Here is a 288358-nt window from a genome sequence, read left to right as displayed (position 1 = left end):
TCCAAAACCCTGTTTGTTTCTCAGAGTGCTACAAGTATTTTCATGAAGAGTTTGCACTGCATGCTGGTCTATTGAATCTAGCGAATTGGGAAATACAATGGTGCGAGCAGATTTCATCCTTAATCAAGTCAGAAATTCCAACTATATAATAGCAAAGAGCCATGCCTACTGTCCTGAAAATTCAGTCACTGCATATAAAGTGAGAAAATGAAGATTACCTTATATAAAGATGTCCCATTCTAGAGAAAGCAATTCTAAGCATGGGTCCTTCACCCTTTGAATTGAAACAAATCCACCCCACGTGAAGGACACTCTGTAACTGAAGCATTTATATATGAAGCCCAGCAGAGTGCTCCAAATGCAGAGTTTCTCTGTAAGATAATTTATCAAGTAGAAAGGAATTTATAGACATAATGCAAGAGAACACTTGCTGTAGTACATTTGGAACTTTTACCCAATTTGTAGTATTCATTATATTAAAGTTAAATTCAATAGGCTTTATATGAATAAATTCTTTCTGAGATATTTTTTCAAAAGGCCTATTCACTGAAGTATTGCTAATGGCCTCTTAATCATCCAACTAAGGCTCAGATATCGTACTGTGGAAAGTAAAATGGTTTGCTCAAGGCCACTCTATTCATGGAAGCACTGGAAAGCAAATGGAAATCTTAAGACTCCTGACTTTTGCTCTCATCTCTACCATTACTATTGTCTCTCTTTGTTTTTGCTTCCACAATTTATGCTAATGCATGCACTTTTATCATTTTGAGTAATTTCTGATGAAGAGGAGAGATAAAATCATTCCGCTTGTTATATTGGTTTCCCTTGTACTTGGCATTTTTCATTCCTTCATTCTTTTGTTTGAAAATAGTTAATGAGTATCTATTCAATAACAGACATGGAACTAGATGTTTGATAAACCAAGATAAATAATAAGAAAGCAAGCCCAAATCTTAGTCTAAAACAGTAGCCAAGCATGATCACTCTTAGCTTAGGCCAGAACTTGCTTGAGAGCAAAATCAGGCCCCCAACTTCACCCAACAATTTGTGTTTTAACAACCCCTCCAAGGCATTCTGATCTACACACAGGCCAGTGGTCTAAGGAAAGTAAGACAAGCAAATAGAGTTACAAAACATTTCAATAAAGTAAAGAAGAGCTATGTATAAATTTCTCTTGGAGCAGAGAGAAAGAAGATTCTGATCTCTTCTATATTTAGTGTAGAAAATACATGCTCCATCTAAAATGCATGTATATAGTTGGCATCCTCCCTTGCATGAAACATTTCAGTGTTCCCTATTGTTTTCAGGATAAAGTCCAAGATTCCTAGCATGCCATTTAAGGGGCTCTAGGATTTGGTCCATCTTCTTTCCAGTCTCTTCTCTTGCTACTCCATCACTGTACAACTTGTAGTAGAAAGATATGCCGTATTATTTTCATCTCCTTTGTGCCCCGAACGTCCTTCCCTCATGCTTCCCTCCAACACTGGACAACATCAGGACTCCCTAAGTGCAATTCCCTAAGGCAAGTCTTTCCAAACTTCCCTACAGCTATTCCAGCTCCAGCTGTACGTAATTCAGTCACTGGGTAGAGTTACCACATTGTATTGTTTCTTAGTTTTTCTGTCCATCTCTGTCATATAACTGTTAGTTCCTGCAAACAAGAATTTAGTATTCTAGTTTAGTATTCATTTTTGTGTTGTTAATGCTGATGCATTTTGTGTTCTTAATGCCTGGCACCAAATGGAAGTGCCAAAAAGTATTTAAAGAGTGCATTTTAAGAAAGAAATGTATTTTTTTTAAAAAATTATTTACTTATTTATTTGACAGAGAGAGAGAGAGAGAGAGAGAGATCATAAGCAGGCAAAGAGGCAGGCAGAGAGAGAGGGGGAAAACAGGGTCCCCACTGAGCAGAGAGCCCAACACGGGGCCCCGATCTCAGGACCCCGAGATCACAACATGAGCCGAAGGGAGAGGCTTAACCCACTGAGCCACCCTAGTGCCCCAGGAATGTGTTTTTTTTTTTATATAACAAGTTTCTGTATTATATGGTGAACCTTTCACATAAGTTTATTCTTGTTTTTTAGCTCTGGAATTATTAGGGCAGTACATGGGTTGGAAAGTTCCTATGGTTTCAAACTTTTTGAATCATAAATGTTGTTGGAACATTAATGGAAGACCTTTAAAATAAGAATGTTAAATATTCTCATTGATAGAAATGACGAGAAGGTTTATAACTTCCTTTGGAAATTTTTCTGTGGATATCTGATAAAATGCTTCCCTCTCACTTGTCAGATGACAATGCTCAGAAAGAGGATCATTCTTATCTGAAAAGGACACTGTTAACTGACTTCCTCCCGATCTTGTTATATTATACCAGTTTTAGGATTCTGCATAAGTCAACATTTTGTCATCTTTTCTTAATATTGATCTGAGGATTTAATGGATACCATTATGTGTTAGTGCTAGAGGTAGAAAGCAGAGAGCTACAATATGAATCCCATGTATTAGGAATATGTGCAATAGGCATTGGGAATACAATATACATACTACAGATGTTAATGCTACCCATGATCCATGAGGCAGGGAACATAATATCCTTGTTAATAGAAAGATTAAATAATTTGCCTAAGGTCATATGCCTAGTAAGTTACAGAGGCCCAGACGGGAGCTCAGGTTGCTCTGATAGGCTTATGCTCTCATAACTGTATATTGTCCTTCTTAGCACCCTTCTAGGTTTCATGCTGTTAGTCTGCTATGTTTTTTTTTTTTTTTTTTTTTTTAAAGATTTTATTTATTAATTTGACAGAGAGAAATCACAAGTAGACGGAGAGGCAGCCAGAGAGAGAGAGGGAAGCAGGCTCTCCGCTGAGCAGAGAGCCCGATGCGGGACTCGATCCCAGGACTCTGAGATCATGACCTGAGCCGAAGGCAGCGGCTCAACCCACTGAGCCACCCAGGCGCCCCAGTCTGCTATGTTTTAATTCCAATTTCCTAGAGGCCGCTGTCATCCTTTACAAAATTTTGGAATGCCTAGCAATTAGATTTCACTTTAGCATATAAACCTTTAGAGGTAGATGCCATTCATTCCTAAGTTCCTTGTATAAAGAAGCTCCATTACTCTGTCAGGTATTAACAGTGACTTTAAATAATTATTTAGATGATTAGACACTATAAATTGCTTCAACTCAGTTTTCATGCCATTAATTCATTCCACAAACATTGATTAAAGCATGGATGGACAGAATATGTCTAGGATCTGGAGCTACATAAAGAAGGAAATAGTGTTGGGGCGCCTGGGTGGCTCAGTGGGTTAAGCCGCTGCCTTCGGCTCAGGTCATGATCTCAGGGTCCTGGGATCGAGCCCCGCATCGGGCTCTCTGCTCAGCAGGGAGCCTGCTTCCTCCTCTCTCTCTGCCTGCCTCTCTGCCTGCTTGTGATCTCTCTCTGTCAAATAAATAAATAAAATCTTAAAAAAAAAAAAAGAAGGAAATAGTGTTTTTCTTCTTAGACATACTGTATCCAATGGACAAGACAGATAAACAGGTAATTACAACAGGGTGTCTTGGGAACAATAAGCACAGATACCTTTAAACACAATAACAGAAGGACACATGAACTACACTTAGGGCTGGAGGAAGAGTTGCAAATATATTCCTGGATAAGCAAAGCAGCTGATACCTTCCACTGAAGGGCCAGTGGAAGTCATACTAAGAGAGGAGAAGATTATTTCTGTGTAGATGGCATTGCTCAGACAGGAATCTGGAGGCCAAAATTCACATTCATCGTGCATGCGAGAAGAGGCAAGGTAAAACGGTATGCTGGGGATCTTTTCGTTTACATAGAGTTTAGACCATGTTCTAAGAAAAATGGGAAATCATGAAGGGATATAAGCAGAAGGATGGCATATTTGAGTTTTATAAAAGTTTCTTTGGTTGCTGTATAGAAAATCAAAGCGATAAAATTAACACTGGGAGCAAAGATATTCATTAAATAGTTGTGGCCCTAATCCAAGAGCACATGATGGTGACCTAGAGTAGAGGCCTTGGTGTTTAGAGACGTGGGTAGACTGAAAAGATATTTAAGAGTTAGAATTGATCCCACTTGATAGTGGGTTGTCGGTAGGGGAGGAGCTGGAGGGTGGGATCAGAGATAACCTCCAGGGTTCTGACTTGGACTGCTTGCACAGATGGTGAGTCTGCTTTTGAAAGGTTGAGTCTGTGAAGTTGGTAAAACATCTTATTGTGGATTTGGACTGTGCTGGTCACAAAGACATTTACAGAAGACTTAAAGTATGGAAGTATTAGGAAGTGTCTATAATGTGTCAAGTGCTTCCTTTTCTTTTCTTTCTCGCTCTCTCTTTCTCTCTCTCTTTCTTCCTTCCTCCCTCTCTCCCTTTTCTTTCTTTTTTCCTTCCTTCCTTCCTTCCTTCCTTCCTTCCTTCTTTTTCTCCTTTCTTTCAGCATTTAGCAAGCTCCATATCCAGCATGGAGCCCAACACAGGGCTTGAACTCACAACCCTGAGATCAAGACTGGCTGAAATCAAGAGTCAGACGCTTAATCAACTGAGTCACCTAGGTACCCCATGTCAAATGCTTTCTTAAAGCATAATTATCAGAAGTTACCTCTTTTTGAGTTTAGGGTAAGCCTGAAGTCCAAAATTTCCTTATAACCCTTAAAAATACTGATGCTTAGTACCTACTTAAACTTATTTTTTTTCTTTTTCTTTCTTCTTTTGTTTTTGTTTTGTTAGAGAGAGAGAGAGAGCATGAAGGAGGGGAGAGCAGGGCGGCGAAGGCAGATGTAGAGACAATCCCAAGCAGCCTCCATGCTCAGTGTGGAGCCTGACATAGGGCTTGAGTCCATGACCCTGAGATCATGACCTGAGTGAAATCAAGAGTCAGATGCCCAACCAACTGGGCCACCCAGGTGCCCCCCCAGTGAAACTAGTTTTGATGGACATGATTCCAACAACTAGAATTGTATAATTCAAAATAGATAACCCCACATGTCTTCAACAAATCAGCCATCCTGCAGGTACCACTGAACAGGTATTTTTTTAATGTTTTAAAATTCCTGAGTTCAAATTTTAATTTTCACTGGAAATCAGATTACTGAAATTAATTCTAGAATAGGCTACATTTAAGAATTTTTTAGTATTTTCGTTAATTGAAACATAATGTATTAAGAATGATCTATATATATTCACAATATTTCAGGAGATAGTATTTTTTTTTTTTTTTTGCTTACTCTCATAAAGCCTTGATCTCAATGGGATCCATCTTCTTTATTTTATTAATCTTAATAAAACTAATGAAGCAATAGCGAAATAAGTCAAGCAGAGAAAGACAACTATCATATGATCTCCCTGATATGAGGAAGTGGTGATGCAACATGGGGGCTTAAATGGGTACGAGAAGAATAAATGAAAGAAGATGGGATTGGGAGGGAGACAAACCATAAGTGACTCTTAATCTCACAAAACAAACTGAGGGTTGCTGGGGGGAGGGGGTTTGGGAGAAGGGGGTGGGATTATGGACATTGGGGAGGGTATGTGCTTTGGTGAGTGCTGTGAAGTGTGTAAACCTGGTGATTCACAGACCTGTACCCCTGGGGATAAAAATATATGTTTATAAAAAATAAAAAATTATATAAAAAAAAAAACTAATGAAGCAATAGTTTTTCACCAGTTAATGGGAAAATGTCACGGAATAATCATTCTTTTGCAAGTTATATTGTAACTTACTTTAGTCAACTCTAATATATTAGGCATTTTATTCTGTTATCCCATTGATGATAAGTACTGCCTTGAAATGTGGAAGTTGATTCTCCATTTTGTACTATTTTGAATACATGAGTGCTGTCCCTTCTATGTGAGAAGCCCTCGCCAGCTCATACAGTTAATCAGCACACCCAGCCACGCACCCAGACTCAGCTATTGTCAGAGCTGACCAAGGTTTCTCTGGCTGTACAATAGTCGTGCTAGAGAACACATCAGCATGCATCATATCAAATATTAAAACATGAACAGACGTGAATAATCGTAGTCATAAATACAATTGATCTGATGAAAATGACTCAATTCAAATCCCCGAACAAAGACTGTGCATATGCTTTGCAAGTCTCAAATAAAATTTCATTCACTCCACAGTAAAAAAAAAAAAAAAAATAACACTTGAGGGACTTTTATGTTCATCGGGCAGTGATTTAGATTAAAGCAATCAAAAGTAAAAAGCATAGCACCTAGAAAATGCCATTGAATTTGAAATCTCTCTGGGTTTGATTGGGAACTTTTAAAGCCCCTTTCAGGGCTATATCAACCTGATACTCAAAAATGCAGCAAAGAAACAAAGTAATATAATCAGAAAGGGTATTATAGGATCTGTTAACAAAGTAGCTCAGACACAGCAGTTGAAGGGAAACAGCTGTGGATGCCGAAACCCTTAATAAATTAACCCTCCTGTTGCTATTTACAAGAACTCTGTCATCATGACTGTTGTGTCTGTCATTTGCACCTGGTATGAAAGTCTCTTGGAGCAACCGCATATCATTTACACGCAGTCAAGAGCCATTGAATTGTAGAAACATTATTTCTAAATGCCGACTGTTTTGAATTTTAAAAAAGACAATGCTTGGGTACGTATTGAAATAAACACATTACATTGAAATATATTAGCTAGAAGATATGCATAATGTTATTTCTTTTTAGTTCTTATATTTTCTGACTGGTGATGCTTAATTAATCATAGTCATTGTCATATCTAACTATGATTTAGGATGTCACTCAAATATAGCCTCTGCTCTGAATGAATGCTATCAATCTCATATATATATATAAAACATTATATGCCTATAAAGTTTCTTTTCTTTTTCTGCCTTTCTCCATGTTGGACTTAGTTTACTCAGAAAAAGGAAGATTCTTCTGTTCTTTTTCAGAGGATTTCATTAGCAAGTCAGTTATCTGGTCAATCAGTTACAAAGCCCATGGAGCACCTGGGTGGCTCAGTCAGTTAAGTGTCTGCCTTCGCTCAGGTCACGATCCCAGGATTCTGGGATCCAGTCTCATGGCAGTCTTCCTGCTTAGCAGGGAACCTATTTCTTCATCCTCCTCTGCCCCTCCCCCTGCTCATGTTCTCTCTTTCTCTGTCTCTCTCACAAATAAATAAAGTCTTTTTTTTTTTAAGATTTTATTTATTTATTTGACAGAGATCACAAGTAGGCAGAGAGGCAGGCAGAGAGAGAGGGAGGAAGCAGGTTCTCTGCAGAGCAGAGTCCGAGGCGGGGCTCGATCCCAGGACCCTGGGACCATGACCTGAGCCGAGCCGAAGGCAGAGGCTTTAACCCACTGAGCCACCCAGGCACCCACAAATGAATAAAGTCTTAAAAAAAAAAGTTGGGGCGCCTGGGTGGCTCAGTGGATTAAGCTCCTGCCTTCGGCTCAGGTCATGGTCTCAGTGTCCTGGGATCGATCCCCGCATCGGGCTCTCTGCTCAGCGGGGAGCCTGCTTCCCTTTCTCTCTCTGCCTGACTCTCTGTCAACTTGTGATCTCTGTCTGTCAAATAAATAAATAAAATCTTAAAAAAAAAAAAAAGTTACACAGCCCTTTGGACAACATGGAACCTTTCAACTCAACCTCAGATAATTATAAGGAATAGACACTGAATGGATGTATACTTTTGCACCTGATTATCCAAGTTTCTGGAGCAGAAAGAAGATGATAGAGAAGGATGCTGGGAGAAAAAAAAAAGATGATGAGAGCGAGGGAGGCAGGCAAGTACCTAACATACACCAATAGTACCTTCCATGTTCATGGTTCACTTAGATACACTGTCTTTTTGGCTGGCCTCCTAAGAACATTTATTGCTTTCTAATTATCCTCCAACTCAGGCCCTGCTGGGCAGCCTCAGAGACGCACCCACAAGGCCTCCTCACTTTGCATCACACTCCTTTAGTCTACAAATAAAAAACACGGCCCATTAGGAGGCTTCTGACTTTGGAATGAGATTTCTGCTCTTGGCAACAAGCCTCTAGGGACCTTCTGCCTCCCGAAGCTTAATCCCATAAAGATCTGATGCTACATCCTTGAAACATAAATTTCTCTCTAACTTGAAATCTTTCTGGATAATACTTTCTGCTCAGGAGAGCAGCGTGTGGGTACGTTGTAGATAAGGCCACTTGCATCGGTAAAAGTGGCCAAGATATGCATGCCAAGGAAAGCCAGAAAAATGGTTTTCAGGGACCGGCTTTACATTCTCTTTTCTTGAGTTTTTATTTACCCCTGGCAAATGTCTGTGGTTACTGGGGAGTGTATGATTGCTTCCTGGCAGACCAGAGTACTACCCTGCTCCTGATTTTGGATCTGACACACCCAAAGCTCAACCAAATCCTCAGGGAGGAAGACCCTCACAGAAGGAGAATTCACCTCCCAAGATTCTCCAGAACTCACAAGCACATACTAACTGGCCCCATGCAAACTATTTTTCATAACATGTTCTCAGGTTAAGAATCTCTAACCTTTTGGGGTGCCTGGATGGCTCAGTGGGTTGAGCCTCTGCCTTCATCTTGGGTCATGATCTCGGAGTCCTGGGATCCAGCCCCGCATGGGGCTCTCTGCTCAGCAGGGAGCCTGCTTCCTCTGCTCTCTCTGCCTACTTGTGATCTCTGTCTGCCAAATAAATAAATAAAATATTAAAAAAAAAAAAAAAGAATTTCTAACCTTTCTGTCCCAGGTAAATGAGGATGGCCACTCACGCTCTTTGTATCCTTCCTCCTCAGTCTGCTCCATCTTTCCTCTCTTCCCTCCCTAACAGCTTTTAGGTACTGGAAATCCACCACAGCTGAGTTTTCCTGTAGCTACTGGACTTTTCACAGAGCCAACACCTGTCACCTTTGTCTCCTAATGAGCCTGGTTCCCCTGGGCAGTGATCTGTCCGTTTCTTCTTTTCCCGGTGGACCAAACAGCCCAGCCCAGCCTTGACTGCCTGGTTCTTCCTTGAGGCACAAATGGCACAAAATGCCCCAAAGAAGAAATAAGTGAAGACAGGCATAAAGCTTACTTTCCGTAACATGGCAACCGCCAACGGCTGCTTTTGAAGCTGCTTGTTAGTGTGAATGTTATTTTGCATAAAGTTACATGTTAACTGGGCTAGAAACTTCCAGCTCCCTGTAAGTCTTGCTTTCTTACAAGTTATTTTCCTCCTTAGAAACCTTTACGACCCGAAAGAGATGTGCAGATATCACACGAATGGTAGGAAACACCTGCCAACGCCCTTCCAAATGGTTGACAGTGTCCTTGCATCCTCGGACTAAATTACTTCGGGTTGTTTCTTATTCCTTTGACTAGTAAATTATAGAGCACAAAGCTGTACTCAATATTCTTTTCCTCCAATCCAAGATAATAGCTCAGTCCCCATATCATTCAATCAGGTATATGCATCACAGAGACAACTGAAAATTATGGGGGGAAGTTGTTTGGTGATTACCCACCTGCTCTCACACCCAACAAAGACAAAAATTACTGGGCTTAATAATTTGCAATCCACTCTTAATTTACTTATACAGTTTTATTTCCAACTACTTGCTTCTTTATACAATTTAACCAGGTGTTCTCACTGATCTAGAAAGAAACGCTCAATCATTTCCTGATCTCTACCTATGCTGTTGCTGCCATCAGACTATTCTCTTTGCTGGTACCCACACCTCAGCTTAGGTAATTATTGCTACTCTGGTTACTGTAACTACTACTAACCCTACTCCTGCTAATACTGCTGCCGCTAGTGAAACTGGGACTACACCAACAACTACTATTTCTGCTCATAGATCAACATCATTAGTAAGTGCCTTTGATGATTCTGACCCTATACTGAGCACTTGGCAGTAATTGCCTCATATGACTCTTCACCATAACTCAACAAGTAACGATTAATTCTATTTCATGGGTGAGGAAAATTGAATCATGAGATATTGAACTGTGTTCAAAGTCACCAAGAAAATTGGCCTTAAAAATTGATTCTAACCCAGGTCTTCTTGGCTTTGAAACATACATGCTTGTAAACAATGAATCACGGAACACTAACATCAAAAACTAATGATGTATTGTATGGTGACTAACACAATAAACAAAAAGTACATGCTTATACTTAGAGAGTATAATGTTAAGTGAAGTAAGTCAGTCAGGGAAAGACAAAATACCATACTATTTCACTCCTGTGCAGTATTTAAGAAACAAAATAAATGAACAAAGAAAAAAAAAAAAGAACACAGGCTCTTAACTATGAGAACAACTTATGGTTACCATGTTGGGGGGAGGAATGGATGAAATAGAAAAAGGGGATTGAGAGTACATGTCTCATGATGAGCACTGGATAATGTACAGAATTGTTGAATCACTTGATTGTACACATGAATCTAATAGAACACGGTATGTTAACTACATTGGAATTTAAAAAATCAAAGCCACCTTAATTTTTAGATATTTAGTTGAGTAGTTTTAATAAAACTTAATTGGAAAAAAACCCCCAAACCTCACGTGCTAACTCCCTAATGTTGCTCTGCCCAGGGAGATTTTCCTTGATAATTACAGTCTACATTGATTCTCTTTCCTCAGTGGCCCTTATTTTCTATATCATTCATATAAGCAGTTGTAATATATCATTTAATATTATAATTTTACCAAGTGGCAAGCACATATATTTTTACTCACTGAAATAGTAAGAGGTATATTTGTTTCCTTGCTTTGGGGCCAATGATAAGCACATAATTGAAGCTTAATAAATACCTCTTCTATTGACTTAATTACTGGCCCTGTATGCCTACCTTAACAAAATAACCAAATTATTTCTAACATTATTTTTTAATTTAAAATACAGAAGATGCTGTTTCTAATAAATGAAAGGACAATGACCTATTATAATTAATATATATTTTATGGGATTAATGAAAGACTTACAATTATACAGTAAAATCTTAGTACGTTACAAATAATATAAACTTGAAAGCACGTGACAAGAAAACGTTAAGGATAAATGACCCCCTATAATTATCTGCCTGTTGGTCAACTGTTAGTTCCCTGACCTGTTGGTCAACTCCCTTGGGATTATCTGTTCCTTTTTTTTTTTAAGTACTCCTGAAAATATTCAATATGACTCTCCCTTTGCATTTGCAAGTCTGATTTTGGAGCCTGCGGTCAGGTCCCCACCTTTGCCTGGCAGCCCCACTCCTCCTTATTGCTACATGATCAGCTGATGGGCCTTTTCCCTAGAGCACTTTTCTCCTCCGAATACAAGCCCCTCAGGTTGTTTATCTTCAGATGAACTGGGCCATTGTCCTTTGCAAATGATTCGGTTTTCAGGCCTTCTTTGTATTGCCACCGTTCAGCACTCAGCACAACTCTGTTTAACGTTTATTGAGCAAGGCATTTTACTACTTAACCTCCGACAGCCCAGAAAGGGAGACAGGTAAGTAAGAATAACAAGATGTGATGAGAGAAATAGTGTTATTTTACTTATTAATCATTATGGAAACAGTCATTATATGCTTTTTAAAAATGATACTTGAAAAAAAATACACTGCTTCCAGAATAGACTAACACAACTGTAAGACTCAAATAAGTCAATCTTTACTTCATGCTTAGAGAACAAACTTTTCTGTAAGCAGTGATGAGTTCATGTGTGGTGATGAGTTCGTGTGTCTTGAGCAGGAGTGCCCAGGGCTTAAATCCTGGGTCTGTTACTTAGTAGTTAGGTGAGCCTGGACAGCTTACTGCCTCACTTTTTCCTTGTTGATGGAATTATGGATAATCATTAACACTTACTTTCAAGATGGTTGTGACAATTAAATAGGCATAAAGTGTTCTGAGGGTGCCCGTCAGTAAGTGAGTGCTCGGAAAAGGTAGCCATTCTTCAACCATGCCGACTTGACAGCATGAAGGTGTGTTTTAGTGTTCGGGATAACGTTTGGGCGGGGGGTTGCTCCAAGTGAAGAATGCCCATGGCCCTGGTCCTCGGAGTTGGTAGGCGATTGTATGTGTCTTCCACAGGGGGCACTGAATGTGGGTTCTGCTCAGGCACATCAGGGGAAAACAGAAAGGAAATGAGAAACTTGAGCTGAGGCTGAGTCTTCTCTCATTTGCCTTTTGATACTTGTGTGCTTCCTTGTTTCCAGGTCAGAAAAATAAAAATAAGGAGAGGATGCTGGATGAACTATTACTCTTCTGTTTTTCAGTGAGATAAATATGCCTTTCTAGCATGCTTTTAAAATTGTGCCTTTTTTATTTCATTTTATTTTACTTTGGACACTTTCCCCAGGCTTTTTTTTAAAAGAGCTATTTTGTCCTCAGGCCTTTGCCATAGTATTTTGTCTTCTTGGGTTCCTTCTGAGAATGTAGGTTAATAGCAATCATCTTTTCTTCTTAAAAAAAAAATTTTTTTTTCAGTATATATGCTACTGAAACCAGCATAAAAGTCACTCTTCTTAAACTTTAAAATTGCTAACATTAAAAAAATAAATTCTTGTTCTTCCTTAAACAGTTCAGTACAATGAACTGGAAAGCTTCATATAGAATGAAAATTTCTTGCAGAAGGTCAAACAAGCTTGTCATGTAGCTAGAGGTAGTTAGAGTTATCATTAAAATTCAATTTATTTTCTTTATCTGGGATGAAAAGCACAAGGTCATACAATGACATTAATTCTTAAGTGATTCTTAACACATAAAAGCATTTTTGGTAAAGTGTCTTGCATTCACTGCCTCTACTTAATGGCAATGTGAAACTTGACAGCTAGAAATGAGCTGTATAAACTAGCATTTTGGTTGTCTAAAAATATTAAGAATTTTGGAGATGTCATTTTGGTGCTCAGGTTCTTTGCTCATGCTAAAGACTGAAAACTTCCCTACATGCTTCACTGGTAAGAGTGAGTGGCATTATTTTTAGAACCTGAAAATAATTACATAGTATGTTAAACCCAGTCTCCTGCATACGGAAAAGGCCCCATTCAATGGGAGAGTCAGCTTTGTTAAAAGCTTATCTGATATCGTAATTGAGGCTAGAGAAAGGAAAAGATGCTTTCCTTCGTAATGAATCCATTTGGGACTTTTTTTAGGTTAAAGATCATATTCATACCTGTTTACTGCCCTTATGTAAGCTATAATATAATTTTGGAAATACAGGTTTTAGAGTCAAACAATATTAATTTCAGTTCAATGTTTTAGCTCTTCAGCTTTTCAATATGTCCAGGTATCAGTTCCCACAGTTGTAAAATTAAGTTGGTAATACACAGTTGAACTGTAAGTCTTAAAGGAGAAATTTGTGAAACACTTAATATTATTTTTGAAGTATATTAGGCCAGAAAATATTTGTGACTTTACTCCCTTCTTCCTAAAGCATAATTCTGAGTTTATTTCCTTCCTCCAGAAATTCTGACCTCTTATCGATTATCAAATGTGTGTATTTCATTTTAAAGTTGGTGACACACACACAAAAAATAAATAAAAAAAATAAAGTTGGTGACAGAAAGGGATGGGAAGAATGCAAGACCCTGAATAGCTCATTATATCCTTCCACAAGTCACCCTTGTCCTAGAGGTCACTCAGAAGACAAAGCCGTGCTCATGTCCATCCCTTACTGAGGCATTGGCTCAAAACCACAGTGCAGTTCCCAGGGGTGACCTCAACTCAGCCATGTGGGGAACTCCTCTTCATAGCCCAGGGGCATAGGAAACACCTCCTTGGCTTCTTTTCTTCTAACACTTAGGTGAATCTTGCTTCCTTTTGGCACACATCAAACAGTAGAGAAAGTCCTGAATAAGGATTGTAGTCTGCTAGAAGGGAATGCTTTTTCCCTGTTCCTAAAAAAAAGTGCTACTAACAGAACCCTTCTGCCTCTCTACACCCTCTTACTCCCTCTTCCCCAAGGGGCAGGGCCCAGTGGGAGTTCAGTGGTGTCATGGCATTGCCTGTGATTAAGTCTGTCTGAATCTGAGGGTCGATGTAAGGAAGTACCTTGTTGCCACGCACCTAGCCATATTTCCCAATATCATCTTTAATATTAAAGACCTCACCTCACCCTTTGCCTCTTGAACTCCTTCTGGGTTCAGAGCCTGTAGTAATGAATCAGATACTTCCTGTGGTTGCCTCACATCCTTTCAGTTTACCTTTCACTCTAGCTATGCCCATACCGCAATAACCAGCTTTCTGTAATGTACTCTGATAGCAGTTCACCTTAGCGGGATTTCTCTCCCACTTTCTGCCCCAGGGCTTCTCAAACTCCACAGCTTGGGATGCCTATGAAAGCCTCCCTAGCATTCAGATGTGTGTGGCACATGTGTATGCTTGCATGCATGTGTGTACAACCCGGAGGTGTGAGGGAGTCAACACTTCTTGACCAATGTGGGGACAGGAGCTCTCCTGTGCACATTTCCAAGGTGATACTACAAGAATCTGTAGAAGTTCCCATTGAAGTCAACACCAATTTGCTCCGTCATACATGGCTTACTCTCTGTTGTGGTTTCAGTTCCCATCTTCACTACCATTTCCTGGAATCACTTCCCAGAAATGAATTATCTGCCTGCAGGCCCACGTTTTAGGCTCTTCTGTCAGGAAGCCACCTAGGCTAGGAGAAGTTGGAAAGCATCTCGGAAAACCAGGGAGCTTGAGAAACAGGATTCAGTGGAATTTGAGGATCATAATAATATGGAAAATGTGAATTTTGTTGAGGATTTTTCTCTCACCTTGGCTGATCACTGAACCTTGGTTGTTCTACCCATGAGCAAAAGCCGTTCTAATAGTGATCAAGCCAGACTTCAAGAAGCACGCTCAAGTCTTGGGCTGCTTTGGTTTCACGTTGAAGTATGCAGGTACAGATTTTCCTAGGTTGGTGTAGCCTGAGAGTTTTGATAAAGAACTTTTGGATAACAGAGGCCAAAGAAACATTTTCTATTTAACTATGTGTTTAAAAAATCAGATACACCAGAGCTTTAAACAGTAACTAAATTTTCTCTGGGCCATACAAGTTCTATTGTGAAAGATTTGAGCTTTTTTTTTTTTTTAAATTTTTAATTTTTTATAAACATATATTTTTATCCCCAGGAGTACAGGTCTGTGAATCGCCAGGTTTACACACTTCACAGCACTCACCAAAGCACATACCCTCCCCAATGTCCATAACCCCACCCAAGCTTTGAGCTTTTTAAGTCATTTATGCCAGACTTGGGTAGAGAGGAGAGAGGGGCTGTCCTACATTCTGTGCCACTGTCCTGTGCTTTCAATTACATTTAGGACCCAGGAAAGAAACCACATAGACAGAGGCAGATTTATCCTGAAGCTAATTAAGTATTTGCTTCAGGATCCTCCATTGCAAATGAAAGGTCCCCCACTAATGGGTCCGTGATTAAAGGAGTGAGACTGCTATAAAGTGAAGGTCAAGCAAAGCTTTATTCCGCACCAAGCATCGAGAATCAAACTGACTGGCCGGGGCCGTGCCTCTTACAGAGAGGGTGACCTCTCTCTGCCTTACAGACTAGTTTGTAAGGGCAAAGGCCATGTGGTTGGGCCTGGCCATGCACAGGTGGCCAATGAGATTGTAACACACAGAGAAAGCTGTACAGTCATGCTAGGTCACACACAAGTGACCAACTGAATTACAATTTGCCCTATAGTAGACATTTGAACTAGTCTATCACCTTGGTCAGAATTGGCGCCCAAAAGGCGCCCAAAGAGGCCCATACTCCTTGGTAGCTAGGGAGACAGTATGCCCCCCTCCCCCTACTGATAGGATGTCTCCACCTGGCCTGACCCACCCTTGTATTTGGGCTTTGTTACCTAGGACTGGTTTCTGGGACTTGTTTTTAATTAAGTCCCCTTGTGCCCTTACACAAAGACCCTTCCAATATGCTCACATGATTATATTTTCAGGGATTCTGAGAATGAAGATTTTTTTTTCCCTACCAGTGCTTTAAGAAATGTTTCCTTCAACACGTGGTTGCAGGCTGTTTTGGAATCTGGGCTTAGGGTAACTGATTTGGAGATCCATTGGAATTGGACTTAGTGAGATATACTCAGTGGTTTACCGTCACTTTCAAAGAAGTTATTGTTCATCATTCCCGAGTAGAATAAGCTTCTGGGAATTCTTTAGTGCTTATTGTCCCAACTCACTGAGCAATGCTAGACAAAGGTACAGACCCAAAGTTCATATCATGATATGGATGGAAACATGTGGGTGGTAGAAGAGAAACTTTGACATACAAACTATTCCTTCACCTATAAACACAGAAAATTATGTATGATTATTCCTTCCTCATCAATGCCTCATCAAAATGTAAGTTGTCATTCATCAGAAATACATTTCATAAAGTAGGATATATATTCATAAATATACTAAGCAATATTTTTCTTTTATTGATAGTGTTCAGGTAGAAAATATTATAACAGAATTCATCTTTGTAGACCACCACTCTGTAGCTGTATGATGAATAGTAAAATACATCTGTGCATGAAGTAAAAAATTTGATGGGTCCTGACACTTAATAGTAATTTAAAAAAATTGATCAACTTAAAGAAAAGGCTGAATTATCTTCCTATATTTCTAAATTCTCTATAAAAAATCCTGTATGAGGAGGTGATCAAAGAGTATACAGATAGAAATGTAAGAGAAAATTATTGCCAAAATGTTTTAAACAATTAATTGCTTAATACATAATATATAATATATGTATTTTTTAATTTGGTGATGTTTGACAGATTTTAAAGTTTGTAATTCACTGTTTTTTCCTTATTCTAAGAAACTAGATATTTTTTTTAACCTAGCTTTGTATTAGAAATTTCATGTTCTTTTTCTTAAAAATGGGTCCAGAAGGTAATATTAAACTTTAAACCTGACAAACCTAATTTTGGCCCCCAGGTTGATGGGCCAATTCCTAGCATTCAAGCCATTTGCTTATAGCGTTGGTGGTATAGTGGTGAGCATAGCTGCCTTCCAAGCCATTTGCTTATAGATGGTGGTGCCAGGCTGGTTTTGGATGTGATGATTCTTTTTTCTGACTATGCCTTAGATTTTGGAGATACTAAGTGTTAGGGAGGGGTACTCTATGTCCATATTAAATGAATAAGTAAAAGGGAACAGCGGGTTCTCTGAGAAAGAGATGTGTCATCTTCTTGTGTTAAAGTGTTGTGGAAACTGGGCTGAATACTGGTGGAAGAGCCAAGGGGCACTCGGAGACTTTAGGATCGGAGGTTTATTTAACACCAGCACACTCATACGAGGTTGTTCTCCAAAGGTCTGAGCCCTAAGCACAAGCAGGGAGGGGGATTTATACCCTTCTACTTCCACATACTTGGTACTTTTGGCACGTGAACGCATGGGAAATGGGGTAGGAAAGAAGAATCCGGAAGGGCTTTGAGACAGGGACTGGAATTTCCTTGCTGGTTTGGTCAGCCATCTTAAGAGTACAATTTTTCCCTATTAAAAGTACAGAACTCATTAAAATAACCAAAGCAACAAGGAGGCTTGTGCCTGGAATGCTTTGTTTCTAGGAATTAAGTTTTTTGGTTTTTTTTTTGTTTTTTTTTAAGATTTTATTTATTTATTTGACAGATAGGGATCACAAGTAGGCAGAGAATCAGGCGGGGGGCGGGGGTGGCAGAAAGCAGGCTCCCTGCTTAGCAGAGAGCCTGATGTGGGGCTTGATCCCAGGATCCTGGGATCATGACTCGAGCCAAAGGCAGAGGCTTTAACCCACTGAGCCACCCAGGCACCCCAGGAATTAAGTTTTATTTGAGAAATCTAGGAGAAACCAGAGCAGTTTGAAATATAACCTTCAGTCTTAGTATCAGAAGAAGAGCAGCAGGGTAAGAATAAAGACTTAAGCTAGAGGGAGAATTCTGCCTTCCTTAGGAGGAAGTTGAAATTTTAGTGGGAGACTACAGTGATAGGAATGGAAAAGTGAGTTCACAAAGGCCAGGAGGCTGGAAGATAAAAAGCACAGGAGGTAGATCTGCCAACTGTACTTGAAATGTGTTTTAGAAATGGGGCTGATAATGTTACTCACTATTTGACTGAACACTGTGCTGGGCTCTTAAAGAATCTAGCAGAGAAAGAGAGACAAGTTCTCAGAAAGCTTCCTGGAATAAATTTCCCCAGAGGGATAGAGATTCAGGAAAAGACAACATAGAAGGAAACTTTGTCAAAGCCACAACTAACATCCATAGGCAGAGTTATCTGGAAAGTACCCCCTAAAGCATGTGCCAGCTATTCAAAGTCCTTAAAATAAATTGGGCTGGTCTGCAAAGGGAAGACCAGAGTAGTATCATAAAATATTCAAAGCATTACAGAGAATCAAAGTGAAATGAAGCTGTTACTGTATGTGGGGAAGCAACAGCTATTGTCTGTATCCTGGGGGGTCCCTGATTAAGAAATATATGTAACTGAGATTCCAAGAGAAGGTGCAACGAAGTTATTCAAGGAGAGCTGAGCTGGCAAATAATAGATCAAGTTCAGGCCTCGGACAGATGTTGGTCTGATGGGAGAATTCCTCCCGAGTGAGAATATCCAGTTCATAGACATGGAGGTAGCCAAGATTTATTTGAAAAATAGTTGCTCTGGCAAGTCCAGAGCTCACTCATTTCCTATTTCTTATTATGAAAAATTGTTAGACAAATAAATGTCTGTCCGAAAAGCAAAGTAAAAGTGAAAGAAAACAAGACCTTGAGATTCTGTAAATGGTACTAATTTTATACTGGTTAGAGAAGGAAAGGATCCATTTAAAAAGCAGAATAAGTTTCATAACTTTATGAAAAGAATTGAGAGATGGTGGAGGCAGAAAGAGATATAATAATAAGAGAAATGCTATTCGTGTCCAGCACATGAAAAATGTGAGAAATTTCCATGTCTTTGGAGCACAGAGCCTAAAGATTAGCCTAGCCTAGACCTCTGGAGGTACATACTAAAGAAGCCTCAAAAGAAGCTTCAGTGTTTGAATCTATCAAGGATGACTTTTCTGCTGAGACAAATGTGGAAATAAAGGGGAAATCTTCCCAGGAGGCAGGTTTCTTTGACTTAAGATATTCCACAGCAAAAGGCATTTCAAAGGCTGCTGTAGCATGATAGAAAATACTGGAATACAACATACAGTGGAGTCTATGTGAATCGGTATAGCTTATACGCATTTCGTATTAGAGGGCCAGACATATGAGGATCAATAAGCCCATGGAAATTAAGAAGTACTAAATATGCAGAAAAGATACCTCAATGTAATACCTGATAACTAGGGCTACTACCACAAAAATTCCTAAACTTTGTGAAAGACAGTGATGTAAAAAATGTCACCGTCTGAGAGAGAAAACCGTATGCCTAGGTGGATCTTCCCGTCAGTTGTGGGTATATTTGAGTGCCAGAATTAATTTCTTGATAAGAAATTTCTTCCCACTATGTGTAAGGACCCTAGGTGTAGACCCTGGACTGCTGACCACAGACTGAGGAGTACCCATGTGATGCTGAAATTCACAAGGGGTTCCCCATCTCTCCTTTCCTCATGAATGATTGCGTTTCTGCTATGGTCTTTGAAAACACTTAACACTGGGTTTGGGGAATGGCATCAAACCTGAATATTGTTTCATAATTTCAAAACTTATTTCATAAATTTGGGGGATCAAGAAGTGCTGGATCATTTGCTGTCTTATTAACTTTTTGGATGCCTCTTCTGAGGTCCTGAAGGAGCTTTGTCATTTTTAGTAGGAGAATGCATTAACTTGGGCTGCTTAACCTATCACCATGAAAGCTTACTAAGACTGAGTAGAAAAAGAAGTTAGGAAGGATGATTTCTGGATTTTAATTTATTTGAATTTTAATTCATAAGGACAAGTACATTTGTTTTTAAATTTTAACTCCTTTAGGGCACCTAGGTGGCTCAGTCAGTTAAGTGTCAGCCTTTGGCTCAGGTCACAATCCTGGAGTCCCAGGACTAAGTCCCTTATAGGGTTTCCTGCTCAGTAAGGAGTCTGCTTTTCCCTCTGACCCTCCTGCTTCTCATGTTCTCTCTCTCAAATAAATAATTAAAATCTTTAAACAAAACAAAACAAAAAATTTAACTCCTTTAGACTTTAACTTATGGATTTTGTATTTTCATTTCTTTGAAAGTTTACCCCACAAGGGCAAGACAATTTGATTTCTGAATTTATGTTTTTACTAAAACTTGTAGTGGGATTAATTTTGAAACATACTCTTTCCTCAGGAAATTCACAATAGGCAAGATTTATATTGAAATTCTGGTCAATTTTATGTTGTTAGTAATTTTGTTTTATGCTGTCTCTTTATCTCCTTGTAGAACCTTGATTAGTTGATTAAAAAGCATAGTTTGACAAAATTTGGAACACACTATGGAGTAGAGAATGGCCTTAGAGTTACTGAATTAATTTACTGTTCTGACAAATTTCAGAACATCAAAGGGCCAAGTATACACTGGCCACTTCAGAATTTATGATAAAATATTTAAAGTCAACTCCTAAATTTAAGGGACTCCAAAGTTCAGATAAATTTCTTAATGTGAATTTCAGAATTTGTAAACCTGAATCTTCTTAATCTATAAAGTAATCCAGAAGAAATTATATTAACATTAAACCATAGCCTGAAACTTTAATAATCAAAACAATCTGGAATGAGTAATGCCATATAAGAAGTATTATAAACAAATGAATAATATGTGTATCTGACTAAAAAAAAAAAAAACCAAAAACTTGATCTTGGTTTTTTTTTTTTTTTTAAGATTTTACTTATTTATTTGACAGAGATCACAAGTAGGCAGAGAGGCAGACAGAGAGAGAGAGGAAGGGAAGCAGGCTCCCTGTTGAGCCAAGAGCCCAATGTGGGGCTCGATCCCAGGACCCTGGGATCATGACCCAAGCCGAAGGCAGAGGCTTTAACCCACTGAGCCACCCAGGCGGCCCTGGATCTTGGTTTTTGTTAGTGACATAAATGTTGATGCAGATGGTCCCCAAGTTTGCATTATTCCAATTAAAAGTGTTCCACAATATATTTCTTAAGAATCACACTCATGCTTTGGTGAGTGCTGTGAAGTGTATAAACCTGGTGATTCACAGACCTGTACCCCTGGGGATAAAAATATATGTTTATAAAAAATAAAAAATTAAAAAAAAAAAGAATCACAGTCATGTTTTGTTAAAGTTCATGATTCTAATAAAGAAAGTTTGCAGTTAGCAATAAGGGCAACATGGAAAAGAACTGTTTCATACAATAACATGTTTGGAAAATTGTAAAACAAATTGCAGCAAGGAATTTTTATCTGTGTCAATAAAGCAAATTAAAAAATCTTAGAAAGTGCAGTAAGAATTTTTAGCACATTTGCTGGATGGTTGAAAAACAATCAAGCATTTTCAAATATATATACTATTTATTTATTTATTTATTTATTTTTAAAGATTTTATTTACTTATCTGACAGGGAGGGAGAGATCACAATTAGGCAGAGAGGTAGGTGGTTCCGGGGGAGTAGGCTCCTCGCTGAGCAGGAAGCCCAGTGTGGGGCTTGATCCCAGCAACTTAAGATCATGACCTGAGTTAAAGGCAGGGGCTTAACCCACTGAGCCACCCAGGCACCCCCCAATATATATACTATTTAATAGAACTTAAAGAAAAGAATAATATCAAAATGAACATAAAATTGTAATCTAGAGAACACTTCTCAGATAACTGAAATATCAAGGTGTCAAAAATTTAATTATTAATAAAGCACCTACTGTTTTACATTAAAATGTTTTAATAATTTACTTAAAAGCTGAAGTTTATGGTTTAAAATACATTTTAGTACTTTTTTTGATCTTGTAGACCAAAAAGAAGAATAGCCAAAATAAAATCTTATTTTATTACTTGAGAAAAAGTTTCAGTGAGGAATATTATGTGAAAAACTCATTGAGCTTTGCACAGATGATGCTAGATGAATGCTATAGGAGAAAGTTGAGTGTTCCAGACTAAATTATAGAAAAACTTCCACATATTTTAATATAGCACTATATTTATTAGTCACTCACTTAATTATCCCTGGGTATATAAATCACTTTAAATATTTTCTCAGTATACATTTATTTACTCTCATATATCAAATGAATTCTGAAGAGAATTAATATGTCAGAACATCTTAGAGTAACATAATAAAAACTGAAAGAATATTTGGACTTTAATAGGCAGTGTATGACCTGAGCTGAAACCAGAGTCCCATGCTTAACCAACTGAGCTACCCGGGTGCCCGTAGAGATTTCGTTTTAATAAATAAGGGTCTAACCAGAGAGTGAATAGAGTCTTTAGCTGTATAAGAAAAAACTTGTCTCAGTTACAAAAGCTGATGGCAATAAACAAATGATGAGGATGACTGAAATACAAAATTAAGGGAAATTGTGAAAGTGAAGCACATGACATTATAGCAGTGTAAAAAATTGTATCATTTAAAATAGAAGTGTCATCTCAATAGAGATTATTATCCTGTTAGCTATATGAAAATACAATTGTTGTTTTGCTAACTGAAGAAAAAGATTTCCACTTTATTGAATCTTGAAAATTGTCTAAAATGTTTTGTAAAGCTTTGTTCACTGAAGTGAGGAAAAATATGAAGTTAAGCCTATTAAATAAATATTTCAAGAAATGATCTTGTGAGTCAGTCAGTAATAAAAATATTGAATATATAAAAATTTTGGAAGAATTTAGATAATAAAGGGAACATATTTTTATATTAGTTTATATGTAAATTTACATATAAATTTATATATTACTATACAGATTGCTTAACATTTTTTCGCAGTATTAAAAATGTTTAATTTTTTTAAAGTTTACTATTAATTAATGAAAAGGTATAATCTGAGAGAGTAGCACCATAAACAAAATAATAGACATTAAGAGATATTCTCTGCTTATTACATTACATATCACCAGTGACTATAAATTTCAGTGGGATATCAAAGAGATTAATGGGGTTTGAGATCATGACTTTGATAAGTGTGTTACTTAGTTGTTTAAAATTTGTCAAACAGGGACGCCTGGGTGGCTCAGTTGGTTAAGCAGCTGCCTTCGGCTCAGGTCATGATCCCAGCGTCCTGGGATCAAGTCCCACATCGGGCTCCTTGCTCCGCAGGGAGCCTGCTTCTCCCTCTGACTCTGCCTTCCACTCTGTCTGCCTGTGCTCACTCTCACTCTCTCTCTCTCACAAATAAATAAATAAAATCTTAAAAAAAAATTTGTCAAACAAAAGATTATATCAAAAATTCATAAAATCAACAACTTATAAAAATCAATAAATGATTTAGAAATAGTTAGAAATAATTTAGAAAATAATTTAGAAATAATTTAGAAAATAATTTAGAAAATTTAAAAAAATTATTTGTTCAGGGACCCCTGGGTCACTCAGTCAGTTAAGTGTCTGCCTTTGGCTCAGGTCATGATCTCAGGGTCCTTGGACTGAGTCCTGCATCAAGCTCTTTGCTCAGTGGGGAGCCTGCTTCTCCTTCTCCTTCTGTCTGCCTCTCTTCCTCCTTGTGATCTCTCTGTCAAATAAATAAAGTCTTAAATAAAAAGAATAATTTGATCAAAGATTTGCATTATAGGTTATTCTTATTTAGTATTGTATAACATATTGTGTATTTAGATAATAAGGAGCTTGATTTTAAATACTGATCTGTATTTTAATTTATATTAGTATAGAGAGTATTAAATACTCTTAATATGACCCTTGAAAAAAAGGGGATATTTTCTCTATGTCTTCCTAAAAAGTTCATAATTTGCATGGAGAAAAAGAAGACTCACATCTTTGCACAGTCCATCTCTCAGGAAACAAAAAGAGCGAGAGGATGTGCTCCATGCCTAGTGTCTTCAAGGCCTGGGTAGTTCCTCTCAGGACTTTTTAGGAAGGAGTAAGCTATGGTTCCACTCATATGCTGTCAGGCATGTGGGGGAGACTCACTCAGAAGGTACTAAAGCAAGAGCTCCAAAGTGATAGCAGAGAGAGGGCACCTGGCCTTAATCGCAGCAGGTAGAATCCCACGCACAATCTGTCTATAGAAGAGAGAGACTCCCACAAAAGAAAGTGCTGAGACATGAGCTCTGAGCTCAGTTCCAAAATCTAACAAAACATCCTTGAAGCTGGCTATATTCATTAACTACTGTTGCTATAACAAATTGCTACCAACTTAGGCTTAAACTGTTAGCCATTTGTTAGTTCACAGTTCTGTAAGTCAGAAGTCAGAGTAGACCTACCTATCTGGGTTCTCCTACTCAGGGTCTCACAGGTCAAAACCAAGGTGTGGCCCAAGCTGGGCTCTTCTATGGAGGTTCTGGAGAAGAATGTGCTCCCAGTCTCATTCAGATCATTGGCAGAGTTCAGGTCCTTGCAGTAGTAGGACTGAGGTCCCCATCTTTCCCCTAGCTGTTAGCTAGAGGTTACTCCCAGCTCCTGGAGACTACTCTCCTGTCCCTTTACATGGACTCCTTCATCTTTAAAGCCAGGAACAGCACAGCAAATCCTTCTTGTCCTTCAAATATCTCTGACTTCCCCTTCTACTACCAGCTAGAAAAAAAAAAACTCTTTAAAAAAAAAAAAAGCTCATTGATTAAATTAGACCCACCTACACAATCTCTGTGATCAACTGATTAGTAAACTTAAGTACCTCTATATAATCCCTTGTGCCATATAATCTAACATAATCGTGGTCATGGTATCTCATCATATACATAAACCTGGAAATCAGGGTGGAATATCAGAGGGCACCATCACTGAATTCTGCCAATCCTTGCCAACAATACTTTTCCTTTGAGAGCACAAGAGAGGAATGGGGCAGGAGTCCAGAGTGCAGTGTCTGGTGTAACATAGCAGTGGTATAACATATAGCAACCTGTGCCCAATTGCAGGGTAGCGAGTAAGGGAGGCATAATTTCTTCATAAGATCAGTTCTGTGTATGATGTTAGTCCTGGCTTCTGAGTCTGGTTCTGTTTTCCTGGAGACTGTGTTAAGTACTCAATATCCTCTAGAAAATTTATTTTCTGATCAAATTATTCAATGTTTACATTGCTTTCAATTTAAAGTCTACACTAACCTAATGGTTGATCATATTTTCTTCTTTTTAGCTTCCAAAGCTTTGCTCAAGTTTTTTTTTTTTTTTCTTGCCTAGAATGCATACCTACTGGAGATGCCACTTTCCCATAGGTCTTCTCTCATTTTCTGAAAAATTATGCTTACCCCTTCACCTTGGCCCCAGAAATTTTTTTCTTTTTCCTTTTTAAATGTTATTTGGTACTTATCACAATTTACCTTTTTAGTTGTGTGTTATGTGTTGTATAAACCTTAGAATCCATTGGATAGCTTGAAAAGTCTTTAAGGATATGATAGTGTGTTGAATGGTACCCCCCACACCCCAACAAAAGATAAGTTCATGTTGTAATCCCTGGAATCTGTGAATGTGACCTTATTTAGAAAAAGACACCTTTTAGTGTAATTAAGTATTTTGAGATAAGATCATTTCCAGAATTGGGTTTTTCCTACCTAGATCCAATAATAAATACCCCAATAAGGGAAAAGCAGTAAGAAATTTGAAATAGAGATGTACCAAGACACAGGGGAGAAGGCCATGTGAAGATGGAACCAGAAATTGAGGTATGCAACCCCAAGCCAAGGAATGCCTAGAGCTACTAGAAGCTGGTCTTAGAGGCAAGGAAGGATTCTATCTAGAGCCTTTAGAAGAAGTACAGCTCAGCAGCCTACACCTTGATCTCAGGCTTTTAGCCTCTGGAACTGTGAGAGAGTAGTTTTCCACTCTTTTAAGCAACTCAGTTTGGGGTCATTTGTTATGGCAGCCCTGGGATGTCATTACAGATGTCATTACAGAATCTTCAATGGCAATCTTTCTATAACTGGCTGTGATCAATTAACTGTACATATCACTGCACATGGACCAGCCAATGGCAATTTTTCTAGACATATGGTTTTCATTACCACATCTGAGTTACCTGGGTACTGTGATGGACAGCTGTGGTTTTGCCTTCCTATCATCAAGTCCTCATTCTTCTAGTAATATCCCCTACTTTTATTCTGGGGATCTACCTTTCCCTTTTAGTGGAACTCTTCAAGTTTCTTGGCTTTCTCCGGCCAACCGGAGGACAAAAGACCCAAACTTGGCCTATCAAATGCTCTTTCCTTGGAGTTTGAATCTTCAGAAAATTGAGAAAAGACTGAATAAGAGTGTAATTCATTTTTTTTAAAGGAGTACCCCAGAGAAACTTTTTACTAATTACTGTTATTGAGATCAACTAAGCTTCCTAATAACTCTCCTTTGCAAAGCCTGATCCTTTGACTTATTGTGGAATTCTACAAATGATCTCAAATGTGTCTAAGAACATTTTTATGCTTAGATTAATAGAGTTTTCTCTTTGCAACACTACTATCTGAGACAGCTACTTGTTGATAAGAACATTCCTCAGACTCATCCTAGACCAGAATCAGAATCTGGATCAGACTCTCTTGAGGATGAATTTCATAATTCACAGGCAATTCTTTTTTCTGTTATTCCTTTCTCTTAAAAATGTCTATTATTTGTTGTATGTATGATACTACACTTACCTTGGACTTGGACAAAAATATTTATAAAGACAAATGCTAAATTTTACTTTGGACCTATTCCAATCTTTAAATGCTAATGCAAATATTGAAATTAGGTAGCAAAAACTGTTGCCTCAACAAGGATTTATGGGTCCTATATATTTATATGAAAAGAATATAACCCTACAATCATTAGTAAATCCCAAAGACAAACTAAGGTTGTCCTTCGGTGATTCTCAGATTCTACTTTTTTTTCTAAGCAGACTTCAGGCTAGAAAATGGGACAAGGAATATTTAGGCTCTAAATCTCAATTTCTATGATCTCAGTTCCTAATCCTAACCTGAACCTGAAATTTCTAGTGGGATATACTTATAGAAGTTATTTTGAAAAATATCTCAGGTGTGAAAAAGGTAACATTTAATGTTTATAAAAAACACAATGCATCTGTGTTCATCAGGCCTGTGTCTGCTAAAGTAAATAATAAAATCTTATCAATTTAGGAGAACTCAGTCACTTCCACCATGAAATGTAGTCACCTTGAGGTTACTTAGTTAATTCAGATTTTGTTTCTCATCCCCTCTCTTTCTCCTGTCCTCTGTAGAGGCACAGTTGTGTTCCTAACCGATGCCAATATTGGCAAGTGGGAACATCTGATCCAACTACCCTCTTCTGTTGTCCCTGGCCTTTACTGGGGGTAATTCATTGAGTCTGGGAATAGGCAATTGGGTCTTTGTTGTTTCACTGCCAAAGGTCCTACTACTGCCATAGCCTGTGGTGATTATGAATGTAAATCGTGCTTCCTTTCCCCCACTATTAGATTTCTTATAGTCCACTGGCCTCAGCATTTCCTCTCTTCTCCTTGGGGCTGGGGAAATCTATGTCACTGCTCTCAGACCCGGGCCCTGGGACACCCCACTTTAGTCATTCTGCTTTATTGATCAGGGACCATGTTGGAAACTTGCAGGAGTACCTTGTGAAAACTTGCAGTCTTTTATATTCTGGGAGACTCTCAAATAATGTTGGGCTTCTATCACAGTTTTCATTGTGCTACTATACACTACCCCCCAGTTCCAGCAATGTGGAATCCTTGAGCACCCTTCAGGGATCCACAGTCTAAAGTCTAGCCATTTCCTTAATGACTTTCCCTTATTACCCATTAGTCTCACTTTTCTATCTTTTTGACATAGAAAATTATTCTTACGTTGTCGTATTTCCCTCCTCATCCTCTGATTTATCCATAAACACTGTGCTTGAGAACTCCAAGGATCTTAGTCTTTGGAAATCATCAAAATCTTTTATTATTCAAAAAAAAAGCCTAGCTTCTATAAGAAAAACACTTGCTTTCAAGACTATAGCTTATACCACAGACTTTTAAAAAAAACCTAATTTGAACCTTGAGGATGAGCAATGCCTTCTTCTTGGTTATATTCTCACTGGCCCTGAGGGGCCATAAGCAAAAATTCTTCATAAGCAAAGCTCTTGTAGCTGCCTGGATGGTGGAAGAATAATTGGTATGAGCAATTAGGAGGGGAAAAAAACCACTCAAGTTAGTTTGTCGCAGAGTGTTAATTTCAATACTTCATACAAGAAATGAGTAAAAAGGAGATATTATTTAAGGCTTCTTTTATATTTCTTTTTCTACTATCTTGAAAATGGTAGTGACAGCCAACCCCTAGTGAAACATTTATCTATGTCACAGGTGGCCAAAATCCAACATGAGTCAGCTTATGTATAACAGAGAGAGAGTGAGACTTACTCTAAAGGCACTGAGATACCTCAAGGCATAAGGACAAGAATGGGATTATTGGTTTAGAAGCAACCGAAACAAGGCATGTTTATACCATGAGGACCACTCAGAACCAGCCCTCCCAGCTCACCAGGATCAATTATTAAATTCAAGTGTTTTGAAAGCTCATTGTAAAGCATAATTAATCAAGTCTCATCATTTCCTGATTATTTGGCCATAATTGGTTTTAATATTATCTATTTAGTATTTTATTATTATCTATGCTTTTGAAATTATATACATTAATTGTATCTCTGTGTTGGAAATACTATATAATGGTGTGCTGCTAGGAATCACTTTTGAACTCACATTCAGTGACATCCCAATAATAGTCTGAAATCAGCTGTAGTAGGAGAATTTACACCATGGTAATTGGCAAATGTTATAATCAATCCTTTAAAAAAACTTTTTTTTTTTTTTTTTTTAATGAGAACAGGTTGTTAAACATCTTCCAGCATACCAATATTTGGGAGTCTTTCTATTTCCCATGTCTTTCCTCTTATCATTTTATGCCTTTGTTTCATTATTCTTTTCTCTCTGCTGGTCAGTTATCTCTGTGCTTTTATACATGTGGGAAGAAACATAGATACAGAAGATTTCACCATTTAAAAACAAGTCACTTAAAGATAGTACTGTTGCAATAGCTCCTGTGAAGACCCAGGAGGTGGACTGAGATCAGAACAAATTCCCAGAACAGGGATGTTAGGTAGATAATCTCAAAATCACCCACTGTATTACCATGGTCACATCCCTTGTTCAGAAGTTTCCCTTAAAAGAGTCTCCCATACATATAGCTGCTCAGGGATCTCCAGGAAGATACATACAGCTGCTCCCATACAGCTGCTCAGGCTATCTCCAGGAAGTCCATTTCTTGGTGTTCTAGTTGTCTTCTCCTCAATCTAGCCTCTTGTCACTATTCTCAATGCAAGCTGAAGAACCATTTTTACCAAACTCAAATGCCTAAATTGGTTTCTTCCTCTGAAAGTGGAAATTTGATGTAAATTTAAGTGCAGAAGTAGCCTTTCAAGCTTCCCATAGTCGGCCAATAAAACAGAAAGATTCTTTTTGAAAACAAGTTAAACTCTCATTGACCCAGGAAGTTCAGAGGACCTATTTTCTCAAACTCTCATAACTCTACTTAATTTGTTGAAAATGTATTCTATAAAATATGAAGGGTACTTTTTCAAAATTATTTCAAAGACTATCAATTCTCTTGAGCTTTCTTCCCAGTTAAGATGATTAAAAAATGCTTACTGAACAGAATGATGCAATGAAAGTCCCTCTAAAAAAGTGATGTATTGTTCTGATTACATGACAAACTTACGTACAATCTTTGCCTGACATAGAAAAAGCAGCCACTGAGGGGGTTCATTGTAGGATTCTGCCACATGAGGATGAAATTCCAGAGGTTCCATTCTTCTTCTTTTCAAAATTTTAAAAATCAGCTGACTCTCTTAGAAATCCACTTGTGACCAATGACACACAGTATCTATTCTCTTCTGGTTGATTTTTGGACCAAAATTATTTATCCACAATAGTCTTTGTTTTTAACTTATCTCTAAGTGAAATACACTTAAGAGGCCTGGGATAGGGCTAAACCAGTTTTTAAAAGTTCATACTCAAATGTTAAAGGTTTTTTTAATTTATCTTTTGATTCTAACAATTCTATATATAAACTTTCAAATCAAAAAACCATGAACAAATTGAGAATAAAGCATGTTTTGTGATGCAATGTAAAAAATAAACATTTTAATTTCCAAAATTAAAAGTCTTACCATTCTCATTAACATAGTCTTGGATCATGTCTAATATCTACTTAACCAGCTATCAGATATTTAATAACTAGGTCAGAGCTCTTTCCACTACTCCCTTTCCAATACCTCTGCACAGTTAATTTATTTTGGGGAAACTGGATTTTGGGGAAACTGAGGCCAAATCCAGGAGACAGACTCCAATGTGTATTTATTTATTTATTTATTTACAGACAGAGATCACAAGTAGGCAGAGAGGCAGGCAGAGAAAGAGGAAGGGAAGCAGGCTCCCCGCTGAGCAGAGAGCCCGATATGGGTTCTCGATCCCAGAACCCTGGGATCATGACCTGAGCCGAAGTCAGAGGCTTTAACCCACTGAGCCACCCAGGTGCCTCTCTAATGTGTATTTCTGAATCAATAGCACTTTCTGCAGTTCTAGACCTACAGTAGGTGGTTAATAAATCTTGACTGAAAAAGTACATGAATGAAGGTCAGAGATCCTTCTTGAGATCACTCGGGAATTTAATGACAATGTATTTGTAATCTTTAAGAATAATAATTATTTATATGGAACCAGAAAAGACCTCGAATCGCCAAAGGGATATTGAAAAAGAAAGCCAACGTTGGTGGCATCACAATTCCGGACTTCAAGCTCTATTACAAAGCTGTCATCATCAAGACAGCATGGTACTGGCACAAAAACAGACACATAGATCAATGGAATAGAATAGAGAGCCCAGAAATAGACCCTCAACTCTACGGTCAACTAATCTTCGACAAAGCAGGAAAGAATGTCCAATGGAAAAAAGACAGCCTCTTCAATAAATGGTGCTGGGAAAATTGGACAGCCACATGCAGAAAAATGAAATTGGACCATTTCCTTACACCACACATAAAAATAGACTCAAAATGGATGAAGGACCTCAATGTGCGAAAGGAATCCATCAAAATCCTTGAGGAGAACACAGGCAGCAACCTCTTCGACCTCAGCCGCAGCAACATCTTCCTAGGAACAACGCAAAAGGCAAGGGAAGCAAGGGAAAAAATGAACTATTGGGATTTCATCAAGATCAAAAGCTTTTGCACAGCAAAGGAAACAGTTAACAAAACCAAAAGACAACTGACAGAATGGGAGAAGATATTTGCAAACGACATATCAGATAAAGGGCTAGTATCCAAAATCTATAAAGAGCTTATCAAACTCAACACCCAAAGAACAAATAATCCAATCAAGAAATGGGCAGAGGACATGAACAGACATTTCTGCGAAGAAGACATCCAGATGGCCAATAGACACATGAAAAAGTGCTCTATATCACTCGGCATCAGGGAAATACAAATCAAAACCACAATGAGATATCACCTCACACCAGTCAGAATGGCTAAAATCAACAAGTCAGGAAATGACAGATGCTGGCGAGGATGCGGAGAAAGGGGAACCCTCCTACACTGTTGGTGGGAATGCAAGCTGGTGCAACCTCTCTGGAAAACAACATGGAGGTTCCTCAAAATGTTGAAAATAGAACTGCCCTATGACCCAGCAATTGCACTATTGGGTATTTACCCTAAAGATACAAACGTAGTGATCCAAAGGGGCACATGCACCCGAATGTTTATAGCAGCAATGTCCACAATAGCCAAACTATGGAAAGAACCTAGATGCTCATCAACAGATGAATGGATCAAGAAGATGTGGTATATATACACAATGGAATACTATGCAGCCATCAAAAGAAATGAAATCTTGCCATTTGCGACAACATGGATGGAACTAGAGCGTATCATGCTTAGCGAAATAAGTCAAGCAGAGAAAGACAACTATCATATGATCTCCCTGATATGAGGAAGTGGTGATGCAACATGGGGGCTTAAGTGGGTAGGAGAAGAATCAATGAAACAAGATGGGATTGGGAGGGAGACAAACCATAAGTGACTCTTAATCTCACAAAACAAACTGAGGGTTGCTGGGGGGAGGGGGTTTGGGAGAAGGGGGTGGTATTATGGACATTGGGGAGGGTATGTGCTTTGGTGAGTGCTGTGAAGTGTATAAACCTGGTGATTCACAGACCTGTACCCCTGGGGATAAAAATATATGTTTATAAAAAATAAAAAATTAATTAAAAAAAAGAATAATAATTATTTAGCTTCCTTGGTAATTCAAACTAATGGTTTTTCCTCATAGGAACAAAAGAAAAACAGAAAGATAGACTAGCTCGATGGGGTGTGTCATATCATAATGGGTGATTCTTTAAATGCTTTCCATAAAAACTGGTAGTTAGAACTAGAAGCTTAATTACTGTTGCAGTCATTTCTCTTGCAATAATTTCCTTTTCCTTTTGTGATAATATTGCCTGCATAGACCTGTGCACTTCCTGTAGCATCACAGTAGAGTAAGAGGCATCAGGTCTGGTTACTCCACTTTGCGTGATGGGAAGGTTCATCAGTTGCTAGGAACATCAGTCCCATTTACTTATTATAAAGTTCCCCATCGGGGCATCTGGGTGGCTCAGTGGGTTAAAGCCTCTGCCTTCGGCTCAGGTCATGATCCCAGAGTCTTGGGATCGAGCCCCGCATTGGGCTCTCTGCTCAGCAGGGAGCCTGCTTCCTCCTCTCTCTCTGTCTGCCTCTCTGCCTACTTGTGATCTCTGTCTGTTAAATAAATAAATAAAATCTTAAAAAAAAAAAAGTTCCCCATCAACTGCTACCTAATGGTTTTAGCAACCACTGATCATCTTGGACCAGCTTTCTATTTCACTAAGGATTGCAAAATATTGACTTTCTTAGTTTTCTTATATCTTTGAATTATCTGTTCTACTATAAAGAATTTTTCCATATTCGCTATTTGTTACCTTGAAATAGAGTTTGTATAGGAAAAGCAAGATACGTGCTTAATGTATTTCCTTTACTTACCAGTTTTCAAAACAATAGAGTGGTGCTCTAGCAAACAAATGAGTTTGCCTTTTTTTTTTTTTTTTTTTAGTATCATGAAAAATTCAGGGATTTTTACATATTTGATCTGTTTTGTGACTGTGCAGTCAGTATTCTTTTTGCCGCTAAATTTTTCCCTTTTACTCCAGTGAGACCTTCTTAAGCTGGCTCCTAGGATCTTTTGACTAGACCTTAGTAGTCTTGGCTCACTTCTGTGCTTTTAGTCCAGCAAGATATTCCAGGTGCCACCTGGCAAAAGAATCCAACCACATGCTGACCAAGTGGCTTTACTGGACCTGAAGAGGGTCTAGAACACGCCCCAAGAGAAGGGTAACACAATCTAGAGGTGCTGTGAGGTGGGACGAACTTGAACCAGAGGCCTGGGATAGGGCTCAAACAGGAAGAGGCTAGCAAAATAATTCTCCCTTTACTTCCCTGGCTCTTTGTCTGTTCTGGGACACAGTAGTTCATAGGGCCCCTCTGAAGATCTCTCTGAAGCCAAGAAACAAGCTGCTTCAGTTAGAAAACTTTGGCCATCTTGGAAATGCACCACTTTCATTGATATAATACTCCTCCTTTCTTACTTTGCTTCCCTCTTTCCCTCATTCTTGCTTTCACGGACTTGAACTTCCTAATAAAGTATTGGTACCTTGGCTCTATTGCTACGGGTTTGTTCCCATTTTCATTCTACATTTCTGGAATTTTTCTTCAGCAATGTAAAATGAGAAGACATTAGAGAGACAGTAGATAAACTCTGTAATTAGTTTGTCATTCTGAACAACATAACTGATGTCACAATTTTAGAAACTATAAGTACCACACTGGGCAAGTAGATGCATTTGGAACCAAGGCCGGAGTAATATTCTTTTCTTTTTCTTCTTCTTTTTTAAAGATTTGTTTATTTATTTTGAGGAGGATTGGGAGAGGAAGACCCAGGGAGAGCATCTCTGGCAGACTCCCCGCTGAGTGCGGAGCCTGAAAACGCAGGGCTTCATCTCACAAACCCTGAGATCATGATCTGAGCCAAAAGCAAGAGTCTGACATTCAACTGACTGAGCCACCCAGGCGTCCTGGCAAGAGTCATTTTCATTCATGCATTTATTCAGCATGTATTTATTTGTGACAGATGCTAGATGCATGGGTTCAGAAATAAGGGATATGTTCCCACTCTCAAAGAGATGATTTTCAATGGAAATATGTATATTTTCTGAACAAATACTCTGGTAATGTCTCAGCATACCTTTCCTGCACTTTAATTTTTGTCAAAACTCTTCTTGGAGCCTCTGTCCTTATTTCTTGGAGCTGCAGAACCCGAAGGCTGACCTTTGAAGCTGACCACAGAGTTACAATCTCCTTTTCCTTAGCTGTTTTTGTTTTGTTTTGTTTTTTCGTTTTTAACTTCTCTCTCTGCCATGGCTGAGAAATGGCTGTTCATAACAAAGGCTGAGAACGATGCCAAAGGGAAAGTAACATTTTTCTCTTGATCTTTTTTCTCAATTTACTAAGCTATCGCATCCATTTTCTTACACGTTTTTCACAACTCAGGAGGCAAACAGAGCGGGTGTTGTTTCTTCCTCATGCAGAGGAGGAAAATGAGGCCCACCCAGATTGACTATCTGGCTCAGGGCTCCTAAATACAAAGTCAGGTCAAGAATTCCATTATTAGCCCCCAGACCACTTCCCCCCTGCAGTAGAGCTCCAAGGCCCAAGATGAGTGTGGAAAGACAGTATAGTCATCTCACTGTGCCTTCTGTTCTTAGCACTCCCCATGGACTCAGCTGTGCCCTATATTCAGAGATAACTTGCACAATTTCCAGAACCAAAGGAAAAATGAAAGAACCTGGCTCAAGAGGAAGAATGAGATAGATCCAGGGATGAAACAGCTCCTTTTTCTCGCAGATCTTGTCTGACGGCTTTCTATCGGTCTATTAGTCCTTTCTCTTGGGTCCCACTTTCTCTGCTTCCAGCTGTGCAGCTCACCTATTAGGTCACTGTCATGTGTTGTGGGATTTCTTTACTCCCATTCATTTGGATGCTCCCTGGCTGGTATCTCACTCCTGCCTGACCCAGGATAGACATTTAATAAAAATGCATTAAATCAGTACATGGATGAGGAGGTGTACATCCTTAATCTGAAAGTCTGCCTCAGTCTTGTTTCTAAAACTTCAGTTCTGCCATTTCCTTTCCTTTTAACTGTTTTGTTAATTTCTGATCTCATGTCCTGACATGTTAGTATTCCTAGAAGCAGAGTAGGAATTACAGTCTTTTGGTTGAAAGCAAAAGAAACAGGCTCTGTTGTGTTAAGCAAAAAGATGAAAAATATATACTAACAAAATAAATAAGTGTGTCCAACATGGGACAATGCAAAAATGGAAGGAAAAGTGAAAAACCAACCCCAGGAAAGACCGAGGCTCATTAGGAGCCAGAATGAAGGATTCCCATAGCTGATTTAACGGACAGGATTGTCCGCTTGCCCCTGTGGCCATGACTCAGCTCCATGGGTTCTCCTGTCCTAGAATTAGCAGATTCAGGATTCAAAGCCCCCGAGAGTGAGTCTGATTTGTCTAGCTTTTCGTCACACACTCAGGTCTGAGCTGGGAGACAACTTGACCGTCAGTCCCCCAAGACCACAGACAATTGGCAAGAATGCATCTCCTGAGCCCTAGGATAAAAATAAGGAGAAAACTGTCCTGCCTCCTCACTTTCCTTTCCATGGTTCATTCCTGTCTCCTGGATGACATTCTGTCTCTTCAATACTGTTCACAAAGTGCTTAATTTCATTTTCACTAATAACCAATAAGGAAGCTATTTGCTTCTTTTCTACATTTCTTTTGCTAAGGAACTTCATTGTCAGTCACACTGACAGCAACATTTTCAACCTTATTCTTCCCACCCAGAGTAATTAAACCCTTAAATTTTTTGAACAGTTCTACTTTCCCTATTTTATCCAGAACAGATAAACTTTATATCCTGAATAAAAAATTGAGATGACCTTTATTCCCAGCATCTTTACACTTTGTTAATGTCGACACGAGCAGTCATTCATTTTTTATTTCTTTCACCACTTTTGTGGACGGTGGGTGAATTGATTCTACCTATCACCACCCAGAAAAATAAACTCTTACTCTTCGTCCTCATAAAGTATTCATTTTTACTGGGCACTGAGTTACTCTCTGTTACAGAGGCAAAGACGTACCAGAGAGACACCCTACTCCACAGGATCTTCCATCCTAAGTTTTTTGAGGGGAGATGAAACATAACAGCTTCCTAAAATGCCATAAAACAGTGGTTCACAGTGTTGCTGGTATAAAGAAGAGAGAAATGATTTCCCTTCATGGGGAAAGGGAGTATTAGAACTAGGGTCCAGGTAAGGAGATGACTCTCTTCCACTCTTGCTCTCCAGGAAGCTGTTCTTCAAATAGGAACAGGGGCTAGCGAGTTAACTGCTTCCTGACTCCTTTCCGTCCAACCTTCCAATGACTCCTCACTTGGCTGGGAATAAAGCCCCCACCTCTTCCTGAGGCTTACAATGCCTTACATGATCTTGTCTTTTCTCCTACCATCCCTTTTTTTTTTTTTTAAACATAGAATGTAGTATTTGATTCAAGGGTACAGGTCTGTGACTCATCAGTCTTACACAATTCACACCATGAATTGTGGGAAAGTAATAGTCACTAATATTTGACTTTATGAATAAATAATTCATTGTTACACAATTCACACACACAATAGCACATACCCTCCCCAATGTCCATCACCCAGCCACCCCATCCCTCCTACCCCTCTCCACTTCAGCAACCCTCAGTTTGTTTCCTGAGATTAAGAGTCTTATGATTTCTCTCCCTCTCTGGTTTTGCCTTGTTTCATTTTTTTTCCTCTCTTCCCTTATGATCCTCTGCCTTGTTTCTTAAATTCCACATATCAGTGAGATCATATGATAATTGTCTTTCTCTGATTGACTTTTTTCTCTTAGCATAATACCCTCTAGTTCCATTCATGTCATTGCCAATGCCAAGATTTCATTTTTGATGGCTGTGTAGTATTCCATTGCATGCATGCACACCCCCCCATCTTCTTTATCCATTTGCCTGTCAATGGACATCTGGGCTCTTCTCATAGTTTGGCTGTTGTGGACATCGCTGCTGTAAACACTGAGGTGCAGGTGCCCCTTCACCTACCATTTTTAACACTTGTCTGGCATTTTTCAGCCATGCAGAGAAAGTCTTGGATACAGCAAAGCACATATGCTATAGGACACTTATTCTTGCCGTTTTTTTGCCTGGAGTGCTGTACCTTCAGATCTTTACAAGATCTGGGTTTTCTTATCATTAGATCTCACCCCAAATGCCACAGCTTCAGCAAGTCCTCCCATAAACTCAATCCAAGTGACTGTTTCTCCATGTCTCTACAGCCTCACACTCTGCCTAACTTCTCTCAAATTTCCTGAAATCTTCTTGCTTATTTACTTGTTTACTTTTTAAAATTCTGCTTTCTCCTGACTAGAATTTTATTAAGAATTTTTATTGTATAACGAGCTTTAGTGTGGGAAAATAATAGTCACTAATATTTGACTTTATGAATAAATAATTTATTAATCTCAGGACTTTATTACATATCACTTTTTCAAATTCCTTTAAATATCACAGAGATTAATGAAACAAAAATTTATGATTTAGCAAAGTAAATTTCTCCAAATTTTTATATATTGTTTACCTAAATATACTTTGAAATACTTTATATTCTAGGTTACTTTCAATGTTTTAAACACCTTTAACAATGGGCAAAACATGAGTACAATGATTATAAAATTGGTGAATACACTTAACTTAAAACCAAGAATAAATGGCCAACAGACACATGAAAAAGTGCTCCATATCACTTGGCATCAGGGAAATACAAATCAAAACCACAATGAGATATCACCTCACACCAGTCAGAATGGCTAAAATCAACAAGTCAGGAAATGACAGATGCTGGCGAGGATGCGGAGAAAGGGGAACCCTCCTACACTGTTGGTGGGAATGCAAGCTGGTGCAGCCACTCTGGAAAACAGCATGGAGGTTCCTCAAAATGTTGAAAATAGAACTGCCCTATGACCCAGCAATTGCACTATTGGGTATTTACCCTAAAGATACAAATGTAGTGATCCAAAGGGACACATGCACCCAAATGTTTATAGCAGCAATGTCCACAATAGCCAAACTATGGAAAGAACCTAGATGTCCATCAACAGATGAATGGATCAAGAAGATGTGGTATATATACACAATGGAATACTATGCAGCCATCAAAAGAAATGAAATCTTGCCATTTGCAACAACATGGATGGAACTAGAGCGTATCATGCTTAGCGAAATAAGTCAAGCAGAGAAAGACAACTATCATATGATCTCCCTGATATGAGGAAGTGGTGATGCAACATGGAGGCTTAAGTGGGTAGAAGAATAAATGAAACAAGATGGGATTGGGAGGGAGACAAACCATAAGTGACTCTTAATCTCACAAAACAAACTGAGGGTTGCCGGGGGGAGGGGGTTGGGGAGAAGGGGGTGGGATTATGGACATTGGGGAGGGTATGTGATTTGGTGAGTGCTGTGAAGTGTGTAAACCTGGTGATTCACAGACCTGGGGATAAAAATATATGTATATAAAAAATATATGTTTATAAAAAATAAAAAAAAAAAAAAAAAAAAAAACCAAGAATAAAAGTATCTTATGTTATCTTTATCCTTATTTTTATTATTTCTTTTCTTGTCTTACTAGGTTTCCATTAAACCTTCTTCATGGGGTTCTAATAATCTTACCAGATCTTTAAGAAAATAGAATCATTCCAGACTAACCAGGTTGAGGATATAGGTTATAAGGAGTTTAATTCTTGGTTGAAACATGGCCCTGGTTGAGCAGTCTAAGGTAATTTCTAGGCTGCTTAACCAATAGTAAATTCCTTTTAATAGTAAAATTCTAATTATTAAAACTTGAGACTTTTAATTTTTTTATTTATAAAAGTTTTAATGTTTTGAGACTTGGTAGCTTTCTAAGAGGTAAGGAACTCTTTAACCTTAATCCTGTCCATTGCTCTGCCATGTTGATGCATTAGTATGTTTGTTAGTACTATTAAAATCTTATATATTTCTTATTAGTATTTTATTATAATTAGTTGGACCATCAAGAGTTGTCAGCTCCTAGGAGATGAGGGATTGTGTCTGCATAGTCGCTTTACTCTTTTGTACATTTGGCTAATTTATCATTTTAGAACACTCTGTTGAACCCTCCTTTGACTTGATTATTGTGTGTGGCCAATGAAGCAAATTAGCTGTGGACACCCTTTGAATCTGATTAACTATATGTGCGGATCAGGTCTTCCCTTTCTTTCTACTGATCTACTTTTTCTGGGATAACTTGGCTTTCTTATGTACTTTGGGCTGATCAAATAAAGTACGTACCTAAATTTTACAGATAGATATTAAAATATTTTGCATACTAACAATTCCTTATATTTATATATTAACAATTCCTTATATATTCTGATCAATCAAATATTAAGCATATTCTAATATACTCACTTTTCTTGTGTACTTTAATACTTGAATACCCTTTGATAATTATATATTTATATAATTATATAAATTTTTCTTGTTTTTTAAGAATTTAACTTTAAGATTTTCTTAGATTCAATCTGTTTAGTTTATTATAATTATCATAGTAGTTGTATAATTTGTTTTAATGATCAAAACGCAAAAATTCGATGCATAATGGTCCCTATAATTTGTCTCCCTTTATTTTAGCACTTTTGTTGACATTTTTGAAAGTAAGCTTGTGTCTAGCAATACCCTTTGGAGTTCAATTTCCTCATCTATAGAATTAGTAGCAACAAATAAACGTTTCAAGTCCTTACTGATTTTTCTGCTCTAAAATTTAGAATCACCTACATTTCAGGGAGTCTTCATGTATCCACCTAAGTGCATGTAGATTAGAGACCAAAATGTGGATCTTAGAGGGTTGTAATGAAGTTTGGGTCACTTATAATAGTGACAAAGTTGGAACGGATGTCATGAATTTACACTGTTTTTTTCTACTCAACATGTCACAGGACTAAGCTGATACACACACAGCCACATACATGTAATATGAATGTATACAACTGTATACGATTAAGTATATACATAAGAAAGAGAAAAGATATATAAAAGCATAAAATTAAGATTTTCAAACATTCAGATGTGAAAGACCCTGGAAAGGTGTTGGCAGAGTTTTTTACCTTCCGCAAATCTCACATAATAAGGTACAAGAACTAGGATAGCAAAACCTAAACACATGGACAACACCTTCCACCAACCTAAAACTGGATCAACTTCAAACTCTAAAATAGAGCAGGTGAAGACCAACCACCGTCACTACCAAGAAGAAACCCATGGTGTCAGCAACAACATGAAAGAGAGGCAGGGGAAAAGCAAAGAAGGTTCTGATGGCCCCAGAGCTGAAGAATATCCCAACGGCCAGCAGGTCCTCACTGGTAAACTCCTCAGGAATATTTGAGGCTAGCGGCTGAAACTGTAAGGGGAAATGGACAGACCCCCATTCCCAGTGTGAGGTGCTGGACCACAGTGTATGTGACGGTGCTAGAAGATCCAGGCTTCATCACACTGGGTAGTGATCAGGTGTGATTCCCTACCAGTACCAAATCCAGAAACATGTGAAAAGTACCAGGAGTAGAACTCCAATAGGAAAAAGGAAAGAAGCACTAATGACTTTCAGCACAAATGAGAACAGACACAATTTTATCTCTTTTCACTCAGTTTTATCTCAATTTCACTCTTATCACTTAACAATACATTTTTAAAGTATTTATTTATTTACTTCTTTGTTTATTGAAGCAATATCTACTCCCAATGCAGGACTCAAACTCATGACCCCAAGATCAAGAGTCACCTGCTCTTCGGACTGAGCCAGCTGGGTGCCCCCACCTAACAATTTTTGGAACTCTGTCAGCACATGTCTACATCATTTTTCATAGCTGCATAGTAATCCATTGTACAACTGTAATCATCATTTACATAGCCTTTCTGCCACTGGTGAGTATTTAGAATATTTTGCTATTGATATTACTATATTGAATATCTTTGTACATAAATCTTTTTGCATAACTGGAAGTATATGTTTAGGATGTGAGAAAGCAACAGGCAGTCCCTGACGTCACTTAGAGACCGGTTCCAGGGATGCCTGAAGCTAGCCTGGCACTCAAAGCTAGACCACATCATTCTCTGGCTGGACATACACAGTATCATAGAATACCGACCTCATACAGTCATTCTGAGACCCTGATAACATTTGCCAAAACAAGACCACTTCATAATTTTGTCCCAGCACAGACAAAACAAGTTCACTCTACAAACATACAAAATACCAAACATCTCCTCTTCCACTTAATAAGACTGCCTGATCTTTGGTTTTTTTTAAACTACAAATTACAGCTTTAGCCTCTTTCTAGTCTGACCCTCCCTCTAAGAAAGACTAATTGAGAGACTCAATCATAGATGGTCCTGACTTTGTGACGGCACCCAATCCAGACCCAAGCCCCAGTTCCTTGAACTCTCTCCAGATCATCCAATCAAAGCCCAAGGCCCATTATAGGGTGTTAGAAATGAGCCTCTCCTACCCAGGCACCTCACAGTTCTCTGTGGTATGTATCTTATCTTGCTGGGATAAGTAATATATACACCAAATTCAACTGTAGCTGCCTTCCTGGTACTCTTTGACTGAAGGGCGTTGACAGATACAATCCTCAAAGTCAAACTGCATAGCCATGAGGTAGTATGTTTTCATTTTGAGTGATACTGCCAATTGTCCTGGAAAAAGATTATGCCAGTTTAACTTCCCATCGAAAATGCAAGAGAAGTTTTGTTCCCTCACAGCTTTTCTGGTCTGTGGTAATCTAATATGTGAAAAAGGAGGTCTGCTTCTTTTGATTTATATTTCTTTAATTATAACTGAAGCTAAACATCTTTTCATGTTTTTTTTTTTAAGATTTATATTTATTTATTTGACAGAGAGAGATCACAAGTAGGCAGAGAGCAGGCAGACGGTGGGGGGAAGCAGGCTTCCTGCTGAGCAGAGCCCGATGCAGGGGTCGATCGCAAGACCCCGGGATCATGACCTGAGCCGAAGGCAGAGGCTTTAACCCACTGAGCCACCCAGGTGCCCCTTTTTGTGTGTTTTTAAGCCATGTTTTCCTATTAATAACTTATGCTCAGTTTCTAACTGGGTTTATCTTTTCTTTTGTCAGAGCTCTTTAAACATTAAGGATATTTTCTTTGTACATCGCATGAGTTGCAATACGTTACCTGTTTGTTATTTGTCTTATTTTTAATAAAACTATGTTGTTATAAACATGTAGAATTTTAAGGTTTCATGTAGTCAAATTTATCTAGCTTCTCCTTTATGGCTTCTGGGTTTTGTATGTTAACTAGAAAGACCTTGCTCACTTTAAAATTAGAAAAATAAAAGTCCTTCCATGTTTTCTTCTAGTACTTTCACAGTGGATATTTATTTGTTTTTGTACTTTAGGTCCTGCAGCAACTGCCTTTGATACCCACACCTCTTGCAATGAAAATTTCACATTTATTGGCATGTTCTTTTCCTACCACCCCCACTCAACTAATTTGGTGTTTTATTTTCAGTTTCTTTGATAGTTCCCCCCTAATCCAATGGGCAACTATCACTTGTGACTCTGACCCATTTCCCTTTCTATACAGCAGTAACCCCTAAAGAAAATATTGTGAACGACCCTTTGCCATTCTCAGCTATATGTTATTGGATAAGGTGGTTCCAGGGGAGTCCCTGAAACTCTAAATGGCTTAAGTTAAATGGTGATCCCATCTCCTGACCATAGTGGTCCAAAGTCGGGCCCACAATATCACAAGAAGTAGTTACATTACAAAGAGACACTTTTTTGGAAAAGATATTTTTTTCCCCTTTTGAAAGAGACATTTACTCTCTCTTCTGCAGGCACTAAAGAACTTCTTTTTCTCTTAGTCACCAAGGTGTGAAGATGTGAAGTCTGGAACATGGAAGCTACTTTTCAATTCTAATAAAAGAGACTGGGGGGTGTCTGGGTGGCTCAGTGGGTTGGTTAAGCCTCTGCCCTCGGCTTGGGTCATGGTCTCAGAATCCTAGGATCAAGCCCCACATCAGGCTCCCTGCTCGGCGGGGAGTCAGCTTCTCTGCCTGCTTGTGATCTCTCTCTCTCTGTCAAATAAATAAATAAAACCTTAAAAAAAAAAAAAAAAAAAAAAGCCTGAATCTACTGAGTGTCACCATGTGGAGCCTGAGGGTAAAGCAGAAAAGTTGAGACACAGGGAGAAATGATGTTGACCTCGTTGAATTGCTAGTTACAGCCCTGCCTGAAGCCAGTATTACATCTGGATTTCTTACTTAAAATATCTCCCTCTGTAAAAAATCAATTGGAGTAAATTATACTCAAATAAAAGAGTTTTAAAAATAAAAATAAAGAGCCAGTTTGAGTCGAATTTTCTGTCACTTGCAACCAAAGTTCTCTTGATAATTTTTTTTTCTTTTTCTGTTTCTTGCTTGATGTTTCTAACAATTCTGTCTTCTAACTTCATTTCACTCTAAACCAGATATTGTACCTGGTGGACTATGACAAAATTCTGGCACACAGCTACTTGCTTTTCGGCCCACACAGCAAAGATCTACAGAATATACTCTTTCCTTTAATTTGAATTAGTTGCCAACATTTAAAAATTGAAAAGAATTTCCATGAATATGTAGATTTGTTAACACCAGGCCTGCAATTCCAATTGGCTAGAATTAAATAGCAGCCATGATACTAAGACGAGTCACATCTCTACTTTTCATAATCTCCATACCTCTGGTGCCTTTCACTGGGCACAGAGCCCTTATTTCCCTGTCCAGTCTTGGCTTTTGAGTTCACAAGGCTGATCTACAGTGTGGTAGATAATAGGGATGAAGAGTGACAGGGGGTCCAGGCTTGTTTCCACAAAGAATAAGAACACAATAACCCCAATAGGACATCTTCACTACTTTGATTAATTCCTACTTGTCTTTCTTCAAAGTGTTCAGTGAATTGTCATTCCTCCAGGGAGTACTTAATAAAAAATTAATTGAAAAATTAAGAATTACTTTTCCAAAACTGATGAAATGGAAAGGCAGTTAAAATAAGAAGGCTTAACGTTATTTTCTTCTGCTTAATTTGATACATTATATATGCATAAAAACCCATCTCATAATTGAATGCTACGTTAATGAATGTGCTAATGGTAGCATAAAGCTTTTTAAATTTAAAAAGATCTAAAAATATCGATCCATTCTTCTCTCCAACACATTCTACTTTATATAAATCCAGCTTGACTGAGTCTAAATGACACTCAGTGGCACACTTTAGTTCTTTGTAAAAGGCTGTACTAACAAGCAAACATAATTGCAAGATGTTATCAGTCCTTCCAAGCAAAGAGAATGAAATCAGTCCTAGGCAGGTGACATGTCTGGAAGGATTGTTTGCCCTTTCTAAGTCAAGGGGGACAGATATTTTCTAAGAGAGTCTGGATTCTGCCCTGGTAAATGAACAGGCACCTTGACTCCTGGTAGATTACAACCAGCAGTTTTAAGAAGCAGTGTTAACACAGATAAGAGCTTTCTTCTTCTTCTTCTTCTTCTTCTTTTTCTTCTTCTTCTTCTTCTTCTTTTTAATAAAAGTCTATCACACTTAAAACTTGTTTTGGTATGATATAGGCATTCAAATAACTTGTATAGTTGTAAGGATTTTTATTATATACACTCTAACATTAAATGTGAAAATCCACTTTAATAAATATCCTATACATATTTAATAAATGTCATTCATGTATTATTTTCTTAGAAGAAAGTTATGTGATTATTTCTTTGTGTTAAGATTCAAGTTAAAGCCCTATAAATCCTGTTTAGTGTTCAAAATCCCATCCTGAATGGCACTGATGTGTTTGAATATGGAGTTGGAAATGATGAAGAAGAAAAGTGAAATCAAAGACTATTGAATCTATTAATGGCAGCCAATACGGACTATTTACTATGTGTCGGACATGGTCTAAAAACTCTACATGCATTTCTCATGGAGTCTTTAAAACACGTCTTTATTATTCTTATTTTACTTGCCCAAAGACTCTAGAAAGTTTTGAAATGTTTTTTTGTCATAGGGGCTTGTGGTCACTGTCATAGGGATCCTAGCCCAGAGATGAACAGGGAGGTTGTTTGTGACAAGACGACAAGCAGGAGATATGTTCATGCACTAGATTATTAACAGCATGTTATTTTCTCTAGCATTTCCCTTTGGGTTCCCATTTAGTCCAGTCTCTCACGGACCTAGATGACTCCCGAAAGTAACTGCTCATCAAGCTGAACAGGGTTATTATATTATATCCTTACTGTTAGAGAGCAACCTTGTTAGAATCTTAATAGAGTCCCTGAAGGATGTCGGAGGTATGTATGTAGAGGGTTTTGAGGTCTGGGCCCCGGTCATTTAATCCTAGTCTTTCAAGGCAACGATCTGTTTGGGATTGGGAGAAGTTCATGATATAAAGGAGTTTAGAAGTAATGGTCACAGAGAGGTAAGGATCTTGGAGCATTTTTTTTTTTAAGATTTTATTTATTTATTTGAGGGAGAGTGAGCAAGAGAGAGAGCACAAGTGGGAGGTGGAGAAACAGAGGGATAGGAAGAAGCAGACTCCTGTCTCGCCAAGAGCCTGATGTGGGGCTCGATCCCAAGACTCTGGGATCATGACCTGAGCCAAAGGCAGATGATGCTTAACCCACTGAGCCACCCAAGTACTTTTATTTATTTATTTATTTTGAAGTGACTCTTGATGAATAAACAATTGTCATCTACAGCTGCTTACCCAGATGAGCAATCTATTGTCCTGAGAAAGGGATTGGTTGAATAGTTTATTTTTCCAAATGAATGTTCTGGAAGTAAGTTGAAGAGTAGCAGAATGCACCACTCCATAATATGCCTCTTTGACATAAGAATTATTGGGGGCTGATTATTTTTAAAAAGCTGGAGACACAGCAGAAGCTCCGGAAACAGAGTAGAAGTTACCCTTTTGTAAGAAAAATATACATTTACAAAGGAAATTTATTCGGAGGAGCAAAGTTGTACCGGGGAGAGAGTTATAACCAAAGATAACCTTTTTACTGAGAAACTTCTCTGCATCGTAGGACAACTTTTGTTTACCAAACATACGCTCTTTTTACCTTCCTGTGCATGAATTGGCTTCCCTCTTTTGAAGCCCTAGAATCCTCTCCCTTCCCTTAGCTGAGGATGGTATAAAAACTTCAGTTCCCTGGCTGCCTTTTGAATCTCATATTTTTGCGCTGCTCCCATAATGTATGTAGGTAGTTGCACTGTTTTGTTTTGCTCCTGTTAATCTGTCTCCTGTTGCAGAGTTCTCAGCCAAGAACTCAGAAGGTAGAGGAAAAATTCAATTTTCCTCTGCTTTAAAGAAATGAAGTAATTCACTGGTCTATGGCCTTATCTTCCTGGGGAAAAAACAAAAACAACAAAACAGTAAAGTCATATTGATATAGGCAATCTTAGGTCTGTTGATATAATTTTCTAGCTCTAAGATGGAGCTACTCTGGCCTGGGGTGGCTATGTCAACAAAACAAAATTCAGGTAACTTTTGGGTCCCCGCAAACACTCTGTTTAACCAGAAATACAATATACCCAGCCAGCCAATACCCACATGCCAAGCCAAATCTCCTCTACACTTATTTCCTTGTTCTTTATTTTTTTCTCTACTTTTCTCTTCCTTCTTATTCTTTCCTCTATAAAATCTCACCACTCTCTCCCCTGACTTGCTGTTCTCCGGAGACTGTCCACTTCATGAAGTGTTCAGTGAAGTTTGTTTGTATCACCTAAATTATCTTCTTTAATTATTTTTTCATAGTTCTTTGACTTGGTAGTAAAGTTATGTGATGACATATAGTCTTATTTTTCAGGGATATATAAAGATACTTGAAAGAAGGACTGGAGCTATTGAATAAGCCAGGACTTTGAAGTCACCGAGTCCTAGGTATAGTTCTTGGAAAATTATTAGATTTCCTCATTTTTGAGAATTGAGACCAACCATGTCAAATGACTTAACCATTTATTTCAGGTATTTTTTGTTCAGGAAGATAAGAATGTAAATTAACAAAATGTAAATGTAAATTTTGTTCAGGAAGATAAGAATTTTTTGTTTTTTTTTTTTAATTTTTTATTTTTTATAAACATATATTTTTATCCCCAGGGGTACGGGTCTGTGAATCACCAGGTTTATACACTTCACAGCACTCACCAAAGCACATACCCTCCCCAATGTCCATAATCCCACCCCCTTCTCCCAAACCCCCTCCCCCCAGCAACCCTCAGTTTGTTTTGTGAGATTAAGAGTCACTTATGGTTTGTCTCCCTCCCAATCCCATCTTGTTTCATTGATTCTTCTCCTACCCACTTAAGCCCCCATGTTGCATCACCACTTCCTCATATCAGGGAGATCATATGATAGTTGTCTTTCTCTGCTTGACTTATTTCGCTAAGCATGATACGCTCTAGTTCCATCCATGTTGTCGCAAATGGCAAGATTTCATTTCTTTTGATGGCTGCATAGTATTCCATTTCAAGAAGATGTAGTATATATACACAAAGGAAGATAAGAATGTTTTTGGAAATTCTTGCAAACTGCTTTTTCTGGGCAAAGAGTGTGTTCATTCTGGCAAACAGTTCTTCTGTCAGAACAACAGGTAACTTATCTGGACAAACAACTCACTTATCAGAAAACTTTACTGTCAAGACACTTTTAAAAGTTATAGCTTGCTGTATCTTTCAAATTTTAATCATGATGTCATGAACTATTCAATCCTCAATAAGCTTCCAGCCATGAAAGACTGGATAAACCACTTACTCTCAGACTCCAAACCTTTTAAATTTCTTTCCCTAATCCCTCCTTCAACCTTTTAAGATAGTACTAAGACTATGTTAAAGTAGTGTTCTCCCTTGCTGAAGTAAATCTACTAAACTTAGGTTTTTCGATTAACAGGGTTTTTTTCTTGAAAGTCAATAACTGTCATCTTAAGATAACAAGTATTGGTGAGGATGTGAAGAAAAGGGAGCCCTCATACACTGTTAATGGGAATATAAATTAGTATAGCTGCTATAGGAAACAGTATGGAATTTCTTTAAAAAAATTAAAAATAGAACTGCTATCCAATCCAACAATTCTATTTCTGGGTATTTATCTGAAGAAAACAAAAATATCGAACCCACTCTTATCAACTTTTACTCCATGTTCATGACAGCACTATATACAATAGCCAAAATATGAAAGCAACTGTGTCTATCAATAGATGAATGGATAAACAGGAATTGGTACATATCTACAATGGAATATTACTCAACCAGAAGAAAGAGTGAAATCCTGTCATTTGCAACAACATGGATGGACCCAGATGGTATGCTAAGTGAAATAAATCAGACAAAGACAAATCTCACACGATTTTGTATGTGGCCTCTAAAAAAACAACACATTAAAAAACAAAACGGGCACCTGGATGATGGCTCAGTCGTGAAGCATCTGCCTTCAGCTCAGGTCATGATCCCAGGGTCCTGGGATTGAGCCCAGTATCAAGCTCCCTGCTCTGCTTGTGTTCCAGCTTTCACTGTGTCTCTGTCAAATGAATAAATAGAGTCTTAAAAATAAATAAATAAATAGAATTTTAAAAAAAAAAAAAAACAGAAAATACTCAGAGATAGAGGAAACCAGCTGTTGATTATCAGACAGGGAGGGGTTGGAGGGCAGGCAAAATAGGTGACGAGAATCAAGAAGTACAGACTCCCAGTTATAAAATTAGTAAGTCATGGGGATATAATATTTAGCATAGGGGATGTTGTCAATAATATTATAATAACTTTGTATGGTGACAGATGGTAACTAGACTTATTGTGGGTATCATTTTGTAATATATAAAAATATTGAATCACTATGATGCACACGTAAAACTAACAGAATATTTTATGTTAGTTATATTTAAATAAAAAATGGTAATTGTCATCTTGAAAAAGAGAATGATAATAAATATCTTCCAGTTTGGTTATAAAAATTAGAATATGTATTTATAAAAGTACTGAGCATAGGAGCATAGTATCTGGCTTATTAAAGGGACTCTTTAAATGGTAGTCATTATTACTATTATAGGTAAGTTTCAGAAAGATTATATTCTGCTCAGCAGCCTAATACCAGCGAAGACATGTTTTCCCAAATAGAAAGGTTATATTTCTGAAAAATCCCTTTGGCAGAATTAAAGGATTTAAGAATATAAAATGTTAATTAAAAAAAGGGTAGGGTCTTGGGAGATTACACATGACCATACAAAGGTCCTTAAAATGTTTTTTTACATTTGCCAAAATAGAATAACAATGATAGCATATATAGTATGTGCACCAAATTAAGAGAATGACACTTGTATTTGCACATTCTAAATACAATTAATTTCCAATTACCATTCCCAGCTGCCTCGAAGAAAAACCAGACTGTTTTTCTCAGTTTCAAGAAGGCATCATTCCATTTACTTGGTTGAATATAATATGCTACTCAGAGTCAGCCAGACTCAAGCTCAAGACTTCAGAAACCAACTGCAAGTCTGGGGGTTTTCCAAAACTACCATCAGTTTTGGTAAGTAACTAGAATGACACAGAATTCAGGAAAAGGCTATACATAATGATTATAGTTTTACTATAGCTAAAGGAAACAAATCAAAGCCAGCCCAAGGAAGAGATTCAGAGAGCAGAATCTGGGATTGGGAGGCCTACACATGTGAAGCTTCTGTGCCCTCAGGGACGCATTACTCTTCTGGCACCAAGACGTGGCAATATGTGCATAAAGTCCTGCCAATCAATGCAGCTTACTTGAGCTTCAGTTTCCAGAGGTTTTATTGGAATTTCATTATGTAGGTGTCATTGATTGAGTCACTGTCCATGTGGTTGAACTTGGTGTCCACCTTCCACCCACCAAGGTCAGGTTGGTAACACATGGTGTAAAACCTCTATCTTTTTAAATCACTTAAGTTGGTCTTTTTGATGTGACCAGTCCCCATTCTGAGTCATCTTGTGACCCTGAATTATCTAGGGGCCACCATAAGTCACCTCATTACCCTAAAATATCAGCTGTGGTCTGAGGGAGCCACCAATGAAGAGCAAAAAGGCTGCTGTCAGTTGGGAAATTCCAAGGGTTCAGAGGTTACATCCCCGGAACAGGGACAAAAGTCAGACTTTTCTTTAGGTAAAGTTAATTCTTCACTATTTAAATGAATAATACTAATATTTATACACCAGTGATCATCTATAAGATGACAAGCACTTTATATAGTATCTCACTAGGACTGGTTTGATAATGTATTACAAATCACATCTGAATGGCTAAGAATCTAAGTGTATTACACAAGACTAATCTAGTACCTATCTGGCCTATAAATTAGGATCCTAATCTAACTTCAAAGGTCACACACCCTTTCTGCCTCTAGCTTCTTTTTACTGTCAACAAATACAAATAAATATTATGGTATTCATAGTATTTCATTAATACTATGGTCCCTACTCCAACACCATCCAACCAAATATTCAGTATCTTTCTGTTTTTTTTTTAACATGCCTTTCTTTTCTTTTCTTTTCCTTTCTTTTAATATTTTATTTCTTTATTTGTCAGAGAGAGTACAAGCACGAAGAGCAGTAGGCAGAGGGAGAAGCAGGCTCTCTGCTAAGCAGGGAGCCTGATGCAGGGGTTAATCCCAGGACGCTGGGATCATGACCTGAACCAAAGGCAGATGCTTAACTGACCGAGCCACCCAAGTGCCCCTTCTGGGTTGTTTTGTTTTTTGTTTTTTACGTAAAAATCCCTAAATTCCACTCCTTAGATAAGAACTTAAAGTGAAAGCAATATACTCGACATTCTTTCAGATAAAGAAAAGTATACATAAAGTAAAACTTAAGGGATGCATTTTTTAGTATCCTCTGATTATAAGGAACAGAAAACACTTTTGGATAACTTGCAAATAAATTTCTTGGAAACATATGAAGTAATTCATAGAATTAAAAGAGAAGCCAAGAACCCAATAAAATTCCCCTGGCAGAGGAGCTAATGGAGAAGTTTGAGTCATGTCCCTAACTTTTGATAACCATAGCCAGTCTTCACAGAAAGGAAGAGGGATAATTTCCCACAGAAAAATCAAGGTACTGCTATTGTAAGAAGGAGGAATGTAAGTTTAAGAGAACAGAGAGAGAAAGATTTCCACACTACGGAGAATTAGTGATAGGGAAAATACATATATACAGATAAGTATAAGAAGGACATTAATCAAAATCTCCATGGAAAGTTTGAAAAAAAAAAAAAAAGCCCTCACTTTTCTGTACACAGAATAAATTGAAGGGAAAACTTGACAATATTAGGTCAGTGACAGTGGAAAAATTTACTTAGATAAATGAAGTTGTGAATCATTAAAATATACCAAAAACTTGAACTCGGTTATCTGATTTTTCCACTGTGCTTGAGTTATAAAATAATGTCAGCAGAAATAGGACCAAAAAAAAGAGATCTCATCACATTTCTTATAATAAACATACATTCTACCCCAAAGCAGGGTGTTGCTGTGGAAAATGCAGCTTTAAGACATAGGCCCCTCTCCAATTCCCATTTTCACCAAGATTGTTATCTATGTGGTGGATTTATTACAAAAATGTGCCAATCTCCATCCCTCTCTATGGCCACCCTGCTGAAGATGTGATTCACTAGTTCCTTCCATGAAGTCCTGAAGTTTTCCTGCTTTTCACGCGGGGCTAGCCTTGGGACTTGCTTTAGCCATAGTTATGTGGCCTGAGGCAGAGAATTCCGATTCTGATAATGGCCTTGTACACGTCTACTTGCTCTTTTGGATTTCTGCCATAAAAGTGAGAATAAGTTCCATTAGTCCGCTAACAGGATGTGAGGAAAACTTAAGAGGTGAACAGAATTGTCCCTCCTGAGGCCGTCCTAGAACAGCCAGCCACAAGTTGTTCTTCCGCTGGCTGCCTTAACAAGCCCAGATCAGGTTAGCAGAGCCCCTCTGAGGTCCACAACACACCAGTGAGCCCACGTACTTGTAAGTCCAAATAAATGTTTATTGGTGTATGTTCCTCTGAAGTATGGTGTTTGCTTTTCATACAGCATTATCATGGCAAAGTGTAACTGAGTCGCTCTCTGCTAGATGACATCCCCTGAGACGCAGGAATCAGAGACCTGCTCTGGTTCTTCCCTTTTTCTCTTGCCAATATCCACAGATAAGTAAGGAATGAGAATTGAATTATACTATTTGGTCATCCTGTTTTCAAGAAGCATTAAGAAGAATATGAGAACCAGAGCAACCGAATTTGAGGAAACCAACTTTCCTCTATGAACACATAACCACAGCCTGAATTTACTTAATAACCATTAACTTTTCTCTTCACTTCGTGGCTTCCTAAACCCAGACACAATGTCCACCTAAAATAAAAGTACTTAGTAGTAGGTATCTGAAAAACATACAGTGATGAGCAACTTTTTAAAAAGAAGTTTTCATTCAAAATGATTTGCTTTTATGCTAACTATAAAAACTATTCCTTTCCAACCGAGACAACAAGCCAAAGTATCTCCTTAAGCTTGGAAAAGTACTTTTCCTGAAATTAAAGAAAACCTTGAGAAAACATAGAAGTATATCACTTGAAATCAGAGCTGAGAATGAACACTTCACATTTTCCAGGTAGATTTATTCATGTATATTGCGTGCCGATGGGGCGTTCAGAACTATGCAGCAGACCCGTGTGTTTCTGCAGCGCTTTTAAATATTTTGGACCTGACTCTTTTTTTAGGTTCCTTCTAGAACAAAAGTTGCTCGGCATCTCTATCTATGACGTGGCACCCTTGCATGTAAAATCTTTTCTGTTTTTATTTGCCCTGACTAAAATTCTTTCTTTCCTCTCCTCTTCTTTTCTCCCCTCCCCTCTTTCTTTCTTTTTCTTTCCTAAGTCTCTCCCTGCCTCCATCTTCTCCTTCAATGAGTCAGATAATTTTAGAAGGGAATGAATAATCACTCCTAAGGAAGTGATAAGAATAGCCGGCTTCCCAGTACCCATGACCAGAAAGCTCTATGGGATGCTACTTCTTCTCTTTCCTCCACATTATGGTGACTTTAAATAGCAGGTTACTACAGGATCCTTGGAAACCAGATTACATTCTTGATAGGCTACAGTGAAAGGAGTCAATCTCCTGAGTAGAAATAAATGACCTCTCTCTCTTTGACTGCTGTGATTATGAGCTTTTTAATTATGGACTTTCCATTGTAGTTTTGTACCCTTATCAAATAATTATTTCTCACCCATTTCATCCAACAGCCTTCTCAAAGGGCTGAATTTGTTAATGCACTTTTCATAGAAAGCCCTTTTGTTTTGTTCACTTACATGTTTCAAAGAAGGGACAGGGTTGCAAAATATACCCTGTGCCCCCAAAGCTGTAAGGAAAAGAACAGGCTACTCCAGGTGGGGGGTGAGGGGAAAATACTGGTGTGCTGAACCAGAACACAGATGTTTCAAAGCAATAACAGTGGGAACATTTAAAAGCAAACTGATAATTTGTCTATTAAGGTATAAATACGCCTCAAGAATATCTAAGTGGGGTTTGGGAGGACGATGATAATTAAAAGGAGACATGCAGATTTTTGTGTAGAAAAAGAGCTCTTGGTTCAGATGATCTTGCCTGGAATTGTTTGCTATCCAGAGGTTTGGAATTTGGAATAATAAAGGATGTTTTCAAAGAAGGCCTAAAGGAGAAAAAAGGACAAAAAGAAGTTTATATCTTGGCTCAGTCAAAAAAATCAGAGCCTTGGGAACACCTGGAGATCCAGACCTAAATGTATAGATTGGGATTGAGAAGAGATTTAAAAAAGAAAAAAAAAAAAAAAAAAAAAAAGACTGTCTCTAGAGCCTGGCCTGGGACAGAATAGCAAACATGGTCAAGAATGTGGGACAGGGGGGAGGAGTCAAGATGGCGGAGAAGTAGCAAGCTGAGATTGCTTCAGCTAGCCGGAGATCAGCTAGATAGCTTATCTAAAGATTGCAAACACCTGAAAATCCATCGGCAGATCAAAGAGAAGAACAGCAATTCTGGAAACAGAAAAACAACCACTTTCTGAAAGGTAGGACCGGCGGAGAAGTGAATCCAAAGCGACGGGAAGATAGACCCCGGGGGGAGGGGCCGGCTCCCGGCAAGCAGCAGAGCAACCGTGCACAAAATCAGGACTTTTAAAAGTCTGTTCCGCTGAGGGACATCGCTCCAGAGGCTAAACCGGGGCGAAGCCCACGTGGGGTCAGCGTGGTCTCAGGTCCCGCAGGGTCACAGAAGGATCGGGGGTGTCTGAGTGTCGCAGAGCTTGCGGGTATTGGAACGGGAAAGCCGGCTACAGAGACAGAGCTGACCGTAAGCTCGCAGCTCCGTGTTACCTTGAACCGGTCGCAGGCTCGGTGAGCTCGGAGCGCGGCCGGAGGTCAGGCAGTCGGGAGTAACTGGGCGCTGTTCTCTGAGGGCGCACTGAGGAGTGGGGCCCTGGGCTCTCGGCTCCTCCGGGCCGGAGACCAGGAGGCCGCCATTTGTATTCCCGTCCTCCGGAACTCTACGGAAAGTGCTCAGGTAACAAAAGCTCCTGAAAGCAAACCCGAGCGGATTACTCACCCCGGCCCCGGGTAAGGGCGGTGTAATTCCGCCTGGGGCAAAGACACTTGAGAATCACTACACCAGGCCCCTCCCCCAGAAGATCAACAAGAAATCCAGCCGAGACCAAGTTCACCTACCAAGGAGTGCGGTTTCAATACCAAGGAGAGCAGCAGAATTCCAGAGGAGGAGAAAGCCAAACACGGAACTCATGGCTTTTTTCCTGTGATTTTTTTTAGTCTTGCAGTTAATTTAATTTTTTCTTTTTCATTTTTTTTTTTTTCTCGCCTTCGGGTAAAATTTTTTTTTAACTGTTACCTTTTTCTTTTTAAACGATTTTTTACTAGTTTATCTAATATATATATTTTTTCTTTTTTACATTTTTCTTAGGTGTTTTCTTTTTTTAAAAATTCTTTTCTTTTCTTTTCTTTTCTTTTTTTTCTTTTCTTTTTGTTTTTTTTTTTTTCTTTCTTCCTTTTTGAACCTCTTTTTATCCCCTTTCTCCCCACTCACGATTTTGGATCTCTTCTAATTTGGTTAAAGCATATTTTCCTGGGGTTGTTGCCACCCTTTTAGTATTTTACTTGCCCCTTCATTTACTCTTATCTGGACAAAATGACAAGACATAAAAATTCAACACAAAAAAAAGAACAAGAGGCAGTACCGAAGGCTAGGGACCTAATCAATACAGACATCGGTAATATGTCAGATCTAGAGTTCAGAATGACAATTCTCAAGGTTCTAGCCGGGCTCGAAAAAGGCATGGAAGATATTAGAGAAACCCTCTCGAGAGATATAAAAGCCCTTTCTGGAGAAATAAAAGAACTAAAATCTAACCAAGGTGAAATCAAAAAAGCTATTAATGAGGTGCAATCAAAAATGGAGGCTCTAACTGCTAGGATAAATGAGGCAGAAGAAAGAATTAGTGATATAGAAGACCAAATGACAGAGAATAAAGAAGCTGAGCAAAAGAGGGACAAACAGCTACTGGAACACGAGGGGAGAATTCGAGAGATAAGTGACACCATAAGACGAAACAACATTAGAATAATTGGGATTCCAGAAGAAGAAGAAAGTGAGAGGGGAGCAGAAGGTATACTGGAGAGAATTATTGGGGAGAATTTCCCCAATATGGCAAAGGGAACGAGCATCAAAATTCAGGAGGTTCAGAGAATGCCCCTCAAAATCAATAAGAATAGGCCCACACCCCGTCACCTAATAGTAAAATTTACAAGTCTCAATGACAAAGAGAAAATCCTGAAAGCAGCCCGGGAAAAGAAGTCTGTAACATACAATGGTAAAAATATTAGATTGGCAGCTGACTTATCCACAGAGACCTGGCAGGCCAGAAAGAGCTGGCATGATATTTTCAGAGCACTAAACGAGAAAAACATGCAGCCAAGAATACTATATCCAGCTAGGCTATCATTGAAAATAGAAGAAGAGATTAAAAGCTTCCAGGACAAACAACAACTGAAAGAATTTGCAAATACCAAACCAGCTCTACAGGAAATATTGAAAGGGGTCCTCTAAGCAAAGAGAGAGCCTACAAGTGGTAGATCAGAAAGGAACAGAGAGGGACGCCTGGGTGGCTCAGTTGGTTAAGCAGCTGCCTTCAGCTCAGGTCATGATCCCAGCGCCCTGGGATCGAGTCCCACATCAGGCTCCTTGCTCAGCAGGGAGCCTGCTTCTCCCTCTGCCTCTGCTTGCCATTCTGTCTGCCTGTGCTTGCTCTCTCCCCCTCTCTCTCTCTGATAAATAAATAGAATCTTTAAAAAAAAAAAAAAAAAAACAAAAACCTTTAAAAAAAAAAAAAAAAAAAAAAAAAAAAGAAAGGAACAGAGACCATATACAGTAACAGTCACCTTACAGGCAATACAATGGCACTAAATTCATATCTCTCAATAGTTACCCTGAATGTGAATGGGCTAAATGCCCCTGTCAAAAGACACAGGGTATCAGAATGGATAAAAAAACAAAACCCATCTATATGTTGCCTCCAAGAAACACATTTTAAGCCCGAAGACACCTCCAGATTTAAAGTGAGGGGGTGGAAAAGAATTTACCATGCTAATGGACATCAGAAGAAAGCAGGAGTGGCAATCCTTATATCAGATCAATTAGATTTTAAGCCAAAGACTATAATAAGAGATGAGGAAGGACACTATATCATACTCAAAGGGTCTGTCCAACAAGAAGATTTAACAATTTTAAATATCTATGCCCCCAACGTGGGAGCAGCCAACTATATAAACCAATTAATAACAAAATCAAAGAAACACATCAACAATAATACAATAATAGTAGGGGACTTTAACACTCCCCTCACTGAAATGGACAGGTCATCCAAGCAAAAGATCAGCAAGGAAATAAAAGCCTTAAACGACACACTGGACCAGATGGACATCACAGATATATTCAGAACATTTCATCCCAAAGCAACAGAATACACATTCTTCTCTAGTGCACATGGAACATTCTCCAGAATAGATCACATCCTCGGTCCTAAATCAGGACTCAACCGGTATCAAAAGATTGGGATCATTCCCTGCATATTTTCAGACCACAATGCTCTAAAGCTAGAACTCAACCACAAAAGGAAGTTTGGAAAGAACCCAAATACATGGAGACTAAACAGTATCCTTCTAAAGAATGAATGGGTCAACCGGGAAATTAAAGAAGAATTGAAAAAAATCATGGAAACAAATGATAATGAAAATACAACGGTTCAAAATCTGTGGGACACAACAAAGGCAGTCCTGAGAGGAAAATATATAGCGGTACAAGCCTTTCTCAAGAAACAAGAAAGGTCTCAGGTACACAACCTAACCCTACACCTAAAGGAGCTGGAGAAAGAACAAGAAAGAAACCCTAAGCCCAGCATGAGAAGAGAAATCATAAAGATCAGAGCAGAAATCAATGAAATAGAAACCAAAAAAACAATAGAACAAATCAACGAAACTAGGAGCTGGTTCTTTGAAAGAATTAATAAAATTGATAAACCCCTGGCCCGACTTATCAAAAAGAAAAGAGAAAGGACCCAAATAAATAAAATCATGAATGAAAGAGGAGAGATCACAACTAACACCAAAGAAATACAAACTATTATAAAAACATACTATGAGCAACTCTACACCAATAAATTTGACAATCTGGAAGAAATGGATGCATTCCTAGAAACATATAAACTACCACAACTGAACCAGGAAGAAATAGAAAGCCTGAACAGACCCATAACCAGTAAGGAGATTGAAACAGTCATTAAAAATCTCCAAACAAACAAAAGCCCAGGGCCAGACGGCTTCCCAGGGGAATTCTACCAAACATTTAAAGAAGAACTAATTCCTATTCTCCTGAAACTGTTCCAAAAAATAGAAATGGAAGGAAAACTTCCAAACTCATTTTATGAAGCCAGCATCACCTTGATCCCAAAACCAGACAAGGATCCCACCAAAAAAGAGAGCTATAGACCGATATCCTTGATGAACACAGATGCAAAAATACTCAAAAAAATACTAGCCAATAGGATTCAACAGTACATTAAAAAGATTATTCACCACGACCAAGTGGGATTTATTCCAGGGCTGCAAGGTTGGTTCAACATCCGCAAATCAGTCAATGTGATACAACACATCAATAAAAGAAAGAACAAGAACCATATGATACTCTCAATAGATGCTGAAAAAGCATTTGACAAAGTACAACATCCCTTCCTGATCAAAACTCTTCAAAGTGTAGGGATAGAGGGCACATACCTCAATATCATCAAAGCCATCTATGAAAAACCCACCGCAAATATCATTCTCAATGGAGAAAAACTGAAAGCTTTTCCGCTAAGGTCAGGAACACGGCAGGGATGTCCATTATCACCACTGCTATTCAACATCGTACTAGAGGTCCTAGCCTCAGCAATCAGACAACAAAAGGAAATTAAAGGCATCCAAATCGGCAAAGAAGAAGTCAAATTATCACTCTTCGCAGATGATATGATACTATATGTGGAAAACCCAAAAGACTCCACTCCAAAACTGCTAGAACTTATACAGGAATTCAGTAAAGTGTCAGGATATAAAATCAATGCACAGAAATCAGTTGCATTTCTCTACACCAACAGCAAGACAGAAGAAAGAGATATTAAGGAGTCAATCCCATTTACAATTGCATCCAAAACCATAAGATACCTAGGAATAAACCTAACCAAAGAGACACAGAATCTATACTCAGAAAACTATAAAGTACTCATGAAAGAAATTGAGGAAGACACAAAGAAATGGAAAAATGTTCCATGCTCCTGGATTGGAAGAATAAATATTGTGAAAATGTCTATGCTACCTAAAGCAATCTACACATTTAATGCAATTCCTATCAAAGTACCATCCATCTTTTTCAAAGAAATGGAACAAATAATGCTAAAATTTATATGGAACCAGAAAAGACCTCGAATAGCCAAAGGGATATTGAAAAAGAAAGCCAATGTTGGTGGCATCACAATTCCGGACTTCAAGCTCTATTACAAAGCTGTCATCATCAAGACAGCATGGTACTGGCACAAAAACAGACACCTAGATCAATGGAACAGAATAGAGAGCCCAGAAATAGACCCTCAACTCTATGGTCAACTAATCTTCGACAAAGCAGGAAAGAATGTCCAATGGAAAAAAGACAGCCTTTTCAATAAATGGTGCTGGGAAAATTGGACAGCCACATGCAGAAAAATGAAATTGGACCATTTCCTTACACCACACACAAAAATAGACTCAAAATGGATGAAGGACCTCAATGTACGAAAGGAATCCATCAAAATCCTTGAGGAGAACACGGGCAGCAACCTCTTCGACCTCTGCCGCAGCAACATCTTCCTAGGAACAACGCAAAAGGCAAGGGAAGCAAGTGAAAAAATGAACTACTGGGATTTCATCAAGATCAAAAGCTTTTGCACAGCAAAGGAAACAGTTAACAAAATCAAAAGACAACTGACAGAATGGGAGAAGATATTTGCAAACGACATATCAGATAAAGGACTAGTGTCCAGAATCTATAAAGAACTTAGCAAACTCAACACCCAAAGAACAAATAATCCAATCAAGAAATGGGCAGAGGACATGAACAGACATTTCTGCAAAGAAGACATCCAGATGGCGAACAGACACATGAAAAAGTGCTCCATATCACTCGGCATCAGGGAAATACAAATCAAAACCACAATGAGATATCACCTCACACCAGTCAGAATGGCTAAAATCAACAAGTCAGGAAATGACAGATGCTGGCGAGGATGCGGAGAAAGGGGAACCCTCCTACACTGTTGGTGGGAATGCAAGCTGGTGCAGCCACTCTGGAAAACAGCATGGAGGTTCCTCAAAATGTTGAAAATAGAACTGCCCTATGACCCAGCAATTGCACTATTGGGTATTTACCCTAAAGATACAAATGTAGTGATCCAAAGGGGCACATGCACCCGAATGTTTATAGCAGCAATGTCCACAATAGCCAAACTATGGAAAGAACCTAGATGTCCATCAACAGATGAATGGATCAAGAAGATGTGGTATATATACACAATGGAATACTATGCAGCCATCAAAAGAAATGAAATCTTGCCATTTGCGACAACATGGATGGAACTAGAGCGTATCATGCTTAGCGAAATAAGTCAAGCAGAGAAAGACAACTATCATATGATCTCCCTGATATGAGGAAGTGGTGATGCAACATGGAGGCTTAAGTGGGTAGAAGAAGAATAAATGAAACAAGATGGGATTGGGAGGGAGACAAACCATAAGTGACTCTTAATCTCACAAAACAAACTGAGGGTTGCCGGGGGGAGGGGGTTTGGGAGAAGGGGTTGGGATTATGGACATTGGGGAGGGCATGTGATTTGGTGAGTGCTGTGAAGTGTGTAAACCTGGTGATTCACAGACCTGTACCCCTGGGGATAAAAATATATGTTTATAAAAAATAAAAAAATTATAAAAAAAAATAAAATAAAAATAAAAATAAAAATAATAAAAGCTGTTAGACTGAGAAAAAAAAAAAAAAAAAAAAGAATGTGGGACAGGGGCGCCTGGGTGGCTCAGCTGGTTAAGCCACTGCCTTTGGCTCAGGTCATGGTCCCAGAGTCCTGGGATCGAGTCCCACATGGGGCTTCCTCTGCTCTTCAGGGAGCCTGCTTCTCCTTCTCCCTCAGCCTTTCCCCCTCCTTGTGCTCTCTCTCTCTTTGTCAAATAAATAAAAATCTTAAAAAAAAAAAAAAAGTGGGACAATTACAGACATAGAGAAGTCACTTAAGGCCTTAGCTGGGTAGGCTCAGGAACCTATAAAAACCCAAAGATGAACTAATATATCACTACCTGATCCCAGAACAGGCATCGGAAGGTAAATAGACTATCCAAAATCCCTGTAGGGGCAGGGAAAAGGGGAGCAGATATATGGTATATAAAATAATTTATTTATTTATTTTTAAAGATTTTTTCTATTTATTTGACAGACAGAGATCACAAGTAGGCAGAGAGGCAAGCTGAGAGAGAGGAGGAAGCAGACTCCCTGCTGAGCAGAGAGCCCGATGCGGGATTTGATCCCAGGACCCTGAGTTCATGACCTGAGCCGAAGGCAGAGGCTTTAACCCACTGAGCCATCCAGGTGCCCATAAAATAAATTAATTATGTGTCAAGAGAAAGGGTGTTAACCAGCGTTGTGGCCTTATACATCTCTTTGGATGAAGTTTCTTCACTTATACAATGAAAAGGTTGTGCAAACTCCTCCCTTAGATTTCAGCTCTCATATTCATGGAACCTGGCACTCTTGCCCAATTCAGGTTGCATTTAATCTGTAGATCAGAATTTCTCTCTGGGGGGAAGGGTATTTGACAATATCTGTAGACACTTTGGGTTCTCATGACTTGGGAAATTCTACCGGCATCTGGTAGTTAGTTACAGGTCAGGGATGTTGCTGAATATTCTACAATGAACAGGGAAGCTCCTCCCCTCTTCGACATAGAATTACCTTGCCCAAAATGTCAGTAATGCTGAGGCTGAGAAATTTTGCTCTAGGCCAAAATTCCTTTGCATCCAGTTCTTATTTAGGAATAGTTTGTTCTACAGCTCGTCTAAGAAGAAAATACTGATGTAAGCACGCCATTAGAGGGAATAGTCATAAACTGGGATCAGAGATTTTTTTTTCAAGATTTATTTATTTATTTGACATACAGAGATCACAAGTAGGCAGAGAGACAAGCAAAGAGAGAGGTGGAAGCAGGCTCCTCACTGAGAAGAGAGCCCAATGTGGGGCTCGATCACAGGACTCTGGGATCATGACCTGAGCTGAAGGCAGAGGCTTTCACCCACTGAGCTACCCAGGTGCCCCTGGGATCAGGGATTTCTAAAGGAATAAAGTTTATACTTAAAAATAGGCACTGAATTAAGAATGTCATGACCATATTTATCATAGATTAGCAATGGAAAAAGATTTGTGTCCTTAATTCTCTAATGGAGACCTATTCAGCCATGGGAACAGATTTTGGTAGCCAGGAGATACAGATTCCAGTGCGTTTGGTCTGGTTCTGTCATTAACTAGTTGTAATCGGAGCAGGTCACTCAGTCACTGAAAGTTGATAGTCAATAGTATAGAGTTAATACCTTCTTTACCTTCCATCAGCGTTGCTATGAAAATCAAAGGAAGAGAGATCTGAAAGTGATTTGAGAGGTTAAGAAGAGCTTCACTATATAAAAAGTGATTTATGCTTGTGTTTGACATTATTTAAAGCATTTTCTCAGCTCAGTCTTGCCATATATGAAATTGAGCTCAATAAAAATTCCAATTCCAACTTAGGAAGGCATACGACTAGCTATATTGCAAACTACAGAAAACAAAAAACAAGTTTGTGTTCACTAACAATGATAGTCTAGTTTAGGAAATGTATTAGCCACCTATTATCATAATAAACAGTTATAAAAATCTAAGTGTCATATAGCATTAAGCATGTATGGCTCATATGTCAGGATCAGCTGGGGTTTAACCAGGTGGCTGTGTCTTGGCTTAGCTCACTCGTGTGTCTGGAGGTTGGCCAGTCGTCAACTGATCTAGAATGCTCAACTGGGGCAACTGGCTCTGCTCCAGGCATCTGTCATTTCTGCGTAGACTAGCCTTGAGCACGTTCTCGTGTTGATAGAGGACAAGCTTCAGCTTACATCTTGTCTACTGTCCTCCTGTTGCTCAAAGCAGCTCCCGTAGCAGAGCTCCGTGTCAAAGGGTGGGCATAACCTTTCATCCACAGTGAGCGAGTGCTGCGAAGTTACCTGACAAAGGATGTGGAGCCAGGGAGTGGTCAAGATTTGAGCCAATGACATAATCTACCTCAGGAAACTAACGTGGTCACTAGACTAGAGGAGTCACATCCATTCCTGCTAGCGAGGCTTATATACCCCCAGACTTTCTGGATGTTGAGTTGCATGAAGTGACTGAATCCAGCTCTGGGTTGACAGTCCTTGAAGGGGTAAGGAGTTTGTCTTATGTATAAGAAGAAGGGCATTCGCAAATATTTTTAGCTGTCAGAGGGATGGATGGCCGAAAAGACAGCTGTGCATCCAAGTTGGGCTTCCCTTTCTCCCTAAATCCATATGGAAACACAAGACTCATTTTCTCCAGTGGAATATAAGCAGAAGTGACGGTGTCATTTCTAGGATTAGGTAGTTAAGAAGTAGGTGTGTATTCCCTGTTTTTTTCCTATTCCCAGGGGTCAAAGTATTTCAAGGCCCTAGGAGATGGTGGAACCACAAGATGGAGGGAAGGAAAGTGTCTGAGTCTAAGCACAGAGGAAAGTCACTGCCAACCATCAGTAACAGCACGGGACGGGCACCCGAGTCTGAAATCAGGATTGTTCAGGCCACTAAAATTTTCAGACTAATTTGACACATTAGTTAGCATTATCCTAATATGATATGAATTTAATAAAACACTGTGTCAATTTAAAATAAAAAATAAGAAATGAATTGGTCTTTCTTAGAAATTTAGTATTACCTTCTCACCTACACCTGAGAATTTAAATCTCGATACTCACCAAGGGAGTATCTAATCCACTTGATATTTCCAGTGACAGCATGCTTACTAACTTCTGAAGCAACCATTTATCGTTAAGAAAATTCTGTTTATAGGAAACGCTTTCTCTACTTTGAGCTGCATATCCTTATATGTCTGTCCTAGAATTATCCATCCTAGAATTACCAAGCTTTAGTTTACTTCCTCTTCTAAAAGGCAGATCTTTTATTATTTCGATTAAATCATATCTTAAAGAAAATAAACGTTAAGCTATCTTTGGGACACCCAGCAGCAGGATTTACATATCAAAGCCTCAGTGTTCTTTGTAAACTGTGAGAGTCATGAGGAACACTAACGGGATGACAGGTTAACTTTTATTATGTAGTTGAGGAAAGAAAGACATTTAAAAAAATCTAATATACAGAATGAAAGTCACAGAATAGGTCAGGGCAAAAACAAACACTTGTGCTTTTTAAGGGTTTCCAATGCAGTGGTAGAGAGAGACCACAAAACCGTTTTACAAATATACGGACTTTACTGTGTTGGGATTTGATAACTTTTTGAGGTTTTTGTTCCAACATTCTGACATAAAGAAGGATTTGTATTAACTAAGTCAACTAGAAAAATTTTTATGTAATTTCTAAGAAATTCTGTTTTTTTGAAGTTCTGTAACACCAACATCTTGTATCCATTATTTTTATTTATACTTTTTCTCTTCCTTAAATATTGGTTCAATTATGCAAAGCTTACAAGAGGAAAGCTTCATATTGAAAACTTCTGACCCCTTCGTGCATTTTTACTAACCAAACACTCAAGATTTTTTTTCCTTCCTTAAAATGCTAGAGTGCGGTAGATGGCGACCTCTACTGGTCCTAAGATAATGTAGGTAAAGTCACCAACAAATTTCTGTAAGAGTAGCCAATAAGGAAAAAATGCTAGCGTGAATTAAAAAGCCAATGTTTAAGAAAAATAACAGATCTCTGCTGGTTTTAATACAGTTTCAAGTTCCATATTCAATAATTTATTTAGTTTAAGAAATGCATATTGGGTTTTTACTACCTCCCATCTGTGTTTTATTTATCTTCTGAGAATAAAAGCATAGTTGCTGGAGAGGGACAGTAAAACACATATTTCAGATTTAAAAAATGATGCTTGACATATTTTTACTTATATACTTATACTTGGTAATATATTTTACGTAGTACAAAAGGAACACAATCTTGTAAAAAAAAATTAAATACTTCCAAAATATACCAATAAAAAAAAAAGTGAATCTCTTCATCAGCACCTACTTCCAGGATTTGAATTAATCTACCATAAAAAAATTTATTTTTAGTGTGGATTACTTGGTTTGGGATTTTAGACTTAGTGTGGATAGATGGAATTTAAGCATGCATTGGCTTTTAGAGTAACAAGGTAAGGAGGTAGAAAAAGAAAAAACATTCTTTCCATACCCTTAAAGAACTTAATACTCAAGAAGATTGCCCACTGGTCTTGCTAGAGGGAGAACTTAACCAGTTCTTTCTTCTAAAAGTGTCAATAGTGCTAATAGTAATATCCAAACAGATAGGTAAAAGAAAAAAAAAGTGTTTAAATCAGATACCCCTATATGCAGGTTTTCAAAATTTAGTACAAGGTAAGTCTTGATTTTTAGGCTTATCTTTCCTTTCAGTGAAAAGCTACCCCACTCTCATTAATAAAATTAAGTTACTTTTCACAATTGGGCAAATCTCAAATAAAAATATCAGAACATCAAAAATCACAGAACAATAAGCCTTCTTAATTCTCCTTTTGCAGACTATTTGTTACTAGATATTCAAAACAAGACAGTGCCCCCCCTAAAATAATAAAAGGCAGTCTTCGAAGTTTCTTAGGAGTTCATGGTTGGATTTAATCTGTGAAAAAGAATGAGTATCAAAGAGCTTCCTTATTCAGGATGGAAAAAAGGGAAAGAAGTAAGAGTGTTCCTTTCTAGAATGAAGAATGTTCTGTGCATGCAAATTAGACATTTTTTAATGTTTCAAGATATTTTAAGAGTTTTGATAGAAACTATTCAAAGATCGGTAAAATCGTAGCTATAGCAGGTCTTTGAAAACGGGGATAAAAAAAAAAAACAACTCTATTCCAAGGAATGTATTGTATAGGTACAGAATACAATAACATTCTCCAACACATGTAAAAATTAACTAGGAGATTTATCATTTGTCCTAAATTACAAGAGTTTGCTCTCTAGTTGCTTCTCTAGTTAGAAGTTTTCAAATAAGATTTTAATGATGACTTAGGGTAGAGAACCAGTTTATGCTAATGAAGTGAATCAGACTAGTGGTTTTCAATTGCAGGTCTGCAGACCAGCTCTGGTTGGCCACTATATTTTCACTGGTCTACGATGAAATTAGAACACTAAAATAAACCAAGATGAGTTTTCACAAAACTAAGTGCATTAAATTTAAAGATCTGTGCTTCAAACTATCTGTGCCAATTGTGCTGCCAATTATTTTATGAAAAGATAATGATAGGATACAATTAAAATTAAGAAAAATAAAATAAAAACTGATCTTATCTGACAAAAAAAAAATTGACAGTGCTCTGGTTCCCTCCTCCCAATACATTTAAAATGTTACCTATTCCTAACAATCAAAGACTGTAGTCACTGCCCTGCCAGTCCTACGCTTTACATTTTTCCAAAAAAGTCATCAAACCCTACATCTCCAGGATGAAACTTCAGAACCAAGTTTCCTCAGATCAGAGTCGGTACGGTACTCACAAGATTCCCTATTTAGCAGTAAGACACTGCCAAAATAACATGTAACATCATCATTAGAAAATAGTTATGGAACTTATGCATTTTGTGGAATGAATTTTTTTTTTTTTTTTGTCTTATGGTTTTTGAGAAACGCTTGTGAAATCCACATGTATATCAGTGGGATTTATCTTTCAGAATTGGGAAGATATGTTTAGCCAGTCATAAATGAACGGTAATCTCTGTAGACTCAAGTTTAATTCAAAAACACTCTCTCCAGAGCTGCTAAATTTGGCAATCCACATTCTCTCCTCCATATGCGATCCTTAGGGAATTCTACATACGTTGTCCATAATGGTTTCTACTTAGGATGTCTGGAAAAGTAGATATTATGGTCACAGAAGGGCCATTAAAGGGAATTTGAAAACAGATCCATTAAGTTGAAGTATTCAATTGTGAGACTCTTCAGGTTGGATGGACTATGCTAATTGATATTCAAGGAATAACTCCTTGCCCCTGCTCCTTCCACGGCAGCCTCTAACTACTCACGCTTGCATAGCTTACCAACCTGGCTTGGTATTATCCCTGGAGAGAGGAATATTAGCAGAACGCAGTGTGCATAAAAAGTATAGCAGATAAATAATGAATTGTCCCTAAATGTGAACCTCATTTCCATTCCATTCTGTTGTTCAGTGCCTTCACTGTTTCAAATAGCCATCTTTTTTTCATTAATTACATCAGCTCTGCTTTTGTTATGTCTTGTTGGAAAAGAGAAAAGAAAGTTTCCATTATTCCTCTTGTAGACTGTGGAATGCAGCAGCTGTTGTGTTTTGCAAACATCCAGTCATATCTTAGAATCTCTGGTCAGTTTTTGAATGGATTTAAAAATACTTTGCTGTATTGCTATGCTTGCTTTCCCCGTATTTGTGATTTTGTGCCTCTTTTCTCTCTCTGCTCATCTTTTGTAGCTTTTCTCTCTTTTCCTCCACCTGGCTCTCATTTTCAAGCCTCATAACAGCTCTCAAGAGCAACAAAATATCCCAAAGTTTTCCCAGCTTGGCCCTGTCTCAGGAATACAACACTATTTTTGAGTTTTGTTTTTTGTTTTGTTTTGTTTTGTTTTTGGTAGGTTTCTTTTCCTTCTGTTCAAATGATTTTCAGGACACAGTCTCTCTTCTGCTATGCAGACTAGCTGCTCTCTGCCAAACAACATCTCTGTGATCCTTGACATATGACATTTAGCTAAGGATGAACTTGCTGTGTTCCTTACTGTGGCTGCCTTTGCTGACTTTGGAATAACATAGAATGATTCCCTGAACTGGGTCAGTACTTCAGGAGCTGGGAAACTTCTCACCCACCCTTGGCCTCATTTGATCCCACATGGATCCTACAAAGCAAACGGGATAGATGTTACTCTTCACATGTGATAGATAAGGAGAAATATGGCCATAAGGAGTTACAGCACTAGACCAGCAAGCTCTAGGCAATGGAAGAACAGTCACAAAAAGACTGGTCTTCTGTCTTCAGGGTTTTCTCCTGTGTTTTTTGTGGGTTTCTCTTTCTTCATCTGTAAAGTGGGAAAAATACTAACTTTGTGGTGTTTTGAAGAAAAACGAAAACAAAAGAATCTAGGTAAAACACTTAAGACAGTGCTTGGCTCCTCGTGAGTGCTCGGCAAATGTTTACTGTTATCTTTGACTTGACATAGAACAGATAAATTAGCTGACGAACATGCACATGAAGCTGCTTTCTGTCCACATCATGATGTATTAGTCTACAAAGAAGAGCTTTGCCTTTTTTTTTTTTTTTAATTTTAAGTAATCTCTGACCCAACATGGGGCTCAAACTCACAACCCTGAGATCAACAGTCACACATTCCACCAAAGGAGCCAGGCAGGCGCCCCCTAAACAGAGCTTTTAAGTAGCCATTGACTAAGATATAATGAGTGGAAATTTATGTTTGGTTCCAGCTATTCAGCAATAACAACTCTCCTCCCCTGCTCCCACAAGGAAAATTACACATACAGGTTGATTCTTCTATACAATGAAATCAGCTAATCTAAAGGCAATGTGGTGTACATGTGAATAACAGATTCTGGACTTGTATGCTGTCTCACAATTTATAAGCTGTCTGACTATGGTTTGGACAAATTATTTCCTCTCTCTGTGCCTCAGTTTTTCTACCTATAGAACGTGGTTCTTGACAACTATCAAACAGGTTTGTTGAAGGGACTAAATGCATATAATAGGGATGTTTAATTGGAATTTTTAAAAAATGATTTTTATTTATTTATTTATTTGACACAGAGAGAGAAATCACAAGTAGGCAGAGAGAGAGGGGGAAGCAGGCTCTCTGCTCAGCAGATGTAGGGCTCGATCCCAGGACCCTGAGATCATGACGTGAGCCGAAGGCAGAGGCTTAACCCACTGAGTCACCCAGGTGCCCCTTTAATTAGAATTTTTGATCAAGACACCAGGATATGATAGATGTCAGATATAATAGATGCTCAAAGTGCAGATTTACAGATAAAACACTGAAGTCCTTTGAGATTATGGGTTCTTTACCCAGGGTTTTTCATTCAGGGTGCCTTCAGATGGAAAAGTACCAGACAAGTAGAGATTTAGGACAGATTCGTCAGGAGACTTTTCTGTAGGTGAGAGCTGCATTCTTACCTCCCAGGTGGAGAGGGGTATAGTGGTGCTGCTTCCCAGTGGTAGGTCAGGTGAGAGGAGTTTCAGTGGAACCACTCAGAGAGCATGAGAAATGTTCCCGAGCCCATGGACTGTGAATTAACTCACGTGTGAGGAAGCAGAAACATCTGATGACAACAAAGCAAAAAGAGGTCCCTTGGAAGTATTTGCATCTGCCTTGTTCTATAGTAGGTGAAAGGCATTATTGACCCCAAAACAAAATGTCGAAACTATGATTGTGATGCCAACCTGGGGTTGTTTTTAAAGGGATCTCCCTCAAGTACATGGTCTACCAAGGAAAGGAGGTGGTGGGCACATGTGACTATACCAGCAAGGGCAGCAACTAAGGGAGGACAGTGAGTCCAGTCAACGTTGAGGCCCAGCCCATGACAAGGGAGTTCTACTTGGAGGGTTTCAGAAGGGAGTCCCCAGAGACAAAATCTTTCCTATACAAGAACAAGTAGGCATCAACTCTCGCTCCATCAGGCTCCTGAGGACATGAACCATCCTAACAAATATGCCTGTTGGGGAAGATTGTTCCTCTGGCCCCTCTCATGCCTCGCCTGAACCGTCTTACCCTGCGAGCTGCCAACCAAAGGCAGCCTCAGGCCCACGAGGACATGAAGGCAGGAGTGTGTTCACTTTAAATAGAGTTTTAAATTTTGATCAAAACACGAAAGTGGATGTTTTAAATTATAAATTAGATCATGTTTGTGATTTGAAGTGACTGTAGAACTGTTATTTAAATATAACTTGTGAAGTCACGGACTCCAGGATGTCATCCAAAGAGGGAAAGGAATAGCCCCACCGAGCAGGATTAAAAGGAGGGAGAGAAACAAAAATAAGATCATTTTGTAATTATATCCGTGGCCTCTGACTAAGATTAGTTAGATAAAGAATCTTGAATATTGTATGTTCTCCAAGCCATTAGTATTCTTTTTTCTTTGCTTTGCAGACCTATTTTCTTAATCCGAAAAAATTCGGAATACAGAAGAATATTAAGAAAATTTAAAATATTTAAAAATCTCTCACCCAATGGAATAATAAGCAGTCGAGTTTCTGCTTGATTACTTCCAGGAGTAAGGAACCCAGTAGCTCATTAAACCGCCTGTTGGAAATCTACAGATGTTAGAAAGTTCATTCTTATTCCAGAACAAAATGTATATTCATATCATTTCTATCCATGTGTTCATGTTTTATCTGCTAGAGGTATACAGATCATGTTTAGCTGAAATTCTCTGGGCTTTTTTCTCTCTTATACATAAAATATTAGAAGACAGTTATGTCTTCCTTTAGTCTCTATTTTCAGCCTAAATATTACTGTTTCCTCCAACTATTTTTCATACAACGTAGTATACTGATCATTTTGATCTCCCTCATCTTCAGGTTTTCTGGTTTGCTGATGTCCCTCCTCTGAACTAAGCATGCGGCCCAGATGGAACCTGAGGGCAAAGCTAATTAGCAGCCATACAACAGGCATAGTAGGTCAACTCCAACTCATCGGGAAATTTTCACAGGAAATTCCTCCACAAGTCAGATCTTCCTCGTCCTGTATATATATACTTGGCTATTAAAAAGTGGAAGAAAAAAATGTATCTTTGTTAAACCTCATTTTGTCAGTTTTGCCATAGTTTTTCAGATTATTATTTTCTAAATAATCCTGGCTTTGGCTATTTGACATTTTATTAGTGGTCTTTCAAATCTCCATATAAATCACTGGTAAAGAATAGAAGAGGACAATTATCTTTCTTTTTCTTTGTAAAATTATTTTTTTATTTGACAGAGAGAGAGGGATCACAAGTAAGCAGAGAGGCAGGCAGAGAGAAATGGGGAAGCAGGTTCCCCGCTGAGCAGAGAGCCAGACCTGGGGCTTGATCCCAGGACTCTGAGATCATGACCTGAGCCAAAGGCAGAGGCTTAACCCACCGAGCCACCCAGGCACCCCGAGGACAATTATTTTTCAGTAAATATCCTTGGATATGTAGATCCTTGTACATACTGAGTTTCACCAAGGCATATACTCTGAATTACTGGAATTACTGAGTGATACAAGCATCTTCTTTTTTATTAGGTATGGATAATTAGACATTCTTCAAAGAAGTTAAATACAAACAATTTGGTTACAGTTAGATTTCCTTATATGAGGCAGTTGCTGCTTGGGAAATCACTGTTTACGCCGAATATGTGTGAAACGGGCCACAGAACAATGGCATGATACCCAGGGCCTACGGCTGAGTGGGCAAACGGCAAGGTCCGGATTCTTACGATGACAGGAGAGGTGTCATCACACTGGCTTGTAGCATGATTTAGGTTCTGGTCTCACCTTGTTTCTGCAACATATTCTAAGCCTAGTTTTCTGGCACCTTTTAAGCTAAGCTGTATTCTTTCTTTTCTTTTTTTAATATTTATTTATTTGACAGACAGAGATCACAAGTAGGCAGAGAGGTAGGTAGAGAGAGAGAGGGAGGAAGCAGGCTTCCTGCTGAGCAGAGAGCCCTATGCGATCTCAGGCCTCGATCCCAGGACCCTGAGATCATGACCTGAGCCAAAGGCAGCGGCTTTAATCCACTGAGCCACCCAGGCACCCCTAAGTTGTATTCTTTCAACACACTCCATTTCTCCTTAAGTATAAGGCCAGAATTATTTTCTGTTGCACACAGTTAAGAGAATATCATATTTTCCCACTGCTTCTTAAATGATCATTTCCATTTCTTCTCCCCAACAGTTTCAGAGCAAGATTTCTCACTTCTGTTAATCTGCATATTCACAGCAGTCTAGGCTCTCCTGCAGACTAACCAAATGCTATCATAAATGGGATTCACTTCATTCCTTTTCCTCTGAATGTCCATGCTGCTGCTTTGTCTAGGAAATCCATCGGTTCTGAAGAATGGGGTTTCACATCGTTTCCATGCTTTACATATTTTTTCCTTTTCTTGTTTACTCTGTGCCTTCATTTAGGTTTTGTTTCCATGTTTATTTCTCACACAGGCAACAAAACCCAAAACCAAAATAAACCCCAGAAATAAAGAGACCTAATATTAGCAAATTTAGCCTTGATCAATACTTGGAGAGAGTTGCATGTAGACCAAAAATATGTTAGTTTTTTTTTTTCCTGTTGGAAGTTTACATAATCAGCATCATGTATACATGATAAGTCAAAAAAATTAAATAGTAAGAATCATGTCATGTTGTCCTGCTGGTGTTAAGCGCCATTTTTGTTCTCTTAGTTCGCTTTGCCTATTTATATTCCAATCCATGATATGCCTGCATATCTTACAATGTTTCTCAAAGGACAATTTTATTTCTTGTACTTACTAGTTCTTAGGGAAAGGAGCACCTTTTTTGTACACAACTGCATTTTAGTAGGAGAGTTTTACACAGACTTCAAATAAATGGTGGAATTGGGAGTCTCTCTACAAGTTCTGGTCACCAGTTCCAGTGTGTATGTATGGGGTACACACCACCAACAAGCCATTCTCCAACACCGGGGGCAGGGGGTGAATCTTACAACTCAACTTAATTCCGACCCTATCCATCTGAGATAGTATCAGATCCCAACGGTATGGGTTCAGTCTCACATGATGACCCTGCCCCTCGTTAGATGCCAGGTGCAAGCCTAGGATGTCACGTGTGCTTCTGACCCACCAGCTATAAATTAGAGGTCCCCCTCCTGAGGCTGGAGTAATTCTCTAAAGCTGCGTCACAGAACTCAGAGAAACATTTTACTTAACTAGTTCAGTATTACTGAACTTAACTAGTTCAGTTCATTAGTTCAGTATAAACATATGTAATTCAGGAACAGTTAGATGAAAGAGATACAGAGGGCAAGGAATGGGCAAAGGGCGTGGAGTTTCCATGCCCAATCCAGGTGTCACTCTTCCAAATTTCCATATGTTCACCAACCCAGAAGCCCTCCAAATCTACTCCTGGGCTTTTATGGAGGCTTCTTTACATATGCATGATCAATTAAATCACTGGACATTGATGAGTGATTCAACCTCTAGCTCCTTTCCCCTTCCAGGAGGTCTGGGGTAGGACTGAAAGTTGTAATCCTCTTGGTCGGTTACCCTGGCAACTAATCACCAGCCCACTCCCCACCCTTAGATGCTCTTCAGAAATTACATCATTAACACAAACTCAGGTGAGTCTGAAAGGAGTGCACTAGGAATATCGAGACACCACTATCACTTTTTATCACTTGGGAAATTCTAAGGGTTTAAGAGCTCTGTGCCAGAAACAGGCATGAAGACCAAATATATATTTAATCACGATGTTACACTCTCATTGGTGTCTAATAACTTATACCCCAAAAGACTGTATCTCATTAAGCTATCAAATAAAAAAGAAAACTACCTCTGAGTCGAGTCCCTGGTCTCTGTAACCTGGAACGGCTTCTGAGAAGTATGTAATCAAGATTTCTGAGGTAAGTCTCTGGCATCTGTAGTTTTTAATAAACCCCCAAGTCCTTTCAGTGCACAGCCTGGTTGAATATTAGTGGCCTAGCCGAAGGTTGCTAACACTGTAGTGGACTTACTAGTGTTGCCTGCCGGGAGGGCCTCTTCTCTTCCGGTGCAGCCACCTTGATTTTCTTCCGGGAAGACACCCTGCTTCACTCCCAGCAGATGGCTCAAAGGTGGTTGATCCCAGGCTGCCTGCTCAAAGGGGAAAGAAGCAGCCTGGGCAATAGTAACCAATCCGTAGGGACTGGTTCAGGGACCTGATCAAAGCTAGCCGAGTAAGGCTCAGAACTGTCAGTGAAGAGAAGCATTCTTCTCTTCTAAAATCCCTGGGATTTTACTAGGATTCTGCACTAGGGTTGACTAGGATCAGCTGGGGACTGAGAATAACTATGTTGGCCTGTGGGGGTGGGGGCACTTAGAGGACGCTGACCTGAGAATGTGGTCAATTCAGAGGAAACAAAAACTAGAATGGGTACGAAGGAGAGCAGGAGAGGAAGGGAGGGATTGAGAGCCTAATATTATTATTTGAGTTCCGGAATCCATCTGTGTGTAATCAGATTAATCCCAAGACTTTGCAGAGCTGTAATGTATTTTAGCCCGCTCCAGGCTGCCATAACAAATACCATACACTGGGGGGTGTACGCAATTGGAATTTGTTTCTCATGCTAATGGAGGCTGGAAGTCCAAGATCAAGGTTGCAGTGAGGCCAAGTTCATTCTGAGACCTCTTCTCTTGGCTTGCAGGCAGATGTCATCCGGCTCACAGAGCCTCCCTTTTGTGTGTCCCCAGGAAGACAGAGAAAGATGGGGGTTAGGGTGGGGCAGGCAGGTTATTATAAGGCACTAATCCTATTGTGTCAGGGCCCTACCTTTATGAGCTTATTTGACCTTAATTAACTTCTTATAGGCCCTTTCTCCACATAATCCCATTGGGAGGTAGGGTTTAACTCTTGAACAACACAGTCCATTGCGTGACTCAAGAAATCCTCCTCCTTTTTCGCCCCAAGTCAGTAGGTTGGGTTTTTGTTCGCTTAATATGACAGAATTCTAAAGTCACTGCTGTTGACTTTAGCACTCAGGCCACAGTTCTGTTCTTATGAACTAGTCTGTCTTCCAAAGCAGACCACAGTAGTGGGCAACAATGCCTTTAGGACAGAAAAGGCCTCTAATGGGACGGTTCAAAAAGAGGCCTCTGGAGTCCGCCTGCATGGGGTTCAATTCCAGCTCTGTCATTTGTATAATTTTCCTCTGTCTGAACGTACTCATCTGTAAATGGTATGGACTCCCTACTCTTGGAGTTTTGAAGATTTGATATATGAATATTCATAGGATACTTAGAATAGTGACTGGTGCTGGGCTACTGCCATGTTTGCTGAACACACAGGCTGACCTGCATTAAATCTCTGCTTCTGCATCTACTAGTGTGTGACCGCATGTCACCCAGCTTCCTGGAGCTTCCTTTTTCTAAGGAGGAAAAAGAGGAGCTGCCTTCTTTGGGTAATAGCATGTGTGCACTTACTAGTGCAGGTCCCGACACTGTAAACACTGAACAGATGTGTGAACAAATGGGTAAATTGCAATTAAAGAAGTTTCCCTTTTCGTCTGGAAATTTTCACTTTGAACTTGAGCATATTTAATTTTGAACTACTTCATAGATCTATTAGATTCATCTACTTTTCTCTCTTTACTTAAGAAAGCATCAGTGGCCTAATGCTCAGATGTAATTACACGGAAATGACAGTTGTGTCCAAATGAAATAGAATGATTCAGATAAGCATTTGGTAATGGTGCTCTCCACAATTCTTAGAAAATCTGGTGCTGAAAAAACACTAGTGCAAAGTAGAAGTCTAAGGGAAGCTCTGTAATTACCAAGAATATAGATGGATTACTTTTCTAAGAAACTTTCTGTGATGAAGCAAACCATTAGGCTGCCTATTAAAATTATACTCTGTGTATTGAAAATAAAGACCAGAAAAGCAGAATGGATTGCCTCTTTCTGACGTGTTTAGTAAGGCTTATTTGAAGCCAGGGTTCTACCTGACTTTAAACGAGATTTATATAATGGAATTCCACTTCAAAGATTTTCTTAAACTGCTGACTTGAGTTGGGGAAAAAAAGATGATAATTGTGCGGTTTTGCAGGCAGATTCACATTATAAATTAAATTTTTTCCACTTCACCAGAGTTGGTGAGTCTCAGAAGCAGACCTCTTTCTTATCAGGGAAATGGATTCTTGTCCCAAATAGACTATGAAGGTTATTAGAGATTTTGTTTCCAATTTACACCTTAAAATTTTTCTATTTTAAAACTATTCCTATAAAAAGTCAAACAATAAAGATATGTTTAAAGAAGTTTAAATAGTCTTTCATCCTCTACTACTCCTCCAGTCTTATCTGCCTGAGGTAACTAATGTCAGTGTATTTCCTTTTTTAATGAAAACTGAATCATGTTGTACATATTACTCTGCAATTTGTTTATTTGTTCATTATTGGTATTTAATGAACCTCTCTCCTCCAGGGCGGTACAGGCATAATATTTCAAGTGAGTGTGCACCAGAATTTATTCACCAGACCATTTGTTTTCAGATTGTATTTTTTGGTCACCACAAAGAATGTGTCCAAAAATATGTACATGTTCTTATGTTGATAAAACACGAAATAGTATTCTCTAATTTGCAGTTATTTCAGGGTGATTTGAAGGTGCTACCACATCCTTATAACACAGAGGAAAATAATGACCTTTGTTGACAGAAGAAATTGATGATAAAGATAAAAGAACGTAAAAAATTAAATAATTTAGGACACGAGTGATCCCATTCACTTTTGCAATGTGGTACTTGTAATACTTGACCTTTGTAAATTATTTCTAGATCTCCGAAGAGGGCCATGAAGTCTCCCTATTCATGTGAAGGCCTAGGGTAGTTTGTCAAAGTGTGGTTCCTTGAGCATGTTCACAGCGAAGATTCCATTGCCCACTACCCAGATATTTTTATTTAGTGGGTTTAGAGTGGGGTTCAGGTAGCTTTAGTTTTCAACAAAAAAAAAATCCCAAAGTGGAATTCCCACGTGAAAGCACTGGGGTGTGCAAGCTTTGGGTTAGACCAGGGCTCAGCCAAGTTCACTGTCCACCTGTTTTTTTATGGCCTGCGAGCTAAGAAAGTTCTTCACATTTTTAAATGGTTGAAAAATAATCAAAAGAAGTATATTCATGATATGTAAAAATTATATACAATTCAAATTTCAGTGCCTATGAAGAAAACTGTTATTGGAATATAGCCACACCCATTCATTCCATATCATCTATGGCTGCTTTGGTGCTGCTACAGCGGAGTCACATAGTTGCCATAGAAGCCATATGGCGATAGCCAAAATATTTACAATCTGTTTCTTTAGAGAAAAAGTTGTGCCAACTCCTGGACTAGATGATCTCTAAGGTCCCTGCCGTTTCTGAATGTGTTCTATTCCCTGTCGTTATTTACCTCCTTTAATATGCAAATCCCCTGGAGCTGGTGCAGACACATAGAGGCACCAAGTGTGTGTGAAGGTCAGACATCATGATGAGTTTCTTTTTATCAGTCACTTAGAAATTAGGAGGTTATGTGACCAACATAAAATAAATTATACATTAGCACAATCAGAAAATGAAAAAAAACCACAATAGTTAACACTCTTGTGGCACATTGTACCTATCAGGCCCTGTTTTCAGTGCTCTCCATACCTAGACTCAAGGAATCGTCACAACAACTCTATAGGCAGGACCTATCTTTATCTGCCTTTTACAGTTGAGGAAAGTGAGGCCTAGAGAGTTAAGTAGCTCGACCAAGGACACCTGATTATAAGTAGCAAAGTGGGGAATTGAACCGATGCAGTCTAGCTGCAGAATCTGGGCTTCAAAATACTAGGCTATTACTGCAAGGGATAAGGTAAAAGAAATGTAAAGGTTGAAATAACTACACTTGGACTCCTATCTTAATTCCAATTTGAAAGTCAGGGGAGTGGATAACTATCCTCAAATGAATATTCTGCCACCTCAGGGTCATGAGGTCTAATATCCTTGGGGCTAATTAGAAACATCACTGAAAGAGGAACACTGGCTTCTCAAACTCAGTTCCTTTTTCTACTTTGAATAACACCATGGAAACAGAGCCTTTAAAAAATTTTAATTAATTATTATTTTTTTAATTTATAAATTTTTAATTTTTTAAATAAACATATAATGTGTTATTAGCCCCAGGGGTACAGGTCTGTGAATCGCCAGGTTTACACACTTCACAGAACTCACCATAGCCCATACCCTCCCCAATGTCTATAAGGCCACCACCCACTCCCTATACCCCTGCCCCCGGCAACCCTCAGTTTGTTTTGTGAGATTAAGAGTCTCTTACAGTTTGTCTCCCTCCTGATCCCATCTTGAAACAGAGCCTTTTTATCACAGGAAAACTTGGTTATAAGCTGTGATGGTAACTAGTAGTTGCAGGAAGAAAACCATCATGTGTGTTGGGAATAGAATTTAGCCAGAGAGGGCCTGCCCCATTGAAAAAGGGCCTGCCTCTCATCTTTAGTTTATTACTGACATGTAGAAATGAGGACAATTCAAATTGTTATAGTGTAATTTCCCAATACTTAAAAGTTCAACAGTTAACTCAAATATTAAAAACAAATAAAACCCACTGTCTGGGCCAAACAAAATAAGACTTCAAACTACAAGTGTGTGACCCATACTTAAGCAATTTTCTTTTTAGGTTAAACCATCTCTTTTTTTTTTCTTAAAATTTTATTTATTTATTTGACAGACAGAGATCACAAGTAGGCAGAGAGACAGGCAGAGAGAGAGGAAGGGAAGAAGGCTCCCTGCTGAGCAGAGAGCCCAATGAGGGCTCCATCCCAGGACCCTGGGATCATGACTTGGGCCGAAGGCAGAGGCTTTAATCCACTGAGCCACCCAGGCGCCCATAGGCTAAACCATCTTAATTCCAAACTTTTCCAAATGGATCTCCAGGTCTAGACCTTTAAGAATCATGGCTGTACCCTTGAATTGGTGTCAAGCTTTGCAGTCCTCTGTAGTTGATGTGAGTTACAAAGTTAACTTTTAGAAGTTGGAAGTCCTACCTGGCAGATAGTTACACTATGTTCAAGCCTAATGCTCTTCCCGGGCATGTTATAAGAAATGTCTGCTTTATATTATAGTAGGCAATCTCCACCTAGACCGGCACCATTGATAAGTGTTTTTCCTTAATGGAAAAGCATATTTTCATAGCTTTTCCAGGAATACCTTGATGCCTTTAATGGAACCATAATCTGCTTCTTTATTTAATCTTCGATCATGCAATGCTTATTTCACTGAATATAATGGCTTATGCACGTTCACTAATGGCCCCTAAATAAAAGACTTTTTTAAATTTGAAAGTGCTTCATAGTACATGAGGAAAAGAACAAAACGGAAAAATGCCAGTTGTTTAGTTGAAGTGAAAAAAAAATAATGCCTAAAGTACTGAAACTTGAGTGATAAATCACTGTAATAAAATAATTAAAAAACATTTGTCATTCTAACAATCTGAAATAGTATTTAAATTGTTCAGACATTTTACTAAAAATCTACCTAAAGAACTTTCAGTTCCTATAGGAAACAGTTTTTTATAAAACAATATTTTAAAATATTTTCCATGAGAATCTCTTCAGAAAATAGTGCCTTAAATGGAATTTCAAAATCAATCAAAATTTATTGCTCAAATTTGACTTTTATGTGTTCTGGTTGGAGTTCATGAACTCTGCACAAAGTAAGCATTATTTTGAATATTTTCAGTTAGTTTAATAGATAGTGTCATAAGTAAAGGACAAGCTGTCTTCAGAGGCCTGCCTACGAATCTGGAGTGTGAAAAACATGGCACTTTGGCACACAAAAATAATTCTCAAATGAAAATTAAGTAATCATATAAAAGGACAAATAGGACACTGAATTCTTAAATGTGGACCTTTGTAAAACATCGATTAAAACAAAATCACAAAACTCTAAATACATTGTGGTATCCTGGATTAGATCAGAAAAACAGAAAGAAGAGATTTGGGGAAACTTGTTGAAATATAATAAAGCTGGGAGTTAAGAGTAATGTACCAATGTTGGCTTCTTGGTTTTGACATGCACCGAGGGACTGTAAGATGTTAACGTTATAGGAAACTGGATGATAGGAATATGGGAATTCTATTTTTGGAACTTTTTTGTAAATCTAAAATTATTCCAAAATAAAAAGGTCATTTAAAAAATCACAGAATAGGTGTACTGATTTGTGCCTTTAAAGCTTTCAACAGAATAGGATAGGCTGACAAAAGTTACACGCAGCTAAGTGCCATTTGTGTATGGTACGTATGTGCGGGTGGTGTGTGTAGGTGAAGCGGAGGGGGGTAGATGTGTGCAAACCGTTAACACACGTCAGTCTTTTCCTCCGAGTCCTACTGCTCAAAGTTTAAAAGGACATAAATGAGGGCAGAAAGTGAGTTCCTAAACATTTTATTCATAAGATTAATATTAATAAAATAAAATATATTAGTAAACGATAATAACTATATTTAAACTTTAGTAATTTGTCACCGTGTTAAAAAAGATAGATCTTCATAACTGGACAACTTACAACGTTTGCTTTTTTCTGTATGCTTTTGATTTTTTTAAAACAGTTTTGTGCCTTTTTGTGGTATCTTTAAATATATGCCAATGAAAATGATTATGCTTTGTTTCCAAATTCTATAAAGCACAACTTTATCCTAATTTCTGTCCCTTCACCAAAAAGACTACATTTTGATAGGAGGTTTCTCTTTGCTGTACAGAACAGAGACATTAATGAGGTGGATGGAACATAGGTCGGCATGCTAAATTTAACAGGTCTGCTTTTAGGCAGGATACAGTAGGTCATGGCAAACCAACACATTCACTGCAAAACCAAAAAAAAGGTAAGAGCTACAAAACACATATTTTTAATGATATCAGCGTAAGGAAGCAGCATAAACAAAAATTCCAGAGAAAGGAGAACCACGGTCTGAAATAGGCTGGCACTTGTTGGCCATCATTTTGCTTAGGGTTTGAGAATTAATCTGGATTGAGGCAGAGAACTTTTCACTGGGGAAAAGAGATCCGAGCAGATCTTTAGGCCTTCTTTTGGGCTACAGGAATCAAAAGGAAGCGTGAAGGGTCTTCAGATGGTGGGACATCTGAAATGCAAGCAGAGCCTGAACTTGTGCCAAATGACATTCTGATATGGCTGAGATCTCAAGAATCAGGATTAGGACCCATGAATCTAGCTGACACAGTCCTGCACAGAGACAAAGGGTGGAGTAGATTCATGGCACCAATGACTCCTACTTACCACCTGCTGTGATTGCAGCAGCCAACTGTGTCCCCTTTCTCTGTATAAGCACCATTTCTGTGTCAAAGGTTCCAGCAAATTGAAAGCATCAGAGGAGCAACCTCAGGTTCAGCAGTGATGGGCTGTATGAGTGAAGAGGGCGAGGCTCCTTCCTGGAGACCAAAGGAATCTCAGATGGAAGCAGCCCAGGGTGAGCTCATCTATAGACTGACCACTGGGTGCTCTGAAGACGTCCTATACTCCATGAGGAAAATGCATGTCAGCTGTCTGTATAACTCCACCCCCATGACATTAAGAACTGATTCCTGTTTGGAGCTTTCAGTCTTCTGGATTAAGTAGGTGTAACATTTTTTTCTCTCTCAGTAAAGATGAATTCATGATAGCTGCCTCGAGGGAGCCAGAATCTTTCACTTATACACAGAGTTGCATTAAAGAATAACAGCCGTGGCTCTGTGCTGAAAATGGTGCAGAGCTAACAGAAGAGCCGAGCCGCAACTAGTGATTCAACGTGGAAACATTTCTTGATGGATTCAGTCACTGTTTTTTGTTTTTTAATTTGTTTTGAAACTCCACTACTCTTGGTCTTATTCCAACATGCATTGTTCTAAGAAGCCACGAAGGGAATGTCAAATTCTAGCTTCTTGGGGCACTTCATTTGTCACCAGAAAAGAACAACTTAAGCCAAATCAGCAGAATGATTTGTTTCTGGGCTTGTTAATTACGTGAAATTGAAGAATTAAATGCAATGTCAAGACCTTCAAAAATAATTCATTCCCTTTATTTCATCCTCATCTCAATGTATAACTAGTCATATTTCATAGTCTAGGGTTTATTGATTGAAACAGAGCAGGTATGTGGCACATGATGTAATCTCTAAACCACTTCAGCTTGGCCTATTTGTCCGTCGAGGGGTGTGCTCAAGTTAGAACGGCTTCTTCTCACTCAGGGCTCTCTCACATGCTCAGTGGTTAAAGAGTTAGATTTATATAAAGTTCTTGACACCACAATAAAAGAGGCCACATTTATATCAACTGCAAAGTACAATAAAAGGCTCAGAAAAGCCAATAAAATCTTGGAACACTGCCTATATATGGAAAGATGGTAGAGCATATATTTTTATTTTATTTTGCTTTGCTGATTTGTATTCTGAGTTCTCAAATATGGGGAAAAAGGATATGTTCTAAAAAAAACTTAAAAGTGGCATTGCATTGTTTTGTTTAATGACGGCCTCAATTTGACTTTTGATTATAAACAATAGGAAATTGGAGCCATTTTAGTAGTTAATTTGTCACAAAAGTTTTCGTGGCCACAAAATAGCATTTAATTTATACACTTTTATTCTTATAAAAGATTCTAATAGAGGAAAATAAAATGTCAAACATCAATAAATGTTATTTTAGCAAATATAATTTTTAGATGTACTATTACTTCACATATATTAAACAGACAGTAGATAGGAATATCATATATTTAAACATAAATCCATTTAGAAATACTAGCTAGATCCTTTATAGCATCTTTCTCACATGGGTCAACTAGACAGTCTATAATAAATAGCAGTTGCCATATATTACAGATTAATATTATTGGCAGATAATTTATAATTTTTAGAATCAAGTCAATCTTTCGCACAGGTTTAGGGTCCACTGTTACTTCCTTTCATAACACCCTGTTCATCTTTTCATTTTATTTGTTAAATTATAATAATTGATGAATTGTGCAATTTTTGTTAAAGTGCTTTTCCTGTTATGTTCTGAACTCCATAAGATGTGGCACTACATTTTCTTGTTCACTACACTTCGCTTAATATGTACCCCAGTGCTTAAACCACAGATGTGCTCAATAAAGGTGTGCTTAATGAATCAAGGACTGAAAGGTCTGCACCAGGGGTGGGCAAACTATGGTTCAAATACAGCTTGTTGCCTGCTTTCTACAGCCATCAAATACAGAATGCTTATTTTTTTCTTCTATCTTTAGGTGGATCTATTTTTCAAATGGTTATTTAAGTACCTAAATAGTAGCCTCAGTTTTGCTTGTTGGTCCATAAATTCTAAAATATTTACTATTTGGCCCTTCAAGAAAAATGTTTCCTGACCTTGATTTAGACCACCTCTATCCAAAAGAACTATGGCAATGATGGAAATATTACATATCTGTGCCCTCCAATAGGATAGCCACAAACGACATATGGCTATTGATCACATGAAATTTGTTTAGTGTGACTGAGAAATGCAACTTTTCATTTTAACTAATTTGAATAAGCCCATGTGGCTGGCAGCTAGTTTATTAGCAGCAGACCTAGATATACAACACAACAGACATCATGTAAACACAGTAAAAACTTACTTGGAGATCAAACATATCTCCGGAAAAAAATGAGAAATATTTGAAGGTAGTTTGGCCTTTCTGGCAAAACTGAGTGAAAAAATAAAATAAATTATCACCGGTTCATGAAAACAACTAACATTACGACAGTACAAGACCTGAAGGTAAAGGTTAATTCATTTATTTTGGCAGTTACATAGAAACTCATTTAAAATAAGTGGTGGTCTGTTCTTCATTCTATGACCTATGAATGAAAAAAACTATTTTGGATAAGGCAGATAATGTTACTCTTCTATTAATAAGTAAACAAAGGACATTGTTTTTTTTTTTTTTCAGATTTTATTTATTTATTTGACAGAGATCACACGTAGGCAGAGAGGCAGGCAGAGAGAGGAAGAGGCAGGCTCCCTGCTGAGCAGGGAGCCCGATGCAGGGGCTGGGGGCTCCAGGACCCTGAGATCATGACCTGAGCTGAAGGCAGAGGCTTTAGCCTACTGAGCTACCCAGGCGCCCCCAAAGGACATTGCTTTTATGAAGATTTTGAAGCTTCTCTTTGCTTTATTGAAAGACACATCACTCACTTCCAAAGAAATTCTTGAAATACATAGAATGCTATTAAAGCAAAATGTTCTCTAGCACAGTAGGAAAACATTAAAGCACATAAACAAGTAAAAACATTGATATAATCCAACAGTATCCTCAAACAGCATTAAGAAGGTATTAAAGTGGCCTGAGAAGTAAAGATTCAAATTGCAAAGTGAAGTTTAAACGTCCACATTTATATGTAATTTCAAGTCTTTAAGTTGAGAAGCGTTTATAAGGAAATCTAAAATATGTGCTTTTTAGGATTGAAATTGTTTGCTGCTGTTATTCATAACACTTAAAGTAACTTTAAAAATTTAAAAATTAGAGTACATCTCCTTTTCTTGTTTATATTGTTTCTTACATGTCTATGTATGAAATACTACCTCCCTGAGTAAAACTACTTTGGCTGCCGCCTTTTGTTTCAAATGATTTTATCATAAGGGAAAAATTTGAAATCATGGTGGACAAATAATCCCTTAATGCTTTTCCTGGCTAGCAAGTAATTTGTCAAAGCAATCCAATTTCCAAATAGCATACAAACTCAGTAAGACACTGAGCCAATGCATCTGTTCCTCTCTGTAGAGTATGCACAAATGCCTTTCCTTTTGGGAGAAAATCCTAAGACTAAATTCTCTGAAAGGACAAGTTAGCTCTAGTAACAAAATATCATTTATAATGTCTCTCTGATAAAACTTTAGAATTTTATAAAGAGTCAAGTTTTATGAAGATACAATTATTTACATGCAAAAATATTCACCCTTTTTAAGTGTACTGTTTAATTAATTTGACAAACATACAAATCATGCATTCGCTACCCAAATTAACATATGGGACATTTTCATCACCCCAAAATGTTCCCTTATACCCTTTTGTAGATGATCCCTTCCTTTACCCACAGCCCACTGGCAACCAGTGATGGATCTGTTTTCTGTCTCTTTTCTAGAATGTCATATAAATGGAACCATACAGAATGTAATCTGTTGTGTCTGTCTTATTTCACTTAGCCACTTGGTGTAATGCTTTTGAAATCCATCCATGTTGTTGCACGTGCATGTAGTTCATTGCTTGTTGCTGAGAAATATTCCACTGTATGAATATATCACAATAATTTTACCCATTTTGCTGGTGATAGACTTGCAGCTACAAGAATAAAGCAACTATTAACATCTGCTGTGTGGACATAGGTTCCATTTCTCTTGGGTAAATATCTAGGAGTGGAATTGTTGGGTCATATGATAAGTACATGTTTAACCTTATAAATATCTGCTAAACTGTTTTCCAAAATAAGTGTAGTATTTGCATTTCCATGAGCAATCTTCACAGCTCTCATTGTTTTATGTGGGGGTCTAGCAATATTATCAATCCTTTTAATTTTTGTCATTTGAAAGGTGGTATAGTGGTATTTCCCTGTCTCCTTGTGCTTTTAATGAGTAAAAATGAATCATTGAAAAAATCATTAAAAATGATTAAAGATGAATACTTTTGCATATGTTCATTGCCATTTGTATATCTTCCTTTGTGAAATATTTGTTCAAATCTTTTGTCTTTCTTTTTACTGAATTTTTTGTTGATTTATGTATTCTGCAAACAAGCTCTTTATCAGGTAGGAGCTTTGCTAATTTTTTTTTCTTTCACCAATCTGTGGACTGTTAACAATGTCTTTTGAAGGTCAGACATTTTAAATTTGTTAAGTCCTATTTGTGATATCTTCACTTATGGTTCATGCTTTTGGTGCTTAAGAAATCTTTCCTTAACCAAAGGTCACAAATATTTTTTCCTAGGTTTTCTTCTAGTAGTTTTTTTTTTTTTTTACATTCAGCTCAAAGATCCATTTCAAGTAACTTGTATGCGATATGTGGTAAGGGTTAAGCTTTTTTTTTTTTTTAATTTTTTAATTCTGATATGCAGTTGTTTGCAACACTTGCTGACAAAAGTATTTAAACCCACTGAATTGCTTTGGCAGCTTTGTCAAAAGTCAACTGACTGAACAGGTATGCACTGATTTCTGAGCTCCCTAGATGTGCCATTCATCTATAAAACTATGTTTAAACAAATGTCACCCTGCTGTCATTACCAGAGTTTTCTAGTAAGCCTTGTAAATTGTTATATTTTATATAAATAAAGTGAATATTGATATCCTTCCGGAACCCAAGTACCTCTGAAACAGTCGTTCACTATAGAGTATGGGTAGAGGCCTGCACTGATTTGAGAAGATGCCATTCCTCCGAAGATGAAAGAGCTGATAGTTACTCCAGGTGTTCTACATCCCTGTGTTCCACAGACAGGGGGTTTGCTAAGCCCAGGCGATCCACAGATAGAATTCAGGGCACCTGTGATCTTGGATCTTGGAGAAAATGTTCTTTATTCTCACTAACTGCTAATCGTAATTTAGGCTTTCCGTCAGTTATAAATGTGGACAACAAACCTCAGTAGTACTGGTAGTACTTGCAACTGTTGCCAATAGAAGGTACAGATATTTCCATGTCACATTACAGTTATGGCTGATATCTTCAAATATTATTGACATTTATGGTCACTTAAAAATTAGAATTTTAGAACTGCTATGTGATCTTTCTATTCAATGAGTTAATAAACACACACGTACTATTAAATCATAACTTAAAAAAATTCTTTTAGTAATAATCTCAATATGATTGGTTTCCTTTGTCATATTATGTCATATTATGTATTTTCAAAAGAAAATGTTTGAGAAGAGGCCCAAAGTCACTTCTAGACAGCCAAAGGGGTCTGTGGCACAGAAATGGTTCCGATTGGCCCTCTGTATTCCCATTTCACAGACCTACTACTTAGGCTGTCTTCCATTACAAGGGTCTTTACTACTACAGTTTAGAATATTGCATTACTACCAGCTCTGCCTTATTTCATCTTATACTATCTATAATCACAATATATTGTATTTCTATTTATTTATTTATTTATTTGACAGAGGGAGGAGAGATCACAAGTAGGCAGAGAGGCAGGCAGAGGATGGGTGGGGGGCAGACTTCCCACTGAGCAGAGAACCCGATTCGGGGCTCTATCCCAGGACCCTGGGATCATGACCTGAGCTGAAGGCAGAGGCTTTAACTGAGCCACCCAGGAGCTGCCATAATATATGGTATTTCATCTTATTAAGAAAGGTTCAATAAACCTTTATTAAACTTGTGAGATTAGATAATGTTGTAGGTCCAAATCTGGAGATTCAAAGGTGTATCACATGGTTCCTGCCTTGAGGAACTTAGGTTCCACTAGGCAGATGAGGAAGTAGGCATGCAATTTACAGTCTCTGTGCCCTAATAAGTGCACGTGGGAATGAGCTAGATGATGTTCCTCCTCTTCACTTGGGTGGTGGCGGAGGTGTGGGCAGAATATCAGCAAATGCCTCCCACAGGCACTGACACACATGAGGACACCTGGAGAATAAGAAAGCAGTAACTAGAACGGGAAGAGACCACGTCACACAGAGGAAACATGAGCAAACATCCAACTCCACTCTGCTTGGAGCTCTGGGGCAGGAGAATGGCCAAGGGAGGAATGACGCATTGCCTATCCCCAGCTCCTCCGCGAAGTGTCAAGGAAGACCATGCTTCTCACAAAGCAGAAGCCGAAACAGCTTCCCACTGTTGCTTAGCATACTCAGCTTGCACTGCCAGTGTATCTGGACCGGCAGGAGTTCTTTTTCGCAGGTCCTTCTTTCCCCAGAAGCCGTTAAGTGCTGAGCCCTTCTTGCAAGGGCCCCTCCCTATCTTCTGGGCCTTCTTCAGGGTGCCCTCCCCAGGCTATTTTAGTGTGTCTCCTAGGCTGTAGCGTTTCCTTCACTCCCACACTGGTGGGTGGCACATGCTCATGTGTTTAGACAGCATGGGCAAAGTGTAGGGACACCCGAATATAGACTTAGAGCCCTGAGCTCTCCTTTTTAGCACTTCAGCCCCAGGGGACCCAGTCTAGAGCAGCGTGAGCCTCTCCTATCCTGAATTGAATGAGTCATTTATTACATCCTAAACAGAGACTGTTACTAAGAAACATCCCTATTTAAACTGTCCTCAAGCCGGGCAGCAGCAGGGGCTGCTCAGCTAATTAGGGACTAATTGACTCTTTAGCAACGTTGTTATCAGCTGTGACAGAGTCTTTCCTGCCTCTGTCTGCCAGGCTACTGGGACCATTCTCTGTGATGCACTCCATTTTCACTTTGTTTATCAGGATCTAAATGGAGCAAATTCCAGCCTCATATCCCTGATAGCTCATGAAGGTAAGAGTGTGGATGTAAAATCTTTATATTTTTGAGGGTTTCTCTTTAGTCCGGGAAACTGCTTCATCTTGCCCAGTAGTAATCCTTACGGGAAACAGACTGCCTACCTTTTAGAGGTTTCTGCTTCCAGTTACTGAGGTGACATTACCTTTTCTGAGGAAGAGATTGGTGCCCTTTCTTGCTCTTGTGTAGGAGAGGACTTTTTTTTTTTTTTTTCATTTTTGGTAGGCATTTTTAATTATGACCACAAAATTTCATGACTTCACTTACCTGGCATTATTCTTTTCTCTCAGAGGAAGGGGCTAGTTTTTTCCCATGGAGGATCAGTGTATTCATTTCCTCCCTTTTCTCCACAGCATGTTCTGAACATGTTCACTGCTAGGCATAGGACAAACAGTAAAAATGACAGGTTTTCCGCCCCTCTAGGATGGACAGAGGAATACAAACATTTTTAAAGGTAAGTGCAATAAAGTCATATTCACCTGTACAAAGTTGGGACATCATAAAAAAGACAGTGACTTTTATGTGGAGGCAACATCATAAATATTGAAGGACAACATAGAAAAGTGTTGACTGGGGATGTTAGCCTTCCTAGGAGGGATCAGTGAGGGCAAAGTCCAGATGGAGGCAACACTGGAGATACTACAGGAGTCCCAGAAAGTCTAGATACTTTGAAACTATGGTTAGATGGAATGCAGCCAAAGATTATGCTGATGAAGTAACCAGGAAGAGCATCATGGAAGGTTTGGATGTCAAGCTAAAGAGTTTGGATTCTCCCGTAAGCAAATGGGAAACCCACAGAAGAGTTAAAGGCAGGGGTAGGGGACTGATGCCAACGAAACCAGGAGGGTACTTAGGAGACCCTGAACTTAGAGAGTAGCAGTGGGACTGGAGAGGAGAGGCAGTGAAGAGAAACAAAGAGATTGAATGAAAATGACTTAATGTTTAAATGGATTGGAAAGAGAGAGAAGTCTAGGGTGATTTTGGTTTTCAGAGGCAAGTTTCCTTCACTGAAAAGGAGTATCAGAGGAAAAGTGCTTTTGACAGGAAAGTTTAATTTTAGACAGGTTGATTTGGAGGTGCTAGGGGAAAATCCATGGGGGAAGGCAATGTCTATCAGGCAGTTGGGTAAACATGGCTAAAAGCTCAGGAGAGAGATTCAGGAGGGGGATTTAGACCAGCAATTACATCTGAGTGAGCATCACCAGATTCAGGCAGTTTTGAAAGCATGACCATGTTTCTTGGAAAGAATATAGATTGAAAAAGGCTCAAGGACAGAGCCCTCAAAGGAAAAAAACTAGTATTTGAAGGATGAATAGAGAACAGTCTGCAAAGAAGGCTGGGAGGGGACAAACAATGGGAGAAAACTCTCAAGTAAAGTGGCTCTTTTGGCTTCTGGGAAGCAAGTTCTTGGGGGTCAGATGTTCCCTCTACCTCCCTAAATCTTATGGCCTGTTTCTCTCTGTGTTGGCTTTGTCTCTTCTCTCTCGAGATCTCTTCCTCTGCTCATTTGCAGTTTCTGACCCTCTTAATTTTGGCTTCACATGGTCAAACATTGCCTCCAGAATCTCTTTATACATCATGACCTTTTGGCTCCCATGCCAAATTTCTAAGAGATAATCTGAAAGGTCTGACTCTTCTATTTTTTTATTTAATTATTTTTCGTGTTCCAAAATTCATTGTTTATGCACCACACCCAGCAACTCTTCTTTTTGAGCCACATCACAATCAGAGATCTAGGCTATCCTAACCAGGTCTCTACTCTCACTCCTATCACCTATGGTCTTAAGTATAAAATACGGTTGCCCAGGTTCACCCTTTGGTAGAAGATATGGGCAAGAAGAAAAGAACGTGATGAAGCTGAACAACATCTATAGTTTAAGAAAGTTTAAAGATGAGAATCCTCAACAATGGCAGATACCAAAGCATGGTAAAGAAAGAGTCCTTTGGATCTAATGATATGGATGCCAGCTAGGCCACTGGTCAGTTGCTGGAATGGCAAAGAGGTATCTGTTTGCTCTGAGTTGGCAAGGAATAAAGGCAGGAAGTGGAGACATAGAGTTGTGGCTTCCCCTCAGTCAGGATCTTAATCTCAAACTTTATAATATAAGGGCAAAGAAAGGGGTGATATTGATACAGAACATTGAGTCTAGTGGTAGTTGTCCTTTTTTTTTCCCTTCTCGAACACCTATTTTATTTTTTTGGGTATTTGCCTTTGTTCTGGATTAGAACTGTGGGTCAGGACTTACTAGCACAGATAAAATAATTACCTGTAGAAAAAGAAAGGATCTCTTTAAAGGAGACGGTGGGAAGGAGGTCAGGATAAATGACGCTGGTGATCTGTAGGAAAGGTAAGAGGTTAGCAAAGGGCACCGAAGTCTACTCTGCAAAGTCTCTCCCCCTTCATTCCAAACCTTATCTAACACAGGCCTTTACATATACTTTCTTAACTAAATGAACAAACAAATTCCTGTAGTGGCTAAAAGTTTGTAGTCATGAGGTTCTTCCATATTCCTGGAGGAGAAGGGAAGCAGTGATAGAATGAAATAGTACTGATCTTGGGAGCCAGAAAACCTGGTCACCTTGGGAAAATCATGTACATGTCTCTGAATTCCACTGTAGAGTGGGAATGCTTTACTTACAATGACACAGGTATACTAATATACTATGGAAGTGTAGGAGAAGGAAAAATTAAGCCTGCTAAGATCACTTAGGGAAGAGTTCCAGAGAAAGTGGCTTTTGAGGTGGGTCATGAAATGTGAGTAGAGCTCACCAAGCTAGAAGGTAAGGAAAAAGGGTTTGACTCAAACTAAGTGTATAACATCATACACAGAATATGACCATCAGAAGCCTGGAATATAATTATCATACACAGAAAGCGACCATCAGAGGCCTTTATGGCTTCTGAATAACCAAAACCTTGGAACTACATATCTTTGCATTGTCATATGAGCAAAATACATGCACCTCTCATCAGCTAGCCCCATCATGCTCTTCTGTCTATACCGCTGAGTTCCTCCTCTTTCTCACTCATTCTCCCCACTGCTGCTGTCCTTTTCCACAGGGGCCTTCTGGAAATCCTTCTTTACAGAAAACCAACTACTCCATGCCATCATCTTTTTTATCATACACCAACTTCCCTAAAGCTTAACATTTGTTTATTGTCAACTGATGCTATGTTCTTAGATAAATTCTCTGAAAAGCATTTTTTTGATTTTTTTTTCCCCCAAGTACTCTTCTCTCTCTCGATATTCTTCCTCAGTAACCACTTGAATACTCATAATTTAGAAAACCATTTATGGATCTTGAGCTCTAACTTTCCTATGGGTCTATGTTGCATATTGGATATCTTTATCATTTGGGTGTTGCACAGCATATCCCAAACTGAACAATAACCCTCCTAATTCTTAAGCAACCCTAGACTTTCTTCCTCAGTAAATGGCCATACTACTCAGCTAGCCAATCAAACTAGAAACCTGGGGGGGGGTGGTGAAGGGTGAGTATCTTAGACTTCATTCTCTCCCTCACCTATGATACACAATCAGTAATGAAGACATGATAATTTCACCCCTTGGATTATCTTTTTTTTTTTTTTTTATTTTCCATTTCTACTTCCTCTGCATTAATCCAGGCATTTTCACTTTTCATTTAGGTTTCTGAAATGGGCTCCTAACTGCTGTCCTCTCCTCCTGCTAGATTCTACTCCAATCCATCCTTTAGCCTATAGTCACAGTGATTTTCCTAAAATAGAAATATAATCACATCACTCTTTTCTTAAACTCCCTCAATGAAACCTTATGCTGTGAAAGGAAGTGTACGTCTTTAGCATGGCATTCAAGGTCTTCTAGATCTAGGATCCTGTCAAACCTCTCTGTGATCTTATCTCCATACTCAACTGTTCACATCAAATTTACCTTCAGGCCCCTATAGGGGCATGCTGTCTCATGTTTTTGAAATAATTGTTGCTAATCCTTATTGAGAGGTTACTATTTACAAAGATTTGTTAATTGATCTATTCTTTCTCACAACCCCAAGTGGTCTGTTACCCTAACCCAGTTGACAGACCAAAAAAATGAGCCACAAATCAGTTACGTAACCTAACCAAGGTTATACAGCTAGTGAGGGACACAACTAGAATTTGAACTCTTATCAGTTTCTCTACAGAACCCATCCTTTTAACCAATGTCTATAGTACTACCACACTGCCCCTTCTTCTGGAAGACCTTTCTTTCACTTTGCTTACCTCATACTTACTCTTTATCCACTTAATCTGGCTTCTCCTTCCATCAAAATTCTGAAAAACCTCTCACGGATAATATCAGTGAACTCCAAAGGAAATTTTTCCATTCTCTTCTTACTTGATTCTCAAATGCTTTCAACCACTGGTCACTCCACAGGCCCTGAAATATCTTCTGTGGTTCATGTGATGATATTCTTTGGTCTTTCTAATTTATCTCTGAATGTGCTTTCTCAGCCTCCTTTGTTCTTCACCCTCCTCTACAGAATCTTTGTACTGTGATCATTGAAGATCCAGTCCTACTTTTCCCATTCTTCTTTCCCTATGCTTGTTGTCCGAGCTTCAATTTCCATCTATAAGTTGATAACTTCTAAACTTGTATTCATGCTTCCCTTTGTTCCATATAGACCCTTACACACCAGCGCTTCTTTAACATTGCTTGAATTTCTCAAAAGCACCCTACACTCAACATATTCAAAAAATGGAATTGTCAGTTTTCTCCCAAATATTGCTCTTCAGTGTACCTCAGCACTGCTTTTCATCTAGTTAAGTAACCTAGACAACTGTTACAACCCATTGACCAAAGAGGAGTAGGAAAAAAATCCCTGTAGTTCACCTTAGATTTATTTCACTTACTGCAGCTGAGGGAATGCACTCCACGGGAACTGTAGGTTGTCTCAATAAAGTAGAGTTTTAGCTTTAGGCCTATATTGCATTGTTATAGAGAGGATTGAAAACCATGGGATCCAGTTTTGAATTGGAGGTTGTCAAAAAGCTAGGGAAATCTAATGACTGGCTTTGCTTTATTTAAGATTTATTTTATTTGTGTGTGTGAGAGAGTGAGCATGTGTGTGCATGTGCAAGAGCAGGTGGAGAGGTAGAGGTAGAGGTAGAGGTAGAGGGGAGGGAGGGAGAATGTCAAGCAGACTCCATGCTGAGTGCACAGTCTGCCATGGGGCTTTTTCTCAGGACCCTGAGATCATGACCTGAGACGAAATCAAGAATTGGATGCTTAACTGAACGTACTCCCCAGATGCCCCTTTGTCTTTAAAGAAAACCAGGAACACTAAAGTGGGCTGAAGGTGGTCACTGCTAAAGAAGTGGGAGTCAGCTACATGTTAGGAGAGAGGATGTTGACAATGACCTTGTCTTTGTTCCAAGTATGCCACTGAGTGAATAGTAATCACAATTGTCGATTTACTTTATAGTTTAGTATCTCCAAGTTTTAGCTAGGTAATTTTGGGAAAAATGACTTGAAGTCTCAGCTTTAATTTTCTAGTACCAAAACCCAAAAAATTATCCATTATTATTTCAGACAGAAAACTCAAAATTACTTTACATATTGTTTTAGTTGCACACATATTTTCTTTCACTTTAGTACTGAAACACCCCAAATATTATTCTAGCCATTTGCAAAAAGAGTTCTGATTGGCAGACTATGATACCTACCCATTTAGAGGCAGGACAGCCAAGAAATCATCAACTGCTTGAGGTCTAGAGGATTATGCATCCACCAATATCTTGCTTTTCTCAAGAGGAAACTGAAAAAATGGAAGAAGACCAACACAGAAGACCCTCAAATGATCAGGTGGTAGAATAGCTGCTGTAGTGGTTAGGTAGTTAGACTCTCAAGCCTGAACACCGGGATCTGAATCATGCCTTTACAGTTTCATAGCTTTCTTCCTGCGTCCTCCTCCCTGGAGTAAGTTGCTTGACCTCTTTGTATCTGAATTTCCTCTGCAGTACAGCAGCAGAAATAATATAGTCCCTTCCTCTTAGGATTATTGTGAGGATTGAATAAGTTAATAAAGTACTTAGAACAGCACCTAGCACGGCATAGGCACTCAATAAGTATTTACTTGGCATTATTATTTTAACCCATCATGTCATTTGGAGTTTAAAAAACCTTTTAAAAATTGAGTAGTTGCCAATGATACTCTATAAATGTTATGTATGTAAGAGAAATATAAAGTTGGAGTCACCTCTAAAATTTTTTAAACAGATCTGGCCACTCAAGAAGACTCCTTCAGAGAGAGCTGCTCAGATGCCAGCACATTTGAGAATAGTGAATCTGGAATTATGTTAACATATTGGAACCTTCCATGGAGACTGGGATGGTGAAAGAGCAATTTGAATAGTAGACTTTCAAAACTGTCAAGGAAATTGATGATGTATTCCTGCTTGCCAAGAAGGGGCTTATGCAACACCTTTGGACTGAATATGAGGCCAGTAAAAATGGAACTTCTGGGGAGATTCAATTTAATCTATAACTGAATTCTTCTCTTCCTGTCAAGCTGGCCATTTTGACATCTATTAACTATACATGTAAGTGGAGTAAATATTTTTTTGATTATGACATCTGTTTAAATTGACCTTCTGTGTCTGTTCATACTTTCGGTTAAACTATACGCTGTTAGCATTTACTGGGTTGGAGGTGGTTTCTTTGGTCCAGAGAAAAAGTTTGCAACCAAGAATAAATTAAGATTATTTTTTAAAATCATATGGAGTACATAAGAAAGTTCTTTGTATTTTTTTTTTTTTATTTCGTGACTGGCCATTTGTGCATTTTTGGAGGGTATGTTTGAATTAAACTTATTGGCACATTTATGTAGAAGACTTGTTATCTTAATTGATTTGTCAAGTCATTCACAGATTGCTTGCCTATGCTTCCTTGTATTTTATGTACAAATATCTAGGCTGGAGACTATTCAAGAACCTAGAAACTACCTAAAGGTCTAACAATAAAATAATGGGTAAACAGAATATATCTCATTATTGGACTTTTATGAAATCATTAAAAATGATCATTATGAAGGCAGTGTAGAATCGTGGGAAAATGCTTCTTATACAATATTAGGTAAAAGAGGCAAAATACAGAAGGGTATATTGACTACTAAGGGAAATATAAACAATGTATGCATTTGGACCAACTGAAAATAACTACTCGATAGTGGGAATATGAGAAATTTAAGTATATTTTCTTCACTTCTCTTTAACAATAAAAGAAAAAAGTAGAGCTTTAAATAGCATGACCAAATTATTTAACTGCCAGATTCCTCACTCATTTTTCATGGATTTGTAAAAATGACAGCTTGTGTGTTAAGGCAACTTGAACTTCAGCCCAAGAACCTGATTTGTTTGCCTCAATAGACTCACTGTATCTTGACTTCTTTAATTCTGTGCAAATTTCAATCCCAAAGGTTTGCTATCTTTATTAATATGAAAAGATCTCATGGGTGAAAAGATACCATAAACAGAGATAAACAGTAGAAGCACAGCACAGGAATGTCCACCAAAAGATATAATGGCCTTTTGAAGAGCTGTTCATAGTTGCTATATAAATTTTTTAGAAGTTAAGAGTTTTGAGAAATATATAGATAAAATACAGAATATTTTCATATTCTTAAAATTTACTTCCACATTAAATCTTTTACATTGCAATTAAAAGATACAACTATTCAAAAAAAGTGGTTGCAAAAAACCCACAACTCAAAACCCCAAATTTATTAACAAGCCCTTTTGGAGTAATTCCCGTTAAAGAACATTAGCTAAAGGTGGGGGGGGGGTTGTGAAAATATGGTTTCCTTTGTCTTTATTCTTCGGCAGTGATGAAGAAAGGGGGATCTAACCTTCTTAGATACAGACCGCTTGAGCATAAGCCAAGATGTAGGTCCATTTAGGGCAAGGTTGTGAGTACCCTTAGGATTTGCATTTTCCCCAACCCTGGGATGGAATGCATAGACACTACAGAGCCTGGCAGGGTATTCCATGTTCTTGGGCATAAAACTATCTCAGAGGAACCATTTTAAGACTGACTTATCGGGGCGCCTGGGTGGCTCAGTGGGTTAAGCCGCTGCCTTCGGCTCAGGTCATGATCTCAGGGTCCTGGGATCGAGTCCCACATCGGGCTCTCTGCTCGGCGGGGAGCCTGCTTCCCTCCCTCTCTCTCTCTCTCTCTGCCTGCCTCTCCATCTACTTGTGATTTCTCTCTGTCAAATAAATAAATAAAATCTTTAAAAAAAAAAAGACTGACTTATCAAACGATAAACACTTGGAGGTCCCCTTAAGATGCCCATTCTGAGTAGACTTGGGGTAGGGACTGAGGTCCTGTATTATAAGAAGCTCCCAGGTGATGCTGATGCTGTTGGTTCATGGATTGCATTTTTGAGTAATAAGCTCTAAGCTTGGTTTACTTGAGAAAAATAAGGAATGAAGGAAATTTCCTGCTTAATCTTTGCTTTCCATATATTATCTATAGCTGGTAACTAATCTTTGGACAGGGAAGTACATCATGGAGTGGACTCCAATTTTTTTTTTTTAATCACTCTGGGGGTCAGAAGATCAGTATCGGTTACTAAGAAACACACCCTGTAATTCTTTCATTGAAGCCTTTATTCATTGCTCTGTTTTCACCGGCTTTTGGGAATGTTATTGCCTTAACATTATGATGTGTGCACATCCGTTTGGATGGCCACTTTAGAAATTTGATTTATAAACAGATCTCTTTATAAAACCCCTTCTCTGATTCTTTTCATGACCCTTTTATATATGATATGTAAAATGCCAGGGTATTTTGTATTTAATAATCAGCAATTGTCTTTAGGTTTGTTCTTAGTAATTTAAGATTTAATTAAAATAAAATTAAAGTTAATGTCTTCGGCAGGAAACCTACTGGTTTTCATTGATCTTCTTATTTTTTTAAAAATATTTAATTTATTTATTTGTCAGAATGAGGGAGGGGGGCAGGCAGAAGGAGAAGCAGGTTCCCCGCTGAACAAGGAGCCTCATGTGGGAATCATTTCCAGGACCTTGGGATCATGACCTGGGCTGGAGACAGACGCTTAACCAACTGAGCCAACCAGGCGTCCCAGAGCTTCCTAACTTATAATTAACCACTATTATTTGTGTTCAAGTTTTTCAAAAGTGGCCTCACAATGCAACTTTTAATTTTAAATTACAAAGTTCTGTTTATACCTTATCATATACTTATGAGACAATAAAAACTAAGTATGAGATATAGTACCCAAAGCAGTAAAGATGAATACCTTATTTCGAATGTCAATGGGTTCTTATTATTGAATTATTTTTTTAAACCTGCAAACAGTGAGCTGAAATAGCTCTTATATTTCCTATGAGAACACATTTTTAAAAAAATATTTTATTTATTTATTTGACAAACAGAGATTACAAGTAGGCAGAGAGGCAGGCAGAGAGAGAGGAGGAAGCAGGCTCCCTGCTGAGCAGAGAGCCCAATGAGGGCTCAATCCCAGTATCCTGGGATCATGACCCGAGCCGAAAGCAGAGGCTTTAACCCAATGAGCCACCCAGGCACCCCGAGAACACATTTTTATAGAAAACATATCTACATTTTTTTTCTATTTGCTTTATTTGTATAGTCTTCAATATGGTACTAGACCTTAATTCTTTGGCTCACAAAAACTTGGGAGACCACAAAGGTAGACAAATGTAAAAAATAAAAGAGTGGTCTTTAAGCAGATATTGGGCATTCAAATAACTATGGTTGGGGTGCCTGGGCGGCTCAGTCGGCTAAGCGTCTGCCTTCGGCTCAAGTCATGATCCGACGGTCCTGAGTTGGGCTCCTTGCTTAGCAGGAAGCCTGTTTATCCCTCTCACAGTCCTCTTGCTTGTGTTCCCTCTCTCGGTGTCTGTCAAATAAATAAAATCTTAAAAAAAAAATCACTATGCTTTCAGGATAATAATTCCTGGAGTGAATGAGGAATGGGTGAACCATTCTGAAGTATTACTGCTTGCTCCGTGGATGTATATTACGGTTATGATTATTAAGGATCTATATCCCTAATGCGTGTTATTGAACTACTTTGTTGTTCTAAAGATGTTCAATGAAGTTTTGTTGGATTTTCTAATGTCTTACTTGATGAGAAACACACATACTCTGTTCTTTGTAAAGCTATAGAAATTTGGTCTTCTGTTTCCTATCTTTCAAAGATGGCCCTTCTCACCTGGCCAACAAACAGGTATCCTATCCTCCTTATGCATTTGCATCTCTGTACAACAGAGAGGTTGGAATCTAAAAATCAAGACATAAATGTGCATACAATGTCACTCCATGAGACAACTATGATCTATGACCTTCAGAGGCTCTGTAACATTGCTTTATTCACTTAACAAAACCCCATAAGATTTAATTTTAATTTTCATAATAAAAGAATGGTTAAGAAGATCTTGGTTGAATTTACTGGTTTCATTAATCTTAAAGGTAGAAATAATGCTATTAACAGTAATAATTTTAACGAAATCCTTTCTTCTCCAGGCATGTGCGACCAATTTATTAGAATGAAAACATATTACCAATAATCTCATCAACAAAAGTAGATATCAAAACTGTGCTAAAGATCTAAAATATGAAGCATATTTTAAAAGAATTTCAAATCTGTTTATTTTCAAGACAAACAACAGTATTTGCTATCAATGAGAGCAAAGGTAACTGAGAAAATAATTTACCTTGCAGTAGTTTCAATATCTATACTCTAAATGTTGACCCTCAAAAAGTCTAAATATCATTCCTCAGTACAGTGAAATGGGCACTTCAGGGATGGTTTCTTGAACCTAGCACAAACTGGTAATGTGAATAGTTTTGGAGCCTTAAAGGGAACAGTTTATATACACAGAAAGATATTTCGCATTCCAATATACGTTAAAAGTAAATCTCTTTGCCTTCAATATTATTTTTAGTTCTGTTCTTCTAAGTTAGCTTAAGTAGAAATACAACACTTAATTTTTTCATGATTTAAAGTCTCTTTGTATGCCTTTATTCATAGAGGTTTACCTGCAGCTATACTGTCTATTAAAATTAGAGATATTCTGAAGTCACCGGAATACAGAGATGTTTGTTGTTATAATCAAATGGTATCTGGAATTGTTTTATCTTTCCCCTGAAACACATTATTTGAGTATACTTTGCTTGACGGAAAACCATCATTGAGTCAGTCTTTTGCTTAAAGAGTTGTAGCAGTAATAGAAGACTGGATTCTTTCCTGAGAGGGGAGCTAACTCAGAATATATGTGCACTTAGTTCAACATGATTAGCTAATGCACACCAAGTCCCACGTTGACCAAATGGTGAATTTTAGGTTGGAATTTGTATACTTTTTTTTTCTCAAATTCAACATGTTCAATCATAACTGTCTGAGTACAAGTTAAAGGCTTCTCCTCCCACGAGATTTAAATACATGCTACTTTGTTCTGTGCTGAAATGTGTTAACTCTCTTATTCTGGATTGTGCATTGGAAAACTCTAATAAAAACAGCATAATTTTTTTAAAGGTCTTCCACTGACAGAACATTTGCAAACTTAATGAGGCAATCCATTGAGATAAATACATCAACTAATAAATCCCCGTTCATGCAGCCAGTAGCATCACTGGCCAAGTACAAACCATCTGGGGAGGTTTGGAGACTTTCAGTTCCTTTGGTCACAGGTTAGCAAAGCAAATATTTCACATAGCAGGTTATTTCTTAAACAGTCCTCCTACCTGAAAATAAGCCATTCTACTGAACACATTTAGAAAAAACCTAAAGGAACCTATAATTAAAGAGGAGAATGGAACAGAAGTGAACAGTTTAGGACAAAGGTAGTTCAGAGTAAAGGACTATGTGTTTATGTACATACTTTTTTCCCTTCCCAAATATCATTATCTAAATCTTAACTCTTCCATATGCCTATTATATGTGTTTCAATGACTATATTATAAACTCCTTAAGATTAGGAACTGTCATAGTCTAGTTCTATGAATCTTTCTTCCCAACCTATAGTGTCTAGAATAGTCTTAGTCATAGTATTGCAAACAGACAGTGGTTGACTGAATTTTGTGCCACATCTACAAAGTAGTTTTATTGAGATGTGGGAAATTAATAAAAGATTAACTGCAGATTCGACTTAATAGTTGTATGAATATTCATATTTTATTTTCCTTCTTGAGGCGGTTTTGGCATACTGTGCTTCTTTGAAAACATTTTCCGTTTCATGCATTTATTGTCATATATATATTGGCAAATTTCTTGGCATGTCCCCTTTTTTAAAAATTTTTATTTTTTTAAAGATTTTATTTATTTATTTAACAGAGAGAGATCACAAGGAGGCAGAGCAGTAGGGGGCGGGGGGGGGAGCAGGTTCCCTACTGAGCAGAGAGCCCAAAGTGGGGCTCCATCCCAGGACCCTGAGATCATGACTGGAGCCAAAGGCAGAGACTTTAACCCACTGAGCCACCCAGGCAACCCAGCATGTTCCCTTTTATACTCCTGATACTGATTATTTGTATGTTTATCTTTTTTTTTTTTTTAAGATTTTATTTATTTATTTGAGAGAGAGACAGTGAGAGAGAACATGAGAGACGAGAAGGTCAGAGGGAGAAGCAGACTCCCCATGGAGCTGGGAGCCCGATGTGGGACTCGATCCCGGGACTCCAGGACCGTGACCTGAGCCGAAGGCAGTTGCTCAACCAACTGAGCCACCCAGGCGCCCCTGTATGTTTATCTTTTTAATGATTAGTCTTGCCAGAGTTGTATGAGATTTATTAGTATCTAAGAACCAATTTTTTTTTTTAACATATTAAGGATAATTCTTTTTTTTTTTTTTTTTAAGATTTTATTTATTTATTTGACAGACAGAGATCACAAGTAGGCAGAGAGGCAGAGAGAGAGAGAGGAGGAAGCAGGCTCCCCGCCGAGCAGAGAGCCCGATGCGGGACTCGATCCCGGGACCCCGAGATCATGACCCGAGCCGAAGGCAGCGGCTTAACCCACTGAGCCACCCAGGTGCCCCTAAGAACCAATTTTTGAAGGTGTTAATCATCTCTGTGCATTTCTTTCACTAATAATATTTTGATTTTTAGTCTCTTCCTTTTCTAATATGTGTTCAAAGCTAATGTTTTCTTATGTTATGGTTTAGCTCATCTCACAAGTTTTGATGTGCAGTGTTACCATTATAATTGTTATTTTCATTATTACTCAAAATATTCTCTGACTTCCACTGTGATTTCTTCTGAGACTCCAAAGTTGTTTACATGTATAATTCTTAAGTTTAAAGCATATGGGAATTTTCTACTTAGATTTAAAACAATTTTTTTAAGCTTAAGTGCATTGTGGATCAGAAGCTATAATTTCCATTTTTTGAAAATTTATTAAAATTTATCTCAAAGCCCAGAACATGGTCATTAAAAAAAAAAAATTCCACGTGTACTTGAAAAAAATGATGTAGTGGTTGTGAACAGTGTATCGTATTTGTCCATCAGGTCAGTTTTACTTTTTTCATTGTTCAAATCTCGCATCTTTATGATTTCATTTGCTTTTTTCCTAAGATAGATGGGAGCATGAAAATATTCCCAGCATGATTGTAGATTTATTTCTTTTATAGTTAATTTTTGTTTTATATATTGAGATTGTGTTATTAACTACATGACAACTTATAATTATTATATTTCCTGGCAAACTGAAGCTTTTTCATTATGAAGGATTTCTCTTTATAGTCAAGAATTTTTTTTGCCTGACATTAACTAATATCTACTTTTCATTCATACATTTTCCTTTTGATGAATATCTGCAAATATGCCTTTTCTATTACTTTTGAACTTTTTGTACCCTTGTTTTAGTTCTGTTTCTTCTAACTAACATGTTATTGGGCACTCTTTTTCCAGTAAGTCAATCTTTTTGTTTTATAATTGAAGCATTCAGTTTTTATTTAATAGAATTACTGATATATCTAGATGTAGTCTACCATCCTACACTATGTGCTTAATATATGTATGTACCAAGATTAATTGCTTTACATTGAGAACTGCAACCATCTGCATTAATCTGACAGAGCTCAGGGGTCTAAGAACTGAGACCACCTATACCAACGTGATTTGTTTGTTAAAGAAAAACGTTCAGAGGGGGAGACGAGCCATAAGACTGTGAGCTCTGAGAAACAAAGTGAGGGTTCTGGAGGGGAGGGGAGTGGGGAGTTAGGTGAGCCTGGTGGTAGGGATGAAGGAGGGCACGTACTGCATGGAGCACTGGGTGTGGTGCGTAAACAATCTTGGAACACTGAAAAAAAAATAGAATTAAATTAAAAAAAAAAAAAGAAAAGAAAAACTTTGCCCAGGAAAGTTAAGACTGTAAGCCAATAAATAACTTCATTGTTTCTAGAAAAACTCATATATTTATTTATCTTGGACAATCTGCTCACCTTAGCAAAAAGCTCACTTATCAAGTAACAGTTTGCTTATAAAGACTTCTTCAAGACCTTTCCCTTGCTATAGATACCAATCATAAAAGTATTGTCATGGGGATGCCTGGGTGGCTCAGTTGGTTGAGCAGCTGCCTTCGGCTGGGATCGAGTCCCACATCGGGCTCCTTGCTCTGCGGGGAGCCTGCTTCTCCTGCTGACTCTGCCTGCCACTCTGTCTGCCTATGCTCACTCTCACTTCTCTCTGACAAATAAATAAAATCTTAAAAAACAAAAACAAAAAAAACAAAAAAACCCCACTATTGTCATGAACTTTTCCAAACTGTGGTTTAGTCCCCACCTGAAAAGAGCCACCTTTTTTAAACCACTTGAGCCCAGACTTTATAATCCTGTAAATATCGTTTCCTGACTTCACCTTCAGAAACTGTCAAGGCAGAATCCTTTAATACTACAGAGAGTTCTAATAAACTTAATTTTGCTTTATTAACAGATTCCCCGAGAATATTTTGGGGTAGTTCAAAAACATATTTATTCCTTTAATCCTCATAACAACCTTATAAATGAGTTCTATTCTTAGGTTCCTTTTACAGATGAGAAATAGGGGCATACTGAATACTAAAGTGGCTTACACATGAATCTAAACTATGCTACTAATATTACTGAGTCTATTTGTCCCTGAAGTCTACCTTTGAAGATACCATAAAGGATCCCATGTCCTGACCCTCTCTGCCCTATGCAATAATTATAGTACTGATTATAGTAATTAGTAATTTTGTTGTCTTCCTCACTAGACTGTGAGCTCTTTAAGAACAGGAGCATGTCTTGTTTACCTCCATGCTGCCAGGGCTGAGCATAACCTCTGACACATGCTAATCATTCAGTAAATGTTTCCAAAATGAAAACTAAGTGAAGCCCACTTTACAAATGAGGCTCTGCCATATTAAGAGTCTTGCTGTAGCCCAGTTAGAATGTAACTGTCAAGACTTATGCTCCTGCCAGTACCCCACATTCCTTAGCTCAACTGTAAATGAGTTCTCCTACAGCAGTTTTTATGAGATGAGAGTCTACAAACATTGCAATGGGGATTGATACTTATAAAGTGACAGTCCTATCAAAATATTATATTTCTTTGTTTTTTTGCTGAAATATTATAATCTCAGTGTGATCTGAGGTTATCTCATGTGGATTAGCTTGAGTCACACAAATGTCTCTAATAAAAACAGAAAGCATTAATTGGTAAATGTACTTTCTAATGTTTTAAGACACGGGGAAGTTACTAAAAAGTTTCCTTGGTTTTGAAACAGCTGGAAGTCACTTCTCTATACTAAGCAGGGCTTTACATATATGAAGTTTTTTTTTCTTTATTATAAGGAGAAAATAATGTTATATAAATATTTGGTCATCAGGGGAAAAGTTCAAAATTTTACATATCTGCGAGTGGGGCCTGGGGTGGCAAATATGAGTGTGTGCACGCTTGCTTGTAAGTGTACAGATGAAAGAAGATTGGTAAAAAGTCGGTCATTACTGAAGTTGGTGATGAGTACATGGGGATTCACTGGATTCTTCACTTCTGAACACATTTGAAATTTTCCATAATAAGCTTAAAAGTGGTTAATTTCCCCAGTATTGTGTTAGCTATACAAAGTACCTGATCATTCACATATATACTGGCTGCAAACACAGTATCACAACCCAAAGCAAAAGTTACTCTTTTCATCTGTGGATAGACTCTAAAATTTAAGACAGTAGCTACTTCTGCTGGGAGAATTTTCATAGTCTTTTGCTGAGCATCAAGGAAGCTTTTCCCCCCACAACTGTCCATCTCTTCTGTATATCTCTCTATATTAGAAACCTCAAGATTTCTGCAGATGAAAGGAAGCTGCACCATACCACGCATAGCACAGGCCTTCTTTCCTTCACTCCTGCTTTTCTCAGACTGGCTTTCTACAGAGCACAAGGTAATTCCATTAAGTGCAATCCAGCCCTTGATTTTAGTAAGATAAACAGCTTCAAGAATCCTGAAAGTGATGATCTCATAAGATGTATATTCCTTTAAGGGCACAAAATATTTCCTCACGTAACTTAGATTAAAACACACCTAGAAAGCACTTCTGGTTCCTGGGTGTTTTTTTTTTTTTCCCCTTTAAATGTGGATTTTTCCCTCTGGATAACATGGAAAATCCTTCTAAAATCTAGAGGAAAATGCAAAAGATCTTCTGCACCAACTAATTTTATTATATATACACCTCTATCATTCCTGTCAATAAAAATTTTTAAGTCAGTAAAAGTCAAAATGTGGTATGCAGCAAATATCTAAAGTCTCAAATATAGAACAGAAAACAAATGTCAGATTACAATGTCCTACTGATAAACTAATTCAGGAATGTGGGTCAATCTTTTTAAGATTTCCATGAGTTTTTATTTTATTAATGTATGCCTTGACAATAGAAAAATAGATTATGGTATTCTGTTGTTAGCTAGTATTTTATTGTTTATTTAAAATATAGAGCAATGTTTTTCAAATATTTACATAACACAACACAAATGTTCAGAAGAGCAAAATTAGGGATAGGCTCCACAAACAGATACATCTAATACCTTGCTTCAACTGAAATCATTGCTGCTTCTTCAGGGCAATAATAGCATAACATCTGGGAGATTTCACAGGATCAAACAACTTCACAAGTGCAACCCATGCAATATCTTCCTGCAAATTGATAAGTGATTTAAATACATAGAAATTTGTTGAGGATAAGAATGAAAGATGAGTCAGACTATATACTGTAATATTAAAAAAAAAGAACATAAAAGATAAATTATGTAAAAGAAAATTATTCTTTGTTGAATGGAATTAACATTTATAATTTCACCTCTGTGGAAATAAAGAGGTATATAGCTAGTGAACTACAAGGTTACTCTTTGCTGCAATTGTGAGAAATGAAGTGGGCAAAAAAAATTTTAGGTATTACTGAAACAAATTATTATATGATGAAACATTATCCAGCTTCTGTAGTATATTTAATGAGCTGGAAATTTTTTGAATAAATGAAACAAATTATACACAAAACTATACTTATAATTTGATTCCAATTTTAATTAAAGCAGGCATAGTGTGCTCATACATATATGTGTAGCATATATATATATATATATATATATTAGAGAAAGGCACTAGAAAACATCAAAAATTTAAGTTAATGCTGAAAGATGAAATTATTTTAAATTTTTTATTCTTCATTTAAAATTTCTAACATAAACATTACTCTTATAATTAAATATTATTTATTTAAAATGTTACTATTTAAATATTTAAAGTACTAACAAATTAATATGATTTCTATTACTTCATTACCAATCTATTAATCTTCATGCATACCATTTACTTATTTTATTTACTTATTTTTTTTTAACCACTTACTTATTTTATTTAGGTCAATGGAAATTGTTTTGAAAAGGGACATAGGGAGTACCTAGTAAAACAGGCCTGATTCTGTCACCTACAAATTTGGAAAACTAACACTTCCAGTGACTCTAAGTTAGTTGGCAGCTTAAGAAAGTAAACATATCCAAGTATTTAAAAATTGCCTTTTTCCATAAAAATACAAATTAGAACAAAAGCAAATTTATTAAAATCCATTTGTTCCAAATGGCCTGTTGAAGAAGTAAAACTACCCACTATGATAAAATAAAATTGTTAAAATAAAGCACTGATGATGGAAACTTAAGACTGAATCCATGTGTGACTTTAATTTAAATAGTTCACATAACTGTTTTGATCATAGCCAGAGTAAAATCTGCAAAAAAGTATTTTCCCTAAAGATAACCAAGAAAACAATTTTGGGGGGCATTCAACAAAGGTAAAACAAGACTGAAAAAAAACAAAAGTAATTTGCACTGGTCAGAAGAAGTTTTTTTACTGTGGAGTGCATATGTCCAAAATCCAAAAGTGATTTAAAAGATAAATTCTTATAAAATGAAAATATACATACTATCTTTTATATCTGGCCTTTATTAATTTTAGCTATACATTATGTCATATATGATGGTTATGTGTACTGCCTATTGTATAGGAATTACCATACAATTAAAAGAATATAAGCTTTTATAAAAGAAGCCTTGCTGAAAACATCTGTTGTACATATGTTTATGTTTAAAAAGAGATAGAATGAATATTTAAACTTCAAAAATATAATGAGAAAAATTATCTGACTAGTTGTAGGTCAAAGAAACTTACTCTAGATATAATTGGGTCCATTTACTGGATTTTATGAAGATATTTATTACGTATTTTAAAATATCATAATTTACCTGTTCTTTTAGGTAGCAAAGTCGATCTAGAAGAATCAATGCCTCTATACAAGGAGCCAGAACAACTTTCAACTAAAAGAAAGAATAAGATAGGATGGTAGAACTTAAAAAAAAACAAAACAAAAACAAAACTAGCTTAACACTTATGTTCAAGAAAATGTATCTACAGAAATTTATGTAAGGCCAAATCTCCAATACCAATTGTATATCTTCAGAAAATGAATACTGCAGAGATGAAAAGTTTTTCTTTAATGATAATAGGAAAAGAATGTCCTTTGGATGACTTTGAGGTAGAATCCAAAGGCAGTCAGTCCTACATATGTGATAGAGAGCTTTCAAAGGTACTAAAAGTAAAATTCATTAAAAGGAATGCTTGTGAAATAACTGCATTGAGACCAATATGTGTTCAAAGAACTCTGAAATTTCTTTCTGTGCATTTATGATACACTTTAAGAGAAATCTACCATGTGTTCTCTTTATTACATTACTGACACCTAATATAGTTCTGAAATAGGAAATGATCCAAAAGGGTTTTTCTGCAGTAAGAGAAAAACAACATAGATTGGTTGGTCCCATAATAAAATTTAATAGAACCCTATTCAAGTCTAGCAACATATCCAATTTAATAGGTTTAATTCTGAGATTTACCATATTAAAAGCTTCCAGCTCATTCATTCTAGGCTTATACTTCTCGTAGTAGTCCATTATAACTTTTTCTGGCAGCTTCAAGATAAAACAACAACAAGAAATTTAACAACAGTTAAACAAGTTTTTTCCTTATCAAACATAACCCCTAAAGTAAAATCAACATAACAATTTAAAACAAACCTCGGTGTCTGAAGAACTCTAAGGATATGCACAAAGCAAGTCAATATAACAAAGTTCTTTCATTGATATCTTCTGTACCTAGTTTATTTAGCATATCATAAATAAAATCAGCAGTAACATCCTATTACTATTGTTTAATTTTAGTAAATAGATGAAATATCTACTTTCACTTGTTTCTATGCTTGGAGTACACAGAAGCTCAATAAACATTTTTTGCAGTAAAATTAAAGATTTAAAATGTTGTGTCTATATGTCCTAAAGAATAATCTTCAAAGGCAACAAGAACACAATAAGGACATATGTTCACATTTAAGGTAATTTCCTCTAACATCCACTTAACAATCCACCAACAAGCATTACTTTCTGATTTTTCTCCAAAACACAGTATGCCTATAGTACACTGAACACTTGTGGTCACTTTTTAAAAAATACACGTGCTTCTGTTCACACCAGCTGAACTTTATCTTTACTGAGTCAACTGTATTCATGTCTAAACTTGATATAAGTATTACATAACTAATGAAATACTAATGCAAAAGCAGAAGTTTCTTTTCTATAAATTGGATGCCTTTTTGAAAGGCATGATAAAGGAAAGCCATCAGAAGAAATTGCTGTGAAATTACATATGGTCAAAACAAATGAAAGACTGGATGAAAAGGAGTAAAAAATCTGAAAGGATTTTGTATTTAGATTTTTTTGCAGATGTCTAAATGAATTTATTATTTCTTCAAAGCCTTTATTCTTTTTCTTATTGCATTCAATTTCTTTTGAACTTTGAAAGTACAAAAAGGTAACAGTGAAAAGTTTTTGTCTCTTCCATTTCTAGTGCAGCCTTGCAGAGAAGATTTCTCCCTTGATACAGAACCCAAGCAGATTATACCTCCTTCCCCAATCCTTTTTAAAATTTTGCCCATCTTTCAATCAAATGACTACCTCTTGAACCAAATTTTTGCACTAGTGTATACTGAACTGAATCCAGGTCTGAACTTCAAGCCAGCAGAAATTCTCATCTTACAAAATTGTGTGTGTATTTGAATTAGAGCCTTTCTTTGGTCTTTACTTCTCTCCCACCATCTGAGATCAGCAGTTACAGGACAACTAAGAGCTCACACTTTTTAAAAAATCTTGCTTCACCAGCACATTGCTTCCTATAAACATGGTTTTTCAATGTGATTCCACGGGGTCTCCAGTGTTCTTTGTTTCTCTTTTATGCTAAATTGGGAAGCACTACCCTGGTCATCAGCTGCATTTGTTCCAAACTAGGAACGGTTGACTTGGCTCCTCAGCATATTCCATGTTAGAGAACTGTGTTTTATTGGTTTTGTCAGTGACCTGTCACCCTCGGAATTTTCTCTTGGTATCCTTCTGCATTCATAATACACATGATTTGAGATTAAACATGCTTTCTGATTTTGTTAATGAAGGTGTTTGTGTTTTGGTTTCTATTTGTTAGTTTTGTGTGATTCTAAAAAATAATGGAAGTCCGTTGTTTAAATGAACCAAAGCTGGACACTAGAGATTGATACACTGTTTTTAGCTAAAGTCCACACTATCTCAGCCAGGTACTCAATGTCAACATCAATGATGGTAAGTTATATTAACAGATACATTGAGGGAAGCCTGGGTGGCTCAGTCGGTTAAGAGCCCAGGTCATGATCCCAGGGTGCTAGGATTGAGTCCCACATCTGGCTCCTTGCTCAGTGGGGAGCCTGATTCTCCACCTGCCTACTGTTCCTCTTGTTTGTCCTCTCTCTCTGACAAATAAGTAAATAAAATCTTAAAAAAAAAAAAAAAACAGATACCCTTGATACGACAGGAAGATGGCTATAGTCTTCCTCTCAGAAACCTTTAGCTCCAGTCCAATTATGAGGAAATAACTGCAAATCCAAGTGAAGGAACATTCTACAAAATGTCTGATCAGTACTCTTCAAAACTCTCAAGGTCATCAAAAACAAGACAAGTCTGAGAAACTGTCACAACCAATAGGACTAAATGCAGTGTGACATCCTGGATGGGACTGTGGAACTAAAAAGGCATTAGGTAAAAACTAAGGAATTCTGATTAAAATAGGGACTTCAGCTAACAACAGTTTATCAGTCTACAGTGTCCAGCTTTGGTTTACTGGTTCTTGTGCATTTGCCCTTAAAATGTTATTAAGTGTGGCTTTTACATATAATATTGACATACTGTTTTTGATCTCAATTTGAAAGTATAATTGTTAATTGTTTTGTTTTTTACCAAATGTAATGGCTACAAATCTATACAATCATAAGTTACAGGACACTTCATTATTAATAGTATGCTCATTTTCAAAGATAATTTGAAGTTCTTTATATGATGCATAAAAACATATCAAAGGTAGGGCCTTAAAGAAAGGATAAATTCTCAAGGGTGGACAATTAAAAGGAGAAAAACATGACACCAAAGTCACCTTGCTAAGGACAGCTGCTGGAATCAAGTATAAATGTACATTTGAGCCTCCTGATAGCTAAGGCAAAAAAGAAATAAGTTAAGTGTTCTCTGGAAGAGATTGTCCTATCATTAAAAATTAAATTATCATGTAGATTATTATATAACAGAACCTAGATAATATGAAAAAGTTTTGAAATATTGTCTTTACTGAATGTTCAAAAATATCCTCATACAAAATACATTAAGACTCTGAATGCCTCTAAAACCTAGGCCCCATTTTAATGTGTTTCTGCCCTATCCCTCTTTCAGGAAAGACTCCCAGGCTACAACTTATGTTAAAATCTTCCTGCAGGTACAGTTTCCCCCGTTCTACCTCTCTCACCTTATTTGATTTAGAGTGTTTGTTTATAAAAATTCTACCCAAACAGCTGTGAAAGCAATCAAATGAATCAACTAGATCCTCTTTTTCTGGGTCAGGGAGAGAGTAGGCTGTGCAGTGAGGGGAAGTGATAAAAGTGATATACAAAGTTTGCTGCAGGTGGAAAGCAGAGGCATCAATAAATAACTTATAAATAAGCAAAAATCTGGAGAGAAAATTTACCTACAACAGAGAGTGAAATATCTGTTAGTGTAGAGCTCTCATTAACAAAACACATTCTGAGGAGACTAGGCTGTATATCACCTTCCTAGCTTTTGTGAAGCCAAGAGATCTCAGTCTTTCTTTTAAGTATATCTATTCCTAGAATAGCCTCCCACGAATTACTTAGAAAACCTGAGTAAATCTTCATTTTTTGCAAATGACCACATATCTTCCTTCTTAAAACCATAATAAAAGCAAACAATTTGATCGTAATTCTGATAATGCATCCCTACAAGGATGACTTACTGTAGGCATAGAGTTGTAAATGGTGGAATATATAGTTCCTCAATGATGTGACTTGATACAGAGATTTATGACAACATAGACAGATCCAGAAGGTATCATACTAAGTGAAATAAGTCAGACTGAGAAAGAAAAATACCATGATTTTACTCATATGTGGAATCTAAAAAAACAAATGAATGAACAAACAAAACACAGAATCAGACCTATAAAATACAGAGAACAAACTCATGGTTTCTGGGGGGGGGGATGGGCAAAATGGGTAAAAGGGAGTGGGAGATCCAGGTTACCAGTTATGGCATGAAGAAGTCACTGGAATAAAGGTCCAACATATGGGATGTAGGCAACGGTATTGTAATAGTGTTGTATAGTGACAGATGGTAGCTACACTTAGAGTGAGCACAGCATAACATATAAAGAAGCTGAATCGTTATGCTGTATACCTGAGAGTAATAGAACACTGGGTGTCAGCTTTACTCATATCAAAAAATTCAAGAAAAAAGATAGGGGCTGGGTATCTAGAATTTGGAAGGGTAGTATGTGCATTAAAGTGAGGAGTGAGGGGTGCTTGGGTGGCTCAGTCATTAAGTGTCTGCCTTCGGCTCAGGTCATGATCCCAGAGTTCTGGAATCGAGCCCTACATCAGACTCCCTGCTCAGTGGAAGCCTGCTTCTGCCTCTCTCACTCCCCCTGCTTATGTTCCCTCTCTGGCTGTGTCTCTCTCTGTCAAATAAATAAAAATCTTAAAAAAAAAAAAAAAAAAAGGTGGGGAGTGGGGTTTAGTTCAAAGTTCTTTACTGTTACTGAGGTAAGACCAAGAAATCATGGGACAGTCATGAGATACTACAGGTAATTCATCTGCAGCTGCTGTGGGGTTCCAGGCCAGATTCTGAAGTAATGAGGCTTAACTGAGATAAAATTAGAAGGTATAATAGGTGAAGGACTAGGGTTTCACCATTAAGAATTAAAACTCTGCTGAGAATCCAAAAAACACACTGGACAGGTCACATGATCTCTAGCTCATGAGAAGGGGGGAAAAAAAGCACGAAAACTGAACAAAGGGGGAAAACTAGAAATTTAAAGTCTGAAGAGGAAGCTGTGCTGCACGACAGTGATGACATCAGGGTAACAGAAGCAAAGGCAAGGATTTGAACAGTTTTCTGGACAAATCCTATCTGCTGCCATGGTTAGACTTCTGAAGTCTGGATTTGCACTTGGAAAAAAAGCTCATGCACTTTCTGATTTCCAAACAGGACTCCATCAAAAGTTCCCCCAGCTCTTTAGTACTTACCTGACTGCATGAAATGAACTGCACATGTGCCTACAAGGAGGGCCAAAAGTTTCCTAAAGAAGTATCTGAGCTGCTCAAACACTTGAACAAAGTGCTGAAAGTTATAGTCTTATCACATACGTCAACCTGTTCTACTAGATAAAAAATATAGAAATGACATTCTTGCAAGAATATAAAGTCCTCAGAGCTCTCAGATCCTGATATGGGAGATCAGAACTACTGAGTTTCTGGAAAAGGGAATAAATTACTACACAGTTCCCAGAAAAGTGATCTCCAAATCACTGACCTATGATTTCTTTTTCTCCCAAGGTCCACTGAAAGTTCAGGATAACCTTCCAATTAATTTTGTTCTGAACTTTTTTCTTCCCTCCTTCCTTCCTGAACTGGAAGAACTTGGCATACAAAATCATTATACAAGATGTTTTACAGCCATGGTATTTTTAACTACTGACAATCTATAAACAAATAATAAAGAGATGGTCTGCTATGGCACTTGAAAAAGAATTATTAAGAGGCGACTGGGTGGCTCAGTGAGTTAGGCCTCTGCCTTTGGCTCAGGTCATGATCTCAGGGTCCTGGGATCGAACCCCACATCAGGCTCTCTGCTCAGCAGGAAGCCTGCTTCCCTCTCTCTCTCTCTCTCTGCTTGCCTGTCTGCCTGCTTGTGATCTCTGTGTCAAATAAATAAATAAAATCTTTAAAAAAAATTATTAAAATGGGATCCTTCACAGCTATTTTCTAATAGGAAAAAATCAAGTTCATTAACGTATGAATTCTAATGTGGAACACCTTTCTATAAAGAAGCATTAGAGGGGCACCTGGGTGGCTCAGAGGGTTAAAGCCTCTCTCTTAGGTTATGATCCCAGGGTCCAGGGATCGAGCCCCGTATTGGGCTCTCTGCTCAGCGGGGAGCCTGCTTCCCTTCCTCTCTGCCTGCCTCTCTGCCTACTTGTGATCTCTGTCTGTCAAGTAAATAAATTAAATCTTAAAAAAAAAAAAAAAAAAAAGAAGCATTAGAAAAGATGGTCTAAGGAGTACCTGGGTGGCTCAGTGGGTTAGGCTTCTGCCTTCAGCTCAGATCACGATCCCAGGGACCTAGGACTGAGCCCTGCATTTGGCTCCCTGCTCAGTGGGAAGCCTGCTTCTCCCTCTGCCTCTGCCTCATCCCCCTGCTCATGCTTGCTCTCACTTTCTCTCAAATAAATAAAATATTTATTTTTTAATAGATTTTATTTATTTATTTCACAGAGAGAAAGAGAGAGAGACAGCAAGAGAGGGAACGCAAGCAGGGGGAGTGGGAGAGGGAGAAGCAGGCTCCCCACTGAGCAGGGAGCCCGACTCAGGGCTCAACTGCAGGACCCTGGGATCAGGACCTGAGCAGAAGGCAGATGTTCAATGCCCGAGTGACCCAGGTGTCCCATAAATAAAATCTTTAAAAAAGAAAGAAAGAAAACGGTCTGAATATAAACTATACTGATGTTCTACATGCTTGCTGTACTGTTTTCCTAAGATGTAGAATTATAGTTACAAAATATGGACAATGATTAATATTTTATGTAAGGCAAAAGGATTCTTGATTAGTAGGTGAGGAATCTGTCTAAATGTGGCTTTTGACAGCTGGTAGCCAGCAGCTTCGGCAAGTAAGTCACAGTCAATAGGGGTGATGAGATTAGTGGTAGCACAAAGGTACACTTGTATCAGACTGAGAGGCAGGCTTAGGCTGGGCCAGAGTATCTCTGAGGAGAACATCTAGTAAAGGCCTCTAAAAAGACCCAAAATGATTTCTGTCCTTTACCAGAAGACATTTATCTTCCCTAACTGGCTCCCACCCTTCTCAATATTAATGCAGGCTAAATTTTAATTCTCCAAAAACTTCTGTTGTTTTTACTTTATGGGAGGTTCACTTCCTTTGGGTTTAGTGGTTTCAGGTTTCCAATTTTTTTTTTTTTAAATTAAAGCTTCAGAAAGTGCAACATTTATATTTATATTTAGACTCACCTATCATTACTATTTTGCTATATTCATTATAACCATCCATCCATCCATCTTTATTATTGTTATTATTGCTGATCCATTTGAAAGTAAATTACAGACGTCATGACTCTTCATCCTTAAATGCATCAGCAAGTGGATTCTAGCAACAGGATATGCTCTTACATGACTGCATTAATCAAGTTCAGTAATTTAACATGATCAAATATTATTATCTATTATATAGTCTATGTTGAAAATTCACCATTTGTTTTAATAATGCCTTTTATAACCCCCTACCCTTTAAAGATATTTATTTTTAAAAGAGTATTTTTATTTATTTATTTTTAAGAGAGATAGAGAGAGGGAGAGAGGAAAAAACGAGCAGGGGAGGCAGAGAAGAGATATAGGCTCCCCAATGAGTAGGGAGCCTGATGTTGGACTCGGTCCCAGGACTGTGGGATCATGACCTGGGCCAAAGGTAGACACTTAATCAACTGAGACACCCAGGTGCTCCCCCACCTTTTTAAAGCATCCAATCTGGAACGGGGCATTAGTATTTCTAGTCACATTTAATCTGGAACAGTTCCTCAAGTCTTCTTAGTCTTTCATGAAATTGATACATTTTTTAAATTCAAGAATTGGCATACCATATGCTATTAGTTTCAGGTATACAACATAGTAATTTAACATTTATACACATTACAAAATGGTCAGCACAAAAACTCTAGTTACCACCTGTCACCATATGAAATTGTTATATTATTGACCATATTCCCTATGCTATATATTACACCCCTGTATCTTATATATTTTATAACTGAAAGATTGTGCCACCTAATTTCCTTCAACTATTCTCTGCATCTCCCTGTTTCCTTTCCCTCTGGCAACCACCAATTTGTCCTCTGTATCTACAAGTCTGTTTCTGTTTTGTTTGCTCATTTGTTTTTCAGATTCCACATGTAAGTGAAATCATCCGGTATTTATCTTTCTCTGTCTGACTTATTTCACTTAGCACAATACCCTCTAGGTCCATGCACATTGCAACTGACAAGATTTCATGCTCTTTAATGGTTGAGTTATATTCCATTGTATATATATACCATAGCTCTTTATTCATTCATCTATTTATGAACATTTAGGTTTCTTCCGTATCTTGGCTACTGTAAATAATGCTGTGAAGAACACTGTGGTGCATATGTCTTATAGTGTTTTCACTTCCCTTTTTTTCCAGATAAATACCTAGAAGTGGAATTGCTGGATTATATGGTAGTTCTGCTTTTAATTTTTTTAAAAGATTTATTTTAAAGTGAGAGAGCTTGTGTGTGAGTGGGGGGATGGACAGGAGAGAATCTTTAAGCAGACTCCCCACTCAGCATGGAACCAAACTTGGGGCTTGATCTCACAACCCATGAGGTCATGACCTGAGTCAAAACCAAGAGTCAAATGCTCAACCACTGAGCCACCTAGGCACCCCTATTTTTTAATTTTTTGAGGGACCTCATATTGTTTTCTACAGTGATTGCATCAGTTTGCATTCATACCAACAGGGCACAAGGCTTCTGTTCTCCACATCCTAGCCAACAGTTTTTATTTCTTGTCTTTTTGATGACAGCCACTCTAATGGGTATGAGGTGGTATCTCACTGCGGTTTTAATTTGCATTTCCCTGATGGTTGTTAATGTTGAGCATCATTTCCTGTGCTTGCTGACCAACTGTATGTTTTCTCTAAAAAAAAATCTATTGAGAGCCTCTGCCCACTTTTTAATCAGCTTGTTGGTTTTTTGCTTTTTGGTTTTTTTTGGATATTGAGTTGTATGAGTTCTTTATTATTTTGGATGTTAACTTCTTATCAGATACATCATTCATGAATATCTTCTTCCACTCAGTAGGTTGCCTTTTCCTGATGGTTTATGGTTCCCTTCATTATCTGACACTGACATGTTTTGAAAAGGTCAGTTACCTGGGTGTTTTCTCATGAGTAGATTCAAGTTATGCATTTTCGGCAGGAATGTTATGTAAGTGATGCTGTATCTTCTTCAAAGCACTGCATTATGAGGCAGATGATGTCCGTTTGTTCATTACTGGTGATGCTAACTTTGAAGGTTTATCTACTTTTTGAAATGAATAAACAATCTGTGATAGGTACTGTGAGTCTGTGTAAATACCCTGTTCCCCCACAAATATTTTACTCAATGGTTTTAATCCCTTGGTGATTCTCCTGTGAATCAATTACTACCATGGTGATCGCAAAAAGCAGCCAGGATTTACTTATAGGCATAATGCACATGTCAAAAGAATTCAATCTATATCACTTATGGATATATCAACACATGGAAGAGTCCATGAGCTCTCTACACTTGTTGACTTTCTGGTGGAGTAATTCCTACCCTCTCACCCATATTTAAATCACCTGGTGCTTATTCTTAGCTCTGATAAATCTCTGATTTAACATCAAAAGATCAGTTTACTTGGCCTCTCCAAATGTGCCTATTCCTTTAGCCTCATCTCTCACTGCTCCCTCTTCTGCTGGCTTTGTGTTCTAGCCATGCTGAGTTCAGAATCATGTTTCTCACATTGGTGTGTGAGATGCACAAGCAACCCCCACTCACTACCTGCAATGAATTCCTTGCTCCCTACTTGCCCACCTTGTCTGCTTGAATTCCTATACATTCCCTCAAGACCAAACAAAGGCATGACATATCCTTTGTGAAATCTTCACAGGCAAAATGAGTTACTCCTTTCTCTATGCTTTCATCCTACTTTATATATGTGTCTATTATTGTTGTAGGTTCACCCTTTATTGTAACTACTTATTTTCTTTCTAAATGGATTATATCTTAATTATCTTTGTAGCCCCAGAGTTTACACTGTTCTTGACACATGGGAGATTTTTCAAAATAACTGTTTGTTGATGAATAAATAATTTTGGTCTCAAAAGTTTTCCTTTTGCTATTCCATTTTGGAAACATAGTTAAGAATATTTTTCTAAACTATTCTTTATTGTTCTTTCTTATCTTGAAAGATGGCAGGTAAAAAAGCTGAGAAGAAACCTGAAACCAAGAAGGCTGATCCTGGTGGCAAGGTTAAGAAGGGTAACCTCAAGGCTAAGACACCAAAAAGGAGAAACCCTGGCCTAGTCAGAGGAATTGGCAGGTATTACTGATCAGCTATATATTGCAGAAAGGCCATATATATAAGAGGAAGTATTCAGCAGCTGAATTCTGGGCTGAGAAGCAAATGAAGGAGAAGGTTCTTGCTACTGTTACTAAACCAGCTGGTGGTGACAAGAATGGTGGTATCCAAGGTTAAACTTTGTAAAATGCCTAGGTATTACCTGATTGAAGATGCACCTTAAAAGCTGCTGAACCACAGTAAAAAACCTTTCAAGCAGCATGTGAGAAAACTGTGAGCAAGTATCACTTCTGGGACCATTTTGATCATCCTCACTGGGTGCCACAGAGGCAAGAGGGTTGTTTCCCTGAAGCAACTGAGTAGTGGTTTGCTACTTGTGACTGGACCTCTGGCCCTCACTTAAGGTCCTCTGTGTAGAACACACCAGAAATCTGTCATTGCCACCTCCACCAAAATTGATATCAGCAATGTGAAAATCCCAAAACATCTCACTTATGCTTGCTTCAAGAAGAAGCAGCTGTGTAAACCCAGACTGCAAAAAGGTGAGATCTTTAACACAGAGAAGGAGAAATATGAACTCACAGCAGTGCAAGGTTGATCAGAAAGCTGTGAACTTGCAACTTCTGCCAAAAATCAAAGCTGTTCCTCAGCTTCAGGACTATCTACACTGTGATTTCTCTCACAAATGGAGTTTATCCTCAAATTGGTGTTCTAAATTTCTTACAAGGAACCTAATTAAATAATTGATCCAATAAAAAAATAAATTATCTTTTACTTACTTCCATTAAGGTTTTAGGTTAGTAGTTTTTCAGCTCTACCCATTCCATAGCATCCCCATCAAATCACCAGTTTTATTGTCTTTTACTTCTCAATATGTGAAATTAACTTCAATTATTTGAGTATTCATTATATAACACACAAGTTCTAGATAATAAACTTTACAAAGAAGCAACTGAACGTTACAATAATTTTACTCAAATATTTCATTCTGGGGCTCCTGGGTGGCTCAGTGGGTTAAAGCCTCTGCCTTCGGCTCAGGTCATGATCCCAGGCTCTATCCCAGGAACTCCATCGGGCTCTCTGCTCGGTGGGGAGCCTGCTTCCCTCTCTCTCTCTTTGCCTGCCTCTCTGCCTACTTGTGATCTCTGTCAAAGAAACAAAACAAAAACAAAAACAAAAACAAAAACAAAAACACCTTGGGGAAAAAAAAGTTTCATTCTAAGAAATTCATTCATTATAAACAGTTTACTTGTTGATGCAAAGTAGTTGATGTTCTGCCACAATTTATTGTTTTCAGTGGTTATATAGAGATAGGCTTAACTTTACTACAGAATCTAAGCACTCTGCTTAAATAGACCTATATTTTATACTGGGCTGAAACAATATTATTTATTTATTTATTTATTTTCAGCATAACAGTATCATTATTTTTTCACCACACCCAGTGCTCCATGCAATCCATGCCCTCTGTAATACCCACCACCTGGTACCCCGACCTCCCCCTGCCCCCCCCCACCACTTCAAACCCCTCAGATTGTTTTTCAGAGTCCATAGACTATGGACTTTGAAACAATATTTCTATAAGCAGTTAGAGCTATACAAATGAAAGATCAAGGAGGGGACTGTTTTGAATAAAAAGTCTTCAAAATATAAGAACAGAATCATTGATTTTCCCCCACTTCCTCTCTCTGTGTTTCTTGGTGTAACATGTAAAATGCCATTTAAAAAAATATATGGGATTTATAATGGAAATGTTAGATGACTGCAAATTTCATCACTGAGATGACAAATGCTTGAAGACAGTAGACCTCAACTGGAGGTGGGGAGTGGGGATTTTGCCCCCCAGGGAATTTTTGGCAATGTCTGGAGACTAGCTCTTTCTTTTAATTAATATATTTTTTTAATACCAGTGGGGTGCTACTGCCGACGTTTAGTGGGTAGAGATCTGGGACGCTGCTAAATATCCTTCAATGCACAGGACAGCCTCCCATAACAAAGACTTATCCAAATGTCAATAGTGCTGCCAAATCCTGCTCTAAGAGAATTGTCCAATGCTATCTTTCAACAACTGACTACAGGAATGATGGACTAAGCTTTTAAGCTGCGCATAAGCCACTTATATATCTAGAACATGGAGCTCTGGTTTCCTTTGGAAAGATAATTTGTTTGGGAATGTTTTCCGTTTACTTCCATACCATGAAGTTTACTTCTTAACATGATTTCTTGTAACTAAAAATATATCCAGAGCACATTAAAAGATTTTCTAGATACTTTATAACTACATAGTTTTGAATATTAAGAGATTTGCTTAAAACGATTAGAAACACATCAATGCATTCACCACACACCGAACATATGTTTATCAATAAATGATAATAAATTTAGTCAAAGATCTTTTAAGTACTGAGGTATATTTAACATTTTAAACTTAAAGGGTTTTGATATTTTTCAGTGCTTACTTTTTACTACTTGCATGTGAAAATTAATTTCATTTTTAAAATGAAACCATATACAAACTTCTTTTTACTGAGTTTGTCAAAACTTTAATTTGAGCATTGATACTTCATGATGCAGGAGAGAAATATTAGGAGTTTGTATTGGATCAAAAACACAACTTTGGTTTTGTGCTCTTTCCAATAACTCTGACCTGACATAAAACTTTCTAAATTCCTCTTGCTTAAAATGCAAACCAAACCACCACCCCCAAAGCACCTACTCATCTGTCTCCTACCTTTCACCAGTACATGATTTTAAGTATTTGTACGTTGTTATTACGTTGTTCTGTACCTTCCTCCCCCAAAGTGTTCCACCTTGGGTTTCTTGTTCCTTTTTGTCCGACATATTTGTTCTTAATGAGCTTAAACAGTATTATGAAAAAATCAGTAGGGCACTACTATTGCCTTTATTAACTAACACAAAGAATAATTTAAGACTAATTTTACATGGTGATACCTATGTACCTTAGTCTTTTTATCTCTTGTTTTACATTTCACTTCTCAGTATAGTGGTGGTTAACAGCTGAGGTTTTGATGTTAGCTGAATCTGTGCTCAAGATCCACCTTTACTACTTGCTGGCTCCTTGACCCTGGGAAAATGACTTGCCTTTTTTTACACCTCTCTTTCTAGATCATTACATTGGGGATAATGATAGGATCTACCATAAGTGTTTCTGTAAAGAGCAAATGAGATAATGTTGTGATGTTCTTAGCACAATAACTACCACACAGCAAGTGCTTAGTAAATATTAGTTATTAATTAATAATCCTGTCAAGGGTGCCTGGGTGGCTCAGTTGGTTAAGCATCTGACTCCTGGTTTAAGCTCAGGTCATAATCTTAGGGTTGCCTTGCATCAGGTGACTGACCCTCACATCAGACTCTGCATTCACTGAGGAGTCTGCTTCAGATTCTTCCTCATCCTGACCCTCCCCTGACACCCTACTCTCTCTTTCCCTTAAAAAAATTTTTATCAGTCCTATAATAAGTAAATGAAGGAATAATTACTATGGTTATTAAAGATAAATTTGGAAAGACAAAGCTATCAGGAAAGATAAGCAACATTTTTTTCTGGATTTTTGCTGTTTAGTTTTTGGCAAAGGATAATATATTTTTAGTTTAAGTAAAAACTTAGCTCTTCATCTGTGAAAATAATGCTTAGGTCTGTGTTCTTGACATTACTGCAATATATAAAATTGAGATATGGAATAAAGATGCACATTAAATAAGACTGATTGGGAGAAAAACCAGTCTGATTTATTAAAAATATTTTTTAAAAAACCCAGAAGTAAAATAATCAAGATAAAAGTTGTCTATTCTCATTCATTTATGTAAGACTAGAAGGATTTTCATTTGGTGACTAAATAAAAATATTGACAAGAGTCATATCAATTGTGTTATTACTGGTCAAACACATACAAAGATCAGAATAATAAAAACTATACATAAAGTATATTATTATTAAAATAACATTAATAAATAATATCCTAATATAATATATATCTATAACATATAATAAAAACTATATATAAAAATGAAACAAACTAATACTATCTTGCTTGCATTTACTATGTAAAAACATTGTGCTTGGTATTTTATATATATTACCCCATTTAATCTCACATGAGTTCGAAATGCTTTTGAATAGCCATTTTATACAGGAGGAATCTGATTAATAACCGTCTAATTGCTTTAAATAATAAAGCCACTGGGAAATAAGTGAAAACTGGTACACTAAATAATACCCTTTAGGGATTCAATGTAATCACACCTGTGTTACTTCTTCAAGAAATCCATCTCATTCCTTTAACCACCTATTTTATTCTTTATTTCAGTTTATAATCAATTCAAAATACCAGAGTAGGGCACTTGGGTGGCTCAGTTGGTTAGGTGTCCAACTCTTAATTTCAGTTCAGGTCATAATCTCAGGGTTGTGAGATGGAGCACTGTATCTGGCTCCACTCTGGGCATGACCTGCTTAAGATTCTCTATCCCTCTCTCTCTGCTCCTCCCCAGCAAACAAACAAAAAACCCAGAACAAGAAACACAAAACCCCAAAATTCCAGAGTGGTCCAAGTTCAACTTAATACTTTGTTAAATAACTCTGAATTGAAAGTTTGTTTTTTTCTCAGGGTTAGAATTTTTATTACTACTAGCCAACCAGCTTACCATTTTATCTTCAACATTATTTTCTCAATTATTAGCTTGGGCCCCCTCTATGATGTCACCACCTTCCAATATTCTCCCATTCAAAAAGGCTTTTGAATTTAAGGTTTTTTATTTTAATTAGTTATACAGTCTTTAAATAAATGCAGTTTATTGTCTTATCACTCCTGCTTTACTTATAATTTCCATTTGTTCTATTACTTGCTTTTTAGCTGTTTTGGTTTGAGAACTGGTATATGGTATCTGAATAAACCTAAGGATGATTCTCTCTAGAGATGTATGATCTCAATATAATTAGACGTTTTTCACAAATGGGAGAAAAGTAGAAGGTAAATTATTTTGTATCATCTCAATTCATTACTCCTAGAAGTTCTCCTGTTTTGTTTTTTATGAAAACAACAATCATATACTGACCTTGGACTCATCTAATCCAAGCTTCTTTAGAGACTTTCTCACATAGTCCGGAAAGGAAGAGGATTTGGAATAAATTTTACCAACGTGCCGATCACTGCAAAATAAAAGTGAATCACTTTTTAGATTTCCCAATTTAAGTTACAGATGATTTTAAATTCAATCATGAAATATTTTTAAATACTTCCTATATATATATATGGCACATGCTTCAGATTTGACAAAAATGGAGTAATATTTTTGTAGACATTTTAAAATTACATATTATAAAGTGTTTAAGATCTGCTTCTGAGAATTCCTTCAACATACAGCAGTGTAAAACAATATCTGAAGATAATACTATGAGAAAGAACTTGTAAACTTACAATATTAAAAAGCTTAATTTTTAAAGAGAACTATAGGTCTTTCAAAAGTTTCCATTATGCTACAAAACACATTTAATTTTACTGGCAACATTATAGTGCATATTTCACTGCAACACCTGCTAATGATGGCAATAATTCAACAGCTATGCAAAGAGAACTCCTTCAGTGCCAGCCATTAAAGCACCATATGCTGAGTTGAGTCTGACTTGATCTTATTTATGCCCTGCAGATTTTCACCACAGTTTAAACAAAATATCATCAGATGGTTTTAAATTTAAATAATGAAATGCTAGACTATCACATCACACAATTTTGGTTGCACCTGACGTAGAATATAGAAAAAATTAAAAGAATAAAAATTCACCACTTCCAAGTTATCAAAAACAATGAATAAAACCTCAGTTACTACTTTTCTTTGTTTCAGGGGTACAGGTCTGTGATTCATCAGTCTTACACAATTCACAGCACTCACATATGCTCCCCAATGTCCATCACCCAGACACCCCATCCCTCCCACCCCTCTCTACTAAAGCAACCCCCAGTTTGTTTCCTGAGATTAAGATTTTCACTTATCACTCTTGGCAGTATAAATATTAATTCCTCTAATTAGACATGAAGGTCTATCAATTCTTCTTTTGAAATATATCTCAAATATATTCTCTTAGCTCCATTTCTAGATGGCCACCTCAATTCCATTTAAGATTACCACAAGTCCTAATTATTACAGCTACTTACTATTTAAGCCTGCAGTCTGTCCTCTTCATTTCTGCCTGCACTGTCATATTTTCTTAGAGGAACATTTTTATTTGCTCAAAAATTTTTCAATACCTTTGCCATTTCTTGGAATAAATTTGAAACTCCTTAGTTAAGTGATCAGGGCCCACTATTTTCTGGCTATTCCCACATTTTCCCATTATAATCCAGAATTCAGTTTTCTCTACTCAATGTTTCAGATTATTCACCACAGTTATGTGTTGGTGAATTTGCTTATTTATTCACTTTCTAACAGATTATAAGGTTCTTCACTCTCTTCTTCCGTTTAGCTAGAGTCACCTATACAAACAAGTTCAAATTACGTATTCTCTTTGGTAACATAACTAGCAATAATCTTTTCTACTTTCTATAGCCTGAATCCTTCTTCATTTGTTATTTCATCATTGCTTTTAAATAATAGTTGTTTGAATAGGTATAAGGAATAAGTTCCAGGAAATTATATCTCTTATAAGTTTTTGTGTAATTCTCAGTTCCTACACATATATATGTATCTTACGTGTAACAGATACCATATTAATAGGTATGTATATCTTGCCTACTATAGGTAGTGAAAATAGAAGCAGTAAGACCATTTAGGAAGTTATTACAATAATCTAGAGGAGAGGTTTAAATCAGGGTGGTGACCTTGAGGATGGTTAGAAGAGAATTTTAGATATATTTTGATGGTAGAGACTATAGAAATAGTTGAACTATATCTAGGCAGTGTGAGAAAAAGAGACGTCAACACTGCCTCCAAGATTTCTAGCCTGAGCAATGGGAAGAATAAGACTGTTAGTAACTGGACTGTAGTTTGGGATTCATCAGCATATAGATGGAATTTAAAGCCATGAGCCATGATGAAATCAGGTAGTAACTGCAGATTAAAAAAAAAAAAACAAACCCAAAAACTTAAAAAAAAAAAAAAGGCACCCTAACAATTAGAGCTTTGAAACAAGAAGAATCAAAAAAATAAAGCCAAAAAAGGTGGGGGGGAGAAGGGAAAAAAGGTATCTTATGAAGGACTTTGCTTACAATATGAGAGAAAAAGGACCCCCACTTGAGTGTTAAATTATGTAAAATACTGATAAGGGCCAAGTAAGATGTTTGAGAATTGACAATGGGATTTAGAAACATGGGTCATTAGTGCCCCTGAAAGGGTTGAGTGATGGAAATAAAATCTGATTGGAATTCAAGAGAAAAAGGGAAAGAAATTAGCAGCATTTTCAAGAAGTTTTCCAGTAAAGAAAAGAACAGATAAAAGATAGTTGAAGGGGAATATGGAGTCCCAAAAGGATTTTCAGAATCTATGCTCTTAAGCACTATGATACATCGTTTTTCATTTAATAAAACTAAAAACTGGCCACTGAGGAACTCACTAGGTGGTAGAGCAGTAGAAACAAATGACTAATTGTACTATCAGGTTCGATCAGAACTGCAAAGTCCTATAACTTTGACACTATGACACTGATTAAGTCCTATGGGAGAAGAGGGTGAGAAAGAGAAAAGAAAGATACCATGGAGATGTCTTCTAAACTGGGTTTTAAAGAGCGCCTAGATTTTACCTGCCAGAAGCTGTGGAAGGAAAGGGTGGCAGAAATGGGGAGGATATTCCATGTAGCTAGAGGAACTCCAAGGAAATACAGCAGATTTAAAGTTAACTGCATGGGAGATGATGAATAATCCAGGGTGCCAGGACAGTGTGCGTGGGCAGCTGCTTCGGGTGCAGAGGGAAGAAAAATGGGGTGATGGGTTAGGCTGCAAAGGACCTTAGTGACAAAGCAGAAATGGCCATAATAAGGATATTTTATTGTTTGAATATAAAGAAGAATTATCAAACATTTTGAAGTTAGAAAAGTGACATGACTATTTCTGAAAGATAAATGATGGGACTTGAAGAACAAATTTAAAGAGAGCCCTCTGTCAGAATAAAGCACGGTCAGCATGCTAAAAAGGAATTAGTATTCTTTCGTTTAATAAAAGTGAATGCAGTAGATCTAATTAAAATTCTACTCAAGTGAATCCAACACCACCCACACGCTTTTCCAAAAATACAATTGCAAGAACATGGTTTACATGTAGCACTTTCCAAAGAGGCAACATTAGTGTAGGAAATTTCAGGAACATGTGAAGTAGATATATACTAAATAAATGAAAACAAGCACATGCAGGACAGAAAATGACAAAATCCAGTTTCTCCATCACTACAAAATACTTATGAAATAAATTATTTTGTACCTTTTTTATGCTAATAGATACTGAAAGACTTGAGATTCACAACATAAAATTTTGCTGGAAATGTTCTTCAAGTACTCTTAAATTTACAAGACAGACTTCCTAGCTTCAATTTGGCAACACATTATAGATTAAGTAACTAGTTTTTTTTTTTTTTTTTAAGATTTTATTTATTTATTTGACAAACAGAGATCACAGGTAGGCAGAGAGGCAGGCAGAGAGAGAGAAGGAAGCAAACTTCCCACTGAGCAGAGAGCTTGATGCGGAGCTCCATCCCAGGACCCTGAAACCATGACCTGAGCTGAAAGCAGAGGCTTTAACCCACTGAGCCACCCAGGTGCCCCTAAGTAACTAGTTTTAATTTTATGAGCCAGTTATTATAATCTGGCTTATAACTTTTCTATTTGATTATAGAAAAATCAAAATGAAATTATGTAATATATAATGGTATCAAAAATTATAATATTTATTGTAGAGCTATATACCATACTCATTATGAAAGAGAATAACTGAGTAAAGTGTATATATTTCCCCTGCTTTCTAAGTGTTTGAAGAGATTTTTATACCATGAAATTCCTTCTTTGATACTTTATTCCTCTTAGAAAGTTTCCAGATAAGGACTGATTATAAAATCAAGAGTTTTCTATAAATTATTGAGTTTGAACATAAATATTAAATGCTCAATCACAATTAAAATTAATAGAGTAAAATGGTGTTATTTAAGTCCATGAAAAAGTTTACTTCTCATCTTAGGCTATAAACAATTACACTTAAACTTTTAGAATAATGTTTCAGATATTCTAAAACTGTGTGTCACTTGCACATTATTTTAGTTAACAAGAAAATAAGCAAAATGAGAAAGAAGTAATTAGGTAATCTTATTTTCTGTTTCTAGCATTTATACTTTTTTAAAAATTGAGGTATACTTGACATATAACATCTTATTAGTTTCAGGTATACAAGGTAATGATTCGATTTTTGTATACACTGTGAAATGATCACAAGTCTAGTTAATATGCACCATACATAGTAAGAAAAACATTTTTTTTTTTTCTGCTGATGAGAACTTTTAACATTTGCTCTCTTAGCAACTTCCGGTAAGCAATAATAGAACTATTATTAATAAACAACAGTCACCATGCTGTACATTATATACCCATGACTTACTTATTTTATAATTGAAGGTTTGTACCTTTTCACCCTCTTTACCCACTCTGACCACTTCCTACCTGCCTCTTCTCTGGCAACCACCAGTGTGTTCTGTGTATCTTCTAGCTTGTTTTTTTGTTTTATTTTGTTTTGTGTTGTTTTGATTCGTTTTGCCTTTTTTAGATTCCACATATTAGTAAAATCATATGGTATTTATTTTCTCCACCTAATTTCAATGAGTATAATGATGCCCTCAAGGTCCATCCCCTTTGTTAGAAATGGAAGATCCCATTCTTTTTTTTATGGCTGAGTAGTATTCCATTTGTGTATGTTTCTTTATCCATTCATCCATCAGTGGACACTTAGGTTATTTTCATATCTGGGCTATTATAAATCATGCTGCAATAAACATAAGGATGCAGGTGTCTTTTTGAATTAATGTTTTCATTTTCTTCAAATAAATACCCAGAAATAAAATCATTGGGTCGCATGGTAGCTCTGCTTTTAATTTTCTGAGGAACCTCCATACTGTTTTCCATAGTGGCTGCACCAAATTATACTCCCACCAGTGCACAGGGTTCCCCTTTTTCCACATCCTCACAAACACTTGTTATTTCCTGTCTTTTTGGTAGCACTCATTCTAACAGGTGTGAGGTGATATCTCAGTGGTTCTGACTTGCATTTCCCTAATGATTAGTGAGGTTGAATATTCTTTCACATGCCTGTCAGCCATCTGTAGGTCTTCTTTGAAAAAATGTGTATTCAGATCCTTTACCCATGTTTTAATTGGAATGTTTGTATTTTTGCTATTGGGCTCTATGAGTTTTTATATATTTTAGATATTAACCTCTTCCTTGGATATATGACTTGCAAATATTCAGCATGTTGGCTTTTCATTTTGTTGATCATTTCCTTTGTTGTGCAGAAGCTTTTTAGTTTTATATAGTTCCACTTGATTTTGCCTTTCTTGTCTCTGTTTTTGGAATCAGATCCAAAAATTCACTGCCAAAACTGATGTAAAGGAGTTTATTGCCTATGTTTTCTTCTAAGAGTTGTATGGTTTCAGGTTTACATTTAAGTTTTTAATCCATTTTTGAGTTGGTTTTTGTGTATGGTGTAAGCTGGTAGTCTAATTTCATTCTTTGGCATGTGACAGTCCAGGTTTATTGAAGAGACTATCTTTTCCTTATTGATATTCATACTGCCTTTGTCATAAATTAATTGACCTTATATGCATAGGTGTCTATCCATGAGCTCTCTATTCTGTTCAACTGTTCTAAGTGCCTGTTTTTATGCCAACACCATGTTGTTTTGCTTATTATAGTTTTATAATACAGTTTGAAATTAGGGAGCATGATGCCTCCAGCTTTGTTCTTCTTTCACAAGAGGGTTTTGTCTACCATTCTATACAAATTTTAAGATTATTTTCTATTTCTGTGAAAACTTCCTCTGGAATTGTGATAGGGCTTGCATTGAATCTGTAGATTGCTTTTGGTAGTTTGATCATTTTTACAATATTAATTCTTCCAATCTATGAGCATTATTCTTGAATTTTTTATAACAGCATCTTATAGTTTTCAGTGTACAGGTCTTTTGTCTCCTTGGCTGAATTTATTCTTATTTTATACATCTTGATGCAATTGCAAATGGGGTCATTTTCTTCTCTGATAGTTCATTGCTAGTGTGTAAAAACTTAATGATATTTTGTACACTGATTTAATATCCTACAACTTTACTGAATTCAGTTTTTTCAGTACTTTATTTTTTTTAATTTAAATTTTTCAGTGTTCCAAGATGCATTGTTTATGCACCACACCCAGTGCTCCATGCAATAAGTGCCCTCCTTAATACTCAGAACTAGGCTCACCTATCCTTCCACCCATCACCCTTCCAAAACCCTTAGTTTGTTTCTCCAAGTCCACAGTTTCTCATGCTTCGTCTGCCCCTCCAATTTCTCCCAATTTACTTTTCCTTTCCTTCTCCTAATGTCTTGTGTTATTCCTTATGCTCCACAAGTAATTGAAACCATACTATAATTGACTCTCTCTGCTTCACTTAGCACAATCTCCTCCAGTTCCGTCCATGATGACAGAAAAGTTGTGTATTCATCCTTCCTGATGGAGACGTAATATTCCATTATATATATGGACCATATTGTCTTTATCCATTCGTCTGCTGAAGGGCATCTTGGCTCTTTCTAGTTTGGTGATTGTGGTCATTGCTGCTATGAACATTGGGGTACAGATGGCCTTTCTTTTCGTTACATCTGTATCTTTGGGGTAAATAGTAGTGCAATTGCAGGGTCATAGAGTAGCTCTATTTTTAATTTCTTAAGGAATCTCGACACTGTTTTCCAAAATGGCTGCATCAACTTGCATTCCCACCAACAGTATAAGAGGGTTCCCCTTTCTTCAAAGCCTCTCCAACACTTGTTATTTACTGCCCTGTTAATTCTGGCCATTCTAACTGGTATAAGGTGGTATCTCAATGTAATTTCGATTTGACTCTCCCTGACGGCTAATGGTGATGAATACTTTTTCATGTGTTTGTTGGCTATTTGTATGTCTTTGGAGAAGTGTCTGTTCATGTCTTCTGCCCACTTTTTGACGTGATTATCTGTTCTTTTGAGTGTTGAGTTTGAGGAGTTCTTTATAGATCTTGGATATCAGTCCTGTCTGGAGTGTCATTTGCAAATTATCTTCTCCCATTCCACGGGTTGCCTCTTTGTTTTTTTGACTGTTTCCTTTGCTGTGCAGAAACGTTTGATCTTGATGAAGTCCCAAAAGTTCATTTTTGCTTTGGAGAGATGTCTTGAAAGAAGTTGCTGTGCCCAATGTTGAAGAGGTTACTACCTATGCTCTCCTCTAGGATTTTGATAGATTCCTGCCTCACATTGAGGTCTTTTATCCATTTTGAGGTTATCTTTGTGTATGGTGTACAAGAATGGCTGAGTTTCATTCTTCTATATATAGCTGTCCAATATTCCCAGCACTATTTATTGAAGAGACTGTCTTTTCCACCGGATATTTTTTCCTGCTTTGTCAAAGATTATTTGACCATAGAGTTGTGGGTCCATATCTGGACTCTCTACTCTGTTCCACTGGTCTTTGTGTCTGTGTTTGTGCCAGGACCTATGAAAAACCCACAGCGAATATCATCCTCAATGGGGATAAGCTGACAGCCTTCCCTTTGAGATCAGGAACATGACAAGGACGCCCACTCTTGGCACTGTTGTTCAACATAGTACTAGAAGTCCTAGCAACAGCAATCAGACAACAAAAAGAAATAAAAGGTATTCAAATTGGAAAGAAGTCAAACTCTCTCTCTTCACAGATGAGATGATACTTTATATGGAAAACTCAAAATATTCCACCCCCTAACTACTAGAACTCATACAGCAATTCAGTAATGTGGCAGGATACAAAATCAATGTACAGAAATCAGTTGCTTTCTTATACATTAACAATGAAAATACAGAAAATAGGTTTAGAGAATCAATTCCATTTACTAGAGTACCAAGAACCGTAAGATACCTTGGAATAAACCTAACCAAAGAGGTAAAGGATCTGTACTGGAGGAACTATAGAACACTGATGAAAGAAACTGAAGGAGACACAAAAAGAGAGAAAGCATTCCATGCTCATGGATTGGTAAACATTGTTAAAATGTCTATACTGCCCAGAGCAACCTATACTTTCAATGCCATCCCGATCAAAATTCCACCAGCATTTTTCAAAGTGCTGGAACAAACAGTCCTAAAATTTGTATGGAACCAGAAAAGACCCCAAATTGCTAAGGAAATGTTGAAAAACAAAACTGGGAGCATCACATTGCCTGATTTTAAGCTTTACTACAAAGCAGTGATCATCAAGACAGCATGATACTGAATTCATTTATTAGTTCTTACAGTTTTTCGGTGGACTCTTTAGAGTTTTCTCTGTATAAAATCATGCCATCTGCAAATTGTGGCAGTTCTACTTCTTCCTTTCCAATTTGGGTGTCTTTATTTCTTTTTCTTGCCTTACATCTCTGGCTAGGAATTCTAATACTATAAAAGTGAATAAATACTGAATAAAAGTACTGAAAGTGGGCATCTTTGTCTTATTCCTCATCTTAGAGGAAAAGATCTAAGCTTTTTACTATTGAGTATGATTATTAGCTGTAAGTTTATCATACATATATGCCCTTTATTACATTGAGGAACGTCTCCTCTATACCTATTCTGTCAAGAGCTTTTATCAAAAATGGATGTTCAATTTTGTCAAATATTTTTGCTGCACCTACTGAGATCATCATATGATTTTTAGACTTCATTTTGTTAATGTGGTTGACTTGAGTACATTTGCTGGACAGAGATTCCACTCAAGTTAACTTTGGTTTACAATCCTAATAAAAAGATCTATGCAACTCAAATCTTATTAAAAATATTCCAAAAAATGTAAATTAAAAAGAAGTATAGGATAGTGAAAATACTTATGGACTATGAACTTAGTCCTATTACTAGTTTTTCAGGATGTATGACTTTAGGCAAGCTTTTAACCACTTGTATTGTAGTTTTTCTTATCACTATAATGAAGGGACTATAATAGATACTATGAGTATCTATTGTAACTTGTTGCTCAACTAAGCCTGGGGTTTAGCCTAATAAAAAATTAAAATGTTATTGTTATTGAACACAAACATGTATTTATAAAATACTTATAAAAGTACAAAGAATGTCAGTAAAATGAACTCTTGTACCCAATACCAAACTAAAAAGTAGAACATTACCAGGATACATTTCTGGACCCCTTGTCTTCCCTGTCTCATCTCCCTGTCTACTCAAATGTCCCCTCTCCCATAAGAAACTACAATACTGAATCTTGTTTGTGTTTATCATTCTTATATTTTTCTTGACTGTTTATCCATATATTTATGTTCCTAAATAACTATACAGTTGTGCTTGTTTGAATTATACAAATGGAACCATTTTATAGAAGTTTTACTATGACTTTTATATTCACATGATTCATCTACACTGATGCATGTAGTTGTACTTAATTTATTTTCACTGTGGCATAGTATTCTAATACAATTTATTCATTTTCTTATTAATAACTTTAGGTTCCTAGATTTTTGCTCTTATAAATATTGCTATTGATCATTCTTGTAGAAATCTCTGGGAGCACATGTACAAGAGTTTCTAGGATATATACTTAGACATGGAACTGCTGAGACAGTATTTTCAACATTAGTAGATAAAACTAGGCAACTATGCATTTTCAGCTTTACTGGGTAGTGCTAACTTGTTTTCTAAAAGACTAAAAACATTTTTCCCTCTCACCAGCAATTCTAGTTGCTCTACATTCCTGCTATTGTTTGATAATGTCAATCTTCTAAATTTTTGCTTATTTAATGGTTTTAATTAGAAATACCTAAATTATCCATTTGTTTTTCTTCTTTACTCTCTCAACTCTTTGCTTCTGTAAGAGCACACTCACAATGCTTTTGACACTGGACATGTGTGTTTTCCAAGCAGTTCCACAGCACCAGCTGGGTATTCTACAATTCAAATCAATTCTGGCACTATCTACCTAGAGAGAGTATTGATCCCATAGGTTAAGGACTCAGTCCTACTATATTGCCTCCCACTTCAGATGCCAACTGCAAGTAGTAGTTAGCGAAGTTACTTACAATGTCTGTCCAACCTAGCTAGAAACTTTGGGTTCCCATGAGTTTCCCCTCCCCCTTGGATCCAGTTATTTCCTAGAACAGTTCACAGAACCCAAGAAAACACTCACATCTGCCAGTTTACTAAAGCATATGACAAAAAATACAGATGGATTGCCAGAGAAAGAGATGCATATGGCGAGATCTGGGACAGTTTCAAGCATAAGTACTTTTGTTCCTATGGAATTTGAGAGCATCATTTTCCTTGTAGGTGGATGTCATGTTCACCAACCTAAGAGCTCTCTATACCCTACACTACTGGAATTCTTTGGAGGTTTCCTCACATAGGCATGGTCAATTATTAATTCCATTTCCAGTCCCTCTTCCCTTTCTAGAGAAGAGGTGGAAGTCTGAAGTCTTCAAGCTTCTAATCATGGATTGGCTTTTATGGTGACCAGTCCCATACCAAGAATCATCCAGGGACGCCTGGGTGGCTCAGTTGGTTAAGCAGCTGCCTTCGGCTCAGGTCATGATCCCAGCGTCCTGGGATCGAGTCCCACATCAGGCTCCTTGTTCCACAGGGAGCCTGCTTTTCCCTCTGACTCTGCCTGCCACTCTGCCTGTGCTTGCTCTTGCTCTCTCTCTCTGACAAATAAATAAATAAAATCTTAAAAAAAAAAAAAAAAAAAGAATCATCCAGAAGCTCACTCAAGAGTTATTTCATAGAACAAAAGATGCTCTAAGTATCCTTATCACTTATGAATTTACAAGGGTTTTAGGAGTTCTGTGCCAGGAACAGGGATGAAGACCAAATGTATATTTCTTATTACAAATCAAAATATCACATGGTTATTAAGAGAATATCCTTTAGTGATTTCATTTTAAATTATCCTGATTACTAAATAAGATTGGGCACCTTATCCTATGTACCCATTGGGTGTCATCTTTATGAATGGACTAATCAAGTCTTTTCACTATTTTTCTTTAACATAAATTAATGTTCCATAAATTTGCAGGAATTATTTATGTGTTTTAACTATTAGTCTTTTTCTAATTATAGTACTTGCAAATAGTTTCTATCAGTGGTCACTTTTCTTTCCACTCTTTCTATGACATCTGAAAACAGAAGTTCTTAATATTAATGTGATTGAAGGGTGCCTGGGAAGCTCAGTTGGTTAGGCATCTGCCTTCAGCTCTGGTCATGATTCCAGCATCCTGGGATTGAGTCAACAGGGAGTCTGCTTATCCCTTTCCCTTTGTCTCTTGCCCCACCTTCATTTGTGTTCTCTCTTGTGTGCACACTCTTTCTCAAATAAATAAATAAAATCTTTGAAAACATATTAATGTGATTGAATTTTTAATCTTTCAAGATTTGCTTCCTTCCCCTATCTCAAGGTCATAAAACTATTCTTCAAAACTGTCTTCTAAAAGTACTGTAGAATTGCCTTTTATAGTTAAATTTTAATCCACTATGAATTGATTTATTGTAAAGTAAGAGTTCTAATTTTTTTGTGTGTGTGTAGTGAGCAGAATCATAGTCTACCAAAGATGTCCACATTCCATTCCCCAGGACCTATGTATATATTACATGAAAAGAGAAATTAAGGTTGCAGATATAATTAAATTTTCTAATCTGCTGACTTTAAGATAGAGAATCCTGGATTATCCTGGTGACACAGGGTAATTTCAAGGATCCTTTAAAGTGGAAGAGGGAGACAGAAAGAATGTCAGAATTACAGAAAGATTTAAAGATGCTAAGCTCTGCGCTTTGAAGACTGAAGAAGGAACCATGAGCCAAAGTATGCAGGCTCCCTCTAAGAGCTGTCAAAGGTAAAGAAATGGATTATCCCTTAGAGCCCCCAGAAGAAATGCAGCCTTGAAGTTACCTGATTGTCGCACAGTGAAACTGACTTTGGACTTCTGACCTCCAGGGGGCTAGATAATAAATTTATGTGATTTTAAGTCACTAATTTTGTGGAACTATGTTATAGCATCAAAAGAAACTAATATAACTGTATAAGTAACTACTGTCCTAGCACCATTTAATGACTACTCTTTCTTCTAATGATAAAAAATGATATAACAAAGGGTTTGTTTTGCACTATTAGCTCCACCAGCAAGCCAAAAAGGCAATCATCTAAATCACTATTGTTTAAAAAAAAAAAATGCTGTTATTTGGGTAAGACAAGTTTCTCAATCTTGTTTTTCTTCTTCAGTAATGTCTTGGCTTTACTTGCTATTTAGCTCTCTCACGTGTATTCTGAAACAACTTACAAATTCCATAACACACACAAATACACATGCATACACACACTAATAAACTTTGGAGATATTCATTAGATATACTGAATTGCAACAATCTAGCTATCACTTTGTGAAGTGCTGACATTTTTATAACACTAAGTTTTTTTAATTCATGAACATATTTCTCCATCTATTTAAGAATCCCCTCTCAACTAGTAACATCCAAAAAAAAGTCTCTTGTGTTCCCAAAGCATATTCATTTTTAAGGATGGCCTCACTGTTGCAAGAATTTAGCTCTCCCAGCACTAAATGATCATGTTGGTTAACCATTAACTCTGGTATCTGGTCAGGTACCCCCATGCCTCTTTCTTGACACATGTATGACATGTATCCATCATTATGATACGGATTTTCACTGCCCTAAAAATCCTCTGTATTTCATTTGTTCATCCTTCATCCTACCCTGAGCCCTGACATTTTTATTCTCTCCATAGTTTTGCCCTTTCCAGAATGTCATATGATTGGAATTCTAAAGTATATAGCCTTCTCAGATTGGTTTCTTTCACTTAGCAATATATATTTAAGTATCTTCCATGTCTTCATGGCATCATACCTCTTTTTTTTCTTTCCATGTTACATTGTACACACAACAGTGTACACAATAATGTTACACTGTCTAGATGTACCCCAGTTAATTTATTTTCCTACTAAAGGATATCTTGGTTGCATTCAAGTTTGGGAAATTATGAATAAAGTTGCTATAAACACCAGTGTGGAGATTTTTGTGGGGACATGTTTTCAACTCCTTTGGGTAAACATAACGAGTGTGATTACTGCATCATACGGTAAGTGTAGGTTTAGTTTTATAAGAAACTACCAAACCCTTCCAAAGTGGCTCTCATTTTGCATTCCCACCAGCAATGAATGCAAGTTCTTATTGTTCCATATCCTTTCTAGCATTTAGTGTTGTCAGTGTTCTGGATTTTGATATCCTGCTGTTTAATTGCATTTCTCTATTCATTTCTCCACAGGGTTACTGTACTTCTTTTTAAAAAGATTTTATTCATTTGACAGAGAGAGAGAGAGAGCGAGCGCACAGAGGGAGAGTGAGAGAAAGAAGCAGACTCCTCACTGAGCAGGGAGCCCAATGTGGGGCTTGATCCCAGGACCCTTGGATCCTGACCTCAGCCAAAGGAAGACAGACGCTTAACCAACTGAGCCATCCAGGTGCCCCAAGGGATTAGTGTACTTCTTAAATCTCTTGGACTCATGGATATTTTTCCAATATTGGAATATCCTTACTATTACTAATGCCCTATTTGCTCTTTTCTTTTTTCTCAAATGGCAACTAACATGCCTGTGAAGGCTATTCACTGTATTCTCCATCTTTTTGTTTCTTCTTGCTTCACTGTAAATGTTCTCTTCTGACCTGTCTTCCAGTTTACTATAATTTCTTCAGCTGTGTCTATAATACTATTAATACCACCCACGGATTTCTTAATTTCAATTATTTTATTTTTCAGTTGCAGAATTTTCACCTGGGGTATTTTTTTTTTGCGTGTTTTGGTCGTCTGACAAAATATTTTTATTTCAACATAAATTTTAAGTAGTTTTTTTTAAAGTTTTTTTTTTTTTTAAATTAACATATAATGTATTATTTGTTTCAGGGATACAGGTCTTTGATTTGTCAGTCTTACACAATTCACAGTGTTCACTATAGCACATACCCTCCCCAACATCCAACATCCAGCCACCACATCCCACCCAACCCCCTCCTCTCTGGCAACCCTCAGTTTGTTTCCTGAGACTAAGAGTCTCTTATGGTTTCTCTTCCTTTCGGGTTTCATCTTGTTTCATTTTTCCCTCCCTTCCCCTATGATCCTCTGTTTTGTTTCTCAAATTCCTCATATCAGAAGACAATATAATTGTCTTCCTCTGACTATTTTGCTTAGCTAAATACCCTCTAGTTCCATTCACGTAATTGCAAACAGCAAGATTTCAGGGTTTTTTGATAGCTGCATAATGTCCCATTGTATATATATACACCACACCTTCTTTAACCATTCATCTGTTGATGGACATCTAGGTTCTTTCCATAGTTGGGCTATTATGGACACTGCTGCTATAAACATTCAGGTGCATGGGCCTCAGGTAGTTTTTTAATAAAAATGTTTAATTGTAGATTCACATGCAATTATAGAAGAGAATTCAAAGAGACTGTTATTCCCTTTATCTGGTCTCCTGAAATGTCTCAAAATGGTAACATCTTGCAAAATGATAGTACAGTATCACAACCAGGATACTGACATCAATGCTGTGAAGTTTAGGAACATTTCCATCACCACAAGGATCACTCCTGTTGCTGTTTTATAGCACACCCCATTCCCATCCATCTCACTCCTTCTTCCCCAGAAACAACTAACCTCTTCTCCATTTCTATAATTTTGTCACTTCAAGAGAGTTATTTAAACAGAATCACACAGTATATACCACCCAAGACTGGACTTTTTTTCAAAACATTTTTTGTAGTTTCATCCAGGTTGTTATATTAATAGCACATTCCTTTTTATTGCTGGATAGTATTCCATGATATGGATTAGTGCTGTTTAAGCATCTACCTGTTGAAGGGCATCTGGGTTGTTTTCAGTTTGGAATGTTATGAATAAAGCTGTAGTAAACATTTATACACAAGTTTTGTGTCAAGATAACCCCGCCTCTTCTGACACCTTATTAGTGCTAGGAGTTCCAGCTTCCCACATCTTCTCCACTGATGCTCTGGTAGGGGTGGCTGTGTAGCTCCTGGGCAATGGTGAAAATCCTCTCTACTAGGCCTTCTCTGATGCCACACTAGTGGGGAAAGAGTGTTAACACCTTTTTATTGCTGGGTGGGCAGGAAGTTCAAATTCCCACATGGTCTCTGACATTGTGGCAGCTGTGGTGGGGTGCTTGTTACCACCTGCTGGGGTGCTTGTTACCACCTGCTGGGGAGGAAATCCTAGTTTCCTACTTGGCCTTCTCTGACACCATTCCACAAGTGATGTTCAGGAACCTCATTATAGTGTGGAAGGAATGGGAGTCTAGCCTTTCCATTTTGCCTTTGTTGACATGGGTGAGAGGGGGGCCACAGTGTTTTATTTGGTTTCTGGCTGCAATATGGTAGGCCTGTCAAAGGTTTTCCTGTGCCTCCCTCTTTCCTGGTCCTTTGGCTGGAAAGAGAAGGTTTTTTACTAGGGCTTTATTTGTTTGTTCATTTTTGTTTGTTTGTTTTTAAAATGCCCATAGCATTTCTGGATTGCAGTTTACTTCAGTTCCAATATAAAGTTTTTTTAAGGCAAAAAAAAGTGGGTGTTATGTGTAACTAATGAATCACTGAACACTACATCAAAAACTAATGATGTACTATACAGTGGCTAATTAAACATAACTAAAAAAAAAAAAAAAAGATAAAAAGAAAACCCAGGAACTCCCACTATACTGTTTCTTGGGTCCTGAGATCTTGAGCTAGTTTGCCTTATTCTCTCGAAGATTCTTTCAGAGTCTTCTTAGGTTTTATTGATAGTTCTAGATTTCTAATTATAGTTACCAGGAAAAACAGAAAACTGTATATCTATTCCATTTTCCCAAAATGGAAGTTTCTCAAGTTGTTATTTTAAGCTTTTCTCTGAACTCTAATGAGTCCAAACTACATTGCGTGTAGTTTACCTTGGTTTTTGGTCATGTTCTATTTCATCATATGGCTGGTTATTTTGGGTTGCTTGCCAAATGCTATATATAGCAAACTATAGTGATACTGGCCTAGATTTATATTATTTTTGTCCAGAGCAGGTTTGCCAATAGTAGATAGCTAGAGAAAGTAGTACTCTGAAATACTTTAATCACAGCTTCAGATAATTCCAAGTGGGGCTTTAGAGCATTTTAGAGCAGTTTTATTTATAGCTCATCTTTACTCATACTGTGGACCTAACTCAAGATATGAGCGGTGTGCCTGGCATATGGAGTCCTCCTCCTAGGGCAGGCCATGAACTTTAACTTTTAACCATTACTCTACTGAAAGTTGTACTCACCTTCTCTGTCTACTTTGTTAACTGTTAAGACAGACAGCTACCTTTTCAAGAATTGGCAGATGCTTCTGGGGAAATGCAGCCCTAGAAGCTGGGCTTATCTCTCTTGATTCCTATCTTCTTCAAGGTATTTGCCCTGTAGTTTGTTGTTGTTGTTTTCCACTAATAAGAAGTATTTTAACATCTAATTTTGACTTAACAATATACAGAGGCCTGATTTTTTTCCAAGTGTCCCAGAAAAGGATTCACTTCAAGTACGAATAAATTTTGTAAGATACATGGTGAAATTCAAGTACCTACATAAACACAGAACTTATATTTTTTCCCTAGTTTTATTGGGAAATAATTAGCATACAAGTTTAAGGTGTATAGCATGATGGTTTGATTTATATATATTATGAAAAAATTACCACAAAGGTTCAGCTCTAACATACATCTTCTCATATAGGAACATTTAAAAAAAGGAAAAAAATTTTCTTAGGATGAGCACTCTTAGGATTTACTTTCTTTTTTTTTTTTTTTTTAAAGATTTTATTTATTTACTTGACAGAGAGAAATCACAAGTAGATGGAGAGGCAGGCAGAGAGAGAGAGAGGGAAGCAGGCTCCCTGCTGAGCAGAGAGCCCGATGCGGGCCTTGATCCCAGGACCCTGAGATCATGACTTGAGCCGAAGGCAGCAGCTTAACCCACTGAGCCACCCAGGCGCCCAGGATTTACTTTCTTAACATTTCTATATATCATATAGCAGTGTTACCCATAGCCATTGTGTTGTACTTATTTATCTTATAACCTAAAGTTTGTACCTTACGGTCACCTCTCTCCAACTCCCCATCCCCCATCCTCTGCCCCTGGTAATGATATATCTTTCTATGAATTCAGGGATTTCTCTTTATATTTGTTTTTGTTTTGAGATGCCACATATGAGTGAGATCATACAATACTTGTCCTTTCCTGTCTTATTTCACTTAGCATAATGCCCTCAAGGTTCACTCATTTTGTTGCATATGGTAAGATTTCCTCATTTTATACTGGCTGAGTAACATTCCATTATGCTTTCATCCATCGAAGCACACTTAGATTGTTTATATCTTAGCTATGGTAAATAATGATGCAATGAACATGGGGGGTGCAGATATCTTTTTGAGTTAGTATATTCATTTATTTCCGATATATTACCGAAGGTGAAAATGCTGAATCATTTGGTAATTTTATTTTTGAATTTTTGAGGATTCTCTATATTGTTTTCAACAGTGGTTGTACCAATTCATAATTCCACCACAGTGCACAAGGATTTCCTTTTCTCTGTATCCACACCAACATGCTATCTCTTATCTTTTTAATGATGGCCATTCTAACAGGTGTGAGGGGATCTCTCTGTGGCTTTCTTTAGTAAAGATTTATTTATTTGAGAGAGAGCGAGCGAGCAAGGGAAGGGGATAGAGAGTTGGAGAGAGAGAAACTCAAGGAGACTCCGCACTGTGCATGGAGCTGACGTAGAGCTTGATCTCACGACCCTGACATCATGAACTGAGCCCAAACCAAGTCGGACATTTAACTGACTGAGCCACCTCAGGCACCCCAATCTCATTGTGGTTTTAATTTCCATTTCCCTAATGACTAGTGATGTTAAACATCTTTCCATGTACTTGTTGGTCTTTCATCTACCTTTGGAGAAATGTCTATTCAGGCCCTTTGTCCATTAAGAATTTTGTTATTGCTGGGGCGCCTGTGTGGCTCAGTGGGTTAAGCCTCTGCCTTTGGCTCAGGTCATGATCTCAGGGTCCTGGGATTGAGCCCCACACAGGGTTCTCTGCTCAGCAGGGAGCCTGCCTCCCCCACGCCACTGCCCCCTCTGCCTGCCTCTCTGCCTACTCGTGATCTCTCTGTCAAATAAATAAATATATGAATAGATCTTAAAAAAATTGTTATTGCTGTCATCAAGTTGTATGGGTTCTTCATGTAACAGATATATAGTTTACACATATATTTTCCCATTCCGTAGGTTGCTTTTTTTTTTTTTTCCACTTTGTAGATGGTTTATTTTGCTGTGCAGAAGTTTTTTTAGTTTGATGTAGTCTCATTTGCTCATTTTTTTTTTTTTATTTTGTTGTTTGTACTTTAGGTGTCATAACTAAAAAAATCATCATCAACACCCATGTCAAGGACCTTTATTCCTATGTTTTGTTACAGGACTTTCATGGTTTCAGGTTTTACATTTACGTCTTTAAGCCATTTTGAGTTAATTTTTGTGAGTGGTTTAAGATATGGGTCCAGTTTCATTCTTTTATGTGTGAATATCCCAGTTATCCCAGCACAATTTACTGAAGAGACTGTCTTTTCTCCATTGGGTATTCCTGGCTCCTTTGTGAAATATTAATTGACTATATATGCTTCTGTTTATTTCTGGGCTCTCAAATCTGTTCCATTGGTCTATTGGTCTGTTGGTCTGTTTTTATGCCAGTACCATCCTGCTGTGATGAGTACAGCTTGAAATTAGGTAGTATGATCTCTCCTGCTTTGTTATTCTTTCTCAGGAATTCTCTGGCTACTCAGGGTATTTTGTGGTTCCACATATATCTTAGGAGGTTTTTTTTTTTCTTTTTCTTTCTTTCTTTCTTTTTTATTTTTAAGTTATTGGGATCTTGATAGGGGATGCACTGACTCTAAATGGCTTTTGGTAGTATTTACATTTTCACACTATTCTTCCAATCTATGGACAATGGATAGCTTTTCATTTATTTGTGTCTTGACTTGACTTGTCATCTTGACTTCTTTCATCAGTGTTTTGTAGTTTTCAGAGTAGAGATCTTTCACCCTCTTGATTAAATTTATTCCTAACTATTTTGTTGTTTTTGCTGTTGCTGTATTTGCATTTCCCTAAGTTTCTTTAATTCTTTTTTAGAAAATTTATTGTTAGGGTTGAGAAACACTACTGATTTTTGTATGTTAATTTGTATTCTGCAACTTTATTGAATTCAGTTTCTTTCACTGAATCATTAGGATTTTTTATACATAAAATGTCACTTGCAAATAGAGACAATTTTACTTTTTCCTTCCCAATTCTGATTCCTTTTCCATCTTTTTCTTGCTTGACTGCTCTAACTAGTACTTCCATTACCATGTTGAACAGGAATGGTGAGAGTGGGCATCGTTTTTTTATTCCTGATATTAGCAGAAAAGCTTTCTACCTTTCACCACTGAGTATGATATTAGCTGTGGGTTTGCCCTCTATGGCCTTTATTATGTTGAAATAAATGCTTTCGTTATGCTGAAATAAATGCCTTCCATGCTGAACTTGTTGACAGTTTTATCATAATTGGATGCTGAATTGTGTCAAATGTGTTTTCTGTGTCTATTTAAATGAAAATGGCTCTTCTGTTCTATTAATATATCACATCAATTGAATTGCATATTTTGAGCCATGCTTCTATCCAGAGGATAAATCTCACTTGATCATGGTGACTGGTCCTTTGAATGGCTACAGAATTTGGTTTGGTAGTATTTTATTGAGAATTTTTATACCTATACTCATCAGGGATATTGGCAAGTACGATTCTTTTCAACAGTGTCTTTTTTCTGGTTTTGTTATCAGGATAATGCTAGGCTCATAAAATAAGTTTGGGAATATTCTCCCTTTTTGGATATTTTATAAAAGTTTGAGAATAACTGATGCTAATTCTTCTTTAAATGTTTCAGGAAAGGGGCACCTGGTTGACTCAGCTTGTTAGACTTCTGACTCTTGGTTTAGACTCAGGTGATGGTTCCAGGGTAGTGGGATCACACCCTGCATCTAGCTCCGTGCTCAACACGGAATTACCTGGGATTCTCTCTCTCCCTCTGCCCTGCCCCTGACACACACGTGTGTCCACTTGTGCATATGCTCTCTTTCTCAAATACATACACAAATAAAATCTTTGAAAATAAATAAATAAATAAATAAATAAATGTTTCTTAAACATCATCAGTGAAGACAGTTGGTTCTGGGGCTTTCTTCATTGAGAGGTTCCAATTACTGATTCAATCTTCTTACTGGTAATTAGTCTATTGAGACTTTGTATTTCTTCCTGATTCAGTCTTCATAAATTGTGTGTTTATAAGACCTTTTCCATTTTCCAAGTTGTCCAGTTGTTGGCATATAGTTGTCATAGTAGTCTCTTTTGATCTTTGAATCAGTTGCAATGCCTCCTTTTTCATTTATAATTTTTTTAAATTTTCTATTATATTATTTTTATGTCATTTTTATTTTTAAACCATAGGACAATGCCTATAAAAATTTTTTTACAAAACTTGAATTATTTTTATCTTATTGGATAACAGCAATACAAAACATAAATACAATAGGAGAGCATTTTTCTTCCTCTTTCCTCTCACGAAGTAGATTAAGATAGAAAGGGAGAATCCAAGTTTATCCCCGTGAATTGTCCAATTATTGTCTAGGTTTTTATGAGAATGAGAGAATAAAAAAAGCACCACTATCTTCGCCTGGCTACGGTGTGTAGTAAAAGGAACGTTTTCAGAAGAGTCCTTTTTGTATTCACTCAGAGTTAAAACTTCTTTCCATCCACTGCTGCTTTTGGAAGATTTAGCTGTAATGGAGGAACCATAGATGCCCTCAGATACCCACGTCCACCAGGAGTCCCAGAAACAAAGCCGCAGCCGCTGGTGTCCTCTGCTTGTTTGTGCTCATGCTGTTGGTACTGCTGATCACCATCGAGGTGGGGGCAGGGCTGCTTCCTAGAGTCTTCAGGGGACAATCCCTCTCCTTGCCACTTCTGGTTTCAAGGGGCTGACCTCATGCAACTTCTGTTTCTGTTGCCACTTCTTCCTTTTTTTTAATTTTTACTGATTTGGGTCCTTTCTCTTTTTTCCTTGGTTACTCTAGTTAAAGGTTTGTCAATTTTGAGGGTGTGAAGGTGGCTCAGTTAAGTGTCTGACTCTTGATTTTGGCTCAGGTAATGATTTCAGGGTCATGAGATTAAGCCCCGATCTGCCCTGTGCATGGAACCTATTTAAGATTCTCTCTCTCCTTCTACCTCCCCAACTTCCTGCTCATGTTCTCTCAATCTCCCCCTCAAAAAACTGGTTTGTCAATTTGGCTTACCTTTTCAAAGAACCAACTCTCAGTTTGGGTAATCTCTTTTATTCTTTTTCTATTCTCTAGTTCATTTGTTTCTAATGTTTATGACTTTTCTTATAACTTTGGGCTCAATTTGTTCTTCTTTTTATAGTTCCTTAAGTCACAGAGTTAGGGTGTTTGGGATCTTTCTTGTTTTTTTTTTTTTCTCTTCTTCTCCCTCCCCCCTTCTTTCTTGCTGCTTAATGTAGGCATTTATTGCTAAGAACTTTCCTTTTAGACTGTTTTTTCTGTATCCCGTAAGATCTGGTATGTGATGTATTCCCATTTTTGTTTCAAGAAACATTTTAATATCTTCTTTTTCACTAATTTTCATGTATTCGTGAACTTTCCAGTTTTTAATTTTCAGATTTTTAATTTTATGCCATTGGGGTCAGAGTATACAGTTGGTATGATTTCAATCTTCTTGAATTTGCTAAGTCTTGTTTTGTGGCCTAACATATGATCTACTCGAGAAGATGTTCATGTGCACTTGAAAAGTATGTGTATTTTGCTATTGATGAACAGAATGTTCTATACACGTCTGTTAAGTCCATTTGGTCTAGAATGTTCAAATCTTCTGTTTTCTTATTGCTTCTCTGTCTGAATGATGTAGCCAGTATTGAGAGTGGGACGTTAAAAGTTTCCAACTATTCTGGTATTACTATTCATTTTTCCTTTTAGCTCTGTTAATTTTGGCTTTATATATTTACATGCTCCAATATTGGGCACGTAAATATTTACAACTGTTAAATCTTTTTGGTTTAAAAGATTTACAACTGTTAGATCTTTTATCATTATATAAGTGACAATGAGGGTGTCTATTTTTACAATTTTTATTTTAAAGTCTATTTTGTCTGTTGTAAGTATGGCTACCTCTGCTTCCTTTTGATTACTATTTGCTTGAATTATCTTTTCATCCCTTCACTCAGTTTATGGGTATTTTAAGGTGAAAGTGAATCTCTTATAGGCAACGTTTTGTTGGATCTTGGCTTATTTTTGTTTTTTTTTTAATAGAGTCAACTACTCTATATTTTTCAACTGGAGAATTTAACCCATTTTTCATTCAATTGGAGAATTTCACTCATGTTCACTCTAAAGTAATTATTGACAGGTAATTACCACTGACATTTTGTTAACATATTATGGTTGTTTTGTAGACATTTTATGGTTGTTTTGTTCCTTGTTTTTTCTCCTGCTGTCTTTTATTTTGATGTCTTTTGGTATCTGTATGCTTTGAATTCTTCATTGTGTTCTTTTATGCAATTATTACAGGATTCTTCCTTGTGGTTACCATGACACACCTCTTAAACTTATAACACCCTATTTTAAATTGGCAACAACTTAGTTTCAATAGAAATCACAAACTCTACACTTTCATTTCTTCTCCCCAACATACATTTTCCTTTTGTTACAATTTAAATCTTTTTATGTTGTGTAACTAATAACATTATTATAGTAGTTGTGGTTAGTTTTTAAACTTTTAAACTGGAGTTTTAAGTGAACTATGCACCTTTATTACTATATTGCAGAATATAACGATATTATATATATATAACTATATAACTATATTATATTTATCATTATCAATGGTTTATACTATATTTTTATGATTTAATATTCCTATACTTCCATTCAAAGAACTCTTATTTAGCATTCCTTATGAGGCAAGTCTAGTGGTAAAGAGCTCCTTCAGCTTTGTTTGTTCAGAAAAGACTTGATCCCTTCTTTGTTTCTGATGAACAGCTTTTCTAGGTATAGAATTCTTGTTTCATAATTCTTTTCTTTTTTTCAATATTTTCCATACATCATTCCATTCTTTTAGCCTGGAAAGTTTCTGCTGAGAAATCTGCCAACATTCTTATCAGAGGCTGTAACTTGTATATAACCCCTCTCTTCTCTTATTGCTCTTAAAATTCTTTGTCTTTGACTTTTGACAACTTAATTATGTCTTGTACTGCCACCTGGGTTCAATCTATATGAATTCCCTTGGATCTTAGGGATAAGGATGTCCTTTTCTCTCTCCAGGTTTGAGAAGTTTTCAGCCATTGTTGCCTTAAATATACTTTCTGTCCCTTTGTTTCTGATCTGGAATACTTACAATACTAACACTGTTTCTTTTCAATGTGTCCCATTTTGCCATAGGGTTTCTTCATTCATTTCACTTTTTGCTTCTCTGACTGGGTAATTTTTAATGCCCTATCCTCTAGGTCACTGATTCTTCCTTCTGTATGAACAAGTCTACTATTGAAACTCTCTATGAAATTCTTCCATTCAATTATCATACGGTAGACCCTTGAATGCCATGGGTTAAGGATATTGAACTTCCATGTAGTTGAAAATCCATGTATAACTTTTGATTCCCCTAAAACATAACTACTAATAGTCTACTATTGACTGAAGCCGTACTTATAAACAGTCGATCAATACATATCTTATATGTATTGTGTACCATATTACAATAAAGCTAGAGAAAAAAATGTTAAGAAAGTCATAAGGAAAATATGTTTATAGTACTATACTGTATTATCAAAAAAAATCTGTACAAGTGAATCTGTGAAGTTCAAACCCATGTTGTTTAAGGGTCTTCTGTACTTTTCAACTCTAGAATTTTTTTTTTTTTAATGGCTGATTTTTCCTTGTCAAAATTCTCATTTTGTTCATGCACTGTATTCTGAATTTGTTTTTATTTGTTTGTGTTTTCTTGTAATTCACTAGATTTCCTTAAGAGGATTACTCTGAATTCTTTTTTGCTAGATCTCCATTTCTTTAAGATCACTTACTGGAACTTTACTAGTTTCCTTTGGTGGTATATTTATCTGATTTTTCATGACCCTTGATTCTTTATGTTGGTATTTGAGCACTGGAGTAATTGGGCTCCTCTTTCACTTCAAAGATTTTCTTTGATAGAGACCATTTATTACTCAGCTCAATTTGGCTTTCTGGGATTGTCTACTGGTAACATCCACAGGTAGCACGGACTGCTATTATGGTCTATTTTGGGGTGAGGCAACTATTCAAGCTCTGAGGATGGGGAGTATGCCTCTGCTTGAGAATAGTTGGATAGAAATGTTGGCTTGGTTCTCTACTGTATGAGGCTATGGAATGGACTCCATGGTTGCCTGGATTCTCTAGTCATGCTAAATAGATGGTTAGTAGTATATGGGGCTATCATTAACTTCCTTGCCATGGCAGGGAAGCAGGATAAGACCCAGGGCCTATATAGCCCATTGTTTGGGGGCCCAAATCAGGCCAGAGTGTGCACTGAATTCCCTAATCAGGTGATGTTACTGGTTTGATTCTGCAGCTAAAGGATGACATGGGCAGTAATCTCTGTTCAAGTGCCTCTAGAAGTAGGGCTGTTGAATGGGCTATGTAGCTTTCTGTGTGTTTCCTGGTTGGACAAGCTGAAGGCTGTATTCAGCAACGAGTGGGTCTATGAATTAGATTCCTTGTCCAGGTGCAGCGGGAGAAGCAACTTTAAAGTTGGGAGAGCTCTGGAGTTCCCTGGAGTTTAGTGGTTACCATTCAGTGTTCTCTAAAGTTGGGAAAGCTCTTTGCTGTCTTAACTCAAGCCAATCCACAGCCCAAGTTCCCTAGCTGAAGAGGGCTACTTGCTTTGCTTTGTAAACTACTGGCTTTGCCTTTCTCTAGACTCAAGCATTGCTAAACTGCACATCTTCCTGGAGCTGCTGCCAGCCCTTTTGTTCAGATGGGTCAAAAAGACACATTCCACAGTGATGTTATCTGTCAACTCCCTTAACTAGGCAAGAGGGAAGAGGCTACTCCAAACTACTCTCCAAATTTTCCAATATTCTACTATTCCCGAATAGGTTATCCAGTTGGGAGGGACTGAGAGCTACCTTAACCCTTGGCCAAATTAATCTTCCTGTCTGTGCCTAATAAATCAATCCTTCATACTTGGTACTAGATTTGCTCTGGGGTTAATCAGCTCTGCCAGCCTGTCTCCTGGCTGGAGTGCCACTGAGCTTCCAGATGTTATCACCAACACTTATGGTCAGATGGCACTAAAAGATACTCTCAAAGGGGCAAACCAGGCTCTACAGATGGCAAAACTTCTCATCCAAGGATATGAATCAGTCAGAGGTGCATGCATCCCACTGAGTTTCCTGGTCAGAGTGAGCCCCTGACTTGGTTCTGCAGATGAGCAAATCCACCAATTGGGATTATTACTTGGGCACTACAGGTATGAACCTGGTCCGCCAATATCCATGTGCTGACTATTGCAACCCCTTTCCTCCTTCTCCATCTCAGTAAAATTATCAGGGGTTAAGCCCCCACAGACTTCCCTGCAATAACTGTGGGGCAAGATCAGAATATGCGCTTTCACAAAGTAACCCCCAATGCTGGTCGGGTGGCTGTGCCCCTGGGTTCTTTTCCTACTGGAGGAACGAGAGGCTCAGGGGAGAACTCTCCATATGCTGGCTACACTGGCTTGAGGGGAGAAGCAATGTAGTTAGCATGTAGCTGCTTCTCTTGCCCTTCTGATGAGTCTCTCTTGGTCTCTGAGGTACAGGGAGGTGCTTTGGCCTCACCCCCATGTTCCAGGATTTTTTCAGTGGTGTCATATTTTTTAAGAGCTGCTAGTTGTTCTCATGAGGGGGAACAAAGTGAAGAACAACCTGTGTTGCAATCTTGGTGAAATCACTCCCTGCCCTGTAATTCTTAACTCTCTTGATTGGTCTTTGATGTTCTCAAACCAATTAAAAACAAATACACACACACACACACACACACACACACCCCTTCAATGTTTTTTACTTTTCTCAGGATGGATTCTAATGATCTAGTCTGTCATTACTGGAAGTGGATTTCTATCACTGTCTTTGTCTTTTGCACATGCTATCCTGACTAGAATACAAAATACTTCTCTGTGGAAAAAGATCCTATGGATCTAGAACCTAACAGGCTGTCTGTCATATAAAAAATTAGTTGCCAGATTGAAAGAATAACAATGTGTAAGTCTTGGCAAGTAATGAGACTATTTGGTCCGATGATGGAAGAATAAAATTAAATATAACAGAGATTTACAAAGCTTGATAATGGTCATGGCATTCCTAGGTTTAACAAAAGAAGTCAAGATAAGAAAGAAAGAGGACTAGAAATGGTGGGGAGTTCACTTTCAGATACGCTGAATCTGATGTATAGGTAAGGTACTTAAGTAAAGTGGTAAGAATGTATACTTTATTCAATATATCAGTTGTGGGGGCGCCTGGGTGGCTCAGTGCATTGGGCTTCTGTCTTTGGCTCGGGTCATGATCTCAGGGTCCTGAGATCGAGCCCTGCTTCGGGCTCTCTGCTTGGCGGGGAGCCTGCTCCCCACCCCCTCGGCCGCCTGCCTCTCTGCCTACTTGTGATCTCTCTGTCAAATAAATAAATAAAATCTTAAAAAAAAAAAAAAGATATCAGTTGTGAGGGAAACTCGTAAGAGAAAGAGGAAATATTATTAAGAGACAGACACTGAGTATAAAAATATTAGAGAACGTAATCTATAGAAACAAAGGCTTCACAGGCAACATAATGACAATAAAATCGTATCTTTCAATAATCACTCTCAATGTGAAAGGCCTAAATGCTCCCATAAAATGGCAGAGGGTTGCAGACTGGATAAAGACAGGACCCATTTATATGCCGTCTACAAGAGACTCATTTTGAAGCTAAAGATACATCCAGACTTAAAGTGAAGGGATGGAGAACCATCTTTCATGCCAACAGACCTCAAAAGAAACCTGGGGTAGCAATTCTTACATCAGACATTAGATTTTAAACTAAAGACTATAGTTAGAGATATAGAAGAATACTATACCATTCTTAAAGGGTCTATCCAACAAGAAGATCTAACAATTGTAAATATCTATGCCCCCAACATGGGAGCAGCCAACTACATAAGCCAACTGTTAACCAAAATAAAGAGACATACTGATAATAATATGTTAATTGTAGGAGACCTCAACACATGACTCTCAGCAACAGACAGATCATCTAAGCAAAAAATCAACAAAGAAACAAAAGCTTTGAATGACACACTTGACCAGATGGACTTCACAGATGTATACAGAATATCCCACCCAAAGTTCCTTGTGTGCAGAATATTCAAGCACACATGGAACTTTCTCTAGAACAGACCACATACTGGGTCACATATCAGGTCTCAAGGTATAACAAAAGACAGATTATTCCCTGTATATTCTCAGACCACAATGCTTTGAAACTGGAACTCAATCACAAGAAAAAGTTTGGAAGAAATTCAAACACTTGGAAGCTAAAGACCATTCTGCTCAAGAATGTTTGGGTTAACCAGGAAATCAAGAATAACTTAATGGAAACCAATGAGAACAAAGACACATCAGTCCAAACCTATGGGATACAGCAAAGGTGGTCCTAAGGGGGAAATACATAGCTACCCAAGCCTCACTCAAAAAAAAACAGAAAAATCCCGAATAAGCAAACTATCATTACATCTTAAAGATTTGGAGAATCAACAACAAATTAAGCCTAACCCATACCCAAGAAGGGAAATAATTAAGATTAGAGCAGAGATCAATGAATTAGAAACTGGAAAACAGTAGAACACATCAAGAAGACTAGAAGCTGGTTCTTTGAAAGAATTAATAAGATCAATAAACCACTGGCCAGGCTTATCCAAAAGAAAACAGAAAGGACCCAAATTAATAAAATTATGAATAAAAGGGGGAGAGATCATGACTAACACCAAGAAAAGAAAAACAATTATTAGAAATTATTATCAACTGCTATATGCCAATAAATTAAGCAACCTGGAAGAAATGGATGCAGTCCCAGAAACCTATAAACTACCAAGACTGACACAGGAAGAAATGAACAACCTGAATAGACCAATAACCAGTAACAAGATTGAAGCAGTGATCAAAAATCTACCAAAAGACAAGAATCTAGGACTTGATGGATTCCCTGGGGAATTCTACCAAACATTTGTAGAAGAAATAATATCTATTCTCCTGAAACTGTTTAAAAAAATAGAAACAGAAAGAAAATTTCCAGACTCATTCTGTGAGGCCAGCATTACCTTGATCTCCAAACCAGGGAAAGACCCCATCAGAAAGGAGAATTTTAGACGAATATCCTTGATGAATATGGATGCCAAAATTATCAACAAAATCCTAGATGATAGGATCCAACAGTACATTAAAAGGATTACCCACCAGACTAGGTGGGATTTATCCCTGGGATGCAAAAGTGGTTTAACATTTGCAAATCAATCAATGTGATAAAACACATAAATAAAAGAAGAGAGGAGAATGACATGGTCCTCTCAATTGATACAGAGAAAACATCTGACAAAATACAGCATCCTTTCCTGATTAAAACTATTCAGAGTACAGAGATAGAGGAAACATTCCTCAACTTCATAAAAGTTTTATGAAAAACCCACAGCAAATATTGTTCTCAATGGGGAAAAGCTGAGAGCTTTTTCTCTTAAGATCAGAAACATGACAAGGGTGCCCACTCTCGCCACTATTATTCAACATAGTACTAGAGGTCCTAGCAACAGCAATCAGACAACAAAAAGAAATAAAAGGTATTCAGATTGGCAAAGAAGAAGTCAAACTCTGTCTCTTCACAGATAATATGATACTTTATGTGGAAAACCCCAAAGACTTCACCCCTAAATTACTAGAACTCATACAGCAATTCAGTAATGTGGCAGGATACAATCAAGTAAGAAATCAGTTGATTTCTTAGAAGTTAAAAATGTAACTGTACAAAGAGCAATTAGAGAATCGATTCCATTTATAACAGCACAAAAAATGTAAGATACCTTGAAATAAACCAAAGAAACTATATGAACTATACTATAGGAACTACAGAATGCTCATTAAAGAGACTGAAGAAGACACAAAAAGATGGAAAAACATTCCATGCTCATGGATCAGAAGAATAAACATTGTTAAAATGTCAATGCTGCTCAGAGCAATCTACACTTTCAATGCCAACACGATCAAAATACCAATAGCATTTTTCAAAGTGCTAGAACAATCTTAACATTTGTATGGAAACAGAAAAGACCCCGAATCACCAAGGAAATGTGGAAAAGGAAAAACAAAGCTGGGGGCATCATGTTGTCTGATTTTAAGCTATATTACAAAGCTGTGACCACCAAGACAGCATGGTAGTGGCACAAAAACAGACACATAAACCAATGGAACAGAATAGAGAGCTGAGATATGGACCCCCAACTCCATGGTCAAATTATCTTTGACAAAACAGGAAAAAATATCTAATGGAAAAAAGACAGACTTTTCAATAAATGGTGCTGGGAAAATTGGATAGCAATGTATAGAAGAATGAAACTTGACCATTCTCTTACACCATACACAAAGATAAACTCAAAATGGATGAAAGACCTCAGTGTGAGACAGGAATCTATCAAAATCCTAGAGTAGAACATAGGCAGTAACCTCTTCGACATCAGCCACAACGGCTTCTTTCAAGATACATCTCCAAAGGAAAGGGAAACAAAAGCGAAAATCAACTTTAAAAACCTTCTGCACAGCAAAGGAAACAGTCCACAAAACAAAGAGGCAACCCACAGAATGAGAGACAATATTTGCAAATGACACTACAGATAAAGGGCTGATATCCAGGATCTATAAAGAACTTCTCAAACTCAACACCCAAAACCAAATAACCAAGTTAAAAAAATGGACGGAAGACATGAACAGACATTTCTCCAAATAAGACATACAAATGGCTAACAGACAAATGAAAAAATGTTCATCATTATCAGTCATTAGGGAAATTCAAATCAAAACCACATTGAGATACCACCTTACACTAGTTAGAACAGCAAAAATTGAAAAGGCAAGAAACAACAAGTGTTGGAGGCTGTGGAGAAAGGGAAACTCTATTAGGCTGTTAGTGGGAATACAAGCTGGTATAGGCACTTTGGAAAACAGTGTGGCCTTTCCTCAAAAAATTAAAAATAGTGCTACCCTATGACCCAGCAATTGCACTGCTGGGTATTTACCTCAAAGATACAGATGCAGTGAAAAGAAGGGCCATATGTACCCCAATGTTTATAACAGCAATGGCCACAACAGCCAAACTTTGGAAAGAGCCAAGATGCCTTTCAATACATGAATGGATAAAGAAGATGTGGTCCATATATACAATGGAATATTACTCAGCCATCAGAAAGGATGAATACCCAACTTTTGCATCAACATGGATGGGACTGGAGAAGATTATGCTAAGTGAAATAAGTGGAGCAGAGAAAGTCAATTATCATTCAGTTTCACTTATTTGTGGAACATAACAAATAGCATGGTGGGCATTAGGAGAAGGAAGGGAGAAATGAAGGGGGGAAATCCGAAGGGGAGATGAATGATGAGAGGCTATGGACTCCAAGAAACAAACTGAGGGTTTTGGAGAGGAGAGGGGTCGGGGGATAGGTTAGCCTGGTGATAGGTATAAGGAGGGCATGTATTGCATGGGGCACTAGGTGTTATACACAAACAACGAATCATGGAACACTACATCAAAAACTAATGATGGACTGTAATGATAGACTAACATAACATAATAAATATATATATATTAGACAATGTCTAGCTGTACATAGGAGACAAGTAAGAGGAAGAATCTTTCATTAAATAGAAGACTGTGCACAGCAGGAAAAAGAAACTCAGAATGCAACTTAATGGAAGAGAAGGAGGACAAGCGTTTGGAAAAAAACCAATTATCAAATGGTCAAATGTGACTGAAAGGTCAGTCAGGCTCTGGAATGAAAGAAGTCTTATAATACATATTATCTATCTTCTGAGTAGTCAAAGAAGGCAGGAACATGGAGGGCTGGAGGGTGTTCAATTTTCAAGTGAGAAGAAAGATTCACAAAAGAATGGAGACAATTTTAAGTTGTCATTAGGAGAATAAAAAAATTATAAAGAGATTTGAGGTCTCAAAAGAGGCAGACAGTCAATATTTGAGTGGACATAAATTTGCAAAATTATGTGACTTTTTTCAAGCAGGCTGGTATCTTGTGGTGAACTCCAGAGAAAGAACTACTTCGCAGGAAAGCATAAGAAATTCACTTGTAGACAATTCTGAAGATTGGTAAACATGGGAAAGGACATGGAGTCTGTAATCAGTTCTGGGAGTTATCTACATAGAAATGATAGTTTAAACTAATGTATGTATGTATTTATATGTCACAATTTCTATCAGTAAAAAAAGGTTATTTTCTCTCTTACAGAGAAATAATAACTAATCTAAAAGTAGTTTCTATCTCTGTTAATAGGTACGAATTTGTTTTCGAGAACCTTAAAATTGTCCTATTTTATTTTATTTTATTTTACTTTTTAAAGATTTTATTTATTTGACAGAGAGAGACACAGCGAGAGAGGGAACACAAGCAAGAGGAGCAGCAGAGGGAGAGGGAGAAGAAGGCTTCCCACCGAGCAGGGAGCCCGATGTGGGGCTCAATCCCAGGACCCTGGGATCATGACCTGAGCCAAAGGCACATGCTTAACAACTGAGCCACCCAGGTGCCCCGAAATTGTCCTATTTTAACTTGAAGAGTAATCCTATTGCAACCAAATGGTTATCAGAATCCTAAAATTGTAATTAGCAAGAGCATATTGTTGAAATTTGCCAGAATTGCAAATGTAAGCTTGAGTATAACAGTTACTGAACTAATGTATTATGGAAAAATTCTCCCATCCCTGACTCTTTGTCTATACAATGAATTACTTACATATAACATTTCAGTGCTTCTAAAATTCTAAATTACAATAGACACAGACTACTTTATCATGACACCAACTTTTCAGAACAAAAAGGAATCATTAGAGTCCCCACTTTAATAATGATTAACCTAAGATACAGTTGCTGCATACTTCTTTATTACTACTGACATTATGCTTAGATTCAAAGCTTCTTCTACCAGTAATAGAGACCCTGAATAAATTCACCTGGGCTAAAAGTCACTTCACTTACAAGACAACACAGTTACTCTTATTAAAATTTTCATACCATTTGGTGATGCCATAGCATTCTTTAATAATATCCTGAAGGACGGCTCGAAAGAAGAGAGATTCAGTAGGCAGCTGAAAAAAATGTAAATACATATGAGCACGAGAAACAAAAAACATAAATCGAATCAATACTAGAGAATCAGGACCATAAGTGAATGTTAGAAACCTGACTTTGTTGCAAAACAGAGGATACTTTAAAAATTTTTCTAAGTTACATTAAAACCCTGAGACTAATACTCACTGAGGATGTGATTCTGCAGGAAAATAGAAGAAACTATAAGAGAAATGGCAGTGAATGAGGAAGAAAAAGCAAAATTAAAGAAAAATGAGCTAATGGCTCAAATGGAGTGCCGTTCAATTTGAAATGTGGAAATACGATGGAATACTATGCAACCATCAAAAGAAATGAAATCTTCCAATTTGCAACAACATGGGTGGAACTAGAGGGTATTATGCTCAGTGAAATCAGTCAGTCAGAGAAAGAAAATTATCATATGATCTCTCTGATATGAGGAATTTGAGAGGCAGGGCAGAGGGTTTTGGGGGGTAGGGAAGGAAAAAAGGAAACAAGATGGGATCGGGAGGGAGACAAACCATAAGACGCTCTTAATCTCACAAAACAAACTGAGGGTTGCTGGGGGTGAGGGGGATAGGGATAGGGTGGTGGAATTATGGACATTGTGGAGGGTATATGCTATGGTGAGTGCTGTGAAATGTATAAGCCTTTACAGACCTGTACCCTTGGGGCAAATAATATATTATATATTAATAAAAAATTAAAAAAAATAAAATGTGGAAATAAACTTTCAGGATCACCAAATCATTTCTGGAGCCTGTAAGAGAGCAGTCAGGGAGCATAAGTGCACAAGAGAAGAGAACATGGATTTGTCCTAATGGTGATAGAACAGAGATAGTATCACTTAGAATTCACACCTGAAAGAGAAGGTACTATTCTAACTAAGGACATGTCTAAAAATATGTCTGAGGTCTGAAAGGTCATAGCACTGGCTACTCTAGAGTTTGAAAGGGCATACTTTTTGTTCTTTGGAAAGGTTAGGATCAGGTGTCCGTGAAGGTTTTCCAAAGGGAAGAGAGTATGGCGGAAGAGAAAGGTTCCAGTGAATGATGGTATTTCTGAAGAAGCAGAGGTTAAAAAAAAAAGGTATTATACATAACATAAAACACTTCACTGAAAAAATGGAAGTGGTAATCAAACTAAAAAACTACAAAAGTTACCCAAACTCCAACCACATCCCCACAGACCTCCTAATATTGACAGTATAAGTAAATCCAATATAAAATATCAAATACTGTATGGTGACTAACATAACATAGTAAAATTAAAAAAAAAAAAAAAGAAATATCAAGATCAGCAAGAACTCTGGTTCCATGCCAAGTTACTAATGAAAAAAAGAAAGAAAGAAAGAAAGAAAAGGTAAGAAAACAGAAAAGAAAAGAAAAATGAGCCAGAATAGAGGGAGGTCAACAATATTGAATGGTTCTGATAAGACTAATAAGGTCAAAACTCCATACTGTGAAAAAAAAAAAAAAACAACTCCATACTGTGCAGTGACTCCTAAAGTTTTTTTTTTTTTTAAAGATTTTATTTATTTATTTGACAGACAGAGATCGCAAGTAGGCAGAGAGGCAGGCAGAGAGAGAGGAGGAAGCAGGCTCCCTGCTGAGCAGAGAGCCCGATGTGGGGCTCGATCCTAGGACCTGAGATCATGACCTGAGCCGAAGGCAGAGGCTTTAATTCACTAAGCCACCCAGTTGCCCCGACTCGTAAAGTTTTAAAGACAGAGGTCAGTATATATTTTCTGAGTTATCCTTTTTTAAGTTCTAGTCTCCTTCAGTGCACAAAACTGTTATTTTTATCTGCTTGCATTCCAATGGAGTTAAGCACAAAATAAAATCTTGCCTGTGTGCTCAGGCAGAAACCCTACTGCCTCTCCACTCACCTTACCTCAAGTTCCTACACTGTGGGCCCCTAGTGCTGAAACTACAAAAAAACCCAAGTTGGGAGTTGAGAGTTAACCTTATTATTTCTCCGCTCGTCACCTAATGGCACTGCCTTCTTAAGTCACTGGGCAATGTCTGACTTGCAGGATCTTGATAGGACACTTGGAAAGAACACATGGTATATCCTTTATGGATGGTGGGAATAGTGGGGAGAGGGTGATTCTAGTCATAAATGGGGTTAGAAATACCACAGTCTCCAATTCAGCTCTTAAAATAACACCCTAACAGCAGATATACACACATACTTGAGTGCCCACTATAAAATTTATATCCTTCAAAAGATACACTTCTTATATAAAATTTCTTTCTAAATACCACTCATTGACTTAAGACAAACTAATTTCTAAAGCTTTTTTTCTGGAAGACTGCTCCAAAACATTTCATTCTAAATTTCCCATCTCTGGATATACTTTTCATTTGGCATTTTTTCATCTTAAGTAATTCTTTTTTGTAGTACCAAAAATCTGTCTGTTCCTCACTTTCCCCAAATCCCTTCAGTTTTCTCACAAAAATGCTGAAATCTCCTTCATACATTAACATCTATTATTCTATTGATATTTAAGGCATTCTGGTAAATACAAAATTACATGAAGTAAAATATTAGCATCAGTATTATAAATGGCTTACAAAGTTCTTAATTTTTATATGGTTAGCTATCTAATAAATAGGAAGTTTAATTTTATGTAAATATTATATGCAAGTCTAAAAATAGTCAAGCTGGTATTTGAACTGAAGAAGCCTAGCTCAGATGTCCCTGTACCAAGCCATGATGCTCTTTTGCCTCTTGGACAGTTGAGCAGGGATGAGGTATCATTAGTTTTATTATGCACTTCATTTGGGGAAAAAACCTCTTAAAAATATGGTGTGCCTTGGTGGCTCAGTCTTTAAGGGGTGACTCTTGACTTCGGCTCAGGTCATGATCTCAGGGTCCTGGGATTGAGCCCCTTGTCCAGCTCCATGCTCACTGGGGAACCTGCTTAAGGATTCTTTCTCCCCCCTCCCCTTCCGTCCACTCTTTCTTTCTCTCTAAAAACAAAAACCCTCTTAAAAATAAAGCTTTCCAGGGCACCTGGGTGGCTCAGTGCTTTAAGCCTCTGCCTTCCGCTCAGGTCATGATCTCAGGGTCCTGGGATGGAGCCCTGCATTGGGCTCTCTGCTCAGCAGGGAGCCTGCTTCCCCCTCTCTCTGCCTGCCTCTTTGCCTACTTGTGACCTTTCTCTCTCTGTCATATAAATAAATAAAATCTTTAAAAAATATTAAAGCTTTTCATTCCCTACATAAAATTTGAGAAAAAATGACATAAACAGCATCAAGATAATTCAGATATAAATGTATATTTATACTGTCATTTAAAACTGGTTGAAGATGACCAAATAAAAAACCAAAAAAAACCAAAAACCCCAAAACTCCAAAACCCCAAGAAATGCATTTAAATAAGAGATCACACAGAAATGCATACAGAAATACAAACAGGATAGACTAAATCATCATTCCCAAGTTATCCTGAGTAAATAAGAGCTTTACAGCTATTTCCTAAGAAAAAGGGAAGAGAGTTATGAAGTATCTTCAAATGTGCATTCCTAGAATAACTAGGACTATCCACCCTGGTAAAGATGGAGTGGGGTAAGCGGGAATGGAATCAACATCTCCCCCGCACTGTGTGTCTGACTATTTCAAGAATAAACTGGATGTGGCTCAGAGTTTGCTTTCTTTCCTTCACAAGTGATAAATCAACTTAACACTTTAATGCATCTTAAATGGGAGGGAGCAAAAAGAGCACATCCTTAAAGTATATTATCTTAGGCATGCATTTTACAGGTCTAGTGGAAAGGGCACTAAGCCAGAAGTCAGTGACTCTGCAATTAATTAAGGGAGCTAGAATGCACTATTAAACTTCTGCTGTATATCATGTTCTCATGCAAGTTTGGGATAATACTCAACTTATAAGATTGACTGTAAACATGAGTAAGCACTTGGGAAACTGAAAAACATCACAAAAATGCACAGGAACATTATTATGATAAAGGCTCTTTCCTCTTCTATATTCCTAAGGAACCACCAGGTTGATAGGCAATATACCAGGAGTTTGAGACTAAAGCCCACACACTTAAATATGCTCTAATGCCTTTAAAAATAAGTTTTTATCAACTTTTAGATATGTATTGAGTACATTTTTTTAAAGTTCTTAGCATTGTGCCTAGTAAGTACTCAGTAAATGGTATTTGTTGCTGTTGTCATTTTCAAATTATTATTATTTTAAAAAATTCAAATTTACATTAATGATCTTTTTTAAAAAAGTAAAATACTGATTTCTAAAATTTAGGTCTAACAAGAAAACTCTTGTGAAAAGTTTAAAAAGAACTCTTAAAAATTTTTTAGAAATTCTTAGTACATTTCATGAATTATAATGTAGAGGATAAGGCAATTACATGGATATTCTGGGGAGACTTTTAACTTCCTTTTGTATGTACAAGCCCACTTGGCTATTTCAACTAGTGATTAATCAAGGAAAAAAAGTTAAACAACAACAAAATGTGTGTTTTGGACTATAGGTAAATAATGAACTGAATGCTATTCCATATATACCTCTTGAACTAAGTCTATAAAAGCCTAATAGTTAGCAACAGCAGTCTTTAGAAATATTTATAGACTGTTTAGTATATTATGAAGAAATGAGACATTAGTACAAGAATATAATGTAGAAGGTTTCTTAAAAGTTCAATTTACTTTTTCTGAAAGTTCACTTCTCTTTTCAAGTAAACTTATAGAAAATGTATACATTTGAATATGAAGAGGTGAAAGAAGAGGTGATATTTATTAAAAGTCATCAGGCTTTAAGTTCATCAGCAGGTCATGTACACAGTCTTTAAGAAAACTATCATCTCCATCTGTTGTATTAGAGTAAGCATTCTTACTTACCCCTTGGCCAACTGCAACTCGTTCCAATGCCTTTGGAGAAAAAAATAAGACAGAGACTGCTCATATTTTTAGTCTTACCTTATAAGACTTATAAACATATTATATAAGGGCTTATAAAAGTGACACTTAAAAAGATTAATTAAATGACAACATGTAAGTTTATACATTTAAAAATGTTAATGTCATTAACATTGTTAACTGGTTTACTTGTATAATTTAGGGTTGATTTATAATAGGTGTGTGTCATGTACACAAGCACAAACACACCTCAACTATATACACTCCTTGAATTTTAGAAAAAATAAGAAAACAGAAAAGAAATGAAATAACTTTTAGTTTAGTTAAAACAATCAAATAAATCCAAAACTACTATTTTTTAATCCAAAGCTATTATTATGTATGTATGTGTGTGTGTGTATATATATATGTTTACATATTATTTTAAACTTATTTGCACCTAATTATTTTATAAACATGTTTCGTATTTTATTATATATGGTTATATTGAACAGAATGTAGTTGAAAACTTAGTTCAGCGAAGTATGTATAGTTGGGATCTGCCTGGTCTGTAAATTCAAATCAAGTTTGCATATGTTCAAGTGCCCAGTAAAACAAATAATACATATTTTTATAATTTTATATAGAGATAGTTTTATATTTATATTTAAGATCCAGAACATTTTTAGAAAATGTTTCAATATTTCCAATAAATACTCATAATGCAACACATATGAAAGAGATATATGAAAGACTTGCCATAATTTAAATACGGAATAGAGGCTTCTAAAACTTTCATTTTTTAAGAGACACACATTTCCACACTTACATAGTTTTATAACTGAATTAGATTAAGATATGTTAATATTTAACTTTCTTTTAAAAATTCTAATCAAAATATTTCAAACACAAAGTAGTAAAATAAAGTAGATCTGCATATATTTCCTATTCAATTTTAAAATACTCATTTTTGCTTCAGATTTTACTTCCTCATAAGTAATACTTAAAAGATAGAGCTGAATCATATACTTCTAAAACTAATTTACAGATTATCCTATGTATGCACAATTTTTGCAGCTGTACAAGCTCACTGACAAGGTAAAGTACTCGCCACAAGTTGTATAGCTAGTTAGCAGTGAGCAGGAGGCAAAAACTTGTTCTTTAAACCCTGATTAACTTCTCCTGCCCTCGCACCATGAAGATTTAGTGAGAAAATGAGTTCCCTGTATAAAAAGTTGCTTCACAGAAAGTGTTCAAAGAAAAAAAAGGCAATTTTTCCATTGATTTGAAGGATACCTTCACTGAACATCTAGAGCCACAGATTTATGAATACAGGCGAAAGACACTATATAATTTTCTTATTAAATTAAACAGCAAGAGGCCCAGAATAAATTTATTATTGAAGAAAACACTGATTTTCATTTACGGTACTGTTTGTGCTCATTTCAGATAGATTTTTGTGTTACAGCTTTTGCTAAAAGACTGAATTGAACAAAGAAACAAGAATTTTTAATAAGTTGCTTGGTGTTGGTAAGAATATCTGCTTTTAGATAAGTATAACTAGTTAAAAGTAGTCAATAACAAGACTACTTTTAGTATGTGTTGCTGATGAGGGATTTTAGAAATATAAACCATAAATTATGATGACATAATAAAAGATAACCAGGTAGGTGATAAGAAGTTTCTTGCAAACATTAATATTTTTCTTGGCCAATAAATAAAGATAATGAAGAAAATAAACCAAGTGTTCATATCATACTAATCTACAATATTTTGCAGTTTTATCAGGGTTAAAGTATGCTGACAGGATTATACTAATCTAATTAAAATTTTATCTCTGGTTAGCAGCCTTAACAATTTATCTCAAAGTGTCACCAGAAAGGTCTCTTTCTCTCTTTTTTAACCCCCGAGGTTTTGATTACTTGTGGAAAAGGTCAGGTATGGTACAAAAGGCAATAAAAAAAATGCACCAAAAAACCTGTTTCTTGGACTCCAAAAAAGAGGCCACGGTAGCTAGGGACTGGGACGGAGCCAAGGAGAGGGGCACTCCATAGGAAGCTGACATTAGTCAGGAAAGCTTATTAAGTGCAGTGTGGTCTATACATTCTATATTCTGAAATTCATTTTTCAAAATGTTTCATTTTGTTTTTTTGAATGTTTATTTTCATAGCAACCATTTTTGTTTTGTGAATGCAGTATATTCTTTTATCTAAGAGATATTAATAGTTATTTTACATTACTTTATTTTATTTAATCTCCATTTCCTCCAAGTTTCTTTCCTTCTGCTTACCTGATCTCTGTTCTTTCATGTTAGATTTTCTTTAGACACCTAGTGATTCTTGGTTCTCTGCTGATAATTAAAATGGGGGTATCCTAAACCTGATTAGAGGTATTATGCTTTTGAGTGAGGACTGTTAATTGTGGGCTTCATCATAAAGGTGACATACGTCCTGCTTTATTGTAAAATCCCTGATGCCAATATCATTAGGTCTTTTCTCTTAGGCTAGTGAGATTCCCTAGGAAAGCCTATTTCATTTTATTTTTTTTCTTAGTTTTTTTTTTTTTTTTTTTTTTTTTTTAAAGATTTTATTTATTTATTTGACAGAGAGAAATCACAAGTAGGCAGAGAGGCAGGCAGAGAGAGAGAGGAGGAAGCAGGCTCCCCGCTGAGCAGAGAGCCTGATGCGGGACTCGATCCCAGGACCCTGAGATCATGACCTGAGCCGAAGGCAGCGGCTTAACCCACTGAGCCACCCAGGCGCCCTTTTTTTTTTTTTTTTTTAAAGATTTTATTCACTCACTTGTCAGTGAGAGAGAGCACAAGCAGGGGGAGAAGCAGGCTCCCCACTGAGCAAGGAGCCTGATGTGGGACTGGATCTTAGGACCCTGGGATCGCGACCTGAACCAAAGGCAGATGCTTAACTGACTGAGCCACCCATGTGTCCCAGGAGAGGCTATTTTAATTTCTTGCCTGAAGGGTATAATTCTGGTTGCCAGCATTCTTAGAACCAAAGTAATTCCAAGAATGACCTGTCACAAATACATGATCCGGAACAAATACCACTAACAAACACAATGAAAGAACAATACAATTTCTAAGAAAAGCAATTTAATAAGACTTACAAAAATTATTATTTGAGCATAAATAGATTTCTAAAATAATTCTAGGATCCATGACCTAGAACACTAGTGTACTATTTATTATATTGCTGTGTAACTGGAATAAAAATAATGGCCACAGAAATTAATTTATCTTGGGATTGGACACTACATTATTAACTAGCCATATTTTAAATTTCTCATGATAAAAAATAACTTACACTTTTTAACTTGCTTTTATCCTTTGTAAACTAATATAGGCCCATGAACAGAGAATACCACATGCTAAAGTGTTCTAGGTCTAAGGGCATTAGCCAAATTAGGCACTTTAAAAGTTTTATTTAAATAGATAGTTGTTTCATATTCCAGATAGCTTATTAATATTTTTCCCATTCTATAAAAAATTAAGGGACCAAATGATCTACTACAAACACACACAAACATAGCACAGAACTGTGAATAAAGCACTGAACTAATTCTGTATTTAATACTTGGTAGCTGGTATATTATCTATGATAATTAAAGTAATTATATATAAAAATTATAAGTAAAACCATATAATGATAAACTGTTACCAGTTGTAAAGTAGTAGATAATGTTGGAAGAGCAAGTCATTTTTTTCTTAAAATTTGCAATGCACAAAAGTATTAATAATGATGCTCTGCAAAACTTGGCATTTAATTCATGATATTAGCCAACAATAATAAATTCCTCAACATCTGGATAAAGCTCTTAGTCCAGAAAAAAACATAATCATACCAAACATGCTGACATTCTGGCATTACGACCACAGCACCATCTCTCTTCCTTTAAATACTGGCACATTGGAAATCCCCACTTTTCTTGGGTACTTTCTGCAGATGGGGGAAAAATATGGATTATTTAAATAAGATTCTTCCTCTTTCAGTTAAAGTAAACAATCTATTGAGAAAGAAAAGCAGTCATTGAGAGTCAAACAGTAGTTAAACAAGGAGGTAGTAATGTTTAACAGTTCATTCCAATCTGTTAATTGAAAGCATATTAATGTTATGAAAGTGGTATTTTCAACAACAGCTGTTTTGTGTTTAAGCTTTAGGTCTGATACTAACCAAATTGCCAAAATTATTTTTCTAAGATTTAGCAAAAGCAATTTAAAATGGAAGTACTCTTCATGTTCAGTGTAACTACAGGAAATAAGTAATGAGATACTGGATATTTACTGCTGAACTGACTTTCTAAAAAAGTGATTTATTAAATGACATGCGGTAATTTATTATAGAACAATATTAATTCATCCCTAATAATGATGAAACCTCAATTTTTTTTTCAGCCACTATATTCATGTTCCAGGAAAAGAGCAGCTGTATAAGCTCTTTTTTCTTCATTATATTAACAGGCTGTAATATTTTCAATTGTGATGCAGTTTGGCTCAGTTGCATATATGGTTTAACTAACAACAACAAAAATCAACATTCACTGCTTAATCACACATATCTTTTGCCTAACTCACAGAGTTGCAAATGCAATCTGCTGATGTTCAAACCCTTAATGCAGCATTACTAATTACACAGGGATTTTGAAAAGGAAAACAAATTTCTTTTTTAAATTCAAGCCTAAAAAATAAGAGCTTAAATTTATCAAGACTGTGAGAACTTAGGTTAAAAAGTAAAAATAGAACTAAAACTTTGAAAACATAAAAACACTTCAAAAGAAAATACTGATTAAAAAGTAAATAAAAATTAAACAAAAAGAAAATAATGTTGAAGTAGAATTCATGAAGTAAATTTCGCTGCTATGAAGGATGACTCTTTATTAAAATAGTGAAAGTTTAAATTTCATGCAGATCATATGCCTGTGAAAGTGGTTTCTTTCATTCATATATTAAGATTTATAACAGACCTTACTGATAATCAGTTGGAAGATACAGACCTTTCCCTGGGAATATAAATAATAATAATGCTAATGTTTATGCAGCACTTAATATTGTGAGGTAATACTGTAAATACTTCAAATGTATTAACTACAGCAACTCTATGAAGTAGGTACACTATTATTCTCATGGCTTAGCTAGGGAAACTAAGCATAGGCTGGTTAAGTAAATGGTCTAAGTTGCAAAATCAAGCACATGGTGGGATAGGGTTTAAACAGAGGCAATCGGAGGGACTCCAGAAGCCATGCTCTTAACCACCAAGCTATATAAACAATTTCAACTACACATGCACAAGACTTCTGGAGCCTTAAAGCCCTTCCAGGTTCTGGGGACCTTGGACTACTTCCTCTATTTCCAAAATGACTTGAAATAGCAGTTTGAGTCTTACTTAAGGCTTTACAATTTGACTGAGACATGATTACTACTAAATAAAAGAAATTACTACAAGGTTTTTTATTCTTCTAACCAATTTCTATTTCTAACCATTTCTAACCAAAATGAGAAATATCTAGATCTTACTATAAAGCATAAGGGGCTAGAGAGATGGGTTTGTGTTATTTTACTCAGAATAGTTAGGAAAGGTGCTAACCAATAAAAAAGCTATATTTCCCCTTTTCCCTTTCCCTTGTTTCTTATAGACAGGAATAGAGATCAAAGGTATGATGGGATTAGTCTTGGCAGTACATAGACAGTGGTAAAGCTGTAAGTGTATTGCAGAGGTATGATAGGTGGGAATTATTCAGAGGAATACTGAGTTCTGGGATTCCCAGATTTCTAGTAATAAAGGGAAGATGAAGGCAGGGATACATTTGACCTCTGGTATCCCTCTTCATTTCAGATGACACAAATATGGAAGCCAACAGCAGAGGTGACTGAGCACATGGGGCTATCATTAGAAAAACGGAGACTAGTAAAAGATGGTTTTTTTATTGCATGTTCACTAACTTGTATTGATGAAGGTATTGAGAGTAAAGAATGGCTATGGTGTTCCTAAGGGCCCATAAAGCTATCTTTTCCACTACAATAAAGGCCTACAGAAGGATACTTATTGCATATAAGGGAGCTTCCTCTCCAACCCTGCATAACTGTGATAGCAGAAGCACAATGTTACTCAATATATATGGCTCCCTGAATCTTTAGCCAAAACACCTAAGATCCTAGGGCTTTTACAGTTTATAGCAATTGCCAGCCTTGGTTCAGGGTTATGTAAAATCCCATCAAAGCCTCTTTCCTTGGGACACCTCGTGGTTGTGGAATCTCCTTGAAGTTTTCTGAATCTACATCACAGTTTCCTCTGTGGTTGAGGTCATGGTGACCTCACAGCTCTGCTCCTTTTTAAAAATTAAGTGCAAACAACTGTTAGAAAGGCAGGACATCCTCAAAGTCAAACAAAGCCTTTCAAGTACAGGTTCAATATTATCTTTGGAATCCATTTCAGCAGCTTCATTGTGACTGCAGTGAAGAAGGAGGCTCACTTCTATGTCCCGAATCAAAGTCACAGAGCTCAAGGTTTCTACTGTTATGTATCAATCCCTTAGTTAACTCTGTTCATACATTTAAATCTAGTCACACTGAGCATTAACCTCTCTTACCAGTTGCTTTTCCCTAGGATCATTTCAGGATATCTTTAAATGATAATTTTGGAATAGATGAAGACTCATTTTTTTTCTTTTATCCAATTTCTTTTTTGTTGGCTTTAGAAATCCATTAATCTCATAAAAGGAGAGCTTCTACTAGTTCTTCCTACTAGTTCTTCCTTCCTGTGTTAGTAATATTATCTTAATTAAGCAAGTTTTAACTTAAGAACCATCTTCTATTATTCTTTCCTTTAATCCCTAAGTTCTTATATATACAACCTTTTAATTATACCTGCTTTTCTTTTTCTATCTTCATTAGCTCATGACTGGGTAAATGTAATACCTACTTACTAATTCTCCATTTCTCTTTCCTTTTATCTTGTCCATTCTTTATATATATCCTTTATATTAAGAAGAACATTATCTTTTTAAAATAGACACATATAACCATGTCATTCCAATAGTTCTTGTTTCCCTCACCACTAGCACCTATGAGACAAAACCTAATGGGTATTTTTCTTACTGTGGATTTTCAGGAGGTTCTGATACTCCTTTTATAATATTCTCTCCCTCTGGTTCCATGATACCATGCATGCTCTCTTACTTGTGTCTAATGCTCTTCATATCCCCTGATAGTTTGTTATTTTGTGTCTACTTAATGTTCATAAGGATTATTCCTATATCCCCTTTATGCTTTTTTGAAGACCAATAAAAACTCAAATGATTTCAGTTGGTATATAAATGTATGAAGCAGCTAGATAGAATAAAATAAGTACTAATCAATTTGTATAGTAACTAAATATCTCATTTGGTCAGTCTTACTGCTATTTAAAGCATAATTTGGGCATAATACAACAGTCAAACTTGCCCAAAATGAGTCGGGGGGCACCCACGTGAGAGCCAGTGTGTAACCCCTGCTTTATCTGTATGCTTTCCCTAGGCAATCTTACCTATATCTCAATATACACTGAATATTCCTTTAGTAATTTCCTAAGGCTGCTATAACAAATTACTATATACTTGGTAGCTTAAAGCAACAGAAAGGTATTCTCTTACAGTTCTGGAGGCTAGAAATCTGAAATCAAGGTATGGGCTGGGCCGTGCTCTCTTTGAAGTAGATCTAGGGAAGAATCCTTTCCTTGCCCCTTCCTGGCCTCTGATGGTTGTTGGCAATCCTTGGCATTCCTTGGCTTGTAGCTGTACCATTCCCTCTGTGTCTCTCTGCACTCTCACCTCTTTTTATAAGGACATTCACCACTGGATTTAAGGCCCACCCTATTCCAGTATGACCTTATCCTAACTAATCACATCTATAAATACCCTATTTCTAACAAGGTCACATTCTGAAGTTCTGAGTTGATGTGACTTTTGGGAGACACCATTCAAGCTACTCCAATTCCTAAATTATACCTTCAACCTCTTCTCTAAGATCTAATTCTGCATCATGAATACCCAAACTACCATCTCCAAATAGATATTTCATGGGCACCTGATGATCAACATGTCCAAAATCTAAATAACTGAATGACACAAAACCAGACATCCTAAAGTTTCCTATTTTCATGACTGGCAACAACATTTATTCATTTACTTGAGTCAAAAAATTCAGAAATCTTCTCAGACACTTCCTCATATATAGCTTATTTTAGAAATTCCCCTAAATAAAAAAAAAAAAAAAGAAAAAAAGAAATTCCCCTAAATATTTATTTTTCCCCTAAATATTCCTCAAATCCATTCATATTCTCTATTTCCACCATCCCAAACTACTGTGCTATGAAACTGCTATGAAAGCCTCTTGACTAATTATCAACACACACTCTTGCTCCTTTTTATTTCAGTTTCAATAAGGCAAAGTGATCTTTTAGAATATATTTATTTTTACATTTTTTAAAGATTTTATTTATTTATTTGACAGAGAGAGATCACAAGTAGGCAGAGAGGCAAGCAGAGAGAGAGGAAGGGAAGCAGGCCCCCCTGCTGAGCAGAAAGCCCCATGCGGGACTTGATCCCAGAACCCTGAGATCATGACCCGAGCCGAAGGCAGCGGCTTAGCCCACTGAGCCACCCAGGCGCCCGATCTTTTAGAATATAAACCTCATCAGTTCACTACCCGATTTAACAGGTTCTTCTTCTCCTTTCAGACTGAAAACCAAGAAATAGACTCTTAATACAGAGAACAAACTGATGGTTACCAGAATGGAGGTGGATGGGTTAAATAGGTGATAGGGATTAAGAAGGGCACTTGTTAGGATGAGCACTAGGTGTTGTAAGGAAGTCTTCTAGCACTGTATTGTACACCTGAAACTAATATTAGATTCCAATCATAACTAAATGGAATTTTAAAAATTTATTTATTTATTTATTGGACAGACAGAGATCACAAGTAGGCAGAGAGGCAGGCAGAGAAGGGGGGGAAGCAGGCTCCCCGCTGAGCAGAAAGCCCGATGTGGGGCTCCATCCCAGGACCCTGGGATCATGACCTGAGCTGAAGGCAGAGGCTTTAACCCACTGAGCCACCCAGGTGCCCCTGGAATTTAAATAAAAACTTGAAAAAGAAAGATTAAGACATTGTTCCTTAACGTGATCTGCTTTTGACTACATCTCTGGCATCATTTCACACCTTGTTCTGTTTCACTCTCTTGTAAAATTTTCAATTCTCTAAAATAGCAAAATATGTATCTCAGAGCTTTGGAATTTTCTTTGGTAAGTCTTAGATTTTTACACTATATCCTACGATTCTCCTACACCCACATCTTTGTAAATAGCCTCTTTGTGAATAAACTCATTTCAAATTATTCTAACTGATGTGTACCACCCATCTGCTTACTGTTAACTTCCTGATTCCCATTTCACTTAGAATAAGACTTATGATATCCTATGCAGCTCTACACGATCACTATTCTCCACCCAGAGCTATTGCCTCTCTGAGCTCCTCTCCTACTATTCTTCTTGAACTCCACTCTGGCTTCTTGCTATTCCTCAAATATGCCAGGTTGAGGGCACCTGGTTGGCTAGGTAGGTTTAGCATCTGCCTTTCGCTCAGGTCATGATCCTGGGATCCTGGGATGGAGCACCAAGTGCAGCTCCCCATTGAGTCCTGCTCCATTCTCAGCAGGAAGCCTGCTTCTCCCTCTCCCTCTGCCTGCCACTCCCCCTGCTTGTGCTCTCTGTCTGTCAAATAAATACAGTCTTTGAAAAAAAATATGCCAACTTGTTCCTCTTGTGTGGAATGAGTCCCGCCCCCCAACCCCCTTAGCTATTCACTTGGTAACTCAATTACCTCTTTCAAGTCTTTGCTGAACTTTCATCTTTTAGCAAGCTTTCTCCTGGCTCATTTAATTTACCTACTTAGGTTATTTATTGTTTATTCTTCTCCTACTGTTCTTTTCCAATGTAGTCTTGATCTGAACTTTTAGAACTATATCTTAACTAGTCTCCCTGTCCCTGATCTAGCTCCATGTCAATCTATGCTCTATAATGCCAAAAACTACTACCTTTCAGAAATGTAGATGAGTGTATGAAATTCCTTTGCATTAAACCAATACACAAGAGATATTTTTATGGAACAAAATGAAATATATTTTGTCTCCCACTGAATAATATTCTGTCACACCACATTAGCATTCATGGCTCTCACAGTCTGGTCCTAATTTGTTTTTCAGTGATATTTTCTGTTTCCAACACTCTCATTCTCAACTCACTCTCAGTTATATACCCACATGGACTTGTTTTATTCAGAACAAGCCACATAGTTTCTGCCTCTGTGCCTCCTTTCTACAAAGTTCTCAAAATGTCCTTCCCTACTAATTCATCTTTCTCAACGAAGACCAAACATCTCCTCTTTTAGAAAGCTTTCCTTCATCCTTTAGTTATGAAAACTTATTCTCTCTTCTAGTCATAGCAGTATTTGGTTTAGACATTCATCATTTATCACTTCTTTCATTCATTTTTTCAAAAATTCACAGTCATAGTTGATTAAGGTCTATGGGCCAGGAATCTATCACTCTCAGATATGCATGAGAGTTCTCTGGAATTGCTTCTGAATTCCTCACTCGATCAAAGCCTCCCAATGGGGATAGACAGTGTCTCACTTATTTTACATCCTCTAGTGCCTCCTACAGAACTTTGTGGAACTGAATAGAAAGAATTAGATGAATCAAGACTATCTGCATGTCCTCATTACATTTTGGAAAAAAAAATATTCCTTTTAAATTTCTTTAAACCTAAGTGAAATCTGATTGGAATGATTTCATCTGGGAAAAACAAACAGGTATTACTCCTTTAGAGATACAAATTTCTATCTACTAAGTGAATAATCTCAATCTACATTATGCCTTCCTAAATAGAGGACTTGAGACTATCTTATTTGAAACCACAATAACCATTATGAAATATGGGGGGGAAGATAGGAAAAAACACAGGTAAGTCATTTTTGAAAAATTTTGCTTTGATCATGACATACCTTACCCTCCACTCACCTGTTTATTAGTTTCTTTTTCTGTTTATAACGTAACATTATACATTTACTTATTTATTTTTCTATTGCCTGATGTCTTCTTATTAGAATATATGCTTGATAAGGGCAGGGGCTTTGTTTTGTTCAATCTCGTATCCCTAGTACCTAGAACAGCCACAAGACTAGCATGTGACAGGTACCCAATACTTATTTCTTATGAGGAACAAAAAATTTACAAAATCGTGACAAGAAACCAAACTAAAACTAGGAAAGATTAACAGGAGTATCTGAAACAACAACAAATAAATAAAGATACAATTTATACTTCAGAGAGGATACACTGACATCCTAAAGACAACAATTCTCTCCCTAATGATCTTTAAATTCAATGTATGCCAGGGTGCCTGGGTGGCTCAGTGGGTTAAAGCCTCTGCCTTCGGCTCGGGTCATAATCCCAGGGTCCTGGGATCGAGCCCCGCATCGGGCTCTTTGCTCAGTGGAGAGCCTGCTTCCTCCCCTCTCTCTCTGCCAGCCTCTCTGCCTACTTGTGATCTCTGTCTGTCAAATAAAATAAATAAAATCTTTAAAAAAAAAAAGTTCCAATAAACTATACTAATTAAGGCAGAATAGTATTATCAGAAGAATCACAAATTAAGGGAATATAAGAGAACTTATAAATACATCATATGTTAGAGCTGTTATTTTATATCAGTGTGGCAAAGCATAGATTATTCAATAAATAGCATTTACAAAAATATAAGATTAGAGCTATCTCTTGAATTATACACACAAAATAAATCCAGATAGATCGTGGAATTGGATAAGACAAAAACTATAAAAGAGGAGAAAATTATAAAAACAAATGTTAATCTATACAGGAGAAGTTAAACAGAGTATGATACATCCATTCCAAGGAATATTTTGTAGTATGTAAAACAAATTTATGAAAAAAGCTCCAAAATACATTGCTAAGTAAAGGGGCAAAGCTATATATTTTATATATCCCACCGAGCCACCCAGGCGCCCCACTTTTTATTTTTTTAAAATCACATCCTCTTGCTGATCTTTCTTACCTTCCCAACCTCCTTTGGAATGTTCTTGGATTCAGTCTCTGTACTTCGTCATCATTTCTATTCCTAATGTAATCTCATTCAGACTTACTCTCTATATGAATTATCTCACAAATTTTTTTAAATGAATGTAGTAATATTTGTACTTATTATCTTGAATATTCAGAACATAGCTGCACATATTTTATTTGAGAAGACAGGAAATTTAAAAATTTTAACTTATTACATTGACTTATATACATGACAATTCCACAGGGTAAATTAAATAGTATTATGTAAGATGACTTTTTTTTTTTTAAAGATTTTACTTATTTATTTGAGAGAGAGACAGTGAGAGAGAACATGAGCGAGGAGAAGGTCAGAGAGAGAAGCAGACTCCCCGTGGAGCTGGGAGCCCAATGCAGGACTCGATCCCGGGACTCTGGGATCATGACCTGAGCCGAAGGCAGTCGTCCAACCAACTGAGCCACCCAGGTGTCCCTGTAAGATGACTTTCAAATCAGTAAAGAAAACTAAGAAAAGAATACAACTCTTTCATCTAAGCCAAATCGAAAATACCAGTAATAACTTGTTTTTTCATTCAACAAATGTTTATTGAATTCCTTCTCTAAGAAAGTACTGATATTTTGTCCTAGTGTCAAGACAATGGAGAGAAAACAAAATAGAAGAAACTGGAGCATGATTCCTGAGCTCACTGTGGATACACATTACTCAGAGAATCACACAAAATTTCAGTAATGATGCAAGGTCTGCAAGTGAACGGTTTGTGATACTATAAGCTGTGATATTATGATATTATGAGAGGGTTTCAAAAAGGGATTTGACCTCATCAATGAAGATCTAAGAAGACTTTCAAAGAAACTCAAAATAGGCCTGAGAACTAAAGGATGGGGAGCACAGAACTAAACATAAAAAGAGGGAAGAGTGTTTATGCAGAGGGAGCTGCACGAGATAGGAGGGAGCATGTGTACAAGGATCTGAAAGATGACCTGATGGATGTGGAACAGAAGGAAAGGGAGTGTGAAGCAAGGCAGGAGATTCAGTGGGAGTCAGAGCGGCAGGGCCTTGATGCCCATGCGAAGGATAATTAGCTTTAGCTTAAGAGTCAAGTAGAACTATAAATAGAGTTTCTAAGCAAAAGAGCAATGATCTCACAAATTTCTTATCTTTAGCCCAGATTTGTCTTCAGGAACCCAAAATTACTTATCCAATTCATAATGAAACTTCTGCACTTTAATTTCTAAGAGTCATATCAAGCTCAACCTACCCCAAACTGAACAACTTCCCTTTCAATTTTACTCTTTTGGCAGTCACACCCAATTCACTAAATGATAATTCCATCTTCCCACTATTTCAGGTCAAAACTTGTTTTTTTTTTTTTGACACCTCCATTGTCAATAATTTCTGCTGACAATACCTTAAAGATATACCCAAAACTTAATGATTTCTTTTAAAGCTCCCCTCTGACCTAAACCACCATCATCTCTCACCTGGATAACAGCTCACCTGGTTATAGCTCCCTAAAGGCTCTCTGTGCTTTTGCTCTTGACTGTGTTTCAGTCATACCCCTCTCTTTGGTATTCCTCAGGAAACAAAAAACAAAAAACAAGTTTCTGCCTTTGGGCTTTTTACCAGCTATTCCCTCTGCCTGGAACACTCTTTCTCCAAGATAACTGCATAGTTTCTTCCCTTATCTTTCAACTATCTATGTAAATGTTATCTAAAAAAGGCCTTCCCTGGCTACTCTATATAAAATAATATCCCTCCTCACTCTACTTTCTCTTTGCTTTATTTTTCTCCATAGCGCTTATCACCATCTGATATACTGTAGCTATATTAAATGATACGCAAGCAGGAACTTTTCTTTTTCCTTCCATCTCTCCAGCTCCCAGAAAAGTACCTGGAACACTATAAATACATAATAAATATTTGTTGAAAGAATGGATAAATGAATGGATGAATGATAACATTCAGTTGATTCCTTTTGTCAAAAAACCCAAGATACTTGTACATATACATATTTGTACATAGACGTGGATGGAAACATGAGAAGGGAGTGTCATTGTGGGTAGTGATGCTGAAACAGACTTTCACTTTTTACTGTAAGTTTGTATGCTGTCAGAATGCTTAATGTTTTGAGTTCACTCAGTTTAATTACTTTATTAAAGCTTATTATTTTTTTTTAGATTTTTTTTAATTTTTTATTTTTTATAAACATATATTTTTATCCCCAGGGGTACAGGTCTGTGAATCACCAGGTTTACACACTTCACAGCACTCACCAAAGCACATACCCTCCCCAATGTCCATAATCCCACCCCCTTCTCCCAAATCCCCTCCCCCCAGCAACCCTCAGTTTGTTTTGTGAGATTAAGAGTCACTTATGGTTTGTCTCCCTCCCAATCCCATCTTGTTTCATTGATTCTTCTCCTACCCACTTAAGCCCCCAAGCATCTATGTTCTTTCTATAATGCTTTATGACAATAAAGATAAAATATACATTGATAGGTATCTTCTTGTTTTTCACATTATTTTTAAAAAGGCCAAATATGTATTATTTGTCAGTCCTTTATCTGTTTTTAAATTTAGTTTATGTTCCAAGTCATTCTCTTCTAGGATGGAATAAGACCGCTTAGGTTTCCTTAAAAGTATTCTTTAGGGGTATCTGAAGACTTGACATGTAGAGACTGGTTAAGTTCTCAAGTAAACGTGGTATTGGGATTTTAGTTGTGAAAGTTTAGAAACTTATTTCTCACCTTAAAGCTTTATAGTTCAAAATTAGCATAGAGACTACAAGACAATTGTACAAAAATTTCTTGATTTTCATTTCAGCTTTTAAATGAGGTTAGTGCCTATGGTAGTCAAAGTACTACCCAAAGATAAAAGACATATTGGAATTATATTAAAACTGTCCAGATTTCTGAATCATTTCTATCTTGCCAGGTTTTTGAGTACATTAAAACTAAAAGGATAAATACAATTAAATGACTATGTAAACCAGACCTATACTCCTTAGCATTAGTAGCAAATATGTTAAAGAATATATTTTTTACAGATTTTATTTATTTACTTGACAGAGAGAGACACAATGAGAGAGGGAACAGAAGGGAGGGAACAGAGGGAGTGGGAGAGGGAGAAGCAGGCCTCTCGCTGAGTAGGGAGCCAGACGCCGATCCCAGGACCCCAGGATCATGATGGGAGCCAAAGGCAGATGCTTAATCACTGAGCCACCCAGGAGACCCTTGAATAAAGTCAAAACAGTACAACTAGAAAAGGAATAAGTAGATAATTTAAAAGTAGGTAAATTCTAAAAATTGCTCTATTCTCTTGAAATGATTAAGTATGGGTATAAAAATTTAATAACTTAAAAAGATAAAATTTATGCATAGCTATCAACAATGATTTAAGTTATAAAGGAAGTACTAGGGAAAGATCCTAGAATTCAAGAGATTTAAAGAAAATCACAGCACAGTGATCGTATTTTCATGTTAATTAATTGATACATTACATAAATATGGATTGAGCCCCTAGTGGTCATCTCCTTCTGCCTTCACCAGGACGTACCTTCAATTTACGACCCTAAGATTTATATTCCACGTATGTACTTTTCTACACAGATTATTCTAAAACAGCAAAGCTTGGTCAGTCAATGGTAAAAGAGTAATTTACTATTTCTCATTTGTTTCTCTCTAGACCGTAAGAGGTATAGCCATATTTATAACATCTTTCTTTCTGCAGCTCATCTCTATTTCTGGCTCCATATATAATCAATGTATTAGTATTTCACTTATCCTTTGGTTAAAAGTACAGCTAGGAATGTTATCGCAAGGGACAGAATATATAAATTATAGGATACATCCAACAGAAAATAAACAACTAGTTAAAATGTATATATTACTTTGATAGAATCATATCTATGGTAAAATATTTTCTTTTTAAAAAATATTTATTCATTTATTTTAAAGCAAGAGAGCTAGAGAGAGAGAGAGAGCATAAGTGGGGGAGGCCCAAAAGAGAAGGAGTGGGAGAGAATCCTGGAGCAGACCCCCTCAATGAGCCCATAGTCTGACTCGGGACTCAATCCCAGTACCCTGAGATCATGAATGGGGCTGAAATCAAACACGGCTGCCCAACTGACTGAGCCACCCAGGCACCCCCTAAAACACCGTTTCTTAGTGAATCCATCTGGACACTACTGGTATTTTTGTGCATGGCTATAAGAATGACAAAGTCTGGGTGCTGAGAGAAAACACTGTGTTGGTCTGGCCATCAATGTGATAGTAGCTCCCCACTGGTGTTTCTCACTGTGCCCAAAAAGTTTCTCCTGCTGTTCTTGATGGTCTCTTTTACAGCCTTTTATCAGTCTTGATAAAACAGTTTATATTGAGACACATATGGAATATCTGAAACATTAAGTCAGTGAGACAGTTTTTAGACTAATATTATGCATCATGGTGTGACTTCATTCCAATGAGAATTTTACTCATCGTGTCAGACTGATGATGAAATAAACTTAGAAACTTGCTTATAATTTATTTACCATGGACAAAAGAAATGTGAGAATACTATATTCGCAGCAAAATATTTTTCAAGATCATGTGCTCCATATATACAAATCCAAGTCTGTATATAAACCTAGTAAAATAGGGGTGCCTGGATGTCTCTGTTTGTTAAGCACCCACCTTTGGCTCAGGTCATGATTCCAGGGTCCTGGGATCGAGCCTTACACCAGGCTCCCTAATCAGTGGGGAGTCTGCTTTTTCTTTGCCCTCTGCCCGCGCACCGCCCCCAACACCCCATGTCCGGCTCATGCTCTCTCTCTCTCTCTCTGAAATAAATAAAATCTTAAAAAAATAATAAACCTAGTAAAAATGTAAATTAGTTTTTTAAAAGCCTGTTTTATATTAGTTTGATAGTCAACTTTCTGAAAAGAATTTCTATTAGCTTTGACTTCATATTACTCTGTATTTGAAACATAAATTATTTCTCTTTATTATTTCTTTTAAGCAGATATATTAATTTTCTATTTTAGATTAACCACATTTTTTACTTCTTTTATTTACCATGAGCACAGGCAGAACTTTTCTTATGCTGAATAAATACAATCTGCATGAGCTTCAGAAACCACTTTCTATTAGTCACAAGAAATAACGAGGTGCAAATTAAAGAAAGAAAGGGGCAAAATGTATTAAAACTCCTTATTTAACTACTTCTAAACAGCAAGAAGATGCCCTATGGCAAAAGTAAAATCAGTGCCAACACTCTAGAAAATGTACAACTGACTAAAGATTAGATACAGCTGTCTATGTGAAGTAATTGTATAAAGACTGCCAAGTACATCTAGAAATCTCTGTATTTTCCCCATATTAATTGGCAAGAATTATTCTGAGACATAAACCCAGCTGAATAGTGAGAAGTAATATGATATTGTAACAAGAACTTATAAAAAGCTGAATCTACAAAACTGACAGTAAAGTCTACTTATCTGCTATAAGATTACAATAGCAAATACTTTGTTCAAGCTGAGATTACTCATGATGGTTTCTAACTGAATTACTAAATAAGCTAATAAACTGTTAATATTGATGGTTAAGCAGATAAAAATATAAATATGCACTTTCTACAAATTATTATTAGGTAATTTAACCTCTTAGAAACCAAACTTTGGGAAAAATAACACGGCCATTATTATGCTGATTTCCAAAAACTCCACATTCTCATCCAAATGCAGAATCATGGCAGGAAAGTAGATATCTGTTCATGCAAATCCAATATAATTAAGAAAAAAAAATAATGAAACTAAACCTAAATGTCATGATAAATAGGTGAGTTTCAGTTGAAACAAAAGGCGTATTTCGGAAAGGTACATTCAAGTCACAGAATCATTACTGGAGCCATGAGAAACCTCCAAGGTTATTGAATTGAGCCCCTTTCTTTTCATTAATTTATAGATGACTCACAAAGGCTAACCGGTTTATCCAAAGCTGTAGCACTACTAAGACAGAAGTAAAACTCTAGGCAGTCAAACCATGTTCTCCTCTGTGTGGTGTTCCTGGACTCCCCTGGGCATTTAAATGTCACCAACTCTACACTTCCCATGTAACTTATAACTGGAATACAGCACCTATCACACTGTGTTACAGCTATCTTTTGTTATCTGTCTTCCCATTGGGCTGTAAATTTCTTTAAAGTGCTTTATCTAGAAATTCTTGGTATCTAGCAAAGGGGGCAGTTAGTGGGTACAAAATTCATGGTATATTTTCTAAATCTCAGCACACTCTGTGTTGAATAAAAGTTTTACTGATATTCTCAATGCCCAAAGCTTTTACTAAATCAGTTCTTATGTTTTTGTAACTGTTTCAGAGTCTTTGTTTTAATTGCTGGTTAGTTTTAAATTAAAAGGAGTTGCTAAATAAAATTTTATGTTCCAATATCCAGATTCTGGATCAAATATTAATGATTTGTAGCAAGGTTAAAAGACAGTTCACTGAAAAGAATATGAAATATAATCCATTCACTTGTAACTTGTTTTTGAAGTTTTCTTTTCTTCAAAGAATTGTTTTGAAATATAATCATTTACAGTTTTTTTAGTAATTTTTAATTTTTTTCAAATTTTAAGCTAAAACTCTTAGAAAACAATTTAAGTGATGAACACGATATTTAGTATGCACCATGACACGTGAATAAAGTAAAATATTTCTTCTTCGACTTTGAATTTATGAATATAAAAAAATTCCTGTGACATTCAGGTAAGAAATTACAGTCCTTACGTGAATAATAGGACTGAAAAAGAAACAAACTTGGGCAGATACAAATACTCTTATACCTGTCAAAATAAAGCAACTCATTCTTCTAACAAATACATATTTGTTATCTGCTATATAACAGATATTGTTTGTCATGCTTAACAGATAAGGCAATCTGTTTATTATTTTTTAAAATTTAATTTAATTTATTTATTTGACAGATAGAGATCACAAGTATGCAGAGAGGCAGACAGAGACAGAGAGGAGGAAGCAGGCTCCCTGCTGAGCAGAGAGCCCGATGTGGGGCTCAATCCCCAGGACCCTGAGATTAGGACCCGAGCTGAAGGCAGAGGCTTATTTAAACTGCAGATTGCCAGGTGCCCGGCAATCTGCAGTTTAAATAAGCAAATTCACTTACTTATAACAAACATGACATAAATTCATATTTACTTTACCCTCCGTGTTACAGCCAGTGATGTGGTAAATCTGGCTCCTAATGGCTCCAGAAAAAGCTGATTATGTCATTTCTTCCCAGTTCAACATTTAGTGGAGAGTAGCTTGAAACTGGCCAAGTAGGGTGTATTTACACCATGGAAATCAGAAAACACTGACATTAAGGGGCTTTTATTCAGGTGCAAAGCCAACCACTAAAAATGTACCATCACGCTACTGGCTGCAACCCATTAGGGGGTCACAAAATCAACTCAGTGGATTGTGATCAACATTTTCTAAAATTTAATAGGAAGGAATAAGATAAACACATCAGCAAGCACTGTGGGTTGTAAGATCCAGCAACTTTTGAAGAATAAATATTAATTAACCAAAAAGAAAAAAAGAATAAGCACTTTTTTGGTGAAATTTCAGTACCAATTTTATTTACCTATTAATCTGTAATGACATAAAATGTATTTCTTAATTTGGATCTGATGAAAAAAATTATGAAACCACTATTATAACCAGGAGAACAAATACATTCTTCTCTCACAAACATGTTTTACAACCTCTGTGGCCATCATAGGCTTTGCGGGTAAAGATTAGATGCTTTAGAGAGAAATAAAAACTTCATAGTAGATGAGTATTTAGAAGTTTTTTTTCTTCTCAAAGAAAACCAAAGAGGGAATGACAATTTATGACACATAGGACTCTTGAGTTTGTATAGATTTAAAATTAAATAAGACCCCTGTCTCACCAGGATAGTGTGAAATCATTTTCATCATTTTGCTCCAGTGGCCTCTGGAATGTAAACCTTCTCTAACCTTCTGTTTCTTATCTTTGCTAAGAAGGGCAAAGCCAGCTTAGTACCTTGAGAATTCCCAAACCACTTATGTCAACATAATGATTTCTTCTCAAGATGCCTCATCAAACATACTTGTTTTTTCTTTAGTTTTAGCCAAGACTGAATCAGTTTTTTTCTTAATTCATAATTTTATTTCAATGTTATTCCTTTATTGAGTACTTGCTATATATCACATATTTTGGTCAATGTGAGGCATTAAAAGAAAAGTTTTGAAGATAAACTTTTTGTTTAAAACTGTGTCAGAGTCTACTATGAGGAATAAATACAAAACTATCCTGAAGAGATTAAACCTAAACCATTATTTAACCATGATTAAATAATGCGGTAGGTGCCAAAGCAAAGGAGCACACAAAGAGATCATTGCCCCGCTCCTCTCACAGAGTTAGTGCTCTCACTTTGCTCAATCCTCAAAATCAGTACACAACAGAGAGGAGACAGGAAAGAAAGCAGGAGAAAGTAGGAGGGGTGGGAGAGGAGAAGAAAAAAATATTTTGTAGATATAGCGAGCTGTTCGAGAGTCATTCCTTTTTTTAAAGATTTTATTTATTTGACAGAGAGAGATCACAAGTGGGCAGAGAGGCAGGCAGAGAGAGAGAGAGAGAGAGAGAGGAGGAAGCAGGCTCCCCAAGGAGCAGAGAGCCCGACTCAGGACTCGATCCCAGGACCCTGAGATCATGACCTGAGCTGAAGGAAGAGGCTTAACCCACTGAGCCACCCAGGCGCCCTCAAGAGTCATTCTTTTTTTTTTTTTTTTAATTAATTTTTTATTTTTTATAAACATATATTTTTATCCCCAGGGGTACAGGTCTGTGAATCACCAGGTTTACACACTTCACAGCACTCACCAAAGCACATACCCTCCCCAATGTCCATAATCCCACTGCACTATTGGGTATTTACCCTAAAGATACAAACGTAGTGATCCAAAGGGGCACGTGCACCCGAATGTTTATAGCAGCAATGTCCACAACAGCCAAACTATGGAAAGAACCTAGATGTCCATCAACAGATGAATGGATCAAGAAGATGTGGTATATATACACAATGGAATATTATGCAGCCATCAAAAGAATCAAGAGTCATTCTTAACACCTGTCTCCTTTGCTGCCTCACCAGCTAAGCTCAGAAAGTCAAATAGTTACTTTTCCAGACTCCCTTGCAGCTAACAGTTACTTTGCGAACTATGTCTAGACAAGGAGACATAAAACAATTCTGAGAAATTTCTGGACAGATTTTCTTCACCCTCCTTGACAGAAAGGGAGAACGCATGAGGAGAAAGTCTCTAACTCATATCACTTCTCATGAAACTGCAGCCCTGACAGGGAAGTAGAGATGTGAACCCAGAGCCCCAATGTTCCAGAATCAGTGAACCAACCCTAGAACGGCTACTCCTGACTTCTGTTTATGTGAAGAAATTAAGGACTTTATTGTTTATGCCGCTGTTGGGTGGACTTATTATTACAGAAGTATTTTAAAACTCAGATTTTGGCTTAGATTCTAGGTATGGTTAACCACTATTTTCTTTCTTTCCAAGATGGGGCTCTTCACAAGTTGCATGCCTCCTACATTATAGACAGAGCTTATCCTAAAACCATGTTGGTCTCTTTTCTCTCAAGGCCCATGTGGCCCAAACAAATAGAAAATGAATAGAAAAACAGACAAAACTAATTATGCAGTATAGGCTATAAAACCAAAAAATGAAGGCAAAATCAAAGCAGGATACAACTATTCAAATCATGCCAGTTTAGGGGCACCTGGGTGGTTCAGATGGCTGAGCGTCTGCCTTCAGCTGAGGTCATCACCTCCAGGTCCTGGGATCTAGCCCCATGTCAGGCTCCCAGCTCAGTGGGGACTGCTTCTTCCTCTCCCTCTGCCTCTCCCCCTGCTTGTGCTCTCTCTCCATCTCTGTCTCTCTATCTCTCTCAAATGAATAAATAAAATCCTTTTATTTTTTTAAAGATTTTATTTATTTATTTGTCAGAGAGAGCAAGCAAGAGTGAGCACAGGCAGACAGAGTGGCAGACAGAGTCAGGGAGAAGCAGGCTCCCTGCGGAGCAAGGAGCCCAATGTGGGACTCGATCCCAGGACGCTGGGATCATGACCTGAGCCGAAGGCAGCTGCTTAACCAACTGAGCAGGTGTCCCTGATAAATAAAATCTTTAAAAAAAATGCCAGTTTAATAAAATATTGATCCTAGCAAATAAAATAGCTGATATCTACATGAAAAGAGAGTTTACAGAATGTGAGAGATGCCACATTTATCTCATGTTGATTACCTATATTGCTGAACTTTTACACAAAACAGACATTTAAGGATAGTGCTGCTCCTAAAAACAAAAGGTGAGTACTACCATATAAGCTGGGCCAGAGACCCCTCACCCTTATCATATTCCAGGTTAGGAAAATGGCACCATGTCACTTTATGTGACTGTGAACAAGTTAGAGGGTATAAAACTGAAGAGAGAGAAGCAGAGATTAGGAAACTGTCCTAACCCTGTATGAATGATAGATTGATTCACCAATCTCCAAACTGTCTTGATCTCCAACAAAGTCAATGTCCTTCCCTAGTTCTCAAACTCAAACTAATGAAACTTATCCATATTTAAAGATTGATATTCTTAAAAAGAGATGAGGCCAAAATAAGTCTTCAGTTCTCTGCTTGGACTATCCTCTGTATCTAGGAAGAACTACCATTTGTGTATCCCCTGAGTTTCCCTTATTTGCCCCATTTAATTCACACAGGATCTAAATAAGCTTTTGCCTCAGGTTGTTTTAGATTCTCATCCTCAAATAAGAATCAGAAATTACTCCAATGCTAACACGTTGGGTTTTAGCCCTGATGTTTTAAAATTTAATAGAATCTTCCCAGAAGGCCAAATCCTATTTCTCTGTCCCAATTTCTGACGGATGTTTTAAGAGTGTGACTCTACAGCTAGACTGGCTGGGCTGAAATTCTAATTCCTTGACTTATTAAATATATATATATGTATATACATATATATATATGTATATATACATATATATGTATATGTATATATATTTACTTATTTGATAGTGAGAGCAGGAACACAGGCAGGGATAGTAGGAGAGGGAGAAGCAGGCCTCCTGTGGAGCGGGGAGCCCAGTATGGGGCTTGATCCCAGGACCCTGGGATCATGATCTGAGACAAAGGCAGATGCTTAATGACTGAGCCATCCAGGTACCCCAAAGATTTTATTTATTTATTTGAGAAAGAGAGAGAGTGTGTGTATGCATGAGAGAGAGCCAAGAACGGGGGAAGGGGCAAAGGGAGAGGGAGAAGTAGGCTCCCTTTTGAGCAGGGAGCCCCATGTGGAGCTCGATCCCAGGACCTGACCCAAGATCATGACCCAACCAAAGGCAGCCGTGTAACTGACTGAGCCAGCCAGGCACCTTGGAGTTTGCCTTTTGAATACCAATGAGGAACTGGCTACCTGATTTGGGGTGAATACTTCTACTGGGTTAGTTCCCCTAGCCTTAGTCCCACAATTTCTGGTTGATTTTCCTTTCCCCACTGTTAGGGACCCAGCCAATCTCATGGTTGAGAATCACAGGTCTTAACATTTGCTCTTGGTCACATAATTGTTCTGCTCAAAAGTTTTCATTACCAAAATGGACTTTCTAGATGAGTCCCTTTTAATATTCTTCAACACTTCAATACTTCCTATGAATCAGGTTACCACCTAGCTAGAGAATTCATCCATTTCCAGTAACTGACCTACTGCGCTTTAACTTAACCCACCTCATTCCTAAGCTTGGAATGCTCCTCGCATTTTTGCCCATCTAAATCTTACACTATAAAGCTCAATTCAAAAGTTACTACCTTCATAAAGTTTTTTCTGATCTCTTAACAGGAAGTAATCTTTCCATTTTAGCTGAAATGGTTCTTTTAACCCTTATATTCTTTTTTCTCACTTCTAAGAAATCACTTATAAATCATATATCTTCACAATTAATTCATAAATTACATATATTACTGTTTGTTGTTGTTACTACTGTCAGCTTGTATACATTTATAGTACATAAATACAGCTATACTCTCAAATTACATGTTTCACACAAAGGAGCTCAGAACTAAGAGGAGTTATAATTATTAAACAGAAGAAGAGGACAATGGATATTATTACATTCTGTTTCACATAATACTGTGACATTCCCCAGTCTCCTTTATACTCTCCTCTTTCCTGTGCCTTATTTGTGCATTAATACTACACCTGGGCTTCTGTGTGTGCACACATACACATACCAGTAAGTGGTAGAGAATGCTAACTGCCCACCTAATACCCAGTTTATCCTTTCTCACTCACAGAATCTTGGTTTCATTTGGAGGTACACATGTACCTCCAATGTACATGTAATCTAGAAGGTTACATTTCCTAGTCTTCTGAAGTAGTCTATAAGGAAAGGAAGTTCTATAAAGGACAGTGTCTCAGATGGGAAAAACTCCCTCATCCTCGTATTTCTTTTCACTTGAACTGTAATGGTTGGAGCAGTAGTAACTATTATGTAATAAGCCACAACTGAAAGGCCAGTAAAACTGTAGAGACCTTGGCCTCTACATTCTTGAACCATATGAAACACTGTCTGCTACCACTTTACAGATTTTCCAGAAAATAAAAAAATAAATCCTATGATTACCACAATAGCTCCATTTCCATGTATTTAGATACATTTATAAAACTTTCCCAAAATAGGATCACTCCCACATAAAACAATCTCAAATATTAAACATGTTCAACACTTTGCCCTGAAACTTGGTCTGTCCTTAGTGTTTCCTATCATGTAAGCTGTGCCATCACCTGCACTGAAAATAGACACTTTGTAACAATTTCTGAAATTATGGCTGAAAACAGTTTGTAATAGTCCTTGACAATTCCTGCTTCCTTATATCCCACTCTAAATAGTCCTCACCTTTGTGGTTTCAGCTTGTGAGAGTGTGTCTATGAGACTCCTTCTGTATGTGCCTAAGTATAGGTGTATCATTTGCAGCCTGCCACACCCCCCCGCCCCCAACGAACTATGACAGCAAAGCTCTAGTTTGCGGTGTGCAAACAACCTTAGAGGCTTCAGTGCTGCCATCATCTTTGTGGATTCCTACATCTTGACCTGATAAATACTTTCTATCTTTCCAGTATTTCAATGCTTTTAAGAAACAAAATTTAACTATCTATATTCAGTACTTTCAGTTGAAGAGGGGCAAGGAGCATTCAGGTTATGTCCAGCCAGACATATTTTGTGATTTAGTTTGTACGTTAAGTTTTGAGCTTATATTCGGTAGGTTTTAATCTATAGAAATTCCAAGGGCCTGAGTTTGGGAAATATTCCCTCATAGGAATTTTATTTTGTTTCTGTATATATATCTGACTGAAAACTGTTTTGTCTCATTCAAGGTCATAGCTTAGTATGGACTTTTCAGGTTTAGCTCCCTGACTATGCAGGAGGCCCAATATTAGTCTCTAGATCCTACTGTGAGAAGCATTTGCCTCAGGACAACACTGCTACTTTATGGCTCCAGTTCTGTGCTCTGGTTTCAACTCCTTTTCTTTGTCTCTCCTTTAACTTTTAGGTTTTGATTTTTCTTGAATCATAGAGATTTCCCCTAATTTTTGTGGACTCAGCAATGCTTAAAAAATACATGTTCTAATTTAGCTGGGATCTCGCTGAACTGTAGTAGGAGGGTTCCTCAGAAAAATCACATCTCCCACACTGCTAGAAATGGAAATCAAATACATGCTGTTTTGAAAAGAGAAACCAGCTTTATTCCTCAACATCCCTCAAACTCCCAGTATTAAAAGGCCATGGTAGGCAAAAGATTTATTTAATAAAATATTTAATAAAATGTGTCAGAAAATACTGTTTTTACTAAAAAGGCAGCAATTCTATGTATTGCTGCAATGACGGGAATAATTCACTATTACCTTGACTAAGAAATTAGTTCTATGTTTCTGTATGATACAATGCATGGTTTAATGCTGATATTCACCAGCTAATATTGCCTTGGGAGTTTTTAATACCAAATACTGGATATCTGAAGATCTCTAAATACAAGCTAAGCTTATTTTTAAACAGTATGTTACATTTTCAAATGACATGCTCAGTATCTTTTTTTTTCAACTTCCAGATGTCTTTCCCAGTGAAGTACCTCTAAATTTAAAGCAATTATATCAAGATTTAGTCCTCAAAGACAATAAAGATGACTATAGAAGTATCTAGCTCCCTTAAAACTCCTATTGGTGACAAAAATAAATAAACAATCTACAATATGAGAGCTATCATGTGCCCTTAAAATATTTCCATTGGATACAGAAATGTCAGAACCAGACTGAAAGATGCCACTAAAAGATATCTACAGCCCTCCTCTGGTTAAAAACGAAACAAAACAAAAACAAAGCAAAGGTAAATGGAGGGATCGATGGGACAATCACCTTAATACTCCGTAAGGCATTAAGGCTGGGGGTAAACATGAAGGTTTACTTCCGGCTTTCAAAGGTTATAGCATTCATGTTCCCTACAGATCTGCAGTATCTGGAGTTTAGGAATGGATATGAGACACAATTCTTACCAATTTATTGTTTATTAACAATTCTAGAAGACTGCCTGGCATTGGACTGGGGATGGGGTGGGGAAAAACCAAGCACAAATCTGTGTCCCCAATAAGAGGCGCTCCTAGCAGCGACTTCCTCCTGAGGCCAGGGAAGAGGTTTCTATAAAACCGCCTGAGGTGACTCTCCAGGGTCCTAAATGTTTCTCTAGGCCTCCCATACTCCTAAGCCTCTGCAATGATCATATAAATTTAGAAGAAAAATAAAATTACCTTTTTCCCTCAGACTGGTCTTGGCACACTAACACCAATTTCTGACAGTAAACATAATAGGCAGGTACAGAGATAATTCTGTTAGGCTGAACAAACATATATAGATGATCAAGTCCAGAGGCCAAAAAAAAAAGTGATTTCCCATCTTGAGATCAGTTTTAAGAAAAACAAGCAAACAAACAAAACAAAAAAAAAACCCACAAAATTTCTAGGAAACCCTCTTAGAGATATGCTTCTCATGCTTCATTGGTAAGAATTGTGTCTCATATCCATTCCTAAATAAATGAAATTACCATAATTAATTGAGATTGAAAGTCATCTATTTCTGGGGAACCTGTCTGGCTCAGGTGGAAAAGCATGTGACTCTTGATCTCAGGGTTGTGAGTTCGAGCCCCACGTTGGTTGCTGAGATTACTTTAAAAAGCAAAAAAGAAAGTCATCTATTTCTGAGGCTATATATAGAAGGGCATAATCTTCCTAAACGCTGATGTCTTAACAAAATTATTGTTCAATTAGCAAGGAAGAAATGATATGTGGATCTAGATAGGTAACTTTTCTACCTTTACAGGAAAAACAACCAAAAGAATTTGTCTCTCCAATTTCAAGGAAAAGAAGTACTATAAGTATTTCAAATTAATTATGACAATAATAATCAATATTAAAACAAAATGCTGCAACAATCCAAGCTTGGGAAAATATATATGTTCTATAAAGCACTGCAATAAAACTGTTTCTGGTATTTCTTGTTCTCATAGGAACCACTGGCTCATAATGTATAAATATTTAAAAGCAGTTTTTGAAACATATGGCATAACTTCAGTATTCATAATGACTCAGAGAGCTTTGAGGTATTTTTGAAAATTGACATTCATGGCAGACCACCTCTATGGTCTACCACAGCATGCTGGGTAAATATATCATGTAAAACACATATTGTTTACATAGTACATATCATCATAAAAAGTTGCAGTGTACATACCAGACTTTTCTACTATACTATGTTGGACTATTAATAACTCAAATTTACATCCCAAAGGGCTACCATGCCCCAATTCAAACTTCAAAACAGCTGTGCAAACAAAGTGAGGGTGAGGGTCAGGTGTATAAGATATGAAGGGAGAGACACATTACACACTTGACCATTCAGAGATATAATTCCATGGAACCCAAGTGCTAGATGTATGACAGGAAATAAGCTAACTTTGTGCATGCCAATCCCTTGCCCTGTAATTTAAATATAATGATCAAACTGCATAGTGATGGATTTCTATTTTAGTAAGGAATAGGAGAACTATTTAGTATATACTGTATATACAAAATGAGACTATATCCATATTCTATCTATCTACATAGTTACTGCTATATAGTCCATAAAAACTGCTGTTGTCTGCCTTAACATACACACACACACACACACACACACACACACCCCAAACACATGTACCCCCTGCTCTTCAACAAAGTTATCAAAATTGTTGTAAAAATTGTTATAAAAATTGTTATAAAAATTGCAGGGGATGGTTCATATCATCTTCCTTTAGTATAGCTAAGATAAGGCAAGAAAATGGAGATAAGGGCATGGGAAAGAGAGAAGGGTATAAGTTACCTTTGCCATCTGGCTTTTGAGATGAGAAAATGTGGTAGTCCAAAAGAAGGCAAAACTGCAAATAAAGATTGCTTTTGTTATTCCTATCACTTATTTTTCTATATTCTTCTCCTACCTTTTGGCTTCCCACCTCTTTTCTTGACCTCCAAATTATTTGAAGGTACTCGTGTTGTATACATCTCTACCTACTTCATCGTAATACTCAGTCCTGTTGCTTTCTGCTTATTCTTCAGTTTCCTGACAAGCAAAACTCCCAACCTTCTGTTTGTTTCGGGCATGCATAAGGAAAGCAAGCAGCACTAAGATATTAATATCAGCTTTTGGCAGTTAAGCCTAGTATTGTTTACCTGATAATCTCAATGATTCTCAGTTAAGATTTTTTTTTCAGTTAAGATATTTTTGATAGGAAAGCCTTTCCCTGAATTAGTTCTGCCTATAAAGAGGGCAAATGAGTCTGTAGCTGCCAGTCACTGTTGTTACAACCCTTCCCAACACTCTTTCTTATGTAAATCATCCAGCTAAAAATGTCATATTCACTCAGTGAACAATGGCAACTTCCACTCTATAGAGAAGGAAAGGATCCAAGACCAATGCTTGAGATCTGTTAACTGAGAGACTTTCATTTCCAGAGTGTGAAAATCTGTAGTTATTTGGTTTAACATTTTCCCAGAAGATCCAAAGGTTATTTTATGAATAACTAGGTACTAAATAAATAAACCAAGAGAACCAAAGAGAGATTCTGAGGAAATCACTTATGGGTAAACTGAAATCAGAAAATGGAGGTGTCATTCACTCTGAAAGCTACCCCTTTCTATGCACTGAAATGACCAATAGAATTATCATTATCACTGCTTCTGAGGAAGACAAGAAAAAATAGGATCGGAGAAAAGACAGAGAGAAACAGTGACTACAGAAAGCAAAGAGAAGGAAATGTGATTTTGAACACTTATCTCCCCAAGCCTTTGTTTCCTATCTGCGTTACCTTTCCCATGTTGCCTGATTAACTCCTACTGATTTTTTTGTTTTTTAAGATTTTATTTATTTATTTGACAGGCAGAGATCACAAGTAGGCAGAAAGGCAGGCAGAGAGAGAGGAGGAAGCAGGCTTCCTGCGAAGCAGAGAGCCTGACACAGGGCCCGATCCCAGGACGCTGGGATCACGACCTGAGCCATAGGCAGAGGCCTCAACCCACTGAGCCACCCAAATACCCCTCCTACTGATCTTTAAAGTCATAGGGGATGTTGCCACACTGGGAACATAACCTCAATGCCCACGTACCCCCATCACAGACAAAACTACATGTTACTCTGCTGTAAAATAACACAGGTATAATATCCTGTCTTATAGCACTTATTACATTCTTTTGAAACTAATGTTGGAGGATTAGGAATTAAAGGGAAACACTCTTGGGGCGCCTGGGATCGAGTCCCGCATCGGGCTCTCTGCTCAGCGGGGAGCCTGCTTCCTCCTCTCTCTCTGCCTGCCTGTCTACTGTGATCTCTCTCTGTCAAATAAATAAAATCTTTAAAATAAATAAATAAAGGGAAACACTCTTTCTATATTTTGTGTTCTCCAAACTCTACAGTGAAATGACCATCTGTTCACTAAATTATGGTCTGCTGGAAGAAAAGTACCATTGTTTTCAGAAAATATAACTATTTAGGATTGAGTAAATAAAAAATAGCATATGAAATACTTTGGAATCACTAAAAAGAATAAGGCAACATTGTGTGCTGATATGGAAAGATCACAATATATTAAGTGTAAAAAGTAAGGAAATTAACTGTTTATCTTTTGGTTCCCTAAAATATAAGAATATGAAGCATATACATATGTGTATACATTTTCTTTTCTAGAAAATTACATAAGAAACCAAAAATATGGGTTGGGAGACTTTATTTTCAATATCTTCCTATATTATTTGAATTTTCTATTCTAAATGATTTCTTACAAATTAAGTTACTTACAGGGACTATCTGGTTCCTAGGATTAAGAGCTACTTTTTTTATCCCTTGAGGGTGAAGATGATATCTCATACATTTTAATATCATCACTGCTTAGCACAGTATGGAACATAGCTGGCATTCAATGAATGCTGAACTGAACTGAACTCTGCTTGGCATCTATTTGAGTTTTTTTACTTCTTTCCCAAAGTACTGACTTTTTATGAGGGCCTCCCAATCTCTCTCTATTAGTCTACAGTGTCAAGTTCCATGCCTTGAAAATAGTAGCTAGTCAAGAAATGTTTATTCAATTATATTTTCTCCTACCAGTATGATCTGTAGCTGCCAATACAGTGATAGTGAACTTTTTTTCTACTGCTTGTCACTTGTCCTTGATTATCTATTATATACATTATACAAATATTGATCTCCATGTATCATGTTTGAGGCAATGTGCTTAGTTTTGAAGATACAAAAATGAATAAAAACCAGTTTCTACACTCTAAAGACCCATATATATATATATATATCAGATTTTCCCATGGCAGGAAAGAAGTGGGAGTTACTGAAGATGTAGATTCACCTATCTTCCCTCCCCTTCCAGATTCTTCAAAGGCCTCTCCACTGAACATGACCTTTGCAAATATATTGTTCATTTTAATTCAAATACATAGTCAATAAATACTTGTCAATAGTTTAATGCAATGCTATTTAGAAAAGGTACTGGGGCACCTGGGCAGCTCAGTCAGTTGGGCAGCCAACTCTCAACTTCACCTCAGGTCATGATCTTGGAGTCCTGGGATTGAGCCAGTGTTGGGGTCCACACTCAGTAGAAAGTCTGCTTGAGGATTCTCTCTCCCCCCCACTCCGCCCCTCCCTTCGCTCACACATACTTGTATGCATACTCTCTCTAAAATAAATAAATAAATCTTAAAAAAAAAAATACCTAAAGGCTGATGTAATATTGATTGGCAAAGAAGTAACTAATCACTCTCTTAATTTTTTTCTACTCTAGCAAGCAGCTTTTACCAAGCCCTTTAGGAATAGAGTTAAAGAACTAGACATGAGATGAAAAATGTACCAATGTTACTTCCTGGTTGCCATAAAATAATGAGTGCTGTGAAGTGTGTAAACCTGGTGATTCACAGACCTGTACCCCTGGGGATAAAAATATATGTTTATAAAAAATAAAAAATTATATTTAAAAAAATCTGAATTTCTTTACATGTTCTACAAAAACCAGATAGAGAATAAAATTACTAATAAGCTGTAATTATACTACAAATTTTGATTTAAATATAAGTTAGTAAATAAACATCCTAAACTCGCAGAACCAGCTGAGAGATCAGTCCAGAGGGAGAATCAGGAGGGGAAAAATGGGTGTGACAGAGAGCATAGTACAAAGAGAAAAAAGAGGATCTCATCCATGGTGGGAAATATTGAGGCTACATCTGAGACGTGATGATACAGAACAATGGCTGCAAAGGCCCAGAAGGACCAGAGATAGCAGTCCTAAAAGGGTACTGCCTGAAGAGGAGGAGGTCCTTTGGAAGGGGAAGGCATCTTTGGGGGAAAGATGATGAAAAAATGAAAGAAGGAAGAAGAGAGCTGAAATGAAAGGTCTTATACTATAGAACAATACTATTAAACTGAAGAATACACCAGGCATCTATACCTATCCCAAATGAGCCAATTATTTAAAACAACAACAACAAAAATATTTAATTGTACCTACAGAACAGGAAGCTGTTGAACTAAGAACCAAACCTCCCCTACATAAAATCTTATGCTATTGCTGATGCAGGAAAACACTATTCATTTAATATTTTAAGAGCTGTACAACTGTGATTGTTTTGAAGGTCATTCTTTTTTTTTTCTTTTTTAATTTTTTTAAAAGATTTTATTTATTTATTTGACAGAGAGAGAGATCACAAGTAGGCAGTAGGCAGAGAGGTAGGCAGAGAGAGAGGAGGAAGCAGGCTTCCCGCTGAGCAGAGAGCCCGATGCGGGGCTCGATCCCAGGACCCTGGGATCATGACCTGAGCCGAAGGCAGAGGCTTAACCCACTGAGCCATCCAGGTGCCCCTTGAAGGTCATTCTTCACTTCTTTTAGGAAAGATAGGAAATAAGACTGTACAATAATGTAAATATTTGTGTATATACTTTGCTATACTTTTTTCTATTTAAGGTTCACTTTTTTCCCCAAATGTTTACGTTGAAAATTTCTGCACTCAGAGAATAGTCATAAAAAAGATATAAATATTCTCCATGTAAATCGAACTGTGGTTAACTTTTTGCCAATTTGCTTTCTCTCACTTGTGTATTTCTGTATCTTCACAACTTTACTTTTGTGAATCTTTTCCTAAAAGATACTTTTTAAGACACATAAAAGAATTCAAACTCAATTAACTTTTATTTCACAAAAAAATCTGTCAGTTTTAAGAATAATCTCTGTTTCATCCAGTCAAATTTCAGTAGAATAATACAATCATAATTTTTGTTTCTTGGACATGGCTAATTGAAAAATAATTAAAATTTCATATTCACCTGGCTTTTAAAACTGAGAGCATACAATACCATCCATATGCACACATCTTCCTGATGTAAAAATTCTTAGCAAGGGATGGTGGATGTTGATAAAGACTTCAGTATACTAATAGAAAAGAGAACTGCTAATGTTAATAGACTAAATAACCATCTAATCTGAACCAGTGGTTTTGAAAGCATATCTCATGGACAGATAGAACATATAAAATGAATCAGACAGAGGAGTTTCAGGTGTTGCTCTGGATGAAGGACTATGAGATGTTTCAAGTCCTACCAAAGTACTCTGTACTTTATTCCTCAGGCACCTTCTCAGTTCAGGGAGTAGTCTGAATACTATTTTGATGTAACTGTGTAGTTATGCAGATTTTTTTTTCAAGATTTTATTTATTTGAAATAGAGAGAGAGAGATCACAAGTAGGCAGAGAGACAGCCAGAGGGGGAGGGGAAACAGGTTCCCCACTGAGCAGAGAACCCAATGCAGGGCTCAATCCCAGGACCCTAAGATCATGACCTGAGCCAAAGGCAGACGCTTAACCCACTGAGCCACCCAGGTACCCTAATCATGCAGATTTTTAAAATAGGAGTATGCTGACTCTTCAAAATACAATAAGGAACTTTTCTTTCTTTCTTTTTTTTTTTTTAAGAAATATCAATACAGCTTACAAAACAGAGGCTTTAGAAATGAAAGCAAACTTTGCAACTATATATTCATCTCAAAATAACTTAGCTTTACTATTTAAGTAAATGTATATCATACAAGTAAGTTGTCTAAAACGTACCACATAAAATCTTTAAATATTTGCAGTTTTTAGCATTCATTAATGCTAGTGTTTCTTTCTGTTTCTTTATGAACAAAGAAAATACAATAAAACACATAACGTGATAGCATATCAAATTTCATCTGATGTAACATTAAAATCACAAGAATATTAGATCCGGTATTCTCTCAAATGTTAATTCAAAATGTTACTGTCAACAATAAAAAAAGGAGAGATAGAAAATAGCTGTTATGCTCAAATAAATATAATTAAGAGATATGGAAAACTCTGTACCTTTATGTGGGTTTTCAAACTCTTCAGATAAGAGGTGGTAGCAACAGCCCACACTGCAAACTCCCTTGATTTCAGATTTGGCAGTAAATATTCGAAGAGTGTTTGGAGCAAGATCACCACAAGTATGCAGACCTACCATCAAACAATCCTTTAAAAAAGAGAAGAAAAAATACATTTTGGCAATTAAAAGGAAGTCTAGAAAAACATTCCAGGTGAAGTTTTTAAATGTTCATTAGAATATATGGAGCTTTAAAAAATGATCAAATTCTACCTAGAAAGTAGTATATGTTTATTTTAAATGAAGAATCATTTCCTTTATAGGTAAAATGACTGTGATTTTTTTTTTATCACAACTAACATACTTTCGAGTTGATATTCTAATGTTTTTGGTTACTTGACCATTTGAATTTTCTGATCTCTTTTACAACAAATACTTGCTTAACAACTAGTCAAATTAAAGATTGGACAATCAAACAAAGCATGTCTTACGAGGACAAACTTGTGATCTGAGACACATTTATAGCTTTAAGTAGGTATTTTTATTTACTTCTTTACAAACTGCCTGCCAAAACTTAGTCATAAAGAATAAATGCTGGGGTGCCTGGGTGTGGTTCAGTGGGTTAAAGCTTCTGCCTTCGTCTCAGGTCATGATCCCAGGGTCCTGGAATCGAGCCCTGCATCAGGCTCTCTGCTCAGCCGGGAGCCTGCTTCTCCCTCTCTCTGCCTGCCCCTCTGCCTACTTCTGATCTCTGTCAAATAAATAAATAAAATCTTAAAAAAAAAAAAAAAAGAATAAATGGTTCTAAGGTGGCATTTCTACTCCAACACCAAAAAGTATAGTTTATTCATTTTATCAAATATGGCAATACTAAATTCAGTAAAAATTTTTAAAATGTACACATGTACAGAATGGGCACACATGTACACTTACAGATCTTAATCAATATATCAAGTTTGTTTTAACTCTTCCGTGTCTTAACTTGCTCCTCTATAAAATGAGGATAATAATAGTACCTATCTCAATGGGTTGTTGTAAAACTTAAGTAAGCTAATACTCATAAATTAGTACAATCTCTAGCACACAATAAAATTCAGTAAGTGTTTTCTATTCTTATCGTCATGTTATTATAAATTCAAAATAATAGGCATATTAAGTTGTGAATAAAGTATATTTTTTATAACTATCTTCAGAACAAATACAATTACTTAAGTTATTCTACTAAAAATGTTTTTTTAGCCCATGTATTCAGACCTTAAGCAAGGCTTAAGTCTAAATTTTCTAAACAAAAAAATTGTACCTATAAGTAGCTTTAACCTGACAGAATATTCAGTTGCTTCAACCGCCACAGCCTTCAAAGTTTTTGGAGTGCTGTGCAACTTTTCTGTTTTCCAGATGACTAGATAGTCTGGGTAGGTTTTACTTAGACGTTGCAACATTGTAAGTAGAAAGGAATTTAGAGAGGAAGTATCTATTGCTAATTAGGGGTAGAACAACAGAGGTATAAATTTCTCTTTAAATTTAGCTAAGCTAGAGGCACTTGGGTAGCTTAATGGGTTAAAGCCTCTACCTTCGGCTCAGGTCATGATCCCAGGGTCCTGGGATTGAGCCCCGCATTGGGCTCTCTGCTCAGCGGGGAGCCTGCTTCCCTTCCCCTCTCTCTCTACGTGCCTCTCTGCCTACTTGTAATCTCTATCAAATAAATAAATAAAATCTTAAAAAAAAAAATTTAGCTAAGCTTTCCTGAAAGATAATACAGGAATATTTAATATCATTCTTCACTACATTCATCATATAATATTAATTAATATTACTATCAGGTGTCAGTCAAAAATATGCAATCACTATTTTGTCCTGATAGTAAAATATTTAAGTATTGTATATGGGCATTATGGGGAGGGGAGGGAAAGTATTGGTTAATTTGGGTTATTAAAGTGCTAATTCACTATAGGACTCAAGCAACATTTTTCCAGGGGCACCTGGGTGGCTCAGAGAGTTAAAGACTCTTGTCTTCAGCTCAGGTCATGATCCCACCAGGGTCCTGGGATCGAGCCCCACATTGGGCTCTCTGCTTGCCGGGGAGCCTGCTTCCCTTTCTCTCTATCTGCCTGCCTCTCTGCCTACTTGTGATCTCTGTCTGTCAAATAAATAAATAATAAAATCTTAAAAAAAAAAAAAAAGAAAGAAAGAAAAAGAAACATTTTTCCAGCTAATCTTATATTAGATTCTTATAATAGTTTGCATATAGCCTCTGATCATATTTCTTGGTTCTTTAGACTAATAAGATTAAGTTAAGGAAACTACTATTAAAAGTTAATTCTATGTCTTAGAGCATTTTTACAAATTAAGGAAATCAAAAGTGAAATCACCTCCAGATCTTTAATAATATCCTGTAGTTGTGAATCAGCAGTGATAACAGATGTTAAAGGTGAATATATATTTAATTCACTTGACTTTGATATATGTTTTCTTCTCTCTTTATTTGTTTCAGACATTTTTGTCTTAGGTGTCTGGAATAAAGCAGGTTCTATGGCATTAGTAGGCAAAAGGTCTATAAGAGAAAAGGCATTTTCAAAACACAAGTTTTCTTCTTGATGTGAATATACATGTAGGTTTTCCATTTGTGTTCTAATGTTAGAAATCACAGAATTTGAAAAATCTGGCAAAAAATCCGATGTAGACATCTTTTCTTGATTCGCAGGACTGCTGTTACATATTCCTTCAATATCTACTTTATACTTAATTTCATCTTGCACTTTCCTTTCTTTTGTCATTTTTAATGCCAGTCCATTGGCATCTAATTTTGACCGAGTATGGTAGACTTTCCAATGTTTCTTCAATTTCCTGTTTCTCTCCTCAGCTCCATGAGTATTGGTATTTGATGAATCAATTCCATAAACTTTTAAGCCATACTTCAAGGACAAAAAAGAGCTTAGGTAGCCTTTTCCAGAACCCAGGTCAATTACCTAAAGTAAGAAAAACAGAATGAAGTAAGTATTTTAGTCAGATGAGAACAGAAAGCATTCTCAGTATCTTTTTTAAAAGCAAGTAAAGAAAGGGTCGTATAATTTATACAACCTGTTATGTTTTTTAATTTTTGATTCCTACTAAAAACCATTTTCATCATTTTTATTAGACATTTTAAAAGATTCTAGACAGTATAATAAGTCAAGGAAAAGATGTAGAAGATATAAATATGGGGGGAAAAACTGTCTTTCTTCATAGACAACATGATTTGCATCTGCAAAAAAATCTAAAGAAATATACAAAATTAACAGAGCTAGCAAGTGAATTTAGCAATGTGTCAGGATACAGGATTGTTAGAAATTAATAATGAATCATCAGAACATATACAATACAGTAGCAAAGAACAAGGAGAAAATAAAATTTAAAACCAAGTGAATTAAAATAGCAAGAAAATAGAATATCTAAGAATAAATTTAATGAAGGTTCTTCAAGGCCTATTCACTGAAAACTATAAAAGCAGAGAAAAAAATCGAAAGATCTAAATAAAGATACACCATGCTCACAAAATGGCAGACTCAAAATGAAGATGCCCAAAATGACTTACAGATTCAAAACAATCCTAATCAAAATCCCAGCAGGGTTTCTTTAAAAAATTGACAAGTAGATATTATAGTTTATATGAAAAGGCAGAGTACCCAGAATAACCAAAACAATTTTGAAAAAGAATAAGGTTAGAAGATTCACCCTGATTTAGGAATTAATATAAAACTGCACTAACAAAAACAGCATAGTGCTGGTATAAAAACAGATAAGTAAATCAACAGAAAAGAACAGCATATGGAAATAGACCCAAACCTATATAATTGATTTTTGACAAAATGGCTAAAGTAATCCAATAGAGAAGATAATCTTTTTACCAAATGATGCTAGTATAATGGATGTCTGTCCAGGAAAAAAGTGAACTTTGCTTGTCACACAGCAAAAACAAAATTTAGTTAAAAGTGTATCACATATCTTAATATCATAGTAAAAACTATTAAATTCTGGAAGAAGGCATGAGAACATCTTTGTGACACTGAACGAGCAAAGATTTCTTATGTAGGACACAAAAAGTATTTGCTACAAAAGAACTAATTGAAAAAAATGGACTTAATTAAAATTAAAAATTTTGCTATTAAAAATAGTTAAAAAAAAGAATTATCAGGCCACATTGGTGGCTCAGTTGTTAAGTGTCTGCCTTGGACTCAAGTCATGATCTCAGAGTTCTGGGATCAAGTCCCATGTCCGGCTCCTTGCTCATCAGGAAGCCTGCTTCTCCCTCTCTCTCTGCCTGCCACTCCCCCTGCTTGTGCTCTCTCTCAATCTGTCAAATAAATCTTAAAAAAAAAAAAAAAAAAAGAAATATTTGTAAAACATATATCTGACCAATGGTTTGTATGCAGAACATATAAAAAATTCTTACAATTCAAAAATAAGATAAGTGGGGCGCCTGGGTGGCTCAGTGGGTTAAAGCCTCTGCCTTCGGCTCAGGTCATGATCCCAGCGTCCTAGGATCAGCAGGCATCAGGCTCTCTGCTTGGCAGGGAGCCTGCTTCACCCTCTCTCTCTGTATGCCTCTCTGCCTACTTGTGATCTGATAAATAAATAAAATCTTAAGAAAAAAAAGTAAACTTAAAAACTGGCAAAATATTTGAATGCACACTTCACAAAAGAAGATAGACAGATGGCCAATACGAAAAGGAACCCGAAATCACTAGTCATCAGGGAAGCGCAAATTAAAATCATAATGAGATGTACACAAATGTAAAGTGGTACAGGCACTTTGAAAAACACTGGGTAGCTTATCATAAAGTTAAAACATACACCTATTATATGACCTACAAATCCCATTTCAGGTTCTTTGCCAAAGATAAATGAAAACATGTCCACACAACGTCTTGTATGTGAATATTCAAAGCAGCTAAAAAAAAAAATGGTAACATCGTAAATGTCCATTAACTTGTAAATGGCAAAACAAATTATAGTATATTTATACCATGGCATAAAGAAAAACAAAGAATAAATACAACATTGATGACTCTCAAAAGTTATATGCTGGAGGAAACAAATCAAACACAAGTCCTTATCCTGGGGCGCATGGGTGGCTCAGTTGTTAAGCGTCTACCTTGGGCTCAAGTCGTGATCCCAGTGTCCTGGGATTGAACTCCATACTGGGCTCTCTGATTGGTGGGAAGCCTGCTTCTCCCTCTCCCACTCCTCCTGCTTGTGTTCCTGCTCTCGCTCTGTTTTTTTCTTTTAAAAGAAAAAAAAGTCTTCATCCTATTTGATTCCATCTATATGATATTCTAGAAAATTCATAACTACAAGTTGGTCATGTGTGCTTGGCTGGTTCAGTCGATAGTGCATATGAGTCTTGATCTCAGGGTTGTGAGTTTGAGTTGTGAGTTTGAGTTTGAGTTGTGAGTTTGAGCCCCATGTTGTGGATAGAGTTTATGTCAAAACAAAACAAAACACAACTACAAGCAGGTCAGCAGTTGCCTGAGAGTGGAAAAGGAAATAACTTGCAGAAAGGCATAAAGAAACTTTTTATGGTGGCAAATACTTTTATTATGGTGGTGACTACACAATTGCACATACCAAATTCACCAAAATGTACATCTAGAACTGGCGAATATGTAAATTATACCTCAGTAAAACTAAAAATAAAAGAAATATTACAAGATTACAAGAAATCAAGATTGTTATTGTACTGGCATATCATTTCATAAGAAATAAATGAACAATTATAGGAATACCATCATAAAAATCAGCATCTAATCTTAGGTCTATCCTAAAATCAGTTAAACACTGATGTAAGTATGAGCCACTCAAGGAAACATATACTTGAAATAATGCCATTAATTAAATCCTCAAAAATATCAAAGTCTTACAATTTAAGCAGTTTGTAGGTAAGACTCCATCACATAATTCCCATAAATAAATTCCCTCTGCCCTTTTTAATGTTTATTTCTGGGGTAGGTTTATGGGAAATACAGAAGCATTATATATCTTAATTTTAAGGAATTACAATCTAACTGAAGATACCAAACCCATATTCAGGAATATAAGGGCCATACAGTAGAAACTATTAGTCAGTTCTCCCCTATCTGAATCTCCAAAGAAAGCAAAGCTCTCTATTCCGTTCTTTCTATGAAACACACTTACTGACACTGATAACAGCCTTCAAGTCAGCAACCAGTGGGTTGTTTATAAGCATCAGCACATTTGTTCCTACCAGTGTAAATGTTTTCTTACCAAGAGGTAACTGATTTTGTTCCTGTATCTGTTTATGGCAATTCCACTTGTGAATCAAGAATATGCTGGCTGCAAGTAACAGAACATCAAGTTTTGAACAATGAAGAAAATTCACTTCACTTAAGAAATCTGGTGGTACAGTGGCTGAACCATTCAGAGGCTCAACTACATATAGCCTTTGGAACATCTTATTTGTAACTTCGCTGGTTGTAAGATGGCTGTGGAAACTCTAAGAATCATGTCTTCAAAATATTATATCTAAAAAGCTTTTCAGTAATGGGTGAATTTTCCTAAGAAATCTGTCAGCTGACTTACTCTACTATTTTATTAATCCAAGTTGACTTTTATCCCCCTCCAGACTGGTCTTTTAGGAGCATATGCCATGTGAGCAATACAATGAAAACCTCTCTGCAATTAGGTACCATAAACTGTAAAACTTTTTGCCTTCAAACTATTTGGTCTGAATAACAAAATCTCCACCATCCTTATCTCTTGTCCTTTACTCCGAGTAGGCTTGTCCTTTCTGATCATCTTACTGGATTGAAAAGAAAGGATTTTCCAGTCCAATGCCTGGCGGGAGGTATCTTCCTAGTCTCCTAACTCTGTTTAGGAGACTTTACCACAGAAAAATTGTCACATTTAGAGATGACATTTCTTTTTTTTTTTTTTTAAAGATTTTATTTATTTATTTGACAGAGAGAAATTACAAGTACACTGAGAGGCAGGCAGAGAGAGAGAGAGAAGGAAGCAGGCTCCCTGCTGAGCAGAGAGCCCGATGCGGGACTCGATCCCAGGACCCTGAGATCATGACCTGAGCCGAAGGCAGCGGCTTAACCCACTGAGCCACCCAGGCGCCCCTAGAGATGACATTTCTTAACACTATTAGTATGGTAATACACTTCATATAGAAGAGTTATATATTTTTTTGAGTCTGCTTTTTTTAATAAAAATTGTATTTAAGGCATACAACATGATGTTTTGATATACATAATGAAATGATTACTACAGGCAAGCTAATTAACATAACCATCCCTTCACACAGTTACATCTTTTTTGTTTTTATTTTTTTTATTATTTTTTTATTTTTTTATTTTTTTAAAGATTTTATTTATTTATTTGACAGACAGAGATCACAAGCAGGCAGAGAGGCAGGCAGAGAGAGAGGAGGAAGCAGGCTCCCTGCTGAGCAGAGAGCCCGATGCGGGGCTCGATCCCAGGACCCTGGGATCATGACCTGAGCCGAAGGCAGAGGCTTTAACCCACTGAGCCACCCAGGCGCCCCTTTTTTGTTTTTAAATAAGGAGATTCACAGTATCTTTTTTTTTTTTTTTTTTTTTTTAATTTTTTATTTTTTATAAACATATATTTTTTATATACATATATTTTTATCCCCAGGTCTGTGCACAGTATCTTTTTTTATATTAGTTTTAGAGGTAGAATTTACTGATTCATCAGCTGCGTATAACACGCAGCGCTCATGACATCAAGTGCCCTCCTTACTGCCCATCACCCAATCCCCCACCTTCAGCAACCCTCGGTTTGCTTCCTAGAGTTCAGCATCTAGAAGAGTTATATTTTGTTGTCTGACCTAGAGATCTAATTACCATTCTAGGTTAATGACTTCCAAATTTATAATTCTAGTATGAAATTCTCCCATGAATTTCATATTCATATAACCAAAGTCTACTAAACATTTCCACCTGAATACCTAATAGAAGTCTCAAATTTAGTATTTTCAAAACTAAGTTCTTGATATCTGTAAAACCTGCTCTTCCCATAATATTCTCCATCATAGTTGATGATATCTCCATACTTACTTCCAGGTGGAAATTAAGACGCCTTTCTTTTTCTCAGAGCTTCCATGTGAACTGTGAGCAAATCCATAATCTTAGCAACTGCCCCTAAACCTACCTTACTGCAACGACCTCCTCAGTGGTCTCCCTGCTCCTTTCCCTTAAGTCTATATTCAAGAGAACAAAACAAAGTCTGATCACAATACTCCTCTTAGCAAAATCTCTCATCAACTCTTTCATCTTATCTCTTCCTTACTAACCTCCTTTGTTATTGGGATCTATGCCTTAACTGAAAACTCTTGACGTGTTCAAGCAGGATCCAATTTCGGGAGAGAACCAGCCTGAATGTCTAAAAAGACTATGGTTAAGAAGGACAAAGACAGTGAAAATATCTGCTTTGTAACAGCCCTCAACACAGCAACCAGAGTGATCCAGTGTGGCCAACGATTTCTCACCTCATCAGGATAAAAGCCCAAAATATCACAATGGCCTCCGAGACTACAATTTTATGAACTGCCTTCAACCACTCCAACCCCACCTCTTACTACTTTGCCCTTAATCTCTCTACTGGAGCTGACCTGGCTTTCAGGCTCTTTCAAGAACACACCAGACATATTCCCACTCTAGGGCCACTGAGCATGTTATCCCTTCTATCTGAAAAGTTTTCTGTCCAGATAATCTAATGGGTAATTCTTACCTCCTGAAGGAAGCCTTAATTCAAATGAGTTTAAAATGAGTTCTTATTTGTTCCTTCGTAAACAAAACCTTTAATCTCCCATCTCTGAATTAGCTACTTCCTTTTGCTTTTTACTTTATCTCTTTAAACTACATCAACACACACAAAAATATACACTTAAAAAAAAAAAAAGATTCTATTTATTTATTTGGCAGAGAGAAAGATCACAAGTAGTCAGGGAGGCAGGCAGAGAGAGAGGGGGGAAGCAGGCTCCCTGCTGAGTAGAGAGGACTCAATGCAGGACTCAATCTAGGCTCCTGAGTCAAAGGCAGAGGCTTAACCCACTGAGCCACCCAGGCATGCCCCCCAAAATATACGTACAATCAATTTATTATCTATCTCTTCCCACTAGAATGTAAATGCCATGAGGCAAAGATATCATTCGTTTTGTTCACTACTCCATCCTCAGTATCTATAACGTTGCCTGACACACGGTAGGAGCTAATGAAATATCTATTAAAGTATGCATGTATGCAGGTATGAATGAATAAACACATTTTAGAAATAAAAATTAAGAAGCCTTGGTAATGTGAGTAAGAGAGGCAAAAGGCAAACAGGGAGCAATGTGGCTGAAGCAAAAATGAATTCTGTTTTGTTTTCTTCTCTGGTGTCTATGGTCATTAGTAAAGTTAGGTATTTCAGAATCTGGATTTCCATCTATCCCCATGAAATCTGTATTCATTAAACCTACATTTTATTTTTATTTTTTTTTAAAGATTTTTTTAATTATTTATTTATTTATTTGAGAGAGAGACAGTGAGAGAGAGCATGAGCGAGGAGAAGGTCAGAGGGAGAAGCAGACTCCCCATGGAGCTGGGAGCCCGATGTGGGATTTGATCCTGCGATTCCGGGATCATGACCTGAGCCGAAGGCAGTCGTCCAACCAACTGAGCCACCCAGGCATCCCTAAACCTACATTTTAAAAGTAAAAGCTGTACATATACAATAGATCTTAAACTTTACTATTGTGAGAATTAAATATTGCTATAAAGGGATTTGAAGAGAAAGACTTTGTAAGTCTGTTACTTAGATTTTCATTCCCTAAGAACAGGACTTAGTGCTATAATAGAGTTCCCTGAAAGCAGGTCTAACATGATATATTAAAGTATTTCAAATTTCTTTTTCTCTACACTTTAGCAATACAATAATCTGCTGTATGAATTTAAAGTTATTTATTATATAATAGTTCACATAAATAAAGAATAAATGTAGTTTAAATGTAAAGTTATGAAGCACAACAATAAATAGCACTTATCTTAGTTTGGGTTATCATAGAGCAGATTTTTTTTTTCTTTCTTTCTTTTTAAAAAAATTTATTTATTTATTTGAGAGAGAGAGAGAGAGAGAGAGAGAGAGAGATCACAAGTAGGCATAGAGGGGAAGCAGGCTCCCCACCAAGCAGCGAGCCCAATGAGGGACTCCATCCCAGGACCCTGAGATCATGGCCTGAGCGGAAGGCAGAGGCGCAACCCACTGAGCCACTCAGGTGCCCCCACAGAGCAGATTCTACCACAAAGATTTAAGTATAAGTCAATTATTTGGGAGGGAAGTAGAGAGCTGAAAAGGAGAAAGGAAGGCAGCGCAATAAAAGCTGTGCTATTGGGGCACCTGGGTGGCTCCGTGGGTTAAAGCCTCTGCCTTCGGGTCAGGTCATAGTCCCAGGGTCCTGGGATGAAGCCCCACATCGGGCTCTCTGCTTAGCAGGGAGCCTGCTTTCCCCCCTCTCTGCCTGCCTCTCTGTCTACTTGTGATCTCTGTCTGTCAAATAAATAAATAAATAAAATCTTAAAAAAAAAAAAAAAATCTGTGCCATTAAGAAAAATACCACTGTAGAAGCTAGCATACAACACATACCTCAGAATCATCCTACCTGAAATGTCAAGGAGTTGATGTATTTGTATACCAACTTTCATCAATCATTAATTCAAGGCTGTTCAAAGGGAAGAGTTAATATCCAGAACCTATAGACAAGTAATGCTTTGCTTTGGCAGCCAGAAAAAACACACAGGGGAAAATGCAGATACTGTCAGGTAGAAGGTAGGCTGGCATACCATGAAATGTCAGAGAATATTTGGGTTAGCATCCAATAGTATCTGCTATAACAATGAACTCACCAGCCATCCTATGAATGAAAATATGAGTATTTCCACTGCACATACCTATGTTTTCCTTCCATATCTCAGCTCATTGCTTTCTCAGCCAGAAGTAACAACTATTCCCAAATTATGATTCCCTTGCTTCTTTATGAGTTGTTTTGCATGTACTTTTTTTTGCATTAAGAATATACCATTATTTTGCTTAAAAGCTTTAAAAAATGGTACCATAAAATATGTAGTCCTCTATATAAACTGTTCAGTTTTTCACTCAATTTTATGTTCCTAATATCCATCCGTGTAATATGTATAGCACTAGTTTATTACTGTTTAATTGCCCCTTTTACTTCAGGTGAGTATCACTACCATGGTGAGCCTCTTACTGATCCAGATAGGTACTGCTAGGTATGATACACTCAAGAAAAGGTTGAAAATTACTGCCTTAACTCTTGCCTCTAGCCATTAACCTAGAGATCTATGCTGCCACAAGTGGTTTTGCATGCCTAGCCCGAGCTGTGATAGTTTTCTAATCATCCTCAAACTCTCCACAAGTCTGGAAGAATCCACGGAAAATATTCTAACACCTAACAGAAATTGAAGGAGGGAAGATTCTCCACTACCCCCACAGATGTTCTTGTAGAAATAAGAAAAATTATTTACTATTTTTACAAGCCAGGGATAAGTAAATTAACTTACTATTTTTATAGGTCAATATAGGCAATCTTTGATTTTATTTTAATATCTGTTTTTAGACATTACTGTTTCACAAAAGTTACTTTTCACAGCAGGAATGCACTGTGATTCTGACACCGTGAAAGAATTCTAATCCTAAAACATAGTTTCTCAGAGTTACTATCATGAGACAGGTACCCCAGACCACAGCTTGGTAACCCAAGTTCTGAGAACACCAGTGGCAAACCATTTTGCAGAATGTCATTACCATAATGCTGCTTCAAGACAGAAACTTAGTGAAGATAATTTAAAAGAGTAAAACTGGTGGCAAAACGTGAATAGTCATACCTCATTTTTAGTATAAATTTTTTATACTCACACTGTACTGGGAAATGAGAGCACATATTTGAAGTGTCCGACATAATTAACATTAGCTATTATTTAATAACATTTAAAGACTAGACAATGATCATAGATAAGAATGTAAATGATACCCAAAAAAGGTACTAATTTTAACACCTGAAAATACAAAGAAATTCTCTTACCTGCTTTATCCCATAGTAATCAGCAATACTGCTGATCAGCTCTGACATGGCCTGAACTTCATGAGATTTTTTCAAATTCATAAATTCATCTGGTTTCACATTTTCACCTGAACAAAAATAAAACAAAATTAAAATACTGCTATTAAAGAAACAAAATGTAATAAAAAATCATCAGTTAATGTTCATGTTTTCTGTAATTACATATGAAAATAATATAGAGATTCCACTGTGTCTGCATGGTAGATCTCCATTTATCTGCTATGAATCAAAATTTGAATTAAGAACATAAATAAGAAGATCCATAGAACATTATGTAAACATTAAACATTATGTTAAGAAAAAAATGTTCCTTGAGGGGTGCCTGGGTGGCTCACTTGGTTAAGTGTCTGCCTTTGGCTTAGATCATGATCCTGGGGTCCTGGGATTGAGCCCCACCATCTGGCTCCCTGCTCAGCAGGAAGCTTGCTTCTCCTTCTCCCTGCTCCTCCACTGTGCTCTCTTACTATCTCTCTCTCAAATAAGTAAAATCTTAAAAAAACAAAATAAAAAGTAAAAATGTACCTTGACACACAAAAAACCCCCCACTTAATTACAAAGGAAAAGACTGATAACGACTAAAATGTAGGGGAAAAAATGTGGAGCTCTGTAACTAAGTAGTTCTATACAATACAATGCATAAGAAAACCTACTTATCTAAGTATAAGCCAATCTAACAGTGCTCATGATAGAAAAGCAGTGATAGAACAATAAACTAAGAACATGTTGGAAAGAATACATGAATATATATGAACAGTATATTGCTTTTTTTTTTTTTTTAAGATTTTATTTATTTGTTAGAGAGAGAGAGAGAGACAGAGCACAAGCACAGGCAGACAGAGTGGCAGGCTAGAGGCAGAGGGAGAAGCAGGCTCCCTGCCAAGCAAGGAGCCCGATGTGGGACTTGATCCCAGGACGCTGGGATCATGACCTGAGCCGAAGGCAGGCCAACTGAGCCATCCAGGCGTCCCAACAGTATATTGCTTCTAATAACTAAAAAAAACCATACATACACACTTACCAGTTCTCTGTTTTTTACTTCCTTGAAGGGCTGTACGTAACTGCTCAAAAGGAGTACATATTCCCAAGTTTTGTACAGAATAATATCTCACAGCCAGAGCAAAGGCTTCCACACTCACCAGCTTCTGGGAAGTTTCACAGAATATTTTGGGAAAATTAGTAATACCTAAAAAGATCAGGATAAAAAGAGAAATGTTAGCAATAACTAGTTAATGCTAATTTGTGTGAGAGTTAAAAAAAAATAAATGAAAAACACTGCATCTTTAGAACAAACTATAATATTTTCATTTTGTTTGAATTTTGACAATATCGCTAATGGTTCCACTGTATTTGTTAATTCAGCTATTAGTTATTTACAGCACTCAGTTTTCTCTTAAGAGTATACACAATTATATAACTAAACTCCAAATTAAAATTAAAATTTGGCCTTTTTTATCTTCCCAAAAACCAAAAAAAAAAAAAAAAAAAAAAAAAAAACCAGCAGCAAAATAAAAGTTTAAAATCCTGCTACACTGTAATGTGGTCATTAAATTTATGGATGGTCCTGGCTGACCTACAACTGTGAATTTAAAGGCAATCAGTCTACACTACACTGTTATTCCCTGTGCACACTGTGTGTGGAACAATGGCAATGTCCCCAGTGGTAGAGATGTTACTGTAAAAGAGCCCCTGCATCATTCAGACCATGGAGAAATTTTGCATGTGTGTGTGTTCAATGCACTGTCAATACGAGTTTTAAAACTCGTCATGTTAAAATTAGGTGAAAACAGTTCATTTTTTTTCCCTAGTCAGTTTTAAGCCATATATTCTGTAAGTTTACTATAGGACCTACTGATTATTCCCACATGCTCACTCCTCAAGAAGAGTATGGTCAACTGTTATACTGCAAATATCGGTACCTCTCTGTGTGAGCAGCCTGTGTCCTGTTGAATTCTGGTGTGGACACATCTCACTGAAGTGAACTATGCCATTTCAAACAGAAGTTTAAAGAACTGGAGGATTTGCTATGCCTTCTTTTCCCAGAACTGTTAATCACTGAAGTATGTGTCAAGATGGAAGCTGAGTCCTTGAGTGACTATGACATGCACATCACTGATGCCAAACTACCATGGACTACAATACAAAGGAAAAGTAAACTTCGTTTTTTTTAGTCACTGAGCTTTTAGGTTTATTACTGCAGCATAATCTCATCTATTCTAATGGAATAGATGGAAACACATATACACTGATAGAGTTGCTTTTTATTTGCTCAATTTCAATTTTCTATGGCTATTTTTATATATTTATTTAGGAAGCTTACAAAAAGGGCATTCCAATGTGTCCATAGTGGTTCAAATAAACTCTTGGGATGGATCAGTCTAATTAAGTTCATTCACTGAAGAGTCCTTTCAATAATTAAAAAGCCCCACACATCCATTGTTTAAATAAAGTATTTAAAATGCTCACCTTATGAAATGAAAGAATGGTACAATTCAGGAAACAACTTTGGTTCTACCAGAGAAACCAAACTATACACTATGAAGTCTATTCTAGCATAGCCGATGTTCCACAGTTACTTATAAAATTATAAAAATTCATTCAAACACAAAGAAGAATGATTCTAGCAAAAATAAAAAGAAGAAAATTCATGAAGGCTTACAGAACTCTAAATAAAACCAACATGTTTAAGATAGTATCCTTTTAAAGCTACTATCTACTAAGTTGTTGGTGATGTTTACCATGTTAATCAAGAATTGGTAGAGACCTGTAACTTCCATTTCTGAATCAACTAAATAGAAATTTAAACTACAAAATTACTATAGTGAATTTATTTGAGATATAGTTTGTGTATTATAAGTTCTTTGGATATTTTACAAACTGAATTTACTAGCACAGCCAAGAGTAATAAAATTCACATCAAAATATTTAGGCATGATACAGAGGGGAAAATTCAGTCAACTATTAAGTGAGACTCTCAGGTTTAAGGGCAGTCTCAACATCCCCAAGTTCCAGGGCAGCAATTTCTCAGAGTGTGATAGAATAAGAGTATTAAATCTCAAAGTGCAGAGGGAATATTATAGTAGTCAGTTATTGGACAATGTTGCCAACAGAAAGAAATGTGATGTTTCTGTTGGAAAAGTAATGGTTCAAATCAACTTAACTATCCTACTGAAAATACTTGAAAAAATCCAAATCCAACCTGATCTAAATGTTTATTTGCTTTTAATTTTACGCCTCACAGAAATTTCAGAAATCTGGATATCTAAATTACAAAGCTACTATCTTTTTAACAATGCTTGCTTTAAAAAAAAAAAAAAGAAAGAAAGAAAAGAAAGAAAGGATAGTGTTCTGATTTTATCCATTAGTTTATGACATTTAGGGCTACACCAGTATATCTAGATAGACTAGAACCTGTGAAAAAATCTTTCTGAATTACCGAAATATAGCCTCTAAACTTTGTTTTCAAGTGATCTAGCCTGTAATTTCCACTAGCAATTTTTAAAGATTCAGAAAGAGAGAGAAAGGCAGGTTATGTTCTTATCTTTACTTCTACCTCTGAAATAGTCTGTAAGTAAAGTTATGTGGCAATGGTAACAGTGTATATAGTCTCCTCATAGTGCTTCTCTAGGTACTTGTAGAACAAGTTTGAGTTTGGCAACTGGCAAAACAGAAACCACAGTGTTACTCAGCCAATATTTACCTAATTATTAGTTAGCTGGATTTTTTTTTTTTTTAAATTCAGGAAAAGCTTTGTTTTTAAATTTGTTGCCACTGCACCAACATATTAAGTGACTTGATTATTTTGCAAATATCTCCCCCTACTGGAAGTACCTGTTCTGCTTGATCGCATGCTTTGTCTTTATTTATTCTTATTTTTTGTACACCCTGGATCACTATTCCACAGAGGTTTCTTGTAATACAGGTTAATTGGGAAAGAGAGTAGGGGGTGGGGCGGGTAAAGAGGCAGGGGAGAAGCTATTTTCTGTTAATATGAGACCAGGATATCTCTAGGTTTCTGTTGTTTTTTGTTTGTTTGTTTGTTTTTTAACAGCAGAGATCAATGCTGTTAGTGAAAGATAGAAAAGTTACACATACACATACTGATTATGAAAATCTCAAGGTACAGAAATAAATAATGCCTCAAAACTAAGAAATTACAATCAATATATTTATATTTTACATAGTTTACATATTTACATTTTTTGAATTTTCAAAAATAAATGTTTGTTATTTTATTTGAATGTTATCTAGCACCTTAAGGAAGAATACTACTAGATTCACAATAACTCATTGAAATTATAACTAATATTTATTGTGCATATGCTACATGTCAGGCACCACGTTCAACAGTTTACATTTAATGGAACAATCTTATGAGGTGATCTCCAGGAAGAAATCAAAACTTAGAGTGGCTACATGTTAGCCACATTTGCACAGACACCAAAGGGCAAGGCATGTGAACCAAGGCAGTGTTCAGCCCTTGCTTGTAATTCCCAAATTTAATTATTAGCATGCCACAGCAATAAGGTCAATGGGCAACAAATGAAAACAGGAAAGACAGCAGTCAAAACCGCTAGGCAAGTGTATGACTGTCAGAATTAGGTCTGGCAAGAATTCCCTCTGGCAGAGAGATCCATACCATGGTACTATCTTAAGATGGTTCATATTTACTTTGTTCATGTTCTTAATTCTTTCACTTTATTTCCCTCAACACCTCCCGCTCTGCCAGAAGTGATTTTAAGATTTTGAGAAATTTAATAATTTTTTCACACAGAACAACTGATGTCTCTGAAAATGACATAAAAAGGGTTTATAATGAGATTTTGTTGTAGTACCTATTTCTAGAAATAAAGCAACGCAACCGCTTCATGCCATTTTAAAGCAACAATACCTTCATATGGCAGGCACTCAGTTAGGGGGTGAATGGATGAGTGAAAGCAATTCTTTAATATACTCACTACTGCAGCATCAGCAGCTATACTAGGAGAAACAAATTCTATGATTCTGAGGTGGTAGTGATCACTGAGGCCAGCTGGGAGGACTTCGATAGCACTGCTGAGCCTGTTAGAATAAAATCTCATCTCAGCCCTCATGTCTACAATTATAGGTGAGACAAGAGCGATTTAGAACATTTAGAACATGATACAAGATAAAATATAATTATGTGCTAAATGTTGAGGTTTAACCATGTTACAGGAGTTAGGACAAAGGTCACTATTACTATCCCACAGCCTAGAACTGTCCCATGGCCCAGAATGTCATGAAAAATCAACAGTACCCTCTTTAATAATAATCTTCAAAGGACATGGAAATGTTTTATATTCATTTCTACATGCATATCCTACAGATGCCTCTAATTCAAAAGATTCAAAATTGAAATGCATATTCTCGTGCTCTCCAAAACCTTTCCTTTCCTATCTTGATTAATAATGTCCTTACTCACTCAGAGCTGAAGTCTTCATGTTATCTTAAATGCTCCCTGTGCTCTCGCTCCACATATCCGTCACCCATCAATCTTAATGTAAAAATGTCTTTCATTGTGGAACTAACCACCATCCAGCTGGCCTCAGTGATCACTACCACCTCAGAATCATAGAATTTGTTTCTCCTAGTATAGCTGCTGATGCTGCAGTAGTGAGTATATTAAAGAATTGCTTTCACTCATCCATTCACCCCCTAACTGAGTGCCTGCCATATGAAGGTATTGTTGCTTTAAAATGGCATGAAGCGGTTGCGTTGCTTTATTTCTAGAAATAGGTACTACAACAAAATCTCATCCAATGGGGCACGGGTGCCCCATTATCACTGACAGAGTTCATACTCTATTAACTCTCACAGGTGTTACTGCAATAGCATCACAGGTGATTTTTTTTTTTTCTTATTGATAAAACCCCCAGAAGCACAATAAGTGCTCGTAAGTGTTGGCTGAGTTGAAATGAACATGTTTTCTAAAATGGAAATTTACTTATTTTCAGTGCAAATGTAACTGAACATTTTAAGGCTATGAGTTTCACGATGATTAACTTAGGCTTTACTCTTTTACACTTGTTCAGTAGACTTCAATCAAAAGTTAAAGTCTGTCTTGCTGAACTTGAAAATTATAGGTAGGATGCATTAAACTTTATGAATATCTGAGTATCTCTATAATCCTATCACTTACATAAGGAAGAAAATAATGTATATACTGCTGTTTTTTAAAAAGTTAATTTATATCTTCCAATTATATGCTAGGAAACTTTGCCTATACTACTTCAGAATAATTTCAGGTTGTATATGAAATGAAACAATATGTCTGTTCCAATATTGTATGTATAAAGCATGTGTAACCATAATCATTTCAAAAGCATTTTCACATTTAATTAGTCACTTATAAAACTAAAAATGGGAAAATCTAACTACATATTTTAATTATAACAGAAAATTTTCATAGTTGAATTTTGAGGAAAATTAAAATATCATACAAAGAAACAGCAATTTAGAAACTGACTTGCTAAAAAGTAACCTGATTAAAAATTAACAATTCCAAGGTGCTTACTCTGTGCAAGGTAATAACTGAAACTGAATAAAGCTAATTTAAAATTCACTTATGGGACACATTGTCTTAACATTTACAAAGCACACATGCAGTAAATGTTCAATGTGGATTCTAGGAGGCACAGAAATTCCGTTAGAATACTGCTGAGATCCCATAAGGGATGTGCTTACTCAGGCCTCTGTGATTGTTTTTAGCTCTCTCCGCAACCATCTTCTCTCAGGTATTTTCATGGTTCACTCTAACTTCCTTTAGGTTTGTGTTCCAATGTCACCATTTCAGTGAAAATTTCTCTGACAATTCTGCTTAAAACTGCAACCCCATTCAAAGACCCTTACCCTCTCTGATCTCTTATTAATTTTTTTCACAGCACTTATTACCATCTGACATGACAAGTAAGATCCAAGAGGACAAAGATTTTTATTCATTACGGATTCCTCAGAATCTAGAATAATGCCTGGTACTTAGTAAGTAGGGATGAATAAATAAATAAATAAATGAGCAAGAACTAGGTTTGAATTGTGGTTCTCAGACTATCTATCTCTGTACAGCCATGAATAATATATTTATTTGCTCTAAGTCTTGATTTATCTATAAAATGGGAGGAATACACATATTTTATGTTAAAGAATACACACACACACATATTCATGAATATGTATACAAGTATTTAATGTAAGTACACACAGATGTGCACACATACATGCATATATACATTTATATACCATCTTAATATAGAGCCTAGAACATAGTAGGCAACCCCTAAACCATGAATCCAAACTCAGTAACTATATATATTTCAGGATTTGTTGGAATACAAGGTTGAAAACACTCAAATATTTAGGCCCAGAATATCATACAGGTTATTATGGAAGAACCCCAAAGAAAGATCAATACATATACCCAGTTCCTAAATGTGGAACCTGCTGGGAGAAAGGAGGTTTAGAGTCTGGTATTTGGGTTGAAGGCCTCCATCACTAGAATAAAGGCACAACTAAGGACAAGTGAGCTGTAACTTGAAACACAACATAGGAGTCCAAGAGCCAACCCTGGGTTCTACATTCTAGGTAGGGTGACAGCAAGAATTATTCATTGTTGGGAGCGTAGTGGTTAGCACTAGGTACCACTATTGCAGCATCAGCTTTAAAGTTGAGAGAATTCTAGTACTAATGATATTTCTCATGGGATTTAGTGTGAAATTTAATAGACAGGTAACAAGCTGGACTATGCCTTAAAGATCTGAGGTAGACTTTCAGCTTTTACTGTGTTTTAATTTTCTGTTATCAAAAGTATCTATTTTCAAAAACCAACTAAAACCAAGAGACAGATTACGAGAAATCCGACTTCAAACTCCATTTAAAGCATTTATGAGTAAAGTATTTGTAAATACTTTCTGAAGAATAAATTTTAAATTTAATAAATCAAGTATGATTCTATTATCAAAATAAAAATTAATTCCAGATTGCAAAACTTAAAAAACTGATGTTATAATTGCAACAGATACCTTAAAAATCAACTAATAAGTGCTTTGAAATGCATCTGTACTTCTCTTGTTCCTACCACAAACCTCTCATTTCCTATATTTGAATGTCACTTCTAAACACCACTCTTGGCTCTACCACACACAGTGCCACAACAATGCCAGTATCTTACTAACTAACATTACCACTGATCTCTTACAGAGAAGACAGTTTTTTTTTTTCTATACATGGACTTGGACCTAGATTTCTAAGCTTTCAAAAATGAAGACTTTTCAGTTTATTTATTATTTGAGGCAGGACACAAAAAACTTTTGTCCCATGTAAACTGTAACTGTAAGCTTAATAGGGAATTTTGAGAGAGTAAAATTAAGTCACAACTCTGTCTTAAAATTGTACTTTTTTTCCTTATGCATTTTACTAACTTTAGCTTTCATATACTATTGTTAGCTGAAACTCCATTACTTACATTTCAACATTAATACAAAATGTATATGTCTATTCCACTCTTAACTCTTATTTAGTTATAATCATTTGCCAAGTAGGAGGATGATGCAAAAGTAATTCACATTAATTATACACTTTTGTCTATATAGTTCCTACCATACTCCCAGCAGATTTACTCTTTACTTAATTTTTATAATGGTATAAAGAATTAATAAAATCAAATCAATATTATTCTTTAGGAGTCATTATTCAAGGTGGCTACAAACAGCTTAAATAAATAAAATGCCAAACTAAACTTTAAAATTGCCATTTTGGTTTCAATAATCAAGAGGGAAGAATTGAGATTCAGTAACTGTCATGGGTGTTGCTTAGAGATACTCGTTTGCCAAGCTACATCTGCATCTGAAATGGAGCCTCCCCTAAGAAGAGGAGAAACTGTTTTCAGCACTTAAAATTATCTTTAGCAGCTGAATTATGGTAACAGCCTAAGTGCCCACTGACCAACAAAGAGACAAAGAAGATGTGATGGATACATGCAATGGAGTATTGTTCAGCCATCAAAAAGAATGAAATCTTGCCATTTGCTGCAACAAGGACAGAGCTGGAGCGTATCCTGCTAGGTGAAACAAGTCAGTCAGAGAAAGACAAATACCATATGATTTCATCTGCATCTGGAATTTAAGAAATTTAAAAAAATGAGTGAAGGGGAAAAAGAGAGAAAGAGGCAAACCAGGAAACAGACTATAGACAACAAACTGATGGTTCCCAGAGGGCAGGTGGGGGAGGATGGAGGAAACATCCATCATGGGGATTAAGGAGGGCACTTGTGATGGGGATTAAGGAAGGATTAAGGAGGGCACTTGTGATGAGCGCAGGGTGATGCATCGAAGTGCTGAATCACTATATTGTACACCTGAAATAATATTACACTGTACATTAACTGTAATTTAAATAAAAACTGAAAAAAGGGAAAAAAATAAACTTTAAAAAAGGAACAAAGACAAACTATACAAAAAAAGATTAGTTAAATGAAAGTGTGCAAATATATAAATAGCTCATAATATAAAGAACAAAAAGTTATGAGAAAAAAATGAAGAATGAGCACAGTGTTGGTCTAAATCAAAAAGAATTCGAATAGCTTTGTAATACTAATAACACTTTCAACCAGTGTTTCTTACCTTGAGGTCTAAGAGTTAAAGAAGCCTATGAATCACCTAGAGCTGTATGTAGTTTTGTGTCTATTTATGAACATAGATACCGTTTTTTTTTTTTTTTTTTTTGAGGAAGGGGCACTATAGCATTCATTTAATACAGCCTTTTAATGGGATTTGTGACCTGAAAGATTAAGAATCACTGTATTTTACTGTTTTTTTCATCTTATATATTGCCAAATCTTAATACTATAACATGCAATTCAACCAAATATTTTTCCTCTGGCTTCCAGAGATCGTTTTAAATATTCAAAAAATGATAACTAAATAGTGACTACCAAAACCACCTAGGATTATTCTTTCTTTCCTACTAGTAAAGAGCTATAAATTCTTTTTTTTTTTTTTAAGAATTTTATGTATTTGAGAGAGAGAGAGAGAGAGCGTGAGTGTGCATGCTCAAGTAGGGGGAGGGGCAAAGAGAGAGGGGGGAAGCTCCATCCCAGGACCCTGGGATCATGACAGGAGCCAAAGGCAGACGTCCAACTGACTGAGCCACCCAGGAGCCCTGAGAGCTATTAATTCTTAACACAAATTTTCTATTTTTGAAGTTACTCTAACTTTGCAAAGATAACCCTCTCTCCTCCAGTATTTTTATTATTAAGCAGAACCTCAGTGTTGATGGTCAAAGTTTCTAAGTTAGCTTTTTTAGATAATGCCCATCTAAGCAAACCAAATAAATAATTTAAGGTACGAAAACATATCAGTCTGTTCCATCTGACAAAATATATGTTATAAATAAATGGTTTTAAATAAATTTGCACGATCTAAATTTAAATCTCTAATGAAAAAGGCAAAATTGTTGCTTGTTTGCACAACCCCAGAGATATCTCAAGTGAGACATACAAGCACCCAATCCAGGAGAAGAATGAACCACATATTTTATTTTTTGACAAAAAAATAAGTAAGTTAACTTATTTAAGCCAAATGTACATTCTAAGTAAATAGGATGGAGTGCGGATATCAAGGAAGACTGAAAAAAGAAGACTGAAAAGAACTAACAGAGGTAGAAGTAATTTGGGGCACCTGAGGGGCTCAGTTGGTTAAGTGCCTGATTCTTGATTTCTACTCAGGTCATGATCTAAGGGTTTTAAGATTGGGCCCTACATCGGGCTCCATGCTGGGTAGGGAGACTGTTTAAAATTCTCTGTCTCCCTCTCCTTCTGCCCCTTCTGCCCTCTGGCCCTCTTTAAGAAAAAAAAGAAAGTAGAAATAATTTATGCAGTTTAAATTTTTCTGATTAAAATGACCCTTCTTCTGTGGCACCAGGGTGACTCAGTTGGTTAAATGTCTGCCTTCAGCTCAGGTCATGACATCAGAGTCCTGGTATCAAGCCCCACAAGGGGCTCTCTGCTCCGTGGGGAGTCTGCTTCTCCCACTTTCTCTGGCCACCACTCATGCTTCTCTCTCTCTCTCTAGTGCTCTCTAATAAATAAATAAAATCTTTTTTAAAAAAATGACCCTCCTCCTACAAAAAGAATTATTTCCAGATAATTTAATAATGGAATTATACTTCCAAGCCTGTCTTTGGTAGAAAATACTATAAAATATTAAGCAGTATTAAAGGTTTATAAATATAGGTGTTGGAGACAAAAGGACAGATTCACTGTGTTTAGGTAACGCCTTTATAATCCATCCACAGATGCAAAGAGCAGACAATTAAGAGTAATCATCTTTGGGAAATAACTATTGACAAAGAGCCAGCTGTAGTGAAATTCTGTAATAAACTGAAAATACAGTCACTTTTTAAATAAAAATAATAGTTGTCGTGGCACATTACCTCACTAAAATGGCATAAGCATTCCTAAGAAACACATATAGATGAATAAAACAATAAATGAGGAACAGCTTAACATGCCAGGAGGGAAAACTAGAATTTTATTATGGAGAATTATAAAAACCCACGAAAGCAATACAACAACTGAAACACACACAGCTGAACATTTTAAATTTCAAATATAAAGAATGATAAACTTATTTGAAAAATGAAATCAACTGGTTTTGGATAAAAACACTGGCACACAGCTGGAAATTAAATAATAATAAATATTTTATTGATATGTAATAATTATGTTAAAACATCTAGATAGAGAGAGCATTCTCTTGGGCAATGCTTAGAAATAGGATATTCAAAGATCACTTAGTCTAGGAAGTATAATACTATAATTCTCAGACTATGTCAAATGGAAAGAAACTAGAAGAAAATTCTGCTTAGAAAGGAAAACATTCATCTTCCCATTTTGTTTTGTACTAGAATTACTGATGTCTTTTCTCTCTCTTATTGGAATGTTATTTTTTAAAAAGAGATTATGCCCAGTTCACCTTTGTATTTAACCACAACAGCTAGTATCATGTTATACTAAGAAAATATTAAGTAATCTTTGCAAAAATAAATCAGGATATAAAAATAATCATGATTCCAAAAGTTGTGAGGCTTAGGAACTACTGACCTATTCTTAATTCTAATGACCACTACAAATTTTGAGAAATACTGAACTTGTAAAGGTAATAGAAGCAATGCTCAAGGACTGCTTATCTCTTCCTCTCTCCTCTCAACTATCAGGAGGGTTAAATTCATTTCAATCAACATCTGGTCCTTATAGCCTAGAGAAGTGATAATTTATACTATTCAAATAAAATATGTAAACTAATTCTAAAAATGTAAGGCAGCAGGTAAAGGACTGAAGAGAAATGAAGATGAAATCTTCAATCTTAAATATCTCTACTTGTGAGACCTTAAATACAAGGTCTAAACTAAATGCATTATTTCCCCCAAAGAGCTCCATCTGCCAATTTTCCTAATTTTGTCAATGGTACATTCATCATTATTCCTCAAGACATTTCCAAAATCAAAATCTTGGAATTATCTTTGATTCCTCTATTTACCTAAACCCACATAAGTATCAGTCACCAAGAACTACCAATTTTCTCTATACAAATTCTTTTAAGACTCACTTCCTTTGCATTTCCATTGCCAGTTATCTTGCCCCACGTCCATATTTCAAATCTACAAACTATCACAAAAGTGACAGTGTCACATAGAAGAATGATTCCAAACAGTTTAACATACCAGTCTCCAGAAACTGGCTGCAATGTTTCCTGATTTTATTTTTAGCTATTTAAAAATTTATGAATGCTCTGCTCTCCGTTCCCGTCTCCACATATGTTTTATAGTTTTCATCTTTACCCTTTTGCTTATACTGCTCTACCTATTGGAATTCCCATGTACTCTACACTCAGCAGCTATATCAAATTTAACAAACATACAGTGAGAACCTACTATGTGGTTCTCACCATATGCTAGAGACCAGAATTCACATACAAGTTATGTCACAAGAAGCAAATCAATCTAATACAATGTAATAAGTGCTCTAACAAAGGAAGAAATAAAATAATGTACAAATAACTAGATTTGTTACTTCCTTCCAAATTATTTAGTATAATTTGATCTGGGCTTTGATAGAAAATGAAAAATAAGTGGATAGTTAGTAAATAATTGGGGTGGGACAAAGAGTATTGCATGAACAAAATGAGGGAAGGGAACGACACATGGCACATTAAGCAAATAAGGCAGCAGAAATATAAGGTATTTGGGCAAAGAACAGCAAGAGAAGTGCTGATAATACTACACCACAGCCTTCTACTTTCTCTCTTCCAACTCTGAAGATGTATCTTAAGTGAGAATTATTTCACCACTTTCATAATTAAAGTTGATCTGAAGTCAGATCCTGTGGGAAGTTCAAAAATTTATTGACTTGGTTGACCCAATTAAAACTGGTCATAGGCTTTTTCATCTCAAGATTCAGGTTGATCCAGGCCCTCAACATGATCATGGGTTTACCACCAGGGACTAATAAGGTCTGGAGATAAAGATATTAAATCATTACATTCCATAGGACTTAAGAAAAAGAAGCAACCCAAGATAACTTTTAGCCAAGCGACCCATACTATTTTTGGTTGCTGGTCTCCTTCCAGAATGTGAAACAAACTCCTGAAATCATTTTCAGGGACTACAAAGAAACTGACTGGAGGCCACAAACCAAGAGCCATAACCTCTAGTACTTTGGAGGGCCAGGGAAATTCAGACAGTGATGCTATCTAGGGGATGAGGATACACTTGAGGGTATAAAGAGAGCTATTTGCCACATAGAGATAAGCAGCAAAACAGCCGGATTTTTTTTACTTTGTTTTCCAAGAGAAGCTACAATTCCGTGTGTGTGTGCGTACGCACGTGTGCATATGTTAAATCTGTCAATTTTGAAATGTTGGCTAAAAAAACAGTTAACACTTAGTGGTCATGTAAGACATATCGATGAGACTGGGGGCAGCTATTTTCCACCTCAGTCCCTGAGGAACACCCTAGGCAGTTACTTCTTAGCTGAGGAAACTAAGGCCTACAGTTAAATATCTGTGCAATATTCACAGCTAATCAGATTTAGCGATGGATTATCCAGGTCTTCTGACTCTGGGCCCAGTCTGAGGGGAGTAGAATATAGAGAAGATTGCTAATATTTATTAAATGCCCACTCACGTGGTAGGTTTTAACATCTCTTTCATTTACTTTTACACAGCCCCTATTGAGCAGGAATTATGAGTCCCATTTCTCAAAGGAGAAAACTAAGGCTCCAAAGCTGAACGAACTTGCACAAGATAATACAGCAGTAAAGTATAGGAACCAGGATTCAAAACTAAATGTAATGACCACAAAACCCAAATTCTTTCTCTGCTGCCTCCTATTTGCTTATATTAACAGCTGAGGCTCCAGCTGGAGAGGAGATAGTGGATAAGGCCAGAAGATGAAGGACTTTATTCTGTAGAAATGCAGGCCTATGGATGGCTTTTGAGCAGAGGAACGACAGGACCAGAAGTATGAGTCTGGAAGACAACTGGAGAGCAGTGTGAATGGAGAAACAACTGAAATACAGAGTCGGAAGGCAAGAATAACAGCTCAAAGTGATTGCTAAAATTCTGTTGCAAGATTTAAAAAGGAGGGAACAGAACTATTTGCTATGGGAATGGGAAGCAGCAGAGGCAAGAGAAATTGAGGGAGAAGAGTTGACAGATTATGAGCTAGAGTAACAGGAAAAATATTAATGCCTCTTGTAGAGAAGCTCTTTAATCACTGAGGTGATGAGGTCAAAAAAACAAAAACAAATGCAGACCCTAGCAAGTATGAAGCCATGCAGGCAAGCAGGGTGTTTTTGTAAACCAGGAAAATAATCTAAATCATGATAAACCATAAAGACAGGTTATCATAATTGCAAGCTTCTGAAGGGTTAATGATTTGACCAAATTTAAATGAACAACAGTATAAAATGAATATCTAAACACATAGAAGTCACTCAAATTTATTCCAACTGGCTAAAGTGTAATTTAAGTAGAATGAGGAGAAAAACGCCACAGAAGAGAGGAATCTTCATGAACTTTGTTTTACTAAGCATCTTAATAATGAAAAGATACAGGGGAGGGAGTGCCTGGGTGGCTCAGTCGTTAAGCGTCTGCCTTCAGCTCAAGTCACGATCCCAGGGTCCTGTAATCGAGCCCCTTATCAGGCTGTTCAGTGGAAGCCTGTTTCTCCCTCTCCCATTACCCCTATTTATGTTCCCTCTGTCTCTGTCAAATAAATAAATAATTTTTTTAAAAAACAAAACAAAACAAAAAAAGCGTGGGGAGGATACACTAAAAACCAGAATATAAATTCAAGTTCTAAATGGTCTCACCTAAAAGGAACAATCTGAAAACACTTTCTATATATCAAATTAACAAAGTCTGATAACAAATTACTCTGGGTTCCCAGATTTGTTTGCTTTTTTACTCTCCCTTACTTACAATTACAGTAGCAACCCAGGAACAGAGCTGACACTTGCCACTATCTTATGGTGTCATATCATTTCCATACTTGAAGTCTCCTAAAAAGATCCAGAAAAACTGAAAAAGGGAAAATAGAGTTCAGGAAAATACATTAGGAAAGTGAATGAATAGAAGTTGAATACAACAGAGTAAAACAGATGACACCAATTATTTCTCTGTTGTTTTCATTTTATATTTCAAACACATTTTCTGGCTTCATGTGTTTTGAATTAAACGTTAGCACAATGTCAATACACCACAATCACCACCATCACCACCACCAACAAAAACTACTTAGGACAGCCAAGAAGCAATGTAATCTATTAAGATGCAATAAAAATAATTAAAGAGAAAGCTCAACAAAATAATAACCTATCACAGGCATACACTTTCTGCATTGTTCAGTTAAAATGATAGTAAATTAATTACACAGATGCTCACCAAAAGGAACCAATTCTAAACATTTATGCAGCATCCAATCCTGGAAAGGGTCATTTGAGTGACAATAATAAGAAACAGGAGAAGTAGCATATGGCCTCAAGAAGCTGGAAGAAGAGAGTCAAGAGAGGCTCTGGAGGCTCAGGCTGGGTCTTAGAGCGGCCCTGGGCTTTGGCAGTCACCAAGGATGGCTTTGCAGGTATAGAAACTGGATTTCCTGAGAGCTGAAGAGGTTTTCCACAACAGATTCTAAACAAAGTTACAAGAAATTGAGATATAAATTTATTAATATTCATTGAGAAATAGAATATTTATAATAATAATCCATATCATTCATTTGCCAGGACAGTCTACTAATTTAAAAATTTAAAATAGAATAAAGACAGATATTCTTAAAGAAAATTTTAATCATGCTGGATAACTGGTTGTCTCTGTACTCCAGATCTATTTCTACTTCATAAAACATTTTGGCTACTGTAGCTCAGACTATCATTTCTCTCTTACTTTTTAGAATAATTTTCCAGACTTTATGAAAACCAGTAAATTTCTGAAGACCAAGAGATGATTCATTTGAGAATATTTATACTTATATACCTAGTATTACTTCCTAAAGATACAGCCTTGTTCCCTTAAAAGGGGTATAACAAAATCTTACCTCTGAAATGAGACAGAGGAAACCCCTTTGTCCCATCAGAAAAGCATTTAGAGCCATCTCGCTGGTTTTTTCCCTGCAGATGGCTAATCCCACCTACATATGTAATGATTTTTAGAAATTTTAACCTGAAGCGATGCCTGTCTTGCTTTTACCTTCAAATTCTCAGGGTATCTTACTATAATTTGCAATGTACTGAAAGAAGTATGAACTTTTCCCAAAGGGAAAAAATAATTACTGATTTCTATCCCCTCAAATTAAAATACTTGGAACAAATCATATATAAATAAAAATAATAGACATAGTATAGACAGAGACTGTACCAGAAATAATAGCTGTCTAGTTCAGTACAACTTTTCAAGGGGTACATTCAGTAATACTCATTATAGTTCTATGCTTCATTCATTTTTTTAACACTTTTTTATTTAAATGCAGTTAATAAACATATAATATATTATTGATTTCAGAGGTACAGGCCTGGGATTCATCAGTCTTATATAATACCAGGTGCTCATTGCAACACATGCCCTCCTTAATGTCCATCACCCAATTACCCCATTCCTCCAGCAAACCTGTTTGTCTATGATTAAAAGTTTCTCTGTCTCCCTCTCTCATTTTGTCTTGTTTTATTTTTTCCTCTCTTTCCCTATAATCCTCTGTTTTGTTTCTTAAATTCTACATATCATTTATTCTTTAAGAATCATTTACTTTCCTCATCTGTATGTCAGAAACTGTTTAAGATGCTGAGAATACAACAATGAAAAAAGCAAACACTGTACTTTGGTGTGTATATGACTAATAATGTAGTTGCAACTACAGACAAACCAATGGACAATAACATTTGTTAATATGGCAGAGAACACAGGTGTTATAGGAGGCATATACATTTCCAGAAGTTCCTGACAATTTCTTTCTTTTGAGGAAAGATACCATCACCACTAGAAGAATCATCACCACAACCGTCATCATTTACTAGTCACAATTTATTGCACCCATGCTATATTCCGAGTTCTATATTGAGAGCTATAGTATATCATCTTTAATCTTGACTGCAACTCTGCAAAACAGGTAAAATTTTACTTCTGAAAAAAGAAAAAAAAATCAGCTGTGACAGACAGATGTCAGTTTATAACCACCTTGGCACTGACATATAGGTGATACATAGGTCTTCCTTACTGAATACAAAAAATGTCATAGTATACCAATATCAGAACAAGGTCTGTGACCATGACTACTCCATAATCATGTCTGGGCACAGAGAAAAACAAGACCATTGTGCAAATATAAAAGTTTCCACGCACATGGTGAGAAAGGAGGCCTTGTGCCAATGGGCAGCACCAACTAACCACCAATGTGAGTGAGATATCATGGAAGCAAATCAGCAACTGCAGCAGCCCAGCCAACATCTTGACCATGACCTCATGAGACCCTAAACCAGATCCACTCGGTTAATCTGCTCCTGGAATTCCTGGCCCATAGAAAGTGTGTGAGATTGTGTAGTTTTCAGTCACTTGTTATATAGCAAGAGATAATATAAAACACTAATATAACTGTGTCAATATGCATGTACTTTTCCAGTTAAAAGAATTATGAAGTAGATCATATAATTAAATAATAATGCTACATTTTCCTTTAATTCTTCAAGATTATTCCTAAGAGTATGCCTTCTTCTAGTTCTTTGAATATAGTTATAAAAGCCAATTAAATCCAACACCTGAGCCCAACAGGATCAGCTCCTATTAACTCATCCCTGCTTCCCCTGCCCCGGTCACACTATTCTTTAATTCTGTGAACATCACTACTTAAATCCAACATTAGGGCTCATTTGGAATTAGTCTCCTAAGTATGAATCACACTTTCTGTTTCTTTGAACATCTAGTAATTTGGGGTTAAAAAGCAGAATTGCAGATAATTTGTTGTAGTGAATCCATTTTGTTTTTCTAAGGGTTTGTTGTAGTTGAAATTAACTCGTCTGGACTCAAACTGTGAAACCTATCTCCCATCTGTGTGAAGCTCTGATGTTTCTGCTCAATTACCAGTTTACTAGCCTGCCCACTAAGGGTATTCCAGAACCTGTGTAGTTCAGCCGTCAGACAAGGATTTGGGAAGATTTTATAGTCAGATTGCAAGGTTCTTCCTCTTTGTGGTTATCTTGGTTTCTAGGATTCCCCAGCCTACATTTCCACTTGCTCTACAAGTCTTGAATTCTTTCCTTAAGTACACGAATTCAATCAAGCTTCTCATTTTTGCCCCCACAAGCTGTGTACACTCTGGGGAACATGTTCTGGCAAAGGTGCAGTAAAGTTACAAATCTCACCAGAAGTTTCTCTAACCCCCTAGTTTTGCCAGCAATTTTGATGGACTCTGCATGTGGCCATGCATGTGACCTCTAAACTTAGAAGTAATCCAGGGCAGAGTTTGTATTTTAGATCTCAACCCCTTCTGTGGCTGTCCTGCTTCCAGAACATACCCCTTAAATATCTATCTGCTGTATCTCTGAATTTTGCCCTTACTACCATGATCTGGCAAGAATGCAGCTTTCCATTGCCAGATCTGTGAGCATGGGCTTGGGGCACAAAAGAAAGCAAGAAAGCCATTAACTCCCAGCTCTTACCCAATCAGTAGAAACCTTCTATGGTAAACTCTTTCACTTACCTTAGGTCATCTCCCAGAACCTTCCAGTAGTTTTTTTTTTTTTTTTTTTTTTTAATAATCTGGCCACTGCTTATCATTATTATCTGCTAGAGAAACTATCTGACCTCTTCAAATTGCCATTATGTGAACTTATTTTATTAGCCTCATATCCTGTCTTCCTGCTTCCACCCTTCCCTTCGGAAAGCCTCTTCTCCACACAAAAGCCAAAGTCATACCTTTAAAACATAAATCACATATCACGCCCCCCCCCCAAATCCTTGAAGAGCATTCTACTTCACTCAGAGTAAAGGCCAATCCCTCATATGGCCCGCAAAGTCCTATATGAAGTTGCCCCAGACCACCTCTCAAACCTTATCTCAGCAGTCTCACCTGGACCATTCTCCTGTGCTTCCGATATACCTAGCACACTCCAGCTTGCTCTTCACTTGGCCTAAAACACTCTTCCCTCACTTAGTTGCATGACTGGCTCCCCTCACTTTCTCCAAGTTTCTGTTCAAATTTTGTTTGAACAGAACAAATTTTGTTTGTATCTGTTCAAATTCTGTTCAAATTTTGTCTTGCTAGAGAAGACTTCCCCAGTCACCCAATCTAAAATAGCATTTCTATCACACATCCATCATCTCACTTTCCCTTCCTTGCTTTGCTTCCCTTCATTGTATTTACCGCCACTGATCTCACTTACTTATGTACCATATACACATATGGTTTACTATACACTTATGCTCACGTAAACATAAACTCTATGTGGTGGGAATTTTGTTGCATCCAGTATCATAACTATAGGGCCTAGAACAGAGCCTGGTAGGTAGAAGGTGCTCAATAAACAGGAGTCAAATAAATGAATGGGGTAAGTGCTGTTGTCTCTTAGGCATTATTGTATTAACTCATGTTACTTTCATAGTACCCTATCAATAGGCACTATAATTATCCCTATTACAGATAAAGAATCAAAGCACAAAGATCTGAAGTCCAAATTAACAAAACAAGAAGTGGAGCCAAGATTTGAACTCTGGCAGTATTATCTGCAAAGCCCACTGCATTAGTCTGCTCTGGCTGTGATAATAAAATATCAGACTGGGTGGCTTGAACAACAGAAATTTATTTTCTCACAGTTCTAGAAGATGAAGGATAGAGGTGATGGCAGAGTTAGTTCCTGGTAAAACTTCTATCCTTGGTTTGCAGATGGCTGCCTTCTCACTGTGTCCTCATATAGTTTTTCTGTGTGCCCTCCTGGTGTCTCTTCCTCTTCCTGTTGGATTAGGGCTCCACCCATACTGACCGCATTTAGTCCTAACTGCCTCCTTAAAGGCTCTATCTCCAAATACAGTCCCAATGGGGAGTTAAGATTTTAACATATGAGTTGGGGGGGGGGGGGTTCCAATTCAATCTACAATACTTGTAATTTATACCCATTAAACATAGTTGTTTTCAACATCTTTTGTTTTTATCTTAGAGAATTAAGTATGTCCTCTTTAGTTCTTTTTAGATGGACAGTGGAGAAGAAACTTCCAGGATCCTGACCATGCCATACCATCACCTGGAAAGTGAAATCTACTAACATAGCTACACTCAGGATCTTCAAAACAAGGTGATGTCCTCAAACACCAAATGATTGGGCCAAACATTTGCTAGTGTACTTTCACACACTGTGCATTAACTCAGCGCAGCTCTGGGAATTATGTTTATTTGTAACTCCTCATACAGAACCAGCAGAAAACCAGATAATTCTTGTGAGCCCCTAATGGAGCACTAATAAGAGCCCCTAATGAGCTTGGATCACCAGTCTTCTTGGTGATCCTTAAACACAAAGTGCGTGCTCCTACCTCAGGGCCTTTGACTTCCCTTTCAGATAGCTTCATGACTCGTTTTTCTCCTTATCCAGGTTCCTTTTCTAGTTATCTACATGAATTCTTGCTGGAATAACCTATTTAAAATTGCAAACATACCTTCCCCCTGCACTGCCCGTCTATTCCTTCCTTTTCTACTTGATTTTTCTCTGCGGCATTAAAAAAAAAAAAAAAAGTCTCTTCCTTCTAGAATACAAGCAAGATGAAGATAGGGGTTGTTGATTGTTTTATTTGCTATTTCCCTAGCTCTTAGGAAAGTGCTCCTAGCACACAGCGGACACTTAGTAAATGCTTGCTGAATGAATGATCCTCCCCAAAGTTAAAGAGCTAGTAAGTGGTAGAACTAGAATCTGAACCACATCTGAACAAAAGCCTAAAAATTTAACTGCTAAATTATGCTGTGCGTAGCAACCATGTGATGTAAGCTTTAATAAGACACAAATATGTTCAAAGAGCAAAGACTGTTCTTCTCTGACACAAACAACAGACCTCATATAGTGATAGAGAAAATGCCGATATTTAATCTGTGTGAACAAAAATTAGTATTCCTTACAAACATGAATTATAAAAATTCCTTCTTTTTAATAGTAAGGCAGCTGGCCATTTGTACAATTGAATATTTTGCGTAAAAGTTTGCAGGGCCAGAAACATTTCAAAAGCAAACAATGGGTAGTCTAGATTCCATCATTGTATAAATAAAAAATTGGCTGTAAGGTTTTCCCAAAAGATAGTAGTATTTTATTCCTAGCCCCAACAGAATGAGTTAGTGGTGTAATTCATTCATTCATTCATTTGGCAAATACTATTAACCATTTACACTGACTACGCTTCATACTAGGGATACAGCAGTGAACAAAACAATTCTTATATTTTTAAAGGGGAAACAATAAAAATGAAACAAACAAACAAAAAGGAATGTATTCATATCACAAAAACATTGGTTTTGTAATAAATGGCCTTTGTAATTCACTCCTGAATAATTCAGAGTAAACTTTTATCACAGCGGTAGAAATTTCAGATGACCCAGGTTTGAATCTCCATTGCTGTGACCCTGGCAAACTGCAAACTTCAGGTTGCAATTTCACAAATAGGGGAAAATAGAACCCATCTTGCAAGCCTGATATACGCTCAATGTTAAATGTTGAAAAAGAAAATATGCAAGAAAATACTTAGCACACTGCAGGGTAAATAATAAATATCAAATAATCTTATAATAAGGATATATAAACAATTTCTTTCATTTTGTGAAACCCAATATGAAAATCTTGGGCTTCATATTTAATTACAATTTCCTTTCTTTTTTGGGAAGTTATCATGAGTCATTCATTAATTCATCCATTCAACAAATGTACAAAGTCAGGTATTTCATTAGGTGCTACAAATACATCAGTTTACAGGACACACACAGTGTCCACACAACTTGGGAGACTGTGTCCCAATAAGGGCTCTGTCCTTATTACCCAGTATAAGTACTTATTATCCTTATTACCCAGAGTAAGTACTGGGTATTATGAGATCAAACTGATGCCAAACTTTTCAACAAGAAATAGTAATTTTCTTTCTTTCCTTCCTTCTTCCCTCCCTGTTTGTTTGACAGAGAAAAAGCACAAGCAGGGGGAGCAGCAGGCAGAGGGAGAGGGAGAAGCAGGCTCCCTGGCTGAGCAGGCAGCCCGATATGGGGCTCCAACCCAGGACTCCGGCATCATGACCTGAGCCAACGCAACACGCTAAAGACTGAGCCACCCAGGCGCCCCAAGAAACAGTAACTTTAAACCCGTATTTACCAAGTCCTATTACAGGAGTCCCCCCGTAATGGTACTTTGCGTTTTGGAAAATGCTCAGTGAATAAAGTTCACTACCAAGGGCAAACTGCAAAGTTAAGAGAAATCCCAGAAGCCACTTATGGTGTCCTCTCATCATTCTATTTCTAAAATGGACTCACCCTAGCAGAATCTAAGTTTCTCGAGGGCAAGAAACCCCGGAGCCTACGAAAATTAATGGCACATAGCAGACACTTTGTAACAGCTTCAAGCGAACTAGTACATATTCCAGTTCTTCACTACTACCATCCTAATCCCTGATCGAATCATCTCTTTCTTGTACTACTGAAAAGCCTTCTAACGGACCTCAGTTGTTGCTCCATCGGTCTGTTCTTTAAATAACTATAAAAATTATTCTTCTTCAAATGTCAGGTTAAGTCCTTCCGAAGGCTTCCCATCACACTGATCACACCTGCCGTTTCCCAGCGCCAGGCTCCCGCTACTTCTACTTTCCTCCTGAACCTCAACCAGCCCCGCTCCTCTGTGCCTCTGCGGTTCTCGGGCCCTGAAATCCTCTCCTGCGGCTCACCGCAGGCTGGCGCCTCCTCCCGCTTCCGACCCCCGGAATTAAAGCAGCCTCCCACACAACCGCTATCACATTTAACTGGTTTTTTTCTGGACATTATCAACATGTGAAATGATCCTGGGGGTGTTTCATTAAGTGCTGATTTATCTTCCGCCGTTCCCGTGAGGAATCTATAAGCATTGTTCCGCTTCTTTCCCTCCAGTCGAGAAATGGTCGAATTACTCGAACACCACCCTCCGCGCGATTTCCTGATCTTTTTAAATTGGGACAGACACCGGGACCCAGGGATGATCGCGATTACCCGGAAGAGCGTCCCAGGCCCACCCCGCCACGAACCAGACTCCACTTCCGCTGCCCCCCAGCCAGCCTCCGCCCGCCCTTCCGCACACCTGTTTCCGCTTTTCTAACACCAGGGAGACGCTTTGTTAGGCCGGACCGTCTCTTCTCCCTGCCTGTCCCGCCCACCTGCCCTTTACCTGATTGCTTCTCGGCTTCCGCCAGGAGGCGCGCCTCCAAGGGTCGGGCCTCAGCCTCTGCCACTGACTTCCTCAGTACCCCCAGCACGGTCTCCGGGGGCAAGTCGACCAGTTGCTCCCACACGGACTCCGTGTAGAAGTCCACCGTATGTGCATTGGAAATGGACAGGGCTTTCCTCAGGAACTGCAGCAGCTCCTGCAACTTGGCACGCAGCGCGAACAGGTCCTGGGTCACTGGGAGCGGGAAAGAAGCCGCCATAACGCTCACCCTCCGGGGCTGTAGGTGGCGCAAACGTAGCCGCAAGGCAAGGACTCGGTCGTAAGTAACAAAGACCGGAGGAATAGAACTCCGATTTGGACATTAGTTGGGTGATGGATTGCTTTTGTCTCATGACGTATTTTAACAGCGTCGGTTACGTTTTTCTGGCGACTTGGTTGGTGTGCCATGGCGCCGATAAGGCGGTTATCCGAGTGGTCAGCAGAGGATTTGGGGATGCGTAGCCAAGGAGTTTCTTCGGTCGGATTCAAGAATAAGAATGTGAAGCAGAGGACTTGGCGATCTAATCACCCGCAGGCCTTCGTGGGGAGCGTTCGCGAGGGTATGTAAGAAGACAGCCTTTTACAAATCTTAAGGCCTGCTAAATTATAGGATACGCTACGCGCCGAAGCAGGGAAGAAGGATTTAGGAACCAGACCCGGCCCCCCTTAGGGCAGAGGAAGCCATTCTTAAACCCGCTGAAGCCGTGGGCTTCCCAGAACTGTGAATGGGAGGAAGAGTTAGTGTTGCTAACTGTAATTCTTTTAAGTGTCTCCCTCGACTTAACCCCATTCTTAATCAGAATTATTTTTCTCTAGAGTTTTCCGGTGAAACCATAAGCGGAGAATCTATGGTTCCAAAGCATTCCAGTCTTTTATTACTGATCTTTGCTTCGCTTTAGTTTGTTTTTGTCTTGCTGTCAGCAAGCTCCCTTGAATTCCATTTGGGCTGTATAAGTCTTAAGTAAGTTCAACTTTTTCATAACTGCTAGCTGTCCAGAAAACCATAGACCATCTCTCTTGTAGGAATTACTTTAGAAAATAAGTCGTATAGTGTTTCTCTAAGGTAAAATTATTGATATGAGGGTTTTTTTTTTTTTTTTTAAGTATTGAAGATGAGGATTAACTGTTTTAGGTGAATTAAAGAATTTGTTTTGACTTTGGGTGCGGTAAATTGGATTTGTGCAACACTAATCATTTTCTCTTCTTTGGGCTTATCACTGAGCGTGCATGACTGATGTTAACCAGGTGTTTTTGAAAAGGACCAACATACTGTCATTCCGTTACCTTAAGCTTGTTTTCTTCAAATGACCTTTTAAAGCAAATTAGTGTAATTCTAGCTTCTGAATGTGATGATATAAGAAATTTTCCTTTTTAAACTAACAGCTACATTGTTTTATGCAGTTTATTTTCTGAGAAAGTAATTTATGGTTGACACTCTTCAATAGGACAAGGCTTTGCATTCCGAAGAAAGCTGAAGATTCAGCAAAATTACAAGAAATTGTTATGGAAGGAAAAGAAGGCCCAAACCTCACAGGAATCCCAGTTCACAGACCGATACCCTGAGCATTTGAAACATCTTTATTTAGCTGAAGAGAAAAGACTCAGGAAGCAACTTAGAAAAGTTGAACAGCCTTTGTCAGAAGAAGAAGCTGATCAGCCTTTGGGAAAGGAACAGTGTGGCATCAACCAAGCTTTGTCAGAGTACTGTAGTTTTGAGCAGCCTCAGTCAGCAGAACAGTGTAACATAAGAATGAAGTATGTATTGTCTTCTTTCCAAATCCTTTTTTAAGATTTGTTTATTTATTTTAGAAAGTGAGTGGAAGGGGGGGAGGGGCAGAGGGAGAAAGAACCTCACGCAATCTCCTTGCTGAGTGCAGAGCCCACCCAAAGTGGGGCTCAGTCTCAAGATCACAAGATTATGACCTGAGTTGAAACCAAGGCACCCAGGCACCCCTCAGATTCTTTGTTGTAGATATAAGCAGTGTTTTATGAAATAGATTATAGGGCACATTATGGAATTGGAATTTTTCTTACTTAAGGAGTTACAGAAATCACAGGGGATTATGCAAAAATATTTTCAGGGAAGCTTTCTTTTAGCTTAAATGAATGTGTTAGGCTAGTTTCAGTTGATGGAAGAAGTAATGAAATTGGAATGAAAAGATCTGAGTTTTGGGTTTCAGCCTCTTGAGTATATTTAATTTTTTGGGACCATGGTTAACTCCTGTTACTAATACATGTTTAAAAAAAAAAACTAACTTTTGAGAGGTATTATAATGTAGGGGTTAGTACCAGACTCTGGAGCTGGACACATATTGGTACCTGGTGTCCTCTTCTCTGAAATAGAAATGATAATAATTAGTATGTAATTCAGAGCTGCCATGTTTTACAATTCTAGAGTGTATTATTCACAGAGATCCCATGGTATCTCTGACCCATTTCATGATGTTGGGAAGTGAGTTTATTTATATAAGGTACTTACAAAGGCATATGGCACGTAGGAAGTGCTTCATGGATGTTAACTGCTGCTATTAATACTATTCTGGATTTTGGGGGCACCTGGGTGGCTCAGTGGGTTAAGCCTCTGCCTTTGGCTCCAGTCATGATCTCAGGGTCCTAGGATCAAGCCCCTCGTTGGGCTCTTAGCGGGGAGCTTGCTGCTTCCACCCTCCTCTCTCTCTCTCTGCCTGCTGCTCTGCCTACTTGTGATCTCTGTCTGTCAGGTAAATAGATAAAATCTTAAAAAAAAAAAAATACTATTCTGGATTTTGTTTCCAGAGGACATAGACTTGGTCACAGTTAAAAAAACAAATGGCACAACTGTATAACACTTTGGTTTTATAAGAGCTAACTTACAAAGCTTTCTCTACACATATCTCAAGTTAAAAAATTGTTGAAACCTAAACCAGCAGAAAATCCAGCTGTTACTTGGAATTGTAACATTTTAGTTCACTAAAATACTGTGCTTTAAAGTTGCTAACTATTTGTGGTAAAAGTAACAGGAAACAAAGCCCTAGGAAAAAGTGTAATGGACGTAGAGACAGAGACATTAAAATTTTTTCAGTAGGTTTGTGCATCATATTATTTAATAATGAATGTAAAGCTCTGGCAAATCTAGAATTGTAGACTTCAGTTCTTTGGCAATCTGCAAATGTAGATTATCATTCCTGGTAATAACTGAGGTAAAGGTTAAATCATGAGACATATGAAAGTAACAGTCATATTCTTAAAGATTACTTACTTTGAGGTAAAAGCAGAAAAAAAGGCATTGAAAAAGTTAAATAGAACTGTCATAATTGGAGAAAGAGGGTAATACAGAGACAGTGAAGTCCACAGATGAAAGTTGTGCAAAGTAGGGATTGGTCATCTCTCAAATACTGTAGAGTCCAGGAAAAATAGGACTGAGACCAAGTCTTTGAATTTATGGTCTAAGTAATCATTGGTAACTTTGGAAAGATTTTAATAGATAACCCTTACTAGGATTTTGACCTTGCATCCATGTGGCATCTGAAGCCATGGTGATGGTTATGACTGGCATGGACTGTTCATTAGAGAGAGCAAACACCAGATTACAAAGAGTTAAAGAGGGACTGTGAAGAGAAAAAACAAGGAGGGAGTGTGAAGTAGTCATCCATGACTGAGTAGATGAATTAAGAGATGATCAAAGCACTCTGGATTAAAGTTCATTTCATCTATAACTTCTTTCACCTCCTTCAATTTAATGCCTTTTCCAGCCTGTCATTTCTGCCATTGTGCTGGTTTCCTGTTTGTTAACATTTTAGGAGCTTTCAGGACTTTTTGTATTGTCTCTGGTTTAATATTTCTTCAAGAGTTCTCCATTTACCATTTTTTAATTATATTTTGAAAGCTGTAACTATTTTTAGCATGTTATTTGGACATTTTACTATAAGATTTTTGTTCTCCTTTTGCCAACCTCTCCTCCCTGCTCTATTACTTTGCATCACTGAGATTTTATTGTGCAAGTACTATATTTGACGTAATTACTTCATAATTTTGGTTACGTCACTTTTTTATTTATTTATTTATTTTTTATTTTTTTTAAAGATTTTATTTATTTATTTGTCAAAGAGAGAGAGAGAGAGCAAGAGCGAGCACAGGCAGCATGGCAGGCAGAGTCAGAGGGAGAAGCAGGCACCCTGCGAAGCAAGGAGCCCGATGTGGGACTCGATCCCAGGACGCTGGGATCATGACCTGAGCCGAAGGCAGCTGCTTAACCAACTGAGCCACCCAGGCATCCCAGGTTATGTCACTTTTTTAATCCTTTGACTTACATATCTTTATCTTTAAAAGCTCCATTACTGTTTCAAAGAAAAATAAAAAGAAAACATCGAATCAAAAAGCACAGGAAGAATATGAACAAATACAGGCTGAGCGTGCTGCTAAGAAACAAGTAAGATCTTTTAAAATACTTAACTCCTTTTTTGAAATTTATTCTAAACGTAGCTGTATGTAAAGCTGTGTCTCTTAGTATGTCCATATAGTATGTCCTGTGTAAATATTTGCTGAATAAATGAGTAGTTTGAGCAGAGCTGGAGAATTTAAACAGTCAAATTCTTTTATTGTTTATATTATTTTTGAGAAGAGATACTAGTTGGTCAAGAATGGGATTTTTTAAGATTTTGTTTATTTATTTATTTGAGAGGGAGAAGGAGAGAGCAGAAGAGGGGGCAGTGTCAGAGGGAGAAGCAGATTCCCCACTAAGCAGGAGGCCCAGTGCTGGACTGGATCCCAGGACTCCAGGATCATGACCTAAGCCAAAGGCAGTCCCCTACCAAGTGAGCCACCCAGTCGCCCCAAGAATAGGATTTTAAAGGTTGTGAGCATATGGGGCAACATTTTTCAAGGGTATGGTCCAAGAAGTTGCACTTTTAACAACTGCCTCAAGAAATTCTTGGCGCCCGGGTGGCTCAGTTGGTTAAGCGGCTGCCTTCGGCCCGGGTCATGATTCCAGGATCGTGGGATCGAGCCCCACATCGGGCTCCCTGCTCAGCAGAGAGCCTGCATCTCTCTCTCCCCCTCTCCCTGCCGCTCTGCTTACTTGTGCTCTCTCTCTAGCTCTCTGTCAAATAAACAAATAAAATATTAAAAAAAAAAAAAAAGAAATTCTTAGTATAATAAAATTTGAGACTACTAAGGAAAGTGTAAATGATTATCATAATTTTACATTGAAATAAAAATCGGAGGGAGGTCTTAGAATAAAATATTTCTTTAAAGAGTCGATCTTGCCTATTAAAAAGCTTCCTAGATTAACAAAAAATTACCAACTTTTATTATTCAGAAACCCATAATTAAAAGTTTTTTACAAATGAGTACAATAAAATTATTCACAGCTTCAACAAAATTTTGTTTAATCTGTGGTTTTTATTTTTTGTATTGAAGGTTTATTTATCACTTTAAAAAGGCTATCACATCAAACTACTTTAAAAATCATACTGACAGAATTTATGTGTTAGCTTTAGAATTTGTATAAGAAATCTGGAAGTTTAACATCTAAAATTCTCGTGATTATTCTTAAACTAGTAGACTAGGGTGAAGCAAAAACATTTCTCTATGTAAGTACATAGAGAAATCATAGTTAGTTACATTATATTCTTTTCTAACCAACCATCTGACATCTGCCACCTTTGTAAATAGTATACCAGATAAGGTAAAGCCCATTATACTGTAAAACATTTAGTATCTTTTTAAAATTTTCTTTATAAATACTAGGGCTATGTAGTCATGAAAATTGACAGTTTCTTAGAACTTATAGATACTGAATGTCAGTATAAAAAGCTGTAATGCCCAATCACGAAGAATCAAAGAAGCACCCATAATAGATGGTAAGACTGTTTAATTTACTTTTTTTTTTACTTTGTTTAAAGAAACTCCAGAGAGGTAAACTAGATTGCACATACCTTAATTCATAAATAAGTTCTAGAACTTTTGTGCTTAATAAAATAAATGATGTACTGAGCCATAAGAGACCATAAGTTTGAGTGCTAATCAGACTTTGAATTCACGAGATCTAGATGTGAGACTTGCTGTGCTGAGTATTTGGGATTTGGGGCAGGTCACTTTCAGTATCATTGAGAATCAACTTCTCATCTGTAAGATGAAAGTAATGGCTTAGCATAAAAGTTTTACAAGAATGGAATATGCTCTTATGGGAAGGCACTTTGATAATTATGTTACCATGCAAATACGAGCTGAGTCATTTGGGGGCTATATGTGTTACCAGGGAAATTACAAAGCAGGGTACATATTGCATTATTTAAGAACCTTCATTTAACTTTCATATTTAATTTAGTAAAATGTTCTGCATTTCAAGTAGTGTTTTTCAGGTTTACATATAAATTTGAATTTTTTTCTTATGCTTAAATGAATTTGAGTCTTTATCTTAGCAAGTCAAACGAACGTGATAATTCTTAATCAAAATCATAATGCCTAGCAGTGTTCTGCCTAGTGTAGAGTCAGTAAATGTTTCCTGAATTAAACCTGTCAAATGGCAAGTTAAAAAAAAAATACCAGATATTCTGGAAGTGAAGATTTTTGTATATATGGAGTAGATAATTTTTAAAGTCTCTTCTAACTCTAGAAGATTAATTAAATGATGAAATCTTACATAAATATGCCTTCTTTCCTCTGTGCTCTAATTTTAGTTGTGTCCAAATAATTAAAAAATTGTAATAAGTTTATATTACTCTATGTTACAGTATGCATTATAGTGTAAAGGCAAAGGGTACACTACTTTGGTTACAGGTAACCCCTCCCATTTTGCAAAATATAAGACAACCTAAAGCATTTGTATGGTGATAGCTATTTCAACACAATTACTGAAGTATGTCTGTTGATTGTTACTAATGGAAATTACCTATGTTAATAATTTTAGGAATTTGAGAAGAGAAGACGAGAGAGAGAAGAAGCTCAGCGGCTCTATAAAAAGAAGAAAATGGAAGCATTCAAAATACTGAGCAAAAAGACTAAAAAGGGCCAGCCAAACTTTAATTTACAAATGGAGTATCTTCTTAAAAAAATACAAGGAAAAAATTAAATCAGATATTTTCTTAATTAAGGATGAAAATATCTGCCCTCTACTGAGTTCTTTTGTATTTGTCCTGTACCTCCTATCAATTAACTAAATTTGTTAACATAAAATAGGCTGCAGAGCTGTACTAAGTATAAAATGTCCAAATATTTTTATTCTTGTGAAAGAAAATTTTCTTTGTATGCTCTACATAATATGTTTCTTATTTATTTGCCTTTGAAGGACGGTGGCTCAAAGAACTGAAAGAACTTCTCTATTTGAACATGTTTAATCATGTAATATTTTTGTACCATATGAAATTCAGATGAAATAAAATGTTTTGAAATTAACAGAGCACAGCTTTCAATGAATCATTACAATGAAGTGCTTACATTTAGTTATCAGCTGTTAGGGTTTTAAATTCAGAAACCTGAAGGCAGGCTACATGAATGCTGAAGCTACCTTCTACCCCCATTGTTATTACCACATGGTCTTTATAAAGTAAGAGTTTGGTGTAAGCGTTCCTTTTGGTATTTACAAACATTCTCCTAAGTGGAAGCACATAGCTTATTGGTGTCAAATCTTGAAAGATGTTGGAAACTGAGCAGGGTCACAGCAAGAAGTAAGCTTTTCAGATTCTGTGGGATCCTATTATGGAAGAATGTTGTCACTGAACATTAGCAGTGTTGTCCCCCTTGGTACCTTTGTGAGCTGAAGGAAAAGACTGCAATACTGCTTCTCCTGCCTCTTTAAGAACACTACAAAGTGAGAAGGGCTACTTTATCATCATCCCTATAATAATATTTGTACAACGTTGTATAATTAAGTTTTCTAAATGGTAGCAGATGCTGGATTAAGGTTTTAGGGAGCTCTGGCGCTCTGCTGTTTGCTTTGCATTTTAAAAAAGTGCAATAGGAGACTCTGAGGAAACAGCTTACTAAAGAAGAGGAGCTCTTTATTATGTAGAAAAACGTGACTTAGGAATTTGTAATACATTATATTGCCATTAAAAGGAGCCAACTTAAAAACCCTAAATGTGGCTAATCAGTAAAGAGAATACATTGTGAAACAGTAACATTTTTCAACTAATTGCTGTTACAGATTGTGTTTTTCTTTTACTTCTAGACGCTTTATCAGGATACGACAAGGGAGGCACTTTATCAGGATAGGATAGGACAAGGGAGGTGATCTAGTCCTTTTGGGAGGTGAGTAAAAATTAGTTGAGTTCATTTAAAAAATATTGAAAAAAATTTTGAGTAGCTGCTGTTATGTGCAAGGTCCAAGTTAAGGAATTAGTCTTAGAAAAGAATTCCTTCCTCCAAGCAACTTAAAAGAGCAGTAAATGCCAAATAATATCGTAGGATGAAAGTAATCTTTTACAATCAGGTAAAAAAAAAAAAAAAAGTTCAGACTTCACTAGGGAAGCACACACACAATTTCTTTCTTTTTTTAAAAGATTTTATTTATTTATTTGACAGAGAAAGATTACAAGTAGGCAGAGAGGCAGTCAGAGAGAGCGAGGAGGAAGCAGGCTCCCTGCTGAGCAGAGAGCCCAACGCAGGACTCTATCCCAGGACCCTGAGATCATGACCTGAGTCGAAGGCAGCAGCTTAACCCACTGAGCCACCCAGGCACCTCACACACACAATTTCTTAAAGGGCACATTCAAGGGTCCTACTTCCAAGATTTGGATAGCATCAGTGGGTGCAGTAACATGTTTTAACAAAAAAACTCATGATCCTGTTGTGGTTGGTCCTCAGGACACATTTCAAAAAGTACTGGGTAAGGTCCTCAGTTGTCTGAGAAATTTCGTGTGGTTGAAAACATGAAGGATAGTTTCATGGGTGAGATGGCCATGTGGGAAAAGCCTTTAAGGTTGAGAAGTGAAGAGAGTGTGAGGAAAAGACAAAGGGAAGAAAGCCTGGGACATATTTAAAAGTTTATTTAGAAGTCTTAAAAATAGCTCCATGTATGTTATTACGGTTGGGGGCTAACACTTTCAATCCATTGCTGATGTTTTCTTCCGTGTTAGGGTGAGGGGGCAACCTCACTCTAACACTCATGGTCTCTTTGCCATTCTTAATGTTTCTGCCCAGGAAAGTCGTGACTTAGCTAAATGATAATTTGGAGAGAACACCTGGACTGCCTGCACAGTCATATACTCTTGATGACTATACTTACACCAGAATTGTAAAGTATAGTCTGTATTGATGAAGGGTAGGAAGGAGATGGGTGCAGAGGCAGAACAGGGGAAAGGCCCACGTTTGGGAGAATGTAACATCCAAAACCAATTTGTGCTGCCTGGGTCAGCACATCAAGAGAAAAAATGAGAAGGAAACAAGAGAACATGGTATGCAAGTGCAGAAGCCTTGGGTGGCCAGATCTTGTGGTTTTAGAGCTCAGACTTTAACATATATACAGGGAGTGTTGATCTCGGCAGTTTGTAGGCGCTTAGACTGGGCCATTAATTTGATTTTTATAATATTCAGTAGGCTTTTAGTTGCTGCCATTTTGGCAAGATACTTTAAGCCATAAGGCCCATGGGATTTTGATTGGAAGTTCAGTGTAGCTTCAATCCTCAGAAAATTGGTTATTTCTACAGAGGCAGGGTGCAATATTGAGCCTCCAGAAGTGTATAGGACTCAACAAAGAAGCAGGAGGGGAATGGGAATGGTGGAGACACACAGGCTTCAGCAAAGGCACAGAACGTGGGAGTGGGCTCACCCATAGCCTGACCTCCTGGATGGCCTCAGCTGATGCCAGCCAAGAGGAGGCTCCGTGAGCTGCCATAGCTATGCTGGTAGGAAAGGCATTGGTGAGTGCACGCAGCAGCGGAGGCTTCTGCAGCTTGACCTTGAGCTATATTTAATCTAATGTATGAACATCATCAAGGGCCTCAGCAGAGGCTGCAGTGACACTAGAAAGCAGTGTCATTAGGATTTAATGATAGAAAAAATGTAGCTGTGCTACACCTTGACTGTATCAATATTTGCTGCTCTTAAACTTCAAGGCAAAAGCTGTGCATGCAATACAGATTTTTGTATCCCCGTGACTTACTTTATAACTGAAAGTTTGTACCTTTGGACTCCATTCATCATCCCCCACCTGCCACTTGATTTACTGTAGTTTATAGATGAATTTTATTTTAAAAATAACAAAGGCATCCACTGTTACTGTGTCTACTGAAAATACAGCCATTAAAACAGCTCCATTACATAGTATTTGATCTTCCCAGGTAACAGAAGCAATAGCTCCGACTGAACCCTGTACTGTGGTAAGAGACAGAAAATAAAACAGTAGTAGATATGCTTTTAGAATCGTTACGGACATTGGGGAGGGTATGTGCTATGGTGAATACTGTGAAATATGAAAGCCTGATGATTCACAGACCTGTAACACTAGAGCAAATAATACATTCATTATATGTTAATAAAAAAAAAAGAAAAAAATACATATATGCATATATTTTATATATTTTTATTTATTTATATACAAATTATTTATATATTATTTATATATTTGTATGTACATATTTTATATATGTATATAATACATTTTATGTTAATAAAAAATGTTATGAAATCTGAAGGATTTATGACTTCTGATTTCTGAAGGATTTATGAATACTGAGAAAGATATTGATGACTTAGTGGAAGCTTTTCAAAACTCACAAGGAAACAGTGGTTGTGAAAGAAGGGCATAGGCGGACCAAAAGCTGATGACAATGCCCTCACAGAGCTACATGCTAAATGAGCAGCTTCTACCAACCCAGTTCTATGAGAGGCCTCTAAGTCGAGTTCTCTCCCCACTAAACCTCCAAACAGATCATTTTCTCATGTAAGCTGGCTATAGTTGACTCACAGAAGCTAGATCAACCTTCTGAGAGACAAAATTGACCATCAGAGAGATGGAGGCCAGAAGTCTGAAATCAGGGTGTTGAAGGGTCATACGTCCTGTGAAGGCGCCAGGGAAGGATCTATTCCATGTCTCTTTTCTGGCTCCAGTGGTTCCTTGGCTTATGACAGTATAACTACAATCTTCATATGCTGTCCTGTGTGTGTGCGTGTGTGTCCAAATGTCCCTTTTTTATAAGGATACTGATTATATTGTGTTAGGCTTCACTCCAATTATTTCATTTTTACCGTGATTACCTCTGTAAAGACCCTATCTCCAAATATGGCCACACTCTGAAGTCCTGGGATTTAAAACTCCAATGTGTCTTTTTAGGGGGACACAATTCAACCCATAACACATACCATCATGAAAATGCCATATGAAATTTCTGGAACACCATTTCTGTTGCTTCTATGTGTTCATGTGTCATTGTGCAAACAAACCACCAACCCACATCAGTGGATTTCCACTCACATGATTCCTTAAAATGAGGCTAAGTCAAAAAAGTCTGTAGCAGACTGTTTCAAAAAGCAGTATGAACCAAAGGTGACAATTGGTGTGAAGCTCATGCCTGAGATTGACAAAATAAGACAGCACAATGATTTTGTTTTAAACTTTTCTCTTTTTGTACTTATTGTTCTGGTATTCTTCTGGTGATTTAACCCAAATAACCCAAACAGTTTGTTTTCTGTCAGCATAGTTGAGTTTAACCATGTTCAGTTCTTGGTATATTGAAAATACATGGTTATAATTAGCCTGTGCATTTCCAGTAGCTTTAAATACAAAAATGTTTGTGTCTATGAGAACTTCCCTTTTTTGTTTGCTTTTAAAGATTTTATTTATTTATTTGAGAGATGGAGATCACAGATAAGCAGGCAGAGAGAGAAGAGGAAGCAGACTCCCTGCTGAGCAGAGGGCCCGATGTGGGGCTCAATCCCAGGACCCTGGGACCATGACCTGAGCTGAAGGCAGAGGCTTTAACCCACTGAGCCACCCAGGTGCCCCTGAGAACTTCCCTTTTTATACACAGGAAGTCTCCATGCTACTATGGAATTATCCTTGTAATTCCTAGTTATTACACACTGGCATCAGTGAGTGCTGTGGTCTGCAATGGTCATATCTTCATGAGGTTTGTAAAAGCCTTTCTGTGATTCTCTGTAGCGGCCAGTTTACTTAGTCATAATCCACACAGGTCATGGGTGGTGAGTGGGGACAGCCTTTGTTATACCTCAATTTCCAGGGTTAAAAGCAATAGAAAATGATCACCACTAACCTCTTTCCAGTGTGCATCACTTTCAGTAATGTTCAGGAGATGAAAAATAATGTAAAAATGACAGGGAAATAACACAAAGTATCATTAGTCCAGAGTTTCTTAAGGGTTGATTTCTTTGCATCTTCTTCCTCCCTATATTGCATTTGTGCAGCTAGAGCTTATGAGATGTTGCCTGTTACCTGATCATGCTTATAATTTATCCTATCTTACTGTCAATTTGGCAGAGTATACAAGGTCCACTAGAGATGGTGAAGCAATATTCCATTGGTCAAAAAAGTTCATCATTGGTTGGTTCAACTTCTACTTGTGGTTGTGTTTATACTAATGCGGTTCCATCATACAGGGTTCAGAATATTGTTATCTCAATAGGCCAGTTCTGTCACTCAACCTATGATACACAGACATACTCAAATGATGAGTCTATCTAAAATAAGCCAAATACTTTATGGTCAAACCTTCTCCCCTGGGATGGAAATATAACTATAAGAAGAGACTGATGAACTGTGGCCTCTTGGGCACACCACATACAAAGCAGAGACAGCCAAATGCCATAATCCTAAATTGGTGAAATCACATATATAGCAGAAGTGCTTAGCTGGTATAATCCTAAAATGGACATCATACAAACACTCCCAATTATTTTAGTGCTTACTTAACCCCAATATAGCCATCCAGTGGACATCACTGACACATCTTGTTTTTCTAATATGGAACAAAGAGAGTTCACTGTCTTGTCAATATAGAAGACCTAGTCCATTTCTCTTTTCCCAGACTTTTTTATGAGAGCCTCCTGTATTTTGTCTGCTATTATTTATATATAATTTTATTATTATACTTTATTATATATTATCTAATATACATTATATATATATATAATATTACTATAACAGAAATAGAGAATCTTGTAGAAGGAACTGGCTTAGTTGAAAAATGTTGAGTTTGTTCAATTTACATTGGAGTAGACTCAATTTATCTGTTCACCACAGTGAAGAAAGTCAAGTGGATCTTTAATACCATCTACTTCCTCTTGACATCCTTAGGTTGAAGAAGTCTTTTGGAAATTCTGCTTCAGTTAATTACCATGGCAGGAGGTTTAGAAGGTTACTTTTTGTGTTTTAAGTGTAGATTAAAATCTGAATTCATTTAAAAACATTAGCATATTTGTGTGACTTGCATTTTGTGCTTGCATATTGAGAAGAGTAATTTGGATTTCTTTTGTTCCAATCTATGTATAATTTGGCATAGTATCAAATGTATCATCTTAAATTGTAAATATTCAGAATAACTCTTTCCCTTAGTAAAAACTGAAAAACTGCTAAATTCATCCATTACATCCTTAGCCCCATTTCCAAACGAATTTACTTTTTTGTATGTCTTATTGACAGATTAATTTTAAAAACCTTGGTTTTTAAAGTAAGCTCTATGGCCAGTTTGGGGCTTGAACTCTTGAACCAAGATCAAGAGTTGCACGCTTAACTGACTGAACCAACCAGGTGCCCCCCAAAAATCTAACTTTTAATCAGAAACGAGAGGTTACAATTTACAACAACTCATGTTTAGCCCTTTAAAAAATTTTTTGAGATGTATTCTGCATCATGAATTACCACAATTTATAATTCTCAACGTTTATATATTCTTCACAGGGTATATACTCTGTCATCAATTCTAAAGTCTTATCCACATTCTTTGATTTTCTAGGAATATTTTTACATTAGTGTAGTACTGTCATGTATTAGGCCCAATAAGTGAGCCATCCATGTGAGTCATGATGACAACTCTTCAGTGTACATAGAGTTTGTAGCAATAATGGAATGTGTATTATTCTAGAAACCAGAAAATGCTAATTTGGTATGAAAGGAAAGAACTATTCTTTACTATTAATTGAAATATTTCATGAGCTTGCAGTTTTTTTACTGTCCCAGGAATAGCTAAAACAGGGAAACATTAATGATTAATGTAGAGTGTAAAAGAGACAAATATGCTTGAATTATTAACTTACACATTTACAATTTGACTAAGAATGGAATCTATATTTAAAGTTGTGTTTACAAATTATTATTGTTTTGCCACTTTCAAAGAAGTTATTAAAGAATATGAGAGTAGCTTAAATGTTCTACCTTGGGACACACTGCAGATGACAAATTTGGAGGTTGGCTCCTGATACTGCTTCAGGATGAGACACTGAAATAGTAATAAATATTACTTCTAGGCCTTTCTAAAAATGGCTCAATTAACTGCATTCAGGTACACTTATTTCACCTAGATTTCATCAAAACAGAATTCTAAATATAATTTAGAAATAAGAATATATGAAGTAGAATACTATGTAGATATACATATATCATATGTAAGATATTCAAGGTCACACAACAATTTGGTTTCTGGGCTTAAACAAAAACTCAATTTCCTAACATTCCCCCCAAGCTGCTATGTGAATAACTCTAGAAATTCCATCTGTGAAATTTCAATCAAGACAGATGTATTTAAGCCCTTTGAAAACTTGGCTTGCTATGTAATTCCACATTTCAGACTGATTATTATATAGTCATTCACAGTGGTCTTTTTTTTTTTTTTTTCCTGACAGTACATGCTGGCACAGCATTTGGCATCCTTTGCAGTAACCATGACACATACACTTTCAAATAAATGAACCTCTCAGTCTTAAAGGACTCATCTGGGTTGACCAATATGATCTCCACAGAATACAAAGTTGGGCTTTAGCTAGAAACATTGAAAGCAGTAAGCTTTCCTAGTTCCCTCTCCCTCTTAAATTCACCTTCCTGTTTACAGGTGTCCATCTAACATGCCATGTTTGATATTTTGGAATCAGTGAAAAGGAAAGGAGGGATGGGAAAAGCATTTAAAACCAATGAAATGTTTTTATGGAGATTAATCACATTTCTCCTCTTTACAAGCTGGGTGACTGCAAATGGCTTACCATCTCTATGCCCTGATTTACCTATCTGTAAAATGAGCATGATAATATAGGTTCTTATTTTCCAAAACCCTTGGGTCCAAGATTTCAGATTCAGAGTGTTTTGAATTTTAAATATGTAATTCAGTACAACCACCACATATTGACATAACAGTCACAGCAGGGTCTCAAGCAGCATATTAAAATATTAAAATTGCTGCAGTAAAATGAATATTCAAACTAAGAGATGACTCAGGAATATAAATAGCCTCATATCAATTCAAGTCAAATCTTTGCCTGTATGAAAAAACAAATAAACAAACAAAATCCCAAAGTTTTCCGGATCTGCCATTAAAACTGTAGGTAAAAAATCAGTGACTTGAAATAATATATGCATAATAGGGTAACTGAAGTGGATAAGTAAATCATTTCACACTTTTTAAAGATGAAAAGCCATTAGAAAAAAAGTGTATATGTAGTCAATATAAAGCACTTGCTATAACCCATAATTGCAATTATATGAGTCTGTAGTATTTTAAATATGAATCACTTATATTCTGTATCAGTAATATTTAATAATAATTTTTACATTGTTGAATTGAAAATCATACCTGGTTGTTTTTGTGTCACAGGATATAAGCACATGCAATTAATAATGGCAACGATAGCCTTTAAGAAACCATAAAAAGTCCTCAAGTGATCCTTGAGTCCTGGATCTCTCACAGATAAAACTTAAATTAATATTTGAATATTATTCTACTAATATCTGAATTGGTAATATTTGAATTGTTTTCACCCTTATTCCTTTACCCATGAAAACTTTTGACACTTTTGTTCCTTAAAAATGAGATTGTAAGCATAGGATATGAATTAAACTTTATCTTCTTCCAAACCTAATTGCAGAGACTCAAGTAGGCTAATGCTAACACCACTTATGAGGTAAAAATGTAATGTCACCTGAAGTCCATATTTAAATGTAGACTTCTAAAAAAATTTTTATAGTCCTATAAGCTAAAAGCTCAGACATTTTAGACTTTTAGAACTACTTTACTAAGTGTTAAACATATTATTTTTCCCTCTCATAACAGTATTACCAGATATTTTCATGTGAAATATAGGTTGGTATTTTGAGGCCAATTAATAGCAAATAAGTAATTTGAAGTCATGAAAGATAGGAATGTTAGAGAAACAGATTAAGATACCATTCATCTGACACATATGTAACATGTAAATTACTATCATTACTGTTATTATAATTAACTGGCAGTGTGCTAAGAAATTTACAATTATCTCATTTAATCCCAATGAACTGTATGATTCCATCCAACCCTATGACTGGCTAAATATCATAATATGATGATGATAAAAATAGTAATATTAATGTTGCCCAACATTATACTAAGACTTCATCACACATTATCTCCTTTAATCTCCTTAGCAACCCCCTAATAAATACTATTATTGTTGCCATTTTTGGTTGAGGAAATTCTCATTCTTTGTGATATAACCTCTTAACCATAACTGGTAAATTAATTGGTATGCAGGCAGGCTTCAAACATTTCATATATAGAATAGTATTTACCCAAATTAAATTCCTCAAAGTTTGTTCTTTGTGTAGAAAATTTTCAAAATTAGTACCCCAGTTGGTTCAAGCATCTTGTTTCTAAATAGGAATGATATTCATTAATTACTTAAGGAAAGTTTTCTTTTTAATCCAGTGATTCACTTTATAATCATAAAAATGAAAAATAAAAGATATTAAAAAAGTTATCAACTTGGGGCACCTGGGTGGCTCAGTGGGTTGAGCCTCTGCCTTCAGCTCAGGTCATAATCTAGGGTCCTGGGATCAAGCCCCACATCAGGCTCTCTGCTAGGCAGGGAGCCTGCTTCCTCCTCTCTCTTTCTCTCTGCTTGCCTCTCTGCCTACTTGTGATCTCTCTCTGTCAAATAAATAAATAAAATCTTAAAAAAATAAATACCCAGGGCAAAAAAATATGATCAATTAGTATGTGTTTCCAAAGAAATGCTAGTTAAAGAATAGCTATGTTTGCTTGTCTTTTCTTATCTCCCAGTATCAAATGTACACATAAACCTGTTCTCTCAGCTATTTAATGGCCAACAAATTTATGTACAGTATTTAGTATTTTGCTAAAGAAAAAGCTGAATAGCAATACATTTAAAAATGTTTATGTATATGAACATTATATTTTTATAAATATTAGAGTCAGATGAACGTGAAGGTTTTTAACAAAGAGGAATTATGTAGAATTATGAACTATTAATGCTTTGGTATGCATCTTCCTAGTATAGTGTTTTATATTTCCCTTACCATATTACAGACATATTTTTACATCATTAGTCTGATAAGTCAGTATTCTAATGGTTTATAGTTGAATATATTTTATTACAATGTTGAAACATCCTAATCTGTTAATTAATTGGGTTACTGACTTTTAGATTATGACTATCCTAAAATAAAAAATAATGTAATGAAGTGTGTACATTTAAATATTTTTAAAGATTTATTTATTTATTTGAGAGAAAGAGAGAGAACCAGCAGGAGGGAGAAAGGGAGTGAGAAACTGAAGCGGACTCCATGCTGAGCCTAGAGCCCAAAGCAGGGCTCAGTCTCACCACCCTAAGACTGGGACCTGAGCCGAAACCAAGAGTCAGATGCTTAACTGACCAAGCCACCCAGGTGCTCTGTGTATTTAAATCTTAAAACACTTTTTGGATAAGTTTTCTTTATAGATTTCTGTCTTATACAAAATATCCATATAGAAATTCATACCACATTTCATGTTAAATTATTTGGCAAATTTTGACATTAACTATAATCATAAATATATATCAGATGGAGAATGCAAAGTATTCCTTTTTGAGCTTTTAAAAAAAAATTCCCTTGGATCAAACTAAATAATCACTTTTAGTGGAAAGAAAATGTAGAAAAGTAGTATTGTATATCTTTTAGTTCTGCAAAAGAAAGAAGATAGGATTATTCTCCCCAAAGCCTTCTTATGCAGGTTTATTGAAAGATGGAAGTTCTTTATTTAAAAAAAAAAAAAAAAAGATTTTATTTATTTATTTCAGAGAGAGAGAGAGCACGAGTGGCATGGAGGGCCATAGGGAGAGAGAGAACCAGACTTCCTGATGAGCAAGAAGCCTAATACGGGACTCGATCCCACAACTCTGAGATCATGATCTGAGTCAGAGGCAGCCACTTAACTGACTGAGCCACCCAGGTGCCCCCAAAAGATGAAAGTTCTTAATCATATTACTACAGAGGTATAATATTTTGCACCATTTTTTAAAAGAGAGGACATTTTACTTTCCCAATTAATTTGAAAACAGTAGTTCATACAAATGGGAGGTAGGGGAAAAAATTACTTCATGGAATTGGCTTTACGCTTCAAAAAAACATGAAGCAAAGTTATAACCACATTCCTTTCCAAATTATATCCTGATATATTGTAGTGGGCCTCTAGAAACTTTCAGTTCTCTAGAAGATTCTATTTTACCCAGACTTCCAGAAAGAAAATGTGCTTTTAGAAAATTATTATTATTTTTTATTTAAAACAATTAACATTAGATTTTAAAACCATCTTTTGGAACTTCATGTTCTTTTAACTTTACGGGAACTTTAAGCCTTAACAATGACAACAACAACAAAAGAGAGGAAGAGAAAGATTGACAGAGAGAACGAGAGAATGGAAACCCAAACGAGCAGATTTAAGAATGTGGTTTTGATGGGCAGAGGTTATAGGAAAAGTGGGGACCTGGACTATATGTTTCTTAAGTCTGATTTTTTTCCCCCTTGTGCACGTGAAGAGCCATTAATAATGCAATGATTAACTCAGAATAATAGAAAAGTCCAGCTAGCCTCCTGACATTTAATAAATCCCTTTCTTGGAACACATGACATTTATTCTTTTTAATCGGTACTTCCTCTTTGAACCAAAGCTGCTAAAGTCTGTCCGGCCTGAAGAATCCCTCATGGAGTTTAGAAAAGAAAGGGAAAGAGTTTATTTTTTTCACCTAGCTTGGTCTTGTGTCACAAATGTCCTATTCTATAATGCTTCATAGAAGCTCAGGATCCCAAGATGGTTTTTTTCCCTTACAACTAAAGTGCTAACATGGTATCAAGGGAGTTGTGTCTGGTCTATCTGGAGTGCAGATTTTTCTTCAAAGGGTATGTCTTGCATTTTGGAGTTAAAGTAAATGAGTCAGGGGGAAACTACTGAATGGAGAAAAATAGGCTAAATAAACTCGGGAATGGGGCATCATGTGCATCTTTTATCACTTTGTCCCATAGAAGGCTATTTCTTTATCGTATTTTATACTTAAAAACAAATTATTAGGGGTGCCTGGGTGGCGCAGCCATTAAGCATCTGCCTTTGGCTCAGGTCATGATCCCAGGACCTGGGACCAGGACCACATCAGGTTCCCTGCTCTGAGGGAAGTCTGCTTCTCTCTCTCCCTCTCCCCCTGCTTGTGTTCCCTCTCTCGCTGTGTCTCTGTCAAATAAATAAATAAAATGTTAAAAAAAACCCATATTATTATAAAATGATATATTCAGATGACAAAGCCCAAGACAGATTAATTTAGCTTGTATTTAATTTGCAGGCAATATAGCCAGCCACACATTATATTAATAAATGTCACTACAACACAGCTAGGAGACCAATGGTCATGCTTGACCCTCACATTTTATAGTTGATGTAAAGTTTATATTATGTTATAGTAAATACAAAGTATGTAGACAATATAGCATGGGTGGAGGAACTATGGATGTGTTTCACCCTGACACTCCATAGTTACTAAATGGCACTGTAGCTGAGCTAGAGAGACCTCTAGGTATGTTGGCCTGTCCACCTTGTGTAACATAGTTTAACATTTACTCAGAATACCGACCAAAATAAAGAATCAAATCTATACATTTCCTGTTAAAGTTTATAATTTACAAGACATTAATATAGATTAGCCTTTAATATAACACATTTTAGTTTCTAAGATGAGAACATGTAATTTGCATATTCTAAAGTCACAGCATGAGATGGCTTAAACACTGCAGCTGGATGTTTATAGCTGTTTTTTCCCTAATTCTCCTTGTGGTGCTGTAATTGGATGTGCTAACATATTAAAATTCACATCTTTTGTGCTGATGTTGTATTAATGCATTTTCTCAAGTTGAGCATTCAGTTGCAACAGTGCAAATAATATGGAAATATAAAGGGCTCTGCTATCCCTGTTTTTTCTTTTCCTATAGATTAAAGGAGGGTGAACTCATTATGGTATAGAAGACCTTCTATAACCTAGTTCCTCCTTATTTCTCCAGCTCCCTCTTCTGATACTGTTGTATATACATAATGTTCGTTATACCAAAATTCTTATCATTCATTAAGAATTGAACCATGATGCCACACTGGGTAGGGAGAATGTAGGAGAGAAAAGATAGTTTAGATGTATATTTAGTAGGACTTGGTATTTAAGTAATTAAAAGTGGGATGTGATAGACAATGGATAATCTTGGGGAACTCCCAAATTTGTATTTCGTGTCACGTGGTGAATTAAGTCCTAAGGCGAGAGGGGCTAAAAACTTGGAAATGTTACCATACCCAGGGTTCTGCTTCATCCCCTATAGTTTTCCTATACCTTGCCCCTCCCTGTGTAAACTAGTTTTTTTAGGAATCTCTTTTCTACTTTGTATCATTTCTTTCCTGCCAGAACTTTGGCATAATAATTGGTACCTAAATGGCCCCAAGAAGCAGAATTTCAAATTTGGGAAATGGATTGCTCACATATTTGAAGAGTGCTGGAGCGAAATGGGACATGGCTAAACCATGATGCACAGTGATGTTATGATTAACAAAATGGTCACTGACACTGCCATGGGATGAACTCTATGGGCAGGCTATAGCATTGGCATATCGGTAAAACTCAGTTGCTATGGTAAAACCTGGCCTTTTCTGATGGCCCTGGAGAATGCAGATTTAGAAAACAAGCAACTGAGAACTAAAAATATCTGGCATGGATGACCAGAAAGTTTGAAGAGAAGTCTTGAAGGAATCCCTAATTTCCTGTGGCCAGAATGAAGACATGGGTGAAAACCAAGTTCAAGGGGCGGTTGTAAGGATTTCAGAGTATTTGACTCTAATTCAGAAGAGACCTCTGGAGGGGCGCCTGGATGGCTCAGGGGGTTAAGCCTCTGCCTTCGGCTCAGGTCATGATCTCAGGGTCTTGGGATCAAGCCCTGCATCAGGCTCTCTGCTCAGTAGGGAGCCTGCTTCCCCCCCCCCCCCCACCTCTGCCTGCCTCTCTGCCTACTTGTGATCTTGTGATCTCTTTCTCTCTGTCAAATAAATAAATAAAATCTTAAAAAAAAAAAAAAAAAAAAGACTTCTGGAGACGCCTGGGTGGCTCAGTCGGTTAAGTGTCTGCCTTTGGCTCAGGTCATGATCCTGGGATCAAGTCCCACATTGAGCTCCCTGCTCAGAGGAGAGTCTGTTCTCCTTCTGCATGCTGCTCCCCCTGCTTGTGCACTCTCTCTCTCTCTCTCTCTCTCTCTGAAATAAATAAATAAAATCTTTTTAAAAAATCCATATTTGTACAAAGACTTCTATGAACATGTGAACGTTATTCATAATCGCCCCAGATTATAACTCAACAAAGCTGTTTGTTTGTTTTAAAGCACGGAAAAAATACAGCAGTGTGTCTACAGTTCCAGGTTTTTAATTTTCTTCTACCTGGCCCCATAACCATCTTCTCCTCTCCCTTAGGCTGCCTGGCCGAGGCACGCCACAGATTCCAGTTCCCACCTTAGCACTAGCGTTAAGGTATTTACTCTATTAAGGGTTCTTAGCTCTCACCTTGCTTCAGAATCACCTGGAGAGCTTTTTTTTTTTTTTTTTTAATCTATTTATTTATTTATTTTAAGATTGTATTTATTTCACAGAGAGAGAGACAGCGAGAGAGGGAATACAAACGGGGAGTGGGAGAGGGAGAAGCAGACTTCCTGCTGAGCACAGGGAGTCCAATGTGGAGGCTCAACATCTGGAGAGCTTTCAAAAAATACTAGCACAGTACAAGCAATTCCCAGCTTCAATACAATATTCTTTTTTTTTTTTCCTAGTTGATTCTACTGTGCAACCAAAGTTGAGGGGGAAAAAAAAAAAAAAAGACTGCACTGGTTTTCTAGAATAATTTTGAGGCCATTTTGGAAGTTAGTGTTGCTGACATCTGTGACCACAGCCAGCCCCCAGGGAAACCCATAGAAAGAAATTGAAGAGAGGGTTTTCTCTACCTAATCAGTAAATAGTTCTCAGCACAGGTTAGGAGTTAGAGGGTGATTTTCAACATTCTTTGGGGAGTTTTCCCAAGTATGTGTGCCTGGGGTGTCATTGTATCCCCACTCCATACTGGAAATTCTCTTGCTGCTTCTCACCTCCCTCCATCCAGATATCATGGCCACATTCTGCTGGGTGGTTTACGTTTCTTTTACCTTTTAGGGGAAAGAAAAAGGAATTAAGGTAGACCCTTAATATGTGACTTCAATATGTATACAATGTATGTACCTTATGTCCTGAAAGACCTGACTACTTCATATTAACTCTTTCTTTTCAAATTTTATTTTCTGAATTAAAATAGCAAATTATAGATATATTCATACTTGTTTTAACTAGGAAAAAATTCAAAGATGTATAAATAAAAAGTTAAAAGTTACCCCTACGCTCTTCATTGTTATCCCTTAGTAACTACTATAAAAGTCCTAGTTCTTTTCCTTCCACAATGCCTATTATGCTCACACAAACATGAAAAATCATAAATAAATGATGTACTGTTATTGCTTTTTGTAATGATTCACCCTAAATATGATCAATATATATTTCTGATCTCTCTATAATTATCTTTCTATATATAATCTTTCCTTTAAATAATAGCATAATAGAATGACTGTACCAAAATTTATCCATATATTTTATCTTTGATTAATATTTGAATGTTCCTGTTTTTGTCATTACAAATTTGTTACATTAAATGTCACTAGATACATGGCCTTAAATGTTGGCACTTTTATTTTTATTGGATAGATCTTCGAAGTGGGATTATTGTGTCAAAAGTTTGTGGCTGCATGCATGTATTTGATTTAAAGATATTGTCAAGTATTTTTTAAGATTGCAGCAGCTTGCCCTGTATTTCTGGATTTTTGCTTTTGCTTTTGTTTTTTAGAGAGGGGGAGGAGGGGGAGGGGCAGAAGGAGAGGGAGAATCCCAAGCAGGCTCCACACCTAGCTTGGAAATCCACGTGGGCTTACCCCACAACCCCGAGATCATGACCTGAGCTGAAATCAAGAGCTGGTACTCAACCAACCGTGCCATCCAGGTGCCTCAACTTGCACTTATTTTTTAATATTTGCCAGTTTGAACAGGTCTTAAGATAATTATCATGTTAATGGTTTGTAACTCTCATTGTGCACTTCCTTTTCCTTAACTACCAGGGAGGATGAGCAGCTTTTCCTATGCTTGTTGAATATGTGGGTTTTGTCCATAATTTTCCTTAGTAAAAGGCTTTTTCTCTTAGATTCCTTTCTTCTTCTTAAATTTAAGAAAAGTATAGAAGCCTAATAAAAGCCTCATGAAAGCCTTTAAATAATAGGGAATTTATACCTTTACCATATCTGTTGCAATATTTGCCCCTACTCCCTTGCCTTTAACTTTGTTTATAGGGTTTTCTTTCTTTTCTTTTTTTTTTTCCCCTAGAGACAGAGAGAGAGAATCTTATCCACACCCAGAGCTGAGCCCAGCACAGGACTCTATCTCACAACTCTGAGATTATCACCTCAGCTGAAATCCAGAGTTGAATGCTTAACTGACTGAGGTGCCCCTTCCTTATGACTTTTAAATCTCTCACCTTATGGAGGAAGACTTTTCCCATGTGGAGATATGAAACTCCCCAACATATTATTCTACTGTTTATATGGGTTTAAAACCCAATTTAAAAATTTTAAAATTTCATCTGGTATTTCCACTTGTATAGAGTATGAGATAGGGGCGCCTGGGTGGCTCAGTGGGTTAAGCCTCTGCCTTCTGCTCAGGTCATGATCCCAGGGTTCTAGGATCAAGTCCCACATCAGGCTCTCTGCTCATCAGGGAACCTGCTTCCTCCTCTTTCTCTGCCTGCCTCTCTGCCTACTTGTGATCTCTGTCAAATAAATAAATAAAATATTAAAAAAAAAAAGAAACGTATTCTTGTTTTCCTTTACAAGTGTGACTATGTTAGCATACATTGTTATCAAACTCATTCTACACTTGATTAAATTATCTTGTTCGTCCCTTATTAAATTCCTAATTTTTGGATATTCTATTTTCTAAACTTATTCTTTTTCCTATCTCCCTCATACTGTTTAGATTACTGCGATTTTATGTTATTCCTTCAGTATTCTTATTAACACTGACCTATCATTTTGAAGTCTGAAAGAGGATAAATATACTTTTTACTTGAATTTTTAATCAGAGTTGGAGTCATTATGTAACATTGTTCTAAGTGCTTCTGTTGTTTTACAGGAATGTGTTTTTAAGTTAAACTGCCCTCTAAAGCCAGCAGAGGGAGTACAAGGCACTGTTTTACTGGTGAGGAATTTAGAAATATATCCTTTTATTGATTAATGGAATACATTTAAGAATTCAAAATATTTATCCATCAGATATTTTCATTGATCAAAATTTCCACCTACATAATCAAAACTTGCCTAAATATTTACAGGTCCTCCATAAGTCACATAATTTAGAGAAGAACCTAATTTTCCTTTTGAGGGAGAGAAATATTTGGCACTAGTTTGTGTATACAATGAAGATAACATATAATTGAAATAATATATGGAGTAGAATAGATGGGATTCTGACTTATTTTTGAAAATCAAACAGAAAAATCCAGAGAAAATGACTATAGATTAAATAGATGCTTATTATTTTGTCACTTGTTTTTGATCACATGAACAGCTTTCTAATGCTTGAATGTACATATAAACAGATGAAAGTCTTGTATGAATACTTCTAAACATTTTTGAAGTGCTTATTTTTTTAAAGTGTAAGAAATTATAAAACACTGCAAACATGATAACCTAAAAGGGATTGACATTTTAGTGGGAACTTATAAATAGGCTAATTTATATGGATATTTTGAAAGCTCTGGGTTATTCCAATGGAAGTTTTTGTCTGCAGCCTGCTGCTCTTTGATATTTATAAATATCAGAATGATGGAGACTGCCATGAAGCAGAAAATGCTTCACTGAACCTCTCAGTAGCGGTAATTCAATCAAGCAAAGGTTACAAAAGCCCTGTGGGCCACTTGCTATGTGATAGCAGAGGTAGACCTGATTTTGTTGTATCAAATATTTTTTAAGCCAGGTAGCTTAGTGTTAAATTTAATGCTCTATCAGGGTAACTCTATTACCCTGAGTTTGATGTATCCATTTCATTTTGTTCCACATTTTGTTCTGTTTGTTGTCAATATATATTGCCTGCTCTGTATGTGTGTGTGTGTGTATTTACACAAGATAGTAAGTTTTAAATAAAATTAAATATTTAAAAGTACAATAAGTTGTTAGAATAATTTTATTTTAAAGCTAATATATCTCAATATATATACTTTTTAGCACAGCTAAAATTAAATTTTGAAATAAATATCGAGTGATATATTTTAACTATTATCATTGCTGAATTTTCTACATTTCTATTTCAAAATATTTTACCCAAGATGAGTATTTAAATTTTCAATTTTTTCAAGAAACACAAATTTAACTACTTTTAAGTTTCTAATTATCTTTCATGAAGTTATATAAGTATCTTGGCAAAATATAGTCAGTTGAAAATAGGTTTATAAATCAACTAGGAAAAATACACTTGATTATCATCTTTTCTTGGAGATAGTAAATAATTGAGTATTACCTCAAAGTGAATCAAAGAAAGAAATGGATATGTATTATTACATAAACTTAAAAATATTTATGCATGTCAAAATAAGCATAATCAAACTTAAAAGGTAAGCTCCAATGGGAAAAAAATATACCATATGTTAAAGATTATAGAATACAGCTTAATATTAAAAAGAGCATGCATTTCAAAATGTATGCATTTCTTAAAAATGCAAATGATTATTAGATGTACAAAAAAATTTCTCATCAGAAAATCCAAGTTTCAACAATGAAGTTTCCCCCCTGCCTTCAACATGGCAGTTAAAAACAATAATATGTGTTTTAATTTGGGACAGTCATTACTCATATGCATTTCCAGTGAATGTCTAATCTGATGCAATTTTTCAGGCAGATGATACTTATCAAGAGGTTTAAAAATATCTGTGCACTTTGACTTAGTAATTCTATTCCTAGAAATTTATTCTAAAGATATATTCAGAAATTGGCACTTTCCATTCACTCTTTCCTTTACCTGGAAGCTCTTCCTGGAACTACGTGGGTGGCTCCCTCACTGCCTTCTCATCCATCTTCCGCAGTCAACCATTCAATTAAGACCTTCCCTAACCACCCTATTTAAATAGAAAATCCCAGTTTTCTATCCAAAACTTATTTTATTCTTTTTTCTTTATTCCTTGCACATAACATCTTCCAGCATACCCTCCAATTTACATATTTATCATGTGTTCATTGGAAACTCAATAGGACTGAAATCTTTATGTTGTCCCCTGATGTCTTGTATCTCCAATTGTCTACAGGAGTATCTGACATACAGTAGGTTTTTAATTCATATTTATTAAATGAGTGAATGAATGAATGTCAATGATTCTAGCATTATTTATGATAGCAAAAGAAAAAATATGGCAAAAATTCCTCTAAGAATGGTTACATAAATCACGGTCTGTCCAAAAGTGTGCTAGTTTCCCAACGTAGTCCAGACAAATTACCACCAACTGGGTTTTTAAAACAACAGAAATTTATTCTCTCACAGTTCTGAAAACTAAGAACATGAAGTCAAGATTTGGGCAGCATTTTGGAGACTCTGAGGGCGAATCTAGTCCATACTTCCTACCTTGTGGTGGTTGCTGGCACCACATTGGTATATTACTGTGATGCATTCTTCACATTACCTCTCTGCTGTCTTCCTTCTTTCTATTCTCATAAAAAGACACTTGTCATTGAATAAAGGGCCCACGCTAATCCAGAATGATTTCATTTAAAAAAAATTTTTTTTTGATAGTTCAAATTTATTTTTTTCTAAGATTTATTTGTTTTATAGAGAGAGACAAGGAGAGAGGGAACAGGAGTAGGGGGAGAGGGAGAAGCAGGCTTCATGCTGAGCAGGGAGCCTGATGCAGGGCTTGATCCCAGGACTCTGGGATCATAACCTGAGCTAAAGGAATACATTTAACAAATGAGCCACCCAAACATCCCTCAAAATTCCTTTTTTTCAAAAGATTTTATTTATTTATTTGCGTGTGAGAGAGAGAGTAAGAGAGAGAGAAAAACAGAAAGACAGAAAGCACAAACAGGGGGAGAGGCAGGGAGAGGGAGAAGCAGGTTCCCTGCTGAGTAAGGAGCCCAACAGGGGGCTTAATCCCAAGACCTTGGGATCATGACCTGAGCCAAAGGCAGATGCTTAACTGACTGAACCACCCAGGAATCCTCATTTCAAAATTCTAAATTGCATCTTCAAAGAAACTTTTACTAAATAAGATCATTCACAGGTTCCAGGAGAATATATCTTTTCGGGGGAATCACCATTCCTCTGACTATAGTACATTACATTGTTACAGTGCTACTAAAAATAGTAGGTTAGTTACAGGTTAAAATTTTGAAAAATATTTATGACAGAATATTAAGAAAGGATGATGACAACTATGTTTATTTATGTGTGTATGTAAATATATAGCTAAACACACACACACACACACATTGAGTAAATAAACCTAATTTTACTTAAATTTGTGAATTAAAAAAGCTCAGGAATAAATACATCAAAACATGAAAGAAAATTAAATGCCGAGATACTGGTTGACAGGAATACAAGTGATTTTTTTCCTCTTCAAGAGTTCCACAGCTTTCCAAAATTCCTACAAAGAAAAGAGATTTTAACTTTTATATTTAAAATTCTCTTATTGTGAGAAAAATAAAAATTAAATGAAACAGCCCTTATAAAAGATTGATTGTGAAAGTAAGAAAAATTAAGTTTCAAAATGATGTAGTGATTAATCATCTCTTTTATATCTAACACCATTAGGTTTATCCTCATAACATTTTTATGTCAATCCGCTCAGAAAGATGTGTAGTCATTTGTCTCTAGAGAGTTTCTAGAAAAGATGAGAGAACAATTTTGTTGGAAAGCTTAGAAGTGTACCTTTCTGAGAACAAGGGAGTGGAATTAATGAACTCTTAGACTCCCTTGTCGTCTAAAGATGTTGTCAGTTTTAACATATTGCTTATATGATTTATCAAAAGCATATAGACTAACTAGAAAGTTCTTTATTTCCTTGATGCTTTTTGTTTTGCTTGCTTTTAAGATTTGACGCTATCATGCTCACATTTTTAGATTCTGCCACTTATCCTTGTCATTAATTAATTAAATGATTAGATGAATATTCATCGAGTGCTCCTTGCATCCCAGGCACTGTAAACAGTAAGTTTGGATTGGTGGGAGTATTAATGCTGAGTTGGGGAGCAGGTCCTGTAACAGGGGGCTTATGCTTGGGCTGTCTGAATACTGACATCCCCTAATTACCAGCTTCATAACACATACATGGCCACTTCCTCTGAAGCACAAGGGGTTCTGGATGGGAGCCTTAGAGGGAAATCTTGCAAATATAACTCACACAGAGTTTCCTGGGGTCTCATCCTCTCTTACTTGCACTTTGCTTGACTGGTGTTCGTTCTAAACATCAAGAATTTCCCACATGAAATCTGAAACTGGTCCCTGGAACAAGAAAGGCAAGGAGAGACCAAAGAAAGAAGCAGGCCACTCCAGAAGACAGGTGGCAGTCTTCATAAGCAAGGGGACTTACATATGAAGCTTTTCCTGGATGGCCTCAAGACAAGTAGATCTCTGCACAAGCCTGCCAGAATCTTAAAAGTTTATATAGAGGCCCTGACTGGGTTTAATCTGGTCTAGATGGTTTCAACAATGCATTGCTCTTTCAAGGTTGTATCCTCGAATGGCTCTGGCTGTGGGAATGGTTGGGCAGCATTTACATTCCAAAGACAGGGGAGGAGGAGCACCTGATTGTCTAGGACCAGCTTGGAGTCAACTGGTGATCACATACTCTAGATGAACTCCTCCAACAATTGGGGTCCCATGTGCAAAAAACCTGGGTAGAAACATATTCTCCAAGGTAACTGGCCATGTCTGTTAGATCATTCTGGGAGGAGAGTAAAGATAAAGAATTTAAGAATTAGTAAATAATTCTCTTTGTAATATTTTAATTCTAATAGTTAAATGCTATTTTATGCCATTGGTAATGTTTGATTAGTGATATGTAAGTAAGGCCTTTCTCTAGGTCCTAGAGTTTAAAACAATCAAATATACTTAAACATAATTTTTGTTTATTAATAAACATGAATTTGTTGAAATAAGGAAGATCTTGGTTTGAAAATCTTACCTGGGGGCACCTGGGTGGCTCAGTGGATTAAGCCGCTGCCTTCGGCTCAGGTCATGATCTCAGGGTCCTGGGATCGAGTCCCGCATCGGGCTCTCCACTCAGCGGGGAGCCTGCTTCCCTCTCTCTCTCTGCCTACTTGTGATCTTTCTCTGTCAAATAAATAAATAAAATCTTAAAAAAAAAAAAAAAGAAAGAAAAAAGAAAACCTTACCTGTATTATTGGAGGCACAGGTGAAGGCAGTTCCTAAATTTCCTAATTATTCTGTCCTGCTGCGGGCACTAGCCACAAATAGGACTTTTAACACCCACATGAACATTTTCATTTTGAATCTGCTTTAAAAGATGATCCCTCCAGGTATTTAGCAACCCTTTCACTTCAAAAAATCTATCTAGTGTACCTCTAGGCAAATCTACTGGATTGCCTCTCAATTAGCTTTCTAAGTCCATTTCTCCAAAAGCCATTTAGCATATCAGTGATCCCCAGAAGCTACTTGTATCAAATCACACTTAAACTGGTAAAAAGAGCCACTTCCTTTGTCCTGTAGGGGATGCCAAGTACAACTCTTTATGACCATCTGGAGCTGTGGGGATCCCATGCCTCAGCCTTTCAATGTATGTCAGTAATGCATGGGGAAAGCAAGGAAGTCTCTGGTAATGTTCTGTCTTGAGCTCACTCTCTGGTTCTTCCATTCACCTTTGATAATATTTGTAAATTACAGAAGGGAAGGTTAAAATTTAAGATAATAACCTAAATATTTTTGTATGCAATCTCTGATGGCTTCTAGAGGTAGACAATCATCTACCAGAAGGAGAGTGACTGAGACCAAGCCTCTGACTTATTTCCAGGCTCAGGTTTTCCAAGGGTTATATTTTTTTTTGTAGGTTAATTTTAGATGAAGCATGACTGCTTCTACCCAGTGACTGAGAATGGTGAACTATATCCTGGATGAAACATTATGAAGTCAGGACTATGCCATATTCATTTATAATATCCATCATGTGCTTGACATATCAAAGAATTTTAATACAATTTTCTTCAATGCACCTAGGTTCATGTCCTAGCTATGTCACATAAACCTGGGCCAGCCCTTTATGGTCCCTGATGCTCATTTTTTCCAATTTGTAAAACATATTTTTAAAGTCGCTATTCCTTCAGCTTGAGGGGGGAAAAACGGGTGAATATTAATAAATGGATTTTGAATGTATGATTTTGTGTGGAAAACCAGTTATTGCTATGTACATATGCTAAAAGTTTTTACAGATCCCGCAAAGCTGAAGTTATGAGGGGAGGTAAAGAAGTGGTTGGAATACTCAATTTGAGTTCTGAAAATGGATGTAGATGTGTTATATTTGTCTTTTTACCCAATTTAAATGTTCTTCTTAGCACTTAAATCACATATTTTTCTTTTGTTTTAGAATATTTTTCTAACTAGTTAATAACATTTACTGAGGTAGAGACCTTTCCTGTCATGTTCCTAGCTGAATTCCCAGCACTTAAAACAAGTCTAGCACTCAGTAGACATTCAATTATTTTAAAAATAAATCAATACCACCACATTGCAGAGAACCAGTCATCACTGGATCACTATCTTCTAAGGGCTAGTTAGTATTTTTGAATCTACTTGAGACTAGAGATTACAAGTGACAAAGAATCATTTTTAGTATCTTACATAAATAAAAAAGAAAAGTATTTTAAAATACGGTGGGTAGACAAGTATGTTTTGCTGCTGAAAATTAAGGGATTGTGTAAGAACATATAATTATTAAATCACTATCTTATAGTAGGCAATATATCTTTTACTTTGGTTCATTAAACTTAACTTTTGTGTAATTAATATCATACTGTTATTTATCTAACATTTTCAAAGAAACAGATTTCAGTATTTGTTTGATATTTAAAAGCATTATTGGGGGGCACCTGGGTGGCTCAGTGGGTTGACCTTCTGCCTTTGACTCAGGGTCCTGGGATGGAGCCCTGCATCAGGCTCCCTGCTCAGCAAGGAACCTACTTCCCCCCACCCCCACCCTCTGCCTGCCTCTTTGCCTACTTGTGATCTCTCTCTCTCTGTCAAATACATAAAATCTTTTTTAAAAAATTAAATAAAAGCATTATTGGCTCTCCTACTAAGAGAAAATGTTTTTGAATGGAATCTAATAAATATATAACAAAATCTTATCTTTAATCAGCATATCCAAATATTGTTTCATGTTTATTCAAGCATGCACTAAAGTAGCAGGCACATTTTTGGCAGTTCTGGCCAAATTACTTCATCTTTTCAGAAACGTTTAAACCAAACTGACAGTTTGGATCATCTGACAGCTTCTATCCATGGTTGTCTAATTTTTTTCACAATGTAAAGCAAATGATGTTCTTGCTTATGAAATTAATCAAAAATGTTGTCTCCCAGAACTGTTACTTTGCAACTGGAGAATGTATGGAAACATTATAGTTACACTTAAGAACATGTATAGTTGGTAGGAAGTGTTCCTGGATGTACCATGTTATGGACTTTAAAAACTTCTTCTAAGTTTTTATTTAAATTCCTGGTAGTTAACATATAGTGTAATATTAGTTTCAGGTATACAATATAGTGATCCCACACTTCCATGGATCGTCACAGCCAGTGTGCTCCTTAATCCCCCTCGTCTATTTCCCCCTTCCTCCCAACCACCTCCCCTCTGGTAGCCGTCAGTTTGTTCTGTAATGACGAGTCTATGTCTTGGTTTGCCTCTCTCTTTATCTTCTATTTCTCTGTCTCAGTATCATACATTCTAATAATTTGTTCTCTGGTGGATAAGAATTTTAACAATTTAAATTTTAGATGAAAACTGTTGGATTATTTGGTACTTTCTCAGCTCTTAAAAAAAAGGATCTTATAGGTTTTTGTTTTTTTCTGCTTTGGCAAAAAGCTTTAAAAGTCTGACAATTTGTTTTCATGAGTGCCCATCAAGATTAATGGCATTCCATTTTTTAACTTTGAGAAAAAGATCCAAATTCTCTAATACCATTATCTTCCCTTTTCTCATATTGTGATAGTAATTCCAATCCTAAAATAAATTATCGGTATCAGTGTGTTATATGCAGGGGGAAAAAAATTTAAGACCCACTAATGTGAGAAACAACTTCTGTATATCATGTGAGACTCTATACTGTATTTTATTTGATAGGGAAATATTAAGGAACTAGTTAGTATCTTTGCCTTAATTAAAATTCTGCTGATTGCAAACAACAGAAATCAACTTGAGCAAATTTAGGAAAACCCAGGAATTTGATGATAGAATTGATTTACCAATGAAAAGGACAACTAGGTCTCTCCAGTGACTCTGGGCAAGATCAAGAAAGCCAACAGTACTCCTCCTAGCTACAATCTGCCATTTTTCTTTTTTTACTGTGAACATCTGCCTTGCTTTTTCTTTCTTGGTAGACTGACTTCTGCCTCTCCATGACCAGGATGGGAAAATGGTTACTCACCGATACCAGGTTTACATCAACATTGTTTCATCTATGCTAATTGACTGTCTTTGACCTTCAATTCCAAGTTCTTGGTGAAAGCTTTATTTATTAACTTGGTTTTGACATTGTGGTAAACGTTGTGCTATTCACCACATATTTCTTTCTCCTTTACTAGCATGACGTAGGATTGTACTTCTTAGCTCTGTTGTAGTTGGGCAATACCATGTGATTATTCTGGTCAATGAAGTGTGAGCAGTAGTGATGTGTGTCCTTTAAATACCAGTAAAAGACTCTCCAGAGTGTGCTTTTCTTCTGCCTTGATGATTAGCAACGTTATAGTTAATGGATACTTTGTCAGCTTAAGTTCCTGAATGAAGATACATCAGATTAGGGTTCCCATGCATCCATCAGTTGGAGCAAGAAATAAAGATTTATTGTTTTAAGTCATTGAGTTGTTGAGTTTTTTGTTATCTCAGCATAGCCAAACCTGTCTTGGCTAATATATAAACATACTTGGACTTGTATTAGATTTGCAATATTTTCGGATTTTATCTGATATTTAAAACTCCTCCCTAGGCCCCTGCTTCATTCCTGTTTGCCCAGCACTCATACTATTTGTCTGTCCTGGCTCAGTACCCATTTTGTTCTGTCATGTTGTGTTGCTGCTGTAAGAATTCTCAGAGGACATATAGACATGGCATTAAACACTAGCTTAGGAGTTAGAAGACATATATTTTATTTATTATTCAGTTACATGATCATGCAGAATTTTATATTTTATAATTTTAATACTCAATTTATTCATATGCAAATGACTATATTACACATTACCTACATCAATTATAATATGTAAAGAGTAAAGTATGCATTATACAAATGTAGTTATTGCTATGTATCTATCTACCATCTCTTATAAATTGCCTAGGTGTATTTCCTAGGGTGTTGCTGTGTATGATTTCACTTGCTCAGTTTAGCCAATGAATATGTAAGTGTATAAGATCATAAATGTGGATAATGACATGTAACAAATTAGGATTCCTTTTAAATATCTGTATTGCTTCTAAACCTGTCTTAGTATTTCTTAAATTATGCTTCAATATAGTGATAAAACCAAATAATAATAGTTACATGACTCTAAGTACATACTTTGAAACAGGATGCAACATGTCCAAGCAGTGATTTAACTCTATTGCCTCTCTCACGCCAGTGTTAGCACTAAGTCTATACCTGTGTAGCTTTGTTTCTGGTTCCACAGTGGAATCTATCAATCATAGGCACTGGTGTAAGATTTGAGAGGCTGAAACCATCTTTGTGTCCTCTCTGACTGTTATGCTGTGAGAAATAAATTCCTGGAGAGGTGAGATCCTTCTACTGTTGCTTCTCAGGCTCCAGCGTCCAGCTTGAGGTACTGAGGCATACAGGAGGAGGCACTAATGATGGCTTCTTAATTTCAGCATCCTGATGTCCCCTGCGGTCACAGTATATGCTCTTGAAATCAGTCATTCCAGTAATGGATGCACAAGTGGTAGTTCCCCCACTGGGTCAGTTCTGTCCTAGTCTTTATTTCTGGAGGCCCAGTGCAGAGTTTGCTTCTGCAGCAGCCTCCTAAATGAGTCTGTAAACTCCTAACCTGCATTTAACTTATTATTACATAAAATATCTAGAGCAGTGGTTCTCAAACTTTAGTGTGCCTCAGAATGACCCAATGGACTTGTGAAAACACTAACTACCTGGCTCCGTTCTCCATAAATTTATGATTTATTAGGCATGGAGGCAGAATCTAAGAATACTGTTATATAAGAAGTTTCCAGATTGCTGAATCAGAGACTACATTTTGAGAACCATAGATCTACAATATTTTGTTTCTTACCCAGAATCTGTCATAAAATAAGCACTGTCCTTAAATGTGTCACAATTGTTTCTCAAAACCTGAATAGCCAGACTCATTAAGTGTTACCTTAATATTAATTATAGGTTAATATTAATATTAATACCAGAATATTAACTAGATTTACAAAAATATATATTGAGGTGTTAATACAGATTTAATAATTAGTTATGCTAGATCAGCTTATATAATGCTGAGTATACTTTTTAAAAAAAGATTTTATTATTTATTTGACAGAGAGCAACACAGTGAGAGAGAGAACACAACCAGGGGGAGTGGGAGAGGGAGAAGCAGGCTTCTTGCTGAGCAGTATGTGCACTGTGAGGCTCCATCCCAGGATCCTGGGATCATGGCCTGACCCAAAGGCAGAGGCTTAACAACTGAGCCACCCAGGTGCCCCTGAGTATATAATTTTACCTTTATTCTTTGGTATAAATACTGAGTAATGTCATATAGTAACATTATTATATGGTAACATACTTTTTCCTCCTCTGTATGAATATCAATAAGTATAGACAGGTAATACTTTTGTCATATAGTGTTTTTCTATAAATTCTGTTTTGAAAATAGATGCTTAAACAGAACTATCATTTAAGATTAATAATCCTTTCATTCTGCATATTTAGATAATCTTAAATTTTAGCTTAATCATATATTTAACTTAATTTTTACATAAAAAAGATTTTGAGGCCCAAAAGACATAAGCATTTAGAGAAAAGAGATGAAGGTAGCATCTAAATCTTTTGACACCTAAGTCCAGATTTCTTTTTATTACTGCTATTAATTTTCTCTGGATTGTGGGCTTCACTGTATAGTCAAATCAGCAATGGAAAAATTTTTGCCATATTTGAAACAAAAGTTTAAAAAATACATTAGTATGAATTAATTGCCAAACTCATGTTAATATTTAATATTTAACTAGAGATCACTAGTTGCTACCAATTTTTAAGTAGTTATTTAAATGCTATTTATATCATATTATGCCATTTTAGGTTGTTCTTTAATTTTTAGAAATAAGTAAGATATTTGGATGCCCTCTAGTATCTCCCTTTGAATTAAACTACCTCACTCTAAAATCATGTCATTTAATCAAAAATTAACTTCCTGCCAGAATGGCTTGTTAAGGATTTGCTAATTCTGACTTTCTTCTCTGAAACTTAATTGAACTCAGCGGTCAATAGCTCTTCTCCCCAGGTCTCAGATAACAAAATGCATTTTGTCTTCTTTTTTTTTCTTCAGGTTTATCACTTTTCAAACTTGTAACTTTTTTCTTTAAAAAATACATTCGTACAATGACTGAAGCAAGTGAAAAAGATAAACAAGCAACCATTAATTGTCCTGAGGCTTTGCTATTTTTAAATCAATTTAGGATGATTTTCAATCTCTTCTAATATGATTTTGCATCTAATTAAAAATATATAACCGTCTGGAATTTTTAATACAGTCTAGCCTCTTGGTAACTCAAAGAGGTTTGGTTCATTCTTGTCTTGTGTCATCTCTGATCCACAGAAAGTATCCTTCCCACGGTGACATAGGCTACCTCATAATGTATCAGAACACAGTCAACATCTCTCATGGAGCTCTGAAATGCTTTAAAAACTAAGATTGTGAGTTAAAGATCTAATCTCATAATGTACTGAGGTTTGAAGAGATGAAACTTTTGCAAAATAATTTCTGATTTAGGATTAAGTGATTGTTAATTGTCACAGCTGGGTAATGGTACAGTGGATTTACTCTACCAGTCTCTCCATATCTGCATAGGCTTGGAATTTTCTGAAATAAAAAGCTTTGAAAAACAAACTGTAAAATGATACTGACACGAATTGCGTGGCAAGGTGAGGTGCATTGTGTATAGGTATTTTGCACATAATACACAGAAAAAATATGTAGATATCCTTCTTGTTTAGTGAAAAACAAAGCAAATGTAGCTCCGCTGTCATTTATTGTGTGCAGAGAGCCCGATGTGGGGCTTGATCCCAGAACCCTGGGATCAAGACCTGAGCCAAAGGCAGAGGCTTTAACCCACTGAGCCACCCAGGTGCCCCTAGTTCTCATTCTCATTGCCAAATAACAATTAGTGATAAAGATTGCACTCTTGCATTTAACAGTGATAACTGAGGGATGCCTGGGTGACTCAGTCAGTTAAGCAGTTACCCTTGGCAGGTCATGATCCCTGGGTTCTGGGATCTGAGTCCCACATTAGGCTCCCGCTCCTTGGAGAGTGCTCTCCCTCTCTCTCTGCCTGCCACTCCCTTGCTCATGTTCTCTCTCACACTCTCTCTCAAACAAACAAATAAATAAATAAGTAAAATCTTAAAAAAAAATAAAAACAACTGAGTTTTGTAGGACAAATGAGAGCAAACCCCAAAGTCTGAAGAAAAAAAAAAAAGCTTTAATTCATGACAAAGAAGTAGCTTTAACCTTTTTTGATTAAGATTATGGACTATCATCCAGGAAAAATTGGCATATATATAACTCAAATATTACAATATTAGAGTGTTCATGGAACACACCCATGGAACTCCAGGTTAAGATCACTTAAGAAAGCGTTTCCATTCTAGGCTTCTAAGACAAGATACAGAACTATTAATATTAGAAATTCCTTGCATTAGGGACAAAAAGCACCACTAAAAAATTACGATAAGAATGTAGGCTTAATATATTTAGAGTTTAAAAACTAGAGAAATTATAAAATAAACACTCCACTAGATACATGTGTGTTGACTTTGATCTTTCAATTATTGAAGGAGGTCATCGAGAGGACATGATCTCCAATTGAACCCAGAGCTGCACCTGAGTCACTGGAGGCGCCTCACGCCCCCTCCCCTGTCCTCAGAAAGTGGGTTCCGCCTACCATTCCCACAGCCCGAGCCATATTCAAGGACACAGCCTTGACAGAGCAATCCGTTGCTCAGACGTTCTGGACCGTACCTGTCGCTGACCCCAGTTAGCGCCTTTATACAGACCTTTAAGATCGCGGTTGTGGGGTGCAGAGATCAAGCCGTGTTGCAGCCCTCCCAGACCAGCCGCCTATGTACATTCCCTCACTTATTACACAGGTGCCACTTACCACCAATCCGGAGTGGTCTGCTCCTCCACCTCTCCTTGCCCTTCGAGTTTGAGCGCCAATTTCCATTTCACCTGGGAAGCCTTCTCAAGGGTGCAAACCAAAGGTAAAAAATACTCGGGAAGACGGTAAATTTGAACTTGGAAACGTGTTTTTCCTTTGTTCCAAGTTCCAAGACTGGTACTAAGTTAGAAGCCAGCGAGATGCCTGGGGAGCGAAATTTAAAGGGATACTCACTTTCTGCATCACGCAAGTGCAGCGCGGGCGCCGCAGAACGAGGGCCTCTTTAAATTTTGCTCTCTAGATGCCTCACTGTCCTTGCCGGTCTCCCAGCCCTGCTTTGCATGAATCAAAGAAATTCAGGTGACAAGCTGGGATCATCGGTCCCTTGAGAGGGTTCTCATTGATCCCCTGGTCATATTGATGGCATTCACAAATATACGGGATTCTGTAGGACCAGCAGAATATGTCTGACATGACAGTACGGGACATCCTGGCTCTCAGAAGCCAGCCGCCATTTTGTTGGGCTAAACAAACCGCGCAAGGCAGAGGTCCAAGAGTGAAGGGAAGGACGCCTTCTGCCAACAGCTGTGAGAACGAGCCATCTTGGAAGCAGATTTTTTTTTTTTTAGCCCCACTCAAGCCTTTAAGTGACTCTCGCTAGCCTCGCCAACATTTTAATCGCAAGCTCATAAGAAACCCTGAGCCAGAACCATTCCAGCCCAGCTACTCCCGAATTCCTGACTCACAGGAACTTTGAGATAATAAATGTTTATTGTTCTCAGTCAGTGGTTTTGCAGCAGATAGATAACGAACAAATCCCACTCGAAGGGTTTTAGCCATTGTACCTAAAGAAAAAGGAATTCTGTGTTGGCGATACAGTCTTAAGCACAGTGGTTCACACAGGCTCCGGGGGCACCTGGGTGGCTCAGTCGGTGAAGCCTCTGCCTTCCGCTCAGGTCATGAACCCAGGGTCCTGGGATGGAGCCCCTCATCAGGCTCCCTGCTCAGTGGGGAGTCAGCTTCTCCCTCCCTCTCTGCCCCTCTATCTGCTCATGCTCTCTGCCTCGCTCTCTTTCAAATAAATAAATAAAATCTTAAAAAAAAAAAAAAAAAAGAAGAAGAAGAAGAAGAAAGAAAGAAAGAACACAAGCTCTGGAGCCAGAGTTTCAGTTTGAATTCTGGCTCAGTCCTTTATTAGTTGTGTGGCTTTGGAAAAATTACTTGTGTTTTAGTTCTTCATCTATAAAAGAGGAGAAACAATACAAGATTGTTACATTGTACTACAAGATTGATGAAAGAATTACACACAACAATATATGCCAGGTGTCTCTCAAATAATAAGCATTATGAAAGCACTTGCTGTTATTACTATTTCTAACTACTTTTGTCAGTGCTTATTTCTCTATAGATGCATGGATTATTGTTAACACCTGAAATATAGCTTTCCTTATATGCAAATGTGTTTCACTAATACCTTACATAAAAATACCCGAGCATAGATGTGTATGGCTTCTCGAGAAGGTATTTTGTACCTCCAGAGAAGGAGAAATGAAATTCCTCTCACCTTGGTTTGAAGTGGGGAAAATACTTTTCTTGATTATGGAGTCAGGAAAAGTTTCCCCCTATGATTCACATTTCATTTTATGTTTATTTCCGTCTTGCCATTTCAGAGTTGCTCCCAGTTTCAGTAGCTGGGGTTAAATGTTTTTGCACGTTTCCTGTAATAAAAGACTCAAAAAGATTTTATTGTCCATACGTTGCATGCCTACAACATGCAGCTTGCACTTCTCTGTAAATGAATGTCTTATTCTCTTGTATTGTATTTGTGTGTGTGTGTGACCTAGATGCATTCTTCTCTTTAAAGGAATGTTCTTATTGCTCTGCAGACATCATCTAGCCTGAGCTGGAGGTTACCATGGTGATATGGCCATACAGGATGACTTCAAGACTACATCATGCTGAGTTGTTTTCAGGGAGAATTGAGGACTGTTGTCTTTTGCTGATAGGCTCCACTTAATTTGACCCTCTCTGCCTTCTTCTAAGAATAATTAAAGAACTTTGCTGTTGGTGGATATCCAGGCTGGCTATTGCAAAAAAGTAAAGTAGGTAACATTTATCTTTACACTTTCATTTTTTGTGACCTTTCCCCAGTAGTAGCATCCTTTTATTCTCTAGGTATGTGATGAGCATATATTATCTGAGACCTTCCTAACAGGGAATAAATTAATCTAGCAAAGTTATCTATGATTAAAAAATTATCACTGTATTTGAGTTGCATTATTTAGGTTTACCACAAAAGCCATGATTGTAGAGAAAACTATTCTAGAGAAAAAAATTTTCTTGGAAACACACAGAAATCTCTGCATTTAGAAATATGCAATGAAATATTTATTTTAAAATTACAACTATAAAACATACACATAGCTTTCAGATAATTCCCAAAATATGTATACTAGGGAGAACCACCAAGTGTGCCAATTTCTGTCTAAAACAGCACAAGCTTTTTCTTCTTTGTCCCAAACACTAATCCTTCTGAAAATGACATCTGTTTAATTATTCTTTTCTTAGTAACATTTATATTTTTTGTCTTTATTTTTCTTGAATTGTCTGAAATAGTTTTTAGGGTTTCTCAAATTTTTTTTTTTTATATTCAACTGGGCATCAAAATCTTCAAAAAGTCTCCACTGGTTACACTTCAAAAGTGAAGCAAACAAAAGTCATTATTCCTGGTAATGATCCTGTGAAGTAAATGCATTTGAATCTTAAACTGTTTCTCCTTATTCATAGTTATATCATCTGGCATTTAATATTTGTTGCCTGGTATGTAACTTCATGTGTGTAGTTGTCTCTTTCCTAAATTGAAAACTACTGGATGTAAGAGATCCTGCTTTACATTTTGTTTTTTATTTCTAGGCAGCATTTAATTAGAAAGTTCATAAACATTAATTAATTGAAAAGTTTATTTAGAAACAATTAAAAAATTAAGGGAAAGTTTCAAGGGAAGTGATTTTTCATCATTTTCCTCCAGTGAAATATCTTACACTAAGTCTTCAAGTTCTATTTTTCAGTTGAGAGAGGAGTCATATGTTTGTTTACGCATTTAGCATATTCTTTTGAATATTAGGCTGTGTTCTTTGAGATGTGAACCAAGGTTTGAAGATCCCTACTTTGATGGAGCTTAACTTGGTTGGAGCAAGTAAACAAGCAATTGAAGATAATTTGTAATTCCAGTGAATAAAAAGAAGTTTATGATAAAGAGACCGTGTGGCTACTTTAGAATTAGCCTCTCTATGCAGGTAACAGCTTGGGAAGATTTAGTCCTAACTATGTTGGATTTGAAGATAAAAGAAACCAAAGTTGCTGAAGTGTAAAGAACCAGCAGCCGGATTATTAAACACAATAGTGTCCCCTTATTTGTGGTTTCACTTTTTGTGGTTTCAGTTACTGTGGTCAGCTGTAGCCTGGAAGCAGCTAGTCCTCCGTCTGACATATCATCAGAAGTCAATAATAGACTAACGTTACTCACAGAGCCTATGTCATTGATCTCACCTTATCTCATTACCTAGGCATTTTGTCATCTCACATCATCACAAGAAGGGTGAGTACAGTACAATAAGATATGTTGAGAGAGACCACATTCACATAACTTTTATTATAGTATATGGTTATAATTGTCCTACTTTATTATTAGTTATTGCTATTAATCTCTTCCTGTAACTAATTTTTAAATTAAACTTTATCATAGGTATGGCTATGAAGGAAAAAAACAATATGTATAGGGTTCAGTACTATCTGTAGTTTCAGGCATCCTTTGGGGGTCTTGGAATATATCCCTCCTGGATAAGGAGGGTCTACTATAATGTCAAAGAGAGAGAAAAAGGCCATGGAGAGAAAAAGCCCTTTGTACACCAGGTAAAAGAATTTGGATTTTTTTAAACAAGTATAATAGGAACCCATTGGAAGGTTTTAAGGAAAGATGAAACAAGATCTGATTTACATTTTAAAAAGCCATTGTACTAGGATGTGAAATGAAGATTTGGACAGGATATAGTTGAGATAGGATTAGGAACATAGGTCAGAAGTTCTGGTTTTTCTTTGTTAAGTTTGAAATATTTATTTAATGTGGACGTAGAAATGTGAGGTAAGAGAAAGGTGAGTGTAGGGTTAAGACAGGGATTTTGGAGCCATTGGTATTTAGCTGGTCTTTAAAGTCATGGAGTGCATGAGATTAGCTAGAAATACTACTTTGTGAGAGTATTGACGTGACTTGAAATGGAACCTTGCAGCACCTCAACATGTAGAGATTCAGTAGAGGAGAGAGGATCATAGAGGAGACAGTACTGTAAGTGTGGTGAGAGGACAGAAGCATAGGGAATTTATAAGATTAGAAAGGTGTGATGGGATTTGGTTTCATGGAAGTCATTGGTGACTTGACATAAATAATAGCAATGAGGTGGTGGGGACAAAACCTGACTAGGGTGATTTACCTATGAAAACAGTGAAAAGAAGTGTCAAAAGATAATATATGTGTCTCCTAATATGTATAGTAGGTGATAACGGTAATGGAATGAAAACATTACTGTTTAATGGGTGTTAACTTTATGTATGGCATTTTATAAGCATTTTTTAGGTATTATTTCAGAATATGCTTGTAACTTTGAAATCTTTTCATTAATTTTATTTTAAAAGTAAAGACATTGAGATCTAGAAAATTTATGTGAGTTGCTAAGGTCACATTGCTTTATCACAAGCAGAAGATTTGGTGCATCAGTCTTAACCTAAAGAATTAATGGAGTGATATAATTATTGTGTATATTTATTTTCTATAAGTTTTTGCTCTTTAATTAAGGTAACAGCTCACATATGTTAAACTCCATTTTTGGAGTTTGTTAGCATAATTGGATCACAAGAAAGTGATAATCACCTCAGCACTATAAAGAATTGATGGCTGCACAATGTGGTATTTTTTTTAATTCTAAAATCCAAACTTGTAGAACTTAAAATATCTCTAAAATGTATTTATGTCAAAAGTCCCAGATATAATGAATGCATTTCTGACTGAGGAAAAAAATTTTAATTCATTTCTTATTAATTTTTTTAATGTCATTGTAAAATAGGTAGAATAATCCATATTTGGCCAATATGTTAAAATTGACATGGGTAATTTTAGATGATTAGACTACAAATGTGAAAATGTGCAGTGATAATTTAATAATTTATGTTGTCAAATTAATAGAAAATAATTAGCTACCCACTTGGCATTATACTAAATTAATTTCCAAAAGATTGAAGATTTATATATGAAAGCATAAACACATCAGGAAATATAGAGTCTTTAAAAAATAATGTTGGATTAGGAGTGGCCTTATTTATTTATTTGACAGAGAGATCACAAGTAGGCAGAGAGGCAGGCAGAGAGAGATGGGGAAGCAGACTCCCCACTGAGCAGAGAACCTGAAGTGAGGCTTGATCCCAGGACCCTGGGATCATGACCTGAGCCGAAGGCAGAGGCTTTAAACCACTGAGCCACCCACGTACCCTAGGAGTGGCCTTTTTAGTATGACAGGAAATAAGAAAAGGAAGCACTGGCAGGTTTGACTACTCAAAAAATAAATAAATAAATAAATAAAAATAACACTATACAAAAGTTGAAAGAGAAGGGAAAAACTAGAGAAAATATATAGAGAGTATACAAAAGAAAAATGGGTAGTATCCATATAAATAGGTTCTATAAATAAATAAAAGATGACCAGCTTAATAAAAGCAGGCAAAAATATGAAAATATAATATAATTCACAGAAGACACCATGTCCAATGAACAAATAAAAAAGATGTTCAGTCACAGCAGTGATTCAAGAGATGCAGATTGAAACAGTGTTGAAGTGGTCTCCAACATAACAAAAGAAAGCAAAGAAAACTGCTAATGATAATAAAGGGTATGGGGAAATAAACACTTTCAAACACTGTGCGTGTGAGTGATAAACATTTGTTTTGGGGGAGTTTTCAAGAAAATCCCCAATTAATGCCACTTGTTTACATTTTTTTTTCTTACACTATCAATACCAATTATAAGTGAAGCTGTCAACAAACTGTCAACAAACCCCCTTTTTCCTAAGGTAGAGATTCTCACCAGGCTGCACAAGAGAAACACCTGGGTAAAATAGCCCCAACTAATCAGATGAGAATTTCTGGGAGGGGGCCACAGGCACTGCTAATATTTAGAATCTTCCCTGTAGCATCTAATATGCATTAGGTTGAGATCTGTTATAAGCATCTTCACCTCTTTCCTATTAGGGAGAGTAAATAACAAACCTAAAGCTAATTTTCAAGTCTCTGTTGTGCAAGAAAATTGCTGACCCACCCTACTTAAGGCAGAGGAAAGAATTTATCTCTTAGCTGAGCTGGTCTACAGAGTTTTATTTGTATCCCCTAAAGATTTCTCTTATCCCTGAAAGGGAATAAGCCTGGGGATGTCAGCTAGATTTCATCAGCAGCATGTGTTCCTGTCTACAGAAAACAATAGTGAATCAGAGAGTCTCTTCTCCCTTTTCCTTGTTTACCTTCTAATGTCTCTGGAGCTCCAGAACCTTCAGAGGAGCAGACTCCCACCTTCAGGCAAAAATCTGAAATCAGATTAGGTCATACTCGAATCCTTTAGGTACATAATGCTTAGTTAGAACTAAAATACAGGTGAAGACATTTGATTTAGCTTGTTCTCTTGTGACTTAACATTTCCTTTTCATGGAATTAATGAGAATCATAGTAAAATCCATTCAAGAGAGGGAGGCTGACCAAGAAGTCCAGGCTAGAAAAGTGAGTGATTAGAGGCCACATGGAGAGACCACATGGAGAAGACATCTTTGATAAGCTCCCAGCAGACTGCAGCTGCAGATGAGTGCAACTAGTCAGCAGTCTTGAAAGAAACAAAAACAAAAACAGTTCCAAGCAGGAAAAAAAAGAAAATGTAAATAAGGATGTTCTAAGAACAGAAGAAAGGATTATGCGGCTGTTGTGCAGTGAGAGATGGGGAGAGGAAGTCAAGTAGTCTGTTGAGCATCTTGTTAGCCATATTAAGAATTTTAAAATTTTGTTTCAAAATTGAAATATGTTAGGTACACTATGGACTCATTTAAATATATATAAGTATATGAATACATTTCATTGAATATGTAATAAGCTCTTCATAATAGTTATCTCTGAAGATGGCTCTCAATGGGAATTTTTACTTTTGAAAGTGTATTTTTATAATGTTTTAATTTTATATAAGTATTTAACAGACTCTTTCTTCCAAAATTTCTCCCATTCTCTCTTTCTATGTAATTAGATGCGGTCATGAACATGTTTAGACTATATATCTCTAACTCCCTTGTGGTTAAAATGTGGTTAAAGTGAATGGAAATATTAAGTAGCATTCTTGTCTCAGGCTTTTATAGTAGTGGGTTGGTATCTTCCATGATTTCCTTCCTCTTGTTTTAGCTGCCTGCAGAGACAGATGAGAATGATAGAGCCATAAAATGGAAGGGCACTTAGTCCTGAATAAATTTTATGGGAGAGAAATACACTAATATATGAACAAGAAAATCTTGAGTGTGTTAAGCCCCCTGAATTTGGGAATTTGTCACCACAGCTTAGTCTAAGCTAGCTAAATACAATGAAGTACATGCATTGCTTTCATTATGGGATTATATTTAATATAATAATTGCAGTTGCACCTGAGGTTAAATGTAAAGTCTTTATGAAGCTTTGCTGCAAATAGGCCAAGGAATTAATTAGAGCACTAGACCAAGTGAGTATTTAAGGGTTTTGTGAAACAGTATTTAATAATTCCAGTGATTGATCTTATAGTTTTTGGGAGATACTCAAGGATCCTCAGTGCTCCTACCCTATTGCCTTATATGTCAAGCAGCTTCTACTAGTATGTAGCATGGACTAGGAAGTGTCATTAGATAATACATTCTGAAATCACATTTCACTCAGTGTATTATGAAAATGTGATAAGATATAAATTTTTTACCTTGTCAATTTTCTGAGACCATAATTAGATCATTAAACCAAGAAAAAGTTTCTTGCTATAAAAAGTAGCTTGTACTCCAGTGACCAGCATATTAAATTGCATCCGTATGAAACTTACACTATCTATTTACATTTTATTAGTATTTGTGTCATGTCTGCACAGAACTTGAGGACATAATTCTAAGTCTGCATGTCCATTTAGATAACAAATCTAGAGGTCATGCAAAAATAGTTCAAAGATAATTTCAGAGGTCATACAAAACTCTTAGTTCACTCTCCTTTAATTTATATTCTTTCTGCCAAGGACATCCAATAAAAAAATCTCTTCTATTATCTTTTTCATTGTTTTTGGCAAAGTGCAACAAACTGGATTCATAGGATAATATATATATATATATATATATATATATATTCCCTATTCCCAGCCTAATATTCTTGAAAATGACACCTAACCTAGGTCTGTTCTCCGCTAAAAACAAATGACATTTAAGGGAAATTTGCTGTGCTGTTACTTCTAAAACAGAAAAATTTGATTTAAAAACCTCAACAATTTAGTAAATTGTTATATATCTAATAAAACATAAACAGCAGTAGAAATGCACAATTTGAACACTCTGGTAACCTAGAAAAATCTTGTGTTAAGGTAAAATTAAACAATGGAATAAAAATTATATTTCCGGAGCTGTGACTGAAACTATATAACTAAATAATTTTATAAGAAAAAGAAACATGGGGGCGCCTGAGTGGCTCAGTGGGTTGAAGTCTCTGCCTTCGGCTCAGGTCATGGTTCCAGGGTCTTGGGATCAAGCCCCACATCGGGCTCTCTGCTCAGCGGGGAGCCTGCTTCCTCCTCTCTCTCTGCCGATCTCCCCTGCCTACTTGTAATCTCTGTCTGTCAAATAAATAAAAATCTTAAAAAAAAAAAACAAACCTCCCCAAATGTATTAAAAAAAAAAGAGAGAAGAAAAGAAAAAGAAACATAATTTAGAGACTTGATTGGCAAATAATGGCAAATTGATGGCAAAATTATGGGTTGATATTTTCCTCTTTTACTTAATATTTTATTAATGGTGCCATAATGTTTTTTATGCATCCGGTAATTCATTTATTCTTTATTTAATCATAAATAGTTATCAAGTACCTACTTTATCCTAGAAAAGACAATCACACTGCCTTAATAGAACTTAGATTCTACTGAGGGAGAGATGCAATAAATGAATATGGGATATAATTTGCTGTGTCTCTTAGATCCTCCAGGAAGTAGGCAGTGAAATAGACATAGGAGTGAAAATGTTTACAGGAGACTAAGACCAGTGAAGGGAAAAAGGAAGAAGAGGTCAGCAATGCTGTGCCTGACAGTATCTCTAACAGTCTACTGAGGCATTCCAGAGCAAGGAATTCTATTAGAAATGCCTAGATCCTTGTATGGACACATTGCTCAGCCATTGGCTGAAGTCCCCTGGAGAAAAGTGTCTCACCTGTACTTGGAGATGAGTCAGGTCCTGATAGAATGAATATCTGGGGGCTCTCAGTTAGCCCCACTAGTCACTTTTGGGTAATAGAAGAGATGTCTGAAAAGAGCATCTCTTTGTCCACAGTTTTTGTAGATGAAAATACGGTAAGAATAGAAAGTGATGTGGAAAGTTTATTTTACATAGGACAGTGAGGAAGGCCACTGATAAGATTATAATTGAGTAGAGACTTGGAAGTTAGTCTTCAATCCATTAGATGATCTAGGATAAGGATGTTTCAGGAGATAGGATAGCAAGTGAGAACATCCTGACAAGCCAGTGTGGCTGAAGTGAGGAGAGTTACCAGAAAAAGGTAAGAGACGAGATTGGGAAGATAGGTTGGGAGCGTAAGTAGGAACCTAAACGCTATGCTCAAGATATTTTCTGAGTGTCATGGAAGGCTCTGAATAGGAGCGCATGGTGAGCTGATTTACATTTTTATAAAAGTCACATTGGAAAATTGTAATTTGCACTAGGATGTCAGTGGTGGTGTGGTGAGAGGAGGAAGGATTCAGATATACTTCCAAACTCTGCCTTTTTAGTGAGTTCAGTGTGGGAGATGAGGAAGAGAGACATCAGGGATGACTTCTGGGCTTATGGACTGAGGAAATGTGTGAATGGAGGGGAAGAAGAGGGGAAAAAACAGGTCCTAGTGGGGAGATAGAGTTGTTTTAGATACATTAAACTATGTATTAGATTTCTAGTTGACATGTAAACGGTTAGTTTAGGAAGAGCAACAGAAAGCTCAGAAGAGAAGTAGAGATAAACTCTGGGAATCCTTAGAGTATAGATGTAATTTATAGGAATGAGATTGGAAGAGATCACCTGCTGAAGTGAGTGTAAATAGAGACCTGTACCCTTGAATAAGCCCCAACACATTCCACAATTCAGAAAGCGAGATAAAGAGGGCAGGGAAGGAAAGGAGACAAGAGAAGGAGCAGACTGGGAGGAAGAACACCAGAGATGGAGAATCTTGGAAAGACAAATATTTGGGGGAAAAAAAGAATGGGGTTGGGGAGGGTGGCAATGATTAACGATGTCAGTTGTGGCTGAGAAGTCAAGTAAGATTAGGACTGGATGTTGACTTTTGGAAATGGTAGAGTGGAGATCACTGTTGACCTGACAAAAGCAGTTTCACAGTGAAATAGTGAAAAGCCTTGTTTGAAAGCAAGGTTAAGGAAAGGGCACTGAAGCTTGAGAAAAAAGAAGCAAAGCAAAGGTGTGTGTATGTGTTTACATTTTATCCCTGACTTCAGTTCACCAAGCCAGTCAAATTCTTTGTTATAGTTTTAGAAGCTGGGTAGTACTAAACTCTTTCAAAGTAGTATGCTTTGATAAAAAAGAGATGGATGAATTTTGCTAATGCAAAAGTTTCTACCTTGGATGCTGTTAACCTTAAAAATAAAATGGACAGTTATTTTACCAGCCAAAAAAAAAAAAAAAAAAAGGGTTTATTCGGGAATAGCAGAGAATTGCAACTGGGGACAAGCACACTATAGCAAAACTCTAGGCTGGTCCATTGAACAAAGGAGAGGAACACCCTTTTATAGAGGGGAGCGGAAGTAGGGAAGATTGTCAAAAACAAAAACCACTGGAATAAACTAGAATGTATAGTCGCTTCTCACTTTTTACTTTTTACTTCCTGGATATTAAAATCGTATGCCCTCGTAGGCTCTTTCTCTTTCTCCTGTTTTTGCTGTTGATGAGGAATGCTAGGATGTGAGCGCTCCCCCTGCCAAACTTCTCGGTTTCATTTTAGTGAAGTTTCGCTTTATTTTTCACAATGCCAGGGGCTAAATATATCGATATAAATGATATGAAATTTTTTGTTTGGAGCAGCATCCAATTTACATTTCTGCATCTGTAATTAAACCAGCAGAGGAAAAATTAATTGGTAGTTAAGTTACAGTAATTGCCCTCGGCTCATACATACTATTATTATTAGATTGTTTCCACATACCTCCTTTAATACTGAGAAGGATCCTCTGAAAGTCCTTTATAGATGAGAAAATAGAGGCTCTGGGTTTTAGGTAATTTGCTCAAAATCACATAGTTTCAGACATGGAATCTCAAGTCCGACTTTAGGCTCTTGCTCACTCTGGCATACAGTGTATCTTCTTGATTTAAAATGACCAAAGGGGGGGAAAAATGACCAAAGGGCTTAAAAGGGACAATCATTTATGCCCACCCCAGCCAAAACTTTTAAGTACTTCAGAATGAATTACAACTCAGTAAATAGAGACCTAGAATTACACATCTAAATTAGAGTCAATTTTTTTTTTGATTTTCCTACATAGAGAGTGATTGGTTGAATGATTATGATAGTTGACCTAATTAGTAGAAATGAATATCATATTAAAAATATTTTGGGGATTTCTATGTTTTGTATAAATTCTTAGCATAGAAATGTTTTGACATTTCTTTTTTACAGCAATTCAGTTGTATACTGCTAACATCTTTAAAACCAGTATAAATGCATATACACCATTATGAAATTTTTAAAAATTCTTGATCTTGAGGGTAATAGGCAAGGAAGAACAGATTTTAAATTGGCACTTGAAATATTGACAGTGAAGGAATAGACCAGTGTATTTGTGTTGATAGATAAACAGTGCAAAGGCGTTTACTTATGGTTGTAAAATAGTGATTTGAAGCTATAATGTAGCACTAATTATGAATATAATGTTATACTGATTATGCATCCAGAGCTATGGTAACTATTACCTAGGTAACCACAAAAAATATATAATCTTGAGCTGAATTTATTAAATGAAAAGTTTTGTTTTGGATTCCTGCTATTGCAATATATAAAATGATAAGATGATTTAAGTGATTTGGAACTGTGTGAAACAGATTTTAAATTACATTTTACATGGTTAGAAAAGATAATTACAAAATTTGTTTCAATTACATATCCCAAACAACATGTGGTGACGATTTACATTTTATTATATATTTTCCCCTAAAGAATTGAATATGTTCTATATTTTTATTAGGGAATTCTGAGAATTTTTGTATGAGTTAGCTATTAGATATTTTTATATTATACCCTCTTTTATTCAATGAGAAAAGAAGCACTGACAGAATTTTTTAAAAATCGAAGTTACATAGATACACATCTTTAATTCTCATTTTTATTTCTTTTTAGTTATTTTTTAAGATGTTATTTATTTGAGAGGAATGAATGAGAGAATGTAAGGGAAGGGGAGAGGCAAAGGCAGAGGGAGAAGCAGGCTCCTGCTGAGCAGGGTGCTCGATGAGGAGCTCCATCCTAGTACCCTGGGATCATGACCTGAGCCAAAGGCAGATGCTTAACTGACTGAGCCACCCAGGTGCCCCTCTTTTTATTTTGTCATCTTGATATTGAGACAGACCCCACTCTTCACCTCTAAGATGCCCCTCTCACCCCACAATCCCTGTCTCCCCATCCCTCATTTAAGTCTGTTTCCAAATTAGATGTGGTCATGTGACTAAATTTTCTATAAACCCATATGAATAGAAGTGATGTATGCCACTTCTGGAATTAGAGCTGGGTATGTACCACTGTGCTGTCTCCTGCTTGTTAGTCAAGTGCAATCTTAATATGGTAGTGACCAGACTTTAATTATACTATAAAGACAGACGTTGTGGGATGGTGGAAGAACATGAAGGAAGGAACCTGGGTTTTTGAATGACTGCATGGAGCAGGGTAACCTTTTGATCTAGACTGCTCATTTCAGACTATCAGGTAAGAGAGAAGTAAGTGTTTGTCTTCTTTAAGTTACTCAATTATTATTAATTTTCTTTATTACAGCAGCCTGGCCTAAGTAATATACACTGATTTGACTAGATTCATTGAATGGAGGAATAAATCCAGATGCTTACTCAAATTCATGAGTTCAAGTTAGCTCATTGCACACATTTTTCCCCTTAATGACATCAGTCTTGGTGCTACACTCTCATACTCCTCCCCAGTTCTCTCATACTTCAGACAATATGTGGCTCTGCTTCTAATTGATGCTTGCTGTATTTACCTGTGCTTTTTCCTATATTATATTGCTATTACCATAAGTAGGGTTGGGTTGGTGTCTTGCTACACTTATATACATTGCAATTTTGTAAGAGACATTTAACTCAACTTGGTCAGTTTCTTTATGTGTTGTTGGTTATGCTTACTCTTGTGATTAAAAAAATCCAGAGTATCCCATGGTCTGTTTCCTCTCTTTGTTTTATTTTTTCTATCTCTGATGACTTACATAGATTCTGTTGAAAATGTAAAATTATTGATTGATGCTTTTAAAAATGCAATATATACCATGTATATTTCTCTAAATATATATTTCATACTGGATATTACTTTATACTAGATATTACTTATATGTATTTTTATATACAGTATATTTAATGCATATTTTCTGTACAGTATTCATTATTTGTATCTTTTCCCATACAATGTATTCCTCTTTTTAATTTATTTTCTGGCCAACACTTCCTGATTTTACAAAGGAGTAAGCTGAGAGATAGAAGGGATAACTAGCTTAGGCTATTACACATAGCTGCTAGATAGAGGAGCCAGTTCTCAAAGATGGCCACTCTGACCCCAAGTTCATTTTTGTTTTCTAAATAATAATGGAGTGAGGTTACAGGATGTATAGTGGGAATAGAAGCAGAGTCCTGAGCTTGAGGGAAGAAGGGACATAGAATAGGAAAGAAAAGTAAGGCATAAAGAGAGATTTGCAGGCAGGTGGGGAAGCTGGCCTTGTTTTAGGTGACCTAGCATTGACACCACCTGGTTGAGAGGCTTCCTGGGAAGTAACTGTTCTCAGATATCCCAATATTGGAAGAACACTTTTGTTATCAGAACTGGTTAAGCATTCTCAGTGATCTGTAGAGAGTAACCTTTTATGTCTGGAGTGGGCAGAAGAGGCTTGGTCTTTTCTGGAAGTCTTAGTTATGTGGCTGTGGGGAGTTGGAGATCTTGTTCCAACCCAGGTTCTGTTGACACTAACAAGAATCTCTTTAGTGGGTCTTGCTAATTTCCAAACTGAAACCAAAACAGAAGGCATCTTTTCCTTACGACTGGTCATGGTTTGGCTCTTGTTTCCAGCTTAGTTACAGATTTATTTATGGCTTTATCATCTTCCTGGTCCTCTTTGACTAATGTCCCTATATTCTTCCTATGTGGACTTTAGCACATACTAATTAGAAGGTATGAAGTTATAAATGTATACTTTTATATACAGTAGTATTTAAGATGGTACACTGAAGCCAGAAAGAAAAATCTGTATGAGAATCTTTAAAAATATCAACAGTTAAAAAAATCGAAGAGATGTTAACTATTTTAAGTAATGGAAAAACTTATTTCATGTTCTCATTGATATCTTCATGTACAGATTTTAAGAAATTACAACTGAAATTTTGGGGATTATTCAGCCCCTTAATAATGGCTAACACTGTATCAGCATTAGTTTGCTAGGGCTGATATAACAAAATACCACCAAGTGAGTGGCTTAAACAACAGAAATTTACTTTCTCAGGTTCTGATGGCTAGAAGTCCAAGATCAGGGTGTCAGTGTGTTTGGTCTTCTGAAGCCTCTCTCATTGGCCTCGGGGAGCTACCTTCTCACTCTAACCTCACATTATCTTTTCTCTGAGCACCTGCATCCATGATGTTTTTTCTGTGTGTCCAAATTTCCTCTTCTTATATGGACCCTGTTCAGATTAGACCAGGTTTTTGAATGATGGTGTGGAGCAGAGAAACCTTTTGTCCTAGGCTGCTCACTTCAGAATGTTGGATAAGAGAGAAATACAGAGCCCCGTGTTAGCATAATTAACTTAACTGCCTCTTTAATGGTCTGTCTTTCATACAGTCACATTCTGAGGTATTGGGAGTTAAGGCTTCAACATCGGAATTTGGGAGAGATGCCCAGTTCAGCCTATAATAGTAACTAACACTTAATAAATGGTAATGAGGGATCTGCATTGTTCTAAACCTTCTTATGTACCAAGTGGTTTAATCTGTGCGACAACCTGTGAGCTAGCTACTATGAAACATTTTATTTTCCGGATGTGAAAACTGAGTTACAGAGAGGTGAAATGACTTTCTCAAAGTCACAAAGGCAGTAAATGGCAGAGTTGGGAATCCATGGAAGTGGCCTGATCTCAGAGCTGCTCTCTCAGATACCATACTGCTAAATGTTAGTTTATACCAAATTAAGGGTGAACATTTTAAGATCAGATTCTCAGGTCAGAACATGACTTCGTGTTTTGGCTCTACTAGTCTATGCTTTTCAGAAAACCATCTGAGTTCTTCCAGTCATCTATAGTCTCCTGTCTGTGAGGAATAGCTGACAAGATGATATAAAGCTCTTTGACAAATAAGAAGGACTACATAAATGTCAACTGTTGTAGTAATTCCATCAGTATAGGTGTGTTTGCCACTTATATTTATGGGCAGCCTAGCTACTGAACTGACACAAGATTGTGTTGATTTCCAGAGAAAACAGGTCTATGACAATGGAAACAAAAGAGCATATAGTATGTGGCAATAAACCTTTTGACTCCACTAGTAAATCCAACATGGTACCAGAGATCTCAAGCCCAGTCTGTTGTGTGCATTTTGACTTCACAATTAAGTGCAAGACTTATTATTCCCCAAACAAACAGAAATGAGAAAGAAAAAACGCAGCTCTTAACCATGGGGAAATGTCTGACATAGCTCCAGATTTCAGGGTTATTCGAAACTGGCCTGGTACTTACACCTAGTGGTTGTCTCGTTGGGCATAAACAATCTCATCAAACACCAACACAAGATGAGGCCATTCTGGGACCATGAGACCCTGTCATGAATTTTTAGGCACACAGGAAACAAGGTCACTGTGCCATCCCCAAATAGCAAACATCCCCCTCTCTGGCTGACATGAGAAACTGCTGCTTCATCATCCGTGACAGCACTAGGCCTCACTCAGGCCTGGCATCTGTACTGAAAGGATTCACTGAGATATCCAACCACAAAATTGTTCCTGTTTTCTTATAGCATCTAGAGTGAATCCTTGCTGCTTAGACTCTCCTCGGGAGTACCCAACCAAAGCCAAACTCCTCTCATAGATTCTTGCTAACACCCTCTTCCTAAAATGGCCCACCGTTCCAACATATCCTTTCCCTTGCTTCAGTGAGTAATGAACCTAACTGGTTCAACTACAGGTGTGTGCCTGGTGGTCTTTAGCTGAAGGGCATTGATAAAGGCAGTGCAGTTGCCCAAGTTAATGTTAGAGAAACAATCCCATTTATGTTATTATTTCCCCAGTATGAAAGACTTAAAATCATCTTTTTAGCACATCAAGCTTTGGGGGTTTTCAGGAGAAAGGCCATTGGAAGTTGCCACTATTTCAGTAGTAGAGAAAAACCTCTATTTGAATATCTCTGTTTTGTGCTTTTGCCTTTGTAGCTCACATAGGCTGTGTTTACATATATTTCTAGTGTATTTTTCCTTCTTGCTTGCATTTTTGCAAAAGTGTGAGGTTCTGAATACCATGTATTCCATCTTGTTACAATGACTGTCACACATGATTTAGTACAAACTCTCCTTCTATATATTCTTACGCTCTTCCTACCCAAAATAGAAGAAGAAGAAAAAAAGTTATAGCGGTGTGTGCTGCCTGCCCAATTTAGTTGCTAACTGTCCACCCACTGTTCTTTTGTCTGTGCCATATGCCTATGCTGTGGTTTGAGTGATCAAATTAAATGATAGGCCTAATTAACTGAAAGAACTTTGTAAGCTTCTCACTGGAAAAACTGCTTCTTCTGGATCCTTTTTTCCCCCCTCTCACAGAAAAACTGCTTTATACTTTCAGCTCATTACCGTCTGATAATTTATACAGTATTTGCCTACACATACATGTACACATTCAACTAATTTTATTCTAACACCTTAATTCATGTGCCTGTGTTCTGGTTCTTGAAATTTCTCTTTCTCTCATTATGGTTGCATAGCAACCTCAGCAAGTTGTGAACAGCAAAATGACTTGTTATTGGGTGCTAGGAGAGAGTCGTCAAGTACCGTTGAGCTAGGGGTTCCACATGTGAATAGTCTTGTCTTATACTTTGGTGGAAGTATATTTAAAGAGGGGAAAATTGGAATCTGTGATCAATCTAGGAAAAATAGAGTTATTTACGTCAAAGAGAAGTGTTTATATAGGTTGATAAATCAACTGACATGATGGATTCAAAGATTTCTGTCCTTTATTGAGATGTGAGTTTTTACGTATTCATTTGTATTTCATTCATTCAAAGTATAGTTGATTATGCAATATTATATTAGTGACTTGAATTTCATATAGTGTGAGTATAGAGGTTTATTTTTAAGCCTCTCTTTTGGATTCATTTGCTAATATATTGAGGCAACAATCAATCCTACTACATGTGATGCCAGGGTACTGAAGGTAAAGATGTATCAGACATGAACATTAGTGCCAAAACATTTTATAAAATAGATTAAATTCTGTTTTTCACAGGAGTTTATAATCTATCCTCGATTTAGATTTAGGCTTTGAGTCTGACTAAAGGTACAGAGGTCAGAAAGCTCAGTGCCTAAGGACCCTACTCTCATTACAAGGGCAGTTTATTCTTTCAGAATAAAATCTGTGGTTTTGCTGTGGAAGGTCCAGCCTAGAGGAACCCAGATTGAAAAAAATGGATATATTTTTTTCTTATTCAAGGAGGTTGCTTTTGTAGAATATGTAGTATAGACAGCCCAATTTTGTCTGCCTAATGTACTTCATTAAAATAGATGCACACAGAGAAAACCCCTACTCCTGATTGCAGCTCACAAGGGAGTATTTTTGGTACTGTGCTTTTCATCTGACTGCATTATACTATACCTTCTCTAGCATCTTATTCCTCTAAAATTTTTTGAAGTACTTGTTTTCTGTCTGAGCTGCTTATTATTGTCTAAGTAGCTTCAATTTGCTAAAAGGTAGTGGCCACAATAACTATTTTTATCCATTCTGAATTTAGATCCTATCCATTTAAATTGCGGTTCAGAAAATTGTGTTGGTGCTAATGAACTACTCTTGGTGTTCTGAGACTGTACTGTTGATGAGACCTATGTTTTACATTTTGTACTCTAAAAAATTTAAGAACAAATACTTCTCTTGACTCTGGATCTGATGTCTGTGATAAACTCATGATGGTTAGTTTTATGTGTCAACATGCCTGGGCTACAGTAGCCCAGACAGCTGTTTAAACATTATTTCTAGGTATGTCTAGGAGGGTGTTTCTAGGAGATTAGTGTTTGAATTGGTGAACTGAATAAAGCAGATGTCCCTTCCCAGTGTGGGTGAGCATCATCCAATCCACTGAAGACCTGAATTGAGTTAAAAGACAGAGGAAGGATGAATTCATTCTCTGCCTAACTGCTGAGCTGGACCATCAATCATCTCTTGCCCTTGATGCTTCTGGTTCTTAGGCCTTGGACCTGGAATCCATAGTCTACTCTCTGGTTCTCAGCCTTTAAACTACAATGCTGGCCTTCCTGCATCTCCAGTGTACATGGAGCAGATTGTGGCACTTCTCAGCCTCCACTGGTTCTGTTCTTCTGGAGGACCCTGACAAATATAAAACTCTAGGATCAAAACCATATACAATCAATCATCTAATGGAAGGAAAGCATAACAAATGTTATTAAGCACCTACTATATGTCTGTATTCATACACTTTCTCAATGCATACAGCAGTAAGGTGGGTATTACTGTAGGACTGCTAACTGAGGGGATAATCACATCCCAGAGAAATTAAGAAAATTGACTTTGGTCACATAGGCAAGAAGTAGCAGAAGCAGGTATTCAAACCTGTTTGGCTGACTCCTAAACTCACTCTTCCCACCCTGTACTGAAGTTCAGGGAACTAGCATTTATTGACTGTCTACTGCTTGTCAGACATTGGATGGAAGAAATATATATATAATGTTTAGTATATACTCTCAGGTGCTCTGGATGCAGTGAACAATTCTAAGCCATGACTTCTGAACTCAAAGACCCTGTAATGTATTTAAGGAGATTAATCAAATGAGGCAACATTAAAGTGCCAGAGAATTGGAGATAATTACTGTAGGAGCAGAGGGGAAGGACTTCACTAATCCTCTCAGGTCAGCTAGCAGCTGGATATCCAGGAAGCATATGTTCATTTTCTACTTTTCATCTAAAATATCAATAGAGAGTTTGCTGCTTTTGTCATAAAGTAGAGCTGTTTTCTTTCAACTATAGTTTTATGATCTTTTGAATCTTGAGTGACTGTGGTATACATAAGTATATCAGCTTTATCACATGCTAGATGTGTGATTCTGGACAAATTACTTACCTCTCTTTGTGTCCAAGTTTCTCCATTTGTA

The 288358-nt window shown here is 36.9% G+C and overlaps 2 protein-coding genes and 1 pseudogene across 7 annotated transcripts; 2 read left to right on the top strand and 1 right to left on the bottom strand.

The window, feature by feature from the left end:
• Window positions 1-83941: 83941 nt before the first annotated feature.
• On the bottom strand, window positions 83942-230573 carry METTL25 (methyltransferase like 25). Of its 5 annotated transcripts, none has more exons than XR_009356866.1 (16): window positions 230315-230573; window positions 207407-207571; window positions 206350-206456; window positions 196619-197215; window positions 194252-194399; window positions 163975-164069; window positions 160120-160149; window positions 155177-155250; window positions 122582-122675; window positions 107637-107711; window positions 106989-107060; window positions 105279-105387; window positions 93924-94015; window positions 90508-90577; window positions 88508-88659; window positions 83942-87401 (listed from the first exon to the last, which is right to left on the bottom strand). XR_009356866.1 is itself a non-coding variant. In XM_059186450.1 (13 exons), exons 1-12 carry the CDS (start codon window positions 230571-230573, stop codon window positions 105295-105297), a joined length of 1809 nt encoding a protein of 602 aa, XP_059042433.1. In that variant the 3' UTR covers window positions 102285-102538; window positions 105279-105294. The 5 variants fall into 5 exon arrangements, 2 of the variants coding, with proteins under 2 accessions (XP_059042433.1, XP_059042431.1); XR_009356864.1 differs by having other exon boundaries at window positions 88508-88615; XR_009356865.1 differs by having other exon boundaries at window positions 88508-88612.
• Window positions 117399-118243, top strand: LOC131838207 (large ribosomal subunit protein eL6-like; annotated as a pseudogene).
• Window positions 230574-230612: 39 nt separating the features above from the next.
• CCDC59 (coiled-coil domain containing 59) lies at window positions 230613-237731 on the top strand. 2 transcript variants are annotated; one of them, XM_059186451.1, is made up of 4 exons: window positions 230613-230913; window positions 231799-232108; window positions 234662-234761; window positions 237243-237731. In XM_059186451.1, the coding sequence occupies exons 1-4, from the start codon at window positions 230760-230762 to the stop codon at window positions 237402-237404; spliced, it is 726 nt and encodes a 241-aa protein (XP_059042434.1). In that variant the 5' UTR covers window positions 230613-230759; the 3' UTR covers window positions 237405-237731. The 2 variants fall into 2 exon arrangements, with proteins under 2 accessions (XP_059042434.1, XP_059042435.1); XM_059186452.1 differs by lacking the exon at window positions 234662-234761 and adding an exon at window positions 234442-234611 and having other exon boundaries at window positions 237243-237384.
• Window positions 237732-288358: the final 50627 nt, after the last annotated feature.

The sequence above is a fragment of the Mustela lutreola genome, chromosome 8 (assembly GCF_030435805.1).
Source record: "Mustela lutreola isolate mMusLut2 chromosome 8, mMusLut2.pri, whole genome shotgun sequence".
Classification (NCBI taxonomy): domain Eukaryota; kingdom Metazoa; phylum Chordata; class Mammalia; order Carnivora; family Mustelidae; genus Mustela; species Mustela lutreola.
The sequence above is the reverse complement of the archived record's forward strand: the minus strand, read 5'-3'. Positions and strand labels throughout refer to the sequence as shown.

Coding starts and splice junctions, on each gene's coding strand:
- CCDC59 (XM_059186451.1), top strand. CDS start 230,760: ATGGCGCCGATAAGGCGGTTATCCGAGTGGTCAGCAGAGGATTTGGGG. Junction 232,109..234,661: donor CAGTGTAACATAAGAATGAA/GTATGTATTGTC, acceptor TATCTTTAAAAG/CTCCATTACTGTTTCAAAGA. Junction 234,762..237,242: donor AGCGTGCTGCTAAGAAACAA/GTAAGATCTTTT, acceptor TAATAATTTTAG/GAATTTGAGAAGAGAAGACG.
- METTL25 (XM_059186450.1), bottom strand. CDS start 230,573: ATGGCGGCTTCTTTCCCGCTCCCAGTGACCCAGGACCTGTTCGCGCTG. Junction 160,150..163,974: donor CCAGAATGTCAGCATGTTTG/GTATGATTATGT, acceptor TTTTCTCCAAAG/GCATTGGAACGAGTTGCAGT. Junction 155,251..160,119: donor GAGTTGCAGTTGGCCAAGGG/GTAAGTAAGAAT, acceptor CATTTTTTTCAG/CTGCCTACTGAATCTCTCTT.